Source organism: Hippopotamus amphibius, chromosome 8, assembly GCF_030028045.1.
Source record: "Hippopotamus amphibius kiboko isolate mHipAmp2 chromosome 8, mHipAmp2.hap2, whole genome shotgun sequence".
NCBI lineage: Eukaryota > Metazoa > Chordata > Mammalia > Artiodactyla > Hippopotamidae > Hippopotamus > Hippopotamus amphibius.
In genome coordinates, this window is record NC_080193.1 from 28,727,480 (window position 1) to 28,999,422 (window position 271,943).

Genomic DNA, 271,943 nt, shown 5'->3' on the forward strand with positions numbered 1-271,943 from the left:
GGTGTGTTTGGGTTTGTGTGGGTGTTTGTTAGTGTGTGCGAGAGTGTGTGGGTGTGTATGAGTCTGTGTGGGTGTGTGAGAGTGTGTGTGAGTGCAAGTGCGTGTGTGCGGGTGCTTGAGGTTGTGCGCCTGTGCGAGAGGGTGAGTGGTTGTGTGCAGGTGTGTGAGGGTGTGGGTGTGAGGGTGTGTGTGAGTGTGTGCAGGTGTGTGAGGGTGAGTGGGTGTGTGCAGGTGTGTGCGTATGTGTGCGGGTGTGTGTGAGTGTGTGTGAGTGTGTTTGTGTGTGCGAGTGTCTATGGGTGTTTGTGGGTGTGTGCGGTTGAGTGCAACTGTGTGCAGGTGTGTGTGCGTGTGTATGTGTGTGTGCAGGTGAGTGTGGTTATGTGGGTGTGTGCGGGTGTGTGCGTGTGTGTATAGGTTTCTGTGTGTGTGTGCGGGTGTGTGTGGGTGCGCTCCCCGGGTGGGCTGAATGTCATGACTGTGTTAGGGGAGAGAAGGCCCAAAGAGGCCTTCAGGGAGCTGCCATGGCATAGCAGTGCTCAGGAAAGAGCACCCTTCTTTCTTTAGGCTGGAGGCACACTCGAGTTTCTGCTTGAGGCAGAGGGACGGCAGAGAGGCCATCACTGGCTGAAGGCAAAGCAGAGAGATTTTTGGTGGAGCGATGGCTCCATCTGCTGGCTGACAAGCGTGGAAGGCGAAGCCTCGCTCCAACTGAGTTCCTGAGGAAGGTCCCAAGCAGGAGGCACTCTGGCTCCACAAGCTAGAGGGTCTGCTTAGGACTTCCCAGTGGCTCCAGAGTGGATGGCAAGGGCATGTGGGTTGGAGGGTGCTCGGAAGCCGCAGGGGAGGCTTTGGGCACCCAGTGCTCTGTGACGAAACACGCTGCAGGCCCGAGCATCCATGAACTCCTCCAAGGTTTTGGAGCAGGAAATCTGTCCTTAGCAGAAGGCTTCTTGCAAAGGCCTGCAGGCCTTTCTGGGTGGCTAAGCTGCAGCTCCCTTGCAGGCTGCTGGTCCAGGGGCCTGTGTCCCTTGGTCTAAAGTGCTGTAGGAGGAGCTCCTAGCAAGGGGAGAGCAAGCACCTTGTTTCCCTTGAAGAGACTGGCTTGTACATGGGGAGGCCTGCCAGCAGCGAAGACAGCGCAGGCGGCATGGGGGTTTGGCAGGCAGCTAAGAGGCTGCAGGAGTCCTGCATGAAATAGGGGTCATGACTGGTTTCTCCTCAAGGCCCAATGGCAACGTGCACACACAGCCTCTGGACCTGCAGCTCCCGAGCAGTGCAAGAGACCCCCAGGCAGCACCCTGGGGCCTCCTCGGATGAGCTGTGCTCCATAGAGGGCCTGCCTGCTGGCAATGGCCTAGGCCACCCCAGGCCCTAGAGAGGCCCGGCTGAGCCTGGGATGGGCCCTGCCCTCGCAGTGCTCAGGGAAAACCCGTGTTTGAGGCCAGGCTGCAGGCACATTCAATGTTGTGTCTGCTGCAGAGAGACTTCAGCTAGGACTTCCAGGGGGAATGTGAAGTGCTGTGGTTTTTACCTGCAATCCATGTGCCTCACTTGGGGTGCCCGGCCCATCCGTCCCACACTCCTTGGATGTGTGTTCCTCAGACAGCTGGACAGCTGGGGAAGTGGACCTCCCCCAGCAAGGGAGACCTGCCTAGAACATTGCTCTGTGTACAAAGAGGATTCGCTGTGCCTCTGGCACTGGGGAGAGACTTTCTGCACCCAGGAGACACTTGGCACACACAGTGTTTCCCCATGGAAAGTGGTGTGAAAAAGAGCACCCGCCGGGGCTGCATGGCCCTCTGCGGTAGAAGCCCTCCACGCAGCAGGCTGTCATGGACTCGGCTGCAGGCCTTTGTGGCTGGAGAGACTGCAGCTCCTCTGGAGGCTCTGGGCCAATTTTCACTCACCTTCGAGTGCAATAGGCTTGTGGGTTAAGGTGCTTGCAAAGGAAGGCAAGCAGCCTGCTCCTTTCCATTAGGAACACGTGTGGTGAGAGGCTTGGCAGCAGAGAAGAACAAAGAGGGGCAGCCAAGGAGGGGATTTGCATGCAGCTGGGTGGCCCCCAAATCTCCTGTTTCCCAAGCAGGGAATGCCTGCTGTGCCCATCAGTGCCCATTTCTAAGTGGGCACCCAGCCTCTGGATCTGCCCTTTCCCAGCCCTGAAAACACATGCAGGCCACACCCTGAGCCCTTCCAACTGTGAACTTTGCTCCCTGTGAGGGCTGAATGCCACATCTGGCTAAGGTGGGAGAAGGCCCGAGGAGGCCTTGGGGGACCTGCCAAGACATAGCAGTGCTCAGCAATGAGCACTCTGCTTTCTTTTGGCTGGACGCACATTCCAGTTTCTGCTTGAGGCCCGGAGAGGTCAGATAGGCGATCCCCGGGGGAAGGCAGAGCAGAGGGTTTTTCGGTGGAGCGTTGGCTCCCTCTGCTGGCTGTCAAGCGTGGAAGGCTAAGCCTTGCTCCAGCTGAGTTCCTGAGCAAGTTTCCAAGCAGGAGGCACTCTGGCTCCACAAGCTAGAGGACTTCCCAGTGGCTCCAGAGTGGGTGGCAAGGGCATGTGAGTTGGAGGGTGCTCAGAAGCCACAGGGGAGACTTGAGTGTGGTTGGGTGCAGGTGTGCCAATATGTGTGGGTGTGTGCACATGTGTGCGAGTGTGTTTTAGTGTGTGTGAGAGTGTGCGTGAGTGCGGGCGTGCGAGTGTGTATGGGTGTGTGCGGGTGTGTGTGTGTGTGTGCGGGCATGTGCGTGTGTGTTTTGGTGGGGGTAGGTGTGTGTGTGTGTGTGTAGGCGTGTATGTGTATCTGCGGGTGTGTGCGGGTGTGTATAGGATTGTGTGTGTGTGTGGGGTGTGTGTGGGTGTGTGCGGCTGTGTGTGAATGTGTGTGGGTGTGTGCTAGTGTCTTTGGGTGTGTGTGAGTGGGTTTGGGTGTGTGCATGCGTGTGTTAGAGTGAGTGGGACTGTGCAGGGTGTGCAGGTGGGTTCGGGTGTGTGTGGATGTGTGCAGGAGTGTGCAAGTATATGCGGGTATGTGTGGTTGTGTGCAGGTTGTGTGTGTGATTGGGTGTGTTTGGGTTTGTGTGGGTGTTTGTTAGTGTGTGCGAGAGTGTGTGGGTGTGTATGAGTCTGTGTGGGTGTGTGAGAGTGTGTGTGAGTGCAAGTGCGTGTGTGCGGGTGCTTGAGGTTGTGCGCCTGTGCGAGAGGGTGAGTGGTTGTGTGCAGGTGTGTGAGGGTGTGGGTGTGAGGGTGTGTGTGAGTGTGTGCAGGTGTGTGAGGGTGAGTGGGTGTGTGCAGGTGTGTGCGTATGTGTGCAGGTGTGTGTGAGTGTGTGTGAGTGTGTTTGTGTGTGCGAGTGTCTATGGGTGTTTGTGGGTGTGTGCGGTTGAGTGCAACTGTGTGCAGGTGTGTGCGCGTGTGTATGTGTGTGTGCAGGTGAGTGTGGGTATGTGGGTGTGTGCGGGTGTGTGCGTGTGTGTATAGGTTTCTGTGTGTGTGTGCGGGTGTGTGTGGGTGCGCTCCCCGGGTGGGCTGAATGTCATGACTGTGTTAGGGGAGAGAAGGCCCAAAGAGGCCTTCAGGGAGCTGCCATGGCATAGCAGTGCTCAGGAAAGAGCACCCTTCTTTCTTTAGGCTGGAGGCACACTCGAGTTTCTGCTTGAGGCAGAGGGACGGCAGAGAGGCCATCACTGGCTGAAGGCAAAGCAGAGAGATTTTCGTTGGAGCGATGGCTCCATCTGCTGGCTGACAAGCATGGAAGGCGAAGCCTCGCTCCAACTGAGTTCCTGAGGAAGGTCCCAAGCAGGAGGCACTCTGGCTCCACAAGCTAGAGGGTCCTGCTTAGGACTTCCCAGTGGCTCCAGAGTGGATGGCAAGGGCATGTGGGTTGGAGGGTGCTCGGAAGCCGCAGGGGAGGCTTTGGGCACCCAGTGCTCTGTGACGAAACACGCTGCAGGCCCGAGCATCCATGAACTCCTCCAAGGTTTTGGAGCAGGAAATCTGTCCTTAGCAGAAGGCTTCCTGCAAAGGCCTGCAGGCCTTTCTGGGTGGCTAAGCTGCAGCTCCCTTGCAGGCTGCTGGTCCAGGGGCCTGTGTCCCTTGGTCTAAAGTGCTGTAGGAGGAGCTCCTAGCAAGGGGAGAGCAAGCACCTTGTTTCCCTTGAAGAGACTGGCTTGTACATGGGGAGGCCTGCCAGCAGCGAAGACAGCGCAGGCAGCATGGGGGTTTGGCGGGCAGCTAAGAGGCTGCAGGAGTCCTGCATGAAATAGGGGTCATGACTGGTTTCTCCTCAAGGCCCAATGGCAACATGCACACACAGCCTCTGGACCTGCAGCTCCCGAGCAGTGCAAGAGACCCCCAGGCAGCACCCTGGGGCCTCCTCGGATGAGCTGTGCTCCATAGAGGGCCTGCCTGCTGGCAATGGCCTAGGCCACCCCAGGCCCTAGAGAGGCCCGGCTGAGCCTGGGATGGGCCCTGCCCTCGCAGTGCTCAGGGAAAACCCGTGTTTGAGGCCAGGCTGCAGGCACATTCAATGTTGTGTCTGCTGCAGAGAGACTTCAGCTAGGACTTCCAGGGGGAATGTGAAGCGCTGTGGTTTTTACCTGCAATCCATGTGCCTCACTTGGGGTGCCCGGCCCATCCGTCCCACACTCCTTGGATGTGTGTTCCTCAGACAGCTGGGCAGCTGGGGAAGTGGACCTCCCCCAGCAAGGGAGACCTGCCTAGAACATTGCTCTGTGTACAAAGAGGATTCGCTGTGCCTCTGGCACTGGGGAGAGACTTTCTGCACCCAGGAGACACTTGGCACCCACAGTGTTTCCCCATGGAAAGTGGTGTGAAAAAGAGCACCCGCCGGGGCTGCATGGCCCTCTGCGGTAGAAGCCCTCCACGCAGCAGGCTGTCATGGACTCGGCTGCAGGCCTTTGTGGCTGGAGAGACTGCAGCTCCTCTGGAGGCTCTGGGCCAATTTTCACTCACCTTCGAGTGCAATAGGCTTGTGGGTTAAGGTGCTTGCAAAGGAAGGCAAGCAGCCTGCTCCTTTCCATTAGGAACACGTGTGGTGAGAGGCTTGGCAGCAGAGAAGAACAAAGAGGGGCAGCCAAGGAGGGGATTTGCATGCAGCTGGGTGGCCCCCAAATCTCCTGTTTCCCAAGCAGGGAATGCCTGCTGTGCCCATCAGTGCCCATTTCTAAGTGGGCACCCAGCCTCTGGATCTGCCCTTTCCCAGCCCTGAAAACACACGCAGGCCACACCCTGAGCCCTTCCAACTGTGAACTTTGCTCCCTGTGAGGGCTGAATGCCACATCTGGCTAAGGTGGGAGAAGGCCCGAGGAGGCCTTGGGGGACCTGCCAAGACATAGCAGTGCTCAGCAATGAGCACTCTGCTTTCTTTTGGCTGGACGCACATTCCAGTTTCTGCTTGAGGCCCGGAGAGGTCAGATAGGCGATCCCCGGGGGAAGGCAGAGCAGAGGGTTTTTCGGTGGAGCGTTGGCTCCCTCTGCTGGCCGTCAAGCGTGGAAGGCTAAGCCTTGCTCCAGCTGAGTTCCTGAGCAAGTTTCCAAGCAGGAGGCACTCTGGCTCCACAAGCTAGAGGACTTCCCAGTGGCTCCAGAGTGGGTGGCAAGGGCATGTGAGTTGGAGGGTGCTCAGAAGCCACAGGGGAGACTTGAGTGTGGTTGGGTGCAGGTGTGCCAATATGTGTGGGTGTGTGCGCATGTGTGCGAGTGTGTTTTAGTGTGTGTGAGAGTGTGCGTGAGTGCGGGCGTGCGAGTGTGTATGGGTGTGTGCGGGTGTGTGTGTGTGTGTGCGGGCATGTGCGTGTGTGTTTTGGTGGGGGTAGGTGTGTGTGTGTGTGTGTAGGCGTGTATGTGTATCTGCGGGTGTGTGCGGGTGTGTATAGGATTGTGTGTGTGTGTGGGGTGTGTGTGGGTGTGTGCGGCTGTGTGTGAATGTGTGTGGGTGTGTGCTAGTGTCTTTGGGTGTGTGTGAGTGGGTTTGGGTGTGTGCATGCGTGTGTTAGAGTGAGTGGGACTGTGCAGGGTGTGCAGGTGGGTTCGGGTGTGTGTGGATGTGTGCAGGAGTGTGCAAGTATATGCGGGTATGTGTGGTTGTGTGCAGGTTGTGTGTGTGATTGGGTGTGTTTGGGTTTGTGTGGGTGTTTGTTAGTGTGTGCGAGAGTGTGTGGGTGTGTATGAGTCTGTGTGGGTGTGTGAGAGTGTGTGTGAGTGCAAGTGCGTGTGTGCGGGTGCTTGAGGTTGTGCGCCTGTGCGAGAGGGTGAGTGGTTGTGTGCAGGTGTGTGAGGGTGTGGGTGTGAGGGTGTGTGTGAGTGTGTGCAGGTGTGTGAGGGTGAGTGGGTGTGTGCAGGTGTGTGCGTATGTGTGCGGGTGTGTGTGAGTGTGTGTGAGTGTGTTTGTGTGTGCGAGTGTCTATGGGTGTTTGTGGGTGTGTGCGGTTGAGTGCAACTGTGTGCAGGTGTGTGCGCGTGTGTATGTGTGTGTGCAGGTGAGTGTGGGTATGTGGGTGTGTGCGGGTGTGTGCGTGTGTGTATAGGTTTCTGTGTGTGTGTGCGGGTGTGTGTGGGTGCGCTCCCCGGGTGGGCTGAATGTCATGACTGTGTTAGGGGAGAGAAGGCCCAAAGAGGCCTTCAGGGAGCTGCCATGGCATAGCAGTGCTCAGGAAAGAGCACCCTTCTTTCTTTAGGCTGGAGGCACACTCGAGTTTCTGCTTGAGGCAGAGGGACGGCAGAGAGGCCATCACTGGCTGAAGGCAAAGCAGAGAGATTTTCGGTGGAGCGATGGCTCCATCTGCTGGCTGACAAGCGTGGAAGGCGAAGCCTCGCTCCAACTGAGTTCCTGAGGAAGGTCCCAAGCAGGAGGCACTCTGGCTCCACAAGCTAGAGGGTCCTGCTTAGGACTTCCCAGTGGCTCCAGAGTGGATGGCAAGGGCATGTGGGTTGGAGGGTGCTCGGAAGCCGCAGGGGAGGCTTTGGGCACCCAGTGCTCTGTGACGAAACACGCTGCAGGCCCGAGCATCCATGAACTCCTCCAAGGTTTTGGAGCAGGAAATCTGTCCTTAGCAGAAGGCTTCCTGCAAAGGCCTGCAGGCCTTTCTGGGTGGCTAAGCTGCAGCTCCCTTGCAGGCTGCTGGTCCAGGGGCCTGTGTCCCTTGGTCTAAAGTGCTGTAGGAGGAGCTCCTAGCAAGGGGAGAGCAAGCACCTTGTTTCCCTTGAAGAGACTGGCTTGTACATGGGGAGGCCTGCCAGCAGCGAAGACAGCGCAGGCAGCATGGGGGTTTGGCGGGCAGCTAAGAGGCTGCAGGAGTCCTGCATGAAATAGGGGTCATGACTGGTTTCTCCTCAAGGCCCAATGGCAACATGCACACACAGCCTCTGGACCTGCAGCTCCCGAGCAGTGCAAGAGACCCCCAGGCAGCACCCTGGGGCCTCCTCGGATGAGCTGTGCTCCATAGAGGGCCTGCCTGCTGGCAATGGCCTAGGCCACCCCAGGCCCTAGAGAGGCCCGGCTGAGCCTGGGATGGGCCCTGCCCTCGCAGTGCTCAGGGAAAACCCGTGTTTGAGGCCAGGCTGCAGGCACATTCAATGTTGTGTCTGCTGCAGAGAGACTTCAGCTAGGACTTCCAGGGGGAATGTGAAGTGCTGTGGTTTTTACCTGCAATCCATGTGCCTCACTTGGGGTGCCCGGCCCATCCGTCCCACACTCCTTGGATGTGTGTTCCTCAGACAGCTGGACAGCTGGGGAAGTGGACCTCCCCCAGCAAGGGAGACCTGCCTAGAACATTGCTCTGTGTACAAAGAGGATTCGCTGTGCCTCTGGCACTGGGGAGAGACTTTCTGCACCCAGGAGACACTTGGCACACACAGCGTTTCCCCATGGAAAGTGGTGTGAAAAAGAGCACCCGCCGGGGCTGCATGGCCCTCTGCGGTAGAAGCCCTCCACGCAGCAGGCTGTCATGGACTCGGCTGCAGGCCTTTGTGGCTGGAGAGACTGCAGCTCCTCTGGAGGCTCTGGGCCAATTTTCACTCACCTTCGAGTGCAATAGGCTTGTGGGTTAAGGTGCTTGCAAAGGAAGGCAAGCAGCCTGCTCCTTTCCATTAGGAACACGTGTGGTGAGAGGCTTGGCAGCAGAGAAGAACAAAGAGGGGCAGCCAAGGAGGGGATTTGCATGCAGCTGGGTGGCCCCCAAATCTCCTGTTTCCCAAGCAGGGAATGCCTGCTGTGCCCATCAGTGCCCATTTCTAAGTGGGCACCCAGCCTCTGGATCTGCCCTTTCCCAGCCCTGAAAACACATGCAGGCCACACCCTGAGCCCTTCCAACTGTGAACTTTGCTCCCTGTGAGGGCTGAATGCCACATCTGGCTAAGGTGGGAGAAGGCCCGAGGAGGCCTTGGGGGACCTGCCAAGACATAGCAGTGCTCAGCAATGAGCACTCTGCTTTCTTTTGGCTGGACGCACATTCCAGTTTCTGCTTGAGGCCCGGAGAGGTCAGATAGGCGATCCCCGGGGGAAGGCAGAGCAGAGGGTTTTTCGGTGGAGCGTTGGCTCCCTCTGCTGGCTGTCAAGCGTGGAAGGCTAAGCCTTGCTCCAGCTGAGTTCCTGAGCAAGTTTCCAAGCAGGAGGCACTCTGGCTCCACAAGCTAGAGGACTTCCCAGTGGCTCCAGAGTGGGTGGCAAGGGCATGTGAGTTGGAGGGTGCTCAGAAGCCACAGGGGAGACTTGAGTGTGGTTGGGTGCAGGTGTGCCAATATGTGTGGGTGTGTGCACATGTGTGCGAGTGTGTTTTAGTGTGTGTGAGAGTGTGCGTGAGTGCGGGCGTGCGAGTGTGTATGGGTGTGTGCGGGTGTGTGTGTGTGTGTGCGGGCATGTGCGTGTGTGTTTTGGTGGGGGTAGGTGTGTGTGTGTGTGTGTAGGCGTGTATGTGTATCTGCGGGTGTGTGCGGGTGTGTATAGGATTGTGTGTGTGTGTGGGGTGTGTGTGGGTGTGTGCGGCTGTGTGTGAATGTGTGTGGGTGTGTGCTAGTGTCTTTGGGTGTGTGTGAGTGGGTTTGGGTGTGTGCATGCGTGTGTTAGAGTGAGTGGGACTGTGCAGGGTGTGCAGGTGGGTTCGGGTGTGTGTGGATGTGTGCAGGAGTGTGCAAGTATATGCGGGTATGTGTGGTTGTGTGCAGGTTGTGTGTGTGATTGGGTGTGTTTGGGTTTGTGTGGGTGTTTGTTAGTGTGTGCGAGAGTGTGTGGGTGTGTATGAGTCTGTGTGGGTGTGTGAGAGTGTGTGTGAGTGCAAGTGCGTGTGTGCGGGTGCTTGAGGTTGTGCGCCTGTGCGAGAGGGTGAGTGGTTGTGTGCAGGTGTGTGAGGGTGTGGGTGTGAGGGTGTGTGTGAGTGTGTGCAGGTGTGTGAGGGTGAGTGGGTGTGTGCAGGTGTGTGCGTATGTGTGCGGGTGTGTGTGAGTGTGTGTGAGTGTGTTTGTGTGTGCGAGTGTCTATGGGTGTTTGTGGGTGTGTGCGGTTGAGTGCAACTGTGTGCAGGTGTGTGTGCGTGTGTATGTGTGTGTGCAGGTGAGTGTGGGTATGTGGGTGTGTGCGGGTGTGTGCGTGTGTGTATAGGTTTCTGTGTGTGTGTGCGGGTGTGTGTGGGTGCGCTCCCCGGGTGGGCTGAATGTCATGACTGTGTTAGGGGAGAGAAGGCCCAAAGAGGCCTTCAGGGAGCTGCCATGGCATAGCAGTGCTCAGGAAAGAGCACCCTCTTTCTTTAGGCTGTAGGCACACTCGAGTTTCTGCTTGAGGCAGAGGGACGGCAGAGAGGCCATCACTGGCTGAAGGCAAAGCAGAGAGATTTTCGTTGGAGCGATGGCTCCATCTGCTGGCTGACAAGCATGGAAGGCGAAGCCTCGCTCCAACTGAGTTCCTGAGGAAGGTCCCAAGCAGGAGGCACTCTGGCTCCACAAGCTAGAGGGTCCTGCTTAGGACTTCCCAGTGGCTCCAGAGTGGATGGCAAGGGCATGTGGGTTGGAGGGTGCTCGGAAGCCGCAGGGGAGGCTTTGGGCACCCAGTGCTCTGTGACGAAACACGCTGCAGGCCCGAGCATCCATGAACTCCTCCAAGGTTTTGGAGCAGGAAATCTGTCCTTAGCAGAAGGCTTCCTGCAAAGGCCTGCGGGCCTTTCTGGGTGGCTAAGCTGCAGCTCCCTTGCAGGCTGCTGGTCCAGGGGCCTGTGTCCCTTGGTCTAAAGTGCTGTAGGAGGAGCTCCTAGCAAGGGGAGAGCAAGCACCTTGTTTCCCTTGAAGAGACTGGCTTGTACATGGGGAGGCCTGCCAGCAGCGAAGACAGCGCAGGCAGCATGGGGGTTTGGCGGGCAGCTAAGAGGCTGCAGGAGTCCTGCATGAAATAGGGGTCATGACTGGTTTCTCCTCAAGGCCCAATGGCAACATGCACACACAGCCTCTGGACCTGCAGCTCCCGAGCAGTGCAAGAGACCCCCAGGCAGCACCCTGGGGCCTCCTCGGATGAGCTGTGCTCCATAGAGGGCCTGCCTGCTGGCAATGGCCTAGGCCACCCCAGGCCCTAGAGAGGCCCGGCTGAGCCTGGGATGGGCCCTGCCCTCGCAGTGCTCAGGGAAAATCCGTGTTTGAGGCCAGGCTGCAGGCACATTCAATGTTGTGTCTGCTGCAGAGAGACTTCAGCTAGGACTTCCAGGGGGAATGTGAAGCGCTGTGGTTTTTACCTGCAATCCATGTGCCTCACTTGGGGTGCCCGGCCCATCCGTCCCACACTCCTTGGATGTGTGTTCCTCAGACAGCTGGACAGCTGGGGAAGTGGACCTCCCCCAGCAAGGGAGACCTGCCTAGAACATTGCTCTGTGTACAAAGAGGATTCGCTGTGCCTCTGGCACTGGGGAGAGACTTTCTGCACCCAGGAGACACTTGGCACACACAGCGTTTCCCCATGGAAAGTGGTGTGAAAAAGAGCACCCGCCGGGGCTGCATGGCCCTCTGCGGTAGAAGCCCTCCACGCAGCAGGCTGTCATGGACTCGGCTGCAGGCCTTTGTGGCTGGAGAGACTGCAGCTCCTCTGGAGGCTCTGGGCCAATTTTCACTCACCTTCGAGTGCAATAGGCTTGTGGGTTAAGGTGCTTGCAAAGGAAGGCAAGCAGCCTGCTCCTTTCCATTAGGAACACGTGTGGTGAGAGGCTTGGCAGCAGAGAAGAACAAAGAGGGGCAGCCAAGGAGGGGATTTGCATGCAGCTGGGTGGCCCCCAAATCTCCTGTTTCCCAAGCAGGGAATGCCTGCTGTGCCCATCAGTGCCCATTTCTAAGTGGGCACCCAGCCTCTGGATCTGCCCTTTCCCAGCCCTGAAAACACACGCAGGCCACACCCTGAGCCCTTCCAACTGTGAACTTTGCTCCCTGTGAGGGCTGAATGCCACATCTGGCTAAGGTGGGAGAAGGCCCGAGGAGGCCTTGGGGGACCTGCCAAGACATAGCAGTGCTCAGCAATGAGCACTCTGCTTTCTTTTGGCTGGACGCACATTCCAGTTTCTGCTTGAGGCCCGGAGAGGTCAGATAGGCGATCCCCGGGGGAAGGCAGAGCAGAGGGTTTTTTGGTGGAGCGTTGGCTCCCTCTGCTGGCCGTCAAGCGTGGAAGGCTAAGCCTTGCTCCAGCTGAGTTCCTGAGCAAGTTTCCAAGCAGGAGGCACTCTGGCTCCACAAGCTAGAGGACTTCCCAGTGGCTCCAGAGTGGGTGGCAAGGGCATGTGAGTTGGAGGGTGCTCAGAAGCCACAGGGGAGACTTGAGTGTGGTTGGGTGCAGGTGTGCCAATATGTGTGGGTGTGTGTGCATGTGTGCGAGTGTGTTTTAGTGTGTGTGAGAGTGTGCGTGAGTGCGGGCGTGCGAGTGTGTATGGGTGTGTGCGGGTGTGTGTGTGTGTGTGCGGGCATGTGCGTGTGTGTTTTGGTGGGGGTAGGTGTGTGTGTGTGTGTGTAGGCGTGTATGTGTATCTGCGGGTGTGTGCGGGTGTGTATAGGATTGTGTGTGTGTATGGGGTGTGTGTGGGTGTGTGCGGCTGTGTGTGAATGTGTGTGGGTGTGTGCTAGTGTCTTTGGGTGTGTGTGAGTGGGTTTGGGTGTGTGCATGCGTGTGTTAGAGTGAGTGGGACTGTGCAGGGTGTGCAGGTGGGTTCGGGTGTGTGTGGATGTGTGCAGGAGTGTGCAAGTATATGCGGGTATGTGTGGTTGTGTGCAGGTTGTGTGTGTGATTGGGTGTGTTTTGGTTTGTGTGGGTGTTTGTTAGTGTGTGTGAGAGTGTGTGGGTGTGTATGAGTCTGTGTGGGTGTGTGAGAGTGTGTGTGAGTGCAAGTGCGTGTGTGTGGGTGCTTGAGGTTGTGCGCCTGTGCGAGAGGGTGAGTGGTTGTGTGCAGGTGTGTGAGGGTGTGGGTGTGAGGGTGTGTGTGAGTGTGTGCAGGTGTGTGAGGGTGAGTGGGTGTGTGCAGGTGTGTGCGTATGTGTGCGGGTGTGTGTGAGTGTGTGTGAGTGTGTTTGTGTGTGCGAGTGTCTATGGGTGTTTGTGGGTGTGTGCGGTTGAGTGCAACTGTGTGCAGGTGTGTGCGCGTGTGTATGTGTGTGTGCAGGTGAGTGTGGGTATGTGGGTGTGTGCGGGTGTGTGCGTGTGTGTATAGGTTTCTGTGTGTGTGTGCGGGTGTTTGTGGGTGCGCTCCCCGGGTGGGCTGAATGTCATGACTGTGTTAGGGGAGAGAAGGCCCAAAGAGGCCTTCAGGGAGCTGCCATGGCATAGCAGTGCTCAGGAAAGAGCACCCTTCTTTCTTTAGGCTGGAGGCACACTCGAGTTTCTGCTTGAGGCAGAGGGACGGCAGAGAGGCCATCACTGGCTGAAGGCAAAGCAGAGAGATTTTCGGTGGAGCGATGGCTCCATCTGCTGGCTGACAAGCGTGGAAGGCGAAGCCTCGCTCCAACTGAGTTCCTGAGGAAGGTCCCAAGCAGGAGGCACTCTGGCTCCACAAGCTAGAGGGTCCTGCTTAGGACTTCCCAGTGGCTCCAGAGTGGATGGCAAGGGCATGTGGGTTGGAGGGTGCTCGGAAGCTGCAGGGGAGGCTTTGGGCACCCAGTGCTCTGTGACGAAACACGCTGCAGGCCCGAGCATCCATGAACTCCTCCAAGGTTTTGGAGCAGGAAATCTGTCCTTAGCAGAAGGCTTCCTGCAAAGGCCTGCAGGCCTTTCTGGGTGGCTAAGCTGCAGCTCCCTTGCAGGCTGCTGGTCCAGGGGCCTGTGTCCCTTGGTCTAAAGTGCTGTAGGAGGAGCTCCTAGCAAGGGGAGAGCAAGCACCTTGTTTCCCTTGAAGAGACTGGCTTGTACATGGGGAGGCCTGCCAGCAGCGAAGACAGCGCAGGCAGCATGGGGGTTTGGCGGGCAGCTAAGAGGCTGCAGGAGTCCTGCATGAAATAGGGGTCATGACTGGTTTCTCCTCAAGGCCCAATGGCAACGTGCACACACAGCCTCTGGACCTGCAGCTCCCGAGCAGTGCAAGAGACCCCCAGGCAGCACCCTGGGGCCTCCTCGGATAAGCTGTGCTCCATAGAGGGCCTGCCTGCTGGCAATGGCCTAGGCCACCCCAGGCCCTAGAGAGGCCCGGCTGAGCCTGGGATGGGCCCTGCCCTCGCAGTGCTCAGGGAAAACCCGTGTTTGAGGCCAGGCTGCAGGCACATTCAATGTTGTGTCTGCTGCAGAGAGACTTCAGCTAGGACTTCCAGGGGTAATGTGAAGCGCTGTGGTTTTTACCTGCCATCCATGTGCCTCACTTGGGGTGCCCGGCCCATCCGTCCCACACTCCTTGGATGTGTGTTCCTCAGACAGCTGGACAGCTGGGGAAGTGGACCTCCCCCAGCAAGGGAGACCTGCCTAGAACATTGCTCTGTGTACAAAGAGGATTCGCTGTGCCTCTGGCACTGGGGAGAGACTTTCTGCACCCAGGAGACACTTGGCACACACAGCGTTTCCCCATGGAAAGTGGTGTGAAAAAGAGCACCTGCCGGGGCTGCATGGCCCTCTGCAGTAGAAGCCCTCCACGCAGCAGGCTGTCATGGACTCGGCTGCAGGCCTTTGTGGCTGGAGAGACTGCAGCTCCTCTGGAGGCTCTGGGCCAATTTTCACTCACCTTCGAGTGCAATAGGCTTGTGGGTTAAGGTGCTTGCAAAGGAAGGCAAGCAGCCTGCTCCTTTCCATTAGGAACACGTGTGGTGAGAGGCTTGGCAGCAGAGAAGAACAAAGAGGGGCAGCCAAGGAGGGGATTTGCATGCAGCTGGGTGGCCCCCAAATCTCCTGTTTCCCAAGCAGGGAATGCCTGCTGTGCCCATCAGTGCCCATTTCTAAGTGGGCACCCAGCCTCTGGATCTGCCCTTTCCCAGCCCTGAAAACACACGCAGGCCACACCCTGAGCCCTTCCAACTGTGAACTTTGCTCCCTGTGAGGGCTGAATGCCACATCTGGCTAAGGTGGGAGAAGGCCCGAGGAGGCCTTGGGGGACCTGCCAAGACATAGCAGTGCTCAGCAATGAGCACTCTGCTTTCTTTTGGCTGGACGCACATTCCAGTTTCTGCTTGAGGCCCGGAGAGGTCAGATAGGCGATCCCCGGGGGAAGGCAGAGCAGAGGGTTTTTCGGTGGAGCGTTGGCTCCCTCTGCTGGCCGTCAAGCGTGGAAGGCTAAGCCTTGCTCCAGCTGAGTTCCTGAGCAAGTTTCCAAGCAGGAGGCACTCTGGCTCCACAAGCTAGAGGACTTCCCAGTGGCTCCAGAGTGGGTGGCAAGGGCATGTGAGTTGGAGGGTGCTCAGAAGCCACAGGGGAGACTTGAGTGTGGTTGGGTGCAGGTGTGCCAATATGTGTGGGTGTGTGCGCATGTGTGCGAGTGTGTTTTAGTGTGTGTGAGAGTGTGCGTGAGTGCGGGCGTGCGAGTGTGTATGGGTGTGTGCGGGTGTGTGTGTGTGTGTGCGGGCATGTGCGTGTGTGTTTTGGTGGGGGTAGGTGTGTGTGTGTGTGTAGGCGTGTATGTGTATCTGCGGGTGTGTGCGGGTGTGTATAGGATTGTGTGTGTGTGGGGGGTGTGTGTGGGTGTGTGCGGCTGTGTGTGAATGTGTGTGGGTGTGTGCTAGTGTCTTTGGGTGTGTGTGAGTGGGTTTGGGTGTGTGCATGCGTGTGTTAGAGTGAGTGGGACTGTGCAGGGTGTGCAGGTGTGTTCGGGTGTGTGTGGATGTGTGCAGGAGTGTGCAAGTATATGCGGGTATGTGTGGTTGTGTGCAGGTTGTGTGTGTGATTGGGTGTGTTTTGGTTTGTGTGGGTGTTTGTTAGTGTGTGTGAGAGTGTGTGGGTGTGTATGAGTCTGTGTGGGTCTGTGAGAGTGTGTGTGAGTGCAAGTGCGTGTGTGTGGGTGCTTGAGGTTGTGCGCCTGTGCGAGAGGGTGAGTGGTTGTGTGCAGGTGTGTGAGGGTGTGGGTGTGAGGGTGTGTGTGAGTGTGTGCAGGTGTGTGAGGGTGAGTGGGTGTGTGCAGGTGTGTGCGTATGTGTGCGGGTGTGTGTGAGTGTGTGTGAGTGTGTTTGTGTGTGCGAGTGTCTATGGGTGTTTGTGGGTGTGTGCGGTTGAGTGCAACTGTGTGCAGGTGTGTGCGCGTGTGTATGTGTGTGTGCAGGTGAGTGTGGGTATGTGGGTGTGTGCGGGTGTGTGCATGTGTGTATAGGTTTCTGTGTGTGTGTGCGGGTGTTTGTGGGTGCGCTCCCCGGGTGGGCTGAATGTCATGACTGTGTTAGGGGAGAGAAGGCCCAAAGAGGCCTTCAGGGAGCTGCCATGGCATAGCAGTGCTCAGGAAAGAGCACCCTTCTTTCTTTAGGCTGGAGGCACACTCGAGTTTCTGCTTGAGGCAGAGGGACGGCAGAGAGGCCATCACTGGCTGAAGGCAAAGCAGAGAGATTTTCGGTGGAGCGATGGCTCCATCTGCTGGCTGACAAGCGTGGAAGGCGAAGCCTCGCTCCAACTGAGTTCCTGAGGAAGGTCCCAAGCAGGAGGCACTCTGGCTCCACAAGCTAGAGGGTCCTGCTTAGGACTTCCCAGTGGCTCCAGAGTGGATGGCAAGGGCATGTGGGTTGGAGGGTGCTCGGAAGCCGCAGGGGAGGCTTTGGGCACCCAGTGCTCTGTGACGAAACACGCTGCAGGCCCGAGCATCCATGAACTCCTCCAAGGTTTTGGAGCAGGAAATCTGTCCTTAGCAGAAGGCTTCCTGCAAAGGCCTGCAGGCCTTTCTGGGTGGCTAAGCTGCAGCTCCCTTGCAGGCTGCTGGTCCAGGGGCCTGTGTCCCTTGGTCTAAAGTGCTGTAGGAGGAGCTCCTAGCAAGGGGAGAGCAAGCACCTTGTTTCCCTTGAAGAGACTGGCTTGTACATGGGGAGGCCTGCCAGCAGCGAAGACAGCGCAGGCAGCATGGGGGTTTGGCAGGCAGCTAAGAGGCTGCAGGAGTCCTGCATGAAATAGGGGTCATGACTGGTTTCTCCTCAAGGCCCAATGGCAACGTGCACACACAGCCTCTGGACCTGCAGCTCCCGAGCAGTGCAAGAGACCCCCAGGCAGCACCCTGGGGCCTCCTCGGATGAGCTGTGCTCCATAGAGGGCCTGCCTGCTGGCAATGGCCTAGGCCACCCCAGGCCCTAGAGAGGCCCGGCTGAGCCTGGGATGGGCCCTGCCCTCGCAGTGCTCAGGGAAAACCCGTGTTTGAGGCCAGGCTGCAGGCACATTCAATGTTGTGTCTGCTGCAGAGAGACTTCAGCTAGGACTTCCAGGGGGAATGTGAAGCGCTGTGGTTTTTACCTGCAATCCATGTGCCTCACTTGGGGTGCCCGGCCCATCCATCCCACACTCCTTGGATGTGTGTTCCTCAGACAGCTGGACAGCTGGGGAAGTGGACCTCCCCCAGCAAGGGAGACCTGCCTAGAACATTGCTCTGTGTACAAAGAGGATTCGCTGTGCCTCTGGCACTGGGGAGAGACTTTCTGCACCCAGGAGACACTTGGCACACACAGCGTTTCCCCATGGAAAGTGGTGTGAAAAAGAGCACCCGCTGGGGCTGCATGGCCCTCTGCGGTAGAAGCCCTCCACGCAGCAGGCTGTCATGGACTCGGCTGCAGGCCTTTGTGGCTGGAGAGACTGCAGCTCCTCTGGAGGCTCTGGGCCAATTTTCACTCACCTTCGAGTGCAATAGGCTTGTGGGTTAAGGTGCTTGCAAAGGAAGGCAAGCAGCCTGCTCCTTTCCATTAGGAACACGTGTGGTGAGAGGCTTGGCAGCAGAGAAGAACAAAGAGGGGCAGCCAAGGAGGGGATTTGCATGCAGCTGGGTGGCCCCCAAATCTCCTGTTTCCCAAGCAGGGAATGCCTGCTGTGCCCATCAGTGCCCATTTCTAAGTGGGCACCCAGCCTCTGGATCTGCCCTTTCCCAGCCCTGAAAACACACGCAGGCCACACCCTGAGCCCTTCCAACTGTGAACTTTGCTCCCTGTGAGGGCTGAATGCCACATCTGGCTAAGGTGGGAGAAGGCCCGAGGAGGCCTTGGGGGACCTGCCAAGACATAGCAGTGCTCAGCAATGAGCACTCTGCTTTCTTTTGGCTGGACGCACATTCCAGTTTGTGCTTGAGGCCCGGAGAGGTCAGATAGGCGATCCCCGGGGGAAGGCAGAGCAGAGGGCTTTTCGGTGGAGCGTTGGCTCCCTCTGCTGGCCGTCAAGCGTGGAAGGCTAAGCCTTGCTCCAGCTGAGTTCCTGAGCAAGTTTCCAAGCAGGAGGCACTCTGGCTCCACAAGCTAGAGGACTTCCCAGTGGCTCCAGAGTGGGTGGCAAGGGCATGTGAGATGGAGGGTGCTCAGAAGCCACAGGGGAGACTTGAGTGTGGTTGGGTGCAGGTGTGCCAATATGTGTGGGTGTGTGCGCATGTGTGCGAGTGTGTTTTAGTGTGTGTGAGAGTGTGTGTGAGTGCGGGCGTGCGAGTGTGTATGGGTGTGTGCGGGTGTGTGTGTGTGTGTGTGTGCGGGCATGTGCGTGTGTGTTTTGGTGGGGGTAGGTGTGTGTGTGTGTAGGCGTGTATGTGTATCTGCGGGTGTGTGCGGGTGTGTATAGGATTGTGTGTGTGTGTGGGGTGTGTGTGGGTGTGTGCGGCTGTGTGTGAATGTGTGTGGGTGTGTGCTAGTGTCTTTGGGTGTGTGTGAGTGGGTTTGGGTGTGTGCATGCGTGTGTTAGAGTGAGTGGGACTGTGCAGGGTGTGCAGGTGGGTTTGGGTGTGTGTGGATGTGTGCAGGAGTGTGCAAGTATATGCGGGTATGTGTGGTTGTGTGCAGGTTGTGTGTGTGATTGGGTGTGTTTGGGTTTGTGTGGGTGTTTGTTAGTGTGTGCGAGAGTGTGTGGGTGTGTATGAGTCTGTGTGGGTCTGTGAGAGTGTGTGTGAGTGCAAGTGCGTGTGTGCGGGTGCTTGAGGTTGTGCGCCTGTGCGAGAGGGTGAGTGGTTGTGTGCAGGTGTGTGAGGGTGTGGGTGTGAGGGTGTGTGTGAGTGTGTGCAGGTGTGTGAGGGTGAGTGGGTGTGTGCAGGTGTGTGCGTATGTGTGCGGGTGTGTGTGAGTGTGTGTGAGTGTGTTTGTGTGTGCGAGTGTCTATGGGTGTTTGTGGGTGTGTGCGGTTGAGTGCAACTGTGTGCAGGTGTGTGCGCGTGTGTATGTGTGTGTTCAGGTGAGTGTGGGTATGTGGGTGTGTGCGGGTGTGTGCGTGTGTGTATAGGTTTCTGTGTGTGTGTGCGGGTGTGTGTGGGTGCGCTCCCCGGGTGGGCTGAATGTCATGACTGTGTTAGGGGAGAGAAGGCCCAAAGAGGCCTTCAGGGAGCTGCCATGGCATAGCAGTGCTCAGGAAAGAGCACCCTTCTTTCTTTAGGCTGGAGGCACACTCGAGTTTCTGCTTGAGGCAGAGGGATGGCAGAGAGGCCATCACTGGCTGAAGGCAAAGCAGAGAGATTTTCGGTGGAGCGATGGCTCCATCTGCTGGCTGACAAGCGTGGAAGGCGAAGCCTCGCTCCAACTGAGTTCCTGAGGAAGGTCCCAAGCAGGAGGCACTCTGGCTCCACAAGCTAGAGGGTCCTGCTTAGGACTTCCCAGTGGCTCCAGAGTGGATGGCAAGGGCATGTGGGTTGGAGGGTGCTCGGAAGCCGCAGGGGAGGCTTTGGGCACCCAGTGCTCTGTGACGAAACACGCTGCAGGCCCGAGCATCCATGAACTCCTCCAAGGTTTTGGAGCAGGAAATCTGTCCTTAGCAGAAGGCTTCCTGCAAAGGCCTGCAGGCCTTTCTGGGTGGCTAAGCTGCAGCTCCCTTGCAAGCTGCTGGTCCAGGGGCCTGTGTCCCTTGGTCTAAAGTGCTGTAGGAGGAGCTCCTAGCAAGGGGAGAGCAAGCACCTTGTTTCCCTTGAAGAGACTGGCTTGTACATGGGGAGGCCTGCCAGCAGCGAAGACAGCGCAGGCAGCATGGGGGTTTGGCAGGCAGCTAAGAGGCTGCAGGAGTCCTGCATGAAATAGGGGTCATGACTGGTTTCTCCTCAAGGCCCAATGGCAACGTGCACACACAGCCTCTGGACCTGCAGCTCCCGAGCAGTGCAAGAGACCCCCAGGCAGCACCCTGGGGCCTCCTCGGATGAGCTGTGCTCCATAGAGGGCCTGCCTGCTGGCAATGGCCTAGGCCACCCCAGGCTCTAGAGAGGCCCGGCTGAGCCTGGGAAGGGCCCTGCCCTCGCAGTGCTCAGGGAAAACCCGTGTTTGAGGCCAGGCTGCAGGCACATTCAGTGTTGTGTCTGGTGCAGAGTGACTTCAGCTAGGACTTCCAGGGGGAATGTGAAGCTCTGTGGTTTTTACCTGCAATCCACGTGCCTCACTTGGGGTGCCCGGCCCATCCATCCCACACTCCTTGGATGTGTGTTCCTCAGACAGCTGGACAGCTGGGGAAGTGGACCTCCCGCAGCAAGGGAGACCTGCCTAGAACATTGCTCTGTGTACAAAGAGGATTCGCTGTGCCTCTGGCACTGGGGGGAGACTTTCTGCACCCAGGAGACACTTGGCACATACAGCGTTTCCCCATGGAAAGTGGTGTGAAAAAGAGCACCCGCCGGGGCTGCATGGCCCTCTGCAGTAGAAGCCCTCCACGCAGCAGGCTGTCATGGACTCGGCTGCAGGCCTTTGTGGCTGGAGTGACTGCAGCTCCTCTGGAGGCTCTGGGTCAATTTTCACTCACCTTCGAGTGCAATAGGCTTGTGGGTTAAGGTGCTTGCAAAGGAAAGCAAGCAGCCTGCTCCTTTCCATTAGGAACACGTGTGGTGAGAGGCTTGGCAGCAGAGAAGAACAAAGAGGGGCAGCCAAGGAGGGGATTTGCATGCAGCTGGGTGGCCCCCAAATCTCCTGTTTCCCAAGCAGGGAATGCCTGCTGTGCCCATCAGTGCCCATTTCTAAGTGGGCACCCAGCCTCCACATCTGCCCTTTCCCAGACATGAAAACACATGCAGGCCACACCCTGAGCCCTTCCAAGTGTGAACTTTGCTCCCTGTGGGGGCTGAATGCCACGTCTGGCTAAGGTGGGAGAAGGCCCGAGGAGGCCTTGGGGGACCTGCCAAGACATAGCAGTGCTCAGCAATGAGCACTCTGCTTTCTTTTGGATGGACGCACACTCCAGTTTCTGCTTGAGGTCCAGAGAGGTAGGATAGGCGATCCACGGGGGAAGGCAGAGCAGAGAGTTTTTCGGTGGAGCGTTGGCTCCCTCTGCTGGCCGTCAAGCGTGGAAGGCTAAGCCTTGCTCCAGCTGAGTTCCTGAGCAAGTTTCCAAGCAGGAGGCACTCTGGCTCCACAAGCTAGAGGACTTCCCAGTGGCTCCAGAGTGGGTGGCAAGGGCATGTGAGTTGGAGGGTGCTCAGAAGCCACAGGGGAGACTTGAGTGTGGTTGGGTGCAGGTGTGCCAATATGTGTGGGTGTGTGGGGGTGTGCGCATGTGTGCGAGTGTGTTTTAGTGTGTGTGAGAGTGTGTGTGAGTGCAGGCACGCAAGTGTGTATTGGTGTGTGCGGGTGTGTGTGTGTGGGTGTGCGGGCATGTGCGTGTGTGTTTTGGTGGGGGCAGGTGTGTGTGTGTGTGCAGGCGTGTATGTGTATCTGTGGGTGTCTGCGGGTGTGTATAGGATTCTGTGTGTGTATGGGGTGTGTGTGGGTGTGTGTGGCTGTGTGTGAATGTGTGTGGGTGTGTGCTATTGTCTTTGGGTGTGTGTGAGTGGGTTTGGGTGTGTGCATGCCTGTGTTAGAGAGAGTGGGACTGTGCGGGGTGTGCAGGTGTGTTCGGGTGTGTGTGGATGTGTGCAGGAGTGTGCAAGTATATGCGGGTATGTGTGGTTGTGTGCAGGTTGTGTGTGTGATTGGGTGTGTTTGGGTTTGTGTGGGTGTTTGTTAGTGTGTGTGAGAGTGTGTGGGTGTGTATGAGTCTGTGTGGGTGTGTGAGAGTGTGTGTGAGTGCAAGTGCCTGTGTGCGGGTGCTTGAGGTTGTGTGCCTGTGCGAGAGTGTGAGTGGTTGTGTGCAGGTGTGTGAGGGTGTGGGTGTGAGGGTGTGTGTGAGTGTGTGCAGGTGTGTGAGGGTGAGTGGGTGTGTGCAGGTGTGTGCGTATGTGTGTGGGTGTGTGTGAGTGTGTGTGAGTGTGTTTGTGTGTGCGAGTGTCTATGGGTGTTTGTGAGTGTGTGCGGTTGAGTGTGACTGTGTGCAGGTGTGTGCGTGTGTGTATGTGTGTGTGCAGGTGAGTGTGGGTATGTGGGTGTGTGCGTGTGTGTATAGGTTTCTGTGTGTGTGTGTGGGTGTGTGTGGGTGCGCTCCCCGGGTGGGCTGAATGTCATGACTGTGTTAGGGGAGAGAAGGCCCAAGGAGGCCTTCAGGGAGCTGCCATGGCATAGCAGTGCTCAGGAAAGAGCACCCTTCTTTCTTTAGGCTGGAGGCACACTCGAGTTTCTGCTTGAGGCAGAGGGACGGCAGAGAGGCCATCACTGGCTGAAGGCAAAGCAGAGAGATTTTTGGTGGAGCAATGGCTCCATCTGCTGGCTGACAAGCGTGGAAGGCGAAGCCTCGCTCCAACTGAGTTCCTGAGGAAGTTTCCAAGCAGGCGGCACTCTGGCACCACAAGCTAGAGGGTCCTGCTTAGGACTTCCCAGTGGCTCCAGAGTGGATGGCAAGGGCATGTGGGTTGGAGGGTGCTCGGATGCCGCAGGGGAGGCTTTGGGCACCCAGTGCTCTGTGACGAAACACGCTGCAGGCCCGAGCATCCATGAACTCCTCCAAGGTTTTGGAGCAGGAAATCTGTCCTTAGCAGAAGGCTTCCTGCAAAGGCCTGCAGGCCTTTCTGGGTGGCTAAGCTGCAGCTCCCTTGCAGGCTGCTGGTCCAGGGGCCTGTGTCCCTTGGTCTAAAGTGCTGTAGGAGGAGCTCCTAGCAAGGGGAGAGCAAGCACCTTGTTTCCCTTGAAGAGACTTTCTTGTTCATGGAGCGGCCTGCCATCAGCGAAGACAGTGCAGGCAGCATGGGGGTTTTGCAGGCAGCTAAGAGGCTGCAGGAGTCCTGCATGAAATAGGGGTCATGACTGGTTTCTCCTCAAGGCCCAATGGCAACGTGCACACACAGCCTCTGGACCTGCAGCTCCCGAGCAGTGCAAGAGACCCCCAGGCAGCACCCTGGGGCCTCCTCGGATGAGCTGTGCTCCATAGAGGGCCTGCCTGCTGGCAATGGCCTAGGCCACCCCAGGCTCTAGAGAGGCCTGGCTGAGCCTGGGATGGGCCCTGCCCTCGCAGTGCTCAGGGAAAACCCGTGTTTGAGGCCAGGCTGCAGGCACATTCAGTGTTGTGTCTGGTGCAGAGTGACTTCAGCTAGGACTTCCAGGGGGAATGTGAAGCGCTGTGGTTTTTACCTGCAATCCACGTGCCTCACTTGGGGTGCCCGGCCCATCCATCCCACACTCCTTGGATGTGTGTTCCTCAGACAGCTGGACAGCTGGGGAAGTGGACCTCCCGCAGCAAGGGAGACCTGCCTAGAACATTGCTCTGTGTACAAAGAGGATTCGCTGTGCCTCTGGCACTGGGGGGAGACTTTCTGCACCCAGGAGACACTTGGCACATACAGCGTTTCCCCATGGAAAGTGGTGTGAAAAAGAGCACCCGCCGGGGCTGCATGGCCCTCTGCAGTAGAAGCCCTCCACGCAGCAGGCTGTCATGGACTCGGCTGCAGGCCTTTGTGGCTGGAGTGACTGCAGCTCCTCTGGAGGCTCTGGGTCAATTTTCACTCACCTTCGAGTGCAATAGGCTTGTGGGTTAAGGTGCTTGCAAAGGAAAGCAAGCAGCCTGCTCCTTTCCATTAGGAACACGTGTGGTGAGAGGCTTGGCAGCAGAGAAGAACAAAGAGGGGCAGCCAAGGAGGGGATTTGCATGCAGCTGGGTGGCCCCCAAATCTCCTGTTTCCCAAGCAGGGAATGCCTGCTGTGCCCATCAGTGCCCATTTCTAAGTGGGCACCCAGCCTCCACATCTGCCCTTTCCCAGACATGAAAACACATGCAGGCCACACCCTGAGCCCTTCCAAGTGTGAACTTTGCTCCCTGTGGGGGCTGAATGCCACGTCTGGCTAAGGTGAGAGATGGCCCGAGGAGGCCTTGGGGGACCTGCCAAGACATAGCAGTGCTCAGCAATGAGCACTCTGCTTTCTTTTGGATGGACGCACACTCCAGTTTCTGCTTGAGGTCCAGAGAGGTAGGATAGGCGATCCACGGGGGAAGGCAGAGCAGAGAGTTTTTCAGTGGAGCGTTGGCTCCCTCTGCTGGCCGTCAAGCGTGGAAGGCTAAGCCTTGCTCCAGCGGAGTTCCTGAGCAAGTTTCCAAGCAGGAGGCACTCTGGCTCCACAAGCTAGAGGACTTCCCAGTGGCTCCAGAGTGGGTGGCAAGGGCATGTGAGTTGGAGGGTGCTCAGAAGCCACAGGGGAGACTTGAGTGTGGTTGGGTGCAGGTGTGCCAATATGTGTGGGTGTGTGGGGGTGTGCGCATGTGTGCGAATGTCTTTTAGTGTGTGTGAGAGTGTGTGTGAGTGCAGGCGCGCAAGTGTGTATTGGTGTGTGCGGGTGTGTGTGTGTGGGTGTGCGGGCATGTGCGTGTGTGTTTTGGTGGGGGCAGGTGTGTGTGTGTGTGCAGGCGTGTATGTGTATCTGTGGGTGTCTGCGGGTGTGTATAGGATTCTGTGTGTGTATGGGGTGTGTGTGGGTGTGTGTGGCTGTGTGTGAATGTGTGTGGGTGTGTGCTATTGTCTTTGGGTGTGTGTGAGTGGGTTTGGGTGTGTGCATGCCTGTGTTAGAGAGAGTGGGACTGTGCGGGGTGTGCAGGTGTGTTCGGGTGTGTGTGGATGTGTGCAGGAGTGTGCAAGTATATGCGGGTATGTGTGGTTGTGTGCAGGTTGTGTGTGTGATTGGGTGTGTTTGGGTTTGTGTGGGTGTTTGTTAGTGTGTGTGAGAGTGTGTGGGTGTGTATGAGTCTGTGTGGGTGTGTGAGAGTGTGTGTGAGTGCAAGTGCCTGTGTGCGGGTGCTTGAGGTTGTGTGCCTGTGCGAGAGTGTGAGTGGTTGTGTGCAGGTGTGTGAGGGTGTGGGTGTGAGGGTGTGTGTGAGTGTGTGCAGGTGTGTGAGGGTGAGTGGGTGTGTGCAGGTGTGTGCGTATGTGTGTGGGTGTGTGTGAGTGTGTGTGAGTGTGTTTGTGTGTGCGAGTGTCTATGGGTGTTTGTGGGTGTGTGCGGTTGAGTGTGACTGTGTGCAGGTGTGTGCGTGTGTGTATGTGTGTGTGCAGGTGAGTATGGGTATCTGGGTGTGTGCGTGTGTGTATAGGTTTCTGTGTGTGTGTGTGGGTGTGTGTGGGTGCGCTCCCCAGGTGGGCTGAATGTCATGACTGTGTTAGGGGAGAGAAGGCCCAAGGAGGCCTTCAGGGAGCTGCCATGGCATAGCAGTGCTCAGGAAAGAGCACCCTTCTTTCTTTAGGCTGGAGGCACACTCGAGTTTCTGCTTGAGGCAGAGGGACGGCAGAGAGGCCATCACTGGCTGAAGGCAAAGCAGAGAGATTTTCGGTGGAGCGATGGCTCCATCTGCTGGCTGACAAGCGTGGAAGGCGAAGCCTCGCTCCAACTGAGTTCCTGAGGAAGGTCCCAAGCAGGAGGCACTCTGGCTCCACAAGCTAGAGGGTCCTGCTTAGGACTTCCCAGTGGCTCCAGAGTGGATGGCAAGGGCATGTGGGTTGGAGGGTGCTCGGAAGCCGCAGGGGAGGCTTTGGGCACCCAGTGCTCTGTGACGAAACACGCTGCAGGCCCGAGCATCCATGAACTCCTCCAAGGTTTTGGAGCAGGAAATCTGTCCTTAGCAGAAGGCTTCCTGCAAAGGCCTGCAGGCCTTTCTGGGTGGCTAAGCTGCAGCTCCCTTGCAGGCTGCTGGTCCAGGGGCCTGTGTCCCTTGGTCTAAAGTGCTGTAGGAGGAGCTCCTAGCAAGGGGAGAGCAAGCACCTTGTTTCCCTTGAAGAGACTGGCTTGTACATGGGGAGGCCTGCCAGCAGCGAAGACAGCGCAGGCAGCATGGGGGTTTGGCAGGCAGCTAAGAGGCTGCAGGAGTCCTGCATGAAATAGGGGTCATGACTGGTTTCTCCTCAAGGCCCAATGGCAACGTGCACACACAGCCTCTGGACCTGCAGCTCCCGAGCAGTGCAAGAGACCCCCAGGCAGCACCCTGGGGCCTCCTCGGATGAGCTGTGCTCCATAGAGGGCCTGCCTGCTGGCAATGGCCTAGGCCACCCCAGGCCCTAGAGAGGCCCGGCTGAGCCTGGGATGGGCCCTGCCCGCGCAGTGCTCAGGGAAAACCCGTGTTTGAGGCCAGGCTGCAGGCACATTCAATGTTGTGTCTGCTGCAGAGAGACTTCAGCTAGGACTTCCAGGGGGAATGTGAAGCGCTGTGGTTTTTACCTGCAATCCATGTGCCTCACTTGGGGTGCCCGGCCCATCCGTCCCACACTCCTTGGATGTGTGTTCCTCAGACAGCTGGACAGCTGGGGAAGTGGACCTCCCCCAGCAAGGGAGACCTGCCTAGAACATTGCTCTGTGTACAAAGAGGATTCGCTGTGCCTCTGGCACTGGGGAGAGACTTTCTGCACCCAGGAGACACTTGGCACACACAGCGTTTCCCCATGGAAAGTGGTGTGAAAAAGAGCACCCGCCGGGGCTGCATGGCCCTCTGCGGTAGAAGCCCTCCACGCAGCAGGCTGTCATGGACTCGGCTGCAGGCCTTTGTGGCTGGAGAGACTGCAGCTCCTCTGGAGGCTCTGGGCCAATTTTCACTCACCTTCGAGTGCAATAGGCTTGTGGGTTAAGGTGCTTGCAAAGGAAGGCAAGCAGCCTGCTCCTTTCCATTAGGAACACGTGTGGTGAGAGGCTTGGCAGCAGAGAAGAACAAAGAGGGGCAGCCAAGGAGGGGATTTGCATGCAGCTGGGTGGCCCCCAAATCTCCTGTTTCCCAAGCAGGGAATGCCTGCTGTGCCCATCAGTGCCCATTTCTAAGTGGGCACCCAGCCTCTGGATCTGCCCTTTCCCAGCCCTGAAAACACACGCAGGCCACACCCTGAGCCCTTCCAACTGTGAACTTTGCTCCCTGTGAGGGCTGAATGCCACATCTGGCTAAGGTGGGAGAAGGCCCGAGGAGGCCTTGGGGGACCTGCCAAGACATAGCAGTGCTCAGCAATGAGCACTCTGCTTTCTTTTGGCTGGACGCACATTCCAGTTTCTGCTTGAGGCCCGGAGAGGTCAGATAGGCGATCCCCGGGGGAAGGCAGAGCAGAGGGTTTTTCGGTGGAGCGTTGGCTCCCTCTGCTGGCCGTCAAGCGTGGAAGGCTAAGCCTTGCTCCAGCTGAGTTCCTGAGCAAGTTTCCAAGCAGGAGGCACTCTGGCTCCACAAGCTAGAGGACTTCCCAGTGGCTCCAGAGTGGGTGGCAAGGGCATGTGAGTTGGAGGGTGCTCAGAAGCCACAGGGGAGACTTGAGTGTGGTTGGGTGCAGGTGTGCCAATATGTGTGGGTGTGTGCGCATGTGTGCGAGTGTGTTTTAGTGTGTGTGAGAGTGTGCGTGAGTGCGGGCGTGCGAGTGTGTATGGGTGTGTGCGGGTGTGTGTGTGTGTGTGCGGGCATGTGCGTGTGTGTTTTGGTGGGGGTAGGTGTGTGTGTGTGTGTAGGCGTGTATGTGTATCTGCGGGTGTGTGCGGGTGTGTATAGGATTGTGTGTGTGTGTGGGGTGTGTGTGGGTGTGTGCGGCTGTGTGTGAATGTGTGTGGGTGTGTGCTAGTGTCTTTGGGTGTGTGTGAGTGGGTTTGGGTGTGTGCATGCGTGTGTTAGAGTGAGTGGGACTGTGCAGGGTGTGCAGGTGTGTTCGGGTGTGTGTGGATGTGTGCAGGAGTGTGCAAGTATATGCGGGTATGTGTGGTTGTGTGCAGGTTGTGTGTGTGATTGGGTGTGTTTTGGTTTGTGTGGGTGTTTGTTAGTGTGTGTGAGAGTGTGTGGGTGTGTATGAGTCTGTGTGGGTGTGTGAGAGTGTGTGTGAGTGCAAGTGCGTGTGTGCGGGTGCTTGAGGTTGTGCGCCTGTGCGAGAGGGTGAGTGGTTGTGTGCAGGTGTGTGAGGGTGTGGGTGTGAGGGTGTGTGTGAGTGTGTGCAGGTGTGTGAGGGTGAGTGGGTGTGTGCAGGTGTGTGCGTATGTGTGCGGGTGTGTGTGAGTGTGTGTGAGTGTGTTTGTGTGTGCGAGTGTCTATGGGTGTTTGTGGGTGTGTGCGGTTGAGTGCAACTGTGTGCAGGTGTGTGCGCGTGTGTATGTGTGTGTGCAGGTGAGTGTGGGTATGTGGGTGTGTGCAGGTGTGTGCGTGTGTGTATAGGTTTCTGTGTGTGTGTGCGGGTGTTTGTGGGTGCGCTCCCCGGGTGGGCTGAATGTCATGACTGTGTTAGGGGAGAGAAGGCCCAAAGAGGCCTTCAGGGAGCTGCCATGGCATAGCAGTGCTCAGGAAAGAGCACCCTTCTTTCTTTAGGCTGGAGGCACACTCGAGTTTCTGCTTGAGGCAGAGGGACGGCAGAGAGGCCATCACTGGCTGAAGGCAAAGCAGAGAGATTTTCGGTGGAGCGATGGCTCCATCTGCTGGCTGACAAGCGTGGAAGGCGAAGCCTCGCTCCAACTGAGTTCCTGAGGAAGGTCCCAAGCAGGAGGCACTCTGGCTCCACAAGCTAGAGGGTCCTGCTTAGGACTTCCCAGTGGCTCCAGAGTGGATGGCAAGGGCATGTGGGTTGGAGGGTGCTCGGAAGCTGCAGGGGAGGCTTTGGGCACCCAGTGCTCTGTGACGAAACACGCTGCAGGCCCGAGCATCCATGAACTCCTCCAAGGTTTTGGAGCAGGAAATCTGTCCTTAGCAGAAGGCTTCCTGCAAAGGCCTGCAGGCCTTTCTGGGTGGCTAAGCTGCAGCTCCCTTGCAGGCTGCTGGTCCAGGGGCCTGTGTCCCTTGGTCTAAAGTGCTGTAGGAGGAGCTCCTAGCAAGGGGAGAGCAAGCACCTTGTTTCCCTTGAAGAGACTGGCTTGTACATGGGGAGGCCTGCCAGCAGCGAAGACAGCGCAGGCAGCATGGGGGTTTGGCGGGCAGCTAAGAGGCTGCAGGAGTCCTGCATGAAATAGGGGTCATGACTGGTTTCTCCTCAAGGCCCAATGGCAACGTGCACACACAGCCTCTGGACCTGCAGCTCCCGAGCAGTGCAAGAGACCCCCAGGCAGCACCCTGGGGCCTCCTCGGATGAGCTGTGCTCCATAGAGGGCCTGCCTGCTGGCAATGGCCTAGGCCACCCCAGGCCCTAGAGAGGCCCGGCTGAGCCTGGGATGGGCCCTGCCCTCGCAGTGCTCAGGGAAAACCCGTGTTTGAGGCCAGGCTGCAGGCACATTCAATGTTGTGTCTGCTGCAGAGAGACTTCAGCTAGGACTTCCAGGGGGAATGTGAAGCGCTGTGGTTTTTACCTGCAATCCATGTGCCTCACTTGGGGTGCCCAGCCCATCCGTCCCACACTCCTTGGATGTGTGTTCCTCAGACAGCTGGACAGCTGGGGAAGTGGACCTCCCCCAGCAAGGGAGACCTGCCTAGAACATTGCTCTGTGTACAAAGAGGATTCGCTGTGCCTCTGGCACTGGGGAGAGACTTTCTGCACCCAGGAGACACTTGGCACACACAGCGTTTCCCCATGGAAAGTGGTGTGAAAAAGAGCACCCGCCGGGGCTGCATGGCCCTCTGCGGTAGAAGCCCTCCACGCAGCAGGCTGTCATGGACTCGGCTGCAGGCCTTTGTGGCTGGAGAGACTGCAGCTCCTCTGGAGGCTCTGGGCCAATTTTCACTCACCTTCGAGTGCAATAGGCTTGTGGGTTAAGGTGCTTGCAAAGGAAGGCAAGCAGCCTGCTCCTTTCCATTAGGAACACGTGTGGTGAGAGGCTTGGCAGCAGAGAAGAACAAAGAGGGGCAGCCAAGGAGGGGATTTGCATGCAGCTGGGTGGCCCCCAAATCTCCTGTTTCCCAAGCAGGGAATGCCTGCTGTGCCCATCAGTGCCCATTTCTAAGTGGGCACCCAGCCTCTGGATCTGCCCTTTCCCAGCCCTGAAAACACACGCAGGCCACACCCTGAGCCCTTCCAACTGTGAACTTTGCTCCCTGTGAGGGCTGAATGCCACATCTGGCTAAGGTGGGAGAAGGCCCGAGGAGGCCTTGGGGGACCTGCCAAGACATAGCAGTGCTCAGCAATGAGCACTCTGCTTTCTTTTGGCTGGACGCACATTCCAGTTTCTGCTTGAGGCCCGGAGAGGTCAGATAGGCGATCCCCGGGGGAAGGCAGAGCAGAGGGTTTTTCGGTGGAGCGTTGGCTCCCTCTGCTGGCCGTCAAGCGTGGAAGGCTAAGCCTTGCTCCAGCTGAGTTCCTGAGCAAGTTTCCAAGCAGGAGGCACTCTGGCTCCACAAGCTAGAGGACTTCCCAGTGGCTCCAGAGTGGGTGGCAAGGGCATGTGAGTTGGAGGGTGCTCAGAAGCCACAGGGGAGACTTGAGTGTGGTTGGGTGCAGGTGTGCCAATATGTGTGGGTGTGTGCGCATGTGTGCGAGTGTGTTTTAGTGTGTGTGAGAGTGTGCGTGAGTGCGGGCGTGCGAGTGTGTATGGGTGTGTGCGGGTGTGTGTGTGTGTGTGTGTGCAGGCATGTGCGTGTGTGTTTTGGTGGGGGTAGGTGTGTGTGTGTGTGTAGGCGTGTATGTGTATCTGCGGGTGTGTGCGGGTGTGTATAGGATTGTGTGTGTGTGTGGGGTGTGTGTGGGTGTGTGCGGCTGTGTGTGAATGTGTGTGGGTGTGTGCTAGTGTCTTTGGGTGTGTGTGAGTGGGTTTGGGTGTGTGCATGCGTGTGTTAGAGTGAGTGGGACTGTGCAGGGTGTGCAGGTGTGTTCGGGTGTGTGTGGATGTGTGCAGGAGTGTGCAAGTATATGCGGGTATGTGTGGTTGTGTGCAGGTTGTGTGTGTGATTGGGTGTGTTTGGGTTTGTGTGGGTGTTTGTTAGTGTGTGCGAGAGTGTGTGGGTGTGTATGAGTCTGTGTGGGTGTGTGAGAGTGTGTGTGAGTGCAAGTGCGTGTGTGCGGGTGCTTGAGGTTGTGCGCCTGTGCGAGAGGGTGAGTGGTTGTGTGCAGGTGTGTGAGGGTGTGGGTGTGAGGGTGTGTGTGAGTGTGTGCAGGTGTGTGAGGGTGAGTGGGTGTGTGCAGGTGTGTGCGTATGTGTGCGGGTGTGTGTGAGTGTGTGTGAGTGTGTTTGTGTGTGCGAGTGTCTATGGGTGTTTGTGGGTGTGTGCGGTTGAGTGCAACTGTGTGCAGGTGTGTGCGCGTGTGTATGTGTGTGTGCAGGTGAGTGTGGGTATGTGGGTGTGTGCGTGTGTGTGCGTGTGTGTATAGGTTTCTGTGTGTGTGTGCGGGTGTGTGTGGGTGCGCTCCCCGGGTGGGCTGAATGTCATGACTGTGTTAGGGGAGAGAAGGCCCAAAGAGGCCTTCAGGGAGCTGCCATGGCATAGCAGTGCTCAGGAAAGAGCACCCTTCTTTCTTTAGGCTGGAGGCACACTCGAGTTTCTGCTTGAGGCAGAGGGACGGCAGAGAGGCCATCACTGGCTGAAGGCAAAGCAGAGAGATTTTCGGTGGAGCGATGGCTCCATCTGCTGGCTGACAAGCATGGAAGGCGAAGCCTCGCTCCAACTGAGTTCCTGAGGAAGGTCCCAAGCAGGAGGCACTCTGGCTCCACAAGCTAGAGGGTCCTGCTTAGGACTTCCCAGTGGCTCCAGAGTGGATGGCAAGGGCATGTGGGTTGGAGGGTGCTCGGAAGCCGCAGGGGAGGCTTTGGGCACCCAGTGCTCTGTGACGAAACACGCTGCAGGCCCGAGCATCCATGAACTCCTCCAAGGTTTTGGAGCAGGAAATCTGTCCTTAGCAGAAGGCTTCCTGCAAAGGCCTGCAGGCCTTTCTGGGTGGCTAAGCTGCAGCTCCCTTGCAGGCTGCTGGTCCAGGGGCCTGTGTCCCTTGGTCTAAAGTGCTGTAGGAGGAGCTCCTAGCAAGGGGAGAGCAAGCACCTTGTTTCCCTTGAAGAGACTGGCTTGTACATGGGGAGGCCTGCCAGCAGCGAAGACAGCGCAGGCAGCATGGGGGTTTGGCGGGCAGCTAAGAGGCTGCAGGAGTCCTGCATGAAATAGGGGTCATGACTGGTTTCTCCTCAAGGCCCAATGGCAACGTGCACACACAGCCTCTGGACCTGCAGCTCCCGAGCAGTGCAAGAGACCCCCAGGCAGCACCCTGGGGCCTCCTCGGATGAGCTGTGCTCCATAGAGGGCCTGCCTGCTGGCAATGGCCTAGGCCACCCCAGGCCCTAGAGAGGCCCGGCTGAGCCTGGGATGGGCCCTGCCCTCGCAGTGCTCAGGGAAAACCCGTGTTTGAGGCCAGGCTGCAGGCACATTCAATGTTGTGTCTGCTGCAGAGAGACTTCAGCTAGGACTTCCAGGGGGAATGTGAAGCGCTGTGGTTTTTACCTGCAATCCATGTGCCTCACTTGGGGTGCCCGGCCCATCCGTCCCACACTCCTTGGATGTGTGTTCCTCAGACAGCTGGACAGCTGGGGAAGTGGACCTCCCCCAGCAAGGGAGACCTGCCTAGAACATTGCTCTGTGTACAAAGAGGATTCGCTGTGCCTCTGGCACTGGGGAGAGACTTTCTGCACCCAGGAGACACTTGGCACACACAGCATTTCCCCATGGAAAGTGGTGTGAAAAAGAGCACCCGCCGGGGCTGCATGGCCCTCTGCGGTAGAAGCCCTCCACGCAGCAGGCTGTCATGGACTCGGCTGCAGGCCTTTGTGGCTGGAGAGACTGCAGCTCCTCTGGAGGCTCTGGGCCAATTTTCACTCACCTTCGAGTGCAATAGGCTTGTGGGTTAAGGTGCTTGCAAAGGAAGGCAAGCAGCCTGCTCCTTTCCATTAGGAACACGTGTGGTGAGAGGCTTGGCAGCAGAGAAGAACAAAGAGGGGCAGCCAAGGAGGGGATTTGCATGCAGCTGGGTGGCCCCCAAATCTCCTGTTTCCCAAGCAGGGAATGCCTGCTGTGCCCATCAGTGCCCATTTCTAAGTGGGCACCCAGCCTCTGGATCTGCCCTTTCCCAGCCCTGAAAACACACGCAGGCCACACCCTGAGCCCTTCCAACTGTGAACTTTGCTCCCTGTGAGGGCTGAATGCCACATCTGGCTAAGGTGGGAGAAGGCCCGAGGAGGCCTTGGGGGACCTGCCAAGACATAGCAGTGCTCAGCAATGAGCACTCTGCTTTCTTTTGGCTGGACGCACATTCCAGTTTCTGCTTGAGGCCCGGAGAGGTCAGATAGGCGGTCCCCGGGGGAAGGCAGAGCAGAGGGTTTTTCGGTGGAGCGTTGGCTCCCTCTGCTGGCCGTCAAGCGTGGAAGGCTAAGCCTTGCTCCAGCTGAGTTCCTGAGCAAGTTTCCAAGCAGGAGGCACTCTGGCTCCACAAGCTAGAGGACTTCCCAGTGGCTCCAGAGTGGGTGGCAAGGGCATGTGAGTTGGAGGGTGCTCAGAAGCCACAGGGGAGACTTGAGTGTGGTTGGGTGCAGGTGTGCCAATATGTGTGGGTGTGTGCGCATGTGTGCGAGTGTGTTTTAGTGTGTGTGAGAGTGTGCGTGAGTGCGGGCGTGCGAGTGTGTATGGGTGTGTGCGGGTGTGTGTGTGTGTGTGCGGGCATGTGCGTGTGTGTTTTGGTGGGGGTAGGTGTGTGTGTGTGTGTGTAGGCGTGTATGTGTATCTGCGGGTGTGTGCGGGTGTGTATAGGATTGTGTGTGTGTGTGGGGTGTGTGTGGGTGTGTGCGGCTGTGTGTGAATGTGTGTGGGTGTGTGCTAGTGTCTTTGGGTGTGTGTGAGTGGGTTTGGGTGTGTGCATGCGTGTGTTAGAGTGAGTGGGACTGTGCAGGGTGTGCAGGTGTGTTCGGGTGTGTGTGGATGTGTGCAGGAGTGTGCAAGTATAAGCGGGTATGTGTGGTTGTGTGCAGGTTGTGTGTGTGATTGGGTGTGTTTGGGTTTGTGTGGGTGTTTGTTAGTGTGTGCGAGAGTGTGTGGGTGTGTATGAGTCTGTGTGGGTCTGTGAGAGTGTGTGTGAGTGCAAGTGCGTGTGTGCGGGTGCTTGAGCTTGTGCGCCTGTGCGAGAGGGTGAGTGGTTGTGTGCAGGTGTGTGAGGGTGTGGGTGTGAGGGTGTGTGTGAGTGTGTGCAGGTGTGTGAGGGTGAGTGGGTGTGTGCAGGTGTGTGCGTATGTGTGCGGGTGTGTGTGAGTGTGTGTGAGTGTGTTTGTGTGTGCGAGTGTCTATGGGTGTTTGTGGGTGTGTGCGGTTGAGTGCAACTGTGTGCAGGTGTGTGCGCGTGTGTATGTGTGTGTGCAGGTGAGTGTGGGTATGTGGGTGTGTGCGGGTGTGTGCGTGTGTGTATAGGTTTCTGTGTGTGTGTGCGGGTGTGTGTGGGTGCGCTCCCCGGGTGGGCTGAATGTCATGACTGTGTTAGGGGAGAGAAGGCCCAAAGAGGCCTTCAGGGAGCTGCCATGGCATAGCAGTGCTCAGGAAAGAGCACCCTTCTTTCTTTAGGCTGGAGGCACACTCGAGTTTCTGCTTGAGGCAGAGGGACGGCAGAGAGGCCATCACTGGCTGAAGGCAAAGCAGAGAGATTTTCGGTGGAGCGATGGCTCCATCTGCTGGCTGACAAGCGTGGAAGGCGAAGCCTCGCTCCAACTGAGTTCCTGAGGAAGGTCCCAAGCAGGAGGCACTCTGGCTCCACAAGCTAGAGGGTCCTGCTTAGGACTTCCCAGTGGCTCCAGAGTGGATGGCAAGGGCATGTGGGTTGGAGGGTGCTCGGAAGCCGCAGGGGAGGCTTTGGGCACCCAGTGCTCTGTGACGAAACACGCTGCAGGCCCGAGCATCCATGAACTCCTCCAAGGTTTTGGAGCAGGAAATCTGTCCTTAGCAGAAGGCTTCCTGCAAAGGCCTGCAGGCCTTTCTGGGTGGCTAAGCTGCAGCTCCCTTGCAGGCTGCTGGTCCAGGGGCCTGTGTCCCTTGGTCTAAAGTGCTGTAGGAGGAGCTCCTAGCAAGGGGAGAGCAAGCACCTTGTTTCCCTTGAAGAGACTGGCTTGTACATGGGGAGGCCTGCCAGCAGCGAAGACAGCGCAGGCAGCATGGGGGTTTGGCAGGCAGCTAAGAGGCTGCAGGAGTCCTGCATGAAATAGGGGTCATGACTGGTTTCTCCTCAAGGCCCAATGGCAACGTGCACACACAGCCTCTGGACCTGCAGCTCCCGAGCAGTGCAAGAGACTCCCAGGCAGCAGCCTGGGGCCTCCTCGGATGAGCTGTGCTCCATAGAGGGCCTGCCTGCTGGCAATGGCCTAGGCCACCCCAGGCCCTAGAGAGGCCCGGCTGAGCCTGGGATGGGCCCTGCCCTCGCAGTGCTCAGGGAAAACCCGTGTTTGAGGCCAGGCTGCAGGCACATTCAATGTTGTGTCTGCTGCAGAGAGACTTCAGCTAGGACTTCCAGGGGGAATGTGAAGCACTGTGGTTTTTACCTGCAATCCATGTGCCTCACTTGGGGTGCCCGGCCCATCCGTCCCACACTCCTTGGATGTGTGTTCCTCAGACAGCTGGACAGCTGGGGAAGTGGACCTCCCCCAGCAAGGGAGACCTGCCTAGAACATTGCTCTGTGTACAAAGAGGATTCGCTGTGCCTCTGGCACTGGGGAGAGACTTTCTGCACCCAGGAGACACTTGGCACACACAGCGTTTCCCCATGGAAAGTGGTGTGAAAAAGAGCACCCGCTGGGGCTGCATGGCCCTCTGCGGTAGAAGCCCTCCACGCAGCAGGCTGTCATGGACTCGGCTGCAGGCCTTTGTGGCTGGAGAGACTGCAGCTCCTCTGGAGGCTCTGGGCCAATTTTCACTCACCTTCGAGTGCAATAGGCTTGTGGGTTAAGGTGCTTGCAAAGGAAGGCAAGCAGCCTGCTCCTTTCCATTAGGAACACGTGTGGTGAGAGGCTTGGCAGCAGAGAAGAACAAAGAGGGGCAGCCAAGGAGGGGATTTGCATGCAGCTGGGTGGCCCCCAAATCTCCTGTTTCCCAAGCAGGGAATGCCTGCTGTGCCCATCAGTGCCCATTTCTAAGTGGGCACCCAGCCTCTGGATCTGCCCTTTCCCAGCCCTGAAAACACACGCAGGCCACACCCTGAGCCCTTCCAACTGTGAACTTTGCTCCCTGTGAGGGCTGAATGCCACATCTGGCTAAGGTGGGAGAAGGCCCGAGGAGGCCTTGGGGGACCTGCCAAGACATAGCAGTGCTCAGCAATGAGCACTCTGCTTTCTTTTGGCTGGACGCACATTCCAGTTTCTGCTTGAGGCCCGGAGAGGTCAGATAGGCGGTCCCCGGGGGAAGGCAGAGCAGAGGGTTTTTCGGTGGAGCGTTGGCTCCCTCTGCTGGCCGTCAAGCGTGGAAGGCTAAGCCTTGCTCCAGCTGAGTTCCTGAGCAAGTTTCCAAGCAGGAGGCACTCTGGCTCCACAAGCTAGAGGACTTCCCAGTGGCTCCAGAGTGGGTGGCAAGGGCATGTGAGTTGGAGGGTGCTCAGAAGCCACAGGGGAGACTTGAGTGTGGTTGGGTGCAGGTGTGCCAATATGTGTGGGTGTGTGCGCATGTGTGCGAGTGTGTTTTAGTGTGTGTGAGAGTGTGCGTGAGTGCGGGCGTGCGAGTGTGTATGGGTGTGTGCGGGTGTGTGTGTGTGTGTGCGGGCATGTGCGTGTGTGTTTTGGTGGGGGTAGGTGTGTGTGTGTGTGTGTAGGCGTGTATGTGTATCTGCGGGTGTGTGCGGGTGTGTATAGGATTGTGTGTGTGTGTGGGGTGTGTGTGGGTGTGTGCGGCTGTGTGTGAATGTGTGTGGGTGTGTGCTAGTGTCTTTGGGTGTGTGTGAGTGGGTTTGGGTGTGTGCATGCGTGTGTTAGAGTGAGTGGGACTGTGCAGGGTGTGCAGGTGTGTTCGGGTGTGTGTGGATGTGTGCAGGAGTGTGCAAGTATAAGCGGGTATGTGTGGTTGTGTGCAGGTTGTGTGTGTGATTGGGTGTGTTTGGGTTTGTGTGGGTGTTTGTTAGTGTGTGCGAGAGTGTGTGGGTGTGTATGAGTCTGTGTGGGTCTGTGAGAGTGTGTGTGAGTGCAAGTGCGTGTGTGCGGGTGCTTGAGGTTGTGCGCCTGTGCGAGAGGGTGAGTGGTTGTGTGCAGGTGTGTGAGGGTGTGGTTGTGAGGGTGTGTGTGAGTGTGTGCAGGTGTGTGAGGGTGAGTGGGTGTGTGCAGGTGTGTGCATATGTGTGCGGGTGTGTGTGAGTGTGTGTGAGTGTGTTTGTGTGTGCGAGTGTCTATGGGTGTTTGTGGGTGTGTGCGGTTGAGTGCAACTGTGTGCAGGTGTGTGCGCGTGTGTATGTGTGTGTGCAGGTGAGTGTGGGTATGTGGGTGTGTGCGGGTGTGTGCGTGTGTGTATAGGTTTCTGTGTGTGTGTGCGGGTGTGTGTGGGTGCGCTCCCCGGGTGGGCTGAATGTCATGACTGTGTTAGGGGAGAGAAGGCCCAAAGAGGCCTTCAGGGAGCTGCCATGGCATAGCAGTGCTCAGGAAAGAGCACCCTTCTTTCTTTAGGCTGGAGGCACACTCGAGTTTCTGCTTGAGGCAGAGGGACGGCAGAGAGGCCATCACTGGCTGAAGGCAAAGCAGAGAGATTTTCGGTGGAGCGATGGCTCCATCTGCTGGCTGACAAGCGTGGAAGGCGAAGCCTCGCTCCAACTGAGTTCCTGAGGAAGGTCCCAAGCAGGAGGCACTCTGGCTCCACAAGCTAGAGGGTCCTGCTTAGGACTTCCCAGTGGCTCCAGAGTGGATGGCAAGGGCATGTGGGTTGGAGGGTGCTCGGAAGCCGCAGGGGAGGCTTTGGGCACCCAGTGCTCTGTGACGAAACACGCTGCAGGCCCGAGCATCCATGAACTCCTCCAAGGTTTTGGAGCAGGAAATCTGTCCTTAGCAGAAGGCTTCCTGCAAAGGCCTGCAGGCCTTTCTGGGTGGCTAAGCTGCAGCTCCCTTGCAGGCTGCTGGTCCAGGGGCCTGTGTCCCTTGGTCTAAAGTGCTGTAGGAGGAGCTCCTAGCAAGGGGAGAGCAAGCACCTTGTTTCCCTTGAAGAGACTGGCTTGTACATGGGGAGGCCTGCCAGCAGCGAAGACAGCGCAGGCAGCATGGGGGTTTGGCAGGCAGCTAAGAGGCTGCAGGAGTCCTGCATGAAATAGGGGTCATGACTGGTTTCTCCTCAAGGCCCAATGGCAACGTGCACACACAGCCTCTGGACCTGCAGCTCCCGAGCAGTGCAAGAGACTCCCAGGCAGCAGCCTGGGGCCTCCTCGGATGAGCTGTGCTCCATAGAGGGCCTGCCTGCTGGCAATGGCCTAGGCCACCCCAGGCCCTAGAGAGGCCCGGCTGAGCCTGGGATGGGCCCTGCCCTCGCAGTGCTCAGGGAAAACCCGTGTTTGAGGCCAGGCTGCAGGCACATTCAATGTTGTGTCTGGTGCAGAGTGACTTCAGCTAGGACTTCCAGGGGGAATGTGAAGCACTGTGGTTTTTACCTGCAATCCATGTGCCTCACTTGGGGTGCCCGGCCCATCCGTCCCACACTCCTTGGATGTGTGTTCCTCAGACAGCTGGACAGCTGGGGAAGTGGACCTCCCCCAGCAAGGGAGACCTGCCTAGAACATTGCTCTGTGTACAAAGAGGATTCGCTGTGCCTCTGGCACTGGGGAGAGACTTTCTGCACCCAGGAGACACTTGGCACACACAGCGTTTCCCCATGGAAAGTGGTGTGAAAAAGAGCACCCGCCGGGGCTGCATGGCCCTCTGCGGTAGAAGCCCTCCACGCAGCAGGCTGTCATGGACTCGGCTGCAGGCCTTTGTGGCTGGAGAGACTGCAGCTCCTCTGGAGGCTCTGGGCCAATTTTCACTCACCTTCGAGTGCAATAGGCTTGTGGGTTAAGGTGCTTGCAAAGGAAGGCAAGCAGCCTGCTCCTTTCCATTAGGAACACGTGTGGTGAGAGGCTTGGCAGCAGAGAAGAACAAAGAGGGGCAGCCAAGGAGGGGATTTGCATGCAGCTGGGTGGCCCCCAAATCTCCTGTTTCCCAAGCAGGGAATGCCTGCTGTGCCCATCAGTGCCCATTTCTAAGTGGGCACCCAGCCTCTGGATCTGCCCTTTCCCAGCCCTGAAAACACACGCAGGCCACACCCTGAGCCCTTCCAACTGTGAACTTTGCTCCCTGTGAGGGCTGAATGCCACATCTGGCTAAGGTGGGAGAAGGCCCGAGGAGGCCTTGGGGGACCTGCCAAGACATAGCAGTGCTCAGCAATGAGCACTCTGCTTTCTTTTGGCTGGACGCACATTCCAGTTTCTGCTTGAGGCCCGGAGAGGTCAGATAGGCGGTCCCCGGGGGAAGGCAGAGCAGAGGGTTTTTCAGTGGAGCGTTGGCTCCCTCTGCTGGCCGTCAAGCGTGGAAGGCTAAGCCTTGCTCCAGCTGAGTTCCTGAGCAAGTTTCCAAGCAGGAGGCACTCTGGCTCCACAAGCTAGAGGACTTCCCAGTGGCTCCAGAGTGGGTGGCAAGGGCATGTGAGTTGGAGGGTGCTCAGAAGCCACAGGGGAGACTTGAGTGTGGTTGGGTGCAGGTGTGCCAATATGTGTGGGTGTGTGCGCATGTGTGCGAGTGTGTTTTAGTGTGTGTGAGAGTGTGCGTGAGTGCGGGCGTGCGAGTGTGTATGGGTGTGTGCGGGTGTGTGTGTGTGTGTGCGGGCATGTGCGTGTGTGTTTTGGTGGGGGTAGGTGTGTGTGTGTGTGTGTAGGCGTGTATGTGTATCTGCGGGTGTGTGCGGGTGTGTATAGGATTGTGTGTGTGTGTGGGGTGTGTGTGGGTGTGTGCGGCTGTGTGTGAATGTGTGTGGGTGTGTGCTAGTGTCTTTGGGTGTGTGTGAGTGGGTTTGGGTGTGTGCATGCGTGTGTTAGAGTGAGTGGGACTGTGCAGGGTGTGCAGGTGTGTTCGGGTGTGTGTGGATGTGTGCAGGAGTGTGCAAGTATAAGCGGGTATGTGTGGTTGTGTGCAGGTTGTGTGTGTGATTGGGTGTGTTTGGGTTTGTGTGGGTGTTTGTTAGTGTGTGCGAGAGTGTGTGGGTGTGTATGAGTCTGTGTGGGTCTGTGAGAGTGTGTGTGAGTGCAAGTGCGTGTGTGCGGGTGCTTGAGGTTGTGCGCCTGTGCGAGAGGGTGAGTGGTTGTGTGCAGGTGTGTGAGGGTGTGGGTGTGAGGGTGTGTGTGAGTGTGTGCAGGTGTGTGAGGGTGAGTGGGTGTGTGCAGGTGTGTGCGTATGTGTGCGGGTGTGTGTGAGTGTGTGTGAGTGTGTTTGTGTGTGCGAGTGTCTATGGGTGTTTGTGGGTGTGTGCGGTTGAGTGCAACTGTGTGCAGGTGTGTGCGCGTGTGTATGTGTGTGTGCAGGTGAGTGTGGGTATGTGGGTGTGTGCGGGTGTGTGTGTGTGTGTATAGGTTTCTGTGTGTGTGTGCGGGTGTGTGTGGGTGCGCTCCCCGGGTGGGCTGAATGTCATGACTGTGTTAGGGGAGAGAAGGCCCAAAGAGGCCTTCAGGGAGCTGCCATGGCATAGCAGTGCTCAGGAAAGAGCACCCTTCTTTCTTTAGGCTGGAGGCACACTCGAGTTTCTGCTTGAGGCAGAGGGATGGCAGAGAGGCCATCACTGGCTGAAGGCAAAGCAGAGAGATTTTTGGTGGAGCGATGGCTCCATCTGCTGGCTGACAAGCGTGGAAGGCGAAGCCTCGCTCCAACTGAGTTCCTGAGGAAGGTCCCAAGCAGGAGGCACTCTGGCTCCACAAGCTAGAGGGTCCTGCTTAGGACTTCCCAGTGGCTCCAGAGTGGATGGCAAGGGCATGTGGGTTGGAGGGTGCTCGGAAGCCGCAGGGGAGGCTTTGGGCACCCAGTGCTCTGTGACGAAACACGCTGCAGGCCCGAGCATCCATGAACTCCTCCAAGGTTTTGGAGCAGGAAATCTGTCCTTAGCAGAAGGCTTCCTGCAAAGGCCTGCAGGCCTTTCTGGGTGGCTAAGCTGCAGCTCCCTTGCAGGCTGCTGGTCCAGGGGCCTGTGTCCCTTGGTCTAAAGTGCTGTAGGAGGAGCTCCTAGCAAGGGGAGAGCAAGCACCTTGTTTCCCTTGAAGAGACTGGCTTGTACATGGGGAGGCCTGCCAGCAGCGAAGACAGCGCAGGCAGCATGGGGGTTTGGCAGGCAGCTAAGAGGCTGCAGGAGTCCTGCATGAAATAGGGGTCATGACTGGTTTCTCCTCAAGGCCCAATGGCAACGTGCACACACAGCCTCTGGACCTGCAGCTCCCGAGCAGTGCAAGAGACCCCCAGGCAGCAGCCTGGGGCCTCCTCGGATGAGCTGTGCTCCATAGAGGGCCTGCCTGCTGGCAATGGCCTAGGCCACCCCAGGCCCTAGAGAGGCCCGGCTGAGCCTGGGATGGGCCCTGCCCTCGCAGTGCTCAGGGAAAACCCGTGTTTGAGGCCAGGCTGCAGGCACATTCAATGTTGTGTCTGCTGCAGAGAGACTTCAGCTAGGACTTCCAGGGGGAATGTGAAGCGCTGTGGTTTTTACCTGCAATCCATGTGCCTCACTTGGGGTGCCCGGCCCATCCGTCCCACACTCCTTGGATGTGTGTTCCTCAGACAGCTGGACAGCTGGGGAAGTGGACCTCCCCCAGCAAGGGAGACCTGCCTAGAACATTGCTCTGTGTACAAAGAGGATTCGCTGTGCCTCTGGCACTGGGGAGAGACTTTCTGCACCCAGGAGACACTTGGCACACACAGCGTTTCCCCATGGAAAGTGGTGTGAAAAAGAGCACCCGCCGGGGCTGCATGGCCCTCTGCGGTAGAAGCCCTCCACGCAGCAGGCTGTCATGGACTCGGCTGCAGGCCTTTGTGGCTGGAGAGACTGCAGCTCCTCTGGAGGCTCTGGGCCAATTTTCACTCAACTTCGAGTGCAATAGGCTTGTGGGTTAAGGTGCTTGCAAAGGAAGGCAAGCAGCCTGCTCCTTTCCATTAGGAACACGTGTGGTGAGAGGCTTGGCAGCAGAGAAGAACAAAGAGGGGCAGCCAAGGAGGGGATTTGCATGCAGCTGGGTGGCCCCCAAATCTCCTGTTTCCCAAGCAGGGAATGCCTGCTGTGCCCATCAGTGCCCATTTCTAAGTGGGCACCCAGCCTCTGGATCTGCCCTTTCCCAGCCCTGAAAACACACGCAGGCCACACCCTGAGCCCTTCCAACTGTGAACTTTGCTCCCTGTGAGGGCTGAATGCCACATCTGGCTAAGGTGGGAGAAGGCCCGAGGAGGCCTTGGGGGACCTGCCAAGACATAGCAGTGCTCAGCAATGAGCACTCTGCTTTCTTTTGGCTGGACGCACATTCCAGTTTCTGCTTGAGGCCCGGAGAGGTCAGATAGGCGATCCCCGGGGGAAGGCAGAGCAGAGGGTTTTTCGGTGGAGCGTTGGCTCCCTCTGCTGGCCGTCAAGCGTGGAAGGCTAAGCCTTGCTCCAGCTGAGTTCCTGAGCAAGTTTCCAAGCAGGAGGCACTCTGGCTCCACAAGCTAGAGGACTTCCCAGTGGCTCCAGAGTGGGTGGCAAGGGCATGTGAGTTGGAGGGTGCTCAGAAGCCACAGGGGAGACTTGAGTGTGGTTGGGTGCAGGTGTGCCAATATGTGTGGGTGTGTGCGCATGTGTGCGAGTGTGTTTTAGTGTGTGTGAGAGTGTGCGTGAGTGCGGGCATGCGAGTGTGTATGGGGGTGTGCGGGTGTGTGTGTGTGTGTGCGGGCATGTGCGTGTGTGTTTTGGTGGGGGTAGGTGTGTGTGTGTGTGTGTAGGCGTGTATGTGTATCTGCGGGTGTGTGCGGGTGTGTATAGGATTGTGTGTGTGTGTGGGGTGTGTGTGGGTGTGTGCGGCTGTGTGTGAATGTGTGTGGGTGTGTGCTAGTGTCTTTGGGTGTGTGTGAGTGGGTTTCGGTGTGTGCATGCGTGTGTTAGAGTGAGAGGGACTGTGCAGGGTGTGCAGGTGGGTTTGGGTGTGTGTGGATGTGTGCAGGAGTGTGCAAGTATATGCGGGTATGTGTGGTTGTGTGCAGGTTGTGTGTGTGATTGGGTGTGTTTGGGTTTGTGTGGGTGTTTGTTAGTGTGTGCGAGAGTGTGTGGGTGTGTATGAGTCTGTGTGGGTCTGTGAGAGTGTGTGTGAGTGCAAGTGCGTGTGTGCGGGTGCTTGAGGTTGTGCGCCTGTGCGAGAGGGTGAGTGGTTGTGTGCAGGTGTGTGAGGGTGTGGGTGTGAGGGTGTGTGTGAGTGTGTGCAGGTGTGTGAGGGTGAGTGGGTGTGTGCAGGTGTGTGCGTATGTGTGCGGGTGTGTGTGAGTGTGTGTGAGTGTGTTTGTGTGTGCGAGTGTCTATGGGTGTTTGTGGGTGTGTGCGGTTGAGTGCAACTGTGTGCAGGTGTGTGCGCGTGTGTATGTGTGTGTGCAGGTGAGTGTGGGTATGTGGGTGTGTGCGGGTGTGTGTGTGTGTGTATAGGTTTCTGTGTGTGTGTGCGGGTGTGTGTGGGTGCGCTCCCCGGGTGGGCTGAATGTCATGACTGTGTTAGGGGAGAGAAGGCCCAAAGAGGCCTTCAGGGAGCTGCCATGGCATAGCAGTGCTCAGGAAAGAGCACCCTTCTTTCTTTAGGCTGGAGGCACACTCGAGTTTCTGCTTGAGGCAGAGGGACGGCAGAGAGGCCATCACTGGCTGAAGGCAAAGCAGAGAGATTTTCGGTGGAGCGATGGCTCCATCTGCTGGCTGACAAGCGTGGAAGGCGAAGCCTCGCTCCAACTGAGTTCCTGAGGAAGGTCCCAAGCAGGAGGCACTCTGGCTCCACAAGCTAGAGGGTCCTGCTTAGGACTTCCCAGTGGCTCCAGAGTGGATGGCAAGGGCATGTGGGTTGGAGGGTGCTCGGAAGCCGCAGGGGAGGCTTTGGGCACCCAGTGCTCTGTGACGAAACACGCTGCAGGCCCGAGCATCCATGAACTCCTCCAAGGTTTTGGAGCAGGAAATCTGTCCTTAGCAGAAGGCTTCCTGCAAAGGCCTGCAGGCCTTTCTGGGTGGCTAAGCTGCAGCTCCCTTGCAGGCTGCTGGTCCAGGGGCCTGTGTCCCTTGGTCTAAAGTGCTGTAGGAGGAGCTCCTAGCAAGGGGAGAGCAAGCACCTTGTTTCCCTTGAAGAGACTGGCTTGTACATGGGGAGGCCTGCCAGCAGCGAAGACAGCGCAGGCAGCATGGGGGTTTGGCAGGCAGCTAAGAGGCTGCAGGAGTCCTGCATGAAATAGGGGTCATGACTGGTTTCTCCTCAAGGCCCAATGGCAACGTGCACACACAGCCTCTGGACCTGCAGCTCCCGAGCAGTGCAAGAGACTCCCAGGCAGCAGCCTGGGGCCTCCTCAGATGAGCTGTGCTCCATAGAGGGCCTGCCTGCTGGCAATGGCCTAGGCCACCCCAGGCCCTAGAGAGGCCCGGCTGAGCCTGGGATGGGCCCTGCCCTCGCAGTGCTCAGGGAAAACCCGTGTTTGAGGCCAGGCTGCAGGCACATTCAATGTTGTGTCTGCTGCAGAGAGACTTCAGCTAGGACTTCCAGGGGGAATGTGAAGCACTGTGGTTTTTACCTGCAATCCATGTGCCTCACTTGGGGTGCCCGGCCCATCCGTCCCACACTCCTTGGATGTGTGTTCCTCAGACAGCTGGACAGCTGGGGAAGTGGACCTCCCCCAGCAAGGGAGACCTGCCTAGAACATTGCTCTGTGTACAAAGAGGATTCGCTGTGCCTCTGGCACTGGGGAGAGACTTTCTGCACCCAGGAGACACTTGGCACACACAGCGTTTCCCCATGGAAAGTGGTGTGAAAAAGAGCACCCGCCGGGGCTGCATGGCCCTCTGCGGTAGAAGCCCTCCACGCAGCAGGCTGTCATGGACTCGGCTGCAGGCCTTTGTGGCTGGAGAGACTGCAGCTCCTCTGGAGGCTCTGGGCCAATTTTCACTCACCTTCGAGTGCAATAGGCTTGTGGGTTAAGGTGCTTGCAAAGGAAGGCAAGCAGCCTGCTCCTTTCCATTAGGAACACGTGTGGTGAGAGGCTTGGCAGCAGAGAAGAACAAAGAGGGGCAGCCAAGGAGGGGATTTGCATGCAGCTGGGTGGCCCCCAAATCTCCTGTTTCCCAAGCAGGGAATGCCTGCTGTGCCCATCAGTGCCCATTTCTAAGTGGGCACCCAGCCTCTGGATCTGCCCTTTCCCAGCCCTGAAAACACACGCAGGCCACACCCTGAGCCCTTCCAACTGTGAACTTTGCTCCCTGTGAGGGCTGAATGCCACATCTGGCTAAGGTGGGAGAAGGCCCGAGGAGGCCTTGGGGGACCTGCCAAGACATAGCAGTGCTCAGCAATGAGCACTCTGCTTTCTTTTGGCTGGACGCACATTCCAGTTTCTGCTTGAGGCCCGGAGAGGTCAGATAGGCGATCCCCGGGGGAAGGCAGAGCAGAGGGTTTTTCGGTGGAGCGTTGGCTCCCTCTGCTGGCCGTCAAGCGTGGAAGGCTAAGCCTTGCTCCAGCTGAGTTCCTGAGCAAGTTTCCAAGCAGGAGGCACTCTGGCTCCACAAGCTAGAGGACTTCCCAGTGGCTCCAGAGTGGGTGGCAAGGGCATGTGAGTTGGAGGGTGCTCAGAAGCCACAGGGGAGACTTGAGTGTGGTTGGGTGCAGGTGTGCCAATATGTGTGGGTGTGTGGGTGTGTGCGCATGTGTGCGAGTGTGTTTTAGTGTGTGTGAGAGTGTGCGTGAGTGCGGGCGTGCGAGTGTGTATGGGTGTGTGCGGGTGTGTGTGTGTGTGTGCGGGCATGTGCGTGTGTGTTTTGGTGGGGGTAGGTGTGTGTGTGTGTGTAGGCCTGTATGTGTATCTGCGGGTGTGTGCGGGTGTGTATAGGATTGTGTGTGTGTGTGGGGTGTGTGTGGGTGTGTGCGGCTGTGTGTGAATGTGTGTGGGTGTGTGCTAGTGTCTTTGGGTGTGTGTGAGTGGGTTTGGGTGTGTGCATGCGTGTGTTAGAGTGAGTGGGACTGTGCAGGGTGTGCAGGTGGGTTTGGGTGTGTGTGGATGTGTGCAGGAGTGTGCAAGTATATGCGGGTATGTGTGGTTGTGTGCAGGTTGTGTGTGTGATTGGGTGTGTTTGGGTTTGTGTGGGTGTTTGTTAGTGTGTGCGAGAGTGTGTGGGTGTGTATGAGTCTGTGTGGGTCTGTGAGAGTGTGTGTGAGTGCAAGTGCGTGTGTGCGGGTGCTTGAGGTTGTGCGCCTGTGCGAGAGGGTGAGTGGTTGTGTGCAGGTGTGTGAGGGTGTGGGTGTGAGGGTGTGTGTGAGTGTGTGCAGGTGTGTGAGGGTGAGTGGGTGTGTGCAGGTGTGTGCGTATGTGTGCGGGTGTGTGTGAGTGTGTGTGAGTGTGTTTGTGTGTGCGAGTGTCTATGGGTGTTTGTGGGTGTGTGCGGTTGAGTGCAACTGTGTGCAGGTGTGTGCGCGTGTGTATGTGTGTGTGCAGGTGAGTGTGGGTATGTGGGTGTGTGCGGGTGTGTGTGTGTGTGTATAGGTTTCTGTGTGTGTGTGCGGGTGTGTGTGGGTGCGCTCCCCGGGTGGGCTGAATGTCATGACTGTGTTAGGGGAGAGAAGGCCCAAAGAGGCCTTCAGGGAGCTGCCATGGCATAGCAGTGCTCAGGAAAGAGCACCCTTCTTTCTTTAGGCTGGAGGCACACTCGAGTTTCTGCTTGAGGCAGAGGGACGGCAGAGAGGCCATCACTGGCTGAAGGCAAAGCAGAGAGATTTTCGGTGGAGCGATGGCTCCATCTGCTGGCTGACAAGCGTGGAAGGCGAAGCCTCGCTCCAACTGAGTTCCTGAGGAAGGTCCCAAGCAGGAGGCACTCTGGCTCCACAAGCTAGAGGGTCCTGCTTAGGACTTCCCAGTGGCTCCAGAGTGGATGGCAAGGGCATGTGGGTTGGAGGGTGCTCGGAAGCCGCAGGGGAGGCTTTGGGCACCCAGTGCTCTGTGACGAAACACGCTGCAGGCCCGAGCATCCATGAACTCCTCCAAGGTTTTGGAGCAGGAAATCTGTCCTTAGCAGAAGGCTTCCTGCAAAGGCCTGCAGGCCTTTCTGGGTGGCTAAGCTGCAGCTCCCTTGCAGGCTGCTGGTCCAGGGGCCTGTGTCCCTTGGTCTAAAGTGCTGTAGGAGGAGCTCCTAGCAAGGGGAGAGCAAGCACCTTGTTTCCCTTGAAGAGACTGGCTTGTACATGGGGAGGCCTGCCAGCAGTGAAGACAGCGCAGGCAGCATGGGGGTTTGGCAGGCAGCTAAGAGGCTGCAGGAGTCCTGCATGAAATAGGGGTCATGACTGGTTTCTCCTCAAGGCCCAATGGCAACGTGCACACACAGCCTCTGGACCTGCAGCTCCCGAGCAGTGCAAGAGACCCCCAGGCAGCACCCTGGGGCCTCCTCGGATGAGCTGTGCTCCATAGAGGGCCTGCCTGCTGGCAATGGCCTAGGCCACCCCAGGCCCTAGAGAGGCCCGGCTGAGCCTGGGATGGGCCCTGCCCTCGCAGTGCTCAGGGAAAACCCGTGTTTGAGGCCAGGCTGCAGGCACATTCAATGTTGTGTCTGCTGCAGAGAGACTTCAGCTAGGACTTCCAGGGGGAATGTGAAGCGCTGTGGTTTTTACCTGCAATCCATGTGCCTCACTTGGGGTGCCCGGCCCATCCGTCCCACACTCCTTGGATGTGTGTTCCTCAGACAGCTGGACAGCTGGGGAAGTGGACCTCCCCCAGCAAGGGAGACCTGCCTAGAACATTGCTCTGTGTACAAAGAGGATTCGCTGTGCCTCTGGCACTGGGGAGAGACTTTCTGCACCCAGGAGACACTTGGCACACACAGCATTTCCCCATGGAAAGTGGTGTGAAAAAGAGCACCCGCCGGGGCTGCATGGCCCTCTGCGGTAGAAGCCCTCCACGCAGCAGGCTGTCATGGACTCGGCTGCAGGCCTTTGTGGCTGGAGAGACTGCAGCTCCTCTGGAGGCTCTGGGCCAATTTTCACTCACCTTCGAGTGCAATAGGCTTGTGGGTTAAGGTGCTTGCAAAGGAAGGCAAGCAGCCTGCTCCTTTCCATTAGGAACACGTGTGGTGAGAGGCTTGGCAGCAGAGAAGAACAAAGAGGGGCAGCCAAGGAGGGGATTTGCATGCAGCTGGGTGGCCCCCAAATCTCCTGTTTCCCAAGCAGGGAATGCCTGCTGTGCCCATCAGTGCCCATTTCTAAGTGGGCACCCAGCCTCTGGATCTGCCCTTTCCCAGCCCTGAAAACACACGCAGGCCACACCCTGAGCCCTTCCAACTGTGAACTTTGCTCCCTGTGAGGGCTGAATGCCACATCTGGCTAAGGTGGGAGAAGGCCCGAGGAGGCCTTGGGGGACCTGCCAAGACATAGCAGTGCTCAGCAATGAGCACTCTGCTTTCTTTTGGCTGGACGCACATTCCAGTTTCTGCTTGAGGCCCGGAGAGGTCAGATAGGCGATCCCCGGGGGAAGGCAGAGCAGAGGGTTTTTCGGTGGAGCGTTGGCTCCCTCTGCTGGCCGTCAAGCGTGGAAGGCTAAGCCTTGCTCCAGCTGAGTTCCTGAGCAAGTTTCCAAGCAGGAGGCACTCTGGCTCCACAAGCTAGAGGACTTCCCAGTGGCTCCAGAGTGGGTGGCAAGGGCATGTGAGTTGGAGGGTGCTCAGAAGCCACAGGGGAGACTTGAGTGTGGTTGGGTGCAGGTGTGCCAATATGTGTGGGTGTGTGCGCATGTGTGCGAGTGTGTTTTAGTGTGTGTGAGAGTGTGCGTGAGTGCGGGCGTGCGAGTGTGTATGGGTGTGTGCGGGTGTGTGTGTGTGTGTGCGGGCATGTGCGTGTGTGTTTTGGTGGGGGTAGGTGTGTGTGTGTGTGTGTAGGCGTGTATGTGTATCTGCGGGTGTGTGCGGGTGTGTATAGGATTGTGTGTGTGTGTGGGGTGTGTGTGGGTGTGTGCGGCTGTGTGTGAATGTGTGTGGGTGTGTGCTAGTGTCTTTGGGTGTGTGTGAGTGGGTTTGGGTGTGTGCATGCGTGTGTTAGAGTGAGTGGGACTGTGCAGGGTGTGCAGGTGTGTTCAGGTGTGTGTGGATGTGTGCAGGAGTGTGCAAGTATAAGCGGGTATGTGTGGTTGTGTGCAGGTTGTGTGTGTGATTGGGTGTGTTTGGGTTTGTGTGGGTGTTTGTTAGTGTGTGCGAGAGTGTGTGGGTGTGTATGAGTCTGTGTGGGTCTGTGAGAGTGTGTGTGAGTGCAAGTGCGTGTGTGCAGGTGCTTGAGGTTGTGCGCCTGTGCGAGAGGGTGAGTGGTTGTGTGCAGGTGTGTGAGGGTGTGGGTGTGAGGGTGTGTGTGAGTGTGTGCAGGTGTGTGAGGGTGAGTGGGTGTGTGCAGGTGTGTGCGTATGTGTGCGGGTGTGTGTGAGTGTGTGTGAGTGTGTTTGTGTGTGCGAGTGTCTATGGGTGTTTGTGGGTGTGTGCGGTTGAGTGCAACTGTGTGCAGGTGTGTGCGCGTGTGTATGTGTGTGTGCAGGTGAGTGTGGGTATGTGGGTGTGTGCGGGTGTGTGCGTGTGTGTATAGGTTTCTGTGTGTGTGTGCGGGTGTGTGTGGGTGCGCTCCCCGGGTGGGCTGAATGTCATGACTGTGTTAGGGGAGAGAAGGCCCAAAGAGGCCTTCAGGGAGCTGCCATGGCATAGCAGTGCTCAGGAAAGAGCACCCTTCTTTCTTTAGGCTGGAGGCACACTCGAGTTTCTGCTTGAGGCAGAGGGATGGCAGAGAGGCCATCACTGGCTGAAGGCAAAGCAGAGAGATTTTTGGTGGAGCGATGGCTCCATCTGCTGGCTGACAAGCGTGGAAGGCGAAGCCTCGCTCCAACTGAGTTCCTGAGGAAGGTCCCAAGCAGGAGGCACTCTGGCTCCACAAGCTAGAGGGTCCTGCTTAGGACTTCCCAGTGGCTCCAGAGTGGATGGCAAGGGCATGTGGGTTGGAGGGTGCTCGGAAGCCGCAGGGGAGGCTTTGGGCACCCAGTGCTCTGTGACGAAACACGCTGCAGGCCCGAGCATCCATGAACTCCTCCAAGGTTTTGGAGCAGGAAATCTGTCCTTAGCAGAAGGCTTCCTGCAAAGGCCTGCAGGCCTTTCTGGGTGGCTAAGCTGCAGCTCCCTTGCAGGCTGCTGGTCCAGGGGCCTGTGTCCCTTGGTCTAAAGTGCTGTAGGAGGAGCTCCTAGCAAGGGGAGAGCAAGCACCTTGTTTCCCTTGAAGAGACTGGCTTGTACATGGGGAGGCCTGCCAGCAGCGAAGACAGCGCAGGCAGCATGGGGGTTTGGCAGGCAGCTAAGAGGCTGCAGGAGTCCTGCATGAAATAGGGGTCATGACTGGTTTCTCCTCAAGGCCCAATGGCAACGTGCACACACAGCCTCTGGACCTGCAGCTCCCGAGCAGTGCAAGAGACCCCCAGGCAGCACCCTGGGGCCTCCTCGGATGAGCTGTGCTCCATAGAGGGCCTGCCTGCTGGCAATGGCCTAGGCCACCCCAGGCCCTAGAGAGGCCCGGCTGAGCCTGGGATGGGCCCTGCCCTCGCAGTGCTCAGGGAAAACCCGTGTTTGAGGCCAGGCTGCAGGCACATTCAATGTTGTGTCTGCTGCAGAGAGACTTCAGCTAGGACTTCCAGGGGGAATGTGAAGCGCTGTGGTTTTTACCTGCAATCCATGTGCCTCACTTGGGGTGCCCGGCCCATCCGTCCCACACTCCTTGGATGTGTGTTCCTCAGACAGCTGGACAGCTGGGGAAGTGGACCTCCCCCAGCAAGGGAGACCTGCCTAGAACATTGCTCTGTGTACAAAGAGGATTCGCTGTGCCTCTGGCACTGGGGAGAGACTTTCTGCACCCAGGAGACACTTGGCACACACAGCGTTTCCCCATGGAAAGTGGTGTGAAAAAGAGCACCCGCCGGGGCTGCATGGCCCTCTGCGGTAGAAGCCCTCCACGCAGCAGGCTGTCATGGACTCGGCTGCAGGCCTTTGTGGCTGGAGAGACTGCAGCTCCTCTGGAGGCTCTGGGCCAATTTTCACTCAACTTCGAGTGCAATAGGCTTGTGGGTTAAGGTGCTTGCAAAGGAAGGCAAGCAGCCTGCTCCTTTCCATTAGGAACACGTGTGGTGAGAGGCTTGGCAGCAGAGAAGAACAAAGAGGGGCAGCCAAGGAGGGGATTTGCATGCAGCTGGGTGGCCCCCAAATCTCCTGTTTCCCAAGCAGGGAATGCCTGCTGTGCCCATCAGTGCCCATTTCTAAGTGGGCACCCAGCCTCTGGATCTGCCCTTTCCCAGCCCTGAAAACACACGCAGGCCACACCCTGAGCCCTTCCAACTGTGAACTTTGCTCCCTGTGAGGGCTGAATGCCACATCTGGCTAAGGTGGGAGAAGGCCCGAGGAGGCCTTGGGGGACCTGCCAAGACATAGCAGTGCTCAGCAATGAGCACTCTGCTTTCTTTTGGCTGGACGCACATTCCAGTTTCTGCTTGAGGCCCGGAGAGGTCAGATAGGCGATCCCCGGGGGAAGGCAGAGCAGAGGGTTTTTCGGTGGAGCGTTGGCTCCCTCTGCTGGCCGTCAAGCGTGGAAGGCTAAGCCTTGCTCCAGCTGAGTTCCTGAGCAAGTTTCCAAGCAGGAGGCACTCTGGCTCCACAAGCTAGAGGACTTCCCAGTGGCTCCAGAGTGGGTGGCAAGGGCATGTGAGTTGGAGGGTGCTCAGAAGCCACAGGGGAGACTTGAGTGTGGTTGGGTGCAGGTGTGCCAATATGTGTGGGTGTGTGCGCATGTGTGCGAGTGTGTTTTAGTGTGTGTGAGAGTGTGCGTGAGTGCGGGCATGCGAGTGTGTATGGGTGTGTGCGGGTGTGTGTGTGTGTGTGCGGGCATGTGCGTGTGTGTTTTGGTGGGGGTAGGTGTGTGTGTGTGTGTGTAGGCGTGTATGTGTATCTGCGGGTGTGTGCGGGTGTGTATAGGATTGTGTGTGTGTGTGGGGTGTGTGTGGGTGTGTGCGGCTGTGTGTGAATGTGTGTGGGTGTGTGCTAGTGTCTTTGGGTGTGTGTGAGTGGGTTTGGGTGTGTGCATGCGTGTGTTAGAGTGAGAGGGACTGTGCAGGGTGTGCAGGTGGGTTTGGGTGTGTGTGGATGTGTGCAGGAGTGTGCAAGTATATGCGGGTATGTGTGGTTGTGTGCAGGTTGTGTGTGTGATTGGGTGTGTTTGGGTTTGTGTGGGTGTTTGTTAGTGTGTGCGAGAGTGTGTGGGTGTGTATGAGTCTGTGTGGGTCTGTGAGAGTGTGTGTGAGTGCAAGTGCGTGTGTGCGGGTGCTTGAGGTTGTGCGCCTGTGCGAGAGGGTGAGTGGTTGTGTGCAGGTGTGTGAGGGTGTGGGTGTGAGGGTGTGTGTGAGTGTGTGCAGGTGTGTGAGGGTGAGTGGGTGTGTGCAGGTGTGTGCGTATGTGTGCGGGTGTGTGTGAGTGTGTGTGAGTGTGTTTGTGTGTGCGAGTGTCTATGGGTGTTTGTGGGTGTGTGCGGTTGAGTGCAACTGTGTGCAGGTGTGTGCGCGTGTGTATGTGTGTGTGCAGGTGAGTGTGGGTATGTGGGTGTGTGCGGGTGTGTGTGTGTGTGTATAGGTTTCTGTGTGTGTGTGCGGGTGTGTGTGGGTGCGCTCCCCGGGTGGGCTGAATGTCATGACTGTGTTAGGGGAGAGAAGGCCCAAAGAGGCCTTCAGGGAGCTGCCATGGCATAGCAGTGCTCAGGAAAGAGCACCCTTCTTTCTTTAGGCTGGAGGCACACTCGAGTTTCTGCTTGAGGCAGAGGGACGGCAGAGAGGCCATCACTGGCTGAAGGCAAAGCAGAGAGATTTTCGGTGGAGCGATGGCTCCATCTGCTGGCTGACAAGCGTGGAAGGCGAAGCCTCGCTCCAACTGAGTTCCTGAGGAAGGTCCCAAGCAGGAGGCACTCTGGCTCCACAAGCTAGAGGGTCCTGCTTAGGACTTCCCAGTGGCTCCAGAGTGGATGGCAAGGGCATGTGGGTTGGAGGGTGCTCGGAAGCCGCAGGGGAGGCTTTGGGCACCCAGTGCTCTGTGACGAAACACGCTGCAGGCCCGAGCATCCATGAACTCCTCCAAGGTTTTGGAGCAGGAAATCTGTCCTTAGCAGAAGGCTTCCTGCAAAGGCCTGCAGGCCTTTCTGGGTGGCTAAGCTGCAGCTCCCTTGCAGGCTGCTGGTCCAGGGGCCTGTGTCCCTTGGTCTAAAGTGCTGTAGGAGGAGCTCCTAGCAAGGGGAGAGCAAGCACCTTGTTTCCCTTGAAGAGACTGGCTTGTACATGGGGAGGCCTGCCAGCAGCGAAGACAGCGCAGGCAGCATGGGGGTTTGGCAGGCAGCTAAGAGGCTGCAGGAGTCCTGCATGAAATAGGGGTCATGACTGGTTTCTCCTCAAGGCCCAATGGCAACGTGCACACACAGCCTCTGGACCTGCAGCTCCCGAGCAGTGCAAGAGACCCCCAGGCAGCAGCCTGGGGCCTCCTCGGATGAGCTGTGCTCCATAGAGGGCCTGCCTGCTGGCAATGGTCTAGGCCACCCCAGGCCCTAGAGAGGCCCGGCTGAGCCTGGGATGGGCCCTGCCCTCGCAGTGCTCAGGGAAAACCCGTGTTTGAGGCCAGGCTGCAGGCACATTCAATGTTGTGTCTGCTGCAGAGAGACTTCAGCTAGGACTTCCAGGGGGAATGTGAAGCGCTGTGGTTTTTACCTGCAATCCATGTGCCTCACTTGGGGTGCCCGGCTCATCCGTCCCACACTCCTTGGATGTGTGTTCCTCAGACAGCTGGACAGCTGGGGAAGTGGACCTCCCCCAGCAAGGGAGACCTGCCTAGAACATTGCTCTGTGTACAAAGAGGATTCGCTGTGCCTCTGGCACTGGGGAGAGACTTTCTGCACCCAGGAGACACTTGGCACACACAGCGTTTCCCCATGGAAAGTGGTGTGAAAAAGAGCACCCGCCGGGGCTGCATGGCCCTCTGCGGTAGAAGCCCTCCACGCAGCAGGCTGTCATGGACTCGGCTGCAGGCCTTTGTGGCTGGAGAGACTGCAGCTCCTCTGGAGGCTCTGGGCCAATTTTCACTCACCTTCGAGTGCAATAGGCTTGTGGGTTAAGGTGCTTGCAAAGGAAGGCAAGCAGCCTGCTCCTTTCCATTAGGAACACGTGTGGTGAGAGGCTTGGCAGCAGAGAAGAACAAAGAGGGGCAGCCAAGGAGGGGATTTGCATGCAGCTGGGTGGCCCCCAAATCTCCTGTTTCCCAAGCAGGGAATGCCTGCTGTGCCCATCAGTGCCCATTTCTAAGTGGGCACCCAGCCTCTGGATCTGCCCTTTCCCAGCCCTGAAAACACACGCAGGCCACACCCTGAGCCCTTCCAACTGTGAACTTTGCTCCCTGTGAGGGCTGAATGCCACATCTGGCTAAGGTGGGAGAAGGCCCGAGGAGGCCTTGGGGGACCTGCCAAGACATAGCAGTGCTCAGCAATGAGCACTCTGCTTTCTTTTGGCTGGACGCACATTCCAGTTTCTGCTTGAGGCCCGGAGAGGTCAGATAGGCGATCCCCGGGGGAAGGCAGAGCAGAGGGTTTTTCGGTGGAGCGTTGGCTCCCTCTGCTGGCCGTCAAGCGTGGAAGGCTAAGCCTTGCTCCAGCTGAGTTCCTGAGCAAGTTTCCAAGCAGGAGGCACTCTGGCTCCACAAGCTAGAGGACTTCCCAGTGGCTCCAGAGTGGGTGGCAAGGGCATGTGAGTTGGAGGGTGCTCAGAAGCCACAGGGGAGACTTGAGTGTGGTTGGGTGCAGGTGTGCCAATATGTGTGGGTGTGTGGGTGTGTGCGCATGTGTGCGAGTGTGTTTTAGTGTGTGTGAGAGTGTGCGTGAGTGCGGGCGTGCGAGTGTGTATGGGTGTGTGCGGGTGTGTGTGTGTGTGTGCGGGCATGTGCGTGTGTGTTTTGGTGGGGGTAGGTGTGTGTGTGTGTGTAGGCCTGTATGTGTATCTGCGGGTGTGTGCGGGTGTGTATAGGATTGTGTGTGTGTGTGGGGTGTGTGTGGGTGTGTGCGGCTGTGTGTGAATGTGTGTGGGTGTGTGCTAGTGTCTTTGGGTGTGTGTGAGTGGGTTTGGGTGTGTGCATGCGTGTGTTAGAGTGAGTGGGACTGTGCAGGGTGTGCAGGTGGGTTTGGGTGTTTGTGGATGTGTGCAGGAGTGTGCAAGTATATGCGGGTATGTGTGGTTGTGTGCAGGTTGTGTGTGTGATTGGGTGTGTTTGGGTTTGTGTGGGTGTTTGTTAGTGTGTGCGAGAGTGTGTGGGTGTGTATGAGTCTGTGTGGGTCTGTGAGAGTGTGTGTGAGTGCAAGTGCGTGTGTGCGGGTGCTTGAGGTTGTGCGCCTGTGCGAGAGGGTGAGTGGTTGTGTGCAGGTGTGTGAGGGTGTGGGTGTGAGGGTGTGTGTGAGTGTGTGCAGGTGTGTGAGGGTGAGTGGGTGTGTGCAGGTGTGTGCGTATGTGTGCGGGTGTGTGTGAGTGTGTGTGAGTGTGTTTGTGTGTGCGAGTGTCTATGGGTGTTTGTGGGTGTGTGCGGTTGAGTGCAACTGTGTGCAGGTGTGTGCGCGTGTGTATGTGTGTGTGCAGGTGAGTGTGGGTATGTGGGTGTGTGCGGGTGTGTGCGTGTGTGTATAGGTTTCTGTGTGTGTGTGCGGGTGTGTGTGGGTGCGCTCCCCGGGTGGGCTGAATGTCATGACTGTGTTAGGGGAGAGAAGGCCCAAAGAGGCCTTCAGGGAGCTGCCATGGCATAGCAGTGCTCAGGAAAGAGCACCCTTCTTTCTTTAGGCTGGAGGCACACTCGAGTTTCTGCTTGAGGCAGAGGGACGGCAGAGAGGCCATCACTGGCTGAAGGCAAAGCAGAGAGATTTTCGGTGGAGCGATGGCTCCATCTGCTGGCTGACAAGCGTGGAAGGCGAAGCCTCGCTCCAACTGAGTTCCTGAGGAAGGTCCCAAGCAGGAGGCACTCTGGCTCCACAAGCTAGAGGGTCCTGCTTAGGACTTCCCAGTGGCTCCAGAGTGGATGGCAAGGGCATGTGGGTTGGAGGGTGCTCGGAAGCCGCAGGGGAGGCTTTGGGCACCCAGTGCTCTGTGACGAAACACGCTGCAGGCCCGAGCATCCATGAACTCCTCCAAGGTTTTGGAGCAGGAAATCTGTCCTTAGCAGAAGGCTTCCTGCAAAGGCCTGCAGGCCTTTCTGGGTGGCTAAGCTGCAGCTCCCTTGCAGGCTGCTGGTCCAGGGGCCTGTGTCCCTTGGTCTAAAGTGCTGTAGGAGGAGCTCCTAGCAAGGGGAGAGCAAGCACCTTGTTTCCCTTGAAGAGACTGGCTTGTACATGGGGAGGCCTGCCAGCAGCGAAGACAGCGCAGGCAGCATGGGGGTTTGGCAGGCAGCTAAGAGGCTGCAGGAGTCCTGCATGAAATAGGGGTCATGACTGGTTTCTCCTCAAGGCCCAATGGCAACGTGCACACACAGCCTCTGGACCTGCAGCTCCCGAGCAGTGCAAGAGACCCCCAGGCAGCAGCCTGGGGCCTCCTCGGATGAGCTGTGCTCCATAGAGGGCCTGCCTGCTGGCAATGGCCTAGGCCACCCCAGGCCCTAGAGAGGCCCGGCTGAGCCTGGGATGGGCCCTGCCCTCGCAGTGCTCAGGGAAAACCCGTGTTTGAGGCCAGGCTGCAGGCACATTCAATGTTGTGTCTGCTGCAGAGAGACTTCAGCTAGGACTTCCAGGGGGAATGTGAAGCGCTGTGGTTTTTACCTGCAATCCATGTGCCTCACTTGGGGTGCCCGGCCCATCCGTCCCACACTCCTTGGATGTGTGTTCCTCAGACAGCTGGACAGCTGGGGAAGTGGACCTCCCCCAGCAAGGGAGACCTGCCTAGAACATTGCTCTGTGTACAAAGAGGATTCGCTGTGCCTCTGGCACTGGGGAGAGACTTTCTGCACCCAGGAGACACTTGGCACACACAGCATTTCCCCATGGAAAGTGGTGTGAAAAAGAGCACCCGCCGGGGCTGCATGGCCCTCTGCGGTAGAAGCCCTCCACGCAGCAGGCTGTCATGGACTCGGCTGCAGGCCTTTGTGGCTGGAGAGACTGCAGCTCCTCTGGAGGCTCTGGGCCAATTTTCACTCACCTTCGAGTGCAATAGGCTTGTGGGTTAAGGTGCTTGCAAAGGAAGGCAAGCAGCCTGCTCCTTTCCATTAGGAACACGTGTGGTGAGAGGCTTGGCAGCAGAGAAGAACAAAGAGGGGCAGCCAAGGAGGGGATTTGCATGCAGCTGGGTGGCCCCCAAATCTCCTGTTTCCCAAGCAGGGAATGCCTGCTGTGCCCATCAGTGCCCATTTCTAAGTGGGCACCCAGCCTCTGGATCTGCCCTTTCCCAGCCCTGAAAACACACGCAGGCCACACCCTGAGCCCTTCCAACTGTGAACTTTGCTCCCTGTGAGGGCTGAATGCCACATCTGGCTAAGGTGGGAGAAGGCCCGAGGAGGCCTTGGGGGACCTGCCAAGACATAGCAGTGCTCAGCAATGAGCACTCTGCTTTCTTTTGGCTGGACGCACATTCCAGTTTCTGCTTGAGGCCCGGAGAGGTCAGATAGGCGATCCCCGGGGGAAGGCAGAGCAGAGGGTTTTTCGGTGGAGCATTGGCTCCCTCTGCTGGCCGTCAAGCGTGGAAGGCTAAGCCTTGCTCCAGCTGAGTTCCTGAGCAAGTTTCCAAGCAGGAGGCACTCTGGCTCCACAAGCTAGAGGACTTCCCAGTGGCTCCAGAGTGGGTGGCAAGGGCATGTGAGTTGGAGGGTGCTCAGAAGCCACAGGGGAGACTTGAGTGTGGTTGGGTGCAGGTGTGCCAATATGTGTGGGTGTGTGCGCATGTGTGCGAGTGTGTTTTAGTGTGTGTGAGAGTGTGCGTGAGTGCAGGCGTGTGAGTGTGTATGGGTGTGTGCGGGTGTGTGTGTGTGTGTGCGGGCATGTGCGTGTGTGTTTTGGTGGGGGTAGGTGTGTGTGTGTGTGTGTAGGCGTGTATGTGTATCTGCGGGTGTGTGCGGGTGTGTATAGGATTGTGTGTGTGTGTGGGGTGTGTGTGGGTGTGTGCGGCTGTGTGTGAATGTGTGTGGGTGTGTGCTAGTGTCTTTGGGTGTGTGTGAGTGGGTTTGGGTGTGTGCATGCGTGTGTTAGAGTGAGTGGGACTGTGCAGGGTGTGCAGGTGGGTTCGGGTGTGTGTGGATGTGTGCAGGAATGTGCAAGTATATGCGGGTATGTGTGGTTGTGTGCAGGTTGTGTGTGTGATTGGGTGTGTTTGGGTTTGTGTGGGTGTTTGTTAGTGTGTGCAAGAGTGTGTGGGTGTGTATGAGTCTGTGTGGGTCTGTGAGAGTGTGTGTGAGTGCAAGTGCGTGTGTGCGGGTGCTTGAGGTTGTGCGCCTGTGCGAGAGGGTGAGTGGTTGTGTGCAGGTGTGTGAGGGTGTGGGTGTGAGGGTGTGTGTGAGTGTGTGCAGGTGTGTGAGGGTGAGTGGGTGTGTGCAGGTGTGTGCGTATGTGTGCGGGTGTGTGTGAGTGTGTGTGAGTGTGTTTGTGTGTGTGAGTGTCTATGGGTGTTTGTGGGTGTGTGCGGTTGAGTGCAACTGTGTGCAGGTGTGTGCGCGTGTGTATGTGTGTGTGCAGGTGAGTGTGGTTATGTGGGTGTGTGCGGGTGTGTGCGTGTGTGTATAGGTTTCTGTGTGTGTGTGCGGGTGTGTGTGGGTGCGCTCCCCGGGTGGGCTGAATGTCATGACTGTGTTAGGGGAGAGAAGGCCCAAAGAGGCCTTCAGGGAGCTGCCATGGCATAGCAGTGCTCAGGAAAGAGCACCCTTCTTTCTTTAGGCTGGAGGCACACTCGAGTTTCTGCTTGAGGCAGAGGGACGGCAGAGAGGCCATCACTGGCTGAAGGCAAAGCAGAGAGATTTTCGGTGGAGCGATGGCTCCATCTGCTGGCTGACAAGCGTGGAAGGCGAAGCCTCGCTCCAACTGAGTTCCTGAGGAAGGTCCCAAGCAGGAGGCACTCTGGCTCCACAAGCTAGAGGGTCCTGCTTAGGACTTCCCAGTGGCTCCAGAGTGGATGGCAAGGGCATGTGGGTTGGAGGGTGCTCGGAAGCCGCAGGGGAGGCTTTGGGCACCCAGTGCTCTGTGACGAAACACGCTGCAGGCCCGAGCATCCATGAACTCCTCCAAGGTTTTGGAGCAGGAAATCTGTCCTTAGCAGAAGGCTTCCTGCAAAGGCCTGCAGGCCTTTCTGGGTGGCTAAGCTGCAGCTCCCTTGCAGGCTGCTGGTCCAGGGGCCTGTGTCCCTTGGTCTAAAGTGCTGTAGGAGGAGCTCCTAGCAAGGGGAGAGCAAGCACCTTGTTTCCCTTGAAGAGACTGGCTTGTACATGGGGAGGCCTGCCAGCAGCGAAGACAGCGCAGGCAGCATGGGGGTTTGGCAGGCAGCTAAGAGGCTGCAGGAGTCCTGCATGAAATAGGGGTCATGACTGGTTTCTCCTCAAGGCCCAATGGCAACGTGCACACACAGCCTCTGGACCTGCAGCTCCCGAGCAGTGCAAGAGACCCCCAGGCAGCAGCCTGGGGCCTCCTCGGATGAGCTGTGCTCCATAGAGGGCCTGCCTGCTGGCAATGGTCTAGGCCACCCCAGGCCCTAGAGAGGCCCGGCTGAGCCTGGGATGGGCCCTGCCCTCGCAGTGCTCAGGGAAAACCCGTGTTTGAGGCCAGGCTGCAGGCACATTCAATGTTGTGTCTGCTGCAGAGAGACTTCAGCTAGGACTTCCAGGGGGAATGTGAAGCGCTGTGGTTTTTACCTGCAATCCATGTGCCTCACTTGGGGTGCCCGGCCCATCCGTCCCACACTCCTTGGATGTGTGTTCCTCAGACAGCTGGACAGCTGGGGAAGTGGACCTCCCCCAGCAAGGGAGACCTGCCTAGAACATTGCTCTGTGTACAAAGAGGATTCGCTGTGCCTCTGGCACTGGGGAGAGACTTTCTGCACCCAGGAGACACTTGGCACACACAGCATTTCCCCATGGAAAGTGGTGTGAAAAAGAGCACCCGCCGGGGCTGCATGGCCCTCTGCGGTAGAAGCCCTCCACGCAGCAGGCTGTCATGGACTCGGCTGCAGGCCTTTGTGGCTGGAGAGACTGCAGCTCCTCTGGAGGCTCTGGGCCAATTTTCACTCACCTTCGAGTGCAATAGGCTTGTGGGTTAAGGTGCTTGCAAAGGAAGGCAAGCAGCCTGCTCCTTTCCATTAGGAACACGTGTGGTGAGAGGCTTGGCAGCAGAGAAGAACAAAGAGGGGCAGCCAAGGAGGGGATTTGCATGCAGCTGGGTGGCCCCCAAATCTCCTGTTTCCCAAGCAGGGAATGCCTGCTGTGCCCATCAGTGCCCATTTCTAAGTGGGCACCCAGCCTCTGGATCTGCCCTTTCCCAGCCCTGAAAACACACGCAGGCCACACCCTGAGCCCTTCCAACTGTGAACTTTGCTCCCTGTGAGGGCTGAATGCCACATCTGGCTAAGGTGGGAGAAGGCCCGAGGAGGCCTTGGGGGACCTGCCAAGACATAGCAGTGCTCAGCAATGAGCACTCTGCTTTCTTTTGGCTGGACGCACATTCCAGTTTCTGCTTGAGGCCCGGAGAGGTCAGATAGGCGGTCCCCGGGGGAAGGCAGAGCAGAGGGTTTTTCGGTGGAGCGTTGGCTCCCTCTGCTGGCCGTCAAGCGTGGAAGGCTAAGCCTTGCTCCAGCTGAGTTCCTGAGCAAGTTTCCAAGCAGGAGGCACTCTGGCTCCACAAGCTAGAGGACTTCCCAGTGGCTCCAGAGTGGGTGGCAAGGGCATGTGAGTTGGAGGGTGCTCAGAAGCCACAGGGGAGACTTGAGTGTGGTTGGGTGCAGGTGTGCCAATATGTGTGGGTGTGTGCGCATGTGTGCGAGTGTGTTTTAGTGTGTGTGAGAGTGTGCGTGAGTGCGGGCGTGCGAGTGTGTATGGGTGTGTGCGGGTGTGTGTGTGTGTGTGCGGGCATGTGCGTGTGTGTTTTGGTGGGGGTAGGTGTGTGTGTGTGTGTGTAGGCGTGTATGTGTATCTGCGGGTGTGTGCGGGTGTGTATAGGATTGTGTGTGTGTGTGGGGTGTGTGTGGGTGTGTGCGGCTGTGTGTGAATGTGTGTGGGTGTGTGCTAGTGTCTTTGGGTGTGTGTGAGTGGGTTTGGGTGTGTGCATGCGTGTGTTAGAGTGAGTGGGACTGTGCAGGGTGTGCAGGTGTGTTCGGGTGTGTGTGGATGTGTGCAGGAGTGTGCAAGTATAAGCGGGTATGTGTGGTTGTGTGCAGGTTGTGTGTGTGATTGGGTGTGTTTGGGTTTGTGTGGGTGTTTGTTAGTGTGTGCGAGAGTGTGTGGGTGTGTATGAGTCTGTGTGGGTCTGTGAGAGTGTGTGTGAGTGCAAGTGCGTGTGTGCGGGTGCTTGAGCTTGTGCGCCTGTGCGAGAGGGTGAGTGGTTGTGTGCAGGTGTGTGAGGGTGTGGGTGTGAGGGTGTGTGTGAGTGTGTGCAGGTGTGTGAGGGTGAGTGGGTGTGTGCAGGTGTGTGCGTATGTGTGCGGGTGTGTGTGAGTGTGTGTGAGTGTGTTTGTGTGTGCGAGTGTCTATGGGTGTTTGTGGGTGTGTGCGGTTGAGTGCAACTGTGTGCAGGTGTGTGCGCGTGTGTATGTGTGTGTGCAGGTGAGTGTGGGTATGTGGGTGTGTGCGGGTGTGTGCGTGTGTGTATAGGTTTCTGTGTGTGTGTGCGGGTGTGTGTGGGTGCGCTCCCCGGGTGGGCTGAATGTCATGACTGTGTTAGGGGAGAGAAGGCCCAAAGAGGCCTTCAGGGAGCTGCCATGGCATAGCAGTGCTCAGGAAAGAGCACCCTTCTTTCTTTAGGCTGGAGGCACACTCGAGTTTCTGCTTGAGGCAGAGGGACGGCAGAGAGGCCATCACTGGCTGAAGGCAAAGCAGAGAGATTTTCGGTGGAGCGATGGCTCCATCTGCTGGCTGACAAGCGTGGAAGGCGAAGCCTCGCTCCAACTGAGTTCCTGAGGAAGGTCCCAAGCAGGAGGCACTCTGGCTCCACAAGCTAGAGGGTCCTGCTTAGGACTTCCCAGTGGCTCCAGAGTGGATGGCAAGGGCATGTGGGTTGGAGGGTGCTCGGAAGCCGCAGGGGAGGCTTTGGGCACCCAGTGCTCTGTGACGAAACACGCTGCAGGCCCGAGCATCCATGAACTCCTCCAAGGTTTTGGAGCAGGAAATCTGTCCTTAGCAGAAGGCTTCCTGCAAAGGCCTGCAGGCCTTTCTGGGTGGCTAAGCTGCAGCTCCCTTGCAGGCTGCTGGTCCAGGGGCCTGTGTCCCTTGGTCTAAAGTGCTGTAGGAGGAGCTCCTAGCAAGGGGAGAGCAAGCACCTTGTTTCCCTTGAAGAGACTGGCTTGTACATGGGGAGGCCTGCCAGCAGCGAAGACAGCGCAGGCAGCATGGGGGTTTGGCAGGCAGCTAAGAGGCTGCAGGAGTCCTGCATGAAATAGGGGTCATGACTGGTTTCTCCTCAAGGCCCAATGGCAACGTGCACACACAGCCTCTGGACCTGCAGCTCCCGAGCAGTGCAAGAGACTCCCAGGCAGCAGCCTGGGGCCTCCTCGGATGAGCTGTGCTCCATAGAGGGCCTGCCTGCTGGCAATGGCCTAGGCCACCCCAGGCCCTAGAGAGGCCCGGCTGAGCCTGGGATGGGCCCTGCCCTCGCAGTGCTCAGGGAAAACCCGTGTTTGAGGCCAGGCTGCAGGCACATTCAATGTTGTGTCTGCTGCAGAGAGACTTCAGCTAGGACTTCCAGGGGGAATGTGAAGCACTGTGGTTTTTACCTGCAATCCATGTGCCTCACTTGGGGTGCCCGGCCCATCCGTCCCACACTCCTTGGATGTGTGTTCCTCAGACAGCTGGACAGCTGGGGAAGTGGACCTCCCCCAGCAAGGGAGACCTGCCTAGAACATTGCTCTGTGTACAAAGAGGATTCGCTGTGCCTCTGGCACTGGGGAGAGACTTTCTGCACCCAGGAGACACTTGGCACACACAGCGTTTCCCCATGGAAAGTGGTGTGAAAAAGAGCACCCGCCGGGGCTGCATGGCCCTCTGCGGTAGAAGCCCTCCACGCAGCAGGCTGTCATGGACTCGGCTGCAGGCCTTTGTGGCTGGAGAGACTGCAGCTCCTCTGGAGGCTCTGGGCCAATTTTCACTCACCTTCGAGTGCAATAGGCTTGTGGGTTAAGGTGCTTGCAAAGGAAGGCAAGCAGCCTGCTCCTTTCCATTAGGAACACGTGTGGTGAGAGGCTTGGCAGCAGAGAAGAACAAAGAGGGGCAGCCAAGGAGGGGATTTGCATGCAGCTGGGTGGCCCCCAAATCTCCTGTTTCCCAAGCAGGGAATGCCTGCTGTGCCCATCAGTGCCCATTTCTAAGTGGGCACCCAGCCTCTGGATCTGCCCTTTCCCAGCCCTGAAAACACACGCAGGCCACACCCTGAGCCCTTCCAACTGTGAACTTTGCTCCCTGTGAGGGCTGAATGCCACATCTGGCTAAGGTGGGAGAAGGCCCGAGGAGGCCTTGGGGGACCTGCCAAGACATAGCAGTGCTCAGCAATGAGCACTCTGCTTTCTTTTGGCTGGACGCACATTCCAGTTTCTGCTTGAGGCCCGGAGAGGTCAGATAGGCGGTCCCCGGGGGAAGGCAGAGCAGAGGGTTTTTCGGTGGAGCGTTGGCTCCCTCTGCTGGCCGTCAAGCGTGGAAGGCTAAGCCTTGCTCCAGCTGAGTTCCTGAGCAAGTTTCCAAGCAGGAGGCACTCTGGCTCCACAAGCTAGAGGACTTCCCAGTGGCTCCAGAGTGGGTGGCAAGGGCATGTGAGTTGGAGGGTGCTCAGAAGCCACAGGGGAGACTTGAGTGTGGTTGGGTGCAGGTGTGCCAATATGTGTGGGTGTGTGCGCATGTGTGCGAGTGTGTTTTAGTGTGTGTGAGAGTGTGCGTGAGTGCGGGCGTGCGAGTGTGTATGGGTGTGTGCGGGTGTGTGTGTGTGTGTGCGGGCATGTGCGTGTGTGTTTTGGTGGGGGTAGGTGTGTGTGTGTGTGTGTAGGCGTGTATGTGTATCTGCGGGTGTGTGCGGGTGTGTATAGGATTGTGTGTGTGTGTGGGGTGTGTGTGGGTGTGTGCGGCTGTGTGTGAATGTGTGTGGGTGTGTGCTAGTGTCTTTGGGTGTGTGTGAGTGGGTTTGGGTGTGTGCATGCGTGTGTTAGAGTGAGTGGGACTGTGCAGGGTGTGCAGGTGTGTTCGGGTGTGTGTGGATGTGTGCAGGAGTGTGCAAGTATAAGCGGGTATGTGTGGTTGTGTGCAGGTTGTGTGTGTGATTGGGTGTGTTTGGGTTTGTGTGGGTGTTTGTTAGTGTGTGCGAGAGTGTGTGGGTGTGTATGAGTCTGTGTGGGTCTGTGAGAGTGTGTGTGAGTGCAAGTGCGTGTGTGCGGGTGCTTGAGGTTGTGCGCCTGTGCGAGAGGGTGAGTGGTTGTGTGCAGGTGTGTGAGGGTGTGGTTGTGAGGGTGTGTGTGAGTGTGTGCAGGTGTGTGAGGGTGAGTGGGTGTGTGCAGGTGTGTGCGTATGTGTGCGGGTGTGTGTGAGTGTGTGTGAGTGTGTTTGTGTGTGCGAGTGTCTATGGGTGTTTGTGGGTGTGTGCGGTTGAGTGCAACTGTGTGCAGGTGTGTGCGCGTGTGTATGTGTGTGTGCAGGTGAGTGTGGGTATGTGGGTGTGTGCGGGTGTGTGCGTGTGTGTATAGGTTTCTGTGTGTGTGTGCGGGTGTGTGTGGGTGCGCTCCCCGGGTGGGCTGAATGTCATGACTGTGTTAGGGGAGAGAAGGCCCAAAGAGGCCTTCAGGGAGCTGCCATGGCATAGCAGTGCTCAGGAAAGAGCACCCTTCTTTCTTTAGGCTGGAGGCACACTCGAGTTTCTGCTTGAGGCAGAGGGATGGCAGAGAGGCCATCACTGGCTGAAGGCAAAGCAGAGAGATTTTTGGTGGAGCGATGGCTCCATCTGCTGGCTGACAAGCGTGGAAGGCGAAGCCTCGCTCCAACTGAGTTCCTGAGGAAGGTCCCAAGCAGGAGGCACTCTGGCTCCACAAGCTAGAGGGTCCTGCTTAGGACTTCCCAGTGGCTCCAGAGTGGATGGCAAGGGCATGTGGGTTGGAGGGTGCTCGGAAGCCGCAGGGGAGGCTTTGGGCACCCAGTGCTCTGTGACGAAACACGCTGCAGGCCCGAGCATCCATGAACTCCTCCAAGGTTTTGGAGCAGGAAATCTGTCCTTAGCAGAAGGCTTCCTGCAAAGGCCTGCAGGCCTTTCTGGGTGGCTAAGCTGCAGCTCCCTTGCAGGCTGCTGGTCCAGGGGCCTGTGTCCCTTGGTCTAAAGTGCTGTAGGAGGAGCTCCTAGCAAGGGGAGAGCAAGCACCTTGTTTCCCTTGAAGAGACTGGCTTGTACATGGGGAGGCCTGCCAGCAGCGAAGACAGCGCAGGCAGCATGGGGGTTTGGCAGGCAGCTAAGAGGCTGCAGGAGTCCTGCATGAAATAGGGGTCATGACTGGTTTCTCCTCAAGGCCCAATGGCAACGTGCACACACAGCCTCTGGACCTGCAGCTCCCGAGCAGTGCAAGAGACCCCCAGGCAGCAGCCTGGGGCCTCCTCGGATGAGCTGTGCTCCATAGAGGGCCTGCCTGCTGGCAATGGCCTAGGCCACCCCAGGCCCTAGAGAGGCCCGGCTGAGCCTGGGATGGGCCCTGCCCTCGCAGTGCTCAGGGAAAACCCGTGTTTGAGGCCAGGCTGCAGGCACATTCAATGTTGTGTCTGCTGCAGAGAGACTTCAGCTAGGACTTCCAGGGGGAATGTGAAGCGCTGTGGTTTTTACCTGCAATCCATGTGCCTCACTTGGGGTGCCCGGCCCATCCGTCCCACACTCCTTGGATGTGTGTTCCTCAGACAGCTGGACAGCTGGGGAAGTGGACCTCCCCCAGCAAGGGAGACCTGCCTAGAACATTGCTCTGTGTACAAAGAGGATTCGCTGTGCCTCTGGCACTGGGGAGAGACTTTCTGCACCCAGGAGACACTTGGCACACACAGCGTTTCCCCATGGAAAGTGGTGTGAAAAAGAGCACCCGCCGGGGCTGCATGGCCCTCTGCGGTAGAAGCCCTCCACGCAGCAGGCTGTCATGGACTCGGCTGCAGGCCTTTGTGGCTGGAGAGACTGCAGCTCCTCTGGAGGCTCTGGGCCAATTTTCACTCACCTTCGAGTGCAATAGGCTTGTGGGTTAAGGTGCTTGCAAAGGAAGGCAAGCAGCCTGCTCCTTTCCATTAGGAACACGTGTGGTGAGAGGCTTGGCAGCAGAGAAGAACAAAGAGGGGCAGCCAAGGAGGGGATTTGCATGCAGCTGGGTGGCCCCCAAATCTCCTGTTTCCCAAGCAGGGAATGCCTGCTGTGCCCATCAGTGCCCATTTCTAAGTGGGCACCCAGCCTCTGGATCTGCCCTTTCCCAGCCCTGAAAACACACGCAGGCCACACCCTGAGCCCTTCCAACTGTGAACTTTGCTCCCTGTGAGGGCTGAATGCCACATCTGGCTAAGGTGGGAGAAGGCCCGAGGAGGCCTTGGGGGACCTGCCAAGACATAGCAGTGCTCAGCAATGAGCACTCTGCTTTCTTTTGGCTGGACGCACATTCCAGTTTCTGCTTGAGGCCCGGAGAGGTCAGATAGGCGATCCCCGGGGGAAGGCAGAGCAGAGGGTTTTTCGGTGGAGCGTTGGCTCCCTCTGCTGGCCATCAAGCGTGGAAGGCTAAGCCTTGCTCCAGCTGAGTTCCTGAGCAAGTTTCCAAGCAGGAGGCACTCTGGCTCCACAAGCTAGAGGACTTCCCAGTGGCTCCAGAGTGGGTGGCAAGGGCATGTGAGTTGGAGGGTGCTCAGAAGCCACAGGGGAGACTTGAGTGTGGTTGGGTGCAGGTGTGCCAATATGTGTGGGTGTGTGCGCATGTGTGCGAGTGTGTTTTAGTGTGTGTGAGAGTGTGCGTGAGTGCGGGCATGCGAGTGTGTATGGGTGTGTGCGGGTGTGTGTGTGTGTGTGCGGGCATGTGCGTGTGTGTTTTGGTGGGGGTAGGTGTGTGTGTGTGTGTGTAGGCGTGTATGTGTATCTGCGGGTGTGTGCGGGTGTGTATAGGATTGTGTGTGTGTGTGGGGTGTGTGTGGGTGTGTGCGGCTGTGTGTGAATGTGTGTGGGTGTGTGCTAGTGTCTTTGGGTCTGTGTGAGTGGGTTTCGGTGTGTGCATGCGTGTGTTAGAGTGAGAGGGACTGTGCAGGGTGTGCAGGTGGGTTTGGGTGTGTGTGGATGTGTGCAGGAGTGTGCAAGTATATGCGGGTATGTGTGGTTGTGTGCAGGTTGTGTGTGTGATTGGGTGTGTTTGGGTTTGTGTGGGTGTTTGTTAGTGTGTGCGAGAGTGTGTGGGTGTGTATGAGTCTGTGTGGGTCTGTGAGAGTGTGTGTGAGTGCAAGTGCGTGTGTGCGGGTGCTTGAGGTTGTGCGCCTGTGCGAGAGGGTGAGTGGTTGTGTGCAGGTGTGTGAGGGTGTGGGTGTGAGGGTGTGTGTGAGTGTGTGCAGGTGTGTGAGGGTGAGTGGGTGTGTGCAGGTGTGTGCGTATGTGTGCGGGTGTGTGTGAGTGTGTGTGAGTGTGTTTGTGTGTGCGAGTGTCTATGGGTGTTTGTGGGTGTGTGCGGTTGAGTGCAACTGTGTGCAGGTGTGTGCGCGTGTGTATGTGTGTGTGCAGGTGAGTGTGGGTATGTGGGTGTGTGCGGGTGTGTGTGTGTGTGTATAGGTTTCTGTGTGTGTGTGCGGGTGTGTGTGGGTGCGCTCCCCGGGTGGGCTGAATGTCATGACTGTGTTAGGGGAGAGAAGGCCCAAAGAGGCCTTCAGGGAGCTGCCATGGCATAGCAGTGCTCAGGAAAGAGCACCCTTCTTTCTTTAGGCTGGAGGCACACTCGAGTTTCTGCTTGAGGCAGAGGGACGGCAGAGAGGCCATCACTGGCTGAAGGCAAAGCAGAGAGATTTTCGGTGGAGCGATGGCTCCATCTGCTGGCTGACAAGCGTGGAAGGCGAAGCCTCGCTCCAACTGAGTTCCTGAGGAAGGTCCCAAGCAGGAGGCACTCTGGCTCCACAAGCTAGAGGGTCCTGCTTAGGACTTCCCAGTGGCTCCAGAGTGGATGGCAAGGGCATGTGGGTTGGAGGGTGCTCGGAAGCCGCAGGGGAGGCTTTGGGCACCCAGTGCTCTGTGACGAAACACGCTGCAGGCCCGAGCATCCATGAACTCCTCCAAGGTTTTGGAGCAGGAAATCTGTCCTTAGCAGAAGGCTTCCTGCAAAGGCCTGCAGGCCTTTCTGGGTGGCTAAGCTGCAGCTCCCTTGCAGGCTGCTGGTCCAGGGGCCTGTGTCCCTTGGTCTAAAGTGCTGTAGGAGGAGCTCCTAGCAAGGGGAGAGCAAGCACCTTGTTTCCCTTGAAGAGACTGGCTTGTACATGGGGAGGCCTGCCAGCAGCGAAGACAGCGCAGGCAGCATGGGGGTTTGGCAGGCAGCTAAGAGGCTGCAGGAGTCCTGCATGAAATAGGGGTCATGACTGGTTTCTCCTCAAGGCCCAATGGCAATGTGCACACACAGCCTCTGGACCTGCAGCTCCCGAGCAGTGCAAGAGACTCCCAGGCAGCAGCCTGGGGCCTCCTCGGATGAGCTGTGCTCCATAGAGGGCCTGCCTGCTGGCAATGGCCTAGGCCACCCCAGGCCCTAGAGAGGCCCGGCTGAGCCTGGGATGGGCCCTGCCCTCGCAGTGCTCAGGGAAAACCCGTGTTTGAGGCCAGGCTGCAGGCACATTCAATGTTGTGTCTGCTGCAGAGAGACTTCAGCTAGGACTTCCAGGGGGAATGTGAAGCACTGTGGTTTTTACCTGCAATCCATGTGCCTCACTTGGGGTGCCCGGCCCATCCGTCCCACACTCCTTGGATGTGTGTTCCTCAGACAGCTGGACAGCTGGGGAAGTGGACCTCCCCCAGCAAGGGAGACCTGCCTAGAACATTGCTCTGTGTACAAAGAGGATTCGCTGTGCCTCTGGCACTGGGGAGAGACTTTCTGCACCCAGGAGACACTTGGCACACACAGCGTTTCCCCATGGAAAGTGGTGTGAAAAAGAGCACCCGCCGGGGCTGCATGGCCCTCTGCGGTAGAAGCCCTCCACGCAGCAGGCTGTCATGGACTCGGCTGCAGGCCTTTGTGGCTGGAGAGACTGCAGCTCCTCTGGAGGCTCTGGGCCAATTTTCACTCACCTTCGAGTGCAATAGGCTTGTGGGTTAAGGTGCTTGCAAAGGAAGGCAAGCAGCCTGCTCCTTTCCATTAGGAACACGTGTGGTGAGAGGCTTGGCAGCAGAGAAGAACAAAGAGGGGCAGCCAAGGAGGGGATTTGCATGCAGCTGGGTGGCCCCCAAATCTCCTGTTTCCCAAGCAGGGAATGCCTGCTGTGCCCATCAGTGCCCATTTCTAAGTGGGCACCCAGCCTCTGGATCTGCCCTTTCCCAGCCCTGAAAACACACGCAGGCCACACCCTGAGCCCTTCCAACTGTGAACTTTGCTCCCTGTGAGGGCTGAATGCCACATCTGGCTAAGGTGGGAGAAGGCCCGAGGAGGCCTTGGGGGACCTGCCAAGACATAGCAGTGCTCAGCAATGAGCACTCTACTTTCTTTTGGCTGGACGCACATTCCAGTTTCTGCTTGAGGCCCGGAGAGGTCAGATAGGCGATCCCCGGGGGAAGGCAGAGCAGAGGGTTTTTCGGTGGAGCGTTGGCTCCCTCTGCTGGCCGTCAAGCGTGGAAGGCTAAGCCTTGCTCCAGCTGAGTTCCTGAGCAAGTTTCCAAGCAGGAGGCACTCTGGCTCCACAAGCTAGAGGACTTCCCAGTGGCTCCAGAGTGGGTGGCAAGGGCATGTGAGTTGGAGGGTGCTCAGAAGCCACAGGGGAGACTTGAGTGTGGTTGGGTGCAGGTGTGCCAATATGTGTGGGTGTGTGGGTGTGTGCGCATGTGTGCGAGTGTGTTTTAGTGTGTGTGAGAGTGTGCGTGAGTGCGGGCGTGCGAGTGTGTATGGGTGTGTGCGGGTGTGTGTGTGTGTGTGCGGGCATGTGCGTGTGTGTTTTGGTGGGGGTAGGTGTGTGTGTGTGTGTAGGCCTGTATGTGTATCTGCGGGTGTGTGCGGGTGTGTATAGGATTGTGTGTGTGTGTGGGGTGTGTGTGGGTGTGTGCGGCTGTGTGTGAATGTGTGTGGGTGTGTGCTAGTGTCTTTGGGTGTGTGTGAGTGGGTTTGGGTGTGTGCATGCGTGTGTTAGAGTGAGTGGGACTGTGCAGGGTGTGCAGGTGGGTTTGGGTGTGTGTGGATGTGTGCAGGAGTGTGCAAGTATATGCGGGTATGTGTGGTTGTGTGCAGGTTGTGTGTGTGATTGGGTGTGTTTGGGTTTGTGTGGGTGTTTGTTAGTGTGTGCGAGAGTGTGTGGGTGTGTATGAGTCTGTGTGGGTCTGTGAGAGTGTGTGTGAGTGCAAGTGCGTGTGTGCGGGTGCTTGAGGTTGTGCGCCTGTGCGAGAGTGTGAGTGGTTGTGTGCAGGTGTGTGAGGGTGTGGGTGTGAGGGTGTGTGTGAGTGTGTGCAGGTGTGTGAGGGTGAGTGGGTGTGTGCAGGTGTGTGCGTATGTGTGCGGGTGTGTGTGAGTGTGTGTGAGTGTGTTTGTGTGTGCGAGTGTCTATGGGTGTTTGTGGGTGTGTGCGGTTGAGTGCAACTGTGTGCAGGTGTGTGCGCGTGTGTATGTGTGTGTGCAGGTGAGTGTGGGTATGTGGGTGTGTGCGGGTGTGTGCGTGTGTGTATAGGTTTCTGTGTGTGTGTGCGGGTGTGTGTGGGTGCGCTCCCCGGGTGGGCTGAATGTCATGACTGTGTTAGGGGAGAGAAGGCCCAAAGAGGCCTTCAGGGAGCTGCCATGGCATAGCAGTGCTCAGGAAAGAGCACCCTTCTTTCTTTAGGCTGGAGGCACACTCGAGTTTCTGCTTGAGGCAGAGGGACGGCAGAGAGGCCATCACTGGCTGAAGGCAAAGCAGAGAGATTTTCGGTGGAGCGATGGCTCCATCTGCTGGCTGACAAGCGTGGAAGGCGAAGCCTCGCTCCAACTGAGTTCCTGAGGAAGGTCCCAAGCAGGAGGCACTCTGGCTCCACAAGCTAGAGGGTCCTGCTTAGGACTTCCCAGTGGCTCCAGAGTGGATGGCAAGGGCATGTGGGTTGGAGGGTGCTCGGAAGCCGCAGGGGAGGCTTTGGGCACCCAGTGCTCTGTGACGAAACACGCTGCAGGCCCGAGCATCCATGAACTCCTCCAAGGTTTTGGAGCAGGAAATCTGTCCTTAGCAGAAGGCTTCCTGCAAAGGCCTGCAGGCCTTTCTGGGTGGCTAAGCTGCAGCTCCCTTGCAGGCTGCTGGTCCAGGGGCCTGTGTCCCTTGGTCTAAAGTGCTGTAGGAGGAGCTCCTAGCAAGGGGAGAGCAAGCACCTTGTTTCCCTTGAAGAGACTGGCTTGTACATGGGGAGGCCTGCCAGCAGCGAAGACAGCGCAGGCAGCATGGGGGTTTGGCGGGCAGCTAAGAGGCTGCAGGAGTCCTGCATGAAATAGGGGTCATGACTGGTTTCTCCTCAAGGCCCAATGGCAACATGCACACAGAGCCTCTGGACCTGCAGCTCCCGAGCAGTGCAAGAGACCCCCAGGCAGCACCCTGGGGCCTCCTCGGATGAGCTGTGCTCCATAGAGGGCCTGCCTGCTGGCAATGGCCTAGGCCACCCCAGGCCCTAGAGAGGCCTGGCTGAGCCTGGGATGGGCCCTGCCCTCGCAGTGCTCAGGGAAAACCCGTGTTTGAGGCCAGGCTGCAGGCACATTCAATGTTGTGTCTGCTGCAGAGAGACTTCAGCTAGGACTTCCAGGGGGAATGTGAAGCGCTGTGGTTTTTACCTGCAATCCATGTGCCTCACTTGGGGTGCCCGGCCCATCCGTCCCACACTCCTTGGATGTGTGTTCCTCAGACAGCTGGACAGCTGGGGAAGTGGACCTCCCCCAGCAAGGGAGACCTGCCTAGAACATTGCTCTGTGTACAAAGAGGATTCGCTGTGCCTCTGGCACTGGGGAGAGACTTTCTGCACCCAGGAGACACTTGGCACACACAGCGTTTCCCCATGGAAAGTGGTGTGAAAAAGAGCACCCGCCGGGGCTGCATGGCCCTCTGCGGTAGAAGCCCTCCACGCAGCAGGCTGTCATGGACTCGGCTGCAGGCCTTTGTGGCTGGAGAGACTGCAGCTCCTCTGGAGGCTCTGGGCCAATTTTCACTCACCTTCGAGTGCAATAGGCTTGTGGGTTAAGGTGCTTGCAAAGGAAGGCAAGCAGCCTGCTCCTTTCCATTAGGAACACGTGTGGTGAGAGGCTTGGCAGCAGAGAAGAACAAAGAGGGGCAGCCAAGGAGGGGATTTGCATGCAGCTGGGTGGCCCCCAAATCTCCTGTTTCCCAAGCAGGGAATGCCTGCTGTGCCCATCAGTGCCCATTTCTAAGTGGGCACCCAGCCTCTGGATCTGCCCTTTCCCAGCCCTGAAAACACACGCAGGCCACACCCTGAGCCCTTCCAACTGTGAACTTTGCTCCCTGTGAGGGCTGAATGCCACATCTGGCTAAGGTGGGAGAAGGCCCGAGGAGGCCTTGGGGGACCTGCCAAGACATAGCAGTGCTCAGCAATGAGCACTCTGCTTTCTTTTGGCTGGACGCACATTCCAGTTTCTGCTTGAGGCCCGGAGAGGTCAGATAGGCGATCCCCGGGGGAAGGCAGAGCAGAGGGTTTTTCGGTGGAGCGTTGGCTCCCTCTGCTGGCCGTCAAGCGTGGAAGGCTAAGCCTTGCTCCAGCTGAGTTCCTGAGCAAGTTTCCAAGCAGGAGGCACTCTGGCTCCACAAGCTAGAGGACTTCCCAGTGGCTCCAGAGTGGGTGGCAAGGGCATGTGAGTTGGAGGGTGCTCAGAAGCCACAGGGGAGACTTGAGTGTGGTTGGGTGCAGGTGTGCCAATATGTGTGGGTGTGTGTGCATGTGTGCGAGTGTGTTTTAGTGTGTGTGAGAGTGTGCGTGAGTGCGGGCGTGCGAGTGTGTATGGGTGTGTGCGGGTGTGTGTGTGTGTGTGCGGGCATGTGCGTGTGTGTTTTGGTGGGGGTAGGTGTGTGTGTGTGTGTGTAGGCGTGTATGTGTATCTGCGGGTGTGTGCGGGTGTGTATAGGATTGTGTGTGTGTGTGGGGTGTGTGTGGGTGTGTGCGGCTGTGTGTGAATGTGTGTGGGTGTGTGCTAGTGTCTTTGGGTGTGTGTGAGTGGGTTTGGGTGTGTGCATGCGTGTGTTAGAGTGAGTGGGACTGTGCAGGGTGTGCAGGTGGGTTCGGGTGTGTGTGGATGTGTGCAGGAGTGTGCAAGTATATGCGGGTATGTGTGGTTGTGTGCAGGTTGTGTGTGTGATTGGGTGTGTTTGGGTTTGTGTGGGTGTTTGTTAGTGTGTGCGAGAGTGTGTGGGTGTGTATGAGTCTGTGTGGGTGTGTGAGAGTGTGTGTGAGTGCAAGTGCGTGTGTGCGGGTGCTTGAGGTTGTGCGCCTGTGCGAGAGGGTGAGTGGTTGTGTGCAGGTGTGTGAGGGTGTGGGTGTGAGGGTGTGTGTGAGTGTGTGCAGGTGTGTGAGGGTGAGTGGGTGTGTGCAGGTGTGTGCGTATGTGTGCAGGTGTGTGTGAGTGTGTGTGAGTGTGTTTGTGTGTGCGAGTGTCTATGGGTATTTGTGGGTGTGTGCGGTTGTGTGCAACTGTGTGCAGGTGTGTGCGCGTGTGTATGTGTGTGTGCAGGTGAGTGTGGGTATGTGGGTGTGTGTGCGTGTGTGTATAGGTTTCTGTGTGTGTGTGCGGGTGTGTGTGGGTGCGCTCCCCGGGTGGGCTGAATGTCATGACTGTGTTAGGGGAGAGAAGGCCCAAAGAGGCCTTCAGGGAGCTGCCATGGCATAGCAGTGCTCAGGAAAGAGCACCCTTCTTTCTTTAGGCTGGAGGCACACTCGAGTTTCTGCTTGAGGCAGAGGGACGGCAGAGAGGCCATCACTGGCTGAAGGCAAAGCAGAGAGATTTTCGGTGGAGCGATGGCTCCATCTGCTGGCTGACAAGCGTGGAAGGCGAAGCCTCGCTCCAACTGAGTTCCTGAGGAAGGTCCCAAGCAGGAGGCACTCTGGCTCCACAAGCTAGAGGGTCCTGCTTAGGACTTCCCAGTGGCTCCAGAGTGGATGGCAAGGGCATGTGGGTTGGAGGGTGCTCGGAAGCCGCAGGGGAGGCTTTGGGCACCCAGTGCTCTGTGACGAAACACGCTGCAGGCCCGAGCATCCATGAACTCCTCCAAGGTTTTGGAGCAGGAAATCTGTCCTTAGCAGAAGGCTTCCTGCAAAGGCCTGCAGGCCTTTCTGGGTGGCTAAGCTGCAGCTCCCTTGCAGGCTGCTGGTCCAGGGGCCTGTGTCCCTTGGTCTAAAGTGCTGTAGGAGGAGCTCCTAGCAAGGGGAGAGCAAGCACCTTGTTTCCCTTGAAGAGACTGGCTTGTACATGGGGAGGCCTGCCAGCAGCGAAGACAGCGCAGGCAGCATGGGGGTTTGGCGGGCAGCTAAGAGGCTGCAGGAGTCCTGCATGAAATAGGGGTCATGACTGGTTTCTCCTCAAGGCCCAATGGCAACATGCACACACAGCCTCTGGACCTGCAGCTCCCGAGCAGTGCAAGAGACCCCCAGGCAGCACCCTGGGGCCTCCTCGGATGAGCTGTGCTCCATAGAGGGCCTGCCTGCTGGCAATGGCCTAGGCCACCCCAGGCCCTAGAGAGGCCTGGCTGAGCCTGGGATGGGCCCTGCCCTCGCAGTGCTCAGGGAAAACCCGTGTTTGAGGCCAGGCTGCAGGCACATTCAATGTTGTGTCTGCTGCAGAGAGACTTCAGCTAGGACTTCCAGGGGGAATGTGAAGCGCTGTGGTTTTTACCTGCAATCCATGTGCCTCACTTGGGGTGCCCGGCCCATCCGTCCCACACTCCTTGGATGTGTGTTCCTCAGACAGCTGGACAGCTGGGGAAGTGGACCTCCCCCAGCAAGGGAGACCTGCCTAGAACATTGCTCTGTGTACAAAGAGGATTCGCTGTGCCTCTGGCACTGGGGAGAGACTTTCTGCACCCAGGAGACACTTGGCACACACAGCGTTTCCCCATGGAAAGTGGTGTGAAAAAGAGCACCCGCCGGGGCTGCATGGCCCTCTGCGGTAGAAGCCCTCCACGCAGCAGGCTGTCATGGACTCGGCTGCAGGCCTTTGTGGCTGGAGAGACTGCAGCTCCTCTGGAGGCTCTGGGCCAATTTTCACTCACCTTCGAGTGCAATAGGCTTGTGGGTTAAGGTGCTTGCAAAGGAAGGCAAGCAGCCTGCTCCTTTCCATTAGGAACACGTGTGGTGAGAGGCTTGGCAGCAGAGAAGAACAAAGAGGGGCAGCCAAGGAGGGGATTTGCATGCAGCTGGGTGGCCCCCAAATCTCCTGTTTCCCAAGCAGGGAATGCCTGCTGTGCCCATCAGTGCCCATTTCTAAGTGGGCACCCAGCCTCTGGATCTGCCCTTTCCCAGCCCTGAAAACACACGCAGGCCACACCCTGAGCCCTTCCAACTGTGAACTTTGCTCCCTGTGAGGGCTGAATGCCACATCTGGCTAAGGTGGGAGAAGGCCCGAGGAGGCCTTGGGGGACCTGCCAAGACATAGCAGTGCTCAGCAATGAGCACTCTGCTTTCTTTTGGCTGGACGCACATTCCAGTTTCTGCTTGAGGCCCGGAGAGGTCAGATAGGCGATCCCCGGGGGAAGGCAGAGCAGAGGGTTTTTCGGTGGAGCGTTGGCTCCCTCTGCTGGCCGTCAAGCGTGGAAGGCTAAGCCTTGCTCCAGCTGAGTTCCTGAGCAAGTTTCCAAGCAGGAGGCACTCTGGCTCCACAAGCTAGAGGACTTCCCAGTGGCTCCAGAGTGGGTGGCAAGGGCATGTGAGTTGGAGGGTGCTCAGAAGCCACAGGGGAGACTTGAGTGTGGTTGGGTGCAGGTGTGCCAATATGTGTGGGTGTGTGTGCATGTGTGCGAGTGTGTTTTAGTGTGTGTGAGAGTGTGCGTGAGTGCGGGCGTGCGAGTGTGTATGGGTGTGTGCGGGTGTGTGTGTGTGTGTGCGGGCATGTGCGTGTGTGTTTTGGTGGGGGTAGGTGTGTGTGTGTGTGTGTAGGCGTGTATGTGTATCTGCGGGTGTGTGCGGGTGTGTATAGGATTGTGTGTGTGTGTGGGGTGTGTGTGGGTGTGTGCGGCTGTGTGTGAATGTGTGTGGGTGTGTGCTAGTGTCTTTGGGTGTGTGTGAGTGGGTTTGGGTGTGTGCATGCGTGTGTTAGAGTGAGTGGGACTGTGCAGGGTGTGCAGGTGGGTTCGGGTGTGTGTGGATGTGTGCAGGAGTGTGCAAGTATATGCGGGTATGTGTGGTTGTGTGCAGGTTGTGTGTGTGATTGGGTGTGTTTGGGTTTGTGTGGGTGTTTGTTAGTGTGTGCGAGAGTGTGTGGGTGTGTATGAGTCTGTGTGGGTCTGTGAGAGTGTGTGTGAGTGCAAGTGCGTGTGTGCGGGTGCTTGAGGTTGTGCGCCTGTGCGAGAGGGTGAGTGGTTGTGTGCAGGTGTGTGAGGGTGTGGGTGTGAGGGTGTGTGTGAGTGTGTGCAGGTGTGTGAGGGTGAGTGGGTGTGTGCAGGTGTGTGCGTATGTGTGCAGGTGTGTGTGAGTGTGTGTGAGTGTGTTTGTGTGTGCGAGTGTCTATGGGTGTTTGTGGGTGTGTGCGGTTGAGTGCAACTGTGTGCAGGTGTGTGCGCGTGTGTATGTGTGTGTGCAGGTGAGTGTGGGTATGTGGGTCTGTGCGGGTGTGTGCGTGTGTGTATAGGTTTCTGTGTGTGTGTGCGGGTGTGTGTGGGTGCGCTCCCCGGGTGGGCTGAATGTCATGACTGTGTTAGGGGAGAGAAGGCCCAAAGAGGCCTTCAGGGAGCTGCCATGGCATAGCAGTGCTCAGGAAAGAGCACCCTTCTTTCTTTAGGCTGGAGGCACACTCGAGTTTCTGCTTGAGGCAGAGGGACGGCAGAGAGGCCATCACTGGCTGAAGGCAAAGCAGAGAGATTTTCGGTGGAGCGATGGCTCCATCTGCTGGCTGACAAGCGTGGAAGGCGAAGCCTCGCTCCAACTGAGTTCCTGAGGAAGGTCCCAAGCAGGAGGCACTCTGGCTCCACAAGCTAGAGGGTCCTGCTTAGGACTTCCCAGTGGCTCCAGAGTGGATGGCAAGGGCATGTGGGTTGGAGGGTGCTCGGAAGCCACAGGGGAGGCTTTGGGCACCCAGTGCTCTGTGACGAAACACGCTGCAGGCCCGAGCATCCATGAACTCCTCCAAGGTTTTGGAGCAGGAAATCTGTCCTTAGCAGAAGGCTTCCTGCAAAGGCCTGCAGGCCTTTCTGGGTGGCTAAGCTGCAGCTCCCTTGCAGGCTGCTGGTCCAGGGGCCTGTGTCCCTTGGTCTAAAGTGCTGTAGGAGGAGCTCCTAGCAAGGGGAGAGCAAGCACCTTGTTTCCCTTGAAGAGACTGGCTTGTACATGGGGAGGCCTGCCAGCAGCGAAGACAGCGCAGGCAGCATGGGGGTTTGGCGGGCAGCTAAGAGGCTGCAGGAGTCCTGCATGAAATAGGGGTCATGACTGGTTTCTCCTCAAGGCCCAATGGCAACGTGCACACACAGCCTCTGGACCTGCAGCTCCCGAGCAGTGCAAGAGACCCCCAGGCAGCACCCTGGGGCCTCCTCGGATGAGCTGTGCTCCATAGAGGGCCTGCCTGCTGGCAATGGCCTAGGCCACCCCAGGCCCTAGAGAGGCCCGGCTGAGCCTGGGATGGGCCCTGCCCTCGCAGTGCTCAGGGAAAACCCGTGTTTGAGGCCAGGCTGCAGGCACATTCAATGTTGTGTCTGCTGCAGAGAGACTTCAGCTAGGACTTCCAGGGGGAATGTGAAGCGCTGTGGTTTTTACCTGCAATCCATGTGCCTCACTTGGGGTGCCCGGCCCATCCGTCCCACACTCCTTGGATGTGTGTTCCTCAGACAGCTGGACAGCTGGGGAAGTGGACCTCCCCCAGCAAGGGAGACCTGCCTAGAACATTGCTCTGTGTACAAAGAGGATTCGCTGTGCCTCTGGCACTGGGGAGAGACTTTCTGCACCCAGGAGACACTTGGCACACACAGCGTTTCCCCATGGAAAGTGGTGTGAAAAAGAGCACCCGCCGGGGCTGCATGGCCCTCTGCGGTAGAAGCCCTCCACGCAGCAGGCTGTCATGGACTCGGCTGCAGGCCTTTGTGGCTGGAGAGACTGCAGCTCCTCTGGAGGCTCTGGGCCAATTTTCACTCACCTTCGAGTGCAATAGGCTTGTGGGTTAAGGTGCTTGCAAAGGAAGGCAAGCAGCCTGCTCCTTTCCATTAGGAACACGTGTGGTGAGAGGCTTGGCAGCAGAGAAGAACAAAGAGGGGCAGCCAAGGAGGGGATTTGCATGCAGCTGGGTGGCCCCCAAATCTCCTGTTTCCCAAGCAGGGAATGCCTGCTGTGCCCATCAGTGCCCATTTCTAAGTGGGCACCCAGCCTCTGGATCTGCCCTTTCCCAGCCCTGAAAACACACGCAGGCCACACCCTGAGCCCTTCCAACTGTGAACTTTGCTCCCTGTGAGGGCTGAATGCCACATCTGGCTAAGGTGGGAGAAGGCCCGAGGAGGCCTTGGGGGACCTGCCAAGACATAGCAGTGCTCAGCAATGAGCACTCTGCTTTCTTTTGGCTGGACGCACATTCCAGTTTCTGCTTGAGGCCCGGAGAGGTCAGATAGGCGATCCCCGGGGGAAGGCAGAGCAGAGGGTTTTTCGGTGGAGCGTTGGCTCCCTCTGCTGGCCGTCAAGCGTGGAAGGCTAAGCCTTGCTCCAGCTGAGTTCCTGAGCAAGTTTCCAAGCAGGAGGCACTCTGGCTCCACAAGCTAGAGGACTTCCCAGTGGCTCCAGAGTGGGTGGCAAGGGCATGTGAGTTGGAGGGTGCTCAGAAGCCACAGGGGAGACTTGAGTGTGGTTGGGTGCAGGTGTGCCAATATGTGTGGGTGTGTGCGCATGTGTGCGAGTGTGTTTTAGTGTGTGTGAGAGTGTGCGTGAGTGCGGGCGTGCGAGTGTGTATGGGTGTGTGCGGGTGTGTGTGTGTGTGTGCGGGCATGTGCGTGTGTGTTTTGGTGGGGGTAGGTGTGTGTGTGTGTGTAGGCGTGTATGTGTATCTGCGGGTGTGTGCGGGTGTGTATAGGATTGTGTGTGTGTGTGGGGTGTGTGTGGGTGTGTGCGGCTGTGTGTGAATGTGTGTGGGTGTGTGCTAGTGTCTTTGGGTGTGTGTGAGTGGGTTTGGGTGTGTGCATGCGTGTGTTAGAGTGAGTGGGACTGTGCAGGGTGTGCAGGTGTGTTTGGGTGTGTGTGGATGTGTGCAGGAGTGTGCAAGTATATGCGGGTATGTGTGGTTGTGTGCAGGTTGTGTGTGTGGTTGGGTGTGTTTGGGTTTGTGTGGGTGTTTGTTAGTGTGTGCGAGAGTGTGTGGGTGTGTATGAGTCTGTGTGGGTCTGTGAGAGTGTGTGTGAGTGCAAGTGCGTGTGTGCGGGTGCTTGAGGTTGTGCGCCTGTGCGAGAGGGTGAGTGGTTGTGTGCAGGTGTGTGAGGGTGTGGGTGTGAGGGTGTGTGTGAGTGTGTGCAGGTGTGTGAGGGTGAGTGGGTGTGTGCAGGTGTGTGTGTATGTGTGCGGGTGTGTGTGAGTGTGTGGGGGTGTGTTTGTGTGTGCGAGTGTCTATGGGTGTTTGTGGGTGTGTGCGGTTGAGTGCAACTGTGTGCAGGTGTGTGCGCGTGTGTATGTGTGTGTGCAGGTGAGTGTGGGTATGTGGGTGTGTGCGGGTGTGTGCGTGTGTGTATAGGTTTCTGTGTGTGTGTGCGGGTGTGTGTGGGTGTGCTCCCCGGGTGGGCTGAATGTCATGACTGTGTTAGGGGAGAGAAGGCCCAAAGAGGCCTTCAGGGAGCTGCCATGGCATAGCAGTGCTCAGGAAAGAGCACCCTTCTTTCTTTAGGCTGGAGGCACACTCGAGTTTCTGCTTGAGGCAGAGGGACGGCAGAGAGGCCATCACTGGCTGAAGGCAAAGCAGAGAGATTTTCGGTGGAGCGATGGCTCCATCTGCTGGCTGACAAGCGTGGAAGGCGAAGCCTCGCTCCAACTGAGTTCCTGAGGAAGGTCCCAAGCAGGAGGCACTCTGGCTCCACAAGCTAGAGGGTCCTGCTTAGGACTTCCCAGTGGCTCCAGAGTGGATGGCAAGGGCATGTGGGTTGGAGGGTGCTCGGAAGCCGCAGGGGAGGCTTTGGGCACCCAGTGCTCTGTGACGAAACACGCTGCAGGCCCGAGCATCCATGAACTCCTCCAAGGTTTTGGAGCAGGAAATCTGTCCTTAGCAGAAGGCTTCCTGCAAAGGCCTGCAGGCCTTTCTGGGTGGCTAAGCTGCAGCTCCCTTGCAGGCTGCTGGTCCAGGGGCCTGTGTCCCTTGGTCTAAAGTGCTGTAGGAGGAGCTCCTAGCAAGGGGAGAGCAAGCACCTTGTTTCCCTTGAAGAGACTGGCTTGTACATGGGGAGGCCTGCCAGCAGCGAAGACAGCGCAGGCAGCATGGGGGTTTGGCAGGCAGCTAAGAGGCTGCAGGAGTCCTGCATGAAATAGGGGTCATGACTGGTTTCTCCTCAAGGCCCAATGGCAACGTGCACACACAGCCTCTGGACCTGCAGCTCCCGAGCAGTGCAAGAGACCCCCAGGCAGCACCCTGGGGCCTCCTCAGATGAGCTGTGCTCCATAGAGGGCCTGCCTGCTGGCAATGGCCTAGGCCACCCCAGGCCCTAGAGAGGCCCGGCTGAGCCTGGGATGGGCCCTGCCCGCGCAGTGCTCAGGGAAAACCCGTGTTTGAGGCCAGGCTGCAGGCACATTCAATGTTGTGTCTGCTGCAGAGAGACTTCAGCTAGGACTTCCAGGGGGAATGTGAAGCGCTGTGGTTTTTACCTGCAATCCATGTGCCTCACTTGGGGTGCCCGGCCCATCCGTCCCACACTCCTTGGATGTGTGTTCCTCAGACAGCTGGACAGCTGGGGAAGTGGACCTCCCCCAGCAAGGGAGACCTGCCTAGAACATTGCTCTGTGTACAAAGAGGATTCGCTGTGCCTCTGGCACTGGGGAGAGACTTTCTGCACCCAGGAGACACTTGGCACACACAGCGTTTCCCCATGGAAAGTGGTGTGAAAAAGAGCACCCGCCGGGGCTGCATGGCCCTCTGCGGTAGAAGCCCTCCACGCAGCAGGCTGTCATGGACTCGGCTGCAGGCCTTTGTGGCTGGAGAGACTGCAGCTCCTCTGGAGGCTCTGGGCCAATTTTCACTCACCTTCGAGTGCAATAGGCTTGTGGGTTAAGGTGCTTGCAAAGGAAGGCAAGCAGCCTGCTCCTTTCCATTAGGAACACGTGTGGTGAGAGGCTTGGCAGCAGAGAAGAACAAAGAGGGGCAGCCAAGGAGGGGATTTGCATGCAGCTGGGTGGCCCCCAAATCTCCTGTTTCCCAAGCAGGGAATGCCTGCTGTGCCCATCAGTGCCCATTTCTAAGTGGGCACCCAGCCTCTGGATCTGCCCTTTCCCAGCCCTGAAAACACACGCAGGCCACACCCTGAGCCCTTCCAACTGTGAACTTTGCTCCCTGTGAGGGCTGAATGCCACATCTGGCTAAGGTGGGAGAAGGCCCGAGGAGGCCTTGGGGGACCTGCCAAGACATAGCAGTGCTCAGCAATGAGCACTCTGCTTTCTTTTGGCTGGACGCACATTCCAGTTTCTGCTTGAGGCCCGGAGAGGTCAGATAGGCGATCCCCGGGGGAAGGCAGAGCAGAGGGTTTTTCGGTGGAGCGTTGGCTCCCTCTGCTGGCCGTCAAGCGTGGAAGGCTAAGCCTTGCTCCAGCTGAGTTCCTGAGCAAGTTTCCAAGCAGGAGGCACTCTGGCTCCACAAGCTAGAGGACTTCCCAGTGGCTCCAGAGTGGGTGGCAAGGGCATGTGAGTTGGAGGGTGCTCAGAAGCCACAGGGGAGACTTGAGTGTGGTTGGGTGCAGGTGTGCCAATATGTGTGGGTGTGTGCGCATGTGTGCGAGTGTGTTTTAGTGTGTGTGAGAGTGTGCGTGAGTGCGGGCATGCGAGTGTGTATGGGTGTGTGCGGGTGTGTGTGTGTGTGTGCGGGCATGTGCGTGTGTGTTTTGGTGGGGGTAGGTGTGTGTGTGTGTGTGTAGGCGTGTATGTGTATCTGCGGGTGTGTGCGGGTATGTATAGGATTGTGTGTGTGTGTGGGGTGTGTGTGGGTGTGTGCGGCTGTGTGTGAATGTGTGTGGGTGTGTGCTAGTGTCTTTGGGTTTGTGTGAGTGGGTTTGGGTGTGTGCATGCCTGTGTTAGAGTGAGTGGGACTGTGCAGGGTGTGCAGGTGGGTTCGGGTGTGTGTGTATGTGTGCAGGAGTGTGCAAGTATATGCGGGTATGTGTGGTTGTGTGCAGGTTGTGTGTGTGATTGGGTGTGTTTGGGTTTGTGTGGGTGTTTGTTAGTGTGTGCGAGAGTGTGTGGGTGTGTATGAGTCTGTGTGGGTCTGTGAGAATGTGTGTGAGTGCAAGTGCGTGTGTGCGGGTGCTTGAGGTTGTGCGCCTGTGCGAGAGGGTGAGTGGTTGTGTGCAGGTGTGTGAGGGTGTGGGTGTGAGGGTGTGTGTGAGTGTGTGCAGGTGTGTGAGGGTGAGTGGGTGTGTGCAGGTGTGTTCGTGTGTGTGCGGGTGTGTGTGAGTGTGTGTGAGTGTGTTTGTGTGTGCGAGTGTCTATGGGTGTTTGTGGGTGTGTGCGGTTGAGTGCAACTGTGTGCAGGTGTGTGCGCGTGTGTATGTGTGTGTGCAGGTGAGTGTGGGTATGTGGGTGTGTGCGGGTGTGTGCGTGTGTGTATAGGTTTCTGTGTGTGTGTGCGGGTGTGTGTGGGTGCGCTCCCCGGGTGGGCTGAATGTCATGACTGTGTTAGGGGAGAGAAGGCCCAAAGAGGCCTTCAGGGAGCTGCCATGGCATAGCAGTGCTCAGGAAAGAGCACCCTTCTTTCTTTAGGCTGGAGGCACACTCGAGTTTCTGCTTGAGGCAGAGGGACGGCAGAGAGGCCATCACTGGCTGAAGGCAAAGCAGAGAGATTTTCGGTGGAGCGATGGCTCCATCTGCTGGCTGACAAGCGTGGAAGGCGAAGCCTCGCTCCAACTGAGTTCCTGAGGAAGGTCCCAAGCAGGAGGCACTCTGGCTCCACAAGCTAGAGGGTCCTGCTTAGGACTTCCCAGTGGCTCCAGAGTGGATGGCAAGGGCATGTGGGTTGGAGGGTGCTCGGAAGCCGCAGGGGAGGCTTTGGGCACCCAGTGCTCTGTGACGAAACACGCTGCAGGCCCGAGCATCCATGAACTCCTCCAAGGTTTTGGAGCAGGAAATCTGTCCTTAGCAGAAGGCTTCCTGCAAAGGCCTGCAGGCCTTTCTGGGTGGCTAAGCTGCAGCTCCCTTGCAGGCTGCTGGTCCAGGGGCCTGTGTCCCTTGGTCTAAAGTGCTGTAGGAGGAGCTCCTAGCAAGGGGAGAGCAAGCACCTTGTTTCCCTTGAAGAGACTGGCTTGTACATGGGGAGGCCTGCCAGCAGCGAAGACAGCGCAGGCAGCATGGGGGTTTGGCAGGCAGCTAAGAGGCTGCAGGAGTCCTGCATGAAATAGGGGTCATGACTGGTTTCTCCTCAAGGCCCAATGGCAACGTGCACACACAGCCTCTGGACCTGCAGCTCCCGAGCAGTGCAAGAGACCCCCAGGCAGCACCCTGGGGCCTCCTCGGATGAGCTGTGCTCCATAGAGGGCCTGCCTGCTGGCAATGGCCTAGGCCACCCCAGGCCCTAGAGAGGCCCGGCTGAGCCTGGGATGGGCCCTGCCCGCGCAGTGCTCAGGGAAAACCCGTGTTTGAGGCCAGGCTGCAGGCACATTCAATGTTGTGTCTGCTGCAGAGAGACTTCAGCTAGGACTTCCAGGGGGAATGTGAAGCGCTGTGGTTTTTACCTGCAATCCATGTGCCTCACTTGGGGTGCCCGGCCCATCCGTCCCACACTCCTTGGATGTGTGTTCCTCAGACAGCTGGACAGCTGGGGAAGTGGACCTCCCCCAGCAAGGGAGACCTGCCTAGAACATTGCTCTGTGTACAAAGAGGATTCGCTGTGCCTCTGGCACTGGGGAGAGACTTTCTGCACCCAGGAGACACTTGGCACACACAGCGTTTCCCCATGGAAAGTGGTGTGAAAAAGAGCACCCGCCGGGGCTGCATGGCCCTCTGCGGTAGAAGCCCTCCACGCAGCAGGCTGTCATGGACTCGGCTGCAGGCCTTTGTGGCTGGAGAGACTGCAGCTCCTCTGGAGGCTCTGGGCCAATTTTCACTCACCTTCGAGTGCAATAGGCTTGTGGGTTAAGGTGCTTGCAAAGGAAGGCAAGCAGCCTGCTCCTTTCCATTAGGAACACGTGTGGTGAGAGGCTTGGCAGCAGAGAAGAACAAAGAGGGGCAGCCAAGGAGGGGATTTGCATGCAGCTGGGTGGCCCCCAAATCTCCTGTTTCCCAAGCAGGGAATGCCTGCTGTGCCCATCAGTGCCCATTTCTAAGTGGGCACCCAGCCTCTGGATCTGCCCTTTCCCAGCCCTGAAAACACACGCAGGCCACACCCTGAGCCCTTCCAACTGTGAACTTTGCTCCCTGTGAGGGCTGAATGCCACATCTGGCTAAGGTGGGAGAAGGCCCGAGGAGGCCTTGGGGGACCTGCCAAGACATAGCAGTGCTCAGCAATGAGCACTCTGCTTTCTTTTGGCTGGACGCACATTCCAGTTTCTGCTTGAGGCCCGGAGAGGTCAGATAGGCGATCCCCGGGGGAAGGCAGAGCAGAGGGTTTTTCGGTGGAGCGTTGGCTCCCTCTGCTGGCCGTCAAGCGTGGAAGGCTAAGCCTTGCTCCAGCTGAGTTCCTGAGCAAGTTTCCAAGCAGGAGGCACTCTGGCTCCACAAGCTAGAGGACTTCCCAGTGGCTCCAGAGTGGGTGGCAAGGGCATGTGAGTTGGAGGGTGCTCAGAAGCCACAGGGGAGACTTGAGTGTGGTTGGGTGCAGGTGTGCCAATATGTGTGGGTGTGTGCGCATGTGTGCGAGTGTGTTTTAGTGTGTGTGAGAGTGTGCGTGAGTGCGGGCGTGCGAGTGTGTATGGGTGTGTGCAGGTGTGTGTGTGTGTGGGTGTGCGGGCATGTGCGTGTGTGTTTTGGTGGGGGTAGGTGTGTGTGTGTGTGTGTAGGCGTGTATGTGTATCTGCGGGTGTGTGCGGGTGTGTATAGGATTGTGTGTGTGTGTGGGGTGTGTGTGGGTGTGTGCGGCTGTGTGTGAATGTGTGTGGGTGTGTGCTAGTGTCTTTGGGTGTGTGTGAGTGGGTTTGGGTGTGTGCATGCATGTGTTAGAGTGAGTGGGACTGCGCAGGGTGTGCAGGTGTGTTCGGGTGTGTGTGGATGTGTGCAGGAGTGTGCAAGTATATGCGGGTATGTGTGGTTGTGTGCAGGTTGTGTGTGTGATTGGGTGTGTTTGGGTTTGTGTGGGTGTTTGTTAGTGTGTGCGAGAGTGTGTGGGTGTGTATGAGTCTGTGTGGGTCTGTGAGAGTGTGTGTGAGTGCAAGTGCGTGTGTGCGGGTGCTTGAGGTTGTGCGCCTGTGCGAGAGGGTGAGTGGTTGTGTGCAGGTGTGTGAGGGTGTGGGTGTGAGGGTGTGTGTGAGTGTGTGCAGGTGTGTGAGGGTGAGTGGGTGTGTGCAGGTGTGTGCGTATGTGTGCGGGTGTGTGTGAGTGTGTGTGAGTGTGTTTGTGTGTGCGAGTGTCTATGGGTGTTTGTGGGTGTGTGTGGTTGAGTGCAACTGTGTGCAGGTGTGTGCGCGTGTGTAAGTGTGTGTGCAGGTGAGTGTGGGTATGTGGGTGTGTGCGGGTGTGTGCGTGTGTGTATAGGTTTCTGTGTGTGTGTGCGGGTGTGTGTGGGTGCGCTCCCCGGGTGGGCTGAATGTCATGACTGTGTTAGGGGAGAGAAGGCCCAAAGAGGCCTTCAGGGAGCTGCCATGGCATAGCAGTGCTCAGGAAAGAGCACCCTTCTTTCTTTAGGCTGGAGGCACACTCGAGTTTCTGCTTGAGGCAGAGGGACGGCAGAGAGGCCATCACTGGCTGAAGGCAAAGCAGAGAGATTTTTGGTGGAGCGATGGCTCCATCTGCTGGCTGACAAGCGTGGAAGGCGAAGCCTCGCTCCAACTGAGTTCCTGAGGAAGGTCCCAAGCAGGAGGCACTCTGGCTCCACAAGCTAGAGGGTCCTGCTTAGGACTTCCCAGTGGCTCCAGAGTGGATGGCAAGGGCATGTGGGTTGGAGGGTGCTCGGAAGCCGCAGGGGAGGCTTTGGGCACCCAGTGCTCTGTGACGAAACACGCTGCAGGCCCGAGCATCCATGAACTCCTCCAAGGTTTTGGAGCAGGAAATCTGTCCTTAGCAGAAGGCTTCCTGCAAAGGCCTGCAGGCCTTTCTGGGTGGCTAAGCTGCAGCTCCCTTGCAGGCTGCTGGTCCAGGGGCCTGTGTCCCTTGGTCTAAAGTGCTGTAGGAGGAGCTCCTAGCAAGGGGAGAGCAAGCACCTTGTTTCCCTTGAAGAGACTGGCTTGTACATGGGGAGGCCTGCCAGCAGCGAAGACAGCGCAGGCAGCATGGGGGTTTGGCAGGCAGCTAAGAGGCTGCAGGAGTCCTGCATGAAATAGGGGTCATGACTGGTTTCTCCTCAAGGCCCAATGGCAACGTGCACACACAGCCTCTGGACCTGCAGCTCCCGAGCAGTGCAAGAGACCCCCAGGCAGCACCCTGGGGCCTCCTCGGATGAGCTGTGCTCCATAGAGGGCCTGCCTGCTGGCAATGGCCTAGGCCACCCCAGGCCCTAGAGAGGCCCGGCTGAGCCTGGGATGGGCCCTGCCCGCGCAGTGCTCAGGGAAAACCCGTGTTTGAGGCCAGGCTGCAGGCACATTCAATGTTGTGTCTGCTGCAGAGAGACTTCAGCTAGGACTTCCAGGGGGAATGTGAAGCGCTGTGGTTTTTACCTGCAATCCATGTGCCTCACTTGGGGTGCCCGGCCCATCCGTCCCACACTCCTTGGATGTGTGTTCCTCAGACAGCTGGACAGCTGGGGAAGTGGACCTCCCCCAGCAAGGGAGACCTGCCTAGAACATTGCTCTGTGTACAAAGAGGATTCGCTGTGCCTCTGGCACTGGGGAGAGACTTTCTGCACCCAGGAGACACTTGGCACACACAGCGTTTCCCCATGGAAAGTGGTGTGAAAAAGAGCACCCGCCGGGGCTGCATGGCCCTCTGCGGTAGAAGCCCTCCACGCAGCAGGCTGTCATGGACTCGGCTGCAGGCCTTTGTGGCTGGAGAGACTGCAGCTCCTCTGGAGGCTCTGGGCCAATTTTCACTCACCTTCGAGTGCAATAGGCTTGTGGGTTAAGGTGCTTGCAAAGGAAGGCAAGCAGCCTGCTCCTTTCCATTAGGAACACGTGTGGTGAGAGGCTTGGCAGCAGAGAAGAACAAAGAGGGGCAGCCAAGGAGGGGATTTGCATGCAGCTGGGTGGCCCCCAAATCTCCTGTTTCCCAAGCAGGGAATGCCTGCTGTGCCCATCAGTGCCCATTTCTAAGTGGGCACCCAGCCTCTGGATCTGCCCTTTCCCAGCCCTGAAAACACACGCAGGCCACACCCTGAGCCCTTCCAACTGTGAACTTTGCTCCCTGTGAGGGCTGAATGCCACATCTGGCTAAGGTGGGAGAAGGCCCGAGGAGGCCTTGGGGGACCTGCCAAGACATAGCAGTGCTCAGCAATGAGCACTCTGCTTTCTTTTGGCTGGACGCACATTCCAGTTTCTGCTTGAGGCCCGGAGAGGTCAGATAGGCGATCCCCGGGGGAAGGCAGAGCAGAGGGTTTTTCGGTGGAGCGTTGGCTCCCTCTGCTGGCCGTCAAGCGTGGAAGGCTAAGCCTTGCTCCAGCTGAGTTCCTGAGCAAGTTTCCAAGCAGGAGGCACTCTGGCTCCACAAGCTAGAGGACTTCCCAGTGGCTCCAGAGTGGGTGGCAAGGGCATGTGAGTTGGAGGGTGCTCAGAAGCCACAGGGGAGACTTGAGTGTGGTTGGGTGCAGGTGTGCCAATATGTGTGGGTGTGTGCGCATGTGTGCGAGTGTGTTTTAGTGTGTGTGAGAGTGTGCGTGAGTGCGGGCGTGCGAGTGTGTATGGGTGTGTGCGGGTGTGTGTGTGTGTGTGTGTGCGGGCATGTGCGTGTGTGTTTTGGTGGGGGTAGGTGTGTGTGTGTGTGTGTAGGCGTGTATGTGTATCTGCGGGTGTGTGCGGGTGTGTATAGGATTGTGTGTGTGTGTGGGGTGTGTGTGGGTGTGTGCGGCTGTGTGTGAATGTGTGTGGGTGTGTGCTAGTGTCTTTGGGTGTGTGTGAGTGGGTTTGGGTGTGTGCATGCATGTGTTAGAGTGAGTGGGACTGCGCAGGGTGTGCAGGTGTGTTCGGGTGTGTGTGGATGTGTGCAGGAGTGTGCAAGTATATGCGGGTATGTGTGGTTGTGTGCAGGTTGTGTGTGTGATTGGGTGTGTTTGGGTTTGTGTGGGTGTTTGTTAGTGTGTGCGAGAGTGTGTGGGTGTGTATGAGTCTGTGTGGGTCTGTGAGAGTGTGTGTGAGTGCAAGTGCGTGTGTGCGGGTGCTTGAGGTTGTGCGCCTGTGCGAGAGGGTGAGTGGTTGTGTGCAGGTGTGTGAGGGTGTGGGTGTGAGGGTGTGTGTGAGTGTGTGCAGGTGTGTGAGGGTGAGTGGGTGTGTGCAGGTGTGTGCGTATGTGTGCGGGTGTGTGTGAGTGTGTGTGAGTGTGTTTGTGTGTGCGAGTGTCTATGGGTGTTTGTGGGTGTGTGTGGTTGAGTGCAACTGTGTGCAGGTGTGTGCGCGTGTGTAAGTGTGTGTGCAGGTGAGTGTGGGTATGTGGGTGTGTGCGGGTGTGTGCGTGTGTGTATAGGTTTCTGTGTGTGTGTGCGGGTGTGTGTGGGTGCGCTCCCCGGGTGGGCTGAATGTCATGACTGTGTTAGGGGAGAGAAGGCCCAAAGAGGCCTTCAGGGAGCTGCCATGGCATAGCAGTGCTCAGGAAAGAGCACCCTTCTTTCTTTAGGCTGGAGGCACACTCGAGTTTCTGCTTGAGGCAGAGGGACGGCAGAGAGGCCATCACTGGCTGAAGGCAAAGCAGAGAGATTTTTGGTGGAGCGATGGCTCCATCTGCTGGCTGACAAGCGTGGAAGGCGAAGCCTCGCTCCAACTGAGTTCCTGAGGAAGGTCCCAAGCAGGAGGCACTCTGGCTCCACAAGCTAGAGGGTCCTGCTTAGGACTTCCCAGTGGCTCCAGAGTGGATGGCAAGGGCATGTGGGTTGGAGGGTGCTCGGAAGCCGCAGGGGAGGCTTTGGGCACCCAGTGCTCTGTGACGAAACACGCTGCAGGCCCGAGCATCCATGAACTCCTCCAAGGTTTTGGAGCAGGAAATCTGTCCTTAGCAGAAGGCTTCCTGCAAAGGCCTGCAGGCCTTTCTGGGTGGCTAAGCTGCAGCTCCCTTGCAGGCTGCTGGTCCAGGGGCCTGTGTCCCTTGGTCTAAAGTGCTGTAGGAGGAGCTCCTAGCAAGGGGAGAGCAAGCACCTTGTTTCCCTTGAAGAGACTGGCTTGTACATGGGGAGGCCTGCCAGCAGCGAAGACAGCGCAGGCAGCATGGGGGTTTGGCAGGCAGCTAAGAGGCTGCAGGAGTCCTGCATGAAATAGGGGTCATGACTGGTTTCTCCTCAAGGCCCAATGGCAACGTGCACACACAGCCTCTGGACCTGCAGCTCCCGAGCAGTGCAAGAGACCCCCAGGCAGCACCCTGGGGCCTCCTCGGATGAGCTGTGCTCCATAGAGGGCCTGCCTGCTGGCAATGGCCTAGGCCACCCCAGGCCCTAGAGAGGCCCGGCTGAGCCTGGGATGGGCCCTGCCCGCGCAGTGCTCAGGGAAAACCCGTGTTTGAGGCCAGGCTGCAGGCACATTCAATGTTGTGTCTGCTGCAGAGAGACTTCAGCTAGGACTTCCAGGGGGAATGTGAAGCGCTGTGGTTTTTACCTGCAATCCATGTGCCTCACTTGGGGTGCCCGGCCCATCCGTCCCACACTCCTTGGATGTGTGTTCCTCAGACAGCTGGACAGCTGGGGAAGTGGACCTCCCCCAGCAAGGGAGACCTGCCTAGAACATTGCTCTGTGTACAAAGAGGATTCGCTGTGCCTCTGGCACTGGGGAGAGACTTTCTGCACCCAGGAGACACTTGGCACACACAGCGTTTCCCCATGGAAAGTGGTGTGAAAAAGAGCACCCGCCGGGGCTGCATGGCCCTCTGCGGTAGAAGCCCTCCACGCAGCAGGCTGTCATGGACTCGGCTGCAGGCCTTTGTGGCTGGAGAGACTGCAGCTCCTCTGGAGGCTCTGGGCCAATTTTCACTCACCTTCGAGTGCAATAGGCTTGTGGGTTAAGGTGCTTGCAAAGGAAGGCAAGCAGCCTGCTCCTTTCCATTAGGAACACGTGTGGTGAGAGGCTTGGCAGCAGAGAAGAACAAAGAGGGGCAGCCAAGGAGGGGATTTGCATGCAGCTGGGTGGCCCCCAAATCTCCTGTTTCCCAAGCAGGGAATGCCTGCTGTGCCCATCAGTGCCCATTTCTAAGTGGGCACCCAGCCTCTGGATCTGCCCTTTCCCAGCCCTGAAAACACACGCAGGCCACACCCTGAGCCCTTCCAACTGTGAACTTTGCTCCCTGTGAGGGCTGAATGCCACATCTGGCTAAGGTGGGAGAAGGCCCGAGGAGGCCTTGGGGGACCTGCCAAGACATAGCAGTGCTCAGCAATGAGCACTCTGCTTTCTTTTGGCTGGACGCACATTCCAGTTTCTGCTTGAGGCCCGGAGAGGTCAGATAGGCGATCCCCGGGGGAAGGCAGAGCAGAGGGTTTTTCGGTGGAGCGTTGGCTCCCTCTGCTGGCCGTCAAGCGTGGAAGGCTAAGCCTTGCTCCAGCTGAGTTCCTGAGCAAGTTTCCAAGCAGGAGGCACTCTGGCTCCACAAGCTAGAGGACTTCCCAGTGGCTCCAGAGTGGGTGGCAAGGGCATGTGAGTTGGAGGGTGCTCAGAAGCCACAGGGGAGACTTGAGTGTGGTTGGGTGCAGGTGTGCCAATATGTGTGGGTGTGTGCGCATGTGTGCGAGTGTGTTTTAGTGTGTGTGAGAGTGTGCGTGAGTGCGGGCGTGCGAGTGTGTATGGGTGTGTGCGGGTGTGTGTGTGTGTGTGTGTGCGGGCATGTGCGTGTGTGTTTTGGTGGGGGTAGGTGTGTGTGTGTGTGTGTAGGCGTGTATGTGTATCTGCGGGTGTGTGCGGGTGTGTATAGGATTGTGTGTGTGTGTGGGGTGTGTGTGGGTGTGTGCGGCTGTGTGTGAATGTGTGTGGGTGTGTGCTAGTGTCTTTGGGTGTGTGTGAGTGGGTTTGGGTGTGTGCATGCATGTGTTAGAGTGAGTGGGACTGCGCAGGGTGTGCAGGTGTGTTCGGGTGTGTGTGGATGTGTGCAGGAGTGTGCAAGTATATGCGGGTATGTGTGGTTGTGTGCAGGTTGTGTGTGTGATTGGGTGTGTTTGGGTTTGTGTGGGTGTTTGTTAGTGTGTGCGAGAGTGTGTGGGTGTGTATGAGTCTGTGTGGGTCTGTGAGAGTGTGTGTGAGTGCAAGTGCGTGTGTGCGGGTGCTTGAGGTTGTGCGCCTGTGCGAGAGGGTGAGTGGTTGTGTGCAGGTGTGTGAGGGTGTGGGTGTGAGGGTGTGTGTGAGTGTGTGCAGGTGTGTGAGGGTGAGTGGGTGTGTGCAGGTGTGTGCGTATGTGTGCGGGTGTGTGTGAGTGTGTGTGAGTGTGTTTGTGTGTGCGAGTGTCTATGGGTGTTTGTGGGTGTGTGTGGTTGAGTGCAACTGTGTGCAGGTGTGTGCGCGTGTGTAAGTGTGTGTGCAGGTGAGTGTGGGTATGTGGGTGTGTGCGGGTGTGTGCGTGTGTGTATAGGTTTCTGTGTGTGTGTGCGGGTGTGTGTGGGTGCGCTCCCCGGGTGGGCTGAATGTCATGACTGTGTTAGGGGAGAGAAGGCCCAAAGAGGCCTTCAGGGAGCTGCCATGGCATAGCAGTGCTCAGGAAAGAGCACCCTTCTTTCTTTAGGCTGGAGGCACACTCGAGTTTCTGCTTGAGGCAGAGGGACGGCAGAGAGGCCATCACTGGCTGAAGGCAAAGCAGAGAGATTTTCGGTGGAGCGATGGCTCCATCTGCTGGCTGACAAGCGTGGAAGGCGAAGCCTCGCTCCAACTGAGTTCCTGAGGAAGGTCCCAAGCAGGAGGCACTCTGGCTCCACAAGCTAGAGGGTCCTGCTTAGGACTTCCCAGTGGCTCCAGAGTGGATGGCAAGGGCATGTGGGTTGGAGGGTGCTCGGAAGCCGCAGGGGAGGCTTTGGGCACCCAGTGCTCTGTGACGAAACACGCTGCAGGCCCGAGCATCCATGAACTCCTCCAAGGTTTTGGAGCAGGAAATCTGTCCTTAGCAGAAGGCTTCCTGCAAAGGCCTGCAGGCCTTTCTGGGTGGCTAAGCTGCAGCTCCCTTGCAGGCTGCTGGTCCAGGGGCCTGTGTCCCTTGGTCTAAAGTGCTGTAGGAGGAGCTCCTAGCAAGGGGAGAGCAAGCACCTTGTTTCCCTTGAAGAGACTGGCTTGTACATGGGGAGGCCTGCCAGCAGCGAAGACAGCGCAGGCAGCATGGGGGTTTGTCAGGCAGCTAAGAGGCTGCAGGAGTCCTGCATGAAATAGGGGTCATGACTGGTTTCTCCTCAAGGCCCAATGGCAACGTGCACACACAGCCTCTGGACCTGCAGCTCCCGAGCAGTGCAAGAGACCCCCAGGCAGCACCCTGGGGCCTCCTCGGATGAGCTGTGCTCCATAGAGGGCCTGCCTGCTGGCAATGGCCTAGGCCACCCCAGGCCCTAGAGAGGCCCGGCTGAGCCTGGGATGGGCCCTGCCCGCGCAGTGCTCAGGGAAAACCCGTGTTTGAGGCCAGGCTGCAGGCACATTCAATGTTGTGTCTGCTGCAGAGAGACTTCAGCTAGGACTTCCAGGGGGAATGTGAAGCGCTGTGGTTTTTACCTGCAATCCATGTGCCTCACTTGGGGTGCCCGGCCCATCCGTCCCACACTCCTTGGATGTGTGTTCCTCAGACAGCTGGACAGCTGGGGAAGTGGACCTCCCCCAGCAAGGGAGACCTGCCTAGAACATTGCTCTGTGTACAAAGAGGATTCGCTGTGCCTCTGGCACTGGGGAGAGACTTTCTGCACCCAGGAGACACTTGGCACACACAGCGTTTCCCCATGGAAAGTGGTGTGAAAAAGAGCACCCGCCGGGGCTGCATGGCCCTCTGCGGTAGAAGCCCTCCACGCAGCAGGCTGTCATGGACTCGGCTGCAGGCCTTTGTGGCTGGAGAGACTGCAGCTCCTCTGGAGGCTCTGGGCCAATTTTCACTCACCTTCGAGTGCAATAGGCTTGTGGGTTAAGGTGCTTGCAAAGGAAGGCAAGCAGCCTGCTCCTTTCCATTAGGAACACGTGTGGTGAGAGGCTTGGCAGCAGAGAAGAACAAAGAGGGGCAGCCAAGGAGGGGATTTGCATGCAGCTGGGTGGCCCCCAAATCTCCTGTTTCCCAAGCAGGGAATGCCTGCTGTGCCCATCAGTGCCCATTTCTAAGTGGGCACCCAGCCTCTGGATCTGCCCTTTCCCAGCCCTGAAAACACACGCAGGCCACACCCTGAGCCCTTCCAACTGTGAACTTTGCTCCCTGTGAGGGCTGAATGCCACATCTGGCTAAGGTGGGAGAAGGCCCGAGGAGGCCTTGGGGGACCTGCCAAGACATAGCAGTGCTCAGCAATGAGCACTCTGCTTTCTTTTGGCTGGACGCACATTCCAGTTTCTGCTTGAGGCCCGGAGAGGTCAGATAGGCGATCCCCGGGGGAAGGCAGAGCAGAGGGTTTTTCGGTGGAGCGTTGGCTCCCTCTGCTGGCCATCAAGCGTGGAAGGCTAAGCCTTGCTCCAGCTGAGTTCCTGAGCAAGTTTCCAAGCAGGAGGCACTCTGGCTCCACAAGCTAGAGGACTTCCCAGTGGCTCCAGAGTGGGTGGCAAGGGCATGTGAGTTGGAGGGTGCTCAGAAGCCACAGGGGAGACTTGAGTGTGGTTGGGTGCAGGTGTGCCAATATGTGTGGGTGTGTGCGCATGTGTGCGAATGTGTTTTAGTGTGTGTGAGAGTGTGCGTGAGTGCGGGCGTGCGAGTGTGTATGGGTGTGTGCGGGTGTGTGTGTGTGTGTGTGTGCGGGCATGTGCGTGTGTGTTTTGGTGGGGGTAGGTGTGTGTGTGTGTGTGTAGGCGTGTATGTGTATCTGCGGGTGTGTGCGGGTGTGTATAGGATTGTGTGTGTGTGTGGGGTGTGTGTGGGTGTGTGCGGCTGTGTGTGAATGTGTGTGGGTGTGTGCTAGTGTCTTTGGGTGTGTGTGAGTGGGTTTGGGTGTGTGCATGCGTGTGTTAGAGTGAGTGGGACTGTGCAGGGTGTGCAGGTGTGTTCGGGTGTGTGTGGATGTGTGCAGGAGTGTGCAAGTATATGCGGGTATGTGTGGTTGTGTGCAGGTTGTGTGTGTGATTGGGTGTGTTTGGGTTTGTGTGGGTGTTTGTTAGTGTGTGCGAGAGTGTGTGGGTGTGTATGAGTCTGTGTGGGTCTGTGAGAGTGTGTGTGAGTGCAAGTGCGTGTGTGCGGGTGCTTGAGGTTGTGCGCCTGTGCGAGAGGGTGAGTGGTTGTGTGCAGGTGTGTGAGGGTGTGGGTGTGAGGGTGTGTGTGAGTGTGTGCAGGTGTGTGAGGGTGAGTGGGTGTGTGCAGGTGTGTGCGTATGTGTGCGGGTGTGTGTGAGTGTGTGTGAGTGTGTTTTTGTGTGCGAGTGTCTATGGGTGTTTGTGGGTGTGTGCGGTTGAGTGCAACTGTGTGCAGGTGTGTGCGCGTGTGTATGTGTGTGTGCAGGTGAGTGTGGGTATGTGGGTGTGTGCGGGTGTGTGCGTGTGTGTATAGGTTTCTGTGTGTGTGTGCGGGTGTGTGTGGGTGCGCTCCCCGGGTGGGCTGAATGTCATGACTGTGTTAGGGGAGAGAAGGCCCAAAGAGGCCTTCAGGGAGCTGCCATGGCATAGCAGTGCTCAGGAAAGAGCACCCTTCTTTCTTTAGGCTGGAGGCACACTCGAGTTTCTGCTTGAGGCAGAGGGATGGCAGAGAGGCCATCACTGGCTGAAGGCAAAGCAGAGAGATTTTCGGTGGAGCGATGGCTCCATCTGCTGGCTGACAAGCGTGGAAGGCGAAGCCTCGCTCCAACTGAGTTCCTGAGGAAGGTCCCAAGCAGGAGGCACTCTGGCTCCACAAGCTAGAGGGTCCTGCTTAGGACTTCCCAGTGGCTCCAGAGTGGATGGCAAGGGCATGTGGGTTGGAGGGTGCTCGGAAGCCACAGGGGAGGCTTTGGGCACCCAGTGCTCTGTGACAAAACACGCTGCAGGCCCGAGCATCCATGAACTCCTCCAAGGTTTTGGAGCAGGAAATCTGTCCTTAGCAGAAGGCTTCCTGCAAAGGCCTGCAGGCCTTTCTGGGTGGCTAAGCTGCAGCTCCCTTGCAGGCTGCTGGTCCAGGGGCCTGTGTCCCTTGGTCTAAAGTGCTGTAGGAGGAGCTCCTAGCAAGGGGAGAGCAAGCACCTTGTTTCCCTTGAAGAGACTGGCTTGTACATGGGGAGGCCTGCCAGCAGCGAAGACAGCGCAGGCAGCATGGGGTTTGGCAGGCAGCTAAGAGGCTGCAGGAGTCCTGCATGAAATAGGGGTCATGACTGGTTTCTCCTCAAGGCCCAATGGCAACGTGCACACACAGCCTCTGGACCTGCAGCTCCCGAGCAGTGCAAGAGACCCCCAGGCAGCACCCTGGGGCCTCCTCGGATGAGCTGTGCTCCATAGAGGGCCTGCCTGCTGGCAATGGCCTAGGCCACCCCAGGCCCTAGAGAGGCCCGGCTGAGCCTGGGATGGGCCCTGCCCGCGCAGTGCTCAGGGAAAACCCGTGTTTGAGGCCAGGCTGCAGGCACATTCAATGTTGTGTCTGCTGCAGAGAGACTTCAGCTAGGACTTCCAGGGGGAATGTGAAGCGCTGTGGTTTTTACCTGCAATCCATGTGCCTCACTTGGGGTGCCCGGCCCATCCGTCCCACACTCCTTGGATGTGTGTTCCTCAGACAGCTGGACAGCTGGGGAAGTGGACCTCCCCCAGCAAGGGAGACCTGCCTAGAACATTGCTCTGTGTACAAAGAGGATTCGCTGTGCCTCTGGCACTGGGGAGAGACTTTCTGCACCCAGGAGACACTTGGCACACACAGCGTTTCCCCATGGAAAGTGGTGTGAAAAAGAGCACCCGCCGGGGCTGCATGGCCCTCTGCGGTAGAAGCCCTCCACGCAGCAGGCTGTCATGGACTCGGCTGCAGGCCTTTGTGGCTGGAGAGACTGCAGCTCCTCTGGAGGCTCTGGGCCAATTTTCACTCACCTTCGAGTGCAATAGGCTTGTGGGTTAAGGTGCTTGCAAAGGAAGGCAAGCAGCCTGCTCCTTTCCATTAGGAACACGTGTGGTGAGAGGCTTGGCAGCAGAGAAGAACAAAGAGGGGCAGCCAAGGAGGGGATTTGCATGCAGCTGGGTGGCCCCCAAATCTCCTGTTTCCCAAGCAGGGAATGCCTGCTGTGCCCATCAGTGCCCATTTCTAAGTGGGCACCCAGCCTCTGGATCTGCCCTTTCCCAGCCCTGAAAACACACGCAGGCCACACCCTGAGCCCTTCCAACTGTGAACTTTGCTCCCTGTGAGGGCTGAATGCCACATCTGGCTAAGGTGGGAGAAGGCCCGAGGAGGCCTTGGGGGACCTGCCAAGACATAGCAGTGCTCAGCAATGAGCACTCTGCTTTCTTTTGGCTGGACGCACATTCCAGTTTCTGCTTGAGGCCCGGAGAGGTCAGATAGGCGATCCTCGGGGGAAGGCAGAGCAGAGGGTTTTTCGGTGGAGCGTTGGCTCCCTCTGCTGGCCGTCAAGCGTGGAAGGCTAAGCCTTGCTCCAGCTGAGTTCCTGAGCAAGTTTCCAAGCAGGAGGCACTCTGGCTCCACAAGCTAGAGGACTTCCCAGTGGCTCCAGAGTGGGTGGCAAGGGCATGTGAGTTGGAGGGTGCTCAGAAGCCACAGGGAAGACTTGAGTGTGGTTGGGTGCAGGTGTGCCAATATGTGTGGGTGTGTGCGCATGTGTGCGAGTGTGTTTTAGTGTGTGTGAGAGTGTGCGTGAGTGCGGGCGTGCGAGTGTGTATGGGTGTGTGCGGGTGTGTGTGTGTGTGTGTGTGCGGGCATGTGCGTGTGTGTTTTGGTGGGGGTAGGTGTGTGTGTGTGTGTAGGCGTGTATGTGTATCTGCGGGTGTGTGCGGGTGTGTATAGGATTGTGTGTGTGTGTGGGGTGTGTGTGGGTGTGTGCGGCTGTGTGTGAATGTGTGTGGGTGTGTGCTAGTGTCTTTGGGTGTGTGTGAGTGGGTTTGGGTGTGTGTGAGTGGGTGTGGGTGTGTGCATGCGTGTGTTAGAGTGAGTGGGACTGTGCAGGGTGTGCAGGTGTGTTCGGGTGTGTGTGGATGTGTGCAGGAGTGTGCAAGTATATGCGGGTATGTGTGGTTGTGTGCAGGTTGTGTGTGTGATTGGGTGTGTTTGGGTTTGTGTGGGTGTTTGTTAGTGTGTGCGAGAGTGTGTGGGTGTGTATGAGTCTGTGTGGGTCTGTGAGAGTGTGTGTGAGTGCAAGTGCGTGTGTGCGGGTGCTTGAGGTTGTGTGCCTGTGCGAGAGGGTGAGTGGTTGTGTGCAGGTGTGTGAGGGTGTGGGTGTGAGGGTGTGTGTGAGTGTGTGCAGGTGTGTGAGGGTGAGTGGGTGTGTGCAGGTGTGTGCGTATGTGTGCGGGTGTGTGTGAGTGTGTGTGAGTGTGTTTGTGTGTGCGAGTGTCTATGGGTGTTTGTGGGTGTGTGCGGTTGAGTGCAACTGTGTGCAGGTGTGTGCGCGTGTGTATGTGTGTGTGCAGGTGAGTGTGGGTATGTGGGTGTGTGCGGGTGTGTGCATGTGTGTATAGGTTTCTGTGTGTGTGTGCGGGTGTGTGTGGGTGCTCTCCCCAGGTGGGCTGAATGTCATGACTGTGTTAGGGGAGAGAAGGCCCAAAGAGGCCTTCAGGGAGCTGCCATGGCATAGCAGTGCTCAGGAAAGAGCACCCTTCTTTCTTTAGGCTGGAGGCACACTCGAGTTTCTGCTTGAGGCAGAGGGACGGCAGAGAGGCCATCACTGGCTGAAGGCAAAGCAGAGAGATTTTTGGTGGAGCGATGGCTCCATCTGCTGGCTGACAAGCGTGGAAGGCAAAGCCTCGCTCCAACTGAGTTCCTGAGGAAGGTCCCAAGCAGGAGGCACTCTGGCTCCACAAGCTAGAGGGTCCTGCTTAGGACTTCCCAGTGGCTCCAGAGTGGATGGCAAGGGCATGTGGGTTGGAGGGTGCTCGGAAGCCGCAGGGGAGGCTTTGGGCACCCAGTGCTCTGTGACGAAACACGCTGCAGGCCCGAGCATCCATGAACTCCTCCAAGGTTTTGGAGCAGGAAATCTGTCCTTAGCAGAAGGCTTCCTGCAAAGGCCTGCAGGCCTTTCTGGGTGGCTAAGCTGCAGCTCCCTTGCAGGCTGCTGGTCCAGGGGCCTGTGTCCCTTGGTCTAAAGTGCTGTAGGAGGAGCTCCTAGCAAGGGGAGAGCAAGCACCTTGTTTCCCTTGAAGAGACTGGCTTGTACATGGGGAGGCCTGCCAGCAGCGAAGACAGCGCAGGCAGCATGGGGGTTTGGCAGGCAGCTAAGAGGCTGCAGGAGTCCTGCATGAAATAGGGGTCATGACTGGTTTCTCCTCAAGGCCCAATGGCAACGTGCACACACAGCCTCTGGACCTGCAGCTCCCGAGCAGTGCAAGAGACCCCCAGGCAGCACCCTGGGGCCTCCTCGGATGAGCTGTGCTCCATAGAGGGCCTGCCTGCTGGCAATGGCCTAGGCCACCCCAGGCCCTAGAGAGGCCCGGCTGAGCCTGGGATGGGCCCTGCCCTCGCAGTGCTCAGGGAAAACCCGTGTTTGAGGCCAGGCTGCAGGCACATTCAATGTTGTGTCTGCTGCAGAGAGACTTCAGCTAGGACTTCCAGGGGGAATGTGAAGCGCTGTGGTTTTTACCTGCAATCCATGTGCCTCACTTGGGGTGCCCGGCCCATCCGTCCCACACTCCTTGGATGTGTGTTCCTCAGACAGCTGGACAGCTGGGGAAGTGGACCTCCCCCAGCAAGGGAGACCTGCCTAGAACATTGCTCTGTGTACAAAGAGGATTCGCTGTGCCTCTGGCACTGGGGAGAGACTTTCTGCACCCAGGAGACACTTGGCACACACAGCGTTTCCCCATGGAAAGTGGTGTGAAAAAGAGCACCCGCCGGGGCTGCATGGCCCTCTGCGGTAGAAGCCCTCCACGCAGCAGGCTGTCATGGACTCGGCTGCAGGCCTTTGTGGCTGGAGAGACTGCAGCTCCTCTGGAGGCTCTGGGCCAATTTTCACTCACCTTCGAGTGCAATAGGCTTGTGGGTTAAGGTGCTTGCAAAGGAAGGCAAGCAGCCTGCTCCTTTCCATTAGGAACACGTGTGGTGAGAGGCTTGGCAGCAGAGAAGAACAAAGAGGGGCAGCCAAGGAGGGGATTTGCATGCAGCTGGGTGGCCCCCAAATCTCCTGTTTCCCAAGCAGGGAATGCCTGCTGTGCCCATCAGTGCCCATTTCTAAGTGGGCACCCAGCCTCTGGATCTGCCCTTTCCCAGCCCTGAAAACACACGCAGGCCACACCCTGAGCCCTTCCAACTGTGAACTTTGCTCCCTGTGAGGGCTGAATGCCACATCTGGCTAAGGTGGGAGAAGGCCCGAGGAGGCCTTGGGGGACCTGCCAAGACATAGCAGTGCTCAGCAATGAGCACTCTGCTTTCTTTTGGCTGGACGCACATTCCAGTTTCTGCTTGAGGCCCGGAGAGGTCAGATAGGCGATCCCCGGGGGAAGGCAGAGCAGAGGGTTTTTCGGTGGAGCGTTGGCTCCCTCTGCTGGCCGTCAAGCGTGGAAGGCTAAGCCTTGCTCCAGCTGAGTTCCTGAGCAAGTTTCCAAGCAGGAGGCACTCTGGCTCCACAAGCTAGAGGACTTCCCAGTGGCTCCAGAGTGGGTGGCAAGGGCATGTGAGTTGGAGGGTGCTCAGAAGCCACAGGGGAGACTTGAGTGTGGTTGGGTGCAGGTGTGCCAATATGTGTGGGTGTGTGGGTGTGTGCGCATGTGTGCGAGTGTGTTTTAGTGTGTGTGAGAGTGTGCATGAGTGCGGGCGTGCGAGTGTGTATAGGTGTGTGCGGGTGTGTGTGTGTGTGTGTGTGTGCGGGCATGTGCGTGTGTGTTTTGGTGGGGGTAGGTGTGTGTGTGTGTGTAGGCGTGTATGTGTATCTGCGGGTGTGTGCGGGTGTGTATAGGATTGTGTGTGTGTGTGGGGTGTGTGTGGGTGTGTGCGGCTGTGTGTGAATGTGTGTGGGTGTGTGCTAGTGTCTTTGGGTGTGTGTGAGTGGGTTTGGGTGTGTGCATGCGTGTGTTAGAGTGAGTGGGACTGTGCAGGGTGTGCAGGTGGGTTCGGGTGTGTGTGGATGTGTGCAGGAGTGTGCAAGTATATGCGGGTATGTGTGGTTGTGTGCAGGTTGTGTGTGTGATTGGGTGTGTTTGGGTTTGTGTGGGTGTTTGTTAGTGTGTGCGAGAGTGTGTGGGTGTGTATGAGTCTGTGTGGGTCTGTGAGAGTGTGTGTGAGTGCAAGTGCGTGTGTGCGGGTGCTTGAGGTTGTGCGCCTGTGCGAGAGGGTGAGTGGTTGTGTGCAGGTGTGTGAGGGTGTGGGTGTGAGGGTGTGTGTGAGTGTGTGCAGGTGTGTGAGGGTGAGTGGGTGTGTGCAGGTGTGTGCGTATGTGTGCGGGTGTGTGTGAGTGTGTGTGAGTGTGTTTGTGTGTGCGAGTGTCTATGGGTGTTTGTGGGTGTGTGCGGTTGAGTGCAACTGTGTGCAGGTGTGTGCGCGTGTGTATGTGTGTGTGCAGGTGAGTGTGGGTATGTGGGTGTGTGCGGGTGTGTGCATGTGTGTATAGGTTTCTGTGTGTGTGTGCGGGTGTGTGTGGGTGCTCTCCCCGGGTGGGCTGAATGTCATGACTGTGTTAGGGGAGAGAAGGCCCAAAGAGGCCTTCAGGGAGCTGCCATGGCATAGCAGTGCTCAGGAAAGAGCACCCTTCTTTCTTTAGGCTGGAGGCACACTCGAGTTTCTGCTTGAGGCAGAGGGACGGCAGAGAGGCCATCACTGGCTGAAGGCAAAGCAGAGAGATTTTTGGTGGAGCGATGGCTCCATCTGCTGGCTGACAAGCGTGGAAGGCAAAGCCTCGCTCCAACTGAGTTCCTGAGGAAGGTCCCAAGCAGGAGGCACTCTGGCTCCACAAGCTAGAGGGTCCTGCTTAGGACTTCCCAGTGGCTCCAGAGTGGATGGCAAGGGCATGTGGGTTGGAGGGTGCTCGGAAGCCGCAGGGGAGGCTTTGGGCACCCAGTGCTCTGTGACGAAACACGCTGCAGGCCCGAGCATCCATGAACTCCTCCAAGGTTTTGGAGCAGGAAATCTGTCCTTAGCAGAAGGCTTCCTGCAAAGGCCTGCAGGCCTTTCTGGGTGGCTAAGCTGCAGCTCCCTTGCAGGCTGCTGGTCCAGGGGCCTGTGTCCCTTGGTCTAAAGTGCTGTAGGAGGAGCTCCTAGCAAGGGGAGAGCAAGCACCTTGTTTCCCTTGAAGAGACTGGCTTGTACATGGGGAGGCCTGCCAGCAGCGAAGACAGCGCAGGCAGCATGGGGGTTTGGCAGGCAGCTAAGAGGCTGCAGGAGTCCTGCATGAAATAGGGGTCATGACTGGTTTCTCCTCAAGGCCCAATGGCAACGTGCACACACAGCCTCTGGACCTGCAGCTCCCGAGCAGTGCAAGAGACCCCCAGGCAGCACCCTGGGGCCTCCTCGGATGAGCTGTGCTCCATAGAGGGCCTGCCTGCTGGCAATGGCCTAGGCCACCCCAGGCCCTAGAGAGGCCCGGCTGAGCCTGGGATGGGCCCTGCCCTCGCAGTGCTCAGGGAAAACCCGTGTTTGAGGCCAGGCTGCAGGCACATTCAATGTTGTGTCTGCTGCAGAGAGACTTCAGCTAGGACTTCCAGGGGGAATGTGAAGCGCTGTGGTTTTTACCTGCAATCCATGTGCCTCACTTGGGGTGCCCGGCCCATCCGTCCCACACTCCTTGGATGTGTGTTCCTCAGACAGCTGGACAGCTGGGGAAGTGGACCTCCCCCAGCAAGGGAGACCTGCCTAGAACATTGCTCTGTGTACAAAGAGGATTCGCTGTGCCTCTGGCACTGGGGAGAGACTTTCTGCACCCAGGAGACACTTGGCACACACAGCGTTTCCCCATGGAAAGTGGTGTGAAAAAGAGCACCCGCCGGGGCTGCATGGCCCTCTGCGGTAGAAGCCCTCCACGCAGCAGGCTGTCATGGACTCGGCTGCAGGCCTTTGTGGCTGGAGAGACTGCAGCTCCTCTGGAGGCTCTGGGCCAATTTTCACTCACCTTCGAGTGCAATAGGCTTGTGGGTTAAGGTGCTTGCAAAGGAAGGCAAGCAGCCTGCTCCTTTCCATTAGGAACACGTGTGGTGAGAGGCTTGGCAGCAGAGAAGAACAAAGAGGGGCAGCCAAGGAGGGGATTTGCATGCAGCTGGGTGGCCCCCAAATCTCCTGTTTCCCAAGCAGGGAATGCCTGCTGTGCCCATCAGTGCCCATTTCTAAGTGGGCACCCAGCCTCTGGATCTGCCCTTTCCCAGCCCTGAAAACACACGCAGGCCACACCCTGAGCCCTTCCAACTGTGAACTTTGCTCCCTGTGAGGGCTGAATGCCACATCTGGCTAAGGTGGGAGAAGGCCCGAGGAGGCCTTGGGGGACCTGCCAAGACATAGCAGTGCTCAGCAATGAGCACTCTGCTTTCTTTTGGCTGGACGCACATTCCAGTTTCTGCTTGAGGCCCGGAGAGGTCAGATAGGCGATCCCCGGGGGAAGGCAGAGCAGAGGGTTTTTCGGTGGAGCGTTGGCTCCCTCTGCTGGCCGTCAAGCGTGGAAGGCTAAGCCTTGCTCCAGCTGAGTTCCTGAGCAAGTTTCCAAGCAGGAGGCACTCTGGCTCCACAAGCTAGAGGACTTCCCAGTGGCTCCAGAGTGGGTGGCAAGGGCATGTGAGTTGGAGGGTGCTCAGAAGCCACAGGGGAGACTTGAGTGTGGTTGGGTGCAGGTGTGCCAATATGTGTGGGTGTGTGGGTGTGTGCGCATGTGTGCGAGTGTGTTTTAGTGTGTGTGAGAGTGTGCATGAGTGCGGGCGTGCGAGTGTGTATGGGTGTGTGCGGGTGTGTGTGTGTGTGTGTGTGTGCGGGCATGTGCGTGTGTGTTTTGGTGGGGGTAGGTGTGTGTGTGTGTGTAGGCGTGTATGTGTATCTGCGGGTGTGTGCGGGTGTGTATAGGATTGTGTGTGTGTGTGGGGTGTGTGTGGGTGTGTGCGGCTGTGTGTGAATGTGTGTGGGTGTGTGCTAGTGTCTTTGGGTGTGTGTGAGTGGGTTTGGGTGTGTGCATGCGTGTGTTAGAGTGAGTGGGACTGTGCAGGGTGTGCAGGTGGGTTCGGGTGTGTGTGGATGTGTGCAGGAGTGTGCAAGTATATGCGGGTATGTGTGGTTGTGTGCAGGTTGTGTGTGTGATTGGGTGTGTTTGGGTTTGTGTGGGTGTTTGTTAGTGTGTGCGAGAGTGTGTGGGTGTGTATGAGTCTGTGTGGGTCTGTGAGAGTGTGTGTGAGTGCAAGTGCGTGTGTGCGGGTGCTTGAGGTTGTGCGCCTGTGCGAGAGGGTGAGTGGTTGTGTGCAGGTGTGTGAGGGTGTGGGTGTGAGGGTGTGTGTGAGTGTGTGCAGGTGTGTGAGGGTGAGTGGGTGTGTGCAGGTGTGTGCGTATGTGTGCGGGTGTGTGTGAGTGTGTGTGAGTGTGTTTGTGTGTGCGAGTGTCTATGGGTGTTTGTGGGTGTGTGCGGTTGAGTGCAACTGTGTGCAGGTGTGTGCGCGTGTGTATGTGTGTGTGCAGGTGAGTGTGGGTATGTGGGTGTGTGCGGGTGTGTGCATGTGTGTATAGGTTTCTGTGTGTGTGTGCGGGTGTGTGTGGGTGCTCTCCCCGGGTGGGCTGAATGTCATGACTGTGTTAGGGGAGAGAAGGCCCAAAGAGGCCTTCAGGGAGCTGCCATGGCATAGCAGTGCTCAGGAAAGAGCACCCTTCTTTCTTTAGGCTGGAGGCACACTCGAGTTTCTGCTTGAGGCAGAGGGACGGCAGAGAGGCCATCACTGGCTGAAGGCAAAGCAGAGAGATTTTCGGTGGAGCGATGGCTCCATCTGCTGGCTGACAAGCGTGGAAGGCGAAGCCTCGCTCCAACTGAGTTCCTGAGGAAGGTCCCAAGCAGGAGGCACTCTGGCTCCACAAGCTAGAGGGTCCTGCTTAGGACTTCCCAGTGGCTCCAGAGTGGATGGCAAGGGCATGTGGGTTGGAGGGTGCTCGGAAGCCGCAGGGGAGGCTTTGGGCACCCAGTGCTCTGTGACGAAACACGCTGCAGGCCCGAGCATCCATGAACTCCTCCAAGGTTTTGGAGCAGGAAATCTGTCCTTAGCAGAAGGCTTCCTGCAAAGGCCTGCAGGCCTTTCTGGGTGGCTAAGCTGCAGCTCCCTTGCAGGCTGCTGGTCCAGGGGCCTGTGTCCCTTGGTCTAAAGTGCTGTAGGAGGAGCTCCTAGCAAGGGGAGAGCAAGCACCTTGTTTCCCTTGAAGAGACTGGCTTGTACATGGGGAGGCCTGCCAGCAGCGAAGACAGCGCAGGCAGCATGGGGGTTTGGCAGGCAGCTAAGAGGCTGCAGGAGTCCTGCATGAAATAGGGGTCATGACTGGTTTCTCCTCAAGGCCCAATGGCAACGTGCACACACAGCCTCTGGACCTGCAGCTCCCGAGCAGTGCAAGAGACCCCCAGGCAGCACCCTGGGGCCTCCTCGGATGAGCTGTGCTCCATAGAGGGCCTGCCTGCTGGCAATGGCCTAGGCCACCCCAGGCCCTAGAGAGGCCCGGCTGAGCCTGGGATGGGCCCTGCCCTCGCAGTGCTCAGGGAAAACCCGTGTTTGAGGCCAGGCTGCAGGCACATTCAATGTTGTGTCTGCTGCAGAGAGACTTCAGCTAGGACTTCCAGGGGGAATGTGAAGCGCTGTGGTTTTTACCTGCAATCCATGTGCCTCACTTGGGGTGCCCGGCCCATCCATCCCACACTCCTTGGATGTGTGTTCCTCAGACAGCTGGACAGCTGGGGAAGTGGACCTCCCCCAGCAAGGGAGACCTGCCTAGAACATTGCTCTGTGTACAAAGAGGATTCGCTGTGCCTCTGGCACTGGGGAGAGACTTTCTGCACCCAGGAGACACTTGGCACACACAGCGTTTCCCCATGGAAAGTGGTGTGAAAAAGAGCACCCGCTGGGGCTGCATGGCCCTCTGCGGTAGAAGCCCTCCACGCAGCAGGCTGTCATGGACTCGGCTGCAGGCCTTTGTGGCTGGAGAGACTGCAGCTCCTCTGGAGGCTCTGGGCCAATTTTCACTCACCTTCGAGTGCAATAGGCTTGTGGGTTAAGGTGCTTGCAAAGGAAGGCAAGCAGCCTGCTCCTTTCCATTAGGAACACGTGTGGTGAGAGGCTTGGCAGCAGAGAAGAACAAAGAGGGGCAGCCAAGGAGGGGATTTGCATGCAGCTGGGTGGCCCCCAAATCTCCTGTTTCCCAAGCAGGGAATGCCTGCTGTGCCCATCAGTGCCCATTTCTAAGTGGGCACCCAGCCTCTGGATCTGCCCTTTCCCAGCCCTGAAAACACACGCAGGCCACACCCTGAGCCCTTCCAACTGTGAACTTTGCTCCCTGTGAGGGCTGAATGCCACATCTGGCTAAGGTGGGAGAAGGCCCGAGGAGGCCTTGGGGGACCTGCCAAGACATAGCAGTGCTCAGCAATGAGCACTCTGCTTTCTTTTGGCTGGACGCACATTCCAGTTTGTGCTTGAGGCCCGGAGAGGTCAGATAGGCGATCCCCGGGGGAAGGCAGAGCAGAGGGCTTTTCGGTGGAGCGTTGGCTCCCTCTGCTGGCCGTCAAGCGTGGAAGGCTAAGCCTTGCTCCAGCTGAGTTCCTGAGCAAGTTTCCAAGCAGGAGGCACTCTGGCTCCACAAGCTAGAGGACTTCCCAGTGGCTCCAGAGTGGGTGGCAAGGGCATGTGAGATGGAGGGTGCTCAGAAGCCACAGGGGAGACTTGAGTGTGGTTGGGTGCAGGTGTGCCAATATGTGTGGGTGTGTGCGCATGTGTGCGAGTGTGTTTTAGTGTGTGTGAGAGTGTGTGTGAGTGCGGGCGTGCGAGTGTGTATGGGTGTGTGCGGGTGTGTGTGTGTGTGTGTGTGCGGGCATGTGCGTGTGTGTTTTGGTGGGGGTAGGTGTGTGTGTGTGTAGGCGTGTATGTGTATCTGCGGGTGTGTGCGGGTGTGTATAGGATTGTGTGTGTGTGTGGGGTGTGTGTGGGTGTGTGCGGCTGTGTGTGAATGTGTGTGGGTGTGTGCTAGTGTCTTTGGGTGTGTGTGAGTGGGTTTGGGTGTGTGCATGCGTGTGTTAGAGTGAGTGGGACTGTGCAGGGTGTGCAGGTGGGTTTGGGTGTGTGTGGATGTGTGCAGGAGTGTGCAAGTATATGCGGGTATGTGTGGTTGTGTGCAGGTTGTGTGTGTGATTGGGTGTGTTTGGGTTTGTGTGGGTGTTTGTTAGTGTGTGCGAGAGTGTGTGGGTGTGTATGAGTCTGTGTGGGTCTGTGAGAGTGTGTGTGAGTGCAAGTGCGTGTGTGCGGGTGCTTGAGGTTGTGCGCCTGTGCGAGAGGGTGAGTGGTTGTGTGCAGGTGTGTGAGGGTGTGGGTGTGAGGGTGTGTGTGAGTGTGTGCAGATGTGTGAGGGTGAGTGGGTGTGTGCAGGTGTGTGCGTATGTGTGCGGGTGTGTGTGAGTGTGTGTGAGTGTGTTTGTGTGTGCGAGTGTCTATGGGTGTTTGTGGGTGTGTGCGGTTGAGTGCAACTGTGTGCAGGTGTGTGCGCGTGTGTATGTGTGTGTTCAGGTGAGTGTGGGTATGTGGGTGTGTGCGGGTGTGTGCGTGTGTGTATAGGTTTCTGTGTGTGTGTGCGGGTGTGTGTGGGTGCGCTCCCCGGGTGGGCTGAATGTCATGACTGTGTTAGGGGAGAGAAGGCCCAAAGAGGCCTTCAGGGAGCTGCCATGGCATAGCAGTGCTCAGGAAAGAGCACCCTTCTTTCTTTAGGCTGGAGGCACACTCGAGTTTCTGCTTGAGGCAGAGGGATGGCAGAGAGGCCATCACTGGCTGAAGGCAAAGCAGAGAGATTTTCGGTGGAGCGATGGCTCCATCTGCTGGCTGACAAGCGTGGAAGGCGAAGCCTCGCTCCAACTGAGTTCCTGAGGAAGGTCCCAAGCAGGAGGCACTCTGGCTCCACAAGCTAGAGGGTCCTGCTTAGGACTTCCCAGTGGCTCCAGAGTGGATGGCAAGGGCATGTGGGTTGGAGGGTGCTCGGAAGCCGCAGGGGAGGCTTTGGGCACCCAGTGCTCTGTGACGAAACACGCTGCAGGCCCGAGCATCCATGAACTCCTCCAAGGTTTTGGAGCAGGAAATCTGTCCTTAGCAGAAGGCTTCCTGCAAAGGCCTGCAGGCCTTTCTGGGTGGCTAAGCTGCAGCTCCCTTGCAAGCTGCTGGTCCAGGGGCCTGTGTCCCTTGGTCTAAAGTGCTGTAGGAGGAGCTCCTAGCAAGGGGAGAGCAAGCACCTTGTTTCCCTTGAAGAGACTGGCTTGTACATGGGGAGGCCTGCCAGCAGCGAAGACAGCGCAGGCAGCATGGGGGTTTGGCAGGCAGCTAAGAGGCTGCAGGAGTCCTGCATGAAATAGGGGTCATGACTGGTTTCTCCTCAAGGCCCAATGGCAACGTGCACACACAGCCTCTGGACCTGCAGCTCCCGAGCAGTGCAAGAGACCCCCAGGCAGCACCCTGGGGCCTCCTCGGATGAGCTGTGCTCCATAGAGGGCCTGCCTGCTGGCAATGGCCTAGGCCACCCCAGGCCCTAGAGAGGCCCGGCTGAGCCTGGGATGGGCCCTGCCCTCGCAGTGCTCAGGGAAAACCCGTGTTTGAGGCCAGGCTGCAGGCACATTCAGTGTTGTGTCTGCTGCAGAGAGACTTCAGCTAGGACTTCCAGGGGGAATGTGAAGCGCTGTGGTTTTTACCTGCAATCCATGTGCCTCACTTGGGGTGCCCGGCCCATCCGTCCCACACTCCTTGGATGTGTGTTCCTCAGACAGCTGGACAGCTGGGGAAGTGGACCTCCCCCAGCAAGGGAGACCTGCCTAGAACATTGCTCTGTGTACAAAGAGGATTCGCTGTGCCTCTGGCACTGGGGAGAGACTTTCTGCACCCAGGAGACACTTGGCACACACAGCGTTTCCCCATGGAAAGTGGTGTGAAAAAGAGCACCCGCCGGGGCTGCATGGCCCTCTGCGGTAGAAGCCCTCCACGCAGCAGGCTGTCATGGACTCGGCTGCAGGCCTTTGTGGCTGGAGAGACTGCAGCTCCTCTGGAGGCTCTGGGCCAATTTTCACTCACCTTCGAGTGCAATAGGCTTGTGGGTTAAGGTGCTTGCAAAGGAAGGCAAGCAGCCTGCTCCTTTCCATTAGGAACACGTGTGGTGAGAGGCTTGGCAGCAGAGAAGAACAAAGAGGGGCAGCCAAGGAGGGGATTTGCATGCAGCTGGGTGGCCCCCAAATCTCCTGTTTCCCAAGCAGGGAATGCCTGCTGTGCCCATCAGTGCCCATTTCTAAGTGGGCACCCAGCCTCTGGATCTGCCCTTTCCCAGCCCTGAAAACATACGCAGGCCACACCCTGAGCCCTTCCAACTGTGAACTTTGCTCCCTGTGAGGGCTGAATGCCACATCTGGCTAAGGTGGGAGAAGGCCCGAGGAGGCCTTGGGGGACCTGCCAAGACATAGCAGTGCTCAGCAATGAGCACTCTGCTTTCTTTTGGCTGGACGCACATTCCAGTTTCTGCTTGAGGCCCGGAGAGGTCAGATAGGCGATCCCCGGGGGAAGGCAGAGCAGAGGGTTTTTCGGTGGAGCGTTGGCTCCCTCTGCTGGCCGTCAAGCGTGGAAGGCTAAGCCTTGCTCCAGCTGAGTTCCTGAGCAAGTTTCCAAGCAGGAGGCACTCTGGCTCCACAAGCTAGAGGACTTCCCAGTGGCTCCAGAGTGGGTGGCAAGGGCATGTGAGTTGGAGGGTGCTCAGAAGCCACAGGGGAGACTTGAGTGTGGTTGGGTGCAGGTGTGCCAATATGTGTGGGTGGGTGCGCATGTGTGTGAGTGTGTTTTAGTGTGTGTGAGAGTGTGCGTGAGTGCGGGCGTGCGAGTGTGTATGGGTGTGTGCGGGTGTGTGTGTGTGTGTGTGTGCGGGCATGTGCGTGTGTGTTTTGGTGGGGGTAGGTGTGTGTGTGTGTGTGTAGGCGTGTATGTGTATCTGCGGGTGTGTGCGGGTGTGTATAGGATTGTGTGTGTGTGTGGGGTGTGTGTGGGTGTGTGCGGCTGTGTGTGAATGTGTGTGGGTGTGTGCTAGTGTCTTTGGGTGTGTGTGAGTGGGTTTGGGTGTGTGCATGCGTGTGTTAGAGTGAGTGGGACTGTGCAGGGTGTGCAGGTGGGTTCGGGTGTGTGTGGATGTGTGCAGGAGTGTGCAAGTATATGCGGGTATGTGTGGTTGTGTGCAGGTTGTGTGTGTGATTGGGTGTGTTTGGGTTTGTGTGGGTGTTTGTTAGTGTGTGCGAGAGTGTGTGGGTGTGTATGAGTCTGTGTGGGTCTGTGAGAGTGTGTGTGAGTGCAAGTGCGTGTGTGCGGGTGCTTGAGGTTGTGCGCCTGTGCGAGAGGGTGAGTGGTTGTGTGCAGGTGTGTGAGGGTGTGGGTGTGAGGGTGTGTGTGAGTGTGTGCAGGTGTGTGAGGGTGAGTGTGTGTGTGCAGGTGTGTGCGTATGTGTGCGGGTGTGTGTGAGTGTGTGTGAGTGTGTTTGTGTGTGCGAGTGTCTATGGGTGTTTGTGGGTGTGTGCGGTTGAGTGCGACTGTGTGCAGGTGTGTGCGCGTGTGTATGTGTGTGTGCAGGTGAGTGTGGGTATGTGGGTGTGTGCGGGTGTGTGCATGTGTGTATAGGTTTCTGTGTGTGTGTGCGGGTGTGTGTGGGTGCGCTCCCCGGGTGGGCTGAATGTCATGACTGTGTTAGGGGAGAGAAGGCCCAAAGAGGCCTTCAGGGAGCTGCCATGGCATAGCAGTGCTCAGGAAAGAGCACCCTTCTTTCTTTAGGCTGGAGGCACACTCGAGTTTCTGCTTGAGGCAGAGGGACGGCAGAGAGGCCATCACTGGCTGAAGGCAAAGCAGAGAGATTTTCGGTGGAGCGATGGCTCCATCTGCTGGCTGACAAGCGTGGAAGGCGAAGCCTCGCTCCAACTGAGTTCCTGAGGAAGGTCCCAAGCAGGAGGCACTCTGGCTCCACAAGCTAGAGGGTCCTGCTTAGGACTTCCCAGTGGCTCCAGAGTGGATGGCAAGGGCATGTGGGTTGGAGGGTGCTCGGAAGCCGCAGGGGAGGCTTTGGGCACCCAGTGCTCTGTGACAAAACACGCTGCAGGCCCGAGCATCCATGAACTCCTCCAAGGTTTTGGAGCAGGAAATCTGTCCTTAGCAGAAGGCTTCCTGCAAAGGCCTGCAGGCCTTTCTGGGTGGCTAAGCTGCAGCTCCCTTGCAGGCTGCTGGTCCAGGGGCCTGTGTCCCTTGGTCTAAAGTGCTGTAGGAGGAGCTCCTAGCAAGGGGAGAGCAAGCACCTTGTTTCCCTTGAAGAGACTGGCTTGTACATGGGGAGGCCTGCCAGCAGCGAAGACAGCGCAGGCAGCATGGGGGTTTGGCAGGCAGCTAAGAGGCTGCAGGAGTCCTGCATGAAATAGGGGTCATGACTGGTTTCTCCTCAAGGCCCAATGGCAACGTGCACACACAGCCTCTGGACCTGCAGCTCCCGAGCAGTGCAAGAGACCCCCAGGCAGCACCCTGGGGCCTCCTCGGATGAGCTGTGCTCCATAGAGGGCCTGCCTGCTGGCAATGGCCTAGGCCACCCCAGGCCCTAGAGAGGCCCGGCTGAGCCTGGGATGGGTCCTGCCCTCGCAGTGCTCAGGGAAAACCCGTGTTTGAGGCCAGGCTGCAGGCACATTCAGTGTTGTGTCTGCTGCAGAGAGACTTCAGCTAGGACTTCCAGGGGGAATGTGAAGCGCTGTGGTTTTTACCTGCAATCCATGTGCCTCACTTGGGGTGCCCGGCCCATCCGTCCCACACTCCTTGGATGTGTGTTCCTCAGACAGCTGGACAGCTGGGGAAGTGGACCTCCCCCAGCAAGGGAGACCTGCCTAGAACATTGCTCTGTGTACAAAGAGGATTCGCTGTGCCTCTGGCACTGGGGAGAGACTTTCTGCACCCAGGAGACACTTGGCACACACAGCGTTTCCCCATGGAAAGTGGTGTGAAAAAGAGCACCCGCCGGGGCTGCATGGCCCTCTGCGGTAGAAGCCCTCCACGCAGCAGGCTGTCATGGACTCGGCTGCAGGCCTTTGTGACTGGAGAGACTGCAGCTCCTCTGGAGGCTCTGGGCCAATTTTCACTCACCTTCGAGTGCAATAGGCTTGTGGGTTAAGGTGCTTGCAAAGGAAGGCAAGCAGCCTGCTCCTTTCCATTAGGAACACGTGTGGTGAGAGGCTTGGCAGCAGAGAAGAACAAAGAGGGGCAGCCAAGGAGGGGATTTGCATGCAGCTGGGTGGCCCCCAAATCTCCTGTTTCCCAAGCAGGGAATGCCTGCTGTGCCCATCAGTGCCCATTTCTAAGTGGGCACCCAGCCTCTGGATCTGCCCTTTCCCAGCCCTGAAAACACACGCAGGCCACACCCTGAGCCCTTCCAACTGTGAACTTTGCTCCCTGTGAGGGCTGAATGCCACATCTGGCTAAGGTGGGAGAAGGCCCGAGGAGGCCTTGGGGGACCTGCCAAGACATAGCAGTGCTCAGCAATGAGCACTCTGCTTTCTTTTGGCTGGACGCACATTCCAGTTTCTGCTTGAGGCCCGGAGAGGTCAGATAGGCGATCCCCGGGGGAAGGCAGAGCAGAGGGTTTTTCGGTGGAGCGTTGGCTCCCTCTGCTGGCCGTCAAGCGTGGAAGGCTAAGCCTTGCTCCAGCTGAGTTCCTGAGCAAGTTTCCAAGCAGGAGGCACTCTGGCTCCACAAGCTAGAGGACTTCCCAGTGGCTCCAGAGTGGGTGGCAAGGGCATGTGAGATGGAGGGTGCTCAGAAGCCACAGGGGAGACTTGAGTGTGGTTGGGTGCAGGTGTGCCAATATGTGTGGGTGTGTGCGCATGTGTGCGAGTGTGTTTTAGTGTGTGTGAGAGTGTGCGTGAGTGCGGGCGTGCGAGTGTGTATGGGTGTGTGCGGGTGTGTGTGTGTGTGTGTGTGCGGGCATGTGCGTGTGTGTTTTGGTGGGGGTAGGTGTGTGTGTGTGTGTGTAGGCGTGTATGTGTATCTGCGGGTGTGTGCGGGTGTGTATAGGATTGTGTGTGTGTATGGGGTGTGTGTGGGTGTGTGCGGCTGTGTGTGAATGTGTGTGGGTGTGTGCTAGTGTCTTTGGGTGTGTGTGAGTGGGTTTGGGTGTGTGCATGCGTGTGTTAGAGTGAGTGGGACTGTGCAGGGTGTGCAGGTGGGTTCGGGTGTGTGTGGATGTGTGCAGGAGTGTGCAAGTATATGCGGGTATGTGTGGTTGTGTGCAGGTTGTGTGTGTGATTGGGTGTGTTTGGGTTTGTGTGGGTGTTTGTTAGTGTGTGCGAGAGTGTGTGGGTGTGTATGAGTCTGTGTGGGTCTGTGAGAGTGTGTGTGAGTGCAAGTGCGTGTGTGCGGGTGCTTGAGGTTGTGCGCCTGTGCGAGAGGGTGAGTGGTTGTGTGCAGGTGTGTGAGGGTGTGGGTGTGAGGGTGTGTGTGAGTGTGTGCAGGTGTGTGAGGGTGAGTGGGTGTGTGCAGGTGTGTGCGTATGTGTGCGGGTGTGTGTGAGTGTGTGTGAGTGTGTTTGTGTGTGCGAGTGTCTATGGGTGTTTGTGGGTGTGTGCGGTTGAGTGCGACTGTGTGCAGGTGTGTGCGCGTGTGTATGTGTGTGTGCAGGTGAGTGTGGGTATGTGGGTGTGTGCGGGTGTGTGCGTGTGTGTATAGGTTTCTGTGTGTGTGTGCGGGTGTGTGTGAGTGTGTGTGAGTGTGTTTGTGTGTGCGAGTGTCTATGGGTGTTTGTGGGTGTGTGCGGTTGAGTGCGACTGTGTGCAGGTGTGTGCGCGTGTGTATGTGTGTGTGCAGGTGAGTGTGGGTATGTGGGTGTGTGCGGGTGTGTGCGTGTGTGTATAGGTTTCTGTGTGTGTGTGCGGGTGTGTGTGGGTGCGCTCCCCGGGTGGGCTGAATGTCATGACTGTGTTAGGGGAGAGAAGGCCCAAAGAGGCCTTCAGGGAGCTGCCATGGCATAGCAGTGCTCAGGAAAGAGCTCCCTTCTTTCTTTAGGCTGGAGGCACACTCGAGTTTCTGCTTGAGGCAGAGGGACGGCAGAGAGGCCATCACTGGCTGAAGGCAAAGCAGAGAGATTTTCGGTGGAGCGATGGCTCCATCTGCTGGCTGACAAGCGTGGAAGGCGAAGCCTCGCTCCAACTGAGTTCCTGAGGAAGGTCCCAAGCAGGAGGCACTCTGGCTCCACAAGCTAGAGGGTCCTGCTTAGGACTTCCCAGTGGCTCCAGAGTGGATGGCAAGGGCATGTGGGTTGGAGGGTGCTCGGAAGCCGCAGGGGAGGCTTTGGGCACCCAGTGCTCTGTGACGAAACACGCTGCAGGCCCGAGCATCCATGAACTCCTCCAAGGTTTTGGAGCAGGAAATCTGTCCTTAGCAGAAGGCTTCCTGCAAAGGCCTGCAGGCCTTTCTGGGTGGCTAAGCTGCAGCTCCCTTGCAGGCTGCTGGTCCAGGGGCCTGTGTCCCTTGGTCTAAAGTGCTGTAGGAGGAGCTCCTAGCAAGGGGAGAGCAAGCACCTTGTTTCCCTTGAAGAGACTGGCTTGTACATGGGGAGGCCTGCCAGCAGCGAAGACAGCGCAGGCAGCATGGGGGTTTGGCAGGCAGCTAAGAGGCTGCAGGAGTCCTGCATGAAATAGGGGTCATGACTGGTTTCTCCTCAAGGCCCAATGGCAACGTGCACACACAGCCTCTGGACCTGCAGCTCCCGAGCAGTGCAAGAGACCCCCAGGCAGCACCCTGGGGCCTCCTCGGATGAGCTGTGCTCCATAGAGGGCCTGCCTGCTGGCAATGGCCTAGGCCACCCCAGGCCCTAGAGAGGCCCGGCTGAGCCTGGGATGGGCCCTGCCCTCGCAGTGCTCAGGGAAAACCCGTGTTTGAGGCCAGGCTGCAGGCACATTCAATGTTGTGTCTGCTGCAGAGAGACTTCAGCTAGGACTTCCAGGGGGAATGTGAAGCGCTGTGGTTTTTACCTGCAATCCATGTGCCTCACTTGGGGTGCCCGGCCCATCCGTCCCACACTCCTTGGATGTGTGTTCCTCAGACAGCTGGACAGCTGGGGAAGTGGACCTCCCCCAGCAAGGGAGACCTGCCTAGAACATTGCTCTGTGTACAAAGAGGATTCGCTGTGCCTCTGGCACTGGGGAGAGACTTTCTGCACCCAGGAGACACTTGGCACACACAGCGTTTCCCCACGGAAAGTGGTGTGAAAAAGAGCACCCGCCGGGGCTGCATGGCCCTCTGCGGTAGAAGCCCTCCACGCAGCAGGCTGTCATGGACTCGGCTGCAGGCCTTTGTGGCTGGAGAGACTGCAGCTCCTCTGGAGGCTCTGGGCCAATTTTCACTCACCTTCGAGTGCAATAGGCTTGTGGGTTAAGGTGCTTGCAAAGGAAGGCAAGCAGCCTGCTCCTTTCCATTAGGAACACGTGTGGTGAGAGGCTTGGCAGCAGAGAAGAACAAAGAGGGGCAGCCAAGGAGGGGATTTGCATGCAGCTGGGTGGCCCCCAAATCTCCTGTTTCCCAAGCAGGGAATGCCTGCTGTGCCCATCAGTGCCCATTTCTAAGTGGGCACCCAGCCTCTGGATCTGCCCTTTCCCAGCCCTGAAAACACACACAGGCCACACCCTGAGCCCTTCCAACTGTGAACTTTGCTCCCTGTGAGGGCTGAATGCCACATCTGGCTAAGGTGGGAGAAGGCCCGAGGAGGCCTTGGGGGACCTGCCAAGACATAGCAGTGCTCAGCAATGAGCACTCTGCTTTCTTTTGGCTGGACGCACATTCCAGTTTCTGCTTGAGGCCCGGAGAGGTCAGATAGGCGATCCCCGGGGGAAGGCAGAGCAGAGGGTTTTTCGGTGGAGCGTTGGCTCCCTCTGCTGGCCGTCAAGCGTGGAAGGCTAAGCCTTGCTCCAGCTGAGTTCCTGAGCAAGTTTCCAAGCAGGAGGCACTCTGGCTCCACAAGCTAGAGGACTTCCCAGTGGCTCCAGAGTGGGTGGCAAGGGCATGTGAGATGGAGGGTGCTCAGAAGCCACAGGGGAGACTTGAGTGTGGTTGGGTGCAGGTGTGCCAATATGTGTGGGTGTGTGCGCATGTGTGCGAGTGTGTTTTAGTGTGTGTGAGAGTGTGCGTGAGTGCGGGCGTGCGAGTGTGTATGGGTGTGTGCGGGTGTGTGTGTGTGTGTGTGTGTGCGGGCATGTGCGTGTGTGTTTTGGTGGGGGTAGGTGTGTGTGTGTGTGTGTAGGCGTGTATGTGTATCTGCGGGTGTGTGCGGGTGTGTATAGGATTGTGTGTGTGTGTGGGGTGTGTGTGGGTGTGTGCGGCTGTGTGTGAATGTGTGTGGGTGTGTGCTAGTGTCTTTGGGTGTGTGTGAGTGGGTTTGGGTGTGTGCATGCGTGTGTTAGAGTGAGTGGGACTGTGCAGGGTGTGCAGGTGGGTTCGGGTGTGTGTGGATGTGTGCAGGAGTGTGCAAGTATATGCGGGTATGTGTGGTTGTGTGCAGGTTGTGTGTGTGATTGGGTGTGTTTGGGTTTGTGTGGGTGTTTGTTAGTGTGTGCGAGAGTGTGTGGGTGTGTATGAGTCTGTGTGGGTCTGTGAGAGTGTGTGTGAGTGCAAGTGCGTGTGTGCGGGTGCTTGAGGTTGTGCGCCTGTGCGAGAGGGTGAGTGGTTGTGTGCAGGTGTGTGAGGGTGTGGGTGTGAGGGTGTGTGTGAGTGTGTGCAGGTGTGTGAGGGTGAGTGGGTGTGTGCAGGTGTGTGCGTATGTGTGCGGGTGTGTGTGAGTGTGTGTGAGTGTGTTTGTGTGTGCGAGTGTCTATGGGTGTTTGTGGGTGTGTGCGGTTGAGTGCGACTGTGTGCAGGTGTGTGCGCGTGTGTATGTGTGTGTGCAGGTGAGTGTGGGTATGTGGGTGTGTGCGGGTGTGTGCGTGTGTGTATAGGTTTCTGTGTGTGTGTGCGGGTGTGTGTGGGTGCGCTCCCCGGGTGGGCTGAATGTCATGACTGTGTTAGGGGAGAGAAGGCCCAAAGAGGCCTTCAGGGAGCTGCCATGGCATAGCAGTGCTCAGGAAAGAGCACCCTTCTTTCTTTAGGCTGGAGGCACACTCGAGTTTCTGCTTGAGGCAGAGGGACGGCAGAGAGGCCATCACTGGCTGAAGGCAAAGCAGAGAGATTTTCGGTGGAGCGATGGCTCCATCTGCTGGCTGACAAGCGTGGAAGGCGAAGCCTCGCTCCAACTGAGTTCCTGAGGAAGGTCCCAAGCAGGAGGCACTCTGGCTCCACAAGCTAGAGGGTCCTGCTTAGGACTTCCCAGTGGCTCCAGAGTGGATGGCAAGGGCATGTGGGTTGGAGGGTGCTCGGAAGCCGCAGGGGAGGCTTTGGGCACCCAGTGCTCTGTGACGAAACACGCTGCAGGCCCGAGCATCCATGAACTCCTCCAAGGTTTTGGAGCAGGAAATCTGTCCTTAGCAGAAGGCTTCCTGCAAAGGCCTGCAGGCCTTTCTGGGTGGCTAAGCTGCAGCTCCCTTGCAGGCTGCTGGTCCAGGGGCCTGTGTCCCTTGGTCTAAAGTGCTGTAGGAGGAGCTCCTAGCAAGGGGAGAGCAAGCACCTTGTTTCCCTTGAAGAGACTGGCTTGTACATGGGGAGGCCTGCCAGCAGCGAAGACAGCACAGGCAGCATGGGGGTTTGGCAGGCAGCTAAGAGGCTGCAGGAGTCCTGCATGAAATAGGGGTCATGACTGGTTTCTCCTCAAGGCCCAATGGCAACGTGCACACACAGCCTCTGGACCTGCAGCTCCCGAGCAGTGCAAGAGACCCCCAGGCAGCACCCTGGGGCCTCCTCGGATGAGCTGTGCTCCATAGAGGGCCTGCCTGCTGGCAATGGCCTAGGCCACCCCAGGCCCTAGAGAGGCCCGGCTGAGCCTGGGATGGGCCCTGCCCTCGCAGTGCTCAGGGAAAACCCGTGTTTGAGGCCAGGCTGCAGGCACATTCAATGTTGTGTCTGCTGCAGAGAGACTTCAGCTAGGACTTCCAGGGGGAATGTGAAGTGCTGTGGTTTTTACCTGCAATCCATGTGCCTCACTTGGGGTGCCCGGCCCATCCGTCCCACACTCCTTGGATGTGTGTTCCTCAGACAGCTGGACAGCTGGGGAAGTGGACCTCCCCCAGCAAGGGAGACCTGCCTAGAACATTGCTCTGTGTACAAAGAGGATTCGCTGTGCCTCTGGCACTGGGGAGAGACTTTCTGCACCCAGGAGACACTTGGCACACACAGCGTTTCCCCATGGAAAGTGGTGTGAAAAAGAGCACCCGCCGGGGCTGCATGGCCCTCTGCGGTAGAAGCCCTCCACGCAGCAGGCTGTCATGGACTCGGCTGCAGGCCTTTGTGGCTGGAGAGACTGCAGCTCCTCTGGAGGCTCTGGGCCAATTTTCACTCACCTTCGAGTGCAATAGGCTTGTGGGTTAAGGTGCTTGCAAAGGAAGGCAAGCAGCCTGCTCCTTTCCATTAGGAACACGTGTGGTGAGAGGCTTGGCAGCAGAGAAGAACAAAGAGGGGCAGCCAAGGAGGGGATTTGCATGCAGCTGGGTGGCCCCCAAATCTCCTGTTTCCCAAGCAGGGAATGCCTGCTGTGCCCATCAGTGCCCATTTCTAAGTGGGCACCCAGCCTCTGGATCTGCCCTTTCCCAGCCCTGAAAACACACGCAGGCCACACCCTGAGCCCTTCCAACTGTGAACTTTGCTCCCTGTGAGGGCTGAATGCCACATCTGGCTAAGGTGGGAGAAGGCCCGAGGAGGCCTTGGGGGACCTGCCAAGACATAGCAGTGCTCAGCAATGAGCACTCTGCTTTCTTTTGGCTGGACGCACATTCCAGTTTCTGCTTGAGGCCCAGAGAGGTCAGATAGGCGATCCCCGGGGGAAGGCAGAGCAGAGGGTTTTTCGGTGGAGCGTTGGCTCCCTCTGCTGGCCGTCAAGCGTGGAAGGCTAAGCCTTGCTCCAGCTGAGTTCCTGAGCAAGTTTCCAAGCAGGAGGCACTCTGGCTCCACAAGCTAGAGGACTTCCCAGTGGCTCCAGAGTGGGTGGCAAGGGCATGTGAGATGGAGGGTGCTCAGAAGCCACAGGGGAGACTTGAGTGTGGTTGGGTGCAGGTGTGCCAATATGTGTGGGTGTGTGCGCATGTGTGCGAGTGTGTTTTAGTGTGTGTGAGAGTGTGCGTGAGTGCGGGCATGCGAGTGTGTATGGGTGTGTGCGGGTGTGTGTGTGTGTGTGTGTGCGGGCATGTGCGTGTGTGTTTTGGTGGGGGTAGGTGTGTGTGTGTGTGTGTAGGCGTGTATGTGTATCTGCGGGTGTGTGCGGGTGTGTATAGGATTGTGTGTGTGTGTGGGGTGTGTGTGGGTGTGTGCGGCTGTGTGTGAATGTGTGTGGGTGTGTGCTAGTGTCTTTGGGTGTGTGTGAGTGGGTTTGGGTGTGTGCATGCGTGTGTTAGAGTGAGTGGGACTGTGCAGGGTGTGCAGGTGGGTTCGGGTGTGTGTGGATGTGTGCAGGAGTGTGCAAGTATATGCGGGTATGTGTGGTTGTGTGCAGGTTGTGTGTGTGATTGGGTGTGTTTGGGTTTGTGTGGGTGTTTGTTAGTGTGTGCGAGAGTGTGTGGGTGTGTATGAGTCTGTGTGGGTCTGTGAGAGTGTGTGTGAGTGCAAGTGCGTGTGTGCGGGTGCTTGAGGTTGTGCGCCTGTGCGAGAGGGTGAGTGGTTGTGTGCAGGTGTGTGAGGGTGTGGGTGTGAGGGTGTGTGTGAGTGTGTGCAGGTGTGTGAGGGTGAGTGGGTGTGTGCAGGTGTGTGCGTATGTGTGCAGGTGTGTGTGAGTGTGTGTGAGTGTGTTTGTGTGTGCGAGTGTCTATGGGTGTTTGTGGGTGTGTGCGGTTGAGTGCGACTGTGTGCAGGTGTGTGCGCGTGTGTATGTGTGTGTGCAGGTGAGTGTGGGTATGTGGGTGTGTGCGGGTGTGTGCGTGTGTGTATAGGTTTCTGTGTGTGTGTGCGGGTGTGTGTGGGTGCGCTCCCCGGGTGGGCTGAATGTCATGACTGTGTTAGGGGAGAGAAGGCCCAAAGAGGCCTTCAGGGAGCTGCCATGGCATAGCAGTGCTCAGGAAAGAGCACCCTTCTTTCTTTAGGCTGGAGGCACACTCGAGTTTCTGCTTGAGGCAGAGGGACGGCAGAGAAGCCATCACTGGCTGAAGGCAAAGCAGAGAGATTTTCGGTGGAGCGATGGCTCCATCTGCTGGCTGACAAGCGTGGAAGGCGAAGCCTCGCTCCAACTGAGTTCCTGAGGAAGGTCCCAAGCAGGAGGCACTCTGGCTCCACAAGCTAGAGGGTCCTGCTTAGGACTTCCCAGTGGCTCCAGAGTGGATGGCAAGGGCATGTGAGTTGGAGGGTGCTCGGAAGCCGCAGGGGAGGCTTTGGGCACCCAGTGCTCTGTGACAAAACACGCTGCAGGCCCGAGCATCCATGAACTCCTCCAAGGTTTTGGAGCAGGAAATCTGTCCTTAGCAGAAGGCTTCCTGCAAAGGCCTGCAGGCCTTTCTGGGTGGCTAAGCTGCAGCTCCCTTGCAGGCTGCTGGTCCAGGGGCCTGTGTCCCTTGGTCTAAAGTGCTGTAGGAGGAGCTCCTAGCAAGGGGAGAGCAAGCACCTTGTTTCCCTTGAAGAGACTGGCTTGTACATGGGGAGGCCTGCCAGCAGCGAAGACAGCGCAGGCAGCATGGGGGTTTGGCAGGCAGCTAAGAGGCTGCAGGAGTCCTGCATGAAATAGGGGTCATGACTGGTTTCTCCTCAAGGCCCAATGGCAACGTGCACACACAGCCTCTGGACCTGCAGCTCCCGAGCAGTGCAAGAGACCCCCAGGCAGCACCCTGGGGCCTCCTCGGATGAGCTGTGCTCCATAGAGGGCCTGCCTGCTGGCAATGGCCTAGGCCACCCCAGGCCCTAGAGAGGCCCGGCTGAGCCTGGGATGGGCCCTGCCCTCGCAGTGCTCAGGGAAAACCCGTGTTTGAGGCCAGGCTGCAGGCACATTCAATGTTGTGTCTGCTGCAGAGAGACTTCAGCTAGGACTTCCAGGGGGAATGTGAAGCGCTGTGGTTTTTACCTGCAATCCATGTGCCTCACTTGGGGTGCCCGGCCCATCCGTCCCACACTCCTTGGATGTGTGTTCCTCAGACAGCTGGACAGCTGGGGAAGTGGACCTCCCCCAGCAAGGGAGACCTGCCTAGAACATTGCTCTGTGTACAAAGAGGATTCGCTGTGCCTCTGGCACTGGGGAGAGACTTTCTGCACCCAGGAGACACTTGGCACACACAGCATTTCCCCATGGAAAGTGGTGTGAAAAAGAGCACCCGCCGGGGCTGCATGGCCCTCTGCGGTAGAAGCCCTCCACGCAGCAGGCTGTCATGGACTCGGCTGCAGGCCTTTGTGGCTGGAGAGACTGCAGCTCCTCTGGAGGCTCTGGGCCAATTTTCACTCACCTTCGAGTGCAATAGGCTTGTGGGTTAAGGTGCTTGCAAAGGAAGGCAAGCAGCCTGCTCCTTTCCATTAGGAACACGTGTGGTGAGAGGCTTGGCAGCAGAGAAGAACAAAGAGGGGCAGCCAAGGAGGGGATTTGCATGCAGCTGGGTGGCCCCCAAATCTCCTGTTTCCCAAGCAGGGAATGCCTGCTGTGCCCATCAGTGCCCATTTCTAAGTGGGCACCCAGCCTCTGGATCTGCCCTTTCCCAGCCCTGAAAACACACGCAGGCCACACCCTGAGCCCTTCCAACTGTGAACTTTGCTCCCTGTGAGGGCTGAATGCCACATCTGGCTAAGGTGGGAGAAGGCCCGAGGAGGCCTTGGGGGACCTGCCAAGACATAGCAGTGCTCAGCAATGAGCACTCTGCTTTCTTTTGGCTGGACGCACATTCCAGTTTCTGCTTGAGGCCCGGAGAGGTCAGATAGGTGATCCCCGGGGGAAGGCAGAGCAGAGGGTTTTTCGGTGGAGCGTTGGCTCCCTCTGCTGGCCGTCAAGCGTGGAAGGCTAAGCCTTGCTCCAGCTGAGTTCCTGAGCAAGTTTCCAAGCAGGAGGCACTCTGGCTCCACAAGCTAGAGGACTTCCCAGTGGCTCCAGAGTGGGTGGCAAGGGCATGTGAGTTGGAGGGTGCTCAGAAGCCACAGGGGAGACTTGAGTGTGGGTGGGTGCAGGTGTGCCAATATGTGTGGGTGTGTGCGCATGTGTGCGAGTGTGTTTTAGTGTGTGTGAGAGTGTGCGTGAGTGCGGGCGTGCGAGTGTGTATGGGTGTGTGCGGGTGTGTGTGTGTGTGTGTGCGGGCATGTGCGTGTGTGTTTTGGTGGGGGTAGGTGTGTGTGTGTGTGTGTAGGCGTGTATGTGTATCTGCGGGTGTGTGCGGGTGTGTATAGGATTGTGTGTGTGTGTGGGGTGTGTGTGGGTGTGTGCGGCTGTGTGTGAATGTGTGTGGGTGTGTGCTAGTGTCTTTGGGTGTGTGTGAGTGGGTTTGGGTGTGTGCATGCGTGTGTTAGAGTGAGTGGGACTGTGCAGGGTGTGCAGGTGGGTTCGGGTGTGTGTGGATGTGTGCAGGAGTGTGCAAGTATATGCGGGTATGTGTGGTTGTGTGCAGGTTGTGTGTGTGATTGGGTGTGTTTGGGTTTGTGTGGGTGTTTGTTAGTGTGTGCGAGAGTGTGTGGGTGTGTATGAGTCTGTGTGGGTCTGTGAGAGTGTGTGTGAGTGCAAGTGCGTGTGTGCGGGTGCTTGAGGTTGTGCGCCTGTGCGAGAGGGTGAGTGGTTGTGTGCAGGTGTGTGAGGGTGTGGGTGTGAGGGTGTGTGTGAGTGTGTGCAGGTGTGTGAGGGTGAGTGGGTGTGTGCAGGTGTGTGCGTATGTGTGCGGGTGTGTGTGAGTGTGTTTGTGTGTGCGAGTGTCTATGGGTGTTTGTGGGTGTGTGCGGTTGAGTGCAACTGTGTGCAGGTGTGTGTGCGTGTGTATGTGTGTGTGCAGGTGAGTGTGGGTATGTGGGTGTGTGCGGGTGTGTGCGTGTGTGTATAGGTTTCTGTGTGTGTGTGCGGGTGTGTGTGGGTGCGCTCCCCGGGTGGGCTGAATGTCATGACTGTGTTAGGGGAGAGAAGGCCCAAAGAGGCCTTCAGGGAGCTGCCATGGCATAGCAGTGCTCAGGAAAGAGCACCCTTCTTTCTTTAGGCTGGAGGCACACTCGAGTTTCTGCTTGAGGCAGAGGGACGGCAGAGAGGCCATCACTGGCTGAAGGCAAAGCAGAGAGATTTTCGGTGGAGCGATGGCTCCATCTGCTGGCTGACAAGCGTGGAAGGCGAAGCCTCGCTCCAACTGAGTTCCTGAGGAAGGTCCCAAGCAGGAGGCACTCTGGCTCCACAAGCTAGAGGGTCCTGCTTAGGACTTCCCAGTGGCTCCAGAGTGGATGGCAAGGGCATGTGGGTTGGAGGGTGCTCGGAAGCCGCAGGGGAGGCTTTGGGCACCCAGTGCTCTGTGACGAAACACGCTGCAGGCCCGAGCATCCATGAACTCCTCCAAGGTTTTGGAGCAGGAAATCTGTCCTTAGCAGAAGGCTTCCTGCAAAGGCCTGCAGGCCTTTCTGGGTGGCTAAGCTGCAGCTCCCTTGCAGGCTGCTGGTCCAGGGGCCTGTGTCCCTTGGTCTAAAGTGCTGTAGGAGGAGCTCCTAGCAAGGGGAGAGCAAGCACCTTGTTTCCCTTGAAGAGACTGGCTTGTACATGGGGAGGCCTGCCAGCAGCGAAGACAGCGCAGGCAGCATGGGGGTTTGGCGGGCAGCTAAGAGGCTGCAGGAGTCCTGCATGAAATAGGGGTCATGACTGGTTTCTCCTCAAGGCCCAATGGCAACGTGCACACACAGCCTCTGGACCTGCAGCTCCTGAGCAGTGCAAGAGACCCCCAGGCAGCACCCTGGGGCCTCCTCGGATGAGCTGTGCTCCATAGAGGGCCTGCCTGCTGGCAATGGCCTAGGCCACCCCAGGCCCTAGAGAGGCCCGGCTGAGCCTGGGATGGGCCCTGCCCTCGCAGTGCTCAGGGAAAACCCGTGTTTGAGGCCAGGCTGCAGGCACATTCAATGTTGTGTCTGCTGCAGAGAGACTTCAGCTAGGACTTCCAGGGGGAATGTGAAGCGCTGTGGTTTTTACCTGCAATCCATGTGCCTCACTTGGGGTGCCCGGCCCATCCGTCCCACACTCCTTGGATGTGTGTTCCTCAGACAGCTGGACAGCTGGGGAAGTGGACCTCCCCCAGCAAGGGAGACCTGCCTAGAACATTGCTCTGTGTACAAAGAGGATTCGCTGTGCCTCTGGCACTGGGGAGAGACTTTCTGCACCCAGGAGACACTTGGCACACACAGCGTTTCCCCATGGAAAGTGGTGTGAAAAAGAGCACCCGCCGGGGCTGCATGGCCCTCTGCGGTAGAAGCCCTCCACGCAGCAGGCTGTCATGGACTCGGCTGCAGGCCTTTGTGGCTGGAGAGACTGCAGCTCCTCTGGAGGCTCTGGGCCAATTTTCACTCACCTTCGAGTGCAATAGGCTTGTGGGTTAAGGTGCTTGCAAAGGAAGGCAAGCAGCCTGCTCCTTTCCATTAGGAACACGTGTGGTGAGAGGCTTGGCAGCAGAGAAGAACAAAGAGGGGCAGCCAAGGAGGGGATTTGCATGCAGCTGGGTGGCCCCCAAATCTCCTGTTTCCCAAGCAGGGAATGCCTGCTGTGCCCATCAGTGCCCATTTCTAAGTGGGCACCCAGCCTCTGGATCTGCCCTTTCCCAGCCCTGAAAACACACGCAGGCCACACCCTGAGCCCTTCCAACTGTGAACTTTGCTCCCTGTGAGGGCTGAATGCCACATCTGGCTAAGGTGGGAGAAGGCCCGAGGAGGCCTTGGGGGACCTGCCAAGACATAGCAGTGCTCAGCAATGAGCACTCTGCTTTCTTTTGGCTGGACGCACATTCCAGTTTCTGCTTGAGGCCCGGAGAGGTCAGATAGGTGATCCCCGGGGGAAGGCAGAGCAGAGGGTTTTTCGGTGGAGCGTTGGCTCCCTCTGCTGGCCGTCAAGCGTGGAAGGCTAAGCCTTGCTCCAGCTGAGTTCCTGAGCAAGTTTCCAAGCAGGAGGCACTCTGGCTCCACAAGCTAGAGGACTTCCCAGTGGCTCCAGAGTGGGTGGCAAGGGCATGTGAGTTGGAGGGTGCTCAGAAGCCACAGGGGAGACTTGAGTGTGGGTGGGTGCAGGTGTGCCAATATGTGTGGGTGTGTGCGCATGTGTGCGAGTGTGTTTTAGTGTGTGTGAGAGTGTGCGTGAGTGCGGGCGTGCGAGTGTGTATGGGTGTGTGCGGGTGTGTGTGTGTGTGTGTGTGTGCGGGCATGTGCGTGTGTGTTTTGGTGGGGGTAGGTGTGTGTGTGTGTGTGTAGGCGTGTATGTGTATCTGCGGGTGTGTGCGGGTGTGTATAGGATTGTGTGTGTGTGTGGGGTGTGTGTGGGTGTGTGCGGCTGTGTGTGAATGTGTGTGGGTGTGTGCTAGTGTCTTTGGGTGTGTGTGAGTGGGTTTGGGTGTGTGCATGCGTGTGTTAGAGTGAGTGGGACTGTGCAGGGTGTGCAGGTGGGTTCGGGTGTGTGTGGATGTGTGCAGGAGTGTGCAAGTATATGCGGGTATGTGTGGTTGTGTGCAGGTTGTGTGTGTGATTGGGTGTGTTTGGGTTTGTGTGGGTGTTTGTTAGTGTGTGCGAGAGTGTGTGGGTGTGTATGAGTCTGTGTGGGTCTGTGAGAGTGTGTGTGAGTGCAAGTGCGTGTGTGCGGGTGCTTGAGGTTGTGCGCCTGTGTGAGAGGGTGAGTGGTTGTGTGCAGGTGTGTGAGGGTGTGGGTGTGAGGGTGTGTGTGAGTGTGTGCAGGTGTGTGAGGGTGAGTGGGTGTGTGCAGGTGTGTGCGTATGTGTGCGGGTGTGTGTGAGTGTGTTTGTGTGTGCGAGTGTCTATGGGTGTTTGTGGGTGTGTGCGGTTGAGTGCAACTGTGTGCAGGTGTGTGTGCGTGTGTATGTGTGTGTGCAGGTGAGTGTGGGTATGTGGGTGTGTGCGGGTGTGTGCGTGTGTGTATAGGTTTCTGTGTGTGTGTGCGGGTGTGTGTGGGTGCGCTCCCCGGGTGGGCTGAATGTCATGACTGTGTTAGGGGAGAGAAGGCCCAAAGAGGCCTTCAGGGAGCTGCCATGGCATAGCAGTGCTCAGGAAAGAGCACCCTTCTTTCTTTAGGCTGGAGGCACACTCGAGTTTCTGCTTGAGGCAGAGGGACGGCAGAGAGGCCATCACTGGCTGAAGGCAAAGCAGAGAGATTTTCGGTGGAGCGATGGCTCCATCTGCTGGCTGACAAGCGTGGAAGGCGAAGCCTCGCTCCAACTGAGTTCCTGAGGAAGGTCCCAAGCAGGAGGCACTCTGGCTCCACAAGCTAGAGGGTCCTGCTTAGGACTTCCCAGTGGCTCCAGAGTGGATGGCAAGGGCATGTGGGTTGGAGGGTGCTCGGAAGCCGCAGGGGAGGCTTTGGGCACCCAGTGCTCTGTGACGAAACACGCTGCAGGCCCGAGCATCCATGAACTCCTCCAAGGTTTTGGAGCAGGAAATCTGTCCTTAGCAGAAGGCTTCCTGCAAAGGCCTGCAGGCCTTTCTGGGTGGCTAAGCTGCAGCTCCCTTGCAGGCTGCTGGTCCAGGGGCCTGTGTCCCTTGGTCTAAAGTGCTGTAGGAGGAGCTCCTAGCAAGGGGAGAGCAAGCACCTTGTTTCCCTTGAAGAGACTGGCTTGTACATGGGGAGGCCTGCCAGCAGCGAAGACAGCGCAGGCAGCATGGGGGTTTGGCGGGCAGCTAAGAGGCTGCAGGAGTCCTGCATGAAATAGGGGTCATGACTGGTTTCTCCTCAAGGCCCAATGGCAACGTGCACACACAGCCTCTGGACCTGCAGCTCCCGAGCAGTGCAAGAGACCCCCAGGCAGCACCCTGGGGCCTCCTCGGATGAGCTGTGCTCCATAGAGGGCCTGCCTGCTGGCAATGGCCTAGGCCACCCCAGGCCCTAGAGAGGCCCGGCTGAGCCTGGGATGGGCCCTGCCCTCGCAGTGCTCAGGGAAAACCCGTGTTTGAGGCCAGGCTGCAGGCACATTCAATGTTGTGTCTGCTGCAGAGAGACTTCAGCTAGGACTTCCAGGGGGAATGTGAAGCGCTGTGGTTTTTACCTGCAATCCATGTGCCTCACTTGGGGTGCCCGGCCCATCCGTCCCACACTCCTTGGATGTGTGTTCCTCAGACAGCTGGACAGCTGGGGAAGTGGACCTCCCCCAGCAAGGGAGACCTGCCTAGAACATTGCTCTGTGTACAAAGAGGATTCGCTGTGCCTCTGGCACTGGGGAGAGACTTTCTGCACCCAGGAGACACTTGGCACACACAGCGTTTCCCCATGGAAAGTGGTGTGAAAAAGAGCACCCGCCGGGGCTGCATGGCCCTCTGCGGTAGAAGCCCTCCACGCAGCAGGCTGTCATGGACTCGGCTGCAGGCCTTTGTGGCTGGAGAGACTGCAGCTCCTCTGGAGGCTCTGGGCCAATTTTCACTCACCTTCGAGTGCAATAGGCTTGTGGGTTAAGGTGCTTGCAAAGGAAGGCAAGCAGCCTGCTCCTTTCCATTAGGAACACGTGTGGTGAGAGGCTTGGCAGCAGAGAAGAACAAAGAGGGGCAGCCAAGGAGGGGATTTGCATGCAGCTGGGTGGCCCCCAAATCTCCTGTTTCCCAAGCAGGGAATGCCTGCTGTGCCCATCAGTGCCCATTTCTAAGTGGGCACCCAGCCTCTGGATCTGCCCTTTCCCAGCCCTGAAAACACACGCAAGCCACACCCTGAGCCCTTCCAACTGTGAACTTTGCTCCCTGTGAGGGCTGAATGCCACATCTGGCTAAGGTGGGAGAAGGCCCGAGGAGGCCTTGGGGGACCTGCCAAGACATAGCAGTGCTCAGCAATGAGCACTCTGCTTTCTTTTGGCTGGACGCACATTCCAGTTTCTGCTTGAGGCCCGGAGAGGTCAGATAGGCGATCCCCGGGGGAAGGCAGAGCAGAGGGTTTTTCGGTGGAGCGTTGGCTCCCTCTGCTGGCCGTCAAGCGTGGAAGGCTAAGCCTTGCACCAGCTGAGTTCCTGAGCAAGTTGCCAAGCAGGAGGCACTCTGGCTCCACAAGCTAGAGGACTTCCCAGTGGCTCCAGAGTGGGTGGCAAGGGCATGTGAGTTGGAGGGTGCTCAGAAGCCACAGGGGAGACTTGAGTGTGGTTGGGTGCAGGTGTGCCAATATGTGTGGGTGTGTGCGCATGTGTGCGAGTGTGTTTTAGTGTGTGTGAGAGTGTGCGTGAGTGCGGGCGTGCGAGTGTGTATGGGTGTGTGCGGGTGTGTGTGTGTGTGTGTGTGCAGGCATGTGCGTGTGTGTTTTGGTGGGGGTAGGTGTGTGTGTGTGTAGGCGTGTATGTGTATCTGCGGGTGTGTGCGGGTGTGTATAGGATTGTGTGTGTGTGTGGGGTGTGTGTGGGTGTGTGCGGCTGTGTGTGAATGTGTGTGGGTGTGTGCTAGTGTCTTTGGGTGTGTGTGAGTGGGTTTGGGTGTGTGCATGCGTGTGTTAGAGTGAGTGGGACTGTGCAGGGTGTGCAGGTGGGTTTGGGTGTGTGTGGATGTGTGCAGGAGTGTGCAAGTATATGCGGGTATGTGTGGTTGTGTGCAGGATGTGTGTGTGATTGGGTGTGTTTGGGTTTGTGTGGGTGTTTGTTAGTGTGTGCGAGAGTGTGTGGGTGTGTATGAGTCTGTGTGGGTCTGTGAGAGTGTGTGTGAGTGCAAGTGCGTGTGTGCAGGTGCTTGAGGTTGTGCGCCTGTGCGAGAGGGTGAGTGGTTGTGTGCAGGTGTGTGAGGGTGTGGGTGTGAGGGTGTGTGTGAGTGTGTGCAGGTGTGTGAGGGTGAGTGGGTGTGTGCAGGTGTGTGCGTATGTGTGCGGGTGTGTGTGAGTGTGTGTGAGTGTGTTTGTGTGTGCGAGTGTCTATGGGTGTTTGTGGGTGTGTGCGGTTGAGTGCAACTGTGTGCAGGTGTGTGCGCGTGTGTATGTGTGTGTGCAGGTGAGTGTGGGTATGTGGGTGTGTGCGGGTGTGTGCGTGTGTGTATAGGTTTCTGTGTGTGTGTGCGGGTGTGTGTGGGTGCGCTCCCCGGGTGGGCTGAATGTCATGACTGTGTTAGGGGAGAGAAGGCCCAAAGAGGCCTTCAGGGAGCTGCCATGGCATAGCAGTGCTCAGGAAAGAGCACCCTTCTTTCTTTAGGCTGGAGGCACACTCGAGTTTCTGCTTGAGGCAGAGGGACGGCAGAGAGGCCATCACTGGCTGAAGGCAAAGCAGAGAGATTTTCGGTGGAGCGATGGCTCCATCTGCTGGCTGACAAGCGTGGAAGGTGAAGCCTCGCTCCAACTGAGTTCCTGAGGAAGGTCCCAAGCAGGAGGCACTCTGGCTCCACAAGCTAGAGGGTCCTGCTTAGGACTTCCCAGTGGCTCCAGAGTGGATGGCAAGGGCATGTGGGTTGGAGGGTGCTCGGAAGCTGCAGGGGAGGCTTTGGGCACCCAGTGCTCTGTGACGAAACACGCTGCAGGCCCGAGCATCCATGAACTCCTCCAAGGTTTTGGAGCAGGAAATCTGTCCTTAGCAGAAGGCTTCCTGCAAAGGCCTGCAGGCCTTTCTGGGTGGCTAAGCTGCAGCTCCCTTGCAGGCTGCTGGTCCAGGGGCCTGTGTCCCTTGGTCTAAAGTGCTGTAGGAGGAGCTCCTAGCAAGGGGAGAGCAAGCACCTTGTTTCCCTTGAAGAGACTGGCTTGTACATGGGGAGGCCTGCCAGCAGCGAAGACAGCGCAGGCAGCATGGGGGTTTGGCGGGCAGCTAAGAGGCTGCAGGAGTCCTGCATGAAATAGGGGTCATGACTGGTTTCTCCTCAAGGCCCAATGGCAACATGCACACACAGCCTCTGGACCTGCAGCTCCCGAGCAGTGCAAGAGACCCCCAGGCAGCACCCTGGGGCCTCCTCGGATGAGCTGTGCTCCATAGAGGGCCTGCCTGCTGGCAATGGCCTAGGCCACCCCAGGCCCTAGAGAGGCCCGGCTGAGCCTGGGATGGGCCCTGCCCTCGCAGTGCTCAGGGAAAACCCGTGTTTGAGGCCAGGCTGCAGGCACATTCAATGTTGTGTCTGCTGCAGAGAGACTTCAGCTAGGACTTCCAGGGGGAATGTGAAGCGCTGTGGTTTTTACCTGCAATCCATGTGCCTCACTTGGGGTGCCCGGCCCATCCGTCCCACACTCCTTGGATGTGTGTTCCTCAGACAGCTGGACAGCTGGGGAAGTGGACCTCCCCCAGCAAGGGAGACCTGCCTAGAACATTGCTCTGTGTACAAAGAGGATTCGCTGTGCCTCTGGCACTGGGGAGAGACTTTCTGCACCCAGGAGACACTTGGCACACACAGCATTTCCCCATGGAAAGTGGTGTGAAAAAGAGCACCCGCCGGGGCTGCATGGCCCTCTGCGGTAGAAGCCCTCCACGCAGCAGGCTGTCATGGACTCGGCTGCAGGCCTTTGTGGCTGGAGAGACTGCAGCTCCTCTGGAGGCTCTGGGCCAATTTTCACTCACCTTCGAGTGCAATAGGCTTGTGGGTTAAGGTGCTTGCAAAGGAAGGCAAGCAGCCTGCTCCTTTCCATTAGGAACACGTGTGGTGAGAGGCTTGGCAGCAGAGAAGAACAAAGAGGGGCAGCCAAGGAGGGGATTTGCATGCAGCTGGGTGGCCCCCAAATCTCCTGTTTCCCAAGCAGGGAATGCCTGCTGTGCCCATCAGTGCCCATTTCTAAGTGGGCACCCAGCCTCTGGATCTGCCCTTTCCCAGCCCTGAAAACACACGCAGGCCACACCCTGAGCCCTTCCAACTGTGAACTTTGCTCCCTGTGAGGGCTGAATGCCACATCTGGCTAAGGTGGGAGAAGGCCCGAGGAGGCCTTGGGGGACCTGCCAAGACATAGCAGTGCTCAGCAATGAGCACTCTGCTTTCTTTTGGCTGGACGCACATTCCAGTTTCTGCTTGAGGCCCGGAGAGGTCAGATAGGCGATCCCCGGGGGAAGGCAGAGCAGAGGGTTTTTCGGTGGAGCGTTGGCTCCCTCTGCTGGCCGTCAAGCGTGGAAGGCTAAGCCTTGCTCCAGCTGAGTTCCTGAGCAAGTTTCCAAGCAGGAGGCACTCTGGCTCCACAAGCTAGAGGACTTCCCAGTGGCTCCAGAGTGGGTGGCAAGGGCATGTGAGTTGGAGGGTGCTCAGAAGCCACAGGGGAGACTTGAGTGTGGTTGGGTGCAGGTGTGCCAATATGTGTGGGTGTGTGCGCATGTGTGCGAGTGTGTTTTAGTGTGTGTGAGAGTGTGCGTGAGTGCGGGCGTGCGAGTGTGTATGGGTGTGTGCGGGTGTGTGTGTGTGTGTGCGCGGGCATGTGCGTGTGTGTTTTGGTGGGGGTAGGTGTGTGTGTGTGTGTAGGCGTGTATGTGTATCTGCGGGTGTGTTTGGGTGTTTATAGGATTGTGTGTGTGTGTGGGGTGTGTGTGGGTGTGTGCGGCTGTGTGTGAATGTGTGTGGGTGTGTGCTAGTGTCTTTGGGTGTGTGTGAGTGGGTTTGGGTGTGTGCATGCGTGTGTTAGAGTGAGTGGGACTGTGCAGGGTGTGCAGGTGGGTTCGGGTGTGTGTGGATGTGTGCAGGAGTGTGCAAGTATATGCGGGTATGTGTGGTTGTGTGCAGGTTGTGTGTGTGATTGGGTGTGTTTGGGTTTGTGTGGGTGTTTGTTAGTGTGTGTGAGAGTGTGTGGGTGTGTATGAGTCTGTGTGGGTGTGTGAGAGTGTGTGTGAGTGCAAGTGCGTGTGTGCGGGTGCTTGAGGTTGTGCGCCTGTGCGAGAGGGTGAGTGGTTGTGTGCAGGTGTGTGAGGGTGTGGGTGTGAGGGTGTGTGTGAGTGTGTGCAGGTGTGTGAGGGTGAGTGGGTGTGTGCAGGTGTGTGCGTATGTGTGCGGGTGTGTGTGAGTGTGTGTGAGTGTGTTTGTGTGTGCGAGTGTCTATGGGTGTTTGTGGGTGTGTGCGGTTGAGTGCAACTGTGTGCAGGTGTGTGCGCGTGTGTATGTGTGTGTGCAGGTGAGTGTGGGTATGTGGGTGTGTGCGGGTGTGTGCGTGTGTGTATAGGTTTCTGTGTGTGTGTGTGGGTGTGTGTGGGTGCGCTCCCCGGGTGGGCTGAATGTCATGACTGTGTTAGGGGAGAGAAGGCCCAAAGAGGCCTTCAGGGAGCTGCCATGGCATAGCAGTGCTCAGGAAAGAGCACCCTTCTTTCTTTAGGCTGGAGGCACACTCGAGTTTCTGCTTGAGGCAGAGGGACGGCAGAGAGGCCATCACTGGCTGAAGGCAAAGCAGAGAGATTTTCGGTGGAGCGATGGCTCCATCTGCTGGCTGACAAGCGTGGAAGGCGAAGCCTCGCTCCAACTGAGTTCCTGAGGAAGGTCCCAAGCAGGAGGCACTCTGGCTCCACAAGCTAGAGGGTCCTGCTTAGGACTTCCCAGTGGCTCCAGAGTGGATGGCAAGGGCATGTGGGTTGGAGGGTGCTCGGAAGCCGCAGGGGAGGCTTTGGGCACCCAGTGCTCTGTGACGAAACACGCTGCAGGCCCGAGCATCCATGAACTCCTCCAAGGTTTTGGAGCAGGAAATCTGTCCTTAGCAGAAGGCTTCCTGCAAAGGCCTGCAGGCCTTTCTGGGTGGCTAAGCTGCAGCTCCCTTGCAGGCTGCTGGTCCAGGGGCCTGTGTCCCTTGGTCTAAAGTGCTGTAGGAGGAGCTCCTAGCAAGGGGAGAGCAAGCACCTTGTTTCCCTTGAAGAGACTGGCTTGTACATGGGGAGGCCTGCCAGCAGCGAAGACAGCGCAGGCAGCATGGGGGTTTGGCGGGCAGCTAAGAGGCTGCAGGAGTCCTGCATGAAATAGGGGTCATGACTGGTTTCTCCTCAAGGCCCAATGGCAACATGCACACAGAGCCTCTGGACCTGCAGCTCCCGAGCAGTGCAAGAGACCCCCAGGCAGCACCCTGGGGCCTCCTCGGATGAGCTGTGCTCCATAGAGGGCCTGCCTGCTGGCAATGGCCTAGGCCACCCCAGGCCCTAGAGAGGCCTGGCTGAGCCTGGGATGGGCCCTGCCCTCGCAGTGCTCAGGGAAAACCCGTGTTTGAGGCCAGGCTGCAGGCACATTCAATGTTGTGTCTGCTGCAGAGAGACTTCAGCTAGGACTTCCAGGGGGAATGTGAAGCGCTGTGGTTTTTACCTGCAATCCATGTGCCTCACTTGGGGTGCCCGGCCCATCCGTCCCACACTCCTTGGATGTGTGTTCCTCAGACAGCTGGACAGCTGGGGAAGTGGACCTCCCCCAGCAAGGGAGACCTGCCTAGAACATTGCTCTGTGTACAAAGAGGATTCGCTGTGCCTCTGGCACTGGGGAGAGACTTTCTGCACCCAGGAGACACTTGGCACACACAGCGTTTCCCCATGGAAAGTGGTGTGAAAAAGAGCACCCGCCGGGGCTGCATGGCCCTCTGCGGTAGAAGCCCTCCACGCAGCAGGCTGTCATGGACTCGGCTGCAGGCCTTTGTGGCTGGAGAGACTGCAGCTCCTCTGGAGGCTCTGGGCCAATTTTCACTCACCTTCGAGTGCAATAGGCTTGTGGGTTAAGGTGCTTGCAAAGGAAGGCAAGCAGCCTGCTCCTTTCCATTAGGAACACGTGTGGTGAGAGGCTTGGCAGCAGAGAAGAACAAAGAGGGGCAGCCAAGGAGGGGATTTGCATGCAGCTGGGTGGCCCCCAAATCTCCTGTTTCCCAAGCAGGGAATGCCTGCTGTGCCCATCAGTGCCCATTTCTAAGTGGGCACCCAGCCTCTGGATCTGCCCTTTCCCAGCCCTGAAAACACACGCAGGCCACACCCTGAGCCCTTCCAACTGTGAACTTTGCTCCCTGTGAGGGCTGAATGCCACATCTGGCTAAGGTGGGAGAAGGCCCGAGGAGGCCTTGGGGGACCTGCCAAGACATAGCAGTGCTCAGCAATGAGCACTCTGCTTTCTTTTGGCTGGACGCACATTCCAGTTTCTGCTTGAGGCCCGGAGAGGTCAGATAGGCGATCCCCGGGGGAAGGCAGAGCAGAGGGTTTTTCGGTGGAGCGTTGGCTCCCTCTGCTGGCCGTCAAGCGTGGAAGGCTAAGCCTTGCTCCAGCTGAGTTCCTGAGCAAGTTTCCAAGCAGGAGGCACTCTGGCTCCACAAGCTAGAGGACTTCCCAGTGGCTCCAGAGTGGGTGGCAAGGGCATGTGAGTTGGAGGGTGCTCAGAAGCCACAGGGGAGACTTGAGTGTGGTTGGGTGCAGGTGTGCCAATATGTGTGGGTGTGTGTGCATGTGTGCGAGTGTGTTTTAGTGTGTGTGAGAGTGTGCGTGAGTGCGGGCGTGCGAGTGTGTATGGGTGTGTGCGGGTGTGTGTGTGTGTGTGCGGGCATGTGCGTGTGTGTTTTGGTGGGGGTAGGTGTGTGTGTGTGTGTAGGCGTGTATGTGTATCTGCGGGTGTGTGCGGGTGTGTATAGGATTGTGTGTGTGTGGGGGGTGTGTGTGGGTGTGTGCGGCTGTGTGTGAATGTGTGTGGGTGTGTGCTAGTGTCTTTGGGTGTGTGTGAGTGGGTTTGGGTGTGTGCATGCGTGTGTTAGAGTGAGTGGGACTGTGCAGGGTGTGCAGGTGGGTTCGGGTGTGTGTGGATGTGTGCAGGAGTGTGCAAGTATATGCGGGTATGTGTGGTTGTGTGCAGGTTGTGTGTGTGATTGGGTGTGTTTTGGTTTGTGTGGGTGTTTGTTAGTGTGTGTGAGAGTGTGTGGGTGTGTATGAGTCTGTGTGGGTCTGTGAGAGTGTGTGTGAGTGCAAGTGCGTGTGTGCGGGTGCTTGAGGTTGTGCGCCTGTGCGAGAGGGTGAGTGGTTGTGTGCAGGTGTGTGAGGGTGTGGGTGTGAGGGTGTGTGTGAGTGTGTGCAGGTGTGTGAGGGTGAGTGGGTGTGTGCAGGTGTGTGCGTATGTGTGCGGGTGTGTGTGAGTGTGTGTGAGTGTGTTTGTGTGTGCGAGTGTCTATGGGTGTTTGTGGGTGTGTGCGGTTGAGTGCAACTGTGTGCAGGTGTGTGCGCGTGTGTATGTGTGTGTGCAGGTGAGTGTGGGTATGTGGGTGTGTGCGGGTGTGTGCGTGTGTGTATAGGTTTCTGTGTGTGTGTGCGGGTGTGTGTGGGTGCGCTCCCCGGGTGGGCTGAATGTCATGACTGTGTTAGGGGAGAGAAGGCCCAAAGAGGCCTTCAGGGAGCTGCCATGGCATAGCAGTGCTCAGGAAAGAGCACCCTTCTTTCTTTAGGCTGGAGGCACACTCGAGTTTCTGCTTGAGGCAGAGGGACGGCAGAGAGGCCATCACTGGCTGAAGGCAAAGCAGAGAGATTTTCGGTGGAGCGATGGCTCCATCTGCTGGCTGACAAGCGTGGAAGGCGAAGCCTCGCTCCAACTGAGTTCCTGAGGAAGGTCCCAAGCAGGAGGCACTCTGGCTCCACAAGCTAGAGGGTCCTGCTTAGGACTTCCCAGTGGCTCCAGAGTGGATGGCAAGGGCATGTGGGTTGGAGGGTGCTCGGAAGCCGCAGGGGAGGCTTTGGGCACCCAGTGCTCTGTGACGAAACACGCTGCAGGCCCGAGCATCCATGAACTCCTCCAAGGTTTTGGAGCAGGAAATCTGTCCTTAGCAGAAGGCTTCCTGCAAAGGCCTGCAGGCCTTTCTGGGTGGCTAAGCTGCAGCTCCCTTGCAGGCTGCTGGTCCAGGGGCCTGTGTCCCTTGGTCTAAAGTGCTGTAGGAGGAGCTCCTAGCAAGGGGAGAGCAAGCACCTTGTTTCCCTTGAAGAGACTGGCTTGTACATGGGGAGGCCTGCCAGCAGCGAAGACAGCGCAGGCAGCATGGGGGTTTGGCGGGCAGCTAAGAGGCTGCAGGAGTCCTGCATGAAATAGGGGTCATGACTGGTTTCTCCTCAAGGCCCAATGGCAACATGCACACACAGCCTCTGGACCTGCAGCTCCCGAGCAGTGCAAGAGACCCCCAGGCAGCACCCTGGGGCCTCCTCGGATGAGCTGTGCTCCATAGAGGGCCTGCCTGCTGGCAATGGCCTAGGCCACCCCAGGCCCTAGAGAGGCCCGGCTGAGCCTGGGATGGGCCCTGCCCTCGCAGTGCTCAGGGAAAACCCGTGTTTGAGGCCAGGCTGCAGGCACATTCAATGTTGTGTCTGCTGCAGAGAGACTTCAGCTAGGACTTCCAGGGGGAATGTGAAGCGCTGTGGTTTTTACCTGCAATCCATGTGCCTCACTTGGGGTGCCCGGCCCATCCGTCCCACACTCCTTGGATGTGTGTTCCTCAGACAGCTGGACAGCTGGGGAAGTGGACCTCCCCCAGCAAGGGAGACCTGCCTAGAACATTGCTCTGTGTACAAAGAGGATTCGCTGTGCCTCTGGCACTGGGGAGAGACTTTCTGCACCCAGGAGACACTTGGCACACACAGCGTTTCCCCATGGAAAGTGGTGTGAAAAAGAGCACCCGCCGGGGCTGCATGGCCCTCTGCGGTAGAAGCCCTCCACGCAGCAGGCTGTCATGGACTCGGCTGCAGGCCTTTGTGGCTGGAGAGACTGCAGCTCCTCTGGAGGCTCTGGGCCAATTTTCACTCACCTTCGAGTGCAATAGGCTTGTGGGTTAAGGTGCTTGCAAAGGAAGGCAAGCAGCCTGCTCCTTTCCATTAGGAACACGTGTGGTGAGAGGCTTGGCAGCAGAGAAGAACAAAGAGGGGCAGCCAAGGAGGGGATTTGCATGCAGCTGGGTGGCCCCCAAATCTCCTGTTTCCCAAGCAGGGAATGCCTGCTGTGCCCATCAGTGCCCATTTCTAAGTGGGCACCCAGCCTCTGGATCTGCCCTTTCCCAGCCCTGAAAACACACGCAGGCCACACCCTGAGCCCTTCCAACTGTGAACTTTGCTCCCTGTGAGGGCTGAATGCCACATCTGGCTAAGGTGGGAGAAGGCCCGAGGAGGCCTTGGGGGACCTGCCAAGACATAGCAGTGCTCAGCAATGAGCACTCTGCTTTCTTTTGGCTGGACGCACATTCCAGTTTCTGCTTGAGGCCCGGAGAGGTCAGATAGGCGATCCCCGGGGGAAGGCAGAGCAGAGGGTTTTTCGGTGGAGCGTTGGCTCCCTCTGCTGGCCGTCAAGCGTGGAAGGCTAAGCCTTGCTCCAGCTGAGTTCCTGAGCAAGTTTGCAAGCAGGAGGCACTCTGGCTCCACAAGCTAGAGGACTTCCCAGTGGCTCCAGAGTGGGTGGCAAGGGCATGTGGGTTGGAGGGTGCTCAGAAGCCACAGGGGAGACTTGAGTGTGGTTGGGTGCAGGTGTGCCAATATGTGTGGGTGTGTGCGCATGTGTGCGAGTGTGTTTTAGTGTGTGTGAGAGTGTGCGTGAGTGCGGGCGTGCGAGTGTGTATGGGTGTGTGCGGGTGTGTGTGTGTGTGTGCGGGCATGTGCGTGTGTGTTTTGGTGGGGGTAGGTGTGTGTGTGTGTGTGTAGGCGTGTATGTGTATCTGCGGGTGTGTGCGGGTGTGTATAGGATTGTGTGTGTGTGTGGGGTGTGTGTGGGTGTGTGCGGCTGTGTGTGAATGTGTGTGGGTGTGTGCTAGTGTCTTTGGGTGTGTGTGAGTGGGTTTGGGTGTGTGCATGCGTGTGTTAGAGTGAGTGGGACTGTGCAGGGTGTGCAGGTGGGTTCGGGTGTGTGTGGATGTGTGCAGGAGTGTGCAAGTATATGCGGGTATGTGTGGTTGTGTGCAGGTTGTGTGTGTGGTTGGGTGTGTTTGGGTTTGTGTGGGTGTTTGTTAGTGTGTGCGAGAGTGTGTGGGTGTGTATGAGTCTGTGTGGGTCTGTGAGAGTGTGTGTGAGTGCAAGTGCGTGTGTGCGGGTGCTTGAGCTTGTGCGCCTGTGCGAGAGGGTGAGTGGTTGTGTGCAGGTGTGTGAGGGTGTGGGTGTGAGGGTGTGTGTGAGTGTGTGCAGGTGTGTGAGGGTGAGTGGGTGTGTGCAGGTGTGTGCGTATGTGTGCGGGTGTGTGTGAGTGTGTGTGAGTGTGTTTGTGTGTGCGAGTGTCTATGGGTGTTTGTGGGTGTGTGCGGTTGAGTGCAACTGTGTGCAGGTGTGTGCGCGTGTGTATGTGTGTGTGCAGGTGAGTGTGGGTATGTGGGTGTGTGTGCGTGTGTGTATAGGTTTCTGTGTGTGTGTGCGGGTGTGTGTGGGTGCGCTCCCCGGGTGGGCTGAATGTCATGACTGTGTTAGGGGAGAGAAGGCCCAAAGAGGCCTTCAGGGAGCTGCCATGGCATAGCAGTGCTCAGGAAAGAGCACCCTTCTTTCTTTAGGCTGGAGGCACACTCGAGTTTCTGCTTGAGGCAGAGGGACGGCAGAGAGGCCATCACTGGCTGAAGGCAAAGCAGAGAGATTTTCGGTGGAGCGATGGCTCCATCTGCTGGCTGACAAGCGTGGAAGGCGAAGCCTCGCTCCAACTGAGTTCCTGAGGAAGGTCCCAAGCAGGAGGCACTCTGGCTCCACAAGCTAGAGGGTCCTGCTTAGGACTTCCCAGTGGCTCCAGAGTGGATGGCAAGGGCATGTGGGTTGGAGGGTGCTCGGAAGCCGCAGGGGAGGCTTTGGGCACCCAGTGCTCTGTGACGAAACACGCTGCAGGCCCGAGCATCCATGAACTCCTCCAAGGTTTTGGAGCAGGAAATCTGTCCTTAGCAGAAGGCTTCCTGCAAAGGCCTGCAGGCCTTTCTGGGTGGCTAAGCTGCAGCTCCCTTGCAGGCTGCTGGTCCAGGGGCCTGTGTCCCTTGGTCTAAAGTGCTGTAGGAGGAGCTCCTAGCAAGGGGAGAGCAAGCACCTTGTTTCCCTTGAAGAGACTGGCTTGTACATGGGGAGGCCTGCCAGCAGCGAAGACAGCGCAGGCAGCATGGGGGTTTGGCGGGCAGCTAAGAGGCTGCAGGAGTCCTGCATGAAATAGGGGTCATGACTGGTTTCTCCTCAAGGCCCAATGGCAACGTGCACACACAGCCTCTGGACCTGCAGCTCCTGAGCTGTGCAAGAGACCCCCAGGCAGCACCCTGGGGCCTCCTCGGATGAGCTGTGCTCCATAGAGGGCCTGCCTGCTGGCAATGGCCTAGGCCACCCCAGGCGCTAGAGAGGCCCGGCTGAGCCTGGGATGGGCCCTGCCCTCGCAGTGCTCAGGGAAAACCCGTGTTTGAGGCCAGGCTGCAGGCACATTCAATGTTGTGTCTGCTGCAGAGAGACTTCAGCTAGGACTTCCAGGGGGAATGTGAAGCGCTGTGGTTTTTACCTGCAATCCATGTGCCTCACTTGGGGTGCCCGGCCCATCCATCCCACACTCCTTGGATGTGTGTTCCTCAGACAGCTGAACAGCTGGGGAAGTGGACCTCCCCCAGCAAGGGAGACCTGCCTAGAACATTGCTCTGTGTACAAAGAGGATTCGCTGTGCCTCTGGCACTGGGGAGAGACTTTCTGCACCCAGGAGACACTTGGCACACACAGCGTTTCCCCATGGAAAGTGGTGTGAAAAAGAGCACCCGCCGGGGCTGCATGGCCCTCTGCGGTAGAAGCCCTCCACGCAGCAGGCTGTCATGGACTCGGCTGCAGGCCTTTGTGGCTGGAGAGACTGCAGCTCCTCTGGAGGCTCTGGGCCAATTTTCACTCACCTTCGAGTGCAATAGGCTTGTGGGTTAAGGTGCTTGCAAAGGAAGGCAAGCAGCCTGCTCCTTTCCATTAGGAACACGTGTGGTGAGAGGCTTGGCAGCAGAGAAGAACAAAGAGGGGCAGCCAAGGAGGGGATTTGCATGCAGCTGGGTGGCCCCCAAATCTCCTGTTTCCCAAGCAGGGAATGCCTGCTGTGCCCATCAGTGCCCATTTCTAAGTGGGCACCCAGCCTCTGGATCTGCCCTTTCCCAGCCCTGAAAACACACGCAGGCCACACCCTGAGCCCTTCCAACTGTGAACTTTGCTCCCTGTGAGGGCTGAATGCCACATCTGGCTAAGGTGGGAGAAGGCCCGAGGAGGCCTTGGGGGACCTGCCAAGACATAGCAGTGCTCAGCAATGAGCACTCTGCTTTCTTTTGGCTGGACGCACATTCCAGTTTCTGCTTGAGGCCCGGAGAGGTCAGATAGGCGATCCCCGGGGGAAGGCAGAGCAGAGGGTTTTTCGGTGGAGCGTTGGCTCCCTCTGCTGGCCGTCAAGCGTGGAAGGCTAAGCCTTGCTCCAGCTGAGTTCCTGAGCAAGTTTCCAAGCAGGAGGCACTCTGGCTCCACAAGCTAGAGGACTTCCCAGTGGCTCCAGAGTGGGTGGCAAGGGCATGTGAGTTGGAGGGTGCTCAGAAGCCACAGGGGAGACTTGAGTGTGGGTGGGTGCAGGTGTGCCAATATGTGTGGGTGTGTGTGCATGTGTGCGAGTGTGTTTTAGTGTGTGTGAGAGTGTGCGTGAGTGCGGGCGTGCGAGTGTGTATGGGTGTGTGCGGGTGTGTGTGTGTGTGTGCGGGCATGTGCGTGTGTGTTTTGGTGGGGGTAGGTGTGTGTGTGTGTGTGTAGGCGTGTATGTGTATCTGCGGGTGTGTGCGGGTGTGTATAGGATTGTGTGTGTGTGTGGGGTGTGTGTGGGTGTGTGCGGCTGTGTGTGAATGTGTGTGGGTGTGTGCTAGTGTCTTTGGGTGTGTGTGAGTGGGTTTGGGTGTGTGCATGCGTGTGTTAGAGTGAGTGGGACTGTGCAGGGTGTGCAGGTGGGTTCGGGTGTGTGTGGATGTGTGCAGGAGTGTGCAAGTATATGCGGGTATGTGTGGTTGTGTGCAGGTTGTGTGTGTGATTGGGTGTGTTTGGGTTTGTGTGGGTGTTTGTTAGTGTGTGCGAGAGTGTGTGGGTGTGTATGAGTCTGTGTGGGTGTGTGAGAGTGTGTGTGAGTGCAAGTGCGTGTGTGCGGGTGCTTGAGGTTGTGCGCCTGTGCGAGAGGGTGAGTGGTTGTGTGCAGGTGTGTGAGGGTGTGGGTGTGAGGGTGTGTGTGAGTGTGTGCAGGTGTGTGAGGGTGAGTGGGTGTGTGCAGGTGTGTGTGTATGTGTGCAGGTGTGTGTGAGTGTGTGTGAGTGTGTTTGTGTGTGCGAGTGTCTATGGGTGTTTGTGGGTGTGTGCGGTTGTGTGCAACTGTGTGCAGGTGTGTGCGCGTGTGTATGTGTGTGTGCAGGTGAGTGTGGGTATGTGGGTGTGTGCGGGTGTGTGCGTGTGTGTATAGGTTTCTGTGTGTGTGTGCGGGTGTGTGTGGGTGCGCTCCCCGGGTGGGCTGAATGTCATGACTGTGTTAGGGGAGAGAAGGCCCAAAGAGGCCTTCAGGGAGCTGCCATGGCATAGCAGTGCTCAGGAAAGAGCACCCTTCTTTCTTTAGGCTGGAGGCACACTCGAGTTTCTGCTTGAGGCAGAGGGACGGCAGAGAGGCCATCACTGGCTGAAGGCAAAGCAGAGAGATTTTCGGTGGAGCGATGGCTCCATCTGCTGGCTGACAAGCGTGGAAGGCGAAGCCTCGCTCCAACTGAGTTCCTGAGGAAGGTCCCAAGCAGGAGGCACTCTGGCTCCACAAGCTAGAGGGTCCTGCTTAGGACTTCCCAGTGGCTCCAGAGTGGATGGCAAGGGCATGTGGGTTGGAGGGTGCTCGGAAGCCGCAGGGGAGGCTTTGGGCACCCAGTGCTCTGTGACGAAACACGCTGCAGGCCCGAGCATCCATGAACTCCTCCAAGGTTTTGGAGCAGGAAATCTGTCCTTAGCAGAAGGCTTCCTGCAAAGGCCTGCAGGCCTTTCTGGGTGGCTAAGCTGCAGCTCCCTTGCAGGCTGCTGGTCCAGGGGCCTGTGTCCCTTGGTCTAAAGTGCTGTAGGAGGAGCTCCTAGCAAGGGGAGAGCAAGCACCTTGTTTCCCTTGAAGAGACTGGCTTGTACATGGGGAGGCCTGCCAGCAGCGAAGACAGCGCAGGCAGCATGGGGGTTTGGCGGGCAGCTAAGAGGCTGCAGGAGTCCTGCATGAAATAGGGGTCATGACTGGTTTCTCCTCAAGGCCCAATGGCAACGTGCACACACAGCCTCTGGACCTGCAGCTCCTGAGCAGTGCAAGAGACCCCCAGGCAGCACCCTGGGGCCTCCTCGGATGAGCTGTGCTCCATAGAGGGCCTGCCTGCTGGCAATGGCCTAGGCCACCCCAGGCCCTAGAGAGGCCCGGCTGAGCCTGGGATGGGCCCTGCCCTCGCAGTGCTCAGGGAAAACCCGTGTTTGAGGCCAGGCTGCAGGCACATTCAATGTTGTGTCTGCTGCAGAGAGACTTCAGCTAGGACTTCCAGGGGGAATGTGAAGCGCTGTGGTTTTTACCTGCAATCCATGTGCCTCACTTGGGGTGCCCGGCCCATCCGTCCCACACTCCTTGGATGTGTGTTCCTCAGACAGCTGGACAGCTGGGGAAGTGGACCTCCCCCAGCAAGGGAGACCTGCCTAGAACATTGCTCTGTGTACAAAGAGGATTCGCTGTGCCTCTGGCACTGGGGAGAGACTTTCTGCACCCAGGAGACACTTGGCACACACAGCGTTTCCCCATGGAAAGTGGTGTGAAAAAGAGCACCCGCCGGGGCTGCATGGCCCTCTGCGGTAGAAGCCCTCCACGCAGCAGGCTGTCATGGACTCGGCTGCAGGCCTTTGTGGCTGGAGAGACTGCAGCTCCTCTGGAGGCTCTGGGCCAATTTTCACTCACCTTCGAGTGCAATAGGCTTGTGGGTTAAGGTGCTTGCAAAGGAAGGCAAGCAGCCTGCTCCTTTCCATTAGGAACACGTGTGGTGAGAGGCTTGGCAGCAGAGAAGAACAAAGAGGGGCAGCCAAGGAGGGGATTTGCATGCAGCTGGGTGGCCCCCAAATCTCCTGTTTCCCAAGCAGGGAATGCCTGCTGTGCCCATCAGTGCCCATTTCTAAGTGGGCACCCAGCCTCTGGATCTGCCCTTTCCCAGCCCTGAAAACACACGCAGGCCACACCCTGAGCCCTTCCAACTGTGAACTTTGCTCCCTGTGAGGGCTGAATGCCACATCTGGCTAAGGTGGGAGAAGGCCCGAGGAGGCCTTGGGGGACCTGCCAAGACATAGCAGTGCTCAGCAATGAGCACTCTGCTTTCTTTTGGCTGGACGCACATTCCAGTTTCTGCTTGAGGCCCGGAGAGGTCAGATAGGTGATCCCCGGGGGAAGGCAGAGCAGAGGGTTTTTCGGTGGAGCGTTGGCTCCCTCTGCTGGCCGTCAAGCGTGGAAGGCTAAGCCTTGCTCCAGCTGAGTTCCTGAGCAAGTTTCCAAGCAGGAGGCACTCTGGCTCCACAAGCTAGAGGACTTCCCAGTGGCTCCAGAGTGGGTGGCAAGGGCATGTGAGTTGGAGGGTGCTCAGAAGCCACAGGGGAGACTTGAGTGTGGGTGGGTGCAGGTGTGCCAATATGTGTGGGTGTGTGCGCATGTGTGCGAGTGTGTTTTAGTGTGTGTGAGAGTGTGCGTGAGTGCGGGCGTGCGAGTGTGTATGGGTGTGTGCGGGTGTGTGTGTGTGTGTGTGTGTGCGGGCATGTGCGTGTGTGTTTTGGTGGGGGTAGGTGTGTGTGTGTGTGTGTAGGCGTGTATGTGTATCTGCGGGTGTGTGCGGGTGTGTATAGGATTGTGTGTGTGTGTGGGGTGTGTGTGGGTGTGTGCGGCTGTGTGTGAATGTGTGTGGGTGTGTGCTAGTGTCTTTGGGTGTGTGTGAGTGGGTTTGGGTGTGTGCATGCGTGTGTTAGAGTGAGTGGGACTGTGCAGGGTGTGCAGGTGGGTTCGGGTGTGTGTGGATGTGTGCAGGAGTGTGCAAGTATATGCGGGTATGTGTGGTTGTGTGCAGGTTGTGTGTGTGATTGGGTGTGTTTGGGTTTGTGTGGGTGTTTGTTAGTGTGTGCGAGAGTGTGTGGGTGTGTATGAGTCTGTGTGGGTCTGTGAGAGTGTGTGTGAGTGCAAGTGCGTGTGTGCGGGTGCTTGAGGTTGTGCGCCTGTGCGAGAGGGTGAGTGGTTGTGTGCAGGTGTGTGAGGGTGTGGGTGTGAGGGTGTGTGTGAGTGTGTGCAGGTGTGTGAGGGTGAGTGGGTGTGTGCAGGTGTGTGCGTATGTGTGCGGGTGTGTGTGAGTGTGTTTGTGTGTGCGAGTGTCTATGGGTGTTTGTGGGTGTGTGCGGTTGAGTGCAACTGTGTGCAGGTGTGTGTGCGTGTGTATGTGTGTGTGCAGGTGAGTGTGGGTATGTGGGTGTGTGCGGGTGTGTGCGTGTGTGTATAGGTTTCTGTGTGTGTGTGCGGGTGTGTGTGGGTGCGCTCCCCGGGTGGGCTGAATGTCATGACTGTGTTAGGGGAGAGAAGGCCCAAAGAGGCCTTCAGGGAGCTGCCATGGCATAGCAGTGCTCAGGAAAGAGCACCCTTCTTTCTTTAGGCTGGAGGCACACTCGAGTTTCTGCTTGAGGCAGAGGGACGGCAGAGAGGCCATCACTGGCTGAAGGCAAAGCAGAGAGATTTTCGGTGGAGCGATGGCTCCATCTGCTGGCTGACAAGCGTGGAAGGCGAAGCCTCGCTCCAACTGAGTTCCTGAGGAAGGTCCCAAGCAGGAGGCACTCTGGCTCCACAAGCTAGAGGGTCCTGCTTAGGACTTCCCAGTGGCTCCAGAGTGGATGGCAAGGGCATGTGGGTTGGAGGGTGCTCGGAAGCCGCAGGGGAGGCTTTGGGCACCCAGTGCTCTGTGACGAAACACGCTGCAGGCCCGAGCATCCATGAACTCCTCCAAGGTTTTGGAGCAGGAAATCTGTCCTTAGCAGAAGGCTTCCTGCAAAGGCCTGCAGGCCTTTCTGGGTGGCTAAGCTGCAGCTCCCTTGCAGGCTGCTGGTCCAGGGGCCTGTGTCCCTTGGTCTAAAGTGCTGTAGGAGGAGCTCCTAGCAAGGGGAGAGCAAGCACCTTGTTTCCCTTGAAGAGACTGGCTTGTACATGGGGAGGCCTGCCAGCAGCGAAGACAGCGCAGGCAGCATGGGGGTTTGGCGGGCAGCTAAGAGGCTGCAGGAGTCCTGCATGAAATAGGGGTCATGACTGGTTTCTCCTCAAGGCCCAATGGCAACGTGCACACACAGCCTCTGGACCTGCAGCTCCCGAGCAGTGCAAGAGACCCCCAGGCAGCACCCTGGGGCCTCCTCGGATGAGCTGTGCTCCATAGAGGGCCTGCCTGCTGGCAATGGCCTAGGCCACCCCAGGCCCTAGAGAGGCCCGGCTGAGCCTGGGATGGGCCCTGCCCTCGCAGTGCTCAGGGAAAACCCGTGTTTGAGGCCAGGCTGCAGGCACATTCAATGTTGTGTCTGCTGCAGAGAGACTTCAGCTAGGACTTCCAGGGGGAATGTGAAGCGCTGTGGTTTTTACCTGCAATCCATGTGCCTCACTTGGGGTGCCCGGCCCATCCGTCCCACACTCCTTGGATGTGTGTTCCTCAGACAGCTGGACAGCTGGGGAAGTGGACCTCCCCCAGCAAGGGAGACCTGCCTAGAACATTGCTCTGTGTACAAAGAGGATTCGCTGTGCCTCTGGCACTGGGGAGAGACTTTCTGCACCCAGGAGACACTTGGCACACACAGCGTTTCCCCATGGAAAGTGGTGTGAAAAAGAGCACCCGCCGGGGCTGCATGGCCCTCTGCGGTAGAAGCCCTCCACGCAGCAGGCTGTCATGGACTCGGCTGCAGGCCTTTGTGGCTGGAGAGACTGCAGCTCCTCTGGAGGCTCTGGGCCAATTTTCACTCACCTTCGAGTGCAATAGGCTTGTGGGTTAAGGTGCTTGCAAAGGAAGGCAAGCAGCCTGCTCCTTTCCATTAGGAACACGTGTGGTGAGAGGCTTGGCAGCAGAGAAGAACAAAGAGGGGCAGCCAAGGAGGGGATTTGCATGCAGCTGGGTGGCCCCCAAATCTCCTGTTTCCCAAGCAGGGAATGCCTGCTGTGCCCATCAGTGCCCATTTCTAAGTGGGCACCCAGCCTCTGGATCTGCCCTTTCCCAGCCCTGAAAACACACGCAGGCCACACCCTGAGCCCTTCCAACTGTGAACTTTGCTCCCTGTGAGGGCTGAATGCCACATCTGGCTAAGGTGGGAGAAGGCCCGAGGAGGCCTTGGGGGACCTGCCAAGACATAGCAGTGCTCAGCAATGAGCACTCTGCTTTCTTTTGGCTGGACGCACATTCCAGTTTCTGCTTGAGGCCCGGAGAGGTCAGATAGGTGATCCCCGGGGGAAGGCAGAGCAGAGGGTTTTTCGGTGGAGCGTTGGCTCCCTCTGCTGGCCGTCAAGCGTGGAAGGCTAAGCCTTGCTCCAGCTGAGTTCCTGAGCAAGTTTCCAAGCAGGAGGCACTCTGGCTCCACAAGCTAGAGGACTTCCCAGTGGCTCCAGAGTGGGTGGCAAGGGCATGTGAGTTGGAGGGTGCTCAGAAGCCACAGGGGAGACTTGAGTGTGGGTGGGTGCAGGTGTGCCAATATGTGTGGGTGTGTGCGCATGTGTGCGAGTGTGTTTTAGTGTGTGTGAGAGTGTGCGTGAGTGCGGGCGTGCGAGTGTGTATGGGTGTGTGCGGGTGTGTGTGTGTGTGTGTGTGTGCGGGCATGTGCGTGTGTGTTTTGGTGGGGGTAGGTGTGTGTGTGTGTGTGTAGGCGTGTATGTGTATCTGCGGGTGTGTGCGGGTGTGTATAGGATTGTGTGTGTGTGTGGGGTGTGTGTGGGTGTGTGCGGCTGTGTGTGAATGTGTGTGGGTGTGTGCTAGTGTCTTTGGGTGTGTGTGAGTGGGTTTGGGTGTGTGCATGCGTGTGTTAGAGTGAGTGGGACTGTGCAGGGTGTGCAGGTGGGTTCGGGTGTGTGTGGATGTGTGCAGGAGTGTGCAAGTATATGCGGGTATGTGTGGTTGTGTGCAGGTTGTGTGTGTGATTGGGTGTGTTTGGGTTTGTGTGGGTGTTTGTTAGTGTGTGCGAGAGTGTGTGGGTGTGTATGAGTCTGTGTGGGTCTGTGAGAGTGTGTGTGAGTGCAAGTGCGTGTGTGCGGGTGCTTGAGGTTGTGCGCCTGTGTGAGAGGGTGAGTGGTTGTGTGCAGGTGTGTGAGGGTGTGGGTGTGAGGGTGTGTGTGAGTGTGTGCAGGTGTGTGAGGGTGAGTGGGTGTGTGCAGGTGTGTGCGTATGTGTGCGGGTGTGTGTGAGTGTGTTTGTGTGTGCGAGTGTCTATGGGTGTTTGTGGGTGTGTGCGGTTGAGTGCAACTGTGTGCAGGTGTGTGTGCGTGTGTATGTGTGTGTGCAGGTGAGTGTGGGTATGTGGGTGTGTGCGGGTGTGTGCGTGTGTGTATAGGTTTCTGTGTGTGTGTGCGGGTGTGTGTGGGTGCGCTCCCCGGGTGGGCTGAATGTCATGACTGTGTTAGGGGAGAGAAGGCCCAAAGAGGCCTTCAGGGAGCTGCCATGGCATAGCAGTGCTCAGGAAAGAGCACCCTTCTTTCTTTAGGCTGGAGGCACACTCGAGTTTCTGCTTGAGGCAGAGGGACGGCAGAGAGGCCATCACTGGCTGAAGGCAAAGCAGAGAGATTTTCGGTGGAGCGATGGCTCCATCTGCTGGCTGACAAGCGTGGAAGGCGAAGCCTCGCTCCAACTGAGTTCCTGAGGAAGGTCCCAAGCAGGAGGCACTCTGGCTCCACAAGCTAGAGGGTCCTGCTTAGGACTTCCCAGTGGCTCCAGAGTGGATGGCAAGGGCATGTGGGTTGGAGGGTGCTCGGAAGCCGCAGGGGAGGCTTTGGGCACCCAGTGCTCTGTGACGAAACACGCTGCAGGCCCGAGCATCCATGAACTCCTCCAAGGTTTTGGAGCAGGAAATCTGTCCTTAGCAGAAGGCTTCCTGCAAAGGCCTGCAGGCCTTTCTGGGTGGCTAAGCTGCAGCTCCCTTGCAGGCTGCTGGTCCAGGGGCCTGTGTCCCTTGGTCTAAAGTGCTGTAGGAGGAGCTCCTAGCAAGGGGAGAGCAAGCACCTTGTTTCCCTTGAAGAGACTGGCTTGTACATGGGGAGGCCTGCCAGCAGCGAAGACAGCGCAGGCAGCATGGGGGTTTGGCGGGCAGCTAAGAGGCTGCAGGAGTCCTGCATGAAATAGGGGTCATGACTGGTTTCTCCTCAAGGCCCAATGGCAACGTGCACACACAGCCTCTGGACCTGCAGCTCCCGAGCAGTGCAAGAGACCCCCAGGCAGCACCCTGGGGCCTCCTCGGATGAGCTGTGCTCCATAGAGGGCCTGCCTGCTGGCAATGGCCTAGGCCACCCCAGGCCCTAGAGAGGCCCGGCTGAGCCTGGGATGGGCCCTGCCCTCGCAGTGCTCAGGGAAAACCCGTGTTTGAGGCCAGGCTGCAGGCACATTCAATGTTGTGTCTGCTGCAGAGAGACTTCAGCTAGGACTTCCAGGGGGAATGTGAAGCGCTGTGGTTTTTACCTGCAATCCATGTGCCTCACTTGGGGTGCCCGGCCCATCCGTCCCACACTCCTTGGATGTGTGTTCCTCAGACAGCTGGACAGCTGGGGAAGTGGACCTCCCCCAGCAAGGGAGACCTGCCTAGAACATTGCTCTGTGTACAAAGAGGATTCGCTGTGCCTCTGGCACTGGGGAGAGACTTTCTGCACCCAGGAGACACTTGGCACACACAGCGTTTCCCCATGGAAAGTGGTGTGAAAAAGAGCACCCGCCGGGGCTGCATGGCCCTCTGCGGTAGAAGCCCTCCACGCAGCAGGCTGTCATGGACTCGGCTGCAGGCCTTTGTGGCTGGAGAGACTGCAGCTCCTCTGGAGGCTCTGGGCCAATTTTCACTCACCTTCGAGTGCAATAGGCTTGTGGGTTAAGGTGCTTGCAAAGGAAGGCAAGCAGCCTGCTCCTTTCCATTAGGAACACGTGTGGTGAGAGGCTTGGCAGCAGAGAAGAACAAAGAGGGGCAGCCAAGGAGGGGATTTGCATGCAGCTGGGTGGCCCCCAAATCTCCTGTTTCCCAAGCAGGGAATGCCTGCTGTGCCCATCAGTGCCCATTTCTAAGTGGGCACCCAGCCTCTGGATCTGCCCTTTCCCAGCCCTGAAAACACACGCAAGCCACACCCTGAGCCCTTCCAACTGTGAACTTTGCTCCCTGTGAGGGCTGAATGCCACATCTGGCTAAGGTGGGAGAAGGCCCGAGGAGGCCTTGGGGGACCTGCCAAGACATAGCAGTGCTCAGCAATGAGCACTCTGCTTTCTTTTGGCTGGACGCACATTCCAGTTTCTGCTTGAGGCCCGGAGAGGTCAGATAGGCGATCCCCGGGGGAAGGCAGAGCAGAGGGTTTTTCGGTGGAGCGTTGGCTCCCTCTGCTGGCCGTCAAGCGTGGAAGGCTAAGCCTTGCACCAGCTGAGTTCCTGAGCAAGTTGCCAAGCAGGAGGCACTCTGGCTCCACAAGCTAGAGGACTTCCCAGTGGCTCCAGAGTGGGTGGCAAGGGCATGTGAGTTGGAGGGTGCTCAGAAGCCACAGGGGAGACTTGAGTGTGGTTGGGTGCAGGTGTGCCAATATGTGTGGGTGTGTGCGCATGTGTGCGAGTGTGTTTTAGTGTGTGTGAGAGTGTGCGTGAGTGCGGGCGTGCGAGTGTGTATGGGTGTGTGCGGGTGTGTGTGTGTGTGTGTGTGTGCAGGCATGTGCGTGTGTGTTTTGGTGGGGGTAGGTGTGTGTGTGTGTAGGCGTGTATGTGTATCTGCGGGTGTGTGCGGGTGTGTATAGGATTGTGTGTGTGTGTGGGGTGTGTGTGGGTGTGTGCGGCTGTGTGTGAATGTGTGTGGGTGTGTGCTAGTGTCTTTGGGTGTGTGTGAGTGGGTTTGGGTGTGTGCATGCGTGTGTTAGAGTGAGTGGGACTGTGCAGGGTGTGCAGGTGGGTTTGGGTGTGTGTGGATGTGTGCAGGAGTGTGCAAGTATATGCGGGTATGTGTGGTTGTGTGCAGGTTGTGTGTGTGATTGGGTGTGTTTGGGTTTGTGTGGGTGTTTGTTAGTGTGTGCGAGAGTGTGTGGGTGTGTATGAGTCTGTGTGGGTCTGTGAGAGTGTGTGTGAGTGCAAGTGCGTGTGTGCAGGTGCTTGAGGTTGTGCGCCTGTGCGAGAGGGTGAGTGGTTGTGTGCAGGTGTGTGAGGGTGTGGGTGTGAGGGTGTGTGTGAGTGTGTGCAGGTGTGTGAGGGTGAGTGGGTGTGTGCAGGTGTGTGCGTATGTGTGCGGGTGTGTGTGAGTGTGTGTGAGTGTGTTTGTGTGTGCGAGTGTCTATGGGTGTTTGTGGGTGTGTGCGGTTGAGTGCAACTGTGTGCAGGTGTGTGCGCGTGTGTATGTGTGTGTGCAGGTGAGTGTGGGTATGTGGGTGTGTGCGGGTGTGTGCGTGTGTGTATAGGTTTCTGTGTGTGTGTGCGGGTGTGTGTGGGTGCGCTCCCCGGGTGGGCTGAATGTCATGACTGTGTTAGGGGAGAGAAGGCCCAAAGAGGCCTTCAGGGAGCTGCCATGGCATAGCAGTGCTCAGGAAAGAGCACCCTTCTTTCTTTAGGCTGGAGGCACACTCGAGTTTCTGCTTGAGGCAGAGGGACGGCAGAGAGGCCATCACTGGCTGAAGGCAAAGCAGAGAGATTTTCGGTGGAGCGATGGCTCCATCTGCTGGCTGACAAGCGTGGAAGGCGAAGCCTCGCTCCAACTGAGTTCCTGAGGAAGGTCCCAAGCAGGAGGCACTCTGGCTCCACAAGCTAGAGGGTCCTGCTTAGGACTTCCCAGTGGCTCCAGAGTGGATGGCAAGGGCATGTGGGTTGGAGGGTGCTCGGAAGCCGCAGGGGAGGCTTTGGGCACCCAGTGCTCTGTGACGAAACACGCTGCAGGCCCGAGCATCCATGAACTCCTCCAAGGTTTTGGAGCAGGAAATCTGTCCTTAGCAGAAGGCTTCCTGCAAAGGCCTGCAGGCCTTTCTGGGTGGCTAAGCTGCAGCTCCCTTGCAGGCTGCTGGTCCAGGGGCCTGTGTCCCTTGGTCTAAAGTGCTGTAGGAGGAGCTCCTAGCAAGGGGAGAGCAAGCACCTTGTTTCCCTTGAAGAGACTGGCTTGTACATGGGGAGGCCTGCCAGCAGCGAAGACAGCGCAGGCAGCATGGGGGTTTGGCAGGCAGCTAAGAGGCTGCAGGAGTCCTGCATGAAACAGGGGTCATGACTGGTTTTTCCTCAAGGCCCAATGGCAACGTGCACACACAGCCTCTGGACCTGCAGCTCCCGAGCAGTGCAAGAGACCCCCAGGCAGCACCCTGGGGCCTCCTCGGATGAGCTGTGCTCCATAGAGGGCCTGCCTGCTGGCAATGGCCTAGGCCACCCCAGGCCCTAGAGAGGCCCGGCTGAGCCTGGGATGGGCCCTGCCCTCGCAGTGCTCAGGGAAAACCCGTGTTTGAGGCCAGGCTGCAGGCACATTCAATGTTGTGTCTGCTGCAGAGAGACTTCAGCTAGGACTTCCAGGGGGAATGTGAAGCGCTGTGGCTTTTACCTGCAATCCATGTGCCTCACTTGGGGTGCCCGGCCCATCCGTCCCACACTCCTTGGATGTGTGTTCCTCAGACAGCTGGACAGCTGGGGAAGTGGACCTCCCCCAGCAAGGGAGACCTGCCTAGAACATTGCTCTGTGTACAAAGAGGATTCGCTGTGCCTCTGGCACTGGGGAGAGACTTTCTGCACCCAGGAGACACTTGGCACACACAGCGTTTCCCCATGGAAAGTGGTGTGAAAAAGAGCACCCGCCGGGGCTGCATGGCCCTCTGCGGTAGAAGCCCTCCACGCAGCAGGCTGTCATGGACTCGGCTGCAGGCCTTTGTGGCTGGAGAGACTGCAGCTCCTCTGGAGGCTCTGGGCCAATTTTCACTCACCTTCGAGTGCAATAGGCTTGTGGGTTAAGGTGCTTGCAAAGGAAGGCAAGCAGCCTGCTCCTTTCCATTAGGAACACGTGTGGTGAGAGGCTTGGCAGCAGAGAAGAACAAAGAGGGGCAGCCAAGGAGGGGATTTGCATGCAGCTGGGTGGCCCCCAAATCTCCTGTTTCCCAAGCAGGGAATGCCTGCTGTGCCCATCAGTGCCCATTTCTAAGTGGGCACCCAGCCTCTGGATCTGCCCTTTCCCAGCCCTGAAAACACACGCAGGCCACACCCTGAGCCCTTCCAACTGTGAACTTTGCTCCCTGTGAGGGCTGAATGCCACATCTGGCTAAGGTGGGAGAAGGCCCGAGGAGGCCTTGGGGGACCTGCCAAGACATAGCAGTGCTCAGCAATGAGCACTCTGCTTTCTTTTGGCTGGACGCACATTCCAGTTTCTGCTTGAGGCCCGGAGAGGTCAGATAGGCGATCCCCGGGGGAAGGCAGAGCAGAGGGTTTTTCGGTGGAGCGTTGGCTCCCTCTGCTGGCCGTCAAGCGTGGAAGGCTAAGCCTTGCTCCAGCTGAGTTCCTGAGCAAGTTTCCAAGCAGGAGGCACTCTGGCTCCACAAGCTAGAGGACTTCCCAGTGGCTCCAGAGTGGGTGGCAAGGGCATGTGAGTTGGAGGGTGCTCAGAAGCCACAGGGGAGACTTGAGTGTGGTTGGGTGCAGGTGTGCCAATATGTGTGGGTGTGTGCGCATGTGTGCGAGTGTGTTTTAGTGTGTGTGAGAGTGTGCGTGAGTGCGGGCGTGCGAGTGTGTATGGGTGTGTGCGGGTGTGTGTGTGTGTGTGCGCGGGCATGTGCGTGTGTGTTTTGGTGGGGGTAGGTGTGTGTGTGTGTGTAGGCGTGTATGTGTATCTGCGGGTGTGTTTGGGTGTTTATAGGATTGTGTGTGTGTGTGGGGTGTGTGTGGGTGTGTGCGGCTGTGTGTGAATGTGTGTGGGTGTGTGCTAGTGTCTTTGGGTGTGTGTGAGTGGGTTTGGGTGTGTGCATGCGTGTGTTAGAGTGAGTGGGACTGTGCAGGGTGTGCAGGTGGGTTCGGGTGTGTGTGGATGTGTGCAGGAGTGTGCAAGTATATGCGGGTATGTGTGGTTGTGTGCAGGTTGTGTGTGTGATTGGGTGTGTTTGGGTTTGTGTGGGTGTTTGTTAGTGTGTGTGAGAGTGTGTGGGTGTGTATGAGTCTGTGTGGGTGTGTGAGAGTGTGTGTGAGTGCAAGTGCGTGTGTGCGGGTGCTTGAGGTTGTGCGCCTGTGCGAGAGGGTGAGTGGTTGTGTGCAGGTGTGTGAGGGTGTGGGTGTGAGGGTGTGTGTGAGTGTGTGCAGGTGTGTGAGGGTGAGTGGGTGTGTGCAGGTGTGTGCGTATGTGTGCGGGTGTGTGTGAGTGTGTGTGAGTGTGTTTGTGTGTGCGAGTGTCTATGGGTGTTTGTGGGTGTGTGCGGTTGAGTGCAACTGTGTGCAGGTGTGTGCGCGTGTGTATGTGTGTGTGCAGGTGAGTGTGGGTATGTGGGTGTGTGCGGGTGTGTGCGTGTGTGTATAGGTTTCTGTGTGTGTGTGTGGGTGTGTGTGGGTGCGCTCCCCGGGTGGGCTGAATGTCATGACTGTGTTAGGGGAGAGAAGGCCCAAAGAGGCCTTCAGGGAGCTGCCATGGCATAGCAGTGCTCAGGAAAGAGCACCCTTCTTTCTTTAGGCTGGAGGCACACTCGAGTTTCTGCTTGAGGCAGAGGGACGGCAGAGAGGCCATCACTGGCTGAAGGCAAAGCAGAGAGATTTTCGGTGGAGCGATGGCTCCATCTGCTGGCTGACAAGCGTGGAAGGCGAAGCCTCGCTCCAACTGAGTTCCTGAGGAAGGTCCCAAGCAGGAGGCACTCTGGCTCCACAAGCTAGAGGGTCCTGCTTAGGACTTCCCAGTGGCTCCAGAGTGGATGGCAAGGGCATGTGGGTTGGAGGGTGCTCGGAAGCCGCAGGGGAGGCTTTGGGCACCCAGTGCTCTGTGACGAAACACGCTGCAGGCCCGAGCATCCATGAACTCCTCCAAGGTTTTGGAGCAGGAAATCTGTCCTTAGCAGAAGGCTTCCTGCAAAGGCCTGCAGGCCTTTCTGGGTGGCTAAGCTGCAGCTCCCTTGCAGGCTGCTGGTCCAGGGGCCTGTGTCCCTTGGTCTAAAGTGCTGTAGGAGGAGCTCCTAGCAAGGGGAGAGCAAGCACCTTGTTTCCCTTGAAGAGACTGGCTTGTACATGGGGAGGCCTGCCAGCAGCGAAGACAGCGCAGGCAGCATGGGGGTTTGGCGGGCAGCTAAGAGGCTGCAGGAGTCCTGCATGAAATAGGGGTCATGACTGGTTTCTCCTCAAGGCCCAATGGCAACATGCACACAGAGCCTCTGGACCTGCAGCTCCCGAGCAGTGCAAGAGACCCCCAGGCAGCACCCTGGGGCCTCCTCGGATGAGCTGTGCTCCATAGAGGGCCTGCCTGCTGGCAATGGCCTAGGCCACCCCAGGCCCTAGAGAGGCCTGGCTGAGCCTGGGATGGGCCCTGCCCTCGCAGTGCTCAGGGAAAACCCGTGTTTGAGGCCAGGCTGCAGGCACATTCAATGTTGTGTCTGCTGCAGAGAGACTTCAGCTAGGACTTCCAGGGGGAATGTGAAGCGCTGTGGTTTTTACCTGCAATCCATGTGCCTCACTTGGGGTGCCCGGCCCATCCGTCCCACACTCCTTGGATGTGTGTTCCTCAGACAGCTGGACAGCTGGGGAAGTGGACCTCCCCCAGCAAGGGAGACCTGCCTAGAACATTGCTCTGTGTACAAAGAGGATTCGCTGTGCCTCTGGCACTGGGGAGAGACTTTCTGCACCCAGGAGACACTTGGCACACACAGCGTTTCCCCATGGAAAGTGGTGTGAAAAAGAGCACCCGCCGGGGCTGCATGGCCCTCTGCGGTAGAAGCCCTCCACGCAGCAGGCTGTCATGGACTCGGCTGCAGGCCTTTGTGGCTGGAGAGACTGCAGCTCCTCTGGAGGCTCTGGGCCAATTTTCACTCACCTTCGAGTGCAATAGGCTTGTGGGTTAAGGTGCTTGCAAAGGAAGGCAAGCAGCCTGCTCCTTTCCATTAGGAACACGTGTGGTGAGAGGCTTGGCAGCAGAGAAGAACAAAGAGGGGCAGCCAAGGAGGGGATTTGCATGCAGCTGGGTGGCCCCCAAATCTCCTGTTTCCCAAGCAGGGAATGCCTGCTGTGCCCATCAGTGCCCATTTCTAAGTGGGCACCCAGCCTCTGGATCTGCCCTTTCCCAGCCCTGAAAACACACGCAGGCCACACCCTGAGCCCTTCCAACTGTGAACTTTGCTCCCTGTGAGGGCTGAATGCCACATCTGGCTAAGGTGGGAGAAGGCCCGAGGAGGCCTTGGGGGACCTGCCAAGACATAGCAGTGCTCAGCAATGAGCACTCTGCTTTCTTTTGGCTGGACGCACATTCCAGTTTCTGCTTGAGGCCCGGAGAGGTCAGATAGGCGATCCCCGGGGGAAGGCAGAGCAGAGGGTTTTTCGGTGGAGCGTTGGCTCCCTCTGCTGGCCGTCAAGCGTGGAAGGCTAAGCCTTGCTCCAGCTGAGTTCCTGAGCAAGTTTCCAAGCAGGAGGCACTCTGGCTCCACAAGCTAGAGGACTTCCCAGTGGCTCCAGAGTGGGTGGCAAGGGCATGTGAGTTGGAGGGTGCTCAGAAGCCACAGGGGAGACTTGAGTGTGGTTGGGTGCAGGTGTGCCAATATGTGTGGGTGTGTGTGCATGTGTGCGAGTGTGTTTTAGTGTGTGTGAGAGTGTGCGTGAGTGCGGGCGTGCGAGTGTGTATGGGTGTGTGCGGGTGTGTGTGTGTGTGTGCGGGCATGTGCGTGTGTGTTTTGGTGGGGGTAGGTGTGTGTGTGTGTGTAGGCGTGTATGTGTATCTGCGGGTGTGTGCGGGTGTGTATAGGATTGTGTGTGTGTGGGGGGTGTGTGTGGGTGTGTGCGGCTGTGTGTGAATGTGTGTGGGTGTGTGCTAGTGTCTTTGGGTGTGTGTGAGTGGGTTTGGGTGTGTGCATGCGTGTGTTAGAGTGAGTGGGACTGTGCAGGGTGTGCAGGTGGGTTCGGGTGTGTGTGGATGTGTGCAGGAGTGTGCAAGTATATGCGGGTATGTGTGGTTGTGTGCAGGTTGTGTGTGTGATTGGGTGTGTTTTGGTTTGTGTGGGTGTTTGTTAGTGTGTGTGAGAGTGTGTGGGTGTGTATGAGTCTGTGTGGGTCTGTGAGAGTGTGTGTGAGTGCAAGTGCGTGTGTGCGGGTGCTTGAGGTTGTGCGCCTGTGCGAGAGGGTGAGTGGTTGTGTGCAGGTGTGTGAGGGTGTGGGTGTGAGGGTGTGTGTGAGTGTGTGCAGGTGTGTGAGGGTGAGTGGGTGTGTGCAGGTGTGTGCGTATGTGTGCGGGTGTGTGTGAGTGTGTGTGAGTGTGTTTGTGTGTGCGAGTGTCTATGGGTGTTTGTGGGTGTGTGCGGTTGAGTGCAACTGTGTGCAGGTGTGTGCGCGTGTGTATGTGTGTGTGCAGGTGAGTGTGGGTATGTGGGTGTGTGCGGGTGTGTGCGTGTGTGTATAGGTTTCTGTGTGTGTGTGCGGGTGTGTGTGGGTGCGCTCCCCGGGTGGGCTGAATGTCATGACTGTGTTAGGGGAGAGAAGGCCCAAAGAGGCCTTCAGGGAGCTGCCATGGCATAGCAGTGCTCAGGAAAGAGCACCCTTCTTTCTTTAGGCTGGAGGCACACTCGAGTTTCTGCTTGAGGCAGAGGGACGGCAGAGAGGCCATCACTGGCTGAAGGCAAAGCAGAGAGATTTTCGGTGGAGCGATGGCTCCATCTGCTGGCTGACAAGCGTGGAAGGCGAAGCCTCGCTCCAACTGAGTTCCTGAGGAAGGTCCCAAGCAGGAGGCACTCTGGCTCCACAAGCTAGAGGGTCCTGCTTAGGACTTCCCAGTGGCTCCAGAGTGGATGGCAAGGGCATGTGGGTTGGAGGGTGCTCGGAAGCCGCAGGGGAGGCTTTGGGCACCCAGTGCTCTGTGACGAAACACGCTGCAGGCCCGAGCATCCATGAACTCCTCCAAGGTTTTGGAGCAGGAAATCTGTCCTTAGCAGAAGGCTTCCTGCAAAGGCCTGCAGGCCTTTCTGGGTGGCTAAGCTGCAGCTCCCTTGCAGGCTGCTGGTCCAGGGGCCTGTGTCCCTTGGTCTAAAGTGCTGTAGGAGGAGCTCCTAGCAAGGGGAGAGCAAGCACCTTGTTTCCCTTGAAGAGACTGGCTTGTACATGGGGAGGCCTGCCAGCAGCGAAGACAGCGCAGGCAGCATGGGGGTTTGGCGGGCAGCTAAGAGGCTGCAGGAGTCCTGCATGAAATAGGGGTCATGACTGGTTTCTCCTCAAGGCCCAATGGCAACATGCACACACAGCCTCTGGACCTGCAGCTCCCGAGCAGTGCAAGAGACCCCCAGGCAGCACCCTGGGGCCTCCTCGGATGAGCTGTGCTCCATAGAGGGCCTGCCTGCTGGCAATGGCCTAGGCCACCCCAGGCCCTAGAGAGGCCCGGCTGAGCCTGGGATGGGCCCTGCCCTCGCAGTGCTCAGGGAAAACCCGTGTTTGAGGCCAGGCTGCAGGCACATTCAATGTTGTGTCTGCTGCAGAGAGACTTCAGCTAGGACTTCCAGGGGGAATGTGAAGCGCTGTGGTTTTTACCTGCAATCCATGTGCCTCACTTGGGGTGCCCGGCCCATCCGTCCCACACTCCTTGGATGTGTGTTCCTCAGACAGCTGGACAGCTGGGGAAGTGGACCTCCCCCAGCAAGGGAGACCTGCCTAGAACATTGCTCTGTGTACAAAGAGGATTCGCTGTGCCTCTGGCACTGGGGAGAGACTTTCTGCACCCAGGAGACACTTGGCACACACAGCGTTTCCCCATGGAAAGTGGTGTGAAAAAGAGCACCCGCCGGGGCTGCATGGCCCTCTGCGGTAGAAGCCCTCCACGCAGCAGGCTGTCATGGACTCGGCTGCAGGCCTTTGTGGCTGGAGAGACTGCAGCTCCTCTGGAGGCTCTGGGCCAATTTTCACTCACCTTCGAGTGCAATAGGCTTGTGGGTTAAGGTGCTTGCAAAGGAAGGCAAGCAGCCTGCTCCTTTCCATTAGGAACACGTGTGGTGAGAGGCTTGGCAGCAGAGAAGAACAAAGAGGGGCAGCCAAGGAGGGGATTTGCATGCAGCTGGGTGGCCCCCAAATCTCCTGTTTCCCAAGCAGGGAATGCCTGCTGTGCCCATCAGTGCCCATTTCTAAGTGGGCACCCAGCCTCTGGATCTGCCCTTTCCCAGCCCTGAAAACACACGCAGGCCACACCCTGAGCCCTTCCAACTGTGAACTTTGCTCCCTGTGAGGGCTGAATGCCACATCTGGCTAAGGTGGGAGAAGGCCCGAGGAGGCCTTGGGGGACCTGCCAAGACATAGCAGTGCTCAGCAATGAGCACTCTGCTTTCTTTTGGCTGGACGCACATTCCAGTTTCTGCTTGAGGCCCGGAGAGGTCAGATAGGCGATCCCCGGGGGAAGGCAGAGCAGAGGGTTTTTCGGTGGAGCGTTGGCTCCCTCTGCTGGCCGTCAAGCGTGGAAGGCTAAGCCTTGCTCCAGCTGAGTTCCTGAGCAAGTTTCCAAGCAGGAGGCACTCTGGCTCCACAAGCTAGAGGACTTCCCAGTGGCTCCAGAGTGGGTGGCAAGGGCATGTGAGTTGGAGGGTGCTCAGAAGCCACAGGGGAGACTTGAGTGTGGTTGGGTGCAGGTGTGCCAATATGTGTGGGTGTGTGCGCATGTGTGCGAGTGTGTTTTAGTGTGTGTGAGAGTGTGCGTGAGTGCGGGCGTGCGAGTGTGTATGGGTGTGTGCGGGTGTGTGTGTGTGTGTGCGGGCATGTGCGTGTGTGTTTTGGTGGGGGTAGGTGTGTGTGTGTGTGTAGGCGTGTATGTGTATCTGCGGGTGTGTGCGGGTGTGTATAGGATTGTGTGTGTGTGTGGGGTGTGTGTGGGTGTGTGCGGCTGTGTGTGAATGTGTGTGGGTGTGTGCTAGTGTCTTTGGGTGTGTGTGAGTGGGTTTGGGTGTGTGCATGCGTGTGTTAGAGTGAGTGGGACTGTGCAGGGTGTGCAGGTGTGTTCGGGTGTGTGTGGATGTGTGCAGGAGTGTGCAAGTATATGCGGGTATGTGTGGTTGTGTGCAGGTTGTGTGTGTGATTGGGTGTGTTTTGGTTTGTGTGGGTGTTTGTTAGTGTGTGTGAGAGTGTGTGGGTGTGTATGAGTCTGTGTGGGTCTGTGAGAGTGTGTGTGAGTGCAAGTGCGTGTGTGTGGGTGCTTGAGGTTGTGCGCCTGTGCGAGAGGGTGAGTGGTTGTGTGCAGGTGTGTGAGGGTGTGGGTGTGAGGGTGTGTGTGAGTGTGTGCAGGTGTGTGAGGGTGAGTGGGTGTGTGCAGGTGTGTGCGTATGTGTGCGGGTGTGTGTGAGTGTGTGTGAGTGTGTTTGTGTGTGCGAGTGTCTATGGGTGTTTGTGGGTGTGTGCGGTTGAGTGCAACTGTGTGCAGGTGTGTGCGCGTGTGTATGTGTGTGTGCAGGTGAGTGTGGGTATGTGGGTGTGTGCAGGTGTGTGCGTGTGTGTATAGGTTTCTGTGTGTGTGTGCGGGTGTTTGTGGGTGCGCTCCCCGGGTGGGCTGAATGTCATGACTGTGTTAGGGGAGAGAAGGCCCAAAGAGGCCTTCAGGGAGCTGCCATGGCATAGCAGTGCTCAGGAAAGAGCACCCTTCTTTCTTTAGGCTGGAGGCACACTCGAGTTTCTGCTTGAGGCAGAGGGACGGCAGAGAGGCCATCACTGGCTGAAGGCAAAGCAGAGAGATTTTCGGTGGAGCGATGGCTCCATCTGCTGGCTGACAAGCGTGGAAGGCGAAGCCTCGCTCCAACTGAGTTCCTGAGGAAGGTCCCAAGCAGGAGGCACTCTGGCTCCACAAGCTAGAGGGTCCTGCTTAGGACTTCCCAGTGGCTCCAGAGTGGATGGCAAGGGCATGTGGGTTGGAGGGTGCTCGGAAGCTGCAGGGGAGGCTTTGGGCACCCAGTGCTCTGTGACGAAACACGCTGCAGGCCCGAGCATCCATGAACTCCTCCAAGGTTTTGGAGCAGGAAATCTGTCCTTAGCAGAAGGCTTCCTGCAAAGGCCTGCAGGCCTTTCTGGGTGGCTAAGCTGCAGCTCCCTTGCAGGCTGCTGGTCCAGGGGCCTGTGTCCCTTGGTCTAAAGTGCTGTAGGAGGAGCTCCTAGCAAGGGGAGAGCAAGCACCTTGTTTCCCTTGAAGAGACTGGCTTGTACATGGGGAGGCCTGCCAGCAGCGAAGACAGCGCAGGCAGCATGGGGGTTTGGCGGGCAGCTAAGAGGCTGCAGGAGTCCTGCATGAAATAGGGGTCATGACTGGTTTCTCCTCAAGGCCCAATGGCAACATGCACACAGAGCCTCTGGACCTGCAGCTCCCGAGCAGTGCAAGAGACCCCCAGGCAGCACCCTGGGGCCTCCTCGGATGAGCTGTGCTCCATAGAGGGCCTGCCTGCTGGCAATGGCCTAGGCCACCCCAGGCCCTAGAGAGGCCCGGCTGAGCCTGGGATGGGCCCTGCCCTCGCAGTGCTCAGGGAAAACCCGTGTTTGAGGCCAGGCTGCAGGCACATTCAATGTTGTGTCTGCTGCAGAGAGACTTCAGCTAGGACTTCCAGGGGGAATGTGAAGCGCTGTGGTTTTTACCTGCAATCCATGTGCCTCACTTGGGGTGCCCAGCCCATCCGTCCCACACTCCTTGGATGTGTGTTCCTCAGACAGCTGGACAGCTGGGGAAGTGGACCTCCCCCAGCAAGGGAGACCTGCCTAGAACATTGCTCTGTGTACAAAGAGGATTCGCTGTGCCTCTGGCACTGGGGAGAGACTTTCTGCACCCAGGAGACACTTGGCACACACAGCGTTTCCCCATGGAAAGTGGTGTGAAAAAGAGCACCCGCCGGGGCTGCATGGCCCTCTGCGGTAGAAGCCCTCCACGCAGCAGGCTGTCATGGACTCGGCTGCAGGCCTTTGTGGCTGGAGAGACTGCAGCTCCTCTGGAGGCTCTGGGCCAATTTTCACTCACCTTCGAGTGCAATAGGCTTGTGGGTTAAGGTGCTTGCAAAGGAAGGCAAGCAGCCTGCTCCTTTCCATTAGGAACACGTGTGGTGAGAGGCTTGGCAGCAGAGAAGAACAAAGAGGGGCAGCCAAGGAGGGGATTTGCATGCAGCTGGGTGGCCCCCAAATCTCCTGTTTCCCAAGCAGGGAATGCCTGCTGTGCCCATCAGTGCCCATTTCTAAGTGGGCACCCAGCCTCTGGATCTGCCCTTTCCCAGCCCTGAAAACACACGCAGGCCACACCCTGAGCCCTTCCAACTGTGAACTTTGCTCCCTGTGAGGGCTGAATGCCACATCTGGCTAAGGTGGGAGAAGGCCCGAGGAGGCCTTGGGGGACCTGCCAAGACATAGCAGTGCTCAGCAATGAGCACTCTGCTTTCTTTTGGCTGGACGCACATTCCAGTTTCTGCTTGAGGCCCAGAGAGGTCAGATAGGCGATCCCCGGGGGAAGGCAGAGCAGAGGGTTTTTCGGTGGAGCGTTGGCTCCCTCTGCTGGCCGTCAAGTGTGGAAGGCTAAGCCTTGCTCCAGCTGAGTTCCTGAGCAAGTTTCCAAGCAGGAGGCACTCTGGCTCCACAAGCTAGAGGACTTCCCAGTGGCTCCAGAGTGGGTGGCAAGGGCATGTGAGTTGGAGGGTGCTCAGAAGCCACAGGGGAGACTTGAGTGTGGTTGGGTGCAGGTGTGCCAATATGTGTGGGTGTGTGCGCATGTGTGCGAGTGTGTTTTAGTGTGTGTGAGAGTGTGCGGGAGTGCGGGCGTGCGAGTGTGTATGGGTGTGTGCGGGTGTGTGTGTGTGTGTGTGTGCAGGCATGTGCGTGTGTGTTTTGGTGGGGGTAGGTGTGTGTGTGTGTGTAGGCGTGTATGTGTATCTGCGGGTGTGTGCGGGTGTGTATAGGATTGTGTGTGTGTGTGGGGTGTGTGTGGGTGTGTGCGGCTGTGTGTGAATGTGTGTGGGTGTGTGCTAGTGTCTTTGGGTGTGTGTGAGTGGGTTTGGGTGTGTGCATGCGTGTGTTAGAGTGAGTGGGACTGTGCAGGGTGTGCAGGTGGGTTCGGGTGTGTGTGGATGTGTGCAGGAGTGTGCAAGTATATGCGGGTATGTGTGGTTGTGTGCAGGTTGTGTGTGTGATTGGGTGTGTTTGGGTTTGTGTGGGTGTTTGTTAGTGTGTGCGAGAGTGTGTGGGTGTGTATGAGTCTGTGTGGGTCTGTGAGAGTGTGTGTGAGTGCAAGTGCGTGTGTGCGGGTGCTTGAGGTTGTGCGCCTGTGCGAGAGGGTGAGTGGTTGTGTGCAGGTGTGTGAGGGTGTGGGTGTGAGGGTGTGTGTGAGTGTGTGCAGGTGTGTGAGGGTGAGTGGGTGTGTGCAGGTGTGTGCGTATGTGTGCGGGTGTGTGTGAGTGTGTGTGAGTGTGTTTGTGTGTGCGAGTGTCTATGGGTGTTTGTGGGTGTGTGCGGTTGAGTGCAACTGTGTGCAGGTGTGTGCGCGTGTGTATGTGTGTGTGCAGGTGAGTGTGGGTATGTGGGTGTGTGCGGGTGTGTGCGTGTGTGTATAGGTTTCTGTGTGTGTGTGCGGGTGTGTGTGGGTGCGCTCCCCGGGTGGGCTGAATGTCATGACTGTGTTAGGGGAGAGAAGGCCCAAAGAGGCCTTCAGGGAGCTGCCATGGCATAGCAGTGCTCAGGAAAGAGCACCCTTCTTTCTTTAGGCTGGAGGCACACTCGAGTTTCTGCTTGAGGCAGAGGGACGGCAGAGAGGCCATCACTGGCTGAAGGCAAAGCAGAGAGATTTTCGGTGGAGCGATGGCTCCATCTGCTGGCTGACAAGCGTGGAAGGCGAAGCCTCGCTCCAACTGAGTTCCTGAGGAAGGTCCCAAGCAGGAGGCACTCTGGCTCCACAAGCTAGAGGGTCCTGCTTAGGACTTCCCAGTGGCTCCAGAGTGGATGGCAAGGGCATGTGGGTTGGAGGGTGCTTGGAAGCTGCAGGGGAGGCTTTGGGCACCCAGTGCTCTGTGACGAAACACGCTGCAGGCCCGAGCATCCATGAACTCCTCCAAGGTTTTGGAACAGGAAATCTGTCCTTAGCAGAAGGCTTCCTGCAAAGGCCTGCAGGCCTTTCTGGGTGGCTAAGCTGCAGCTCCCTTGCAGGCTGCTGGTCCAGGGGCCTGTGTCCCTTGGTCTAAAGTGCTGTAGGAGGAGCTCCTAGCAAGGGGAGAGCAAGCACCTTGTTTCCCTTGAAGAGACTGGCTTGTACATGGGGAGGCCTGCCAGCAGCGAAGACAGCGCAGGCAGCATGGGGGTTTGGCGGGCAGCTAAGAGGCTGCAGGAGTCCTGCATGAAATAGGGGTCATGACTGGTTTCTCCTCAAGGCCCAATGGCAACGTGCACACACAGCCTCTGGACCTGCAGCTCCCGAGCAGTGCAAGAGACCCCCAGGCAGCACCCTGGGGCCTCCTCGGATGAGCTGTGCTCCATAGAGGGCCTGCCTGCTGGCAATGGCCTAGGCCACCCCAGGCCCTAGAGAGGCCCGGCTGAGCCTGGGATGGGCCCTGCCCTCGCAGTGCTCAGGGAAAACCCGTGTTTGAGGCCAGGCTGCAGGCACATTCAATGTTGTGTCTGCTGCAGAGAGACTTCAGCTAGGACTTCCAGGGGGAATGTGAAGCGCTGTGGTTTTTACCTGCAATCCATGTGCCTCACTTGGGGTGCCCGGCCCATCCGTCCCACACTCCTTGGATGTGTGTTCCTCAGACAGCTGGACAGCTGGGGAAGTGGACCTCCCCCAGCAAGGGAGACCTGCCTAGAACATTGCTCTGTGTACAAAGAGGATTCGCTGTGCCTCTGGCACTGGGGAGAGACTTTCTGCACCCAGGAGACACTTGGCACACACAGCGTTTCCCCATGGAAAGTGGTGTGAAAAAGAGCACCCGCCGGGGCTGCATGGCCCTCTGCGGTAGAAGCCCTCCACGCAGCAGGCTGTCATGGACTCGGCTGCAGGCCTTTGTGGCTGGAGAGACTGCAGCTCCTCTGGAGGCTCTGGGCCAATTTTCACTCACCTTCGAGTGCAATAGGCTTGTGGGTTAAGGTGCTTGCAAAGGAAGGCAAGCAGCCTGCTCCTTTCCATTAGGAACACGTGTGGTGAGAGGCTTGGCAGCAGAGAAGAACAAAGAGGGGCAGCCAAGGAGGGGATTTGCATGCAGCTGGGTGGCCCCCAAATCTCCTGTTTCCCAAGCAGGGAATGCCTGCTGTGCCCATCAGTGCCCATTTCTAAGTGGGCACCCAGCCTCTGGATCTGCCCTTTCCCAGCCCTGAAAACACACGCAGGCCACACCCTGAGCCCTTCCAACTGTGAACTTTGCTCCCTGTGAGGGCTGAATGCCACATCTGGCTAAGGTGGGAGAAGGCCCGAGGAGGCCTTGGGGGACCTGCCAAGACATAGCAGTGCTCAGCAATGAGCACTCTGCTTTCTTTTGGCTGGACGCACATTCCAGTTTCTGCTTGAGGCCCGGAGAGGTCAGATAGGCGATCCCCGGGGGAAGGCAGAGCAGAGGGTTTTTCGGTGGAGCGTTGGCTCCCTCTGCTGGCCGTCAAGCGTGGAAGGCTAAGCCTTGCTCCAGCTGAGTTCCTGAGCAAGTTTCCAAGCAGGAGGCACTCTGGCTCCACAAGCTAGAGGACTTCCCAGTGGCTCCAGAGTGGGTGGCAAGGGCATGTGAGTTGGAGGGTGCTCAGAAGCCACAGGGGAGACTTGAGTGTGGTTGGGTGCAGGTGTGCCAATATGTGTGGGTGTGTGCGCATGTGTGCGAGTGTGTTTTAGTGTGTGTGAGAGTGTGCGTGAGTGCGGGCGTGCGAGTGTGTATGGGTGTGTGCGGGTGTGTGTGTGTGTGTGTGCGCGGGCATGTGCGTGTGTGTTTTGGTGGGGGTAGGTGTGTGTGTGTGTGTAGGCGTGTATGTGTATCTGCGGGTGTTTTTGGGTGTTTATAGGATTGTGTGTGTGTGTGGGGTGTGTGTGGGTGTGTGCGGCTGTGTGTGAATGTGTGTGGGTGTGTGCTAGTGTCTTTGGGTGTGTGTGAGTGGGTTTGGGTGTGTGCATGCGTGTGTTAGAGTGAGTGGGACTGTGCAGGGTGTGCAGGTGGGTTCGGGTGTGTGTGGATGTGTGCAGGAGTGTGCAAGTATATGCGGGTATGTGTGGTTGTGTGCAGGTTGTGTGTGTGATTGGGTGTGTTTGGGTTTGTGTGGGTGTTTGTTAGTGTGTGTGAGAGTGTGTGGGTGTGTATGAGTCTGTGTGGGTCTGTGAGAGTGTGTGTGAGTGCAAGTGCGTGTGTGCGGGTGCTTGAGGTTGTGCACCTGTGCGAGAGGGTGAGTGGTTGTGTGCAGGTGTGTGAGGGTGTGGGTGTGAGGGTGTGTGTGAGTGTGTGCAGGTGTGTGAGGGTGAGTGGGTGTGTGCAGGTGTGTGCGTATGTGTGCGGGTGTGTGTGAGTGTGTGTGAGTGTGTTTGTGTGTGCGAGTGTCTATGGGTGTTTGTGGGTGTGTGCGGTTGAGTGCAACTGTGTGCAGGTGTGTGCGCGTGTGTATGTGTGTGTGCAGGTGAGTGTGGGTATGTGGGTGTGTGCGGGTGTGTGCGTGTGTGTATAGGTTTCTGTGTGTGTGTGTGGGTGTGTGTGGGTGCGCTCCCCGGGTGGGCTGAATGTCATGACTGTGTTAGGGGAGAGAAGGCCCAAAGAGGCCTTCAGGGAGCTGCCATGGCATAGCAGTGCTCAGGAAAGAGCACCCTTCTTTCTTTAGGCTGGAGGCACACTCGAGTTTCTGCTTGAGGCAGAGGGACGGCAGAGAGGCCATCACTGGCTGAAGGCAAAGCAGAGAGATTTTCGGTGGAGCGATGGCTCCATCTGCTGGCTGACAAGCGTGGAAGGCGAAGCCTCGCTCCAACTGAGTTCCTGAGGAAGGTCCCAAGCAGGAGGCACTCTGGCTCCACAAGCTAGAGGGTCCTGCTTAGGACTTCCCAGTGGCTCCAGAGTGGATGGCAAGGGCATGTGGGTTGGAGGGTGCTCGGAAGCCGCAGGGGAGGCTTTGGGCACCCAGTGCTCTGTGACGAAACACGCTGCAGGCCCGAGCATCCATGAACTCCTCCAAGGTTTTGGAGCAGGAAATCTGTCCTTAGCAGAAGGCTTCCTGCAAAGGCCTGCAGGCCTTTCTGGGTGGCTAAGCTGCAGCTCCCTTGCAGGCTGCTGGTCCAGGGGCCTGTGTCCCTTGGTCTAAAGTGCTGTAGGAGGAGCTCCTAGCAAGGGGAGAGCAAGCACCTTGTTTCCCTTGAAGAGACTGGCTTGTACATGGGGAGGCCTGCCAGCAGCGAAGACAGCGCAGGCAGCATGGGGGTTTGGCGGGCAGCTAAGAGGCTGCAGGAGTCCTGCATGAAATAGGGGTCATGACTGGTTTCTCCTCAAGGCCCAATGGCAACATGCACACAGAGCCTCTGGACCTGCAGCTCCCGAGCAGTGCAAGAGACCCCCAGGCAGCACCCTGGGGCCTCCTCGGATGAGCTGTGCTCCATAGAGGGCCTGCCTGCTGGCAATGGCCTAGGCCACCCCAGGCCCTAGAGAGGCCCGGCTGAGCCTGGGATGGGCCCTGCCCTCGCAGTGCTCAGGGAAAACCCGTGTTTGAGGCCAGGCTGCAGGCACATTCAATGTTGTGTCTGCTGCAGAGAGACTTCAGCTAGGACTTCCAGGGGGAATGTGAAGCGCTGTGGTTTTTACCTGCAATCCATGTGCCTCACTTGGGGTGCCCGGCCCATCCGTCCCACACTCCTTGGATGTGTGTTCCTCAGACAGCTGGACAGCTGGGGAAGTGGACCTCCCCCAGCAAGGGAGACCTGCCTAGAACATTGCTCTGTGTACAAAGAGGATTCGCTGTGCCTCTGGCACTGGGGAGAGACTTTCTGCACCCAGGAGACACTTGGCACACACAGCGTTTCCCCATGGAAAGTGGTGTGAAAAAGAGCACCCGCCGGGGCTGCATGGCCCTCTGCGGTAGAAGCCCTCCACGCAGCAGGCTGTCATGGACTCGGCTGCAGGCCTTTGTGGCTGGAGAGACTGCAGCTCCTCTGGAGGCTCTGGGCCAATTTTCACTCACCTTCGAGTGCAATAGGCTTGTGGGTTAAGGTGCTTGCAAAGGAAGGCAAGCAGCCTGCTCCTTTCCATTAGGAACACGTGTGGTGAGAGGCTTGGCAGCAGAGAAGAACAAAGAGGGGCAGCCAAGGAGGGGATTTGCATGCAGCTGGGTGGCCCCCAAATCTCCTGTTTCCCAAGCAGGGAATGCCTGCTGTGCCCATCAGTGCCCATTTCTAAGTGGGCACCCAGCCTCTGGATCTGCCCTTTCCCAGCCCTGAAAACACACGCAGGCCACACCCTGAGCCCTTCCAACTGTGAACTTTGCTCCCTGTGAGGGCTGAATGCCACATCTGGCTAAGGTGGGAGAAGGCCCGAGGAGGCCTTGGGGGACCTGCCAAGACATAGCAGTGCTCAGCAATGAGCACTCTGCTTTCTTTTGGCTGGACGCACATTCCAGTTTCTGCTTGAGGCCCGGAGAGGTCAGATAGGCGATCCCCGGGGGAAGGCAGAGCAGAGGGTTTTTCGGTGGAGCGTTGGCTCCCTCTGCTGGCCGTCAAGTGTGGAAGGCTAAGCCTTGCTCCAGCTGAGTTCCTGAGCAAGTTTCCAAGCAGGAGGCACTCTGGCTCCACAAGCTAGAGGACTTCCCAGTGGCTCCAGAGTGGGTGGCAAGGGCATGTGAGTTGGAGGGTGCTCAGAAGCCACAGGGGAGACTTGAGTGTGGTTGGGTGCAGGTGTGCCAATATGTGTGGGTGTGTGCGCATGTGTGCGAGTGTGTTTTAGTGTGTGTGAGAGTGTGCGTGAGTGCGGGCGTGCGAGTGTGTATGGGTGTGTGCGGGTGTGTGTGTGTGTGTGTGTGCAGGCATGTGCGTGTGTGTTTTGGTGGGGGTAGGTGTGTGTGTGTGTGTAGGCGTGTATGTGTATCTGCGGGTGTGTGCGGGTGTGTATAGGATTGTGTGTGTGTGTGGGGTGTGTGTGGGTGTGTGCGGCTGTGTGTGAATGTGTGTGGGTGTGTGCTAGTGTCTTTGGGTGTGTGTGAGTGGGTTTGGGTGTGTGCATGCGTGTGTTAGAGTGAGTGGGACTGTGCAGGGTGTGCAGGTGGGTTCGGGTGTGTGTGGATGTGTGCAGGAGTGTGCAAGTATATGCGGGTATGTGTGGTTGTGTGCAGGTTGTGTGTGTGATTGGGTGTGTTTGGGTTTGTGTGGGTGTTTGTTAGTGTGTGCGAGAGTGTGTGGGTGTGTATGAGTCTGTGTGGGTCTGTGAGAGTGTGTGTGAGTGCAAGTGCGTGTGTGCGGGTGCTTGAGGTTGTGCGCCTGTGCGAGAGGGTGAGTGGTTGTGTGCAGGTGTGTGAGGGTGTGGGTGTGAGGGTGTGTGTGAGTGTGTGCAGGTGTGTGAGGGTGAGTGGGTGTGTGCAGGTGTGTGCGTATGTGTGCGGGTGTGTGTGAGTGTGTGTGAGTGTGTTTGTGTGTGCGAGTGTCTATGGGTGTTTGTGGGTGTGTGCGGTTGAGTGCAACTGTGTGCAGGTGTGTGCGCGTGTGTATGTGTGTGTGCAGGTGAGTGTGGGTATGTGGGTGTGTGCGGGTGTGTGCGTGTGTGTATAGGTTTCTGTGTGTGTGTGCGGGTGTGTGTGGGTGCGCTCCCCGGGTGGGCTGAATGTCATGACTGTGTTAGGGGAGAGAAGGCCCAAAGAGGCCTTCAGGGAGCTGCCATGGCATAGCAGTGCTCAGGAAAGAGCACCCTTCTTTCTTTAGGCTGGAGGCACACTCGAGTTTCTGCTTGAGGCAGAGGGACGGCAGAGAGGCCATCACTGGCTGAAGGCAAAGCAGAGAGATTTTCGGTGGAGCGATGGCTCCATCTGCTGGCTGACAAGCGTGGAAGGCGAAGCCTCGCTCCAACTGAGTTCCTGAGGAAGGTCCCAAGCAGGAGGCACTCTGGCTCCACAAGCTAGAGGGTCCTGCTTAGGACTTCCCAGTGGCTCCAGAGTGGATGGCAAGGGCATGTGGGTTGGAGGGTGCTCGGAAGCTGCAGGGGAGGCTTTGGGCACCCAGTGCTCTGTGACGAAACACGCTGCAGGCCCGAGCATCCATGAACTCCTCCAAGGTTTTGGAACAGGAAATCTGTCCTTAGCAGAAGGCTTCCTGCAAAGGCCTGCAGGCCTTTCTGGGTGGCTAAGCTGCAGCTCCCTTGCAGGCTGCTGGTCCAGGGGCCTGTGTCCCTTGGTCTAAAGTGCTGTAGGAGGAGCTCCTAGCAAGGGGAGAGCAAGCACCTTGTTTCCCTTGAAGAGACTGGCTTGTACATGGGGAGGCCTGCCAGCAGCGAAGACAGCGCAGGCAGCATGGGGGTTTGGCGGGCAGCTAAGAGGCTGCAGGAGTCCTGCATGAAATAGGGGTCATGACTGGTTTCTCCTCAAGGCCCAATGGCAACGTGCACACACAGCCTCTGGACCTGCAGCTCCCGAGCAGTGCAAGAGACCCCCAGGCAGCACCCTGGGGCCTCCTCGGATGAGCTGTGCTCCATAGAGGGCCTGCCTGCTGGCAATGGCCTAGGCCACCCCAGGCCCTAGAGAGGCCCGGCTGAGCCTGGGATGGGCCCTGCCCTCGCAGTGCTCAGGGAAAACCCGTGTTTGAGGCCAGGCTGCAGGCACATTCAATGTTGTGTCTGCTGCAGAGAGACTTCAGCTAGGACTTCCAGGGGGAATGTGAAGCGCTGTGGTTTTTACCTGCAATCCATGTGCCTCACTTGGGGTGCCCGGCCCATCCGTCCCACACTCCTTGGATGTGTGTTCCTCAGACAGCTGGACAGCTGGGGAAGTGGACCTCCCCCAGCAAGGGAGACCTGCCTAGAACATTGCTCTGTGTACAAAGAGGATTCGCTGTGCCTCTGGCACTGGGGAGAGACTTTCTGCACCCAGGAGACACTTGGCACACACAGCGTTTCCCCATGGAAAGTGGTGTGAAAAAGAGCACCCGCCGGGGCTGCATGGCCCTCTGCGGTAGAAGCCCTCCACGCAGCAGGCTGTCATGGACTCGGCTGCAGGCCTTTGTGGCTGGAGAGACTGCAGCTCCTCTGGAGGCTCTGGGCCAATTTTCACTCACCTTCGAGTGCAATAGGCTTGTGGGTTAAGGTGCTTGCAAAGGAAGGCAAGCAGCCTGCTCCTTTCCATTAGGAACACGTGTGGTGAGAGGCTTGGCAGCAGAGAAGAACAAAGAGGGGCAGCCAAGGAGGGGATTTGCATGCAGCTGGGTGGCCCCCAAATCTCCTGTTTCCCAAGCAGGGAATGCCTGCTGTGCCCATCAGTGCCCATTTCTAAGTGGGCACCCAGCCTCTGGATCTGCCCTTTCCCAGCCCTGAAAACACACGCAGGCCACACCCTGAGCCCTTCCAACTGTGAACTTTGCTCCCTGTGAGGGCTGAATGCCACATCTGGCTAAGGTGGGAGAAGGCCCGAGGAGGCCTTGGGGGACCTGCCAAGACATAGCAGTGCTCAGCAATGAGCACTCTGCTTTCTTTTGGCTGGACGCACATTCCAGTTTCTGCTTGAGGCCCGGAGAGGTCAGATAGGCGATCCCCGGGGGAAGGCAGAGCAGAGGGTTTTTCGGTGGAGCGTTGGCTCCCTCTGCTGGCCGTCAAGCGTGGAAGGCTAAGCCTTGCTCCAGCTGAGTTCCTGAGCAAGTTTCCAAGCAGGAGGCACTCTGGCTCCACAAGCTAGAGGACTTCCCAGTGGCTCCAGAGTGGGTGGCAAGGGCATGTGAGTTGGAGGGTGCTCAGAAGCCACAGGGGAGACTTGAGTGTGGTTGGGTGCAGGTGTGCCAATATGTGTGGGTGTGTGCGCATGTGTGCGAGTGTGTTTTAGTGTGTGTGAGAGTGTGCGTGAGTGCGGGCGTGCGAGTGTGTATGGGTGTGTGCGGGTGTGTGTGTGTGTGTGCGCGGGCATGTGCGTGTGTGTTTTGGTGGGGGTAGGTGTGTGTGTGTGTGTAGGCGTGTATGTGTATCTGCGGGTGTGTTTGGGTGTTTATAGGATTGTGTGTGTGTGTGGGGTGTGTGTGGGTGTGTGCGGCTGTGTGTGAATGTGTGTGGGTGTGTGCTAGTGTCTTTGGGTGTGTGTGAGTGGGTTTGGGTGTGTGCATGCGTGTGTTAGAGTGAGTGGGACTGTGCAGGGTGTGCAGGTGGGTTCGGGTGTGTGTGGATGTGTGCAGGAGTGTGCAAGTATATGCGGGTATGTGTGGTTGTGTGCAGGTTGTGTGTGTGATTGGGTGTGTTTGGGTTTGTGTGGGTGTTTGTTAGTGTGTGTGAGAGTGTGTGGGTGTGTATGAGTCTGTGTGGGTGTGTGAGAGTGTGTGTGAGTGCAAGTGCGTGTGTGCGGGTGCTTGAGGTTGTGCGCCTGTGCGAGAGGGTGAGTGGTTGTGTGCAGGTGTGTGAGGGTGTGGGTGTGAGGGTGTGTGTGAGTGTGTGCAGGTGTGTGAGGGTGAGTGGGTGTGTGCAGGTGTGTGCGTATGTGTGCGGGTGTGTGTGAGTGTGTGTGAGTGTGTTTGTGTGTGCGAGTGTCTATGGGTGTTTGTGGGTGTGTGCGGTTGAGTGCAACTGTGTGCAGGTGTGTGCGCGTGTGTATGTGTGTGTGCAGGTGAGTGTGGGTATGTGGGTGTGTGCGGGTGTGTGCGTGTGTGTATAGGTTTCTGTGTGTGTGTGTGGGTGTGTGTGGGTGCGCTCCCCGGGTGGGCTGAATGTCATGACTGTGTTAGGGGAGAGAAGGCCCAAAGAGGCCTTCAGGGAGCTGCCATGGCATAGCAGTGCTCAGGAAAGAGCACCCTTCTTTCTTTAGGCTGGAGGCACACTCGAGTTTCTGCTTGAGGCAGAGGGACGGCAGAGAGGCCATCACTGGCTGAAGGCAAAGCAGAGAGATTTTCGGTGGAGCGATGGCTCCATCTGCTGGCTGACAAGCGTGGAAGGCGAAGCCTCGCTCCAACTGAGTTCCTGAGGAAGGTCCCAAGCAGGAGGCACTCTGGCTCCACAAGCTAGAGGGTCCTGCTTAGGACTTCCCAGTGGCTCCAGAGTGGATGGCAAGGGCATGTGGGTTGGAGGGTGCTCGGAAGCCGCAGGGGAGGCTTTGGGCACCCAGTGCTCTGTGACGAAACACGCTGCAGGCCCGAGCATCCATGAACTCCTCCAAGGTTTTGGAGCAGGAAATCTGTCCTTAGCAGAAGGCTTCCTGCAAAGGCCTGCAGGCCTTTCTGGGTGGCTAAGCTGCAGCTCCCTTGCAGGCTGCTGGTCCAGGGGCCTGTGTCCCTTGGTCTAAAGTGCTGTAGGAGGAGCTCCTAGCAAGGGGAGAGCAAGCACCTTGTTTCCCTTGAAGAGACTGGCTTGTACATGGGGAGGCCTGCCAGCAGCGAAGACAGCGCAGGCAGCATGGGGGTTTGGCGGGCAGCTAAGAGGCTGCAGGAGTCCTGCATGAAATAGGGGTCATGACTGGTTTCTCCTCAAGGCCCAATGGCAACATGCACACAGAGCCTCTGGACCTGCAGCTCCCGAGCAGTGCAAGAGACCCCCAGGCAGCACCCTGGGGCCTCCTCGGATGAGCTGTGCTCCATAGAGGGCCTGCCTGCTGGCAATGGCCTAGGCCACCCCAGGCCCTAGAGAGGCCTGGCTGAGCCTGGGATGGGCCCTGCCCTCGCAGTGCTCAGGGAAAACCCGTGTTTGAGGCCAGGCTGCAGGCACATTCAATGTTGTGTCTGCTGCAGAGAGACTTCAGCTAGGACTTCCAGGGGGAATGTGAAGCGCTGTGGTTTTTACCTGCAATCCATGTGCCTCACTTGGGGTGCCCGGCCCATCCGTCCCACACTCCTTGGATGTGTGTTCCTCAGACAGCTGGACAGCTGGGGAAGTGGACCTCCCCCAGCAAGGGAGACCTGCCTAGAACATTGCTCTGTGTACAAAGAGGATTCGCTGTGCCTCTGGCACTGGGGAGAGACTTTCTGCACCCAGGAGACACTTGGCACACACAGCGTTTCCCCATGGAAAGTGGTGTGAAAAAGAGCACCCGCCGGGGCTGCATGGCCCTCTGCGGTAGAAGCCCTCCACGCAGCAGGCTGTCATGGACTCGGCTGCAGGCCTTTGTGGCTGGAGAGACTGCAGCTCCTCTGGAGGCTCTGGGCCAATTTTCACTCACCTTCGAGTGCAATAGGCTTGTGGGTTAAGGTGCTTGCAAAGGAAGGCAAGCAGCCTGCTCCTTTCCATTAGGAACACGTGTGGTGAGAGGCTTGGCAGCAGAGAAGAACAAAGAGGGGCAGCCAAGGAGGGGATTTGCATGCAGCTGGGTGGCCCCCAAATCTCCTGTTTCCCAAGCAGGGAATGCCTGCTGTGCCCATCAGTGCCCATTTCTAAGTGGGCACCCAGCCTCTGGATCTGCCCTTTCCCAGCCCTGAAAACACACGCAGGCCACACCCTGAGCCCTTCCAACTGTGAACTTTGCTCCCTGTGAGGGCTGAATGCCACATCTGGCTAAGGTGGGAGAAGGCCCGAGGAGGCCTTGGGGGACCTGCCAAGACATAGCAGTGCTCAGCAATGAGCACTCTGCTTTCTTTTGGCTGGACGCACATTCCAGTTTCTGCTTGAGGCCCGGAGAGGTCAGATAGGCGATCCCCGGGGGAAGGCAGAGCGGAGGGTTTTTCGGTGGAGCGTTGGCTCCCTCTGCTGGCCGTCAAGCGTGGAAGGCTAAGCCTTGCTCCAGCTGAGTTCCTGAGCAAGTTTCCAAGCAGGAGGCACTCTGGCTCCACAAGCTAGAGGACTTCCCAGTGGCTCCAGAGTGGGTGGCAAGGGCATGTGAGTTGGAGGGTGCTCAGAAGCCACAGGGGAGACTTGAGTGTGGTTGGGTGCAGGTGTGCCAATATGTGTGGGTGTGTGCGCATGTGTGCGAGTGTGTTTTAGTGTGTGTGAGAGTGTGCGTGAGTGCGGGCGTGCGAGTGTGTATGGGTGTGTGCGGGTGTGTGTGTGTGTGTGTGTGCGGGCATGTGCGTGTGTGTTTTGGTGGGGGTAGGTGTGTGTGTGTGTGTGTAGGCGTGTATGTGTATCTGCGGGTGTGTGCGGGTGTGTATAGGATTGTGTGTGTGTGTGGGGTGTGTGTGGGTGTGTGCGGCTGTGTGTGAATGTGTGTGGGTTTGTGCTAGTGTCTTTGGGTGTGTGTGAGTGGGTTTGGGTGTGTGCATGCGTGTGTTAGAGTGAGTGGGACTGTGCAGGGTGTGCAGGTGGGTTCGGGTGTGTGTGGATGTGTGCAGGAGTGTGCAAGTATATGCGGGTATGTGTGGTTGTGTGCAGGTTGTGTGTGTGATTGGGTGTGTTTGGGTTTGTGTGGGTGTTTGTTAGTGTGTGCGAGAGTGTGTGGGTGTGTATGAGTCTGTGTGGGTCTGTGAGAGTGTGTGTGAGTGCAAGTGCGTGTGTGCGGGTGCTTGAGGTTGTGCGCCTGTGCGAGAGGGTGAGTGGTTGTGTGCAGGTGTGTGAGGGTGTGGGTGTGAGGGTGTGTGTGAGTGTGTGCAGGTGTGTGAGGGTGAGTGGGTGTGTGCAGGTGTGTGCGTATGTGTGCGGGTGTGTGTGAGTGTGTGTGAGTGTGTTTGTGTGTGCGAGTGTCTATGGGTGTTTGTGGGTGTGTGTGGTTGAGTGCAACTGTGTGCAGGTGTGTGCGCGTGTGTATGTGTGTGTGCAGGTGAGTGTGGGTATGTGGGTGTGTGCGGGTGTGTGCGTGTGTGTATAGGTTTCTGTGTGTGTGTGCGGGTGTGTGTGGGTGCGCTCCCCGGGTGGGCTGAATGTCATGACTGTGTTAGGGGAGAGAAGGCCCAAAGAGGCCTTCAGGGAGCTGCCATGGCATAGCAGTGCTCAGGAAAGAGCACCCTTCTTTCTTTAGGCTGGAGGCACACTCGAGTTTCTGCTTGAGGCAGAGGGACGGCAGAGAGGCCATCACTGGCTGAAGGCAAAGCAGAGAGATTTTCGGTGGAGCGATGGCTCCATCTGCTGGCTGACAAGCGTGGAAGGCGAAGCCTCGCTCCAACTGAGTTCCTGAGGAAGGTCCCAAGCAGGAGGCACTCTGGCTCCACAAGCTAGAGGGTCCTGCTTAGGACTTCCCAGTGGCTCCAGAGTGGATGGCAAGGGCATGTGGGTTGGAGGGTGCTCGGAAGCCGCAGGGGAGGCTTTGGGCACCCAGTGCTCTGTGACGAAACACGCTGCAGGCCCGAGCATCCATGAACTCCTCCAAGGTTTTGGAGCAGGAAATCTGTCCTTAGCAGAAGGCTTCCTGCAAAGGCCTGCAGGCCTTTCTGGGTGGCTAAGCTGCAGCTCCCTTGCAGGCTGCTGGTCCAGGGGCCTGTGTCCCTTGGTCTAAAGTGCTGTAGGAGGAGCTCCTAGCAAGGGGAGAGCAAGCACCTTGTTTCCCTTGAAGAGACTGGCTTGTACATGGGGAGGCCTGCCAGCAGCGAAGACAGCGCAGGCAGCATGGGGGTTTGGCAGGCAGCTAAGAGGCTGCAGGAGTCCTGCATGAAATAGGGGTCATGACTGGTTTCTCCTCAAGGCCCAATGGCAACGTGCACACACAGCCTCTGGACCTGCAGCTCCCGAGCAGTGCAAGAGACCCCCAGGCAGCACCCTGGGGCCTCCTCGGATGAGCTGTGCTCCATAGAGGGCCTGCCTGCTGGCAATGGCCTAGGCCACCCCAGGCCCTAGAGAGGCCCGGCTGAGCCTGGGATGGGCCCTGCCCTCGCAGTGCTCAGGGAAAACCCGTGTTTGAGGCCAGGCTGCAGGCACATTCAATGTTGTGTCTGCTGCAGAGAGACTTCAGCTAGGACTTCCAGGGGGAATGTGAAGCGCTGTGGTTTTTACCTGCAATCCATGTGCCTCACTTGGGGTGCCCGGCCCATCCGTCCCACACTCCTTGGATGTGTGTTCCTCAGACAGCTGGACAGCTGGGGAAGTGGACCTCCCCCAGCAAGGGAGACCTGCCTAGAACATTGCTCTGTGTACAAAGAGGATTCGCTGTGCCTCTGGCACTGGGGAGAGACTTTCTGCACCCAGGAGACACTTGGCACACACAGCGTTTCCCCATGGAAAGTGGTGTGAAAAAGAGCACCCGCCGGGGCTGCATGGCCCTCTGCGGTAGAAGCCCTCCACGCAGCAGGCTGTCATGGACTCGGCTGCAGGCCTTTGTGGCTGGAGAGACTGCAGCTCCTCTGGAGGCTCTGGGCCAATTTTCACTCACCTTCGAGTGCAATAGGCTTGTGGGTTAAGGTGCTTGCAAAGGAAGGCAAGCAGCCTGCTCCTTTCCATTAGGAACACGTGTGGTGAGAGGCTTGGCAGCAGAGAAGAACAAAGAGGGGCAGCCAAGGAGGGGATTTGCATGCAGCTGGGTGGCCCCCAAATCTCCTGTTTCCCAAGCAGGGAATGCCTGCTGTGCCCATCAGTGCCCATTTCTAAGTGGGCACCCAGCCTCTGGATCTGCCCTTTCCCAGCCCTGAAAACACACGCAGGCCACACCCTGAGCCCTTCCAACTGTGAACTTTGCTCCCTGTGAGGGCTGAATGCCACATCTGGCTAAGGTGGGAGAAGGCCCGAGGAGGCCTTGGGGGACCTGCCAAGACATAGCAGTGCTCAGCAATGAGCACTCTGCTTTCTTTTGGCTGGACGCACATTCGTTTCTGCTTGAGGCCCGGAGAGGTCAGATAGGCGATCCCCGGGGGAAGGCAGAGCAGAGGGTTTTTCGGTGGAGCGTTGGCTCCCTCTGCTGGCCGTCAAGCGTGGAAGGCTAAGCCTTGCTCCAGCTGAGTTCCTGAGCAAGTTTCCAAGCAGGAGGCACTCTGGCTCCACAAGCTAGAGGACTTCCCAGTGGCTCCAGAGTGGGTGGCAAGGGCATGTGAGTTGGAGGGTGCTCAGAAGCCACAGGGGAGACTTGAGTGTGGTTGGGTGCAGGTGTGCCAATATGTGTGGGTGTGTGCGCATGTGTGCGAGTGTGTTTTAGTGTGTGTGAGAGTGTGCGTGAGTGCGGGCGTGCGAGTGTGTATGGGTGTGTGCGGGTGTGTGTGTGTGTGTGTGTGCAGGCATGTGCGTGTGTGTTTTGGTGGGGGTAGGTGTGTGTGTGTGTGTAGGCGTGTATGTGTATCTGCGGGTGTGTGCGGGTGTGTATAGGATTGTGTGTGTGTGTGGGGTGTGTGTGGGTGTGTGCGGCTGTGTGTGAATGTGTGTGGGTGTGTGCTAGTGTCTTTGGGTGTGTGTGAGTGGGTTTGGGTGTGTGCATGCGTGTGTTAGAGTGAGTGGGACTGTGCAGGGTGTGCAGGTGGGTTCGGGTGTGTGTGGATGTGTGCAGGAGTGTGCAAGTATATGCGGGTATGTGTGGTTGTGTGCAGGTTGTGTGTGTGATTGGGTGTGTTTGGGTTTGTGTGGGTGTTTGTTAGTGTGTGCGAGAGTGTGTGGGTGTGTATGAGTCTGTGTGGGTCTGTGAGAGTGTGTGTGAGTGCAAGTGCGTGTGTGCGGGTGCTTGAGGTTGTGCGCCTGTGCGAGAGGGTGAGTGGTTGTGTGCAGGTGTGTGAGGGTGTGGGTGTGAGGGTGTGTGTGAGTGTGTGCAGGTGTGTGAGGGTGAGTGGGTGTGTGCAGGTGTGTGCGTATGTGTGCGGGTGTGTGTGAGTGTGTGTGAGTGTGTTTGTGTGTGCGAGTGTCTATGGGTGTTTGTGGGTGTGTGCGGTTGAGTGCGACTGTGTGCAGGTGTGTGCGCGTGTGTATGTGTGTGTGCAGGTGAGTGTGGGTATGTGGGTGTGTGCGGGTGTGTGCGTGTGTGTATAGGTTTCTGTGTGTGTGTGCGGGTGTGTGTGGGTGCGCTCCCCGGGTGGGCTGAATGTCATGACTGTGTTAGGGGAGAGAAGGCCCAAAGAGGCCTTCAGGGAGCTGCCATGGCATAGCAGTGCTCAGGAAAGAGCACCCTTCTTTCTTTAGGCTGGAGGCACACTCGAGTTTCTGCTTGAGGCAGAGGGACGGCAGAGAGGCCATCACTGGCTGAAGGCAAAGCAGAGAGATTTTCGGTGGAGCGATGGCTCCATCTGCTGGCTGACAAGCGTGGAAGGCGAAGCCTCGCTCCAACTGAGTTCCTGAGGAAGGTCCCAAGCAGGAGGCACTCTGGCTCCACAAGCTAGAGGATCCTGCTTAGGACTTCCCAGTGGCTCCAGAGTGGATGGCAAGGGCATGTGGGTTGGAGGGTGCTCGGAAGCCGCAGGGGAGGCTTTGGGCACCCAGTGCTCTGTGACGAAACATGCTGCAGGCCCGAGCATCCATGAACTCCTCCAAGGTTTTGGAGCAGGAAATCTGTCCTTAGCAGAAGGCTTCCTGCAAAGGCCTGCAGGCCTTTCTGGGTGGCTAAGCTGCAGCTCCCTTGCAGGCTGCTGGTCCAGGGGCCTGTGTCCCTTGGTCTAAAGTGCTGTAGGAGGAGCTCCTAGCAAGGGGAGAGCAAGCACCTTGTTTCCCTTGAAGAGACTGGCTTGTACATGGGGAGGCCTGCCAGCAGCGAAGACAGCGCAGGCAGCATGGGGGTTTGGCAGGCAGCTAAGAGGCTGCAGGAGTCCTGCATGAAACAGGGGTCATGACTGGTTTCTCCTCAAGGCCCAATGGCAACGTGCACACACAGCCTCTGGACCTGCAGCTCCCGAGCAGTGCAAGAGACCCCCAGGCAGCACCCTGGGGCCTCCTCGGATGAGCTGTGCTCCATAGAGGGCCTGCCTGCTGGCAATGGCCTAGGCCACCCCAGGCCCTAGAGAGGCCCGGCTGAGCCTGGGATGGGCCCTGCCCTCGCAGTGCTCAGGGAAAACCCGTGCTTGAGGCCAGGCTGCAGGAACATTCAATGTTGTGTCTGCTGCAGAGAGACTTCAGCTAGGACTTCCAGGGGGAATGTGAAGCGCTGTGGTTTTTACCTGCAATCCATGTGCCTCACTTGGGGTGCCCGGCCCATCCGTCCCACACTCCTTGGATGTGTGTTCCTCAGACAGCTGGACAGCTGGGGAAGTGGACCTCCCCCAGCAAGGGAGACCTGCCTAGAACATTGCTCTGTGTACAAAGAGGATTCGCTGTGCCTCTGGCACTGGGGAGAGACTTTCTGCACCCAGGAGACACTTGGCACACACAGCGTTTCCCCATGGAAAGTGGTGTGAAAAAGAGCACCCGCCGGGGCTGCATGGCCCTCTGCGGTAGAAGCCCTCCACGCAGCAGGCTGTCATGGACTCGGCTGCAGGCCTTTGTGGCTGGAGAGACTGCAGCTCCTCTGGAGGCTCTGGGCCAATTTTCACTCACCTTCGAGTGCAATAGGCTTGTGGGTTAAGGTGCTTGCAAAGGAAGGCAAGCAGCCTGCTCCTTTCCATTAGGAACACGTGTGGTGAGAGGCTTGGCAGCAGAGAAGAACAAAGAGGGGCAGCCAAGGAGGGGATTTGCATGCAGCTGGGTGGCCCCCAAATCTCCTGTTTCCCAAGCAGGGAATGCCTGCTGTGCCCATCAGTGCCCATTTCTAAGTGGGCACCCAGCCTCTGGATCTGCCCTTTCCCAGCCCTGAAAACACACGCAGGCCACACCCTGAGCCCTTCCAACTGTGAACTTTGCTCCCTGTGAGGGCTGAATGCCACATCTGGCTAAGGTGGGAGAAGGCCCGAGGAGGCCTTGGGGGACCTGCCAAGACATAGCAGTGCTCAGCAATGAGCACTCTGCTTTCTTTTGGCTGGACGCACATTCGTTTCTGCTTGAGGCCCGGAGAGGTCAGATAGGCGATCCCCGGGGGAAGGCAGAGCAGAGGGTTTTTCGGTGGAGCGTTGGCTCCCTCTGCTGGCCGTCAAGCGTGGAAGGCTAAGCCTTGCTCCAGCTGAGTTCCTGAGCAAGTTTCCAAGCAGGAGGCACTCTGGCTCCACAAGCTAGAGGACTTCCCAGTGGCTCCAGAGTGGGTGGCAAGGGCATGTGAGTTGGAGGGTGCTCAGAAGCCACAGGGGAGACTTGAGTGTGGTTGGGTGCAGGTGTGCCAATATGTGTGGGTGTGTGCGCATGTGTGCGAGTGTGTTTTAGTGTGTGTGAGAGTGTGCGTGAGTGCGGGCGTGCGAGTGTGTATGGGTGTGTGCGGGTGTGTGTGTGTGTGTGTGTGTGCGGGCATGTGCGTGTGTGTTTTGGTGGGGGTAGGTGTGTGTGTGTGTGTGTAGGCGTGTATGTGTATCTGCGGGTGTGTGCGGGTGTGTATAGGATTGTGTGTGTGTGTGGGGTGTGTGTGGGTGTGTGCGGCTGTGTGTGAATGTGTGTGGGTGTGTGCTAGTGTCTTTGGGTGTGTGTGAGTGGGTTTGGGTGTGTGCATGCGTGTGTTAGAGTGAGTGGGACTGTGCAGGGTGTGCAGGTGGGTTCGGGTGTGTGTGGATGTGTGCAGGAGTGTGCAAGTATATGCGGGTGTGTGTGGTTGTGTGCAGGTTGTGTGTGTGATTGGGTGTGTTTGGGTTTGTGTGGGTGTTTGTTAGTGTGTGCGAGAGTGTGTGGGTGTGTATGAGTCTGTGTGGGTCTGTGAGAGTGTGTGTGAGTGCAAGTGCGTGTGTGCGGGTGCTTGAGGTTGTGCGCCTGTGCGAGAGGGTGAGTGGTTGTGTGCAGGTGTGTGAGGGTGTGGGTGTGAGGGTGTGTGTGAGTGTGTGCAGGTGTGTGAGGGTGAGTGGGTGTGTGCAGGTGTGTGCGTATGTGTGCGGGTGTGTGTGAGTGTGTGTGAGTGTGTTTGTGTGTGCGAGTGTCTATGGGTGTTTGTGGGTGTGTGCGGTTGAGTGCAACTGTGTGCAGGTGTGTGCGCGTGTGTATGTGTGTGTGCAGGTGAGTGTGGGTATGTGGGTGTGTGCGGGTGTGTGCGTGTGTGTATAGGTTTCTGTGTGTGTGTGCGGGTGTGTGTGGGTGCGCTCCCCGGGTGGGCTGAATGTCATGACTGTGTTAGGGGAGAGAAGGCCCAAAGAGGCCTTCAGGGAGCTGCCATGGCATAGCAGTGCTCAGGAAAGAGCACCCTTCTTTCTTTAGGCTGGAGGCACACTCGAGTTTCTGCTTGAGGCAGAGGGACGGCAGAGAGGCCATCACTGGCTGAAGGCAAAGCAGAGAGATTTTCGGTGGAGCGATGGCTCCATCTGCTGGCTGACAAGCGTGGAAGGCGAAGCCTCGCTCCAACTGAGTTCCTGAGGAAGGTCCCAAGCAGGAGGCACTCTGGCTCCACAAGCTAGAGGGTCCTGCTTAGGACTTCCCAGTGGCTCCAGAGTGGATGGCAAGGGCATGTGGGTTGGAGGGTGCTCGGAAGCCGCAGGGGAGGCTTTGGGCACCCAGTGCTCTGTGACGAAACACGCTGCAGGCCCGAGCATCCATGAACTCCTCCAAGGTTTTGGAGCAGGAAATCTGTCCTTAGCAGAAGGCTTCCTGCAAAGGCCTGCAGGCCTTTCTGGGTGGCTAAGCTGCAGCTCCCTTGCAGGCTGCTGGTCCAGGGGCCTGTGTCCCTTGGTCTAAAGTGCTGTAGGAGGAGCTCCTAGCAAGGGGAGAGCAAGCACCTTGTTTCCCTTGAAGAGACTGGCTTGTACATGGGGAGGCCTGCCAGCAGCGAAGACAGCGCAGGCAGCATGGGGGTTTGGCAGGCAGCTAAGAGGCTGCAGGAGTCCTGCATGAAATAGGGGTCATGACTGGTTTCTCCTCAAGGCCCAATGGCAACGTGCACACACAGCCTCTGGACCTGCAGCTCCCGAGCAGTGCAAGAGACCCCCAGGCAGCACCCTGGGGCCTCCTCGGATGAGCTGTGCTCCATAGAGGGCCTGCCTGCTGGCAATGGCCTAGGCCACCCCAGGCCCTAGAGAGGCCCGGCTGAGCCTGGGATGGGCCCTGCCCTCGCAGTGCTCAGGGAAAACCCGTGTTTGAGGCCAGGCTGCAGGCACATTCAATGTTGTGTCTGCTGCAGAGAGACTTCAGCTAGGACTTCCAGGGGGAATGTGAAGCGCTGTGGTTTTTACCTGCAATCCATGTGCCTCACTTGGGGTGCCCGGCCCATCCGTCCCACACTCCTTGGATGCGTGTTCCTCAGACAGCTGGACAGCTGGGGAAGTGGACCTCCCCCAGCAAGGGAGACCTGCCTAGAACATTGCTCTGTGTACAAAGAGGATTCGCTGTGCCTCTGGCACTGGGGAGAGACTTTCTGCACCCAGGAGACACTTGGCACACACAGCGTTTCCCCATGGAAAGTGGTGTGAAAAAGAGCACCCGCCGGGGCTGCATGGCCCTCTGCGGTAGAAGCCCTCCACGCAGCAGGCTGTCATGGACTCGGCTGCAGGCCTTTGTGGCTGGAGAGACTGCAGCTCCTCTGGAGGCTCTGGGCCAATTTTCACTCACCTTCGAGTGCAATAGGCTTGTGGGTTAAGGTGCTTGCAAAGGAAGGCAAGCAGCCTGCTCCTTTCCATTAGGAACACGTGTGGTGAGAGGCTTGGCAGCAGAGAAGAACAAAGAGGGGCAGCCAAGGAGGGGATTTGCATGCAGCTGGGTGGCCCCCAAATCTCCTGTTTCCCAAGCAGGGAATGCCTGCTGTGCCCATCAGTGCCCATTTCTAAGTGGGCACCCAGCCTCTGGATCTGCCCTTTCCCAGCCCTGAAAACACACGCAGGCCACACCCTGAGCCCTTCCAACTGTGAACTTTGCTCCCTGTGAGGGCTGAATGCCACATCTGGCTAAGGTGGGAGAAGGCCCGAGGAGGCCTTGGGGGACCTGCCAAGACATAGCAGTGCTCAGCAATGAGCACTCTGCTTTCTTTTGGCTGGACGCACATTCCAGTTTCTGCTTGAGGCCCGGAGAGGTCAGATAGGCGATCCCCGGGGGAAGGCAGAGCGGAGGGTTTTTCGGTGGAGCGTTGGCTCCCTCTGCTGGCCGTCAAGCGTGGAAGGCTAAGCCTTGCTCCAGCTGAGTTCCTGAGCAAGTTTCCAAGCAGGAGGCACTCTGGCTCCACAAGCTAGAGGACTTCCCAGTGGCTCCAGAGTGGGTGGCAAGGGCATGTGAGTTGGAGGGTGCTCAGAAGCCACAGGGGAGACTTGAGTGTGGTTGGGTGCAGGTGTGCCAATATGTGTGGGTGTGTGCGCATGTGTGCGAGTGTGTTTTAGTGTGTGTGAGAGTGTGCGTGAGTGCGGGCGTGCGAGTGTGTATGGGTGTGTGCGGGTGTGTGTGTGTGTGTGTGTGCGGGCATGTGCGTGTGTGTTTTGGTGGGGGTAGGTGTGTGTGTGTGTGTGTAGGCGTGTATGTGTATCTGCGGGTGTGTGCGGGTGTGTATAGGATTGTGTGTGTGTGTGGGGTGTGTGTGGGTGTGTGCGGCTGTGTGTGAATGTGTGTGGGTTTGTGCTAGTGTCTTTGGGTGTGTGTGAGTGGGTTTGGGTGTGTGCATGCGTGTGTTAGAGTGAGTGGGACTGTGCAGGGTGTGCAGGTGGGTTCGGGTGTGTGTGGATGTGTGCAGGAGTGTGCAAGTATATGCGGGTATGTGTGGTTGTGTGCAGGTTGTGTGTGTGATTGGGTGTGTTTGGGTTTGTGTGGGTGTTTGTTAGTGTGTGCGAGAGTGTGTGGGTGTGTATGAGTCTGTGTGGGTCTGTGAGAGTGTGTGTGAGTGCAAGTGCGTGTGTGCGGGTGCTTGAGGTTGTGCGCCTGTGCGAGAGGGTGAGTGGTTGTGTGCAGGTGTGTGAGGGTGTGGGTGTGAGGGTGTGTGTGAGTGTGTGCAGGTGTGTGAGGGTGAGTGGGTGTGTGCAGGTGTGTGCGTATGTGTGCGGGTGTGTGTGAGTGTGTGTGAGTGTGTTTGTGTGTGCGAGTGTCTATGGGTGTTTGTGGGTGTGTGTGGTTGAGTGCAACTGTGTGCAGGTGTGTGCGCGTGTGTATGTGTGTGTGCAGGTGAGTGTGGGTATGTGGGTGTGTGCGGGTGTGTGCGTGTGTGTATAGGTTTCTGTGTGTGTGTGCGGGTGTGTGTGGGTGCGCTCCCCGGGTGGGCTGAATGTCATGACTGTGTTAGGGGAGAGAAGGCCCAAAGAGGCCTTCAGGGAGCTGCCATGGCATAGCAGTGCTCAGGAAAGAGCACCCTTCTTTCTTTAGGCTGGAGGCACACTCGAGTTTCTGCTTGAGGCAGAGGGACGGCAGAGAGGCCATCACTGGCTGAAGGCAAAGCAGAGAGATTTTCGGTGGAGCGATGGCTCCATCTGCTGGCTGACAAGCGTGGAAGGCGAAGCCTCGCTCCAACTGAGTTCCTGAGGAAGGTCCCAAGCAGGAGGCACTCTGGCTCCACAAGCTAGAGGGTCCTGCTTAGGACTTCCCAGTGGCTCCAGAGTGGATGGCAAGGGCATGTGGGTTGGAGGGTGCTCGGAAGCCGCAGGGGAGGCTTTGGGCACCCAGTGCTCTGTGACGAAACACGCTGCAGGCCCGAGCATCCATGAACTCCTCCAAGGTTTTGGAGCAGGAAATCTGTCCTTAGCAGAAGGCTTCCTGCAAAGGCCTGCAGGCCTTTCTGGGTGGCTAAGCTGCAGCTCCCTTGCAGGCTGCTGGTCCAGGGGCCTGTGTCCCTTGGTCTAAAGTGCTGTAGGAGGAGCTCCTAGCAAGGGGAGAGCAAGCACCTTGTTTCCCTTGAAGAGACTGGCTTGTACATGGGGAGGCCTGCCAGCAGCGAAGACAGCGCAGGCAGCATGGGGGTTTGGCAGGCAGCTAAGAGGCTGCAGGAGTCCTGCATGAAATAGGGGTCATGACTGGTTTCTCCTCAAGGCCCAATGGCAACGTGCACACACAGCCTCTGGACCTGCAGCTCCCGAGCAGTGCAAGAGACCCCCAGGCAGCACCCTGGGGCCTCCTCGGATGAGCTGTGCTCCATAGAGGGCCTGCCTGCTGGCAATGGCCTAGGCCACCCCAGGCCCTAGAGAGGCCCGGCTGAGCCTGGGATGGGCCCTGCCCTCGCAGTGCTCAGGGAAAACCCGTGTTTGAGGCCAGGCTGCAGGCACATTCAATGTTGTGTCTGCTGCAGAGAGACTTCAGCTAGGACTTCCAGGGGGAATGTGAAGCGCTGTGGTTTTTACCTGCAATCCATGTGCCTCACTTGGGGTGCCCGGCCCATCCGTCCCACACTCCTTGGATGTGTGTTCCTCAGACAGCTGGACAGCTGGGGAAGTGGACCTCCCCCAGCAAGGGAGACCTGCCTAGAACATTGCTCTGTGTACAAAGAGGATTCGCTGTGCCTCTGGCACTGGGGAGAGACTTTCTGCACCCAGGAGACACTTGGCACACACAGCGTTTCCCCATGGAAAGTGGTGTGAAAAAGAGCACCCGCCGGGGCTGCATGGCCCTCTGCGGTAGAAGCCCTCCACGCAGCAGGCTGTCATGGACTCGGCTGCAGGCCTTTGTGGCTGGAGAGACTGCAGCTCCTCTGGAGGCTCTGGGCCAATTTTCACTCACCTTCGAGTGCAATAGGCTTGTGGGTTAAGGTGCTTGCAAAGGAAGGCAAGCAGCCTGCTCCTTTCCATTAGGAACACGTGTGGTGAGAGGCTTGGCAGCAGAGAAGAACAAAGAGGGGCAGCCAAGGAGGGGATTTGCATGCAGCTGGGTGGCCCCCAAATCTCCTGTTTCCCAAGCAGGGAATGCCTGCTGTGCCCATCAGTGCCCATTTCTAAGTGGGCACCCAGCCTCTGGATCTGCCCTTTCCCAGCCCTGAAAACACACGCAGGCCACACCCTGAGCCCTTCCAACTGTGAACTTTGCTCCCTGTGAGGGCTGAATGCCACATCTGGCTAAGGTGGGAGAAGGCCCGAGGAGGCCTTGGGGGACCTGCCAAGACATAGCAGTGCTCAGCAATGAGCACTCTGCTTTCTTTTGGCTGGACGCACATTCCAGTTTCTGCTTGAGGCCCGGAGAGGTCAGATAGGCGATCCCCGGGGGAAGGCAGAGCAGAGGGTTTTTCGGTGGAGCGTTGGCTCCCTCTGCTGGCCGTCAAGCGTGGAAGGCTAAGCCTTGCTCCAGCTGAGTTCCTGAGCAAGTTTCCAAGCAGGAGGCACTCTGGCTCCACAAGCTAGAGGACTTCCCAGTGGCTCCAGAGTGGGTGGCAAGGGCATGTGAGTTGGAGGGTGCTCAGAAGCCACAGGGGAGACTTGAGTGTGGTTGGGTGCAGGTGTGCCAATATGTGTGGGTGTGTGCGCATGTGTGCGAGTGTGTTTTAGTGTGTGTGAGAGTGTGCGTGAGTGCGGGCGTGCGAGTGTGTATGGGTGTGTGCGGGTGTGTGTGTGTGTGTGCGGGCATGTGCGTGTGTGTTTTGGTGGGGGTAGGTGTGTGTGTGTGTGTGTAGGCGTGTATGTGTATCTGCGGGTGTGTGCGGGTGTGTATAGGTTTGTGTGTGTGTGTGGGGTGTGTGTGGGTGTGTGCGGCTGTGTGTGAATGTGTGTGGGTGTGTGCTAGTGTCTTTGGGTGTGTGTGAGTGGGTTTGGGTGTGTGCATGCGTGTGTTAGAGTGAGTGGGACTGTGCAGGGTGTGCAGGTGGGTTTGGGTGTGTGTGGATGTGTGCAGGAGTGTGCAAGTATATGCGGGTATGTGTGGTTGTGTGCAGGTTGTGTGTGTGATTGGGTGTGTTTGGGTTTGTGTGGGTGTTTGTTAGTGTGTGCGAGAGTGTGTGGGTGTGTATGAGTCTGTGTGGGTCTGTGAGAGTGTGTGTGAGTGCAAGTGCGTGTGTGCGGGTGCTTGAGGTTGTGCGCCTGTGCGAGAGGGTGAGTGGTTGTGTGCAGGTGTGTGAGGGTGTGGGTGTGAGGGTGTGTGTGAGTGTGTGCAGGTGTGTGAGGGTGAGTGGGTGTGTGCAGGTGTGTGTGTATGTGTGCGGGTGTGTGTGAGTGTGTGTGAGTGTGTTTGTGTGTGCGAGTGTCTATGGGTGTTTGTGGGTGTGTGCGGTTGAGTGCAACTGTGTGCAGGTGTGTGCGCGTGTGTATGTGTGTGTGCAGGTGAGTGTGGGTATGTGGGTGTGTGCGGGTGTGTGCGTGTGTGTATAGGTTTCTGTGTGTGTGTGCGGGTGTGTGTGGGTGCGCTCCCCGGGTGGGCTGAATGTCATGACTGTGTTAGGGGAGAGAAGGCCCAAAGAGGCCTTCAGGGAGCTGCCATGGCATAGCAGTGCTCAGGAAAGAGCACCCTTCTTTCTTTAGGCTGGAGGCACACTCGAGTTTCTGCTTGAGGCAGAGGGACGGCAGAGAGGCCATCACTGGCTGAAGGCAAAGCAGAGAGATTTTCGGTGGAGCGATGGCTCCATCTGCTGGCTGACAAGCGTGGAAGGCGAAGCCTCGCTCCAACTGAGTTCCTGAGGAAGGTCCCAAGCAGGAGGCACTCTGGCTCCACAAGCTAGAGGGTCCTGCTTAGGACTTCCCAGTGGCTCCAGAGTGGATGGCAAGGGCATGTGGGTTGGAGGGTGCTCGGAAGCCGCAGGGGAGGCTTTGGGCACCCAGTGCTCTGTGACGAAACACGCTGCAGGCCCGAGCATCCATGAACTCCTCCAAGGTTTTGGAGCAGGAAATCTGTCCTTAGCAGAAGGCTTCCTGCAAAGGCCTGCAGGCCTTTCTGGGTGGCTAAGCTGCAGCTCCCTTGCAGGCTGCTGGTCCAGGGGCCTGTGTCCCTTGGTCTAAAGTGCTGTAGGAGGAGCTCCTAGCAAGGGGAGAGCAAGCACCTTGTTTCCCTTGAAGAGACTGGCTTGTACATGGGGAGGCCTGCCAGCAGCGAAGACAGCGCAGGCAGCATGGGGGTTTGGCAGGCAGCTAAGAGGCTGCAGGAGTCCTGCATGAAATAGGGGTCATGACTGGTTTCTCCTCAAGGCCCAATGGCAACGTGCACACACAGCCTCTGGACCTGCAGCTCCCGAGCAGTGCAAGAGACCCCCAGGCAGCAGCCTGGGGCCTCCTCGGATGAGCTGTGCTCCATAGAGGGCCTGCCTGCTGGCAATGGCCTAGGCCACCCCAGGCCCTAGAGAGGCCCGGCTGAGCCTGGGATGGGCCCTGCCCTCGCAGTGCTCAGGGAAAACCCGTGTTTGAGGCCAGGCTGCAGGCACATTCAATGTTGTGTCTGCTGCAGAGAGACTTCAGCTAGGACTTCCAGGGGGAATGTGAAGCGCTGTGGTTTTTACCTGCAATCCATGTGCCTCACTTGGGGTGCCCGGCCCATCCGTCCCACACTCCTTGGATGTGTGTTCCTCAGACAGCTGGACAGCTGGGGAAGTGGACCTCCCCCAGCAAGGGAGACCTGCCTAGAACATTGCTCTGTGTACAAAGAGGATTCGCTGTGCCTCTGGCACTGGGGAGAGACTTTCTGCACCCAGGAGACACTTGGCACACACAGCGTTTCCCCATGGAAAGTGGTGTGAAAAAGAGCACCCGCCGGGGCTGCATGGCCCTCTGCGGTAGAAGCCCTCCACGCAGCAGGCTGTCATGGACTTGGCTGCAGGCCTTTGTGGCTGGAGAGACTGCAGCTCCTCTGGAGGCTCTGGGCCAATTTTTACTCACCTTCGAGTGCAATAGGCTTGTGGGTTAAGGTGCTTGCAAAGGAAGGCAAGCAGCCTGCTCCTTTCCATTAGGAACACGTGTGGTGAGAGGCTTGGCAGCAGAGAAGAACAAAGAGGGGCAGCCAAGGAGGGGATTTGCATGCAGCTGGGTGGCCCCCAAATCTCCTGTTTCCCAAGCAGGGAATGCCTGCTGTGCCCATCAGTGCCCATTTCTAAGTGGGCACCCAGCCTCTGGATCTGCCCTTTCCCAGCCCTGAAAACACACGCAGGCCACACCCTGAGCCCTTCCAACTGTGAACTTTGCTCCCTGTGAGGGCTGAATGCCACATCTGGCTAAGGTGGGAGAAGGCCCGAGGAGGCCTTGGGGGACCTGCCAAGACATAGCAGTGCTCAGCAATGAGCACTCTGCTTTCTTTTGGCTGGACGCACATTCCAGTTTCTGCTTGAGGCCCGGAGAGGTCAGATAGGCGATCCCCGGGGGAAGGCAGAGCAGAGGGTTTTTCGGTGGAGCGTTGGCTCCCTCTGCTGGCCGTCAAGCGTGGAAGGCTAAGCCTTGCTCCAGCTGAGTTCCTGAGCAAGTTTCCAAGCAGGAGGCACTCTGGCTCCACAAGCTAGAGGACTTCCCAGTGGCTCCAGAGTGGGTGGCAAGGGCATGTGAGTTGGAGGGTGCTCAGAAGCCACAGGGGAGACTTGAGTGTGGTTGGGTGCAGGTGTGCCAATATGTGTGGGTGTGTGCGCATGTGTGCGAGTGTGTTTTAGTGTGTGTGAGAGTGTGCGTGAGTGCGGGCGTGCGAGTGTGTATGGGTGTGTGCGGGTGTGTGTGTGTGTGTGCGGGCATGTGCGTGTGTGTTTTGGTGGGGGTAGGTGTGTGTGTGTGTGTGTAGGCGTGTATGTGTATCTGCGGGTGTGTGCGGGTGTGTATAGGATTGTGTGTGTGTGTGGGGTGTGTGTGGGTGTGTGCGGCTGTGTGTGAATGTGTGTGGGTGTGTGCTAGTGTCTTTGGGTGTGTGTGAGTGGGTTTGGGTGTGTGCATGCGTGTGTTAGAGTGAGTGGGACTGTGCAGGGTGTGCAGGTGTGTTCGGGTGTGTGTGGATGTGTGCAGGAGTGTGCAAGTATATGCGGGTATGTGTGGTTGTGTGCAGGTTGTGTGTGTGATTGGGTGTGTTTGGGTTTGTGTGGGTGTTTGTTAGTGTGTGCGAGAGTGTGTGGGTGTGTATGAGTCTGTGTGGGTCTGTGAGAGTGTGTGTGAGTGCAAGTGTGTGTGTGCGGGTGCTTGAGGTTGTGCGCCTGTGCGAGAGGGTGAGTGGTTGTGTGCAGGTGTGTGAGGGTGTGGGTGTGAGGGTGTGTGTGAGTGTGTGCAGGTGTGTGAGGGTGAGTGGGTGTGTGCAGGTGTGTGCGTATGTGTGCGGGTGTGTGTGAGTGTGTGTGAGTGTGTTTGTGTGTGCGAGTGTCTATGGGTGTTTGTGGGTGTGTGCGGTTGAGTGCAACTGTGTGCAGGTGTGTGCGCGTGTGTATGTGTGTGTGCAGGTGAGTGTGGGTATGTGGGTGTGTGCGGGTGTGTGCGTGTGTGTATAGGTTTCTGTGTGTGTGTGCGGGTGTGTGTGGGTGCGCTCCCCGGGTGGGCTGAATGTCATGACTGTGTTAGGGGAGAGAAGGCCCAAAGAGGCCTTCAGGGAGCTGCCATGGCATAGCAGTGCTCAGGAAAGAGCACCCTTCTTTCTTTAGGCTGGAGGCACACTCGAGTTTCTGCTTGAGGCAGAGGGACGGCAGAGAGGCCATCACTGGCTGAAGGCAAAGCAGAGAGATTTTCGGTGGAGCGATGGCTCCATCTGCTGGCTGACAAGCGTGGAAGGCGAAGCCTCGCTCCAACTGAGTTCCTGAGGAAGGTCCCAAGCAGGAGGCACTCTGGCTCCACAAGCTAGAGGGTCCTGCTTAGGACTTCCCAGTGGCTCCAGAGTGGATGGCAAGGGCACGTGGGTTGGAGGGTGCTCGGAAGCCGCAGGGGAGGCTTTGGGCACCCAGTGCTCTGTGACGAAACACGCTGCAGGCCCGAGCATCCATGAACTCCTCCAAGGTTTTGGAGCAGGAAATCTGTCCTTAGCAGAAGGCTTCCTGCAAAGGCCTGCAGGCCTTTCTGGGTGGCTAAGCTGCAGCTCCCTTGCAGGCTGCTGGTCCAGGGGCCTGTGTCCCTTGGTCTAAAGTGCTGTAGGAGGAGCTCCTAGCAAGGGGAGAGCAAGCACCTTGTTTCCCTTGAAGAGACTGGCTTGTACATGGGGAGGCCTGCCAGCAGCGAAGACAGCGCAGGCAGCATGGGGGTTTGGCAGGCAGCTAAGAGGCTGCAGGAGTCCTGCATGAAATAGGGGTCATGACTGGTTTCTCCTCAAGGCCCAATGGCAACGTGCACACACAGCCTCTGGACCTGCAGCTCCCGAGCAGTGCAAGAGACCCCCAGGCAGCACCCTGGGGCCTCCTCGGATGAGCTGTGCTCCATAGAGGGCCTGCCTGCTGGCAATGGCCTAGGCCACCCCAGGCCCTAGAGAGGCCCGGCTGAGCCTGGGATGGGCCCTGCCCTCGCAGTGCTCAGGGAAAACCCATGTTTGAGGCCAGGCTGCAGGCACATTCAATGTTGTGTCTGCTGCAGAGAGACTTCAGCTAGGACTTCCAGGGGGAATGTGAAGCGCTGTGGTTTTTACCTGCAATCCATGTGCCTCACTTGGGGTGCCCGGCCCATCCGTCCCACACTCCTTGGATGTGTGTTCCTCAGACAGCTGGACAGCTGGGGAAGTGGACCTCCCCCAGCAAGGGAGACCTGCCTAGAACATTGCTCTGTGTACAAAGAGGATTCGCTGTGCCTCTGGCACTGGGGAGAGACTTTCTGCACCCAGGAGACACTTGGCACACACAGCGTTTCCCCATGGAAAGTGGTGTGAAAAAGAGCACCCGCCGGGGCTGCATGGCCCTCTGCGGTAGAAGCCCTCCACGCAGCAGGCTGTCATGGACTTGGCTGCAGGCCTTTGTGGCTGGAGAGACTGCAGCTCCTCTGGAGGCTCTGGGCCAATTTTTACTCACCTTCGAGTGCAATAGGCTTGTGGGTTAAGGTGCTTGCAAAGGAAGGCAAGCAGCCTGCTCCTTTCCATTAGGAACACGTGTGGTGAGAGGCTTGGCAGCAGAGAAGAACAAAGAGGGGCAGCCAAGGAGGGGATTTGCATGCAGCTGGGTGGCCCCCAAATCTCCTGTTTCCCAAGCAGGGAATGCCTGCTGTGCCCATCAGTGCCCATTTCTAAGTGGGCACCCAGCCTCTGGATCTGCCCTTTCCCAGCCCTGAAAACACACACAGGCCACACCCTGAGCCCTTCCAACTGTGAACTTTGCTCCCTGTGAGGGCTGAATGCCACATCTGGCTAAGGTGGGAGAAGGCCCGAGGAGGCCTTGGGGGACCTGCCAAGACATAGCAGTGCTCAGCAATGAGCACTCTGCTTTCTTTTGGCTGGACGCACATTCCAGTTTCTGCTTGAGGCCCGGAGAGGTCAGATAGGCGATCCCCGGGGGAAGGCAGAGCAGAGGGTTTTTCGGTGGAGCGTTGGCTCCCTCTGCTGGCCGTCAAGCGTGGAAGGCTAAGCCTTGCTCCAGCTGAGTTCCTGAGCAAGTTTCCAAGCAGGAGGCACTCTGGCTCCACAAGCTAGAGGACTTCCCAGTGGCTCCAGAGTGGGTGGCAAGGGCATGTGAGTTGGAGGGTGCTCAGAAGCCACAGGGGAGACTTGAGTGTGGTTGGGTGCAGGTGTGCCAATATGTGTGGGTGTGTGCGCATGTGTGCGAGTGTGTTTTAGTGTGTGTGAGAGTGTGCGTGAGTGCGGGCGTGCGAGTGTGTATGGGTGTGTGCGGGTGTGTGTGTGTGTGTGCGGGCATGTGCGTGTGTGTTTTGGTGGGGGTAGGTGTGTGTGTGTGTGTGTAGGCGTGTATGTGTATCTGCGGGTGTGTGCGGGTGTGTATAGGATTGTGTGTGTGTGTGGGGTGTGTGTGGGTGTGTGCGGCTGTGTGTGAATGTGTGTGGGTGTGTGCTAGTGTCTTTGGGTGTGTGTGAGTGGGTTTGGGTGTGTGCATGCGTGTGTTAGAGTGAGTGGGACTGTGCAGGGTGTGCAGGTGTGTTCGGGTGTGTGTGGATGTGTGCAGGAGTGTGCAAGTATATGCGGGTATGTGTGGTTGTGTGCAGGTTGTGTGTGTGATTGGGTGTGTTTGGGTTTGTGTGGGTGTTTGTTAGTGTGTGCGAGAGTGTGTGGGTGTGTATGAGTCTGTGTGGGTCTGTGAGAGTGTGTGTGAGTGCAAGTGTGTGTGTGCGGGTGCTTGAGGTTGTGCGCCTGTGCGAGAGGGTGAGTGGTTGTGTGCAGGTGTGTGAGGGTGTGGGTGTGAGGGTGTGTGTGAGTGTGTGCAGGTGTGTGAGGGTGAGTGGGTGTGTGCAGGTGTGTGCGTATGTGTGCGGGTGTGTGTGAGTGTGTGTGAGTGTGTTTGTGTGTGCGAGTGTCTATGGGTGTTTGTGGGTGTGTGCGGTTGAGTGCAACTGTGTGCAGGTGTGTGCGCGTGTGTATGTGTGTGTGCAGGTGAGTGTGGGTATGTGGGTGTGTGCGGGTGTGTGCGTGTGTGTATAGGTTTCTGTGTGTGTGTGCGGGTGTGTGTGGGTGCGCTCCCCGGGTGGGCTGAATGTCATGACTGTGTTAGGGGAGAGAAGGCCCAAAGAGGCCTTCAGGGAGCTGCCATGGCATAGCAGTGCTCAGGAAAGAGCACCCTTCTTTCTTTAGGCTGGAGGCACACTCGAGTTTCTGCTTGAGGCAGAGGGACGGCAGAGAGGCCATCACTGGCTGAAGGCAAAGCAGAGAGATTTTCGGTGGAGCGATGGCTCCATCTGCTGGCTGACAAGCGTGGAAGGCGAAGCCTCGCTCCAACTGAGTTCCTGAGGAAGGTCCCAAGCAGGAGGCACTCTGGCTCCACAAGCTAGAGGGTCCTGCTTAGGACTTCCCAGTGGCTCCAGAGTGGATGGCAAGGGCACGTGGGTTGGAGGGTGCTCGGAAGCCGCAGGGGAGGCTTTGGGCACCCAGTGCTCTGTGACGAAACACGCTGCAGGCCCGAGCATCCATGAACTCCTCCAAGGTTTTGGAGCAGGAAATCTGTCCTTAGCAGAAGGCTTCCTGCAAAGGCCTGCAGGCCTTTCTGGGTGGCTAAGCTGCAGCTCCCTTGCAGGCTGCTGGTCCAGGGGCCTGTGTCCCTTGGTCTAAAGTGCTGTAGGAGGAGCTCCTAGCAAGGGGAGAGCAAGCACCTTGTTTCCCTTGAAGAGACTGGCTTGTACATGGGGAGGCCTGCCAGCAGCGAAGACAGCGCAGGCAGCATGGGGGTTTGGCAGGCAGCTAAGAGGCTGCAGGAGTCCTGCATGAAATAGGGGTCATGACTGGTTTCTCCTCAAGGCCCAATGGCAACGTGCACACACAGCCTCTGGACCTGCAGCTCCCGAGCAGTGCAAGAGACCCCCAGGCAGCACCCTGGGGCCTCCTCGGATGAGCTGTGCTCCATAGAGGGCCTGCCTGCTGGCAATGGCCTAGGCCACCCCAGGCCCTAGAGAGGCCCGGCTGAGCCTGGGATGGGCCCTGCCCTCGCAGTGCTCAGGGAAAACCCATGTTTGAGGCCAGGCTGCAGGCACATTCAATGTTGTGTCTGCTGCAGAGAGACTTCAGCTAGGACTTCCAGGGGGAATGTGAAGCGCTGTGGTTTTTACCTGCAATCCATGTGCCTCACTTGGGGTGCCCGGCCCATCCGTCCCACACTCCTTGGATGTGTGTTCCTCAGACAGCTGGACAGCTGGGGAAGTGGACCTCCCCCAGCAAGGGAGACCTGCCTAGAACATTGCTCTGTGTACAAAGAGGATTCGCTGTGCCTCTGGCACTGGGGAGAGACTTTCTGCACCCAGGAGACACTTGGCACACACAGCGTTTCCCCATGGAAAGTGGTGTGAAAAAGAGCACCCGCCGGGGCTGCATGGCCCTCTGCGGTAGAAGCCCTCCACGCAGCAGGCTGTCATGGACTCGGCTGCAGGCCTTTGTGGCTGGAGAGACTGCAGCTCCTCTGGAGGCTCTGGGCCAATTTTCACTCACCTTCGAGTGCAATAGGCTTGTGGGTTAAGGTGCTTGCAAAGGAAGGCAAGCAGCCTGCTCCTTTCCATTAGGAACACGTGTGGTGAGAGGCTTGGCAGCAGAGAATAACAAAGAGGGGCAGCCAAGGAGGGGATTTGCATGCAGCTGGGTGGCCCCCAAATCTCCTGTTTCCCAAGCAGGGAATGCCTGCTGTGCCCATCAGTGCCCATTTCTAAGTGGGCACCCAGCCTCTGGATCTGCCCTTTCCCAGCCCTGAAAACACACGCAGGCCACACCCTGAGCCCTTCCAACTGTGAACTTTGCTCCCTGTGAGGGCTGAATGCCACATCTGGCTAAGGTGGGAGAAGGCCCGAGGAGGCCTTGGGGGACCTGCCAAGACATAGCAGTGCTCAGCAATGAGCACTCTGCTTTCTTTTGGCTGGACGCACATTCCAGTTTCTGCTTGAGGCCCGGAGAGGTCAGATAGGCGATCCCCGGGGGAAGGCAGAGCAGAGGGTTTTTCGGTGGAGCGTTGGCTCCCTCTGCTGGCCGTCAAGCGTGGAAGGCTAAGCCTTGCTCCAGCTGAGTTCCTGAGCAAGTTTCCAAGCAGGAGGCACTCTGGCTCCACAAGCTAGAGGACTTCCCAGTGGCTCCAGAGTGGGTGGCAAGGGCATGTGAGTTGGAGGGTGCTCAGAAGCCACAGGGGAGACTTGAGTGTGGTTGGGTGCAGGTGTGCCAATATGTGTGGGTGTGTGCGCATGTGTGCGAGTGTGTTTTAGTGTGTGTGAGAGTGTGCGTGAGTGCGGGCGTGCGAGTGTGTATGGGTGTGTGCGGGTGTGTGTGTGTGTGTGCGGGCATGTGCGTGTGTGTTTTGGTGGGGGTAGGTGTGTGTGTGTGTGTGTAGGCGTGTATGTGTATCTGCGGGTGTGTGCGGGTGTGTATAGGATTGTGTGTGTGTGTGGGGTGTGTGTGGGTGTGTGCGGCTGTGTGTGAATGTGTGTGGGTGTGTGCTAGTGTCTTTGGGTGTGTGTGAGTGGGTTTGGGTGTGTGCATGCGTGTGTTAGAGTGAGTGGGACTGTGCAGGGTGTGCAGGTGGGTTCGGGTGTGTGTGGATGTGTGCAGGAGTGTGCAAGTATATGCGGGTATGTGTGGTTGTGTGCAGGTTGTGTGTGTGATTGGGTGTGTTTGGGTTTGTGTGGGTGTTTGTTAGTGTGTGCGAGAGTGTGTGGGTGTGTATGAGTCTGTGTGGGTCTGTGAGAGTGTGTGTGAGTGCAAGTGCGTGTGTGCGGGTGCTTGAGGTTGTGCGCCTGTGCGAGAGGGTGAGTGGTTGTGTGCAGGTGTGTGAGGGTGTGGGTGTGAGGGTGTGTGTGAGTGTGTGCAGGTGTGTGAGGGTGAGTGGGTGTGTGCAGGTGTGTGCGTATGTGTGCGGGTGTGTGTGAGTGTGTGTGAGTGTGTTTGTGTGTGCGAGTGTCTATGGGTGTTTGTGGGTGTGTGCGGTTGAGTGCAACTGTGTGCAGGTGTGTGCGCGTGTGTATGTGTGTGTGCAGGTGAGTGTGGGTATGTGGGTGTGTGCGGGTGTGTGCGTGTGTGTATAGGTTTCTGTGTGTGTGTGCGGGTGTGTGTGGGTGCGCTCCCCGGGTGGGCTGAATGTCATGACTGTGTTAGGGGAGAGAAGGCCCAAAGAGGCCTTCAGGGAGCTGCCATGGCATAGCAGTGCTCAGGAAAGAGCACCCTTCTTTCTTTAGGCTGGAGGCACACTCGAGTTTCTGCTTGAGGCAGAGGGACGGCAGAGAGGCCATCACTGGCTGAAGGCAAAGCAGAGAGATTTTCGGTGGAGCGATGGCTCCATCTGCTGGCTGACAAGCGTGGAAGGCGAAGCCTCGCTCCAACTGAGTTCCTGAGGAAGGTCCCAAGCAGGAGGCACTCTGGCTCCACAAGCTAGAGGGTCCTGCTTAGGACTTCCCAGTGGCTCCAGAGTGGATGGCAAGGGCATGTGGGTTGGAGGGTGCTCGGAAGCCGCAGGGGAGGCTTTGGGCACCCAGTGCTCTGTGACGAAACACGCTGCAGGCCCGAGCATCCATGAACTCCTCCAAGGTTTTGGAGCAGGAAATCTGTCCTTAGCAGAAGGCTTCCTGCAAAGGCCTGCAGGCCTTTCTGGGTGGCTAAGCTGCAGCTCCCTTGCAGGCTGCTGGTCCAGGGGCCTGTGTCCCTTGGTCTAAAGTGCTGTAGGAGGAGCTCCTAGCAAGGGGAGAGCAAGCACCTTGTTTCCCTTGAAGAGACTGGCTTGTACATGGGGAGGCCTGCCAGCAGCGAAGACAGCGCAGGCAGCATGGGGGTTTGGCAGGCAGCTAAGAGGCTGCAGGAGTCCTGCATGAAATAGGGGTCATGACTGGTTTCTCCTCAAGGCCCAATGGCAACGTGCACACACAGCCTCTGGACCTGCAGCTCCCGAGCAGTGCAAGAGACCCCCAGGCAGCACCCTGGGGCCTCCTCGGATGAGCTGTGCTCCATAGAGGGCCTGCCTGCTGGCAATGGCCTAGGCCACCCCAGGCCCTAGAGAGGCCCGGCTGAGCCTGGGATGGGCCCTGCCCTCGCAGTGCTCAGGGAAAACCCGTGTTTGAGGCCAGGCTGCAGGCACATTCAATGTTGTGTCTGCTGCAGAGAGACTTCAGCTAGGACTTCCAGGGGGAATGTGAAGCGCTGTGGTTTTTACCTGCAATCCATGTGCCTCACTTGGGGTGCCCGGCCCATCCGTCCCACACTCCTTGGATGTGTGTTCCTCAGACAGCTGGACAGCTGGGGAAGTGGACCTCCCCCAGCAAGGGAGACCTGCCTAGAACATTGCTCTGTGTACAAAGAGGATTCGCTGTGCCTCTGGCACTGGGGAGAGACTTTCTGCACCCAGGAGACACTTGGCACACACAGCGTTTCCCCATGGAAAGTGGTGTGAAAAAGAGCACCCGCTGGGGCTGCATGGCCCTCTGCGGTAGAAGCCCTCCACGCAGCAGGCTGTCATGGACTCGGCTGCAGGCCTTTGTGGCTGGAGAGACTGCAGCTCCTCTGGAGGCTCTGGGCCAATTTTCACTCACCTTCGAGTGCAATAGGCTTGTGGGTTAAGGTGCTTGCAAAGGAAGGCAAGCAGCCTGCTCCTTTCCATTAGGAACACGTGTGGTGAGAGGCTTGGCAGCAGAGAAGAACAAAGAGGGGCAGCCAAGGAGGGGATTTGCATGCAGCTGGGTGGCCCCCAAATCTCCTGTTTCCCAAGCAGGGAATGCCTGCTGTGCCCATCAGTGCCCATTTCTAAGTGGGCACCCAGCCTCTGGATCTGCCCTTTCCCAGCCCTGAAAACACACGCAGGCCACACCCTGAGCCCTTCCAACTGTGAACTTTGCTCCCTGTGAGGGCTGAATGCCACATCTGGCTAAGGTGGGAGAATGCCCGAGGAGGCCTTGGGGGACCTGCCAAGACATAGCAGTGCTCAGCAATGAGCACTCTGCTTTCTTTTGGCTGGACGCACATTCCAGTTTCTGCTTGAGGCCCGGAGAGGTCAGATAGGCGATCCCCGGGGGAAGGCAGAGCAGAGGGTTTTTCGGTGGAGCGTTGGCTCCCTCTGCTGGCCGTCAAGCGTGGAAGGCTAAGCCTTGCTCCAGCTGAGTTCCTGAGCAAGTTTCCAAGCAGGAGGCACTCTGGCTCCACAAGCTAGAGGACTTCCCAGTGGCTCCAGAGTGGGTGGCAAGGGCATGTGAGTTGGAGGGTGCTCAGAAGCCACAGGGGAGACTTGAGTGTGGTTGGGTGCAGGTGTGCCAATATGTGTGGGTGTGTGCGCATGTGTGCGAGTGTGTTTTAGTGTGTGTGAGAGTGTGCGTGAGTGCGGGCGTGCGAGTGTGTATGGGTGTGTGCGGGTGTGTGTGTGTGTGTGCGGGCATGTGCGTGTGTGTTTTGGTGGGGGTAGGTGTGTGTGTGTGTGTGTAGGCGTGTATGTGTATCTGCGGGTGTGTGCGGGTGTGTATAGGTTTGTGTGTGTGTGTGGGGTGTGTGTGGGTGTGTGCGGCTGTGTGTGAATGTGTGTGGGTGTGTGCTAGTGTCTTTGGGTGTGTGTGAGTGGGTTTGGGTGTGTGCATGCGTGTGTTAGAGTGAGTGGGACTGTGCAGGGTGTGCAGGTGGGTTTGGGTGTGTGTGGATGTGTGCAGGAGTGTGCAAGTATATGCGGGTATGTGTGGTTGTGTGCAGGTTGTGTGTGTGATTGGGTGTGTTTGGGTTTGTGTGGGTGTTTGTTAGTGTGTGCGAGAGTGTGTGGGTGTGTATGAGTCTGTGTGGGTCTGTGAGAGTGTGTGTGAGTGCAAGTGCGTGTGTGCGGGTGCTTGAGGTTGTGCGCCTGTGCGAGAGGGTGAGTGGTTGTGTGCAGGTGTGTGAGGGTGTGGGTGTGAGGGTGTGTGTGAGTGTGTGCAGGTGTGTGAGGGTGAGTGGGTGTGTGCAGGTGTGTGTGTATGTGTGCGGGTGTGTGTGAGTGTGTGTGAGTGTGTTTGTGTGTGCGAGTGTCTATGGGTGTTTGTGGGTGTGTGCGGTTGAGTGCAACTGTGTGCAGGTGTGTGCGCGTGTGTATGTGTGTGTGCAGGTGAGTGTGGGTATGTGGGTGTGTGCGGGTGTGTGCGTGTGTGTATAGGTTTCTGTGTGTGTGTGCGGGTGTGTGTGGGTGCGCTCCCCGGGTGGGCTGAATGTCATGACTGTGTTAGGGGAGAGAAGGCCCAAAGAGGCCTTCAGGGAGCTGCCATGGCATAGCAGTGCTCAGGAAAGAGCACCCTTCTTTCTTTAGGCTGGAGGCACACTCGAGTTTCTGCTTGAGGCAGAGGGACGGCAGAGAGGCCATCACTGGCTGAAGGCAAAGCAGAGAGATTTTCGGTGGAGCGATGGCTCCATCTGCTGGCTGACAAGCGTGGAAGGCGAAGCCTCGCTCCAACTGAGTTCCTGAGGAAGGTCCCAAGCAGGAGGCACTCTGGCTCCACAAGCTAGAGGGTCCTGCTTAGGACTTCCCAGTGGCTCCAGAGTGGATGGCAAGGGCATGTGGGTTGGAGGGTGCTCGGAAGCCGCAGGGGAGGCTTTGGGCACCCAGTGCTCTGTGACGAAACACGCTGCAGGCCCGAGCATCCATGAACTCCTCCAAGGTTTTGGAGCAGGAAATCTGTCCTTAGCAGAAGGCTTCCTGCAAAGGCCTGCAGGCCTTTCTGGGTGGCTAAGCTGCAGCTCCCTTGCAGGCTGCTGGTCCAGGGGCCTGTGTCCCTTGGTCTAAAGTGCTGTAGGAGGAGCTCCTAGCAAGGGGAGAGCAAGCACCTTGTTTCCCTTGAAGAGACTGGCTTGTACATGGGGAGGCCTGCCAGCAGCGAAGACAGCGCAGGCAGCATGGGGGTTTGGCAGGCAGCTAAGAGGCTGCAGGAGTCCTGCATGAAATAGGGGTCATGACTGGTTTCTCCTCAAGGCCCAATGGCAACGTGCACACACAGCCTCTGGACCTGCAGCTCCCGAGCAGTGCAAGAGACCCCCAGGCAGCAGCCTGGGGCCTCCTCGGATGAGCTGTGCTCCATAGAGGGCCTGCCTGCTGGCAATGGCCTAGGCCACCCCAGGCCCTAGAGAGGCCCGGCTGAGCCTGGGATGGGCCCTGCCCTCGCAGTGCTCAGGGAAAACCCGTGTTTGAGGCCAGGCTGCAGGCACATTCAATGTTGTGTCTGCTGCAGAGAGACTTCAGCTAGGACTTCCAGGGGGAATGTGAAGCGCTGTGGTTTTTACCTGCAATCCATGTGCCTCACTTGGGGTGCCCGGCCCATCCGTCCCACACTCCTTGGATGTGTGTTCCTCAGACAGCTGGACAGCTGGGGAAGTGGACCTCCCCCAGCAAGGGAGACCTGCCTAGAACATTGCTCTGTGTACAAAGAGGATTCGCTGTGCCTCTGGCACTGGGGAGAGACTTTCTGCACCCAGGAGACACTTGGCACACACAGCGTTTCCCCATGGAAAGTGGTGTGAAAAAGAGCACCCGCCGGGGCTGCATGGCCCTCTGCGGTAGAAGCCCTCCACGCAGCAGGCTGTCATGGACTTGGCTGCAGGCCTTTGTGGCTGGAGAGACTGCAGCTCCTCTGGAGGCTCTGGGCCAATTTTTACTCACCTTCGAGTGCAATAGGCTTGTGGGTTAAGGTGCTTGCAAAGGAAGGCAAGCAGCCTGCTCCTTTCCATTAGGAACACGTGTGGTGAGAGGCTTGGCAGCAGAGAAGAACAAAGAGGGGCAGCCAAGGAGGGGATTTGCATGCAGCTGGGTGGCCCCCAAATCTCCTGTTTCCCAAGCAGGGAATGCCTGCTGTGCCCATCAGTGCCCATTTCTAAGTGGGCACCCAGCCTCTGGATCTGCCCTTTCCCAGCCCTGAAAACACACGCAGGCCACACCCTGAGCCCTTCCAACTGTGAACTTTGCTCCCTGTGAGGGCTGAATGCCACATCTGGCTAAGGTGGGAGAAGGCCCGAGGAGGCCTTGGGGGACCTGCCAAGACATAGCAGTGCTCAGCAATGAGCACTCTGCTTTCTTTTGGCTGGACGCACATTCCAGTTTCTGCTTGAGGCCCGGAGAGGTCAGATAGGCGATCCCCGGGGGAAGGCAGAGCAGAGGGTTTTTCGGTGGAGCGTTGGCTCCCTCTGCTGGCCGTCAAGCGTGGAAGGCTAAGCCTTGCTCCAGCTGAGTTCCTGAGCAAGTTTCCAAGCAGGAGGCACTCTGGCTCCACAAGCTAGAGGACTTCCCAGTGGCTCCAGAGTGGGTGGCAAGGGCATGTGAGTTGGAGGGTGCTCAGAAGCCACAGGGGAGACTTGAGTGTGGTTGGGTGCAGGTGTGCCAATATGTGTGGGTGTGTGCGCATGTGTGCGAGTGTGTTTTAGTGTGTGTGAGAGTGTGCGTGAGTGCGGGCGTGCGAGTGTGTATGGGTGTGTGCGGGTGTGTGTGTGTGTGTGTGTGCGGGCATGTGCGTGTGTGTTTTGGTGGGGGTAGGTGTGTGTGTGTGTGTGTAGGCGTGTATGTGTATCTGCGGGTGTGTGCGGGTGTGTATAGGATTGTGTGTGTGTGTGGGGTGTGTGTGGGTGTGTGCGGCTGTGTGTGAATGTGTGTGGGTGTGTGCTAGTGTCTTTGGGTGTGTGTGAGTGGGTTTGGGTGTGTGCATGCGTGTGTTAGAGTGAGTGGGACTGTGCAGGGTGTGCAGGTGGGTTCGGGTGTGTGTGGATGTGTGCAGGAGTGTGCAAGTATATGCGGGTATGTGTGGTTGTGTGCAGGTTGTGTGTGTGATTGGGTGTGTTTGGGTTTGTGTGGGTGTTTGTTAGTGTGTGCGAGAGTGTGTGGGTGTGTATGAGTCTGTGTGGGTCTGTGAGAGTGTGTGTGAGTGCAAGTGCGTGTGTGCGGGTGCTTGAGGTTGTGCGCCTGTGCGAGAGGGTGAGTGGTTGTGTGCAGGTGTGTGAGGGTGTGGGTGTGAGGGTGTGTGTGAGTGTGTGCAGGTGTGTGAGGGTGAGTGGGTGTGTGCAGGTGTGTGCGTATGTGTGCGGGTGTGTGTGAGTGTGTGTGAGTGTGTTTGTGTGTGCGAGTGTCTATGGGTGTTTGTGGGTGTGTGCGGTTGAGTGCAACTGTGTGCAGGTGTGTGCGCGTGTGTATGTGTGTGTGCAGGTGAGTGTGGGTATGTGGGTGTGTGCGGGTGTGTGCGTGTGTGTATAGGTTTCTGTGTGTGTGTGCGGGTGTGTGTGGGTGCGCTCCCCGGGTGGGCTGAATGTCATGACTGTGTTAGGGGAGAGAAGGCCCAAAGAGGCCTTCAGGGAGCTGCCATGGCATAGCAGTGCTCAGGAAAGAGCACCCTTCTTTCTTTAGGCTGGAGGCACACTCGAGTTTCTGCTTGAGGCAGAGGGACGGCAGAGAGGCCATCACTGGCTGAAGGCAAAGCAGAGAGATTTTCGGTGGAGCGATGGCTCCATCTGCTGGCTGACAAGCGTGGAAGGCGAAGCCTCGCTCCAACTGAGTTCCTGAGGAAGGTCCCAAGCAGGAGGCACTCTGGCTCCACAAGCTAGAGGGTCCTGCTTAGGACTTCCCAGTGGCTCCAGAGTGGATGGCAAGGGCATGTGGGTTGGAGGGTGCTCGGAAGCCGCAGGGGAGGCTTTGGGCACCCAGTGCTCTGTGACGAAACACGCTGCAGGCCCGAGCATCCATGAACTCCTCCAAGGTTTTGGAGCAGGAAATCTGTCCTTAGCAGAAGGCTTCCTGCAAAGGCCTGCAGGCCTTTCTGGGTGGCTAAGCTGCAGCTCCCTTGCAGGCTGCTGGTCCAGGGGCCTGTGTCCCTTGGTCTAAAGTGCTGTAGGAGGAGCTCCTAGCAAGGGGAGAGCAAGCACCTTGTTTCCCTTGAAGAGACTGGCTTGTACATGGGGAGGCCTGCCAGCAGCGAAGACAGCGCAGGCAGCATGGGGGTTTGGCAGGCAGCTAAGAGGCTGCAGGAGTCCTGCATGAAATAGGGGTCATGACTGGTTTCTCCTCAAGGCCCAATGGCAACGTGCACACACAGCCTCTGGACCTGCAGCTCCCGAGCAGTGCAAGAGACCCCCAGGCAGCACCCTGGGGCCTCCTCGGATGAGCTGTGCTCCATAGAGGGCCTGCCTGCTGGCAATGGCCTAGGCCACCCCAGGCCCTAGAGAGGCCCGGCTGAGCCTGGGATGGGCCCTGCCCTCGCAGTGCTCAGGGAAAACCCGTGTTTGAGGCCAGGCTGCAGGCACATTCAATGTTGTGTCTGCTGCAGAGAGACTTCAGCTAGGACTTCCAGGGGGAATGTGAAGCGCTGTGGTTTTTACCTGCAATCCATGTGCCTCACTTGGGGTGCCCGGCCCATCCGTCCCACACTCCTTGGATGTGTGTTCCTCAGACAGCTGGACAGCTGGGGAAGTGGACCTCCCCCAGCAAGGGAGACCTGCCTAGAACATTGCTCTGTGTACAAAGAGGATTCGCTGTGCCTCTGGCACTGGGGAGAGACTTTCTGCACCCAGGAGACACTTGGCACACACAGCGTTTCCCCATGGAAAGTGGTGTGAAAAAGAGCACCCGCCGGGGCTGCATGGCCCTCTGCGGTAGAAGCCCTCCACGCAGCAGGCTGTCATGGACTCGGCTGCAGGCCTTTGTGGCTGGAGAGACTGCAGCTCCTCTGGAGGCTCTGGGCCAATTTTCACTCACCTTCGAGTGCAATAGGCTTGTGGGTTAAGGTGCTTGCAAAGGAAGGCAAGCAGCCTGCTCCTTTCCATTAGGAACACGTGTGGTGAGAGGCTTGGCAGCAGAGAAGAACAAAGAGGGGCAGCCAAGGAGGGGATTTGCATGCAGCTGGGTGGCCCCCAAATCTCCTGTTTCCCAAGCAGGGAATACCTGCTGTGCCCATCAGTGCCCATTTCTAAGTGGGCACCCAGCCTCTGGATCTGCCCTTTCCCAGCCCTGAAAACACACGCAGGCCACACCCTGAGCCCTTCCAACTGTGAACTTTGCTCCCTGTGAGGGCTGAATGCCACATCTGGCTAAGGTGGGAGAAGGCCCGAGGAGGCCTTGGGGGACCTGCCAAGACATAGCAGTGCTCAGCAATGAGCACTCTGCTTTCTTTTGGCTGGACGCACATTCCAGTTTCTGCTTGAGGCCCGGAGAGGTCAGATAGGCGATCCCCGGGGGAAGGCAGAGCAGAGGGTTTTTCGGTGGAGCGTTGGCTCCCTCTGCTGGCCGTCAAGCGTGGAAGGCTAAGCCTTGCTCCAGCTGAGTTCCTGAGCAAGTTTCCAAGCAGGAGGCACTCTGGCTCCACAAGCTAGAGGACTTCCCAGTGGCTCCAGAGTGGGTGGCAAGGGCATGTGAGTTGGAGGGTGCTCAGAAGCCACAGGGGAGACTTGAGTGTGGTTGGGTGCAGGTGTGCCAATATGTGTGGGTGTGTGCGCATGTGTGCGAGTGTGTTTTAGTGTGTGTGAGAGTGTGCGTGAGTGCGGGCGTGCGAGTGTGTATGGGTGTGTGCGGGTGTGTGTGTGTGTGTGCGGGCATGTGCGTGTGTGTTTTGGTGGGGGTAGGTGTGTGTGTGTGTGTGTAGGCGTGTATGTGTATCTGCGGGTGTGTGCGGGTGTGTATAGGATTGTGTGTGTGTGTGGGGTGTGTGTGGGTGTGTGCGGCTGTGTGTGAATGTGTGTGGGTGTGTGCTAGTGTCTTTGGGTGTGTGTGAGTGGGTTTGGGTGTGTGCATGCGTGTGTTAGAGTGAGTGGGACTGTGCAGGGTGTGCAGGTGTGTTCGGGTGTGTGTGGATGTGTGCAGGAGTGTGCAAGTATATGCGGGTATGTGTGGTTGTGTGCAGGTTGTGTGTGTGATTGGGTGTGTTTGGGTTTGTGTGGGTGTTTGTTAGTGTGTGCGAGAGTGTGTGGGTGTGTATGAGTCTGTGTGGGTCTGTGAGAGTGTGTGTGAGTGCAAGTGCGTGTGTGCGGGTGCTTGAGGTTGTGCGCCTGTGCGAGAGGGTGAGTGGTTGTGTGCAGGTGTGTGAGGGTGTGGGTGTGAGGGTGTGTGTGAGTGTGTGCAGGTGTGTGAGGGTGAGTGGGTGTGTGCAGGTGTGTGCGTATGTGTGCGGGTGTGTGTGAGTGTGTGTGAGTGTGTTTGTGTGTGCGAGTGTCTATGGGTGTTTGTGGGTGTGTGCGGTTGAGTGCAACTGTGTGCAGGTGTGTGCGCGTGTGTATGTGTGTGTGCAGGTGAGTGTGGGTATGTGGGTGTGTGCGGGTGTGTGCGTGTGTGTATAGGTTTCTGTGTGTGTGTGCGGGTGTGTGTGGGTGCGCTCCCCGGGTGGGCTGAATGTCATGACTGTGTTAGGGGAGAGAAGGCCCAAAGAGGCCTTCAGGGAGCTGCCATGGCATAGCAGTGCTCAGGAAAGAGCACCCTTCTTTCTTTAGGCTGGAGGCACACTCGAGTTTCTGCTTGAGGCAGAGGGACGGCAGAGAGGCCATCACTGGCTGAAGGCAAAGCAGAGAGATTTTCGGTGGAGCGATGGCTCCATCTGCTGGCTGACAAGCGTGGAAGGCGAAGCCTCGCTCCAACTGAGTTCCTGAGGAAGGTCCCAAGCAGGAGGCACTCTGGCTCCACAAGCTAGAGGGTCCTGCTTAGGACTTCCCAGTGGCTCCAGAGTGGATGGCAAGGGCATGTGGGTTGGAGGGTGCTCGGAAGCCGCAGGGGAGGCTTTGGGCACCCAGTGCTCTGTGACGAAACACGCTGCAGGCCCGAGCATCCATGAACTCCTCCAAGGTTTTGGAGCAGGAAATCTGTCCTTAGCAGAAGGCTTCCTGCAAAGGCCTGCAGGCCTTTCTGGGTGGCTAAGCTGCAGCTCCCTTGCAGGCTGCTGGTCCAGGGGCCTGTGTCCCTTGGTCTAAAGTGCTGTAGGAGGAGCTCCTAGCAAGGGGAGAGCAAGCACCTTGTTTCCCTTGAAGAGACTGGCTTGTACATGGGGAGGCCTGCCAGCAGCGAAGACAGCGCAGGCAGCATGGGGGTTTGGCAGGCAGCTAAGAGGCTGCAGGAGTCCTGCATGAAATAGGGGTCATGACTGGTTTCTCCTCAAGGCCCAATGGCAACGTGCACACACAGCCTCTGGACCTGCAGCTCCCGAGCAGTGCAAGAGACCCCCAGGCAGCACCCTGGGGCCTCCTCGGATGAGCTGTGCTCCATAGAGGGCCTGCCTGCTGGCAATGGCCTAGGCCACCCCAGGCCCTAGAGAGGCCCGGCTGAGCCTGGGATGGGCCCTGCCCTCGCAGTGCTCAGGGAAAACCCGTGTTTGAGGCCAGGCTGCAGGCACATTCAATGTTGTGTCTGCTGCAGAGAGACTTCAGCTAGGACTTCCAGGGGGAATGTGAAGCGCTGTGGTTTTTACCTGCAATCCATGTGCCTCACTTGGGGTGCCCGGCCCATCCGTCCCACACTCCTTGGATGTGTGTTCCTCAGACAGCTGGACAGCTGGGGAAGTGGACCTCCCCCAGCAAGGGAGACCTGCCTAGAACATTGCTCTGTGTACAAAGAGGATTCGCTGTGCCTCTGGCACTGGGGAGAGACTTTCTGCACCCAGGAGACACTTGGCACACACAGCGTTTCCCCATGGAAAGTGGTGTGAAAAAGAGCACCCGCTGGGGCTGCATGGCCCTCTGCGGTAGAAGCCCTCCACGCAGCAGGCTGTCATGGACTCGGCTGCAGGCCTTTGTGGCTGGAGAGACTGCAGCTCCTCTGGAGGCTCTGGGCCAATTTTCACTCACCTTCGAGTGCAATAGGCTTGTGGGTTAAGGTGCTTGCAAAGGAAGGCAAGCAGCCTGCTCCTTTCCATTAGGAACACGTGTGGTGAGAGGCTTGGCAGCAGAGAAGAACAAAGAGGGGCAGCCAAGGAGGGGATTTGCATGCAGCTGGGTGGCCCCCAAATCTCCTGTTTCCCAAGCAGGGAATGCCTGCTGTGCCCATCAGTGCCCATTTCTAAGTGGGCACCCAGCCTCTGGATCTGCCCTTTCCCAGCCCTGAAAACACACGCAGGCCACACCCTGAGCCCTTCCAACTGTGAACTTTGCTCCCTGTGAGGGCTGAATGCCACATCTGGCTAAGGTGGGAGAAGGCCCGAGGAGGCCTTGGGGGACCTGCCAAGACATAGCAGTGCTCAGCAATGAGCACTCTGCTTTCTTTTGGCTGGACGCACATTCCAGTTTCTGCTTGAGGCCCGGAGAGGTCAGATAGGCGATCCCCGGGGGAAGGCAGAGCAGAGGGTTTTTCGGTGGAGCGTTGGCTCCCTCTGCTGGCCGTCAAGCGTGGAAGGCTAAGCCTTGCTCCAGCTGAGTTCCTGAGCAAGTTTCCAAGCAGGAGGCACTCTGGCTCCACAAGCTAGAGGACTTCCCAGTGGCTCCAGAGTGGGTGGCAAGGGCATGTGAGTTGGAGGGTGCTCAGAAGCCACAGGGGAGACTTGAGTGTGGTTGGGTGCAGGTGTGCCAATATGTGTGGGTGTGTGCGCATGTGTGCGAGTGTGTTTTAGTGTGTGTGAGAGTGTGCGTGAGTGCGGGCGTGCGAGTGTGTATGGGTGTGTGCGGGTGTGTGTGTGTGTGTGCGGGCATGTGCGTGTGTGTTTTGGTGGGGGTAGGTGTGTGTGTGTGTGTGTAGGCGTGTATGTGTATCTGCGGGTGTGTGCGGGTGTGTATAGGTTTGTGTGTGTGTGTGGGGTGTGTGTGGGTGTGTGCGGCTGTGTGTGAATGTGTGTGGGTGTGTGCTAGTGTCTTTGGGTGTGTGTGAGTGGGTTTGGGTGTGTGCATGCGTGTGTTAGAGTGAGTGGGACTGTGCAGGGTGTGCAGGTGGGTTCGGGTGTGTGTGGATGTGTGCAGGAGTGTGCAAGTATATGCGGGTATGTGTGGTTGTGTGCAGGTTGTGTGTGTGATTGGGTGTGTTTGGGTTTGTGTGGGTGTTTGTTAGTGTGTGCGAGAGTGTGTGGGTGTGTATGAGTCTGTGTGGGTCTGTGAGAGTGTGTGTGAGTGCAAGTGCGTGTGTGCGGGTGCTTGAGGTTGTGCGCCTGTGCGAGAGGGTGAGTGGTTGTGTGCAGGTGTGTGAGGGTGTGGGTGTGAGGGTGTGTGTGAGTGTGTGCAGGTGTGTGAGGGTGAGTGGGTGTGTGCAGGTGTGTGCGTATGTGTGCGGGTGTGTGAGTGTGTGTGAGTGTGTTTGTGTGTGCGAGTGTCTATGGGTGTTTGTGGGTGTGTGCGGTTGAGTGCAACTGTGTGCAGGTGTGTGCGCGTGTGTATGTGTGTGTGCAGGTGAGTGTGGGTATGTGGGTGTGTGCGGGTGTGTGCGTGTGTGTATAGGTTTCTGTGTGTGTGTGCGGGTGTGTGTGGGTGCGCTCCCCGGGTGGGCTGAATGTCATGACTGTGTTAGGGGAGAGAAGGCCCAAAGAGGCCTTCAGGGAGCTGCCATGGCATAGCAGTGCTCAGGAAAGAGCACCCTTCTTTCTTTAGGCTGGAGGCACACTCGAGTTTCTGCTTGAGGCAGAGGGACGGCAGAGAGGCCATCACTGGCTGAAGGCAAAGCAGAGAGATTTTCGGTGGAGCGATGGCTCCATCTGCTGGCTGACAAGCGTGGAAGGCGAAGCCTCGCTCCAACTGAGTTCCTGAGGAAGGTCCCAAGCAGGAGGCACTCTGGCTCCACAAGCTAGAGGGTCCTGCTTAGGACTTCCCAGTGGCTCCAGAGTGGATGGCAAGGGCATGTGGGTTGGAGGGTGCTCGGAAGCCGCAGGGGAGGCTTTGGGCACCCAGTGCTCTGTGACGAAACACGCTGCAGGCCCGAGCATCCATGAACTCCTCCAAGGTTTTGGAGCAGGAAATCTGTCCTTAGCAGAAGGCTTCCTGCAAAGGCCTGCAGGCCTTTCTGGGTGGCTAAGCTGCAGCTCCCTTGCAGGCTGCTGGTCCAGGGGCCTGTGTCCCTTGGTCTAAAGTGCTGTAGGAGGAGCTCCTAGCAAGGGGAGAGCAAGCACCTTGTTTCCCTTGAAGAGACTGGCTTGTACATGGGGAGGCCTGCCAGCAGCGAAGACAGCGCAGGCAGCATGGGGGTTTGGCAGGCAGCTAAGAGGCTGCAGGAGTCCTGCATGAAATAGGGGTCATGACTGGTTTCTCCTCAAGGCCCAATGGCAACGTGCACACACAGCCTCTGGACCTGCAGCTCCCGAGCAGTGCAAGAGACCCCCAGGCAGCAGCCTGGGGCCTCCTCGGATGAGCTGTGCTCCATAGAGGGCCTGCCTGCTGGCAATGGCCTAGGCCACCCCAGGCCCTAGAGAGGCCCGGCTGAGCCTGGGATGGGCCCTGCCCTCGCAGTGCTCAGGGAAAACCCGTGTTTGAGGCCAGGCTGCAGGCACATTCAATGTTGTGTCTGCTGCAGAGAGACTTCAGCTAGGACTTCCAGGGGGAATGTGAAGCGCTGTGGTTTTTACCTGCAATCCATGTGCCTCACTTGGGGTGCCCGGCCCATCCGTCCCACACTCCTTGGATGTGTGTTCCTCAGACAGCTGGACAGCTGGGGAAGTGGACCTCCCCCAGCAAGGGAGACCTGCCTAGAACATTGCTCTGTGTACAAAGAGGATTCGCTGTGCCTCTGGCACTGGGGAGAGACTTTCTGCACCCAGGAGACACTTGGCACACACAGCGTTTCCCCATGGAAAGTGGTGTGAAAAAGAGCACCCGCCGGGGCTGCATGGCCCTCTGCGGTAGAAGCCCTCCACGCAGCAGGCTGTCATGGACTTGGCTGCAGGCCTTTGTGGCTGGAGAGACTGCAGCTCCTCTGGAGGCTCTGGGCCAATTTTCACTCACCTTCGAGTGCAATAGGCTTGTGGGTTAAGGTGCTTGCAAAGGAAGGCAAGCAGCCTGCTCCTTTCCATTAGGAACACGTGTGGTGAGAGGCTTGGCAGCAGAGAAGAACAAAGAGGGGCAGCCAAGGAGGGGATTTGCATGCAGCTGGGTGGCCCCCAAATCTCCTGTTTCCCAAGCAGGGAATGCCTGCTGTGCCCATCAGTGCCCATTTCTAAGTGGGCACCCAGCCTCTGGATCTGCCCTTTCCCAGCCCTGAAAACACACGCAGGCCACACCCTGAGCCCTTCCAACTGTGAACTTTGCTCCCTGTGAGGGCTGAATGCCACATCTGGCTAAGGTGGGAGAAGGCCCGAGGAGGCCTTGGGGGACCTGCCAAGACATAGCAGTGCTCAGCAATGAGCACTCTGCTTTCTTTTGGCTGGACGCACATTCCAGTTTCTGCTTGAGGCCCGGAGAGGTCAGATAGGCGATCCCCGGGGGAAGGCAGAGCAGAGGGTTTTTCGGTGGAGCGTTGGCTCCCTCTGCTGGCCGTCAAGCGTGGAAGGCTAAGCCTTGCTCCAGCTGAGTTCCTGAGCAAGTTTCCAAGCAGGAGGCACTCTGGCTCCACAAGCTAGAGGACTTCCCAGTGGCTCCAGAGTGGGTGGCAAGGGCATGTGAGTTGGAGGGTGCTCAGAAGCCACAGGGGAGACTTGAGTGTGGTTGGGTGCAGGTGTGCCAATATGTGTGGGTGTGTGCGCATGTGTGCGAGTGTGTTTTAGAGTGTGTGAGAGTGTGCGTGAGTGCGGGCGTGCGAGTGTGTATGGGTGTGTGCGGGTGTGTGTGTGTGTGTGCGGCTGTGTGTGAATGTGTGTGGGTATGTGCTAGTGTCTTTGGGTGTGTGTGAGTGGGTTTGGGTGTGTGCATGCGTGTGTTAGAGTGAGTGGAACTGTGCAGGGTGTGCAGGTGTGTTCGGGTGTGTGTGGATATGTGTAGGAGTGTGCAAGTATATGCGGGTATGTGTGGTTGTGTGCAGGTTGTGTGTGTGATTGGGTGTGTTTGGGTTTGTGTGGGTGTTTGTTAGTGTGTGCGAGAGTGTGTGGGTGTGTATGAGTCTGTGTGGGTCTGTGAGAGTGTGTGTGAGTGCAAGTGCGTGTGTGCGGGTGCTTGAGGTTGTGCGCCTGTGCGAGAGGGTGAGTGGTTGTGTGCAGGTGTGTGAGGGTGTGGGTGTGAGGGTGTGTGTGAGTGTGTGCAGGTGTGTGAGGGTGAGTGGGTGTGTGCAGGTGTGTGTGTATGTGTGCGGGTGTGTGTGAGTGTGTGTGAGTGTGTTTGTGTGTGCGAGTGTCTATGGGTGTTTGTGGGTGTGTGTGGTTGAGTGCGACTGTGTGCAGGTGTGTGCGCGTGTGTATGTGTGTGTGCAGGTGAGTGTGGGTATGTGGGTGTGTGCGGGTGTGTGCGTGTGTGTATAGGTTTCTGTGTGTGTGTGCGGGTGTGTGTGGGTGCGCTCCCCGGGTGGGCTGAATGTCATGACTGTGTTAGGGGAGAGAAGGCCCAAAGAGGCCTTCAGGGAGCTGCCATGGCATAGCAGTGCTCAGGAAAGAGCACCCTTCTTTCTTTAGGCTGGAGGCACACTCGAGTTTCTGCTTGAGGCAGAGGGACGGCAGAGAGGCCATCACTGGCTGAAGGCAAAGCAGAGAGATTTTCGGTGGAGCGATGGCTCCATCTGCTGGCTGACAAGCGTGGAAGGCGAAGCCTCGCTCCAACTGAGTTCCTGAGGAAGGTCCCAAGCAGGAGGCACTCTGGCTCCACAAGCTAGAGGGTCCTGCTTAGGACTTCCCAGTGGCTCCAGAGTGGATGGCAAGGGCATGTGGGTTGGAGGGTGCTCGGAAGCCGCAGGGGAGGCTTTGGGCACCCAGTGCTCTGTGACGAAACACGCTGCAGGCCCGAGCATCCATGAACTCCTCCAAGGTTTTGGAGCAGGAAATCTGTCCTTAGCAGAAGGCTTCCTGCAAAGGCCTGCAGGCCTTTCTGGGTGGCTAAGCTGCAGCTCCCTTGCAGGCTGCTGGTCCAGGGGCCTGTGTCCCTTGGTCTAAAGTGCTGTAGGAGGAGCTCCTAGCAAGGGGAGAGCAAGCACCTTGTTTCCCTTGAAGAGACTGGCTTGTACATGGGGAGGCCTGCCAGCAGCGAAGACAGCGCAGGCAGCATGGGGGTTTGGCAGGCAGCTAAGAGGCTGCAGGAGTCCTGCATGAAATAGGGGTCATGACTGGTTTCTCCTCAAGGCCCAATGGCAACGTGCACACACAGCCTCTGGACCTGCAGCTCCCGAGCAGTGCAAGAGACCCCCAGGCAGCAGCCTGGGGCCTCCTCGGATGAGCTGTGCTCCATAGAGGGCCTGCCTGCTGGCAATGGCCTAGGCCACCCCAGGCCCTAGAGAGGCCCGGCTGAGCCTGGGATGGGCCCTGCCCTCGCAGTGCTCAGGGAAAACCCGTGTTTGAGGCCAGGCTGCAGGCACATTCAATGTTGTGTCTGCTGCAGAGAGACTTCAGCTAGGACTTCCAGGGGGAATGTGAAGCGCTGTGGTTTTTACCTGCAATCCATGTGCCTCACTTGGGGTGCCCGGCCCATCCGTCCCACACTCCTTGGATGTGTGTTCCTCAGACAGCTGGACAGCTGGGGAAGTGGACCTCCCCCAGCAAGGGAGACCTGCCTAGAACATTGCTCTGTGTACAAAGAGGATTCGCTGTGCCTCTGGCACTGGGGAGAGACTTTCTGCACCCAGGAGACACTTGGCACACACAGCGTTTCCCCATGGAAAGTGGTGTGAAAAAGAGCACCCGCCGGGGCTGCATGGCCCTCTGCGGTAGAAGCCCTCCACGCAGCAGGCTGTCATGGACTCGGCTGCAGGCCTTTGTGGCTGGAGAGACTGCAGCTCCTCTGGAGGCTCTGGGCCAATTTTCACTCACCTTCGAGTGCAATAGGCTTGTGGGTTAAGGTGCTTGCAAAGGAAGGCAAGCAGCCTGCTCCTTTCCATTAGGAACACGTGTGGTGAGAGGCTTGGCAGCAGAGAAGAACAAAGAGGGGCAGCCAAGGAGGGGATTTGCATGCAGCTGGGTGGCCCCCAAATCTCCTGTTTCCCAAGCAGGGAATGCCTGCTGTGCCCATCAGTGCCCATTTCTAAGTGGGCACCCAGCCTCTGGATCTGCCCTTTCCCAGCCCTGAAAACACACGCAGGCCACACCCTGAGCCCTTCCAACTGTGAACTTTGCTCCCTGTGAGGGCTGAATGCCACATCTGGCTAAGGTGGGAGAAGGCCCGAGGAGGCCTTGGGGGACCTGCCAAGACATAGCAGTGCTCAGCAATGAGCACTCTGCTTTCTTTTGGCTGGACGCACATTCCAGTTTCTGCTTGAGGCCCGGAGAGGTCAGATAGGCGATCCCCGGGGGAAGGCAGAGCAGAGGGTTTTTCGGTGGAGCGTTGGCTCCCTCTGCTGGCCGTCAAGCGTGGAAGGCTAAGCCTTGCTCCAGCTGAGTTCCTGAGCAAGTTTCCAAGCAGGAGGCACTCTGGCTCCACAAGCTAGAGGACTTCCCAGTGGCTCCAGAGTGGGTGGCAAGGGCATGTGAGTTGGAGGGTGCTCAGAAGCCACAGGGGAGACTTGAGTGTGGTTGGGTGCAGGTGTGCCAATATGTGTGGGTGTGTGCGCATGTGTGCGAGTGTGTTTTAGTGTGTGTGAGAGTGTGCGTGAGTGCGGGCGTGCGAGTGTGTATGGGTGTGTGCGGGTGTGTGTGTGTGTGTGCGGGCATGTGCGTGTGTGTTTTGGTGGGGGTAGGTGTGTGTGTGTGTGTGTAGGCGTGTATGTGTATCTGCGGGTGTGTGCGGGTGTGTATAGGATTGTGTGTGTGTGTGGGGTGTGTGTGGGTGTGTGCGGCTGTGTGTGAATGTGTGTGGGTGTGTGCTAGTGTCTTTGGGTGTGTGTGAGTGGGTTTGGGTGTGTGCATGCGTGTGTTAGAGTGAGTGGGACTGTGCAGGGTGTGCAGGTGTGTTCGGGTGTGTGTGGATGTGTGCTGGAGTGTGCAAGTATATGCGGGTATGTGTGGTTGTGTGCAGGTTGTGTGTGTGATTGGGTGTGTTTGGGTTTGTGTGGGTGTTTGTTAGTGTGTGCGAGAGTGTGTGGGTGTGTATGAGTCTGTGTGGGTCTGTGAGAGTGTGTGTGAGTGCAAGTGCGTGTGTGCGGGTGCTTGAGGTTGTGCGCCTGTGCGAGAGGGTGAGTGGTTGTGTGCAGGTGTGTGAGGGTGTGGGTGTGAGGGTGTGTGTGAGTGTGTGCAGGTGTGTGAGGGTGAGTGGGTGTGTGCAGGTGTGTGCGTATGTGTGCGGGTGTGTGTGAGTGTGTGTGAGTGTGTTTGTGTGTGCGAGTGTCTATGGGTGTTTGTGGGTGTGTGCGGTTGAGTGCAACTGTGTGCAGGTGTGTGCGCGTGTGTATGTGTGTGTGCAGGTGAGTGTGGGTATGTGGGTGTGTGCGGGTGTGTGCGTGTGTGTATAGGTTTCTGTGTGTGTGTGCGGGTGTGTGTGGGTGCGCTCCCTGGGTGGGCTGAATGTCATGACTGTGTTAGGGGAGAGAAGGCCCAAAGAGGCCTTCAGGGAGCTGCCATGGCATAGCAGTGCTCAGGAAAGAGCACCCTTCTTTCTTTAGGCTGGAGGCACACTCTAGTTTCTGCTTGAGGCAGAGGGACGGCAGAGAGGCCATCACTGGCTGAAGGCAAAGCAGAGAGATTTTCGGTGGAGCGATGGCTCCATCTGCTGGCTGACAAGCGTGGAAGGCGAAGCCTCGCTCCAACTGAGTTCCTGAGGAAGGTCCCAAGCAGGAGGCACTCTGGCTCCACAAGCTAGAGGGTCCTGCTTAGGACTTCCCAGTGGCTCCAGAGTGGATGGCAAGGGCATGTGGGTTGGAGGGTGCTCGGAAGCCGCAGGGGAGGCTTTGGGCACCCAGTGCTCTGTGACGAAACACGCTGCAGGCCCGAGCATCCATGAACTCCTCCAAGGTTTTGGAGCAGGAAATCTGTCCTTAGCAGAAGGCTTCCTGCAAAGGCCTGCAGGCCTTTCTGGGTGGCTAAGCTGCAGCTCCCTTGCAGGCTGCTGGTCCAGGGGCCTGTGTCCCTTGGTCTAAAGTGCTGTAGGAGGAGCTCCTAGCAAGGGGAGAGCAAGCACCTTGTTTCCCTTGAAGAGACTGGCTTGTACAAGGGGAGGCCTGCCAGCAGCAAAGACAGCGCAGGCAGCATGGGGGTTTGGCAGGCAGCTAAGAGGCTGCAGGAGTCCTGCATGAAATAGGGGTCATGACTGGTTTCTCCTCAAGGCCCAATGGCAACGTGCACACACAGCCTCTGGACCTGCAGCTCCCGAGCAGTGCAAGAGACCCCCAGGCAGCACCCTGGGGCCTCCTCGGATGAGCTGTGCTCCATAGAGGGCCTGCCTGCTGGCAATGGCCTAGGCCACCCCAGGCCCTAGAGAGGCCCGGCTGAGCCTGGGATGGGCCCTGCCCACGCAGTGCTCAGGGAAAACCCGTGTTTGAGGCCAGGCTGCAGGCACATTCAATGTTGTGTCTGCTGCAGAGAGACTTCAGCTAGGACTTCCAGGGGGAATGTGAAGCGCTGTGGTTTTTACCTGCAATCCATGTGCCTCACTTGGGGTGCCCGGCCCATCCGTCCCACACTCCTTGAATGTGTGTTCCTCAGACAGCTGGACAGCTGGGGAAGTGGACCTCCCCCAGCAAGGGAGACCTGCCTAGAACATTGCTCTGTGTACAAAGAGGATTCGCTGTGCCTCTGGCACTGGGGAGAGACTTTCTGCACCCAGGAGACACTTGGCACACACAGCGTTTCCCCATGGAAAGTGGTGTGAAAAAGAGCACCCGCCGGGGCTGCATGGCCCTCTGCGGTAGAAGCCCTCCACGCAGCAGGCTGTCATGGACTCGGCTGCAGGCCTTTGTGGCTGGAGAGACTGCAGCTCCTCTGGAGTCTCTGGGCCAATTTTCACTCACCTTCGAGTGCAATAGGCTTGTGGGTTAAGGTGCTTGCAAAGGAAGGCAAGCAGCCTGCTCCTTTCCATTAGGAACACGTGTGGTGAGAGGCTTGGCAGCAGAGAACAAAGAGGGGCAGCCAAGGAGGGGATTTGCATGCAGCTGGGTGGCCCCCAAATCTCCTGTTTCCCAAGCAGGGAATGCCTGCTGTGCCCATCAGTGCCCATTTCTAAGTGGGCACCCAGCCTCTGGATCTGCCCTTTCCCAGCCCTGAAAACACACGCAGGCCACACCCTGAGCCCTTCCAACTGTGAACTTTGCTCCCTGTGAGGGCTGAATGCCACATCTGGCTAAGGTGGGAGAAGGCCCGAGGAGGCCTTGGGGGACCTGCCAAGACATAGCAGTGCTCAGCAATGAGCACTCTGCTTTCTTTTGGCTGGACGCACATTCCAGTTTCTGCTTGAGGCCCGGAGAGGTCAGATAGGCGATCCCCGGGGGAAGGCAGAGCAGAGGGTTTTTCGGTGGAGCGTTGGCTCCCTCTGCTGGCCGTCAAGCGTGGAAGGCTAAGCCTTGCTCCAGCTGAGTTCCTGAGCAAGTTTCCAAGCAGGAGGCACTCTGGCTCCACAAGCTAGAGGACTTCCCAGTGGCTCCAGAGTGGGTGGCAAGGGCATGTGAGATGGAGGGTGCTCAGAAGCCACAGGGGAGACTTGAGTGTGGTTGGGTGCAGGTGTGCCAACATGTGTGGGTGTGTGCGCATGTGTGCGAGTGTGTTTTAGTGTGTGTGAGAGTGTGCGTGAGTGCGGGCGTGCGAGTGTGTATGGGTGTGTGCGGGTGTGTGTGTGTGTGTGTGTGTGCGGGCATGTGCGTGTGTGTTTTGGTGGGGGTAGGTGTGTGTGTGTGTGTGTAGGCGTGTATGTGTATCTGCGGGTGTGTGCGGGTGTGTATAGGATTGTGTGTGTGTGTGGGGTGTGTGTGGGTGTGTGCGGCTGTGTGTGAATGTGTGTGGGTGTGTGCTAGTGTCTTTGGGTGTGTGTGAGTGGGTTTGGGTGTGTGCATGCGTGTGTTAGAGTGAGTGGGACTGTGCAGGGTGTGCAGGTGGGTTCGGGTGTGTGTGGATGTGTGCAGGAGTGTGCAAGTATATGCGGGTATGTGTGGTTGTGTGCAGGTTGTGTGTGTGATTGGGTGTGTTTGGGTTTGTGTGGGTGTTTGTTAGTGTGTGCGAGAGTGTGTGGGTGTGTATGAGTCTGTGTGGGTCTGTGAGAGTGTGTGTGAGTGCAAGTGCGTGTGTGCGGGTGCTTGAGGTTGTGCGCCTGTGCGAGAGGGTGAGTGGTTGTGTGCAGGTGTGTGAGGGTGTGGGTGTGAGGGTGTGTGTGAGTGTGTGCAGGTGTGTGAGGGTGAGTGGGTGTGTGCAGGTGTGTGCGTATGTGTGCGGGTGTGTGTGAGTGTGTGTGAGTGTGTTTGTGTGTGCGAGTGTCTATGGGTGTTTGTGGGTGTGTGCGGTTGAGTGCGACTGTGTGCAGGTGTGTGCGCGTGTGTATGTGTGTGTGCAGGTGAGTGTGGGTATGTGGGTGTGTGCGGGTGTGTGCGTGTGTGTATAGGTTTCTGTGTGTGTGTGCGGGTGTGTGTGGGTGCGCTCCCCGGGTGGGCTGAATGTCATGACTGTGTTAGGGGAGAGAAGGCCCAAAGAGGCCTTCAGGGAGCTGCCATGGCATAGCAGTGCTCAGGAAAGAGCACCCTTCTTTCTTTAGGCTGGAGGCACACTCGAGTTTCTGCTTGAGGCAGAGGGACGGCAGAGAGGCCATCACTGGCTGAAGGCAAAGCAGAGAGATTTTCGGTGGAGCGATGGCTCCATCTGCTGGCTGACAAGCGTGGAAGGCGAAGCCTCGCTCCAACTGAGTTCCTGAGGAAGGTCCCAAGCAGGAGGCACTCTGGCTCCACAAGCTAGAGGGTCCTGCTTAGGACTTCCCAGTGGCTCCAGAGTGGATGGCAAGGGCATGTGGGTTGGAGGGTGCTCGGAAGCCGCAGGGGAGGCTTTGGGCACCCAGTGCTCTGTGACGAAACATGCTGCAGGCCCGAGCATCCATGAACTCCTCCAAGGTTTTGGAGCAGGAAATCTGTCCTTAGCAGAAGGCTTCCTGCAAAGGCCTGCAGGCCTTTCTGGGTGGCTAAGCTGCAGCTCCCTTGCAGGCTGCTGGTCCAGGGGCCTGTGTCCCTTGGTCTAAAGTGCTGTAGGAGGAGCTCCTAGCAAGGGGAGAGCAAGCACCTTGTTTCCCTTGAAGAGACTGGCTTGTACATGGGGAGGCCTGCCAGCAGCGAAGACAGCGCAGGCAGCATGGGGGTTTGGCAGGCAGCTAAGAGGCTGCAGGAGTCCTGCATGAAACAGGGGTCATGACTGGTTTCTCCTCAAGGCCCAATGGCAACGTGCACACACAGCCTCTGGACCTGCAGCTCCCGAGCAGTGCAAGAGACCCCCAGGCAGCACCCTGGGGCCTCCTCGGATGAGCTGTGCTCCATAGAGGGCCTGCCTGCTGGCAATGGCCTAGGCCACCCCAGGCCCTAGAGAGGCCCGGCTGAGCCTGGGATGGGCCCTGCCCTCGCAGTGCTCAGGGAAAACCCGTGTTTGAGGCCAGGCTGCAGGCACATTCAATGTTGTGTCTGCTGCAGAGAGACTTCAGCTAGGACTTCCAGGGGGAATGTGAAGCGCTGTGGTTTTTACCTGCAATCCATGTGCCTCACTTGGGGTGCCCGGCCCATCCGTCCCACACTCCTTGGATGTGTGTTCCTCAGACAGCTGGACAGCTGGGGAAGTGGACCTCCCCCAGCAAGGGAGACCTGCCTAGAACATTGCTCTGTGTACAAAGAGGATTCGCTGTGCCTCTGGCACTGGGGAGAGACTTTCTGCACCCAGGAGACACTTGGCACACACAGCGTTTCCCCATGGAAAGTGGTGTGAAAAAGAGCACCCGCCGGGGCTGCATGGCCCTCTGCGGTAGAAGCCCTCCACGCAGCAGGCTGTCATGGACTCGGCTGCAGGCCTTTGTGGCTGGAGAGACTGCAGCTCCTCTGGAGGCTCTGGGCCAATTTTCACTCACCTTCGAGTGCAATAGGCTTGTGGGTTAAGGTGCTTGCAAAGGAAGGCAAGCAGCCTGCTCCTTTCCATTAGGAACACGTGTGGTGAGAGGCTTGGCAGCAGAGAAGAACAAAGAGGGGCAGCCAAGGAGGGGATTTGCATGCAGCTGGGTGGCCCCCAAATCTCCTGTTTCCCAAGCAGGGAATGCCTGCTGTGCCCATCAGTGCCCATTTCTAAGTGGGCACCCAGCCTCTGGATCTGCCCTTTCCCAGCCCTGAAAACACACGCAGGCCACACCCTGAGCCCTTCCAACTGTGAACTTTGCTCCCTGTGAGGGCTGAATGCCACATCTGGCTAAGGTGGGAGAAGGCCCGAGGAGGCCTTGGGGGACCTGCCAAGACATAGCAGTGCTCAGCAATGAGCACTCTGCTTTCTTTTGGCTGGACGCACATTCGTTTCTGCTTGAGGCCCGGAGAGGTCAGATAGGCGATCCCCGGGGGAAGGCAGAGCAGAGGGTTTTTCGGTGGAGCGTTGGCTCCCTCTGCTGGCCGTCAAGCGTGGAAGGCTAAGCCTTGCTCCAGCTGAGTTCCTGAGCAAGTTTCCAAGCAGGAGGCACTCTGGCTCCACAAGCTAGAGGACTTCCCAGTGGCTCCAGAGTGGGTGGCAAGGGCATGTGAGTTGGAGGGTGCTCAGAAGCCACAGGGGAGACTTGAGTGTGGTTGGGTGCAGGTGTGCCAATATGTGTGGGTGTGTGCGCATGTGTGCGAGTGTGTTTTAGTGTGTGTGAGAGTGTGCATGAGTGCGGGCGTGCGAGTGTGTATGGGTGTGTGCGGGTGTGTGTGTGTGTGTGTGTGCGGGCATGTGCGTGTGTGTTTTGGTGGGGGTAGGTGTGTGTGTGTGTGTGTAGGCGTGTATGTGTATCTGCGGGTGTGTGCGGGTGTGTATAGGATTGTGTGTGTGTGTGGGGTGTGTGTGGGTGTGTGCGGCTGTGTGTGAATGTGTGTGGGTGTGTGCTAGTGTCTTTGGGTGTGTGTGAGTGGGTTTGTGTGTGTGCATGCGTGTGTTAGAGTGAGTGGGACTGTGCAGGGTGTGCAGGTGGGTTCGGGTGTGTGTGGATGTGTGCAGGAGTGTGCAAGTATATGCGGGTATGTGTGGTTGTGTGCAGGTTGTGTGTGTGATTGGGTGTGTTTGGGTTTGTGTGGGTGTTTGTTAGTGTGTGCGAGAGTGTGTGGGTGTGTATGAGTCTGTGTGGGTCTGTGAGAGTGTGTGTGAGTGCAAGTGCGTGTGTGCGGGTGCTTGAGGTTGTGCGCCTGTGCGAGAGGGTGAGTGGTTGTGTGCAGGTGTGTGAGGGTGTGGGTGTGAGGGTGTGTGTGAGTGTGTGCAGGTGTGTGAGGGTGAGTGGGTGTGTGCAGGTGTGTGTGTATGTGTGCGGGTGTGTGTGAGTGTGTGTGAGTGTGTTTGTGTGTGCGAGTGTCTATGGGTGTTTGTGGGTGTGTGCGGTTGAGTGCAACTGTGTGCAGGTGTGTGCGCGTGTGTATGTGTGTGTGCAGGTGAGTGTGGGTATGTGGGTGTGTGCGGGTGTGTGCGTGTGTGTATAGGTTTCTGTGTGTGTGTGTGGGTGTGTGTGGGTGCGCTCCCCGGGTGGGCTGAATGTCATGACTGTGTTAGGGGAGAGAAGGCCCAAAGAGGCCTTCAGGGAGCTGCCATGGCATAGCAGTGCTCAGGAAAGAGCACCCTTCTTTCTTTAGGCTGGAGGCACACTCGAGTTTCTGCTTGAGGCAGAGGGACGGCAGAGAGGCCATCACTGGCTGAAGGCAAAGCAGAGAGATTTTCGGTGGAGCGATGGCTCCATCTGCTGGCTGACAAGCGTGGAAGGCGAAGCCTCGCTCCAACTGAGTTCCTGAGGAAGGTCCCAAGCAGGAGGCACTCTGGCTCCACAAGCTAGAGGGTCCTGCTTAGGACTTCCCAGTGGCTCCAGAGTGGATGGCAAGGGCATGTGGGTTGGAGGGTGCTCGGAAGCCGCAGGGGAGGCTTTGGGCACCCAGTGCTCTGTGACGAAACACGCTGCAGGCCCGAGCATCCATGAACTCCTCCAAGGTTTTGGAGCAGGAAATCTGTCCTTAGCAGAAGGCTTCCTGCAAAGGCCTGCAGGCCTTTCTGGGTGGCTAAGCTGCAGCTCCCTTGCAGGCTGCTGGTCCAGGGGCCTGTGTCCCTTGGTCTAAAGTGCTGTAGGAGGAGCTCCTAGCAAGGGGAGAGCAAGCACCTTGTTTCCCTTGAAGAGACTGGCTTGTACATGGGGAGGCCTGCCAGCAGCGAAGACAGCGCAGGCAGCATGGGGGTTTGGCAGGCAGCTAAGAGGCTGCAGGAGTCCTGCATGAAATAGGGGTCATGACTGGTTTCTCCTCAAGGCCCAATGGCAACGTGCACACACAGCCTCTGGACCTGCAGCTCCCGAGCAGTGCAAGAGACCCCCAGGCAGCACCCTGGGGCCTCCTCGGATGAGCTGTGCTCCATAGAGGGCCTGCCTGCTGGCAATGGCCTAGGCCACCCCAGGCCCTAGAGAGGCCCGGCTGAACCTGGGATGGGCCCTGCCCTCGCAGTGCTCAGGGAAAACCCGTGTTTGAGGCCAGGCTGCAGGCACATTCAATGTTGTGTCTGCTGCAGAGAGACTTCAGCTAGGACTTCCAGGGGGAATGTGAAGCGCTGTGGTTTTTACCTGCAATCCATGTGCCTCACTTGGGGTGCCCGGCCCATCCGTCCCACACTCCTTGGATGTGTGTTCCTCAGACAGCTGGACAGCTGGGGAAGTGGACCTCCCCCAGCAAGGGAGATCTGCCTAGAACATTGCTCTGTGTACAAAGAGGATTCGCTGTGCCTCTGGCACTGGGGAGAGACTTTCTGCACCCAGGAGACACTTGGCACACACAGCGTTTCCCCATGGAAAGTGGTGTGAAAAAGAGCACCCGCCGGGGCTGCATGGCCCTCTGCGGTAGAAGCCCTCCACGCAGCAGGCTGTCATGGACTCGGCTGCAGGCCTTTGTGGCTGGAGAGACTGCAGCTCCTCTGGAGGCTCTGGGCCAATTTTCACTCACCTTCGAGTGCAATAGGCTTGTGGGTTAAGGTGCTTGCAAAGGAAGGCAAGCAGCCTGCTCCTTTCCATTAGGAACACGTGTGGTGAGAGGCTTGGCAGCAGAGAAGAACAAAGAGGGGCAGCCAAGGAGGGGATTTGCATGCAGCTGGGTGGCCCCCAAATCTCCTGTTTCCCAAGCAGGGAATGCCTGCTGTGCCCATCAGTGCCCATTTCTAAGTGGGCACCCAGCCTCTGGATCTGCCCTTTCCCAGCCCTGAAAACACACGCAGGCCACACCCTGAGCCCTTCCAACTGTGAACTTTGCTCCCTGTGAGGGCTGAATGCCACATCTGGCTAAGGTGGGAGAAGGCCCGAGGAGGCCTTGGGGGACCTGCCAAGACATAGCAGTGCTCAGCAATGAGCACTCTGCTTTCTTTTGGCTGGACGCACATTCGTTTCTGCTTGAGGCCCGGAGAGGTCAGATAGGCGATCCCCGGGGGAAGGCAGAGCAGAGGGTTTTTCGGTGGAGCGTTGGCTCCCTCTGCTGGCCGTCAAGCGTGGAAGGCTAAGCCTTGCTCCAGCTGAGTTCCTGAGCAAGTTTCCAAGCAGGAGGCACTCTGGCTCCACAAGCTAGAGGACTTCCCAGTGGCTCCAGAGTGGGTGGCAAGGGCATGTGAGTTGGAGGGTGCTCAGAAGCCACAGGGGAGACTTGAGTGTGGTTGGGTGCAGGTGTGCCAATATGTGTGGGTGTGTGCGCATGTGTGCGAGTGTGTTTTAGTGTGTGTGAGAGTGTGCATGAGTGCGGGCGTGCGAGTGTGTATGGGTGTGTGCGGGTGTGTGTGTGTGTGTGTGTGCGGGCATGTGCGTGTGTGTTTTGGTGGGGGTAGGTGTGTGTGTGTGTGTGTAGGCGTGTATGTGTATCTGCGGGTGTGTGCGGGTGTGTATAGGATTGTGTGTGTGTGTGGGGTGTGTGTGGGTGTGTGCGGCTGTGTGTGAATGTGTGTGGGTGTGTGCTAGTGTCTTTGGGTGTGTGTGAGTGGGTTTGTGTGTGTGCATGCGTGTGTTAGAGTGAGTGGGACTGTGCAGGGTGTGCAGGTGGGTTCGGGTGTGTGTGGATGTGTGCAGGAGTGTGCAAGTATATGCGGGTATGTGTGGTTGTGTGCAGGTTGTGTGTGTGATTGGGTGTGTTTGGGTTTGTGTGGGTGTTTGTTAGTGTGTGCGAGAGTGTGTGGGTGTGTATGAGTCTGTGTGGGTCTGTGAGAGTGTGTGTGAGTGCAAGTGCGTGTGTGCGGGTGCTTGAGGTTGTGCGCCTGTGCGAGAGGGTGAGTGGTTGTGTGCAGGTGTGTGAGGGTGTGGGTGTGAGGGTGTGTGTGAGTGTGTGCAGGTGTGTGAGGGTGAGTGGGTGTGTGCAGGTGTGTGTGTATGTGTGCGGGTGTGTGTGAGTGTGTGTGAGTGTGTTTGTGTGTGCGAGTGTCTATGGGTGTTTGTGGGTGTGTGCGGTTGAGTGCAACTGTGTGCAGGTGTGTGCGCGTGTGTATGTGTGTGTGCAGGTGAGTGTGGGTATGTGGGTGTGTGCGGGTGTGTGCGTGTGTGTATAGGTTTCTGTGTGTGTGTGTGGGTGTGTGTGGGTGCGCTCCCCGGGTGGGCTGAATGTCATGACTGTGTTAGGGGAGAGAAGGCCCAAAGAGGCCTTCAGGGAGCTGCCATGGCATAGCAGTGCTCAGGAAAGAGCACCCTTCTTTCTTTAGGCTGGAGGCACACTCGAGTTTCTGCTTGAGGCAGAGGGACGGCAGAGAGGCCATCACTGGCTGAAGGCAAAGCAGAGAGATTTTCGGTGGAGCGATGGCTCCATCTGCTGGCTGACAAGCGTGGAAGGCGAAGCCTCGCTCCAACTGAGTTCCTGAGGAAGGTCCCAAGCAGGAGGCACTCTGGCTCCACAAGCTAGAGGGTCCTGCTTAGGACTTCCCAGTGGCTCCAGAGTGGATGGCAAGGGCATGTGGGTTGGAGGGTGCTCGGAAGCCGCAGGGGAGGCTTTGGGCACCCAGTGCTCTGTGACGAAACACGCTGCAGGCCCGAGCATCCATGAACTCCTCCAAGGTTTTGGAGCAGGAAATCTGTCCTTAGCAGAAGGCTTCCTGCAAAGGCCTGCAGGCCTTTCTGGGTGGCTAAGCTGCAGCTCCCTTGCAGGCTGCTGGTCCAGGGGCCTGTGTCCCTTGGTCTAAAGTGCTGTAGGAGGAGCTCCTAGCAAGGGGAGAGCAAGCACCTTGTTTCCCTTGAAGAGACTGGCTTGTACATGGGGAGGCCTGCCAGCAGCGAAGACAGCGCAGGCAGCATGGGGGTTTGGCAGGCAGCTAAGAGGCTGCAGGAGTCCTGCATGAAATAGGGGTCATGACTGGTTTCTCCTCAAGGCCCAATGGCAACGTGCACACACAGCCTCTGGACCTGCAGCTCCCGAGCAGTGCAAGAGACCCCCAGGCAGCACCCTGGGGCCTCCTCGGATGAGCTGTGCTCCATAGAGGGCCTGCCTGCTGGCAATGGCCTAGGCCACCCCAGGCCCTAGAGAGGCCCGGCTGAACCTGGGATGGGCCCTGCCCTCGCAGTGCTCAGGGAAAACCCGTGTTTGAGGCCAGGCTGCAGGCACATTCAATGTTGTGTCTGCTGCAGAGAGACTTCAGCTAGGACTTCCAGGGGGAATGTGAAGCGCTGTGGTTTTTACCTGCAATCCATGTGCCTCACTTGGGGTGCCCGGCCCATCCGTCCCACACTCCTTGGATGTGTGTTCCTCAGACAGCTGGACAGCTGGGGAAGTGGACCTCCCCCAGCAAGGGAGATCTGCCTAGAACATTGCTCTGTGTACAAAGAGGATTCGCTGTGCCTCTGGCACTGGGGAGAGACTTTCTGCACCCAGGAGACACTTGGCACACACAGCGTTTCCCCATGGAAAGTGGTGTGAAAAAGAGCACCCGCCGGGGCTGCATGGCCCTCTGTGGTAGAAGCCCTCCACGCAGCAGGCTGTCATGGACTCGGCTGCAGGCCTTTGTGGCTGGAGAGACTGCAGCTCCTCTGGAGGCTCTGGGCCAATTTTCACTCACCTTCGAGTGCAATAGGCTTGTGGGTTAAGGTGCTTGCAAAGGAAGGCAAGCAGCCTGCTCCTTTCCATTAGGAACACGTGTGGTGAGAGGCTTGGCAGCAGAGAAGAACAAAGAGGGGCAGCCAAGGAGGGGATTTGCATGCAGCTGGGTGGCCCCCAAATCTCCTGTTTCCCAAGCAGGGAATGCCTGCTGTGCCCATCAGTGCCCATTTCTAAGTGGGCACCCAGCCTCTGGATCTGCCCTTTCCCAGCCCTGAAAACACACGCAGGCCACACCCTGAGCCCTTCCAACTGTGAACTTTGCTCCCTGTGAGGGCTGAATGCCACATCTGGCTAAGGTGGGAGAAGGCCCGAGGAGGCCTTGGGGGACCTGCCAAGACATAGCAGTGCTCAGCAATGAGCACTCTGCTTTCTTTTGGCTGGACGCACATTCCAGTTTCTGCTTGAGGCCCGGAGAGGTCAGATAGGCGATCCCCGGGGGAAGGCAGAGCAGAGGGTTTTTCGGTGGAGCGTTGGCTCCCTCTGCTGGCCGTCAAGCGTGGAAGGCTAAGCCTTGCTCCAGCTGAGTTCCTGAGCAAGTTTCCAAGCAGGAGGCACTCTGGCTCCACAAGCTAGAGGACTTCCCAGTGGCTCCAGAGTGGGTGGCAAGGGCATGTGAGATGGAGGGTGCTCAGAAGCCACAGGGGAGACTTGAGTGTGGTTGGGTGCAGGTGTGCCAATATGTGTGGGTGTGTGCGCATGTGTGCGAGTGTGTTTTAGTGTGTGTGAGAGTGTGCGTGAGTGCGGGCGTGCGAGTGTGTATGGGTGTGTGCGGGTGTGTGTGTGTGTGTGTGTGTGCGGGCATGTGCGTGTGTGTTTTGGTGGGGGTAGGTGTGTGTGTGTGTGTGTAGGCGTGTATGTGTATCTGCGGGTGTGTGCGGGTGTGTATAGGATTGTGTGTGTGTGTGGGGTGTGTGTGGGTGTGTGCGGCTGTGTGTGAATGTGTGTGGGTGTGTGCTAGTGTCTTTGGGTGTGTGTGAGTGGGTTTGGGTGTGTGCATGCGTGTGTTAGAGTGAGTGGGACTGTGCAGGGTGTGCAGGTGGGTTCGGGTGTGTGTGGATGTGTGCAGGAGTGTGCAAGTATATGCGGGTATGTGTGGTTGTGTGCAGGTTGTGTGTGTGATTGGGTGTGTTTGGGTTTGTGTGGGTGTTTGTTAGTGTGTGCGAGAGTGTGTGGGTGTGTATGAGTCTGTGTGGGTCTGTGAGAGTGTGTGTGAGTGCAAGTGCGTGTGTGCGGGTGCTTGAGGTTGTGCGCCTGTGCGAGAGGGTGAGTGGTTGTGTGCAGGTGTGTGAGGGTGTGGGTGTGAGGGTGTGTGTGAGTGTGTGCAGGTGTGTGAGGGTGAGTGGGTGTGTGCAGGTGTGTGCGTATGTGTGCGGGTGTGTGTGAGTGTGTGTGAGTGTGTTTGTGTGTGCGAGTGTCTATGGGTGTTTGTGGGTGTGTGCGGTTGAGTGCGACTGTGTGCAGGTGTGTGCGCGTGTGTATGTGTGTGTGCAGGTGAGTGTGGGTATGTGGGTGTGTGCGGGTGTGTGCGTGTGTGTATAGGTTTCTGTGTGTGTGTGCGGGTGTGTGTGGGTGCGCTCCCCGGGTGGGCTGAATGTCATGACTGTGTTAGGGGAGAGAAGGCCCAAAGAGGCCTTCAGGGAGCTGCCATGGCATAGCAGTGCTCAGGAAAGAGCACCCTTCTTTCTTTAGGCTGGAGGCACACTCGAGTTTCTGCTTGAGGCAGAGGGACGGCAGAGAGGCCATCACTGGCTGAAGGCAAAGCAGAGAGATTTTCGGTGGAGCGATGGCTCCATCTGCTGGCTGACAAGCGTGGAAGGCGAAGCCTCGCTCCAACTGAGTTCCTGAGGAAGGTCCCAAGCAGGAGGCACTCTGGCTCCACAAGCTAGAGGGTCCTGCTTAGGACTTCCCAGTGGCTCCAGAGTGGATGGCAAGGGCATGTGGGTTGGAGGGTGCTCGGAAGCCGCAGGGGAGGCTTTGGGCACCCAGTGCTCTGTGACGAAACATGCTGCAGGCCCGAGCATCCATGAACTCCTCCAAGGTTTTGGAGCAGGAAATCTGTCCTTAGCAGAAGGCTTCCTGCAAAGGCCTGCAGGCCTTTCTGGGTGGCTAAGCTGCAGCTCCCTTGCAGGCTGCTGGTCCAGGGGCCTGTGTCCCTTGGTCTAAAGTGCTGTAGGAGGAGCTCCTAGCAAGGGGAGAGCAAGCACCTTGTTTCCCTTGAAGAGACTGGCTTGTACATGGGGAGGCCTGCCAGCAGCGAAGACAGCGCAGGCAGCATGGGGGTTTGGCAGGCAGCTAAGAGGCTGCAGGAGTCCTGCATGAAATAGGGGTCATGACTGGTTTCTCCTCAAGGCCCAATGGCAACGTGCACACACAGCCTCTGGACCTGCAGCTCCCGAGCAGTGCAAGAGACCCCCAGGCAGCACCCTGGGGCCTCCTCGGATGAGCTGTGCTCCATAGAGGGCCTGCCTGCTGGCAATGGCCTAGGCCACCCCAGGCCCTAGAGAGGCCCGGCTGAGCCTGGGATGGGCCCTGCCCTCGCAGTGCTCAGGGAAAACCCGTGTTTGAGGCCAGGCTGCAGGCACATTCAATGTTGTGTCTGCTGCAGAGAGACTTCAGCTAGGACTTCCAGGGGGAATGTGAAGCGCTGTGGTTTTTACCTGCAATCCATGTGCCTCACTTGGGGTGCCCGGCCCATCCGTCCCACACTCCTTGGATGTGTGTTCCTCAGACAGCTGGACAGCTGGGGAAGTGGACCTCCCCCAGCAAGGGAGATCTGCCTAGAACATTGCTCTGTGTACAAAGAGGATTCGCTGTGCCTCTGGCACTGGGGAGAGACTTTCTGCACCCAGGAGACACTTGGCACACACAGCGTTTCCCCATGGAAAGTGGTGTGAAAAAGAGCACCCGCCGGGGCTGCATGGCCCTCTGTGGTAGAAGCCCTCCACGCAGCAGGCTGTCATGGACTCGGCTGCAGGCCTTTGTGGCTGGAGAGACTGCAGCTCCTCTGGAGGCTCTGGGCCAATTTTCACTCACCTTCGAGTGCAATAGGCTTGTGGGTTAAGGTGCTTGCAAAGGAAGGCAAGCAGCCTGCTCCTTTCCATTAGGAACACGTGTGGTGAGAGGCTTGGCAGCAGAGAAGAACAAAGAGGGGCAGCCAAGGAGGGGATTTGCATGCAGCTGGGTGGCCCCCAAATCTCCTGTTTCCCAAGCAGGGAATGCCTGCTGTGCCCATCAGTGCCCATTTCTAAGTGGGCACCCAGCCTCTGGATCTGCCCTTTCCCAGCCCTGAAAACACATGCAGGCCACACCCTGAGCCCTTCCAACTGTGAACTTTGCTCCCTGTGAGGGCTGAATGCCACATCTGGCTAAGGTGGGAGAAGGCCCGAGGAGGCCTTGGGGGACCTGCCAAGACATAGCAGTGCTCAGCAATGAGCACTCTGCTTTCTTTTGGCTGGACGCACATTCCAGTTTCTGCTTGAGGCCCGGAGAGGTCAGATAGGCGATCCCCGGGGGAAGGCAGAGCAGAGGGTTTTTCGGTGGAGCGTTGGCTCCCTCTGCTGGCCGTCAAGCGTGGAAGGCTAAGCCTTGCTCCAGCTGAGTTCCTGAGCAAGTTTTCAAGCAGGAAGCACTCTGGCTCCACAAGCTAGAGGACTTCCCAGTGGCTCCAGAGTGGGTGGCAAGGGCATGTGAGTTGGAGGGTGCTCAGAAGCCACAGGGGAGACTTGAGTGTGGTTGGGTGCAGGTGTGCCAATATGTGTGGGTGTGTGCGCATGTGTGCGAGTGTGTTTTAGTGTGTGTGAGAGTGTGCGTGAGTGCGGGCGTGCGAGTGTGTATGGGTGTGTGCGGGTGTGTGTGTGTGTGTGTGTGTGCGGGCATGTGCGTGTGTGTTTTGGTGGGGGTAGGTGTGTGTGTGTGTGTGTAGGCGTGTATGTGTATCTGCGGGTGTGTGCGGGTGTGTATAGGATTGTGTGTGTGTGTGGGGTGTGTGTGGGTGTGTGCGGCTGTGTGTGAATGTGTGTGGGTGTGTGCTAGTGTCTTTGGGTGTGTGTGAGTGGGTTTGGGTGTGTGCATGCGTGTGTTAGAGTGAGTGGGACTGTGCAGGGTGTGCAGGTGGGTTCGGGTGTGTGTGGATGTGTGCAGGAGTGTGCAAGTATATGCGGGTGTGTGTGGTTGTGTGCAGGTTGTGTGTGTGATTGGGTGTGTTTGGGTTTGTGTGGGTGTTTGTTAGTGTGTGCGAGAGTGTGTGGGTGTGTATGAGTCTGTGTGGGTCTGTGAGAGTGTGTGTGAGTGCAAGTGCGTGTGTGCGGGTGCTTGAGGTTGTGCGCCTGTGCGAGAGGGTGAGTGGTTGTGTGCAGGTGTGTGAGGGTGTGGGTGTGAGGGTGTGTGTGAGTGTGTGCAGGTGTGTGAGGGTGAGTGGGTGTGTGCAGGTGTGTGCGTATGTGTGCGGGTGTGTGTGAGTGTGTGTGAGTGTGTTTGTGTGTGCGAGTGTCTATGGGTGTTTGTGGGTGTGTGCGGTTGAGTGCGACTGTGTGCAGGTGTGTGCGCGTGTGTATGTGTGTGTGCAGGTGAGTGTGGGTATGTGGGTGTGTGCGGGTGTGTGCGTGTGTGTATAGGTTTCTGTGTGTGTGTGCGGGTGTGTGTGGGTGCGCTCCCCGGGTGGGCTGAATGTCATGACTGTGTTAGGGGAGAGAAGGCCCAAAGAGGCCTTCAGGGAGCTGCCATGGCATAGCAGTGCTCAGGAAAGAGCACCCTTCTTTCTTTAGGCTGGAGGCACACTCGAGTTTCTGCTTGAGGCAGAGGGACGGCAGAGAGGCCATCACTGGCTGAAGGCAAAGCAGAGAGATTTTCGGTGGAGCGATGGCTCCATCTGCTGGCTGACAAGCGTGGAAGGTGAAGCCTCGCTCCAACTGAGTTCCTGAGGAAGGTCCCAAGCAGGAGGCACTCTGGCTCCACAAGCTAGAGGGTCCTGCTTAGGACTTCCCAGTGGCTCCAGAGTGGATGGCAAGGGCATGTGGGTTGGAGGGTGCTCGGAAGCCGCAGGGGAGGCTTTGGGCACCCAGTGCTCTGTGACGAAACACGCTGCAGGCCCGAGCATCCATGAACTCCTCCAAGGTTTTGGAGCAGGAAATCTGTCCTTAGCAGAAGGCTTCCTGCAAAGGCCTGCAGGCCTTTCTGGGTGGCTAAGCTGCAGCTCCCTTGCAGGCTGCTGGTCCAGGGGCCTGTGTCCCTTGGTCTAAAGTGCTGTAGGAGGAGCTCCTAGCAAGGGGAGAGCAAGCACCTTGTTTCCCTTGAAGAGACTGGCTTGTACATGGGGAGGCCTGCCAGCAGCGAAGACAGCGCAGGCAGCATGGGGGTTTGGCAGGCAGCTAAGAGGCTGCAGGAGTCCTGCATGAAACAGGGGTCATGACTGGTTTCTCCTCAAGGCCCAATGGCAACGTGCACACACAGCCTCTGGACCTGCAGCTCCCGAGCAGTGCAAGAGACCCCCAGGCAGCACCCTGGGGCCTCCTCGGATGAGCTGTGCTCCATAGAGGGCCTGCCTGCTGGCAATGGCCTAGGCCACCCCAGGCCCTAGAGAGGCCCGGCTGAGCCTGGGATGGGCCCTGCCCTCGCAGTGCTCAGGGAAAACCCGTGTTTGAGGCCAGGCTGCAGGCACATTCAATGTTGTGTCTGCTGCAGAGAGACTTCAGCTAGGACTTCCAGGGGGAATGTGAAGCGCTGTGGTTTTTACCTGCAATCCATGTGCCTCACTTGGGGTGCCCGGCCCATCCGTCCCACACTCCTTGGATGTGTGTTCCTCAGACAGCTGGACAGCTGGGGAAGTGGACCTCCCCCAGCAAGGGAGACCTGCCTAGAACATTGCTCTGTGTACAAAGAGGATTCGCTGTGCCTCTGGCACTGGGGAGAGACTTTCTGCACCCAGGAGACACTTGGCACACACAGCGTTTCCCCATGGAAAGTGGTGTGAAAAAGAGCACCCGCCGGGGCTGCATGGCCCTCTGCGGTAGAAGCCCTCCACGCAGCAGGCTGTCATGGACTCGGCTGCAGGCCTTTGTGGCTGGAGAGACTGCAGCTCCTCTGGAGGCTCTGGGCCAATTTTCACTCACCTTCGAGTGCAATAGGCTTGTGGGTTAAGGTGCTTGCAAAGGAAGGCAAGCAGCCTGCTCCTTTCCATTAGGAACACGTGTGGTGAGAGGCTTGGCAGCAGAGAAGAACAAAGAGGGGCAGCCAAGGAGGGGATTTGCATGCAGCTGGGTGGCCCCCAAATCTCCTGTTTCCCAAGCAGGGAATGCCTGCTGTGCCCATCAGTGCCCATTTCTAAGTGGGCACCCAGCCTCTGGATCTGCCCTTTCCCAGCCCTGAAAACACATGCAGGCCACACCCTGAGCCCTTCCAACTGTGAACTTTGCTCCCTGTGAGGGCTGAATGCCACATCTGGCTAAGGTGGGAGAAGGCCCGAGGAGGCCTTGGGGGACCTGCCAAGACATAGCAGTGCTCAGCAATGAGCACTCTGCTTTCTTTTGGCTGGACGCACATTCCAGTTTCTGCTTGAGGCCCGGAGAGGTCAGATAGGCGATCCCCGGGGGAAGGCAGAGCAGAGGGTTTTTCGGTGGAGCGTTGGCTCCCTCTGCTGGCCGTCAAGCGTGGAAGGCTAAGCCTTGCTCCAGCTGAGTTCCTGAGCAAGTTTTCAAGCAGGAGGCACTCTGGCTCCACAAGCTAGAGGACTTCCCAGTGGCTCCAGAGTGGGTGGCAAGGGCATGTGAGTTGGAGGGTGCTCAGAAGCCACAGGGGAGACTTGAGTGTGGTTGGGTGCAGGTGTGCCAATATGTGTGGGTGTGTGCGCATGTGTGCGAGTGTGTTTTAGTGTGTGTGAGAGTGTGCGTGAGTGCGGGCGTGCGAGTGTGTATGGGTGTGTGCGGGTGTGTGTGTGTGTGTGTGTGTGCGGGCATGTGCGTGTGTGTTTTGGTGGGGGTAGGTGTGTGTGTGTGTGTGTAGGCGTGTATGTGTATCTGCGGGTGTGTGCGGGTGTGTATAGGATTGTGTGTGTGTGTGGGGTGTGTGTGGGTGTGTGCGGCTGTGTGTGAATGTGTGTGGGTGTGTGTTAGTGTCTTTGGGTGTGTGTGAGTGGGTTTGGGTGTGTGCATGCGTGTGTTAGAGTGAGTGGGACTGTGCAGGGTGTGCAGGTGGGTTCGGGTGTGTGTGGATGTGTGCAGGAGTGTGCAAGTATATGCGGGTGTGTGTGGTTGTGTGCAGGTTGTGTGTGTGATTGGGTGTGTTTGGGTTTGTGTGGGTGTTTGTTAGTGTGTGCGAGAGTGTGTGGGTGTGTATGAGTCTGTGTGGGTCTGTGAGAGTGTGTGTGAGTGCAAGTGCGTGTGTGCGGGTGCTTGAGGTTGTGCGCCTGTGCGAGAGGGTGAGTGGTTGTGTGCAGGTGTGTGAGGGTGTGGGTGTGAGGGTGTGTGTGAGTGTGTGCAGGTGTGTGAGGGTGAGTGGGTGTGTGCAGGTGTGTGCGTATGTGTGCGGGTGTGTGTGAGTGTGTGTGAGTGTGTTTGTGTGTGCGAGTGTCTATGGGTGTTTGTGGGTGTGTGCGGTTGAGTGCGACTGTGTGCAGGTGTGTGCGCGTGTGTATGTGTGTGTGCAGGTGAGTGTGGGTATGTGGGTGTGTGCGGGTGTGTGCGTGTGTGTATAGGTTTCTGTGTGTGTGTGCGGGTGTGTGTGGGTGCGCTCCCCGGGTGGGCTGAATGTCATGACTGTGTTAGGGGAGAGAAGGCCCAAAGAGGCCTTCAGGGAGCTGCCATGGCATAGCAGTGCTCAGGAAAGAGCACCCTTCTTTCTTTAGGCTGGAGGCACACTCGAGTTTCTGCTTGAGGCAGAGGGACGGCAGAGAGGCCATCACTGGCTGAAGGCAAAGCAGAGAGATTTTCGGTGGAGCGATGGCTCCATCTGCTGGCTGACAAGCGTGGAAGGTGAAGCCTCGCTCCAACTGAGTTCCTGAGGAAGGTCCCAAGCGGGAGGCACTCTGGCTCCACAAGCTAGAGGGTCCTGCTTAGGACTTCCCAGTGGCTCCAGAGTGGATGGCAAGGGCATGTGGGTTGGAGGGTGCTCGGAAGCCGCAGGGGAGGCTTTGGGCACCCAGTGCTCTGTGACGAAACACGCTGCAGGCCCGAGCATCCATGAACTCCTCCAAGGTTTTGGAGCAGGAAATCTGTCCTTAGCAGAAGGCTTCCTGCAAAGGCCTGCAGGCCTTTCTGGGTGGCTAAGCTGCAGCTCCCTTGCAGGCTGCTGGTCCAGGGGCCTGTGTCCCTTGGTCTAAAGTGCTGTAGGAGGAGCTCCTAGCAAGGGGAGAGCAAGCACCTTGTTTCCCTTGAAGAGACTGGCTTGTACATGGGGAGGCCTGCCAGCAGCGAAGACAGCGCAGGCAGCATGGGGGTTTGGCAGGCAGCTAAGAGGCTGCAGGAGTCCTGCATGAAACAGGGGTCATGACTGGTTTCTCCTCAAGGCCCAATGGCAACGTGCACACACAGCCTCTGGACCTGCAGCTCCCGAGCAGTGCAAGAGACCCCCAGGCAGCACCCTGGGGCCTCCTCGGATGAGCTGTGCTCCATAGAGGGCCTGCCTGCTGGCAATGGCCTAGGCCACCCCAGGCCCTAGAGAGGCCCGGCTGAGCCTGGGATGGGCCCTGCCCTCGCAGTGCTCAGGGAAAACCCGTGTTTGAGGCCAGGCTGCAGGCACATTCAATGTTGTGTCTGCTGCAGAGAGACTTCAGCTAGGACTTCCAGGGGGAATGTGAAGCGCTGTGGTTTTTACCTGCAATCCATGTGCCTCACTTGGGGTGCCCGGCCCATCCGTCCCACACTCCTTGGATGTGTGTTCCTCAGACAGCTGGACAGCTGGGGAAGTGGACCTCCCCCAGCAAGGGAGACCTGCCTAGAACATTGCTCTGTGTACAAAGAGGATTCGCTGTGCCTCTGGCACTGGGGAGAGACTTTCTGCACCCAGGAGACACTTGGCACACACAGCGTTTCCCCATGGAAAGTGGTGTGAAAAAGAGCACCCGCCGGGGCTGCATGGCCCTCTGCGGTAGAAGCCCTCCACGCAGCAGGCTGTCATGGACTCGGCTGCAGGCCTTTGTGGCTGGAGAGACTGCAGCTCCTCTGGAGGCTCTGGGCCAATTTTCACTCACCTTCGAGTGCAATAGGCTTGTGGGTTAAGGTGCTTGCAAAGGAAGGCAAGCAGCCTGCTCCTTTCCATTAGGAACACGTGTGGTGAGAGGCTTGGCAGCAGAGAAGAACAAAGAGGGGCAGCCAAGGAGGGGATTTGCATGCAGCTGGGTGGCCCCCAAATCTCCTGTTTCCCAAGCAGGGAATGCCTGCTGTGCCCATCAGTGCCCATTTCTAAGTGGGCACCCAGCCTCTGGATCTGCCCTTTCCCAGCCCTGAAAACACATGCAGGCCACACCCTGAGCCCTTCCAACTGTGAACTTTGCTCCCTGTGAGGGCTGAATGCCACATCTGGCTAAGGTGGGAGAAGGCCCGAGGAGGCCTTGGGGGACCTGCCAAGACATAGCAGTGCTCAGCAATGAGCACTCTGCTTTCTTTTGGCTGGACGCACATTCCAGTTTCTGCTTGAGGCCCGGAGAGGTCAGATAGGCGATCCCCGGGGGAAGGCAGAGCAGAGGGTTTTTCGGTGGAGCGTTGGCTCCCTCTGCTGGCCGTCAAGCGTGGAAGGCTAAGCCTTGCTCCAGCTGAGTTCCTGAGCAAGTTTTCAAGCAGGAGGCACTCTGGCTCCACAAGCTAGAGGACTTCCCAGTGGCTCCAGAGTGGGTGGCAAGGGCATGTGAGTTGGAGGGTGCTCAGAAGCCACAGGGGAGACTTGAGTGTGGTTGGGTGCAGGTGTGCCAATATGTGTGGGTGTGTGCGCATGTGTGCGAGTGTGTTTTAGTGTGTGTGAGAGTGTGCGTGAGTGCGGGCGTGCGAGTGTGTATGGGTGTGTGCGGGTGTGTGTGTGTGTGTGTGTGTGCGGGCATGTGCGTGTGTGTTTTGGTGGGGGTAGGTGTGTGTGTGTGTGTGTAGGCGTGTATGTGTATCTGCGGGTGTGTGCGGGTGTGTATAGGATTGTGTGTGTGTGTGGGGTGTGTGTGGGTGTGTGCGGCTGTGTGTGAATGTGTGTGGGTGTGTGCTAGTGTCTTTGGGTGTGTGTGAGTGGGTTTGGGTGTGTGCATGCGTGTGTTAGAGTGAGTGGGACTGTGCAGGGTGTGCAGGTGGGTTCGGGTGTGTGTGGATGTGTGCAGGAGTGTGCAAGTATATGCGGGTGTGTGTGGTTGTGTGCAGGTTGTGTGTGTGATTGGGTGTGTTTGGGTTTGTGTGGGTGTTTGTTAGTGTGTGCGAGAGTGTGTGGGTGTGTATGAGTCTGTGTGGGTCTGTGAGAGTGTGTGTGAGTGCAAGTGCGTGTGTGCGGGTGCTTGAGGTTGTGCGCCTGTGCGAGAGGGTGAGTGGTTGTGTGCAGGTGTGTGAGGGTGTGGGTGTGAGGGTGTGTGTGAGTGTGTGCAGGTGTGTGAGGGTGAGTGGGTGTGTGCAGGTGTGTGCGTATGTGTGCGGGTGTGTGTGAGTGTGTGTGAGTGTGTTTGTGTGTGCGAGTGTCTATGGGTGTTTGTGGGTGTGTGCGGTTGAGTGCGACTGTGTGCAGGTGTGTGCGCGTGTGTATGTGTGTGTGCAGGTGAGTGTGGGTATGTGGGTGTGTGCGGGTGTGTGCGTGTGTGTATAGGTTTCTGTGTGTGTGTGCGGGTGTGTGTGGGTGCGCTCCCCGGGTGGGCTGAATGTCATGACTGTGTTAGGGGAGAGAAGGCCCAAAGAGGCCTTCAGGGAGCTGCCATGGCATAGCAGTGCTCAGGAAAGAGCACCCTTCTTTCTTTAGGCTGGAGGCACACTCGAGTTTCTGCTTGAGGCAGAGGGACGGCAGAGAGGCCATCACTGGCTGAAGGCAAAGCAGAGAGATTTTCGGTGGAGCGATGGCTCCATCTGCTGGCTGACAAGCGTGGAAGGCGAAGCCTCGCTCCAACTGAGTTCCTGAGGAAGGTCCCAAGCAGGAGGCACTCTGGCTCCACAAGCTAGAGGGTCCTGCTTAGGACTTCCCAGTGGCTCCAGAGTGGATGGCAAGGGCATGTGGGTTGGAGGGTGCTCGGAAGCCGCAGGGGAGGCTTTGGGCACCCAGTGCTCTGTGACGAAACACGCTGCAGGCCCGAGCATCCATGAACTCCTCCAAGGTTTTGGAGCAGGAAATCTGTCCTTAGCAGAAGGCTTCCTGCAAAGGCCTGCAGGCCTTTCTGGGTGGCTAAGCTGCAGCTCCCTTGCAGGCTGCTGGTCCAGGGGCCTGTGTCCCTTGGTCTAAAGTGCTGTAGGAGGAGCTCCTAGCAAGGGGAGAGCAAGCACCTTGTTTCCCTTGAAGAGACTGGCTTGTACATGGGGAGGCCTGCCAGCAGCGAAGACAGCGCAGGCAGCATGGGGGTTTGGCAGGCAGCTAAGAGGCTGCAGGAGTCCTGCATGAAACAGGGGTCATGACTGGTTTCTCCTCAAGGCCCAATGGCAACGTGCACACACAGCCTCTGGACCTGCAGCTCCCGAGCAGTGCAAGAGACCCCCAGGCAGCACCCTGGGGCCTCCTCGGATGAGCTGTGCTCCATAGAGGGCCTGCCTGCTGGCAATGGCCTAGGCCACCCCAGGCCCTAGAGAGGCCCGGCTGAGCCTGGGATGGGCCCTGCCCTCGCAGTGCTCAGGGAAAACCCGTGTTTGAGGCCAGGCTGCAGGCACATTCAATGTTGTGTCTGCTGCAGAGAGACTTCAGCTAGGACTTCCAGGGGGAATGTGAAGCGCTGTGGTTTTTACCTGCAATCCATGTGCCTCACTTGGGGTGCCCGGCCCATCCGTCCCACACTCCTTGGATGTGTGTTCCTCAGACAGCTGGACAGCTGGGGAAGTGGACCTCCCCCAGCAAGGGAGACCTGCCTAGAACATTGCTCTGTGTACAAAGAGGATTCGCTGTGCCTCTGGCACTGGGGAGAGACTTTCTGCACCCAGGAGACACTTGGCACACACAGCGTTTCCCCATGGAAAGTGGTGTGAAAAAGAGCACCCGCCGGGGCTGCATGGCCCTCTGCGGTAGAAGCCCTCCACGCAGCAGGCTGTCATGGACTCGGCTGCAGGCCTTTGTGGCTGGAGAGACTGCAGCTCCTCTGGAGGCTCTGGGCCAATTTTCACTCACCTTCGAGTGCAATAGGCTTGTGGGTTAAGGTGCTTGCAAAGGAAGGCAAGCAGCCTGCTCCTTTCCATTAGGAACACGTGTGGTGAGAGGCTTGGCAGCAGAGAAGAACAAAGAGGGGCAGCCAAGGAGGGGATTTGCATGCAGCTGGGTGGCCCCCAAATCTCCTGTTTCCCAAGCAGGGAATGCCTGCTGTGCCCATCAGTGCCCATTTCTAAGTGGGCACCCAGCCTCTGGATCTGCCCTTTCCCAGCCCTGAAAACACACGCAGGCCACACCCTGAGCCCTTCCAACTGTGAACTTTGCTCCCTGTGAGGGCTGAATGCCACATCTGGCTAAGGTGGGAGAAGGCCCGAGGAGGCCTTGGGGGACCTGCCAAGACATAGCAGTGCTCAGCAATGAGCACTCTGCTTTCTTTTGGCTGGACGCACATTCCAGTTTCTGCTTGAGGCCCGGAGAGGTCAGATAGGCGATCCCCGGGGGAAGGCAGAGCAGAGGGTTTTTCGGTGGAGCGTTGGCTCCCTCTGCTGGCCGTCAAGCGTGGAAGGCTAAGCCTTGCTCCAGCTGAGTTCCTGAGCAAGTTTCCAAGCAGGAGGCACTCTGGCTCCACAAGCTAGAGGACTTCCCAGTGGCTCCAGAGTGGGTGGCAAGGGCATGTGAGATGGAGGGTGCTCAGAAGCCACAGGGGAGACTTGAGTGTGGTTGGGTGCAGGTGTGCCAATATGTGTGGGTGTGTGCGCATGTGTGCGAGTGTGTTTTAGTGTGTGTGAGAGTGTGCGTGAGTGCGGGCGTGCGAGTGTGTATGGGTGTGTGCGGGTGTGTGTGTGTGTGTGTGTGTGCGGGCATGTGCGTGTGTGTTTTGGTGGGGGTAGGTGTGTGTGTGTGTGTGTAGGCGTGTATGTGTATCTGCGGGTGTGTGCGGGTGTGTATAGGATTGTGTGTGTGTGTGGGGTGTGTGTGGGTGTGTGCGGCTGTGTGTGAATGTGTGTGGGTGTGTGCTAGTGTCTTTGGGTGTGTGTGAGTGGGTTTGGGTGTGTGCATGCGTGTGTTAGAGTGAGTGGGACTGTGCAGGGTGTGCAGGTGGGTTCGGTTGTGTGTGGATGTGTGCAGGAGAGTGCAAGTATATGCGGGTATGTGTGGTTGTGTGCAGGTTGTGTGTGTGATTGGGTGTGTTTGTGTTTGTGTGGGTGTTTGTTAGTGTGTGCGAGAGTGTGTGGGTGTGTATGAGTCTGTGTGGGTCTGTGAGAGTGTGTGTGAGTGCAAGTGCGTGTGTGCGGGTGCTTGAGGTTGTGCGCCTGTGCGAGAGGGTGAGTGGTTGTGTGCAGGTGTGTGAGGGTGTGGGTGTGAGGGTGTGTGTGAGTGTGTGCAGGTGTGTGAGGGTGAGTGGGTGTGTGCAGGTGTGTGCGTATGTGTGCGGGTGTGTGTGAGTGTGTGTGAGTGTGTTTGTGTGTGCGAGTGTCTATGGGTGTTTGTGGGTGTGTGCGGTTGAGTGCAACTGTGTGCAGGTGTGTGCGCGTGTGTATGTGTGTGTGCAGGTGAGTGTGGGTATGTGGGTGTGTGCGGGTGTGTGCGTGTGTGTATAGGTTTCTGTGTGTGTGTGCGGGTGTGTGTGGGTGCGCTCCCCGGGTGGGCTGAATGTCATGACTGTGTTAGGGGAGAGAAGGCCCAAAGAGGCCTTCAGGGAGCTGCCATGGCATAGCAGTGCTCAGGAAAGAGCACCCTTCTTTCTTTAGGCTGGAGGCACACTCGAGTTTCTGCTTGAGGCAGAGGGACGGCAGAGAGGCCATCACTGGCTGAAGGCAAAGCAGAGAGATTTTCGGTGGAGCGATGGCTCCATCTGCTGGCTGACAAGCGTGGAAGGTGAAGCCTCGCTCCAACTGAGTTCCTGAGGAAGGTCCCAAGCAGGAGGCACTCTGGCTCCACAAGCTAGAGGGTCCTGCTTAGGACTTCCCAGTGGCTCCAGAGTGGATGGCAAGGGCATGTGGGTTGGAGGGTGCTCGGAAGCCGCAGGGGAGGCTTTGGGCACCCAGTGCTCTGTGACGAAACACGCTGCAGGCCCGAGCATCCATGAACTCCTCCAAGGTTTTGGAGCAGGAAATCTGTCCTTAGCAGAAGGCTTCCTGCAAAGGCCTGCAGGCCTTTCTGGGTGGCTAAGCTGCAGCTCCCTTGCAGGCTGCTGGTCCAGGGGCCTGTGTCCCTTGGTCTAAAGTGCTGTAGGAGGAGCTCCTAGCAAGGGGAGAGCAAGCACCTTGTTTCCCTTGAAGAGACTGGCTTGTACATGGGGAGGCCTGCCAGCAGCGAAGACAGCGCAGGCAGCATGGGGGTTTGGCAGGCAGCTAAGAGGCTGCAGGAGTCCTGCATGAAATAGGGGTCATGACTGGTTTCTCCTCAAGGCCCAATGGCAACGTGCACACACAGCCTCTGGACCTGCAGCTCCCGAGCAGTGCAAGAGACCCCCAGGCAGCACCCTGGGGCCTCCTCGGATGAGCTGTGCTCCATAGAGGGCCTGCCTGCTGGCAATGGCCTAGGCCACCCCAGGCCCTAGAGAGGCCCGGCTGAGCCTGGGATGGGCCCTGCCCTCGCAGTGCTCAGGGAAAACCCGTGTTTGAGGCCAGGCTGCAGGCACATTCAATGTTGTGTCTGCTGCAGAGAGACTTCAGCTAGGACTTCCAGGGGGAATGTGAAGCGCTGTGGTTTTTACCTGCAATCCATGTGCCTCACTTGGGGTGCCCGGCCCATCCGTCCCACACTCCTTGGATGTGTGTTCCTCAGACAGCTGGACAGCTGGGGAAGTGGACCTCCCCCAGCAAGGGAGACCTGCCTAGAACATTGCTCTGTGTACAAAGAGGATTCGCTGTGCCTCTGGCACTGGGGAGAGACTTTCTGCACCCAGGAGACACTTGGCACACACAGCGTTTCCCCATGGAAAGTGGTGTGAAAAAGAGCACCCGCCGGGGCTGCATGGCCCTCTGCGGTAGAAGCCCTCCACGCAGCAGGCTGTCATGGACTCGGCTGCAGGCCTTTGTGGCTGGAGAGACTGCAGCTCCTCTGGAGGCTCTGGGCCAATTTTCACTCACCTTCGAGTGCAATAGGCTTGTGGGTTAAGGTGCTTGCAAAGGAAGGCAAGCAGCCTGCTCCTTTCCATTAGGAACACGTGTGGTGAGAGGCTTGGCAGCAGAGAAGAACAAAGAGGGGCAGCCAAGGAGGGGATTTGCATGCAGCTGGGTGGCCCCCAAATCTCCTGTTTCCCAAGCAGGGAATGCCTGCTGTGCCCATCAGTGCCCATTTCTAAGTGGGCACCCAGCCTCTGGATCTGCCCTTTCCCAGCCCTGAAAACACACACAGGCCACACCCTGAGCCCTTCCAACTGTGAACTTTGCTCCCTGTGAGGGCTGAATGCCACATCTGGCTAAGGTGGGAGAAGGCCCGAGGAGGCCTTGGGGGACCTGCCAAGACATAGCAGTGCTCAGCAATGAGCACTCTGCTTTCTTTTGGCTGGACGCACATTCCAGTTTCTGCTTGAGGCCCGGAGAGGTCAGATAGGCGATCCCCGGGGGAAGGCAGAGCAGAGGGTTTTTCGGTGGAGCGTTGGCTCCCTCTGCTGGCCGTCAAGCGTGGAAGGCTAAGCCTTGCTCCAGCTGAGTTCCTGAGCAAGTTTCCAAGCAGGAGGCACTCTGGCTCCACAAGCTAGAGGACTTCCCAGTGGCTCCAGAGTGGGTGGCAAGGGCATGTGAGATGGAGGGTGCTCAGAAGCCACAGGGGAGACTTGAGTGTGGTTGGGTGCAGGTGTGCCAATATGTGTGGGTGTGTGCGCATGTGTGCGAGTGTGTTTTAGTGTGTGTGAGAGTGTGCGTGAGTGCGGGCGTGCGAGTGTGTATGGGTGTGTGCGGGTGTGTGTGTGTGTGTGTGTGCGGGCATGTGCGTGTGTGTTTTGGTGGGGGTAGGTGTGTGTGTGTGTGTGTAGGCGTGTATGTGTATCTGCGGGTGTGTGCGGGTGTGTATAGGATTGTGTGTGTGTGTGGGGTGTGTGTGGGTGTGTGCGGCTGTGTGTGAATGTGTGTGGGTGTGTGCTAGTGTCTTTGGGTGTGTGTGAGTGGGTTTGGGTGTGTGCATGCGTGTGTTAGAGTGAGTGGGACTGTGCAGGGTGTGCAGGTGGGTTCGGTTGTGTGTGGATGTGTGCAGGAGAGTGCAAGTATATGCGGGTATGTGTGGTTGTGTGCAGGTTGTGTGTGTGATTGGGTGTGTTTGTGTTTGTGTGGGTGTTTGTTAGTGTGTGCGAGAGTGTGTGGGTGTGTATGAGTCTGTGTGGGTCTGTGAGAGTGTGTGTGAGTGCAAGTGCGTGTGTGCGGGTGCTTGAGGTTGTGCGCCTGTGCGAGAGGGTGAGTGGTTGTGTGCAGGTGTGTGAGGGTGTGGGTGTGAGGGTGTGTGTGAGTGTGTGCAGGTGTGTGAGGGTGAGTGGGTGTGTGCAGGTGTGTGCGTATGTGTGCGGGTGTGTGTGAGTGTGTGTGAGTGTGTTTGTGTGTGCGAGTGTCTATGGGTGTTTGTGGGTGTGTGCGGTTGAGTGCAACTGTGTGCAGGTGTGTGCGCGTGTGTATGTGTGTGTGCAGGTGAGTGTGGGTATGTGGGTGTGTGCGGGTGTGTGCGTGTGTGTATAGGTTTCTGTGTGTGTGTGCGGGTGTGTGTGGGTGCGCTCCCCGGGTGGGCTGAATGTCATGACTGTGTTAGGGGAGAGAAGGCCCAAAGAGGCCTTCAGGGAGCTGCCATGGCATAGCAGTGCTCAGGAAAGAGCACCCTTCTTTCTTTAGGCTGGAGGCACACTCGAGTTTCTGCTTGAGGCAGAGGGACGGCAGAGAGGCCATCACTGGCTGAAGGCAAAGCAGAGAGATTTTCGGTGGAGCGATGGCTCCATCTGCTGGCTGACAAGCGTGGAAGGTGAAGCCTCGCTCCAACTGAGTTCCTGAGGAAGGTCCCAAGCAGGAGGCACTCTGGCTCCACAAGCTAGAGGGTCCTGCTTAGGACTTCCCAGTGGCTCCAGAGTGGATGGCAAGGGCATGTGGGTTGGAGGGTGCTCGGAAGCCGCAGGGGAGGCTTTGGGCACCCAGTGCTCTGTGACGAAACACGCTGCAGGCCCGAGCATCCATGAACTCCTCCAAGGTTTTGGAGCAGGAAATCTGTCCTTAGCAGAAGGCTTCCTGCAAAGGCCTGCAGGCCTTTCTGGGTGGCTAAGCTGCAGCTCCCTTGCAGGCTGCTGGTCCAGGGGCCTGTGTCCCTTGGTCTAAAGTGCTGTAGGAGGAGCTCCTAGCAAGGGGAGAGCAAGCACCTTGTTTCCCTTGAAGAGACTGGCTTGTACATGGGGAGGCCTGCCAGCAGCGAAGACAGCGCAGGCAGCATGGGGGTTTGGCAGGCAGCTAAGAGGCTGCAGGAGTCCTGCATGAAATAGGGGTCATGACTGGTTTCTCCTCAAGGCCCAATGGCAACGTGCACACACAGCCTCTGGACCTGCAGCTCCCGAGCAGTGCAAGAGACCCCCAGGCAGCACCCTGGGGCCTCCTCGGATGAGCTGTGCTCCATAGAGGGCCTGCCTGCTGGCAATGGCCTAGGCCACCCCAGGCCCTAGAGAGGCCCGGCTGAGCCTGGGATGGGCCCTGCCCTCGCAGTGCTCAGGGAAAACCCGTGTTTGAGGCCAGGCTGCAGGCACATTCAATGTTGTGTCTGCTGCAGAGAGACTTCAGCTAGGACTTCCAGGGGGAATGTGAAGCGCTGTGGTTTTTACCTGCAATCCATGTGCCTCACTTGGGGTGCCCGGCCCATCCGTCCCACACTCCTTGGATGTGTGTTCCTCAGACAGCTGGACAGCTGGGGAAGTGGACCTCCCCCAGCAAGGGAGATCTGCCTAGAACATTGCTCTGTGTACAAAGAGGATTCGCTGTGCCTCTGGCACTGGGGAGAGACTTTCTGCACCCAGGAGACACTTGGCACACACAGCGTTTCCCCATGGAAAGTGGTGTGAAAAAGAGCACCCGCCGGGGCTGCATGGCCCTCTGTGGTAGAAGCCCTCCACGCAGCAGGCTGTCATGGACTCGGCTGCAGGCCTTTGTGGCTGGAGAGACTGCAGCTCCTCTGGAGGCTCTGGGCCAATTTTCACTCACCTTCGAGTGCAATAGGCTTGTGGGTTAAGGTGCTTGCAAAGGAAGGCAAGCAGCCTGCTCCTTTCCATTAGGAACACGTGTGGTGAGAGGCTTGGCAGCAGAGAAGAACAAAGAGGGGCAGCCAAGGAGGGGATTTGCATGCAGCTGGGTGGCCCCCAAATCTCCTGTTTCCCAAGCAGGGAATGCCTGCTGTGCCCATCAGTGCCCATTTCTAAGTGGGCACCCAGCCTCTGGATCTGCCCTTTCCCAGCCCTGAAAACACATGCAGGCCACACCCTGAGCCCTTCCAACTGTGAACTTTGCTCCCTGTGAGGGCTGAATGCCACATCTGGCTAAGGTGGGAGAAGGCCCGAGGAGGCCTTGGGGGACCTGCCAAGACATAGCAGTGCTCAGCAATGAGCACTCTGCTTTCTTTTGGCTGGACGCACATTCCAGTTTCTGCTTGAGGCCCGGAGAGGTCAGATAGGCGATCCCCGGGGGAAGGCAGAGCAGAGGGTTTTTCGGTGGAGCGTTGGCTCCCTCTGCTGGCCGTCAAGCGTGGAAGGCTAAGCCTTGCTCCAGCTGAGTTCCTGAGCAAGTTTTCAAGCAGGAGGCACTCTGGCTCCACAAGCTAGAGGACTTCCCAGTGGCTCCAGAGTGGGTGGCAAGGGCATGTGAGTTGGAGGGTGCTCAGAAGCCACAGGGGAGACTTGAGTGTGGTTGGGTGCAGGTGTGCCAATATGTGTGGGTGTGTGCGCATGTGTGCGAGTGTGTTTTAGTGTGTGTGAGAGTGTGCGTGAGTGCGGGCGTGCGAGTGTGTATGGGTGTGTGCGGGTGTGTGTGTGTGTGTGTGTGTGCGGGCATGTGCGTGTGTGTTTTGGTGGGGGTAGGTGTGTGTGTGTGTGTGTAGGCGTGTATGTGTATCTGCGGGTGTGTGCGGGTGTGTATAGGATTGTGTGTGTGTGTGGGGTGTGTGTGGGTGTGTGCGGCTGTGTGTGAATGTGTGTGGGTGTGTGCTAGTGTCTTTGGGTGTGTGTGAGTGGGTTTGGGTGTGTGCATGCGTGTGTTAGAGTGAGTGGGACTGTGCAGGGTGTGCAGGTGGGTTCGGGTGTGTGTGGATGTGTGCAGGAGTGTGCAAGTATATGCGGGTGTGTGTGGTTGTGTGCAGGTTGTGTGTGTGATTGGGTGTGTTTGGGTTTGTGTGGGTGTTTGTTAGTGTGTGCGAGAGTGTGTGGGTGTGTATGAGTCTGTGTGGGTCTGTGAGAGTGTGTGTGAGTGCAAGTGCGTGTGTGCGGGTGCTTGAGGTTGTGCGCCTGTGCGAGAGGGTGAGTGGTTGTGTGCAGGTGTGTGAGGGTGTGGGTGTGAGGGTGTGTGTGAGTGTGTGCAGGTGTGTGAGGGTGAGTGGGTGTGTGCAGGTGTGTGCGTATGTGTGCGGGTGTGTGTGAGTGTGTGTGAGTGTGTTTGTGTGTGCGAGTGTCTATGGGTGTTTGTGGGTGTGTGCGGTTGAGTGCGACTGTGTGCAGGTGTGTGCGCGTGTGTATGTGTGTGTGCAGGTGAGTGTGGGTATGTGGGTGTGTGCGGGTGTGTGCGTGTGTGTATAGGTTTCTGTGTGTGTGTGCGGGTGTGTGTGGGTGCGCTCCCCGGGTGGGCTGAATGTCATGACTGTGTTAGGGGAGAGAAGGCCCAAAGAGGCCTTCAGGGAGCTGCCATGGCATAGCAGTGCTCAGGAAAGAGCACCCTTCTTTCTTTAGGCTGGAGGCACACTCGAGTTTCTGCTTGAGGCAGAGGGACGGCAGAGAGGCCATCACTGGCTGAAGGCAAAGCAGAGAGATTTTCGGTGGAGCGATGGCTCCATCTGCTGGCTGACAAGCGTGGAAGGCGAAGCCTCGCTCCAACTGAGTTCCTGAGGAAGGTCCCAAGCAGGAGGCACTCTGGCTCCACAAGCTAGAGGGTCCTGCTTAGGACTTCCCAGTGGCTCCAGAGTGGATGGCAAGGGCATGTGGGTTGGAGGGTGCTCGGAAGCCGCAGGGGAGGCTTTGGGCACCCAGTGCTCTGTGACGAAACACGCTGCAGGCCCGAGCATCCATGAACTCCTCCAAGGTTTTGGAGCAGGAAATCTGTCCTTAGCAGAAGGCTTCCTGCAAAGGCCTGCAGGCCTTTCTGGGTGGCTAAGCTGCAGCTCCCTTGCAGGCTGCTGGTCCAGGGGCCTGTGTCCCTTGGTCTAAAGTGCTGTAGGAGGAGCTCCTAGCAAGGGGAGAGCAAGCACCTTGTTTCCCTTGAAGAGACTGGCTTGTACATGGGGAGGCCTGCCAGCAGCGAAGACAGCGCAGGCAGCATGGGGGTTTGGCAGGCAGCTAAGAGGCTGCAGGAGTCCTGCATGAAACAGGGGTCATGACTGGTTTCTCCTCAAGGCCCAATGGCAACGTGCACACACAGCCTCTGGACCTGCAGCTCCCGAGCAGTGCAAGAGACCCCCAGGCAGCACCCTGGGGCCTCCTCGGATGAGCTGTGCTCCATAGAGGGCCTGCCTGCTGGCAATGGCCTAGGCCACCCCAGGCCCTAGAGAGGCCCGGCTGAGCCTGGGATGGGCCCTGCCCTCGCAGTGCTCAGGGAAAACCCGTGCTTGAGGCCAGGCTGCAGGAACATTCAATGTTGTGTCTGCTGCAGAGAGACTTCAGCTAGGACTTCCAGGGGGAATGTGAAGCGCTGTGGTTTTTACCTGCAATCCATGTGCCTCACTTGGGGTGCCCGGCCCATCCGTCCCACACTCCTTGGATGTGTGTTCCTCAGACAGCTGGACAGCTGGGGAAGTGGACCTCCCCCAGCAAGGGAGACCTGCCTAGAACATTGCTCTGTGTACAAAGAGGATTCGCTGTGCCTCTGGCACTGGGGAGAGACTTTCTGCACCCAGGAGACACTTGGCACACACAGCGTTTCCCCATGGAAAGTGGTGTGAAAAAGAGCACCCGCCGGGGCTGCATGGCCCTCTGCGGTAGAAGCCCTCCACGCAGCAGGCTGTCATGGACTCGGCTGCAGGCCTTTGTGGCTGGAGAGACTGCAGCTCCTCTGGAGGCTCTGGGCCAATTTTCACTCACCTTCGAGTGCAATAGGCTTGTGGGTTAAGGTGCTTGCAAAGGAAGGCAAGCAGCCTGCTCCTTTCCATTAGGAACACGTGTGGTGAGAGGCTTGGCAGCAGAGAAGAACAAAGAGGGGCAGCCAAGGAGGGGATTTGCATGCAGCTGGGTGGCCCCCAAATCTCCTGTTTCCCAAGCAGGGAATGCCTGCTGTGCCCATCAGTGCCCATTTCTAAGTGGGCACCCAGCCTCTGGATCTGCCCTTTCCCAGCCCTGAAAACACACGCAGGCCACACCCTGAGCCCTTCCAACTGTGAACTTTGCTCCCTGTGAGGGCTGAATGCCACATCTGGCTAAGGTGGGAGAAGGCCCGAGGAGGCCTTGGGGGACCTGCCAAGACATAGCAGTGCTCAGCAATGAGCACTCTGCTTTCTTTTGGCTGGACGCACATTCGTTTCTGCTTGAGGCCCGGAGAGGTCAGATAGGCGATCCCCGGGGGAAGGCAGAGCAGAGGGTTTTTCGGTGGAGCGTTGGCTCCCTCTGCTGGCCGTCAAGCGTGGAAGGCTAAGCCTTGCTCCAGCTGAGTTCCTGAGCAAGTTTCCAAGCAGGAGGCACTCTGGCTCCACAAGCTAGAGGACTTCCCAGTGGCTCCAGAGTGGGTGGCAAGGGCATGTGAGTTGGAGGGTGCTCAGAAGCCACAGGGGAGACTTGAGTGTGGTTGGGTGCAGGTGTGCCAATATGTGTGGGTGTGTGCGCATGTGTGCGAGTGTGTTTTAGTGTGTGTGAGAGTGTGCGTGAGTGCGGGCGTGCGAGTGTGTATGGGTGTGTGCGGGTGTGTGTGTGTGTGTGTGTGCGGGCATGTGCATGTGTGTTTTGGTGGGGGTAGGTGTGTGTGTGTGTGTGTAGGCGTGTATGTGTATCTGCGGGTGTGTGCGGGTGTGTATAGGATTGTGTGTGTGTGTGGGGTGTGTGTGGGTGTGTGCGGCTGTGTGTGAATGTGTGTGGGTGTGTGCTAGTGTCTTTGGGTGTGTGTGAGTGGGTTTGTGTGTGTGCATGCGTGTGTTAGAGTGAGTGGGACTGTGCAGGGTGTGCAGGTGGGTTCGGGTGTGTGTGGATGTGTGCAGGAGTGTGCAAGTATATGCGGGTATGTGTGGTTGTGTGCAGGTTGTGTGTGTGATTGGGTGTGTTTGGGTTTGTGTGGGTGTTTGTTAGTGTGTGCGAGAGTGTGTGGGTGTGTATGAGTCTGTGTGGGTCTGTGAGAGTGTGTGTGAGTGCAAGTGCGTGTGTGCGGGTGCTTGAGGTTGTGCGCCTGTGCAAGAGGGTGAGTGGTTGTGTGCAGGTGTGTGAGGGTGTGGGTGTGAGGGTGTGTGTGAGTGTGTGCAGGTGTGTGAGGGTGAGTGGGTGTGTGCAGGTGTGTGTGTATGTGTGCGGGTGTGTGTGAGTGTGTGTGAGTGTGTTTGTGTGTGCGAGTGTCTATGGGTGTTTGTGGGTGTGTGCGGTTGAGTGCAACTGTGTGCAGGTGTGTGCGCGTGTGTATGTGTGTGTGCAGGTGAGTGTGGGTATGTGGGTGTGTGCGGGTGTGTGCGTGTGTGTATAGGTTTCTGTGTGTGTGTGTGGGTGTGTGTGGGTGCGCTCCCCGGGTGGGCTGAATGTCATGACTGTGTTAGGGGAGAGAAGGCCCAAAGAGGCCTTCAGGGAGCTGCCATGGCATAGCAGTGCTCAGGAAAGAGCACCCTTCTTTCTTTAGGCTGGAGGCACACTCGAGTTTCTGCTTGAGGCAGAGGGACGGCAGAGAGGCCATCACTGGCTGAAGGCAAAGCAGAGAGATTTTCGGTGGAGCGATGGCTCCATCTGCTGGCTGACAAGCGTGGAAGGCGAAGCCTCGCTCCAACTGAGTTCCTGAGGAAGGTCCCAAGCAGGAGGCACTCTGGCTCCACAAGCTAGAGGGTCCTGCTTAGGACTTCCCAGTGGCTCCAGAGTGGATGGCAAGGGCATGTGGGTTGGAGGGTGCTCGGAAGCCGCAGGGGAGGCTTTGGGCACCCAGTGCTCTGTGACGAAACACGCTGCAGGCCCGAGCATCCATGAACTCCTCCAAGGTTTTGGAGCAGGAAATCTGTCCTTAGCAGAAGGCTTCCTGCAAAGGCCTGCAGGCCTTTCTGGGTGGCTAAGCTGCAGCTCCCTTGCAGGCTGCTGGTCCAGGGGCCTGTGTCCCTTGGTCTAAAGTGCTGTAGGAGGAGCTCCTAGCAAGGGGAGAGCAAGCACCTTGTTTCCCTTGAAGAGACTGGCTTGTACATGGGGAGGCCTGCCAGCAGCGAAGACAGCGCAGGCAGCATGGGGGTTTGGCAGGCAGCTAAGAGGCTGCAGGAGTCCTGCATGAAATAGGGGTCATGACTGGTTTCTCCTCAAGGCCCAATGGCAACGTGCACACACAGCCTCTGGACCTGCAGCTCCCGAGCAGTGCAAGAGACCCCCAGGCAGCACCCTGGGGCCTCCTCGGATGAGCTGTGCTCCATAGAGGGCCTGCCTGCTGGCAATGGCCTAGGCCACCCCAGGCCCTAGAGAGGCCCGGCTGAACCTGGGATGGGCCCTGCCCTCGCAGTGCTCAGGGAAAACCCGTGTTTGAGGCCAGGCTGCAGGCACATTCAATGTTGTGTCTGCTGCAGAGAGACTTCAGCTAGGACTTCCAGGGGGAATGTGAAGCGCTGTGGTTTTTACCTGCAATCCATGTGCCTCACTTGGGGTGCCCGGCCCATCCGTCCCACACTCCTTGGATGTGTGTTCCTCAGACAGCTGGACAGCTGGGGAAGTGGACCTCCCCCAGCAAGGGAGATCTGCCTAGAACATTGCTCTGTGTACAAAGAGGATTCGCTGTGCCTCTGGCACTGGGGAGAGACTTTCTGCACCCAGGAGACACTTGGCACACACAGCGTTTCCCCATGGAAAGTGGTGTGAAAAAGAGCACCCGCCGGGGCTGCATGGCCCTCTGCGGTAGAAGCCCTCCACGCAGCAGGCTGTCATGGACTCGGCTGCAGGCCTTTGTGGCTGGAGAGACTGCAGCTCCTCTGGAGGCTCTGGGCCAATTTTCACTCACCTTCGAGTGCAATAGGCTTGTGGGTTAAGGTGCTTGCAAAGGAAGGCAAGCAGCCTGCTCCTTTCCATTAGGAACACGTGTGGTGAGAGGCTTGGCAGCAGAGAAGAACAAAGAGGGGCAGCCAAGGAGGGGATTTGCATGCAGCTGGGTGGCCCCCAAATCTCCTGTTTCCCAAGCAGGGAATGCCTGCTGTGCCCATCAGTGCCCATTTCTAAGTGGGCACCCAGCCTCTGGATCTGCCCTTTCCCAGCCCTGAAAACACACGCAGGCCACACCCTGAGCCCTTCCAACTGTGAACTTTGCTCCCTGTGAGGGCTGAATGCCACATCTGGCTAAGGTGGGAGAAGGCCCGAGGAGGCCTTGGGGGACCTGCCAAGACATAGCAGTGCTCAGCAATGAGCACTCTGCTTTCTTTTGGCTGGACGCACATTCCAGTTTCTGCTTGAGGCCCGGAGAGGTCAGATAGGCGATCCCCGGGGGAAGGCAGAGCAGAGGGTTTTTCGGTGGAGCGTTGGCTCCCTCTGCTGGCCATCAAGCGTGGAAGGCTAAGCCTTGCTCCAGCTGAGTTCCTGAGCAAGTTTCCAAGCAGGAGGCACTCTGGCTCCACAAGCTAGAGGACTTCCCAGTGGCTCCAGAGTGGGTGGCAAGGGCATGTGAGATGGAGGGTGCTCAGAAGCCACAGGGGAGACTTGAGTGTGGTTGGGTGCAGGTGTGCCAATATGTGTGGGTGTGTGCGCATGTGTGCGAGTGTGTTTTAGTGTGTGTGAGAGTGTGCGTGAGTGCGGGCGTGCGAGTGTGTATGGGTGTGTGCGGGTGTGTGTGTGTGTGTGTGTGTGCGGGCATGTGCGTGTGTGTTTTGGTGGGGGTAGGTGTGTGTGTGTGTGTGTAGGCGTGTATGTGTATCTGCGGGTGTGTGCGGGTGTGTATAGGATTGTGTGTGTGTGTGGGGTGTGTGTGGGTGTGTGCGGCTGTGTGTGAATGTGTGTGGGTGTGTGCTAGTGTCTTTGGGTGTGTGTGAGTGGGTTTGGGTGTGTGCATGCGTGTGTTAGAGTGAGTGGGACTGTGCAGGGTGTGCAGGTGGGTTCGGGTGTGTGTGGATGTGTGCAGGAGTGTGCAAGTATATGCGGGTGTGTGTGGTTGTGTGCAGGTTGTGTGTGTGATTGGGTGTGTTTGGGTTTGTGTGGGTGTTTGTTAGTGTGTGCGAGAGTGTGTGGGTGTGTATGAGTCTGTGTGGGTCTGTGAGAGTGTGTGTGAGTGCAAGTGCGTGTGTGCGGGTGCTTGAGGTTGTGCGCCTGTGCGAGAGGGTGAGTGGTTGTGTGCAGGTGTGTGAGGGTGTGGGTGTGAGGGTGTGTGTGAGTGTGTGCAGGTGTGTGAGGGTGAGTGGGTGTGTGCAGGTGTGTGCGTATGTGTGCGGGTGTGTGTGAGTGTGTGTGAGTGTGTTTGTGTGTGCGAGTGTCTATGGGTGTTTGTGGGTGTGTGCGGTTGAGTGCGACTGTGTGCAGGTGTGTGCGCGTGTGTATGTGTGTGTGCAGGTGAGTGTGGGTATGTGGGTGTGTGCGGGTGTGTGCGTGTGTGTATAGGTTTCTGTGTGTGTGTGCGGGTGTGTGTGGGTGCGCTCCCCGGGTGGGCTGAATGTCATGACTGTGTTAGGGGAGAGAAGGCCCAAAGAGGCCTTCATGGAGCTGCCATGGCATAGCAGTGCTCAGGAAAGAGCACCCTTCTTTCTTTAGGCTGGAGGCACACTCGAGTTTCTGCTTGAGGCAGAGGGACGGCAGAGAGGCCATCACTGGCTGAAGGCAAAGCAGAGAGATTTTCGGTGGAGCGATGGCTCCATCTGCTGGCTGACAAGCGTGGAAGGCGAAGCCTCGCTCCAACTGAGTTCCTGAGGAAGGTCCCAAGCAGGAGGCACTCTGGCTCCACAAGCTAGAGGGTCCTGCTTAGGACTTCCCAGTGGCTCCAGAGTGGATGGCAAGGGCATGTGGGTTGGAGGGTGCTCGGAAGCCGCAGGGGAGGCTTTGGGCACCCAGTGCTCTGTGACGAAACACGCTGCAGGCCCGAGCATCCATGAACTCCTCCAAGGTTTTGGAGCAGGAAATCTGTCCTTAGCAGAAGGCTTCCTGCAAAGGCCTGCAGGCCTTTCTGGGTGGCTAAGCTGCAGCTCCCTTGCAGGCTGCTGGTCCAGGGGCCTGTGTCCCTTGGTCTAAAGTGCTGTAGGAGGAGCTCCTAGCAAGGGGAGAGCAAGCACCTTGTTTCCCTTGAAGAGACTGGCTTGTACATGGGGAGGCCTGCCAGCAGCGAAGACAGCGCAGGCAGCATGGGGGTTTGGCAGGCAGCTAAGAGGCTGCAGGAGTCCTGCATGAAACAGGGGTCATGACTGGTTTTTCCTCAAGGCCCAATGGCAACGTGCACACACAGCCTCTGGACCTGCAGCTCCCGAGCAGTGCAAGAGACCCCCAGGCAGCACCCTGGGGCCTCCTCGGATGAGCTGTGCTCCATAGAGGGCCTGCCTGCTGGCAATGGCCTAGGCCACCCCAGGCCCTAGAGAGGCCCGGCTGAGCCTGGGATGGGCCCTGCCCTCGCAGTGCTCAGGGAAAACCCGTGTTTGAGGCCAGGCTGCAGGCACATTCAATGTTGTGTCTGCTGCAGAGAGACTTCAGCTAGGACTTCCAGGGGGAATGTGAAGCGCTGTGGTTTTTACCTGCAATCCATGTGCCTCACTTGGGGTGCCCGGCCCATCCGTCCCACACTCCTTGGATGTGTGTTCCTCAGACAGCTGGACAGCTGGGGAAGTGGACCTCCCCCAGCAAGGGAGACCTGCCTAGAACATTGCTCTGTGTACAAAGAGGATTCGCTGTGCCTCTGGCACTGGGGAGAGACTTTCTGCACCCAGGAGACACTTGGCACACACAGCGTTTCCCCATGGAAAGTGGTGTGAAAAAGAGCACCCGCCGGGGCTGCATGGCCCTCTGCGGTAGAAGCCCTCCACGCAGCAGGCTGTCATGGACTCGGCTGCAGGCCTTTGTGGCTGGAGAGACTGCAGCTCCTCTGGAGGCTCTGGGCCAATTTTCACTCACCTTCGAGTGCAATAGGCTTGTGGGTTAAGGTGCTTGCAAAGGAAGGCAAGCAGCCTGCTCCTTTCCATTAGGAACACGTGTGGTGAGAGGCTTGGCAGCAGAGAAGAACAAAGAGGGGCAGCCAAGGAGGGGATTTGCATGCAGCTGGGTGGCCCCCAAATCTCCTGTTTCCCAAGCAGGGAATGCCTGCTGTGCCCATCAGTGCCCATTTCTAAGTGGGCACCCAGCCTCTGGATCTGCCCTTTCCCAGCCCTGAAAACACACGCAGGCCACACCCTGAGCCCTTCCAACTGTGAACTTTGCTCCCTGTGAGGGCTGAATGCCACATCTGGCTAAGGTGGGAGAAGGCCCGAGGAGGCCTTGGGGGACCTGCCAAGACATAGCAGTGCTCAGCAATGAGCACTCTGCTTTCTTTTGGCTGGACGCACATTCGTTTCTGCTTGAGGCCCGGAGAGGTCAGATAGGCGATCCCCGGGGGAAGGCAGAGCAGAGGGTTTTTCGGTGGAGCGTTGGCTCCCTCTGCTGGCCGTCAAGCGTGGAAGGCTAAGCCTTGCTCCAGCTGAGTTCCTGAGCAAGTTTCCAAGCAGGAGGCACTCTGGCTCCACAAGCTAGAGGACTTCCCAGTGGCTCCAGAGTGGGTGGCAAGGGCATGTGAGTTGGAGGGTGCTCAGAAGCCACAGGGGAGACTTGAGTGTGGTTGGGTGCAGGTGTGCCAATATGTGTGGGTGTGTGCGCATGTGTGCGAGTGTGTTTTAGTGTGTGTGAGAGTGTGCGTGAGTGCGGGCGTGCGAGTGTGTATGGGTGTGTGCGGGTGTGTGTGTGTGTGTGTGTGTGCGGGCATGTGCGTGTGTGTTTTGGTGGGGGTAGGTGTGTGTGTGTGTGTGTAGGCGTGTATGTGTATCTGCGGGTGTGTGCGGGTGTGTATAGGATTGTGTGTGTGTGTGGGGTGTGTGTGGGTGTGTGCGGCTGTGTGTGAATGTGTGTGGGTGTGTGCTAGTGTCTTTGGGTGTGTGTGAGTGGGTTTGGGTGTGTGCATGCGTGTGTTAGAGTGAGTGGGACTGTGCAGGGTGTGCAGGTGGGTTCGGGTGTGTGTGGATGTGTGCAGGAGTGTGCAAGTATATGCGGGTGTGTGTGGTTGTGTGCAGGTTGTGTGTGTGATTGGGTGTGTTTGGGTTTGTGTGGGTGTTTGTTAGTGTGTGCGAGAGTGTGTGGGTGTGTATGAGTCTGTGTGGGTCTGTGAGAGTGTGTGTGAGTGCAAGTGCGTGTGTGCGGGTGCTTGAGGTTGTGCGCCTGTGCGAGAGGGTGAGTGGTTGTGTGCAGGTGTGTGAGGGTGTGGGTGTGAGGGTGTGTGTGAGTGTGTGCAGGTGTGTGAGGGTGAGTGGGTGTGTGCAGGCGTGTGCGTATGTGTGCGGGTGTGTGTGAGTGTGTGTGAGTGTGTTTGTGTGTGCGAGTGTCTATGGGTGTTTGTGGGTGTGTGCGGTTGAGTGCGACTGTGTGCAGGTGTGTGCGCGTGTGTATGTGTGTGTGCAGGTGAGTGTGGGTATGTGGGTGTGTGCGGGTGTGTGCGTGTGTGTATAGGTTTCTGTGTGTGTGTGCGGGTGTGTGTGGGTGCGCTCCCCGGGTGGGCTGAATGTCATGACTGTGTTAGGGGAGAGAAGGCCCAAAGAGGCCTTCAGGGAGCTGCCATGGCATAGCAGTGCTCAGGAAAGAGCACCCTTCTTTCTTTAGGCTGGAGGCACACTCGAGTTTCTGCTTGAGGCAGAGGGACGGCAGAGAGGCCATCACTGGCTGAAGGCAAAGCAGAGAGATTTTCGGTGGAGCGATGGCTCCATCTGCTGGCTGACAAGCGTGGAAGGTGAAGCCTCGCTCCAACTGAGTTCCTGAGGAAGGTCCCAAGCAGGAGGCACTCTGGCTCCACAAGCTAGAGGGTCCTGCTTAGGACTTCCCAGTGGCTCCAGAGTGGATGGCAAGGGCATGTGGGTTGGAGGGTGCTCGGAAGCCGCAGGGGAGGCTTTGGGCACCCAGTGCTCTGTGACGAAACACGCTGCAGGCCCGAGCATCCATGAACTCCTCCAAGGTTTTGGAGCAGGAAATCTGTCCTTAGCAGAAGGCTTCCTGCAAAGGCCTGCAGGCCTTTCTGGGTGGCTAAGCTGCAGCTCCCTTGCAGGCTGCTGGTCCAGGGGCCTGTGTCCCTTGGTCTAAAGTGCTGTAGGAGGAGCTCCTAGCAAGGGGAGAGCAAGCACCTTGTTTCCCTTGAAGAGACTGGCTTGTACATGGGGAGGCCTGCCAGCAGCGAAGACAGCGCAGGCAGCATGGGGGTTTGGCAGGCAGCTAAGAGGCTGCAGGAGTCCTGCATGAAACAGGGGTCATGACTGGTTTCTCCTCAAGGCCCAATGGCAACGTGCACACACAGCCTCTGGACCTGCAGCTCCCGAGCAGTGCAAGAGACCCCCAGGCAGCACCCTGGGGCCTCCTCGGATGAGCTGTGCTCCATAGAGGGCCTGCCTGCTGGCAATGGCCTAGGCCACCCCAGGCCCTAGAGAGGCCCGGCTGAGCCTGGGATGGGCCCTGCCCTCGCAGTGCTCAGGGAAAACCCGTGTTTGAGGCCAGGCTGCAGGCACATTCAATGTTGTGTCTGCTGCAGAGAGACTTCAGCTAGGACTTCCAGGGGGAATGTGAAGCGCTGTGGTTTTTACCTGCAATCCATGTGCCTCACTTGGGGTGCCCGGCCCATCCGTCCCACACTCCTTGGATGTGTGTTCCTCAGACAGCTGGACAGCTGGGGAAGTGGACCTCCCCCAGCAAGGGAGACCTGCCTAGAACATTGCTCTGTGTACAAAGAGGATTCGCTCTGCCTCTGGCACTGGGGAGAGACTTTCTGCACCCAGGAGACACTTGGCACACACAGCGTTTCCCCATGGAAAGTGGTGTGAAAAAGAGCACCCGCCGGGGCTGCATGGCCCTCTGCGGTAGAAGCCCTCCACGCAGCAGGCTGTCATGGACTCGGCTGCAGGCCTTTGTGGCTGGAGAGACTGCAGCTCCTCTGGAGGCTCTGGGCCAATTTTCACTCACCTTCGAGTGCAATAGGCTTGTGGGTTAAGGTGCTTGCAAAGGAAGGCAAGCAGCCTGCTCCTTTCCATTAGGAACACGTGTGGTGAGAGGCTTGGCAGCAGAGAAGAACAAAGAGGGGCAGCCAAGGAGGGGATTTGCATGCAGCTGGGTGGCCCCCAAATCTCCTGTTTCCCAAGCAGGGAATGCCTGCTGTGCCCATCAGTGCCCATTTCTAAGTGGGCACCCAGCCTCTGGATCTGCCCTTTCCCAGCCCTGAAAACACACGCAGGCCACACCCTGAGCCCTTCCAACTGTGAACTTTGCTCCCTGTGAGGGCTGAATGCCACATCTGGCTAAGGTGGGAGAAGGCCCGAGGAGGCCTTGGGGGACCTGCCAAGACATAGCAGTGCTCAGCAATGAGCACTCTGCTTTCTTTTGGCTGGACGCACATTCCAGTTTCTGCTTGAGGCCCGGAGAGGTCAGATAGGCGATCCCCGGGGGAAGGCAGAGCAGAGGGTTTTTCGGTGGAGCGTTGGCTCCCTCTGCTGGCCGTCAAGCGTGGAAGGCTAAGCCTTGCTCCAGCTGAGTTCCTGAGCAAGTTTTCAAGCAGGAGGCACTCTGGCTCCACAAGCTAGAGGACTTCCCAGTGGCTCCAGAGTGGGTGGCAAGGGCATGTGAGTTGGAGGGTGCTCAGAAGCCACAGGGGAGACTTGAGTGTGGTTGGGTGCAGGTGTGCCAATATGTGTGGGTGTGTGCGCATGTGTGCGAGTGTGTTTTAGTGTGTGTGAGAGTGTGCGTGAGTGCGGGCGTGCGAGTGTGTATGGGTGTGTGCGGGTGTGTGTGTGTGTGTGTGTGTGCGGGCATGTGCGTGTGTGTTTTGGTGGGGGTAGGTGTGTGTGTGTGTGTGTAGGCGTGTATGTGTATCTGCGGGTGTGTGCGGGTGTGTATAGGATTGTGTGTGTGTGTGGGGTGTGTGTGGGTGTGTGCGGCTGTGTGTGAATGTGTGTGGGTGTGTGCTAGTGTCTTTGGGTGTGTGTGAGTGGGTTTGGGTGTGTGCATGCGTGTGTTAGAGTGAGTGGGACTGTGCAGGGTGTGCAGGTGGGTTCGGGTGTGTGTGGATGTGTGCAGGAGTGTGCAAGTATATGCGGGTGTGTGTGGTTGTGTGCAGGTTGTGTGTGTGATTGGGTGTGTTTGGGTTTGTGTGGGTGTTTGTTAGTGTGTGCAAGAGTGTGTGGGTGTGTATGAGTCTGTGTGGGTCTGTGAGAGTGTGTGTGAGTGCAAGTGCGTGTGTGCGGGTGCTTGAGGTTGTGCGCCTGTGCGAGAGGGTGAGTGGTTGTGTGCAGGTGTGTGAGGGTGTGGGTGTGAGGGTGTGTGTGAGTGTGTGCAGGTGTGTGAGGGTGAGTGGGTGTGTGCAGGTGTGTGCGTATGTGTGCGGGTGTGTGTGAGTGTGTGTGAGTGTGTTTGTGTGTGCGAGTGTCTATGGGTGTTTGTGGGTGTGTGCGGTTGAGTGCGACTGTGTGCAGGTGTGTGCGCGTGTGTATGTGTGTGTGCAGGTGAGTGTGGGTATGTGGGTGTGTGCGGGTGTGTGCGTGTGTGTATAGGTTTCTGTGTGTGTGTGCGGGTGTGTGTGGGTGCGCTCCCCGGGTGGGCTGAATGTCATGACTGTGTTAGGGGAGAGAAGGCCCAAAGAGGCCTTCAGGGAGCTGCCATGGCATAGCAGTGCTCAGGAAAGAGCACCCTTCTTTCTTTAGGCTGGAGGCACACTCGAGTTTCTGCTTGAGGCAGAGGGACGGCAGAGAGGCCATCACTGGCTGAAGGCAAAGCAGAGAGATTTTCGGTGGAGCGATGGCTCCATCTGCTGGCTGACAAGCGTGGAAGGCGAAGCCTCGCTCCAACTGAGTTCCTGAGGAAGGTCCCAAGCAGGAGGCACTCTGGCTCCACAAGCTAGAGGGTCCTGCTTAGGACTTCCCAGTGGCTCCAGAGTGGATGGCAAGGGCATGTGGGTTGGAGGGTGCTCGGAAGCCGCAGGGGAGGCTTTGGGCACCCAGTGCTCTGTGACGAAACACGCTGCAGGCCCGAGCATCCATGAACTCCTCCAAGGTTTTGGAGCAGGAAATCTGTCCTTAGCAGAAGGCTTCCTGCAAAGGCCTGCAGGCCTTTCTGGGTGGCTAAGCTGCAGCTCCCTTGCAGGCTGCTGGTCCAGGGGCCTGTGTCCCTTGGTCTAAAGTGCTGTAGGAGGAGCTCCTAGCAAGGGGAGAGCAAGCACCTTGTTTCCCTTGAAGAGACTGGCTTGTACATGGGGAGGCCTGCCAGCAGCGAAGACAGCGCAGGCAGCATGGGGGTTTGGCAGGCAGCTAAGAGGCTGCAGGAGTCCTGCATGAAACAGGGGTCATGACTGGTTTCTCCTCAAGGCCCAATGGCAACGTGCACACACAGCCTCTGGACCTGCAGCTCCCGAGCAGTGCAAGAGACCCCCAGGCAGCACCCTGGGGCCTCCTCGGATGAGCTGTGCTCCATAGAGGGCCTGCCTGCTGGCAATGGCCTAGGCCACCCCAGGCCCTAGAGAGGCCCGGCTGAGCCTGGGATGGGCCCTGCCCTCGCAGTGCTCAGGGAAAACCCGTGTTTGAGGCCAGGCTGCAGGCACATTCAATGTTGTGTCTGCTGCAGAGAGACTTCAGCTAGGACTTCCAGGGGGAATGTGAAGCGCTGTGGTTTTTACCTGCAATCCATGTGCCTCACTTGGGGTGCCCGGCCCATCCGTCCCACACTCCTTGGATGTGTGTTCCTCAGACAGCTGGACAGCTGGGGAAGTGGACCTCCCCCAGCAAGGGAGACCTGCCTAGAACATTGCTCTGTGTACAAAGAGGATTCGCTGTGCCTCTGGCACTGGGGAGAGACTTTCTGCACCCAGGAGACACTTGGCACACACAGCGTTTCCCCATGGAAAGTGGTGTGAAAAAGAGCACCCGCCGGGGCTGCATGGCCCTCTGCGGTAGAAGCCCTCCACGCAGCAGGCTGTCATGGACTCGGCTGCAGGCCTTTGTGGCTGGAGAGACTGCAGCTCCTCTGGAGGCTCTGGGCCAATTTTCACTCACCTTCGAGTGCAATAGGCTTGTGGGTTAAGGTGCTTGCAAAGGAAGGCAAGCAGCCTGCTCCTTTCCATTAGGAACACGTGTGGTGAGAGGCTTGGCAGCAGAGAAGAACAAAGAGGGGCAGCCAAGGAGGGGATTTGCATGCAGCTGGGTGGCCCCCAAATCTCCTGTTTCCCAAGCAGGGAATGCCTGCTGTGCCCATCAGTGCCCATTTCTAAGTGGGCACCCAGCCTCTGGATCTGCCCTTTCCCAGCCCTGAAAACACACGCAGGCCACACCCTGAGCCCTTCCAACTGTGAACTTTGCTCCCTGTGAGGGCTGAATGCCACATCTGGCTAAGGTGGGAGAAGGCCCGAGGAGGCCTTGGGGGACCTGCCAAGACATAGCAGTGCTCAGCAATGAGCACTCTGCTTTCTTTTGGCTGGACGCACATTCCAGTTTCTGCTTGAGGCCCGGAGAGGTCAGATAGGCGATCCCCGGGGGAAGGCAGAGCAGAGGGTTTTTCGGTGGAGCGTTGGCTCCCTCTGCTGGCCGTCAAGCGTGGAAGGCTAAGCCTTGCTCCAGCTGAGTTCCTGAGCAAGTTTCCAAGCAGGAGGCACTCTGGCTCCACAAGCTAGAGGACTTCCCAGTGGCTCCAGAGTGGGTGGCAAGGGCATGTGAGATGGAGGGTGCTCAGAAGCCACAGGGGAGAATTGAGTGTGGTTGGGTGCAGGTGTGCCAATATGTGTGGGTGTGTGCGCATGTGTGCGAGTGTGTTTTAGTGTGTGTGAGAGTGTGCGTGAGTGCGGGCGTGCGAGTGTGTATGGGTGTGTGCGGGTGTGTGTGTGTGTGTGTGTGCGGGCATGTGCGTGTGTGTTTTGGTGGGGGTAGGTGTGTGTGTGTGTGTGTAGGCGTGTATGTGTATCTGCGGGTGTGTGCGGGTGTGTATAGGATTGTGTGTGTGTGTGGGGTGTGTGTGGGTGTGTGCGGCTGTGTGTGAATGTGTGTGGGTGTGTGCTAGTGTCTTTGGGTGTGTGTGAGTGGGTTTGGGTGTGTGCATGCGTGTGTTAGAGTGAGTGGGACTGTGCAGGGTGTGCAGGTGGGTTCGGTTGTGTGTGGATGTGTGCAGGAGAGTGCAAGTATATGCGGGTATGTGTGGTTGTGTGCAGGTTGTGTGTGTGATTGGGTGTGTTTGTGTTTGTGTGGGTGTTTGTTAGTGTGTGCGAGAGTGTGTGGGTGTGTATGAGTCTGTGTGGGTCTGTGAGAGTGTGTGTGAGTGCAAGTGCGTGTGTGCGGGTGCTTGAGGTTGTGCGCCTGTGCGAGAGGGTGAGTGGTTGTGTGCAGGTGTGTGAGGGTGTGGGTGTGAGGGTGTGTGTGAGTGTGTGCAGGTGTGTGAGGGTGAGTGGGTGTGTGCAGGTGTGTGCGTATGTGTGCGGGTGTGTGTGAGTGTGTGTGAGTGTGTTTGTGTGTGCGAGTGTCTATGGGTGTTTGTGGGTGTGTGCGGTTGAGTGCAACTGTGTGCAGGTGTGTGCGCGTGTGTATGTGTGTGTGCAGGTGAGTGTGGGTATGTGGGTGTGTGCGGGTGTGTGCGTGTGTGTATAGGTTTCTGTGTGTGTGTGCGGGTGTGTGTGGGTGCGCTCCCCGGGTGGGCTGAATGTCATGACTGTGTTAGGGGAGAGAAGGCCCAAAGAGGCCTTCAGGGAGCTGCCATGGCATAGCAGTGCTCAGGAAAGAGCACCCTTCTTTCTTTAGGCTGGAGGCACACTCGAGTTTCTGCTTGAGGCAGAGGGACGGCAGAGAGGCCATCACTGGCTGAAGGCAAAGCAGAGAGATTTTCGGTGGAGCGATGGCTCCATCTGCTGGCTGACAAGCGTGGAAGGTGAAGCCTCGCTCCAACTGAGTTCCTGAGGAAGGTCCCAAGCAGGAGGCACTCTGGCTCCACAAGCTAGAGGGTCCTGCTTAGGACTTCCCAGTGGCTCCAGAGTGGATGGCAAGGGCATGTGGGTTGGAGGGTGCTCGGAAGCCGCAGGGGAGGCTTTGGGCACCCAGTGCTCTGTGACGAAACACGCTGCAGGCCCGAGCATCCATGAACTCCTCCAAGGTTTTGGAGCAGGAAATCTGTCCTTAGCAGAAGGCTTCCTGCAAAGGCCTGCAGGCCTTTCTGGGTGGCTAAGCTGCAGCTCCCTTGCAGGCTGCTGGTCCAGGGGCCTGTGTCCCTTGGTCTAAAGTGCTGTAGGAGGAGCTCCTAGCAAGGGGAGAGCAAGCACCTTGTTTCCCTTGAAGAGACTGGCTTGTACATGGGGAGGCCTGCCAGCAGCGAAGACAGCGCAGGCAGCATGGGGGTTTGGCAGGCAGCTAAGAGGCTGCAGGAGTCCTGCATGAAATAGGGGTCATGACTGGTTTCTCCTCAAGGCCCAATGGCAACGTGCACACACAGCCTCTGGACCTGCAGCTCCCGAGCAGTGCAAGAGACCCCCAGGCAGCACCCTGGGGCCTCCTCGGATGAGCTGTGCTCCATAGAGGGCCTGCCTGCTGGCAATGGCCTAGGCCACCCCAGGCCCTAGAGAGGCCCGGCTGAGCCTGGGATGGGCCCTGCCCTCGCAGTGCTCAGGGAAAACCCGTGTTTGAGGCCAGGCTGCAGGCACATTCAATGTTGTGTCTGCTGCAGAGAGACTTCAGCTAGGACTTCCAGGGGGAATGTGAAGCGCTGTGGTTTTTACCTGCAATCCATGTGCCTCACTTGGGGTGCCCGGCCCATCCGTCCCACACTCCTTGGATGTGTGTTCCTCAGACAGCTGGACAGCTGGGGAAGTGGACCTCCCCCAGCAAGGGAGATCTGCCTAGAACATTGCTCTGTGTACAAAGAGGATTCGCTGTGCCTCTGGCACTGGGGAGAGACTTTCTGCACCCAGGAGACACTTGGCACACACAGCGTTTCCCCATGGAAAGTGGTGTGAAAAAGAGCACCCGCCGGGGCTGCATGGCCCTCTGTGGTAGAAGCCCTCCACGCAGCAGGCTGTCATGGACTCGGCTGCAGGCCTTTGTGGCTGGAGAGACTGCAGCTCCTCTGGAGGCTCTGGGCCAATTTTCACTCACCTTCGAGTGCAATAGGCTTGTGGGTTAAGGTGCTTGCAAAGGAAGGCAAGCAGCCTGCTCCTTTCCATTAGGAACACGTGTGGTGAGAGGCTTGGCAGCAGAGAAGAACAAAGAGGGGCAGCCAAGGAGGGGATTTGCATGCAGCTGGGTGGCCCCCAAATCTCCTGTTTCCCAAGCAGGGAATGCCTGCTGTGCCCATCAGTGCCCATTTCTAAGTGGGCACCCAGCCTCTGGATCTGCCCTTTCCCAGCCCTGAAAACACATGCAGGCCACACCCTGAGCCCTTCCAACTGTGAACTTTGCTCCCTGTGAGGGCTGAATGCCACATCTGGCTAAGGTGGGAGAAGGCCCGAGGAGGCCTTGGGGGACCTGCCAAGACATAGCAGTGCTCAGCAATGAGCACTCTGCTTTCTTTTGGCTGGACGCACATTCCAGTTTCTGCTTGAGGCCCGGAGAGGTCAGATAGGCGATCCCCGGGGGAAGGCAGAGCAGAGGGTTTTTCGGTGGAGCGTTGGCTCCCTCTGCTGGCCGTCAAGCGTGGAAGGCTAAGCCTTGCTCCAGCTGAGTTCCTGAGCAAGTTTTCAAGCAGGAGGCACTCTGGCTCCACAAGCTAGAGGACTTCCCAGTGGCTCCAGAGTGGGTGGCAAGGGCATGTGAGTTGGAGGGTGCTCAGAAGCCACAGGGGAGACTTGAGTGTGGTTGGGTGCAGGTGTGCCAATATGTGTGGGTGTGTGCGCATGTGTGCGAGTGTGTTTTAGTGTGTGTGAGAGTGTGCGTGAGTGCGGGCGTGCGAGTGTGTATGGGTGTGTGCGGGTGTGTGTGTGTGTGTGTGTGTGCGGGCATGTGCGTGTGTGTTTTGGTGGGGGTAGGTGTGTGTGTGTGTGTGTAGGCGTGTATGTGTATCTGCGGGTGTGTGCGGGTGTGTATAGGATTGTGTGTGTGTGTGGGGTGTGTGTGGGTGTGTGCAGCTGTGTGTGAATGTGTGTGGGTGTGTGCTAGTGTCTTTGGGTGTGTGTGAGTGGGTTTGGGTGTGTGCATGCGTGTGTTAGAGTGAGTGGGACTGTGCAGGGTGTGCAGGTGGGTTCGGGTGTGTGTGGATGTGTGCAGGAGTGTGCAAGTATATGCGGGTGTGTGTGGTTGTGTGCAGGTTGTGTGTGTGATTGGGTGTGTTTGGGTTTGTGTGGGTGTTTGTTAGTGTGTGCGAGAGTGTGTGGGTGTGTATGAGTCTGTGTGGGTCTGTGAGAGTGTGTGTGAGTGCAAGTGCGTGTGTGCGGGTGCTTGAGGTTGTGCGCCTGTGCGAGAGGGTGAGTGGTTGTGTGCAGGTGTGTGAGGGTGTGGGTGTGAGGGTGTGTGTGAGTGTGTGCAGGTGTGTGAGGGTGAGTGGGTGTGTGCAGGTGTGTGCGTATGTGTGCGGGTGTGTGTGAGTGTGTGTGAGTGTGTTTGTGTGTGCGAGTGTCTATGGGTGTTTGTGGGTGTGTGCGGTTGAGTGCGACTGTGTGCAGGTGTGTGCGCGTGTGTATGTGTGTGTGCAGGTGAGTGTGGGTATGTGGGTGTGTGCGGGTGTGTGCGTGTGTGTATAGGTTTCTGTGTGTGTGTGCGGGTGTGTGTGGGTGCGCTCCCCGGGTGGGCTGAATGTCATGACTGTGTTAGGGGAGAGAAGGCCCAAAGAGGCCTTCAGGGAGCTGCCATGGCATAGCAGTGCTCAGGAAAGAGCACCCTTCTTTCTTTAGGCTGGAGGCACACTCGAGTTTCTGCTTGAGGCAGAGGGACGGCAGAGAGGCCATCACTGGCTGAAGGCAAAGCAGAGAGATTTTCGGTGGAGCGATGGCTCCATCTGCTGGCTGACAAGCGTGGAAGGCGAAGCCTCGCTCCAACTGAGTTCCTGAGGAAGGTCCCAAGCAGGAGGCACTCTGGCTCCACAAGCTAGAGGGTCCTGCTTAGGACTTCCCAGTGGCTCCAGAGTGGATGGCAAGGGCATGTGGGTTGGAGGGTGCTCGGAAGCCGCAGGGGAGGCTTTGGGCACCCAGTGCTCTGTGACGAAACACGCTGCAGGCCCGAGCATCCATGAACTCCTCCAAGGTTTTGGAGCAGGAAATCTGTCCTTAGCAGAAGGCTTCCTGCAAAGGCCTGCAGGCCTTTCTGGGTGGCTAAGCTGCAGCTCCCTTGCAGGCTGCTGGTCCAGGGGCCTGTGTCCCTTGGTCTAAAGTGCTGTAGGAGGAGCTCCTAGCAAGGGGAGAGCAAGCACCTTGTTTCCCTTGAAGAGACTGGCTTGTACATGGGGAGGCCTGCCAGCAGCGAAGACAGCGCAGGCAGCATGGGGGTTTGGCAGGCAGCTAAGAGGCTGCAGGAGTCCTGCATGAAACAGGGGTCATGACTGGTTTCTCCTCAAGGCCCAATGGCAACGTGCACACACAGCCTCTGGACCTGCAGCTCCCGAGCAGTGCAAGAGACCCCCAGGCAGCACCCTGGGGCCTCCTCGGATGAGCTGTGCTCCATAGAGGGCCTGCCTGCTGGCAATGGCCTAGGCCACCCCAGGCCCTAGAGAGGCCCGGCTGAGCCTGGGATGGGCCCTGCCCTCGCAGTGCTCAGGGAAAACCCGTGCTTGAGGCCAGGCTGCAGGAACATTCAATGTTGTGTCTGCTGCAGAGAGACTTCAGCTAGGACTTCCAGGGGGAATGTGAAGCGCTGTGGTTTTTACCTGCAATCCATGTGCCTCACTTGGGGTGCCCGGCCCATCCGTCCCACACTCCTTGGATGTGTGTTCCTCAGACAGCTGGACAGCTGGGGAAGTGGACCTCCCCCAGCAAGGGAGACCTGCCTAGAACATTGCTCTGTGTACAAAGAGGATTCGCTGTGCCTCTGGCACTGGGGAGAGACTTTCTGCACCCAGGAGACACTTGGCACACACAGCGTTTCCCCATGGAAAGTGGTGTGAAAAAGAGCACCCGCCGGGGCTGCATGGCCCTCTGCGGTAGAAGCCCTCCACGCAGCAGGCTGTCATGGACTCGGCTGCAGGCCTTTGTGGCTGGAGAGACTGCAGCTCCTCTGGAGGCTCTGGGCCAATTTTCACTCACCTTCGAGTGCAATAGGCTTGTGGGTTAAGGTGCTTGCAAAGGAAGGCAAGCAGCCTGCTCCTTTCCATTAGGAACACGTGTGGTGAGAGGCTTGGCAGCAGAGAAGAACAAAGAGGGGCAGCCAAGGAGGGGATTTGCATGCAGCTGGGTGGCCCCCAAATCTCCTGTTTCCCAAGCAGGGAATGCCTGCTGTGCCCATCAGTGCCCATTTCTAAGTGGGCACCCAGCCTCTGGATCTGCCCTTTCCCAGCCCTGAAAACACACGCAGGCCACACCCTGAGCCCTTCCAACTGTGAACTTTGCTCCCTGTGAGGGCTGAATGCCACATCTGGCTAAGGTGGGAGAAGGCCCGAGGAGGCCTTGGGGGACCTGCCAAGACATAGCAGTGCTCAGCAATGAGCACTCTGCTTTCTTTTGGCTGGACGCACATTCGTTTCTGCTTGAGGCCCGGAGAGGTCAGATAGGCGATCCCCGGGGGAAGGCAGAGCAGAGGGTTTTTCGGTGGAGCGTTGGCTCCCTCTGCTGGCCGTCAAGCGTGGAAGGCTAAGCCTTGCTCCAGCTGAGTTCCTGAGCAAGTTTCCAAGCAGGAGGCACTCTGGCTCCACAAGCTAGAGGACTTCCCAGTGGCTCCAGAGTGGGTGGCAAGGGCATGTGAGTTGGAGGGTGCTCAGAAGCCACAGGGGAGACTTGAGTGTGGTTGGGTGCAGGTGTGCCAATATGTGTGGGTGTGTGCGCATGTGTGCGAGTGTGTTTTAGTGTGTGTGAGAGTGTGCGTGAGTGCGGGCGTGCGAGTGTGTATGGGTGTGTGCGGGTGTGTGTGTGTGTGTGTGTGCGGGCATGTGCATGTGTGTTTTGGTGGGGGTAGGTGTGTGTGTGTGTGTGTAGGCGTGTATGTGTATCTGCGGGTGTGTGCGGGTGTGTATAGGATTGTGTGTGTGTGTGGGGTGTGTGTGGGTGTGTGCGGCTGTGTGTGAATGTGTGTGGGTGTGTGCTAGTGTCTTTGGGTGTGTGTGAGTGGGTTTGTGTGTGTGCATGCGTGTGTTAGAGTGAGTGGGACTGTGCAGGGTGTGCAGGTGGGTTCGGGTGTGTGTGGATGTGTGCAGGAGTGTGCAAGTATATGCGGGTATGTGTGGTTGTGTGCAGGTTGTGTGTGTGATTGGGTGTGTTTGGGTTTGTGTGGGTGTTTGTTAGTGTGTGCGAGAGTGTGTGGGTGTGTATGAGTCTGTGTGGGTCTGTGAGAGTGTGTGTGAGTGCAAGTGCGTGTGTGCGGGTGCTTGAGGTTGTGCGCCTGTGCAAGAGGGTGAGTGGTTGTGTGCAGGTGTGTGAGGGTGTGGGTGTGAGGGTGTGTGTGAGTGTGTGCAGGTGTGTGAGGGTGAGTGGGTGTGTGCAGGTGTGTGTGTATGTGTGCGGGTGTGTGTGAGTGTGTGTGAGTGTGTTTGTGTGTGCGAGTGTCTATGGGTGTTTGTGGGTGTGTGCGGTTGAGTGCAACTGTGTGCAGGTGTGTGCGCGTGTGTATGTGTGTGTGCAGGTGAGTGTGGGTATGTGGGTGTGTGCGGGTGTGTGCGTGTGTGTATAGGTTTCTGTGTGTGTGTGTGGGTGTGTGTGGGTGCGCTCCCCGGGTGGGCTGAATGTCATGACTGTGTTAGGGGAGAGAAGGCCCAAAGAGGCCTTCAGGGAGCTGCCATGGCATAGCAGTGCTCAGGAAAGAGCACCCTTCTTTCTTTAGGCTGGAGGCACACTCGAGTTTCTGCTTGAGGCAGAGGGACGGCAGAGAGGCCATCACTGGCTGAAGGCAAAGCAGAGAGATTTTCGGTGGAGCGATGGCTCCATCTGCTGGCTGACAAGCGTGGAAGGCGAAGCCTCGCTCCAACTGAGTTCCTGAGGAAGGTCCCAAGCAGGAGGCACTCTGGCTCCACAAGCTAGAGGGTCCTGCTTAGGACTTCCCAGTGGCTCCAGAGTGGATGGCAAGGGCATGTGGGTTGGAGGGTGCTCGGAAGCCGCAGGGGAGGCTTTGGGCACCCAGTGCTCTGTGACGAAACACGCTGCAGGCCCGAGCATCCATGAACTCCTCCAAGGTTTTGGAGCAGGAAATCTGTCCTTAGCAGAAGGCTTCCTGCAAAGGCCTGCAGGCCTTTCTGGGTGGCTAAGCTGCAGCTCCCTTGCAGGCTGCTGGTCCAGGGGCCTGTGTCCCTTGGTCTAAAGTGCTGTAGGAGGAGCTCCTAGCAAGGGGAGAGCAAGCACCTTGTTTCCCTTGAAGAGACTGGCTTGTACATGGGGAGGCCTGCCAGCAGCGAAGACAGCGCAGGCAGCATGGGGGTTTGGCAGGCAGCTAAGAGGCTGCAGGAGTCCTGCATGAAATAGGGGTCATGACTGGTTTCTCCTCAAGGCCCAATGGCAACGTGCACACACAGCCTCTGGACCTGCAGCTCCCGAGCAGTGCAAGAGACCCCCAGGCAGCACCCTGGGGCCTCCTCGGATGAGCTGTGCTCCATAGAGGGCCTGCCTGCTGGCAATGGCCTAGGCCACCCCAGGCCCTAGAGAGGCCCGGCTGAGCCTGGGATGGGCCCTGCCCTCGCAGTGCTCAGGGAAAACCCGTGTTTGAGGCCAGGCTGCAGGCACATTCAATGTTGTGTCTGCTGCAGAGAGACTTCAGCTAGGACTTCCAGGGGGAATGTGAAGCGCTGTGGTTTTTACCTGCAATCCATGTGCCTCACTTGGGGTGCCCGGCCCATCCGTCCCACACTCCTTGGATGTGTGTTCCTCAGACAGCTGGACAGCTGGGGAAGTGGACCTCCCCCAGCAAGGGAGATCTGCCTAGAACATTGCTCTGTGTACAAAGAGGATTCGCTGTGCCTCTGGCACTGGGGAGAGACTTTCTGCACCCAGGAGACACTTGGCACACACAGCGTTTCCCCATGGAAAGTGGTGTGAAAAAGAGCACCCGCCGGGGCTGCATGGCCCTCTGTGGTAGAAGCCCTCCACGCAGCAGGCTGTCATGGACTCGGCTGCAGGCCTTTGTGGCTGGAGAGACTGCAGCTCCTCTGGAGGCTCTGGGCCAATTTTCACTCACCTTCGAGTGCAATAGGCTTGTGGGTTAAGGTGCTTGCAAAGGAAGGCAAGCAGCCTGCTCCTTTCCATTAGGAACACGTGTGGTGAGAGGCTTGGCAGCAGAGAAGAACAAAGAGGGGCAGCCAAGGAGGGGATTTGCATGCAGCTGGGTGGCCCCCAAATCTCCTGTTTCCCAAGCAGGGAATGCCTGCTGTGCCCATCAGTGCCCATTTCTAAGTGGGCACCCAGCCTCTGGATCTGCCCTTTCCCAGCCCTGAAAACACATGCAGGCCACACCCTGAGCCCTTCCAACTGTGAACTTTGCTCCCTGTGAGGGCTGAATGCCACATCTGGCTAAGGTGGGAGAAGGCCCGAGGAGGCCTTGGGGGACCTGCCAAGACATAGCAGTGCTCAGCAATGAGCACTCTGCTTTCTTTTGGCTGGACGCACATTCCAGTTTCTGCTTGAGGCCCGGAGAGGTCAGATAGGCGATCCCCGGGGGAAGGCAGAGCAGAGGGTTTTTCGGTGGAGCGTTGGCTCCCTCTGCTGGCCGTCAAGCGTGGAAGGCTAAGCCTTGCTCCAGCTGAGTTCCTGAGCAAGTTTTCAAGCAGGAGGCACTCTGGCTCCACAAGCTAGAGGACTTCCCAGTGGCTCCAGAGTGGGTGGCAAGGGCATGTGAGTTGGAGGGTGCTCAGAAGCCACAGGGGAGACTTGAGTGTGGTTGGGTGCAGGTGTGCCAATATGTGTGGGTGTGTGCGCATGTGTGCGAGTGTGTTTTAGTGTGTGTGAGAGTGTGCGTGAGTGCGGGCGTGCGAGTGTGTATGGGTGTGTGCGGGTGTGTGTGTGTGTGTGTGTGTGCGGGCATGTGCGTGTGTGTTTTGGTGGGGGTAGGTGTGTGTGTGTGTGTGTAGGCGTGTATGTGTATCTGCGGGTGTGTGCGGGTGTGTATAGGATTGTGTGTGTGTGTGGGGTGTGTGTGGGTGTGTGCGGCTGTGTGTGAATGTGTGTGGGTGTGTGCTAGTGTCTTTGGGTGTGTGTGAGTGGGTTTGTGTGTGTGCATGCGTGTGTTAGAGTGAGTGGGACTGTGCAGGGTGTGCAGGTGGGTTCGGGTGTGTGTGGATGTGTGCAGGAGTGTGCAAGTATATGCGGGTGTGTGTGGTTGTGTGCAGGTTGTGTGTGTGATTGGGTGTGTTTGGGTTTGTGTGGGTGTTTGTTAGTGTGTGCGAGAGTGTGTGGGTGTGTATGAGTCTGTGTGGGTCTGTGAGAGTGTGTGTGAGTGCAAGTGCGTGTGTGCGGGTGCTTGAGGTTGTGCGCCTGTGCGAGAGGGTGAGTGGTTGTGTGCAGGTGTGTGAGGGTGTGGGTGTGAGGGTGTGTGTGAGTGTGTGCAGGTGTGTGAGGGTGAGTGGGTGTGTGCAGGTGTGTGCGTATGTGTGCGGGTGTGTGTGAGTGTGTGTGAGTGTGTTTGTGTGTGCGAGTGTCTATGGGTGTTTGTGGGTGTGTGCGGTTGAGTGCGACTGTGTGCAGGTGTGTGCGCGTGTGTATGTGTGTGTGCAGGTGAGTGTGGGTATGTGGGTGTGTGCGGGTGTGTGCGTGTGTGTATAGGTTTCTGTGTGTGTGTGCGGGTGTGTGTGGGTGCGCTCCCCGGGTGGGCTGAATGTCATGACTGTGTTAGGGGAGAGAAGGCCCAAAGAGGCCTTCATGGAGCTGCCATGGCATAGCAGTGCTCAGGAAAGAGCACCCTTCTTTCTTTAGGCTGGAGGCACACTCGAGTTTCTGCTTGAGGCAGAGGGACGGCAGAGAGGCCATCACTGGCTGAAGGCAAAGCAGAGAGATTTTCGGTGGAGCGATGGCTCCATCTGCTGGCTGACAAGCGTGGAAGGCGAAGCCTCGCTCCAACTGAGTTCCTGAGGAAGGTCCCAAGCAGGAGGCACTCTGGCTCCACAAGCTAGAGGGTCCTGCTTAGGACTTCCCAGTGGCTCCAGAGTGGATGGCAAGGGCATGTGGGTTGGAGGGTGCTCGGAAGCCGCAGGGGAGGCTTTGGGCACCCAGTGCTCTGTGACGAAACACGCTGCAGGCCCGAGCATCCATGAACTCCTCCAAGGTTTTGGAGCAGGAAATCTGTCCTTAGCAGAAGGCTTCCTGCAAAGGCCTGCAGGCCTTTCTGGGTGGCTAAGCTGCAGCTCCCTTGCAGGCTGCTGGTCCAGGGGCCTGTGTCCCTTGGTCTAAAGTGCTGTAGGAGGAGCTCCTAGCAAGGGGAGAGCAAGCACCTTGTTTCCCTTGAAGAGACTGGCTTGTACATGGGGAGGCCTGCCAGCAGCGAAGACAGCGCAGGCAGCATGGGGGTTTGGCAGGCAGCTAAGAGGCTGCAGGAGTCCTGCATGAAACAGGGGTCATGACTGGTTTCTCCTCAAGGCCCAATGGCAACGTGCACACACAGCCTCTGGACCTGCAGCTCCCGAGCAGTGCAAGAGACCCCCAGGCAGCACCCTGGGGCCTCCTCGGATGAGCTGTGCTCCATAGAGGGCCTGCCTGCTGGCAATGGCCTAGGCCACCCCAGGCCCTAGAGAGGCCCGGCTGAGCCTGGGATGGGCCCTGCCCTCGCAGTGCTCAGGGAAAACCCGTGCTTGAGGCCAGGCTGCAGGAACATTCAATGTTGTGTCTGCTGCAGAGAGACTTCAGCTAGGACTTCCAGGGGGAATGTGAAGCGCTGTGGTTTTTACCTGCAATCCATGTGCCTCACTTGGGGTGCCCGGCCCATCCGTCCCACACTCCTTGGATGTGTGTTCCTCAGACAGCTGGACAGCTGGGGAAGTGGACCTCCCCCAGCAAGGGAGACCTGCCTAGAACATTGCTCTGTGTACAAAGAGGATTCGCTGTGCCTCTGGCACTGGGGAGAGACTTTCTGCACCCAGGAGACACTTGGCACACACAGCGTTT